This window comes from Hemicordylus capensis, chromosome 5, assembly GCF_027244095.1.
Source record: "Hemicordylus capensis ecotype Gifberg chromosome 5, rHemCap1.1.pri, whole genome shotgun sequence".
In the NCBI taxonomy this organism is placed as follows: Eukaryota; Metazoa; Chordata; class Lepidosauria; order Squamata; family Cordylidae; genus Hemicordylus; species Hemicordylus capensis.
Window position 1 is genome coordinate 34649984 of NC_069661.1, and position 228252 is coordinate 34878235.

Genomic DNA, 228252 nt, shown 5'->3' on the forward strand with positions numbered 1-228252 from the left:
GATGCTATGCCATATACCCTGTGCAGCCAGCCTCTCAGGTAACAGGTGTCTGGTTCCCCAGTCAGTGCATTACAGGATGACTTCATAGGGGTGGAGCCCTGCTAGGCTGTAGAGGTGGCAGTCAGGTGAGCCAGGTAAGAAGTGAACTTGTACTGCTCTTGGAACAAGACAGCTGATCCACAGAAGAAGCTGCTCCATTCAGCCAAGCAAGGAGCAGGCGACACAAGCCCCCTTCAGGGGGATCAGCTTAGCTTATTTTCAAGCAAGTGGGACGAGAAAGAGGTCCTTTCCCTCTTGCCTGGAAATGGAAACCAAAGATGCTACTGGGAAAGAACATGTGGGGGCCAAGAAAAAGAACCTGACTTTCTTAAGGCACAGGCTGTACATGTTGGAGAGGAGGAAGACAGACACTGTGGTGGAAAATAATCTTGTTGGGGATCACAGCAGCAGCAGCTCTGGGACTCTGAGGAGGAGCCAGTCTGACAGGAGTGAATACAGCCAGAAACTGCAAGGTAAAGGAGAGAGAGCAACCAGCCTGCCCTAAGGTTTAGTCTGACCAAGTCAAAGCAGCTGTGGAGGCATGCATGGGGCTGACAACAGAGAGAGGGTACTCATCAAAAGCCTAAATGCAAAATTGTAGGGAAGGGGGCGGGAAGGAGGAGAAAACTGATTTAGACTTGGTAAAATTAAGTCCACTTGTTACTCCAAAAAGGTCTCATGCAGCATGAAAGCCTGCAATCCTATACGCCGTCGTGTTTACTCAAATCCAGCTTGAACTCAATGGGGCTTACTCACTAGCAAGTGTGTTTAGGGTTGCTGCACCATTAAGGTAGAAGGGATATTGAGGGATATGGTGTCCATCTACTTGCATTTAATGGGGCTGTGAGATCATATAGAATTTTGTAGTGCACACAGGATATTAAGAGCCTGATCACAAATTGGCTCCCTCCCTCCATGCATTTAAAACACATAGTGAAATGTGCAGGCATTGTATGATGCAATGCGTACAAATATCAAAGAGGAAGTGGCATTTTCAATGTTTGTCTTGGAAAACAAATGCTTTGGTTCATAATCTATTTTCACATTTGAATTTTCGGAGTCTCAAACAACTGATCAGAAACAGCATTCATTTTCCACCCTCGCCCCCCTGAGGCTAGTACAATGATATTTTCTCTTGCCTGTTCCCACGGGGACAAGCCTGGGTTATCACAATCCTCAGTGCCATTTACTTTTAAAGTAGTCCCACTGATTTCAACAAGACTCTGCTCTTCGAGGGTGTACAGAACAATGTAACATCACATACAGCCGGACCTGTGGAGCATGTAAAATAATAACTTATATACAAATTACACTCTAGAGACAATAATAATCTATAAGAAAGCTGGGCTATATAACAAAGCAGTCTGATTCTTTGTGTGCTTGCTTGGAGGTGAACCTCACTGAGTAAACCGGGTTTATTCCTCAAGAAGTGTGTATAGGGTCAGTCAAAATGGTTTAAAATAACTATAGCATGTTATTTCTGTTCACCTCACTGGAGGAATGCAGCCTATTTAAGAAGAACTACAGTTCAATGGATACACTGCCCTAAAACCATGTAATATAGGCTTCCCCACTCTCTTTTTCCAGTGAGAGAATCAGGTCTCTGTGATGAACAATAGCATGTGTTGTTCTCTCCCCCTCTCCCCCACCCTGCCCCAAACATCCAGCCTTTTTAAAGGACACTGTAGTCACTGCATTTCCTTATATGCAAAGGCTACTTGGCAGAAGTATACACAACGTTCCTGTAACACACAGGACAAAACCACATGTGTGCAGTTGCTTGGTTTGTTAAGGTTAAAGCTACAATAGTAGTATCATTTGGGAGACGTGTATCTTTCACACACACACACACACACACACACACACACACAACCTATTCAACACTAACAGGATCCGTTTTCTCATCATATGATCTAGTTCCTGGTGTACACTAAAGAGCTTCCTTGATAACTGGCACAATATTGCATGGCACTGGATTTCATAACTTTGCCTAGCTGTGAATTAAAAACTGAATTCTGATGTTCTGAAAGTGTTAGTATTTGGGATAGAAAGCAAGATGAGATAATGAATGCCAATAACATGTGCAATCTCACAGCTATAATAATCATCATACATAGTTTTCATACAATGTATTTGGATTGTTCAAGAACAAGGAAGAGTCTTGGGGTGCTTTAAAGACAAATGAGATTTTGTAGCATGACATTTTGCAGATTACCGTCCACTTCATCAGATGTCTGAGACATTATCCTCAGAAGACAGGAATATCTGTTTTTGTGCATGCATGTGTGTGTACACATGCACATGCGTGCACACACACTATAATATCACATACACACACTATAATATTTCATGCATCTGATGAAGTTTATTGTAATTTGCAAAAGGTTATGCTACAATGAATTCATTAGTCTGATGTAGAGAAAAATAAAGAGAAAGAAAGAAATGGGGATAATACTTCAGGCATCTGACAAAGTGGATTGTACTAGTCCACAAAACTGAAACCCTATGCTACAATAAATCTGCTAGTCTTTAAGGTGCTAACAAGACACTGTTTTCACTGCACAGTACAGACTCTGGAAATGATTGTGCAAAGAGTATCACACAGCAGAGCTGTCGTCCATTTAAGGAAATTTTAGGCTGCAATCCTACACCAATTTACAATGGCATCCACAGGAATGTTTCTGTAAATAGAAACCTATTCTAGCCATAAACAGTGGGGCAGCTACCCCCTGAAAACACCCATGCATAGGAGTAAGCTCCCTTGAGCTCTGACTTTACTGAGTACTATTTATTTATTTATTTATTTATTTATTTATTGACATTTATTTATTACTAGACATGCATGCATAAGATTGCCCTTGCCTGTCAGCTGATCGTGACAACTAGTAGACAACTAGTAGATGAACGCAGTATGAATTTGCAATTAACATTGTCCATCAAAGAAAAAAATGCTTTGTTTTCAGATTATACATGTAGGCTGACTTACAGAGCTAGGATGCACTGGTGCAGTGAGAGAATTAGCACAACAGAACTTCCAAACTAACTACACCAGTGCAGTGGGGAAGTGGCAACTTGTGATGCCCACCTCTTCCCCAGGAAGCCCCCTGTGCCCCTCAAAATTATGTCCCCAAGGACTGTGCAACCAACTCTATACCTGTGTTATCTTTGGGTGAATGACTGTACATGCATTCAGTCTAGACGTGAACCTGGATACAGGTCCCTCAGATGCATGGTACGGATAGGAATTGTGCACATCTGCATGGAATATAGCATATAAATAAATAACTGTACATGCATACGGATCTGTACATGTGTACATTGTGTACAGATTGTACATGTGTTGTACACAACTGTGTGGACAGAAGTACAAAATAGGTCAAATGGTGTCTCAAAGTTTTGTTGGTATAAGAATCTGTGAGCTTGACTTCCACAGAACTCACTGACAAATAAATTATAGCTGAGCCAAAAGTTAGTTTGACTGTACTGCAACTTCTGTTTCCTCCTACTTTTTAATAGGAACTAGAGCCAGGTGTTCAAATTAGGGGATTAACACTTTAAGGGAGCTGTCAAAGCGATCTGGAGTTTAAATAAGGCACACAGACCCACTGCTGAGTTCCATAAAGCCTGAGGCTATAGAACTACCAGAGGTACAAATGTTTTAACCTCCAGAGGAGGACATATCACTTTGAAGTTTAATTATTTAAATAGCAAGAGGACTATTTTCAGCTCTAATTATTAGGCTCAAAAAAGCCCAGATAACACGTTTATGCTTATGTTGTTGGTGTTTAAACGTTCTCATTCTTTTGTTGAAAGACAAATTTGATCTGAAAAGTTTGAGCAACTGTGCTTAAATTTCAAGAACCTTCCAATCATCCTGAAGACCTCCCTCCATCAATGCAAGCAGTAGCTAAATAGCCAATCTACTACTAAGTAAAGTGTGCCGTCAAGTCGACTCCTGGCGCCCACAGAGCCCTGTGGTTTTCTTTGGTAGAATACAGGAGGGGTTTACCATTGCCTCCTCCTGCACAGTGTGTGATGATGCCTTTCAGCATCTTCCTATATCGCTGCTGCCTGATATAGGTGTTTCCCATAGTCTGGGAAACATACCAGCGGAGATTCAAACCAGCAACCTTCTGCTTGTTAGTCAAGCCTTTCCCCGCTGTGCCACTTAAGGTAGCAATCGACTACTACTGCTATAAATATTTATATGCCGCTTTTTAATAAAAGTTCCATTGTCTCTTCCAAAGTGGTTAACATAGAAAAATCTCAAATAAATAAGATGGTTCCATGTCCCCAAAGGGCTCACAATCTAAAAAGAAATACAAGACAAACATCAGCATGTGTCATTGGAGGGCTGCTGTGCTGGAGTTAGATAGGATATCCAATCATATGTTAAAACTAGCAACCAGGGACACAAAGGCAAGGGAGGGAGGGAAGCACTTTAGAGGAAAACTATCTGATGGAGAAAACGTGAAAGGATTCCTTTTCCACATTCCCATCTACTCAGCACAGTAGTATCTGCAGGACCTTTCCCAGATGGTAGGCTTTACCACAGGATTAAGTGGGGTGGCATAGAGTGAGTTAGGAGGGCATATATTAGCCGCATATAAGCGCTGTGCTGCCTCAACAGCATTGCAGGTTTAGTAGGCATGCAAGTAGCAAGCCAGGTTGATTTGTTAGACTTCCTGTTGGTGTATGTAACTCTAGAAGAATGACTTAGTCTAGAAGCCATGGTGATCATGGAAGCAGAGAACAGCTAGAACAGCCTATTTAGAATCAATGTAATAGCTTAGTAGTATGGCTGTCTCAGTCTGCAAACCAATGAAAGCACTGGCTTTTCTTTTACCTTTCTCTTTCTCCCTGCTGATCCTACCAATAGCAGGAAAAAGGCTCTCTCAGAGAAAGAAATAGACCTTTAATCCTCATCTGAACCTGCTGAAAACAATGTTTGTTTGTTTTTTACCTAATGGGTTTAATGTCCAAGCATCATCAGTCTGAATGAACTCACCAACAAACTCTGAGAAAACAGCATCAATGATATTCGAGTTATCTTTTTGAACGTTTGAAATTAAAATAATTTAACCTTCTTGGATGTTATCTTGTTTGAGTAATACTGCATCAAATCATCTGATGTTCAAAACAGTAAAAAGACTATTGTTTTCAGCCAGGTCCAGGTGAGGATTAAAGGTCTCTTTCTCTCTTTCCTGGAGAGGGCGTTTTTCCTGCTAACCTCTGATACTGTTGAGGCAGCACAGGCACAATAAAAATAAACCAGAGAAATCTGGGGGCCGTTCACATCCGTGTTGTTTTAATAGGGTTCCTTTCTGTCCCATGTTGTTAATAGGGTTCCATGCATTGTTCATACCGCTTGCTCCCGGGTCTCTCTCTCTGACCCCTTCTGGCCAATGGCTTTCTAGAGGAGGCAGAACGCCACATCCTACATGTGCATGTGTGGGGTGTGTCCGAAAATTTTGAATGGGGCCCATGACAATTTCATTCAATTTCCTTGTCAAAAGGGATCTGGGGGGAGACTTCTGCAAGAGCGATCACTTGCCAAAATAACCACGTTGACACATCCTCCCCCGTCGTAAAGCCTGTTGTAAGGATTCTGTCTATTGCCAGCACTCTTCCAGGGGTGGAGCTGTCATCTGGCACTCAGCAGGTGCCCCCAGCATTCCTCCCTCCCCCCGCCCCTGCCGCTCATGTTGGAGACGGCTGCAGCAGCAGAGGCGGCAACAGTAGCAGCCTCCCTGAAGGAGAAGCCTGGGGTATGTTCAGCCGCCACCTCTTCACACATGGAGGTTCCACTCTGATATAGTCTTACACTCGGGGTGGGGCACATCTAGGCCCCCATTGCACATACTTTTGGGTGTCCTTGCCTAAACTGCTTTCTCTCTGTTCATACGTACACACACACCCCTTCTTTCTTCACCACGCATGGGGGGGGGGCAACCCTTCTCTTCCTGCTGTGTGCATGGCAGTGGTGCTGGCTGAGCAGCCGGGGCAGGGCAGCCTACTCCAGGCTGCTCCCTCAGGGAGACTGCTGTTGATGTCGCCACCATGCATGGCAGGGAGAAAAGGGGGCTCCCCTTGTGTGGCAGAAAAAGAAGGGGTGCTGTGGGGGGTGGAGTCCATGCCGAAGGGGTGCTGCCGGGTTGAGGGGTGGGCAAGCTCTCCCTATGCCACTGCGCTCTTCTGCTGGGTTTTGTGTTTGGATAGATTTATCTGGGTTCCTTTCCTTTCCTTTCCTTTTTGCTCCCCCTTCAGGCAGTCAGTCTTGTAGAAGATTGACAAGATAAGTGGGTGAATTGCTCCTCCTTCAGGGCATCAATCTTCTGCAAGATCACTAAGTACATCTATTTTTAAAAAGAAAAAAAAGAAAAGTGAGGCTTTAAGAAAAGGCACTATCAGTATGACCCCTCCATACGTCTCAGAATAAATGCCGGGATATATTGAAGTATCCCCAAAAGGTGCCATAAAAAGTGGACGTTTTTAGCATGGAGATAATACGGGCTAAGTTCCAATGCACATGGGGAAATTTGAATAGTGTATGGACGACACCCTAGTGTCTAGCAGGGACTTCGATGTAAATCGCCCCAATATATGAACGCACATCCACCCTTCCTGTGGTGAAGTGAAGTACAATTGTCATCTGGGAAAGGTCGAAGTGACTTCCAGTTAACAAACAGAAGCCAAGGGAAAGATACATGTAGCTGTGTGCCATGTGTCAGCCTTAGTGTTCTGGTGAGAACAGGACATTATTTTTTGATATAATTATTTTGTTACTTTCAATTCAAATTACAATTCAAAGTACAGGAGGACCCTGTTATTCTCGGGGGTTCCGTTCTGGGGGGGGGGGGGGGGCAATAGCCAATCTGCAGATAACGGAGCATTACCGTTATGGCAATGGGGGGGTTGTTTCCCGGACTGCAAAAAATAGCCCCAAATCACCCCCCAAACCAGTAAACAGGCCAAAGTGCCCTACCTTGCTCCACTGCCCTTTAAGAGTCCAAGGATGTCCCCCAAGAATAAAACATTTGCCAAAAACCATGGTAATTTGTTTTTTTTAAAAAGACCTCTGTGAGTCTGTGGTTATTTCTGGTCATTCCCGATCCATGGATACATGAGTCTGACCCTTTTTTGGTCAGCTTTTCCCACATATACCGAGGTTGGGTGTCCATTACCCGACCATGGATATGCAAAACTGCAGGTGGTGAGCCAGCAATTAACGAGGTTCTCCTGTATATTCTAAAAATAATAGAATATAGTAACTAAGAGACTGTGTTGGAAATCTGGATTTCCCCAGTTCAGTTCTTGGCTCTTTCATGGATTCACTAGGTAGCCTTGGGCTACCCTCTCAACCTCAGCACTATTATGGGGAATAATGATGCCCTACCTTGCAAGGTTGTTCTAAGGATCAAGGTAATATATGTGCTTTTGTTCTAAGGATCAAGGTAATACACGTGCATTTTGCAAATTCCAAAATGCTACGTTTCACAGTACTCCTTTACTACCGGTATGTACATTCCAATAGTAAATATATCAGTTTTCCTCAAGATATTGAGTAGTGGCAGTGGCTGTATTCACATAATCACTGTGATCCTGGTTAAAGAGTTAACCAGATTATTTTTGGGCAATCCTGGCTGAACCCCTGTGGTCAATTTAACCAGGATCTTGGTTATCCATCCTGGTTAAAAACTAGTTAACCTTAGCAGTTCAACCAGGATTGCCTGGAAATTCTGGCTTCTCACAATGTGCTCCAGGGGCCTCAGCTATCCTGGTTAACCATGGTTGTGTGAATACAATCTATATTTTTATATAGCATCATCAGCCCACATTGCCTTTATAGAGTAACATAAGCAAAAATTGAGGGGTGGTGGTGGTGGTGGAATGGTCCCTATTCTGAGGAGCCTACAATGATTTACAACCAAAGTGCCCCTTATGCTTATGCACAGCAGGGTCACTGACTTCTGTCAAATCGCCTTCTCTCCCCAGCCCACCATTTCTGAGAACTCCAACCACCTAGAATTGCTTTTGGTGTAAGTGTAAGGGGCAGAAGTGGGAAAGCAAGTCAGAAAGTTCCATTGACCATACAGAACACCTTGCAATAGTTCTTTGGCATCAAGCCAATATAAATTGTACACGCAGCATCCAGTTATTTTATTCCAGATAGATGCTTAGGGACTCTGGCAATAGCCTCATAGCAAAAACTATTCCTAACTTTGTCTCCCCAATATGGAGCCACGCAGACCAATATCTTGGTTGGACCTGTCTACTGAGAGGAGAAAATGGCCATCTGATTCCAGCAGACACAATTTACAGGAAGGACATTCTGCTTTCAACCTGGGTAAATTTTCTTCTGTCATGGAAAACATTTAACACTGGAGGACACACATAACTATTAAAACAAATCTAACATCAGGGAATTGAAAGCAGATATTTCCTGAAATAGTTAGATGCTTTTAATATCCACTGCAAGAAGTAGTTCATTGAAAACAAAATCTGGTGCCTGGAGATTGGGTTACGTAATCGGAAATCTTTCACTAGACCTGAGGGTAGAAGAGCAATCTCAAATTCTCTGGCAGTTCATGTAAGGTCACATGGACTATAATATTCTTTTGTTCACTGAAATACACTAGAAATATAAAGCTTCCTTATGCTGTGGAAAACACCCTCCAATTGTATGTTCTCCAGCATTTTGCTGAGAGTACATTCAGATTACTAGGAGCTACCCAGTAGGTGCTTAGGGCTTGTGTGATTAAACACTGGTTATCTCTTAACCATGTTTAAGAAATCAGGAGCAGGCTTCAAGATCCTGTGCCGACTAGCCTTTCTCAGCACGATTATCCTGTCCTTCCCCCATCAGCTTTAATCATAGTTAAGAGTTTAAACAGCAATGCTATTAACTGTATTAGATAATGCTAACAGAATGGTCTGTTAAAGGGTTTGGTAATCTGCTTCAAGTTCTGGTATCAAATCCTGGCTGGGAACAAGCATGTTGCATTAACCATGGTTGATACTGGTGTCTGTGTAATACTCACCCAGGGTTAAGGCCTGTGGGGACAAGAGGAATTAATGCATGGGAGGGAAAAGAGCAGTGAGGACACTGACTGTGGACACTGTGGCCCGCTCTTAATCTCTCACCACTACTACTACATTTAAAGTTAAAGGTAAAGTGTACCGTTAAGTTGATTTCGACTCATGGTGCCTACAGAGCCCTGTGGTTTTCTTTTTGTAGAATACGCGGGGGTGGTTTACCATTGCTTCCTCCCATGCAGTATGAGATGATGAGGCGCTTCACACAACACGTGCGAAGCACCTGATGAGGTTCTGCAGGGAGAGCGGGCTTAGCCAGGGGCGTAACTATAATAGGGCAAGAGGAGACAGTTGTCTGGGGGCCTACTGCCTCCCCCCCCCGAGGCAAGTCACATGACTGGCTCCCCCAGCCGCGCACCTGCCTGGGCTCCCTTCAGTTGTATTCATCCTCCAAAATTGATGTGAGTGTTAAGACCTGGGGCAACCAGAAGAGCATGTCTTTCTCTAGTACCATTAGATGACTTGTATCGTCCACAATTTACAAAACCTTTTAAAAAATAATTTAGGATGGTGTTCTATTGTGGCACACAGGGGTGTGTGTGTGTGTGTGTGTGTGTGTGTATATATATGCTTTTTGTTACCACTATTCAAGATTTCTTCACTTCATGAGCTGAGGTTCAGTGAGGTGGGGCCCATTTTAAAATCTTGTCTGTGGGCCCACTCCAACCTTGCTACACCTCTGGGCTTAGCCCACTCTCCCCGCAGATGAGCAGCCACTCGTAGCTGGGCTGCCAGCTCTGTCCTGGAGCCAGTGGGGGCTTTGGGGATCGGGGGCTGTGCAGCCCAAAGAAGTTCCAGGATGCCCTGTGCAAGCGCGCAGGGCATCCTGGAGAGACCCCCAAGTCTGGGAGGTGGCTTGCAGCCTACTGGTCGGGGGTCTACTTGTGTGTCACCATGTGCCGTGGCGACACATGAGCAAAGAAATGAGGTTAACAGAGTGCTTGTTCCATTAACCTCATTTAAGGGGAGGGTGTTTTTGGCAGGCTAGCCACCTTGGGAGCAGGAGAGAGGGCATGCCCTCAACTCCTGCCTGTGGCTTCCAGTGGTATCTGGTGGGCCACTGTGCGAAACAGGATGCTGGACTAGATGGGCCTTGGGCCTGATCCAGCAGGGCTGTTCTTATGTTCCTCAAGCAGGCTAAGCACCCTTAGCCCACTTTCCGTTGATCGTGGGAATAGCCTCAGTGCCTTTCAGCATCTTCTTATATCGCTGCTGCCCGATAGAATACCAGCGGGGATTCGAACCGGTGACCTTCTGCTTGTTAGTCAAGCATTTCCCCGCTGTGCCACTTCAGGTGTCTCTACTACTCTTAGCCAAGTTTTTTTAAAAAAAATAAATTTAAAAGCATACTGCATGGTGCCTGTAATTCTCTCAGGATATGGTTGTCTGTGACTTCCATCATGTGCTCAAGCCTGGCATTATTCACACCCCTCACTTCTCCAAAATTCTAAGTCGCTGTGGAAGAGGAGAATGTGGAGCTGAACTGCGCGCCTGCACACTTCTCCACATGGTTCAAAGCACCACTCCGTAAGTTTTCACCCAAGTGCCACAGATCAGTACATCTCAGTTAATGACACGATGTGCAATGTCTGTTTTCAAAGAAGACACTGAAAGATTACCTTGAAAATATGTGTCACGGTTCAGGAAGCAGATTTCCAAACTGTAAAGATAGTGCACATTCCGGGGAAGTTTGCAAACTGGAAATGCGGATTCTGAGCCTGGAAAAGAAGGCGCCTTCCCCGGCTTCCTCATTCTTCCAGTAGAAGGACTGGAAAATCCGCACCCTGCCATACCGGCTCCTGGCTGTAGACCCTCCCCCAGCCTGTCCCTCCACTGCCCCCAACACACCTCCTGCAAACTGCTTCACAGGAATGGCTGCATGCAGAGCCTGGAGCTGCACAGCTTGGCAAGGGCTTTGCAAACCCACAAATATCTTCCCACCCCTCCTCCTCCTCCTCCTCCTCAGGGGATCCCCCTTACACCTGTGGAGGTAAGTGGAGAGATTTCCCCTGCATGGCTTTCCCTTTGAGAAATAGTTTCCTTTGATGGTTATTTCTACCACCCCCCACCCTTCTTATTTGCAAAGGACACAGGTAGTTCCTTTGGCAATGTCATCCCTTGGGGAGAGTCTCACAGCCATGTAACTTGACACCTCCAAGGACAAGTAAACCGAGCTCCTATTGTATTGTGTAATGGCAGGGAGCCAAAGCAATGCCTCCCTCCTCTCCCCCCTCCCATCCACTCCGCTCGGGATGCGGATGTCTAATTGGGAGAAGTGTGGCTGCCTTGTATGTTTGCAATCCGTGCATGGTTACCATCCTCCAACTTCCATGCCATAACTATTACAGTGTGGCTGATCGGGCCCTTCTAAGTCAGACAAGCTCTTCGCTGAATGGAGAAGTTGTAGGCTCTGGTAGTTGGGAAACAAATGAATAGTTCTATATTACATCGATGTAAAATGGGGGGGAAGGAAGAAAAGGTGGCCTAATAGCAGGTTCCGGCCTCCTGCAAATGATGTACTACAATGCCCGTCATCCCTGACAATTGACAACTGTGGCTGCGGATGATGGGAGTTGTAGTACTACAACAGAGAGAGGACCAGGGTTGTGCAGTCCTGCCTTATTTTATTTTATTTTATTTTTATTTTATTTTTACATTTATATCCCGCTTTTCCTCCATGGAGCCCAGAGCGGTGTACTACATACTTGAGTTTCTCTTTCACAACAACCGTGTGAAGTAGGTTAGGCTGAGAGAGAAGTGATAGCAAATAACTAGTACTGCTCATGTGTTATTTAACATCTGAATTTGTCAGACACCCAGAATTATTGCATCCTTAGAATGTGGGTCATGGGGAAGAATATTTGGAAAATGTTAATATAATATAATCGAAATAACTGATAGAGATTTAAATTACTAATCAATTCCAATGTCAGGGTCAGCATACTAGTGTCAAATGAGGGGAATGCAATTCATTTAATTTTGTCTTTTATTGAGTGCAATATAATATCAGAACATGCATTTGTGTAACAATTCCATGTTTATTATTATTGTTGTTATCATAATAATTATCTATATTGCACAGAAATAATGCACATGGTGCTTTAATTAATAACTTAAATAAGCAAGACCGATCTCTGTCCCAAGGAGATTACAATCTCAGTTTAGACCATGGGGGAAACCACAGATGGAAGGGAGAAAATGAAGAGACCCTAGTCAGATGGGACTGATTATGATTCAATGCAGTTACATATATTTTGACTTCATTTCAGCTGGGGATGAGGAGCAAGGGGTTAAGTTAAAAGCTTCATGGAAAAGGCAATTGGATATATCCAATATTCCAATAACAGGAGATAGCAAGTAAAATTTGTATTGTGAATTGCCTCCCCCACCCCCCACCCCACCCCACACACATTACGGGGCTATTCTCACGAGCAGCAAAATTCCTCGGGGCTATTCTCATGATCAGCAAAAATCGGGCTGGGAGACCCTAGCCCGATTTTTGCTGCTCGTGTAAACCACCGGGCTCACAGGCAAGCCTGGTGGCTTACAAGCAGCTAGCTCGCTTTTGTAGCCCTCCCCTAAGGCCGGGTTTCCCGATCGTGAGTAGCTGCGGCGCGGCTTTGTGCCACGCCTACTCATGAGTAGACTCACCTCCCGGCTCCGGGGATCTCCCCAGTATGCCCTGTACACTCGCAGGGCATACTGGAGTTTCCGGGGGCTGCGTGGCACCCGAGCTCCCCAGCCCCTGCCAGCTCCGTCATGGAGCCGGCAATCGTGTGGGTGGCCAATCCGGTCGCCCAGGACTCCTGCTCTGATCGTGAGCGGGGAGAGAGGGCTTAGCCCACTCTCCCTGCTCTGCTGCAGAAACCGGGTCTCACTGATTGTGAGACCTGGCTCTGAGTTTTGTTGTTGAGAAGTTTGTCTGAATGGGGATCCTGTAGAGAGTAGGGGGGGGAGGGAACGGAGAAGGAGAAAATGGAGTTCTTTCTGAATAATCCTTTCGTTAAATCTACATAAGATTTCTTTGTGTCTATGATGGAAGGAGCTATAAAACAGAAAGGCGGATTTCTTTTTCCAAATCCAGATGTGTCATAATGTTCATAATATCTAAAGATGTCAAGACATTATAAGCAACCTATTGATGGGTTGGTTTTTTTGGTTTTTTTTACTCCCAGTCTTCTAACTTGGTCTTTAATGCTTATCTCATGTCTTTACAATGTGCTTCCGACATTTGTCAGATATGTCAAGGCAGACTGTTGGTTTACATTCATAGAATGGAAGATAGGAGAATAAGTGGCTTCCATGGGTTCTGGTGGCTGGCAATGCCTGCTGAGGAGTTTGGAAACCTTTTCCAGGATCTAAAGAACCATGCAACTAGTTTTGTGAGTGTATGGAAGCTTATCCTTGTTTTCTGGAACAGGATTGCCATCTTTTTAATTGACATGTTATGGACACCAACTGGCTTGGCTCAGACACACTGGGCCAGATCAGATGAACTCCCCTGGCCGCCCCTTTTACCAGCAATAAGGCCCACCCCAACGTCTCTCAAGGAGATGCCAATGTGTTCTCGACAGGTCCTTTGCTTGAGTGTAAAGGGTGACACACTGAATTGCCCCTCTGCACTCACTTCAAAATCCTGTTTAAACAGGGCTTTGCAGTGAGCCTAAATGGGCTATTTGCTTGATCACCCTTTACACACAAGTAAAGGGCGTTCCAATAATGTGTTGGCATGTCCTTGAATGACAGAGGGGCCGGCATGTTTGTGATGAGGCTCCAGATTTATCACATGTAAAAAGGGCAGCAGGCCGAGGCTCCTCTGAACTGGCCCTCTGAAAATGAGCCTTGTACTTAGGTGCTCTCTTCTCCCTGCTCCTTCCTTCTGTTACACACTCTGCTGCAATTAGATATTGCTTTAATGGAAACCATGGTTTGCTATTACATCCCAGTCACTGGCAAACTTTGAAGCTATTCACACGCTCAGGCCAAACTGGGCTAAGGAAGTCCAGCCCGATTTGGCCTGCATGTGTGTACTGTCCGATTGGGGCCCAATCCCAGTGGCGCTGTGGTGGCAAACCTGCCTCTGTAGCCACCCTTTAAAATGAGCATTCTCCTAACCCCATTTCTATCATCATCTGCCAGCTGTGAAAGCCATGGCTGGCAGGCAGACTGTGGGGATCCCGGCCAGCTTCGGGGCGTGTAGGGGGGATCCCCATAATGAACTGCACACTCACGCTGTGCATTATGGGAGTTCCAGGGGGTGGGATGATGCATCTCGGAACCTCGACCCTCTGAGCTACCAGCAGCAGCTGGTAATCGTCCCAAAGGAGGAGCCTGTTGTCATCTGCACGGAGGGAGGCTTTTTAAGGCTTCCTTCCCACTAGCCCTCTTGTCCTTTCTCACTGCTGGTGAGGAAGGGCTCTACGTGTGGTGTTTCTCCTTCAAACCAGGATTGCAAATCATATTTTAAAACTGGTTTGCGATTCTAGTTTGTAGGGCAAGCGCAAACCATAGTTTGTCAGCCTGGTTGTAACGAAGGGAGGAAGCGCATGAATTCTGGATACATATGGATATCCAGGTGATATCCTAGAATGCAGAAGGTCACCTCTTCTTAGGTCACCTCTTCTTATAAATGCACTTCATGCAATTAATTAGGTAGACAACGATAGACAAGGGACTTGTTAATTTCCATGGATGAGATTCGTATTGTTAACTCTCTATTTCATCAAATGCAGAGTGAATTTCTAAGACAGAAGTAACCACTGAAGAATTGAAGGATTTCTCACCTCATTATGACATTTTACTGTTAAGATCCATCCATCTTATTTATTTATTATTTCTCTGTGTAAACCGCCCTGAGCCATTTTTGGAAGGGTTAGGGTTAGGGTATAAATAAAAACACCGTGTTAACTCAGGTTTCAATCCTTATCAACTCTTATCTTGGAGCAAGTCCCACTGAACACAGTGGACTTACTTACAAGAAAACATGTATAGCATTGCGCTGCTGGTGATCTGCATAAATTAAGCATATTTACATATATTTATTTTGCATAACATATTTTATTTCCGCAAGTCATGGAAAAGAACAAATAGCTGTGTAGCAAACTGAGTCACACCTCACCCTTCTGACACAATACAATTCTTGATTAGCTTTCTCATTTCAGCTTTTAAGACACCACCCTTTATAAACCTTAAGGGCTAGCCACTTTGTTCTAAAATGAAGGCTGATATTATCAGGATATTCAGTTCTGTTTCAAACACCAGTTTATCTGTCTGGGCTGCATGCTCACAGCATTACAGAATACACACACAGCCCTGAGTGTGCATCATATGCTGCTGGGACTTCTTATAATTTCCTTATGCTAAATTTTAACAGAAAAGATGGCACCTCAAGCTGGGTCTTCAAGCCTTGTGGGTTCACCCCTGGAAAATGAAGAGCAGAGGAACAGACGGATGATGGCCAGAAGGCAAAAGATAATTGCAGAAATGATTCAGACGGAAAAAGACTATCTGAATGATCTGGAGCTGTGCATCCGAATGGTGGCTGACCCCTTGAGAAGACAGCAGGTAAAGATGTTCTGGGCTGTTAGGGAGGGTGAGGCAGGTGTATGTTTCCAACAAGAATCTGGTAGCTTCTTGGTAGCTAATCCAATCCATACAGACAAAAGTGCCAAATTGACAGGGACATGTGTTGCTGTTTTGGATTTAGTTTTTCATAAGGCAAGTCAGCAACAGTGTTCCCTGTAATAGGGACTTCCAGATGTTGTTGACTATAACTCCCATCATCCCCAGCTGCAATGGCCTTTGGTTAAGGATGGTGGGAGTTGTAGTCAACACTATTTGGGACTCCCTGTTACAGGTAACACTGGTCAGCAACATCAGCTGTCTTGCACAAGAAATTTAAACAGCCTTGATTCATGTGTCGGGAATACAAAAGATTGAGACAAATTGCTAAATTTTGCAGGGCCGGGGGAGAGTGTTGTTTCTCTTAGCTTTTCTTCCTTGTGTAAATAGTAGAGCACATATATTTGATTCTGCTTACTGGAAAACTCACAAAACATTACAAGTAGAACACAGGAAGCTGCCTGCCCATTGCTCTATGTACAGCTCAGTATAGCAGCTCTCTGAGGTTTCAGGCAAGAGTCTTTCCCAGCCCTACCTGAAGATGCCAGGGATTGAACCTGGGATCTTCTGCATCCAAAGCAGATGCTTTACCTACAACTCTATTCCCTAAAGTAATGGCCACATGTGCTAACACAATCCTCTTTCATTTGGTTCACTCGTGCATCATTTGAATACTGCTCGTGGGATGACAAGTAGCTAAATGGATAGAATAGAATTCTTTATTTACGACCCAAGGTCAGCATAACATGACATAAACAAAACATCTCATAACATAGGAAAAATACAATTGGAAGAAGGAAACATGTAAATATGTGCATAAGTATCCACGGATAATAATCAATAAAAATTATTTAATTTTTTTTAATTGATTATTATCCGTGGATAATAATAGCTAAATGAACTGACTTCATTGAAAATCATTGTGGATGAGGAAATATGGATGATGTTACGGCTACGGTGCCCCTGTCACATATCTGCTTCAGTCATCAAGTGTTAACCCTACATGTCTGAACCAGACTTTGAGGCTATTCTCACGACCATGCAGAACTGGGCTAAGGGAGGCCAGCCCGGTTCTGCGCGGGTGTGTGTTGCAACAGGAGCCACTTGGCTCCCAGCAGCAAACCTTTGAAAATAACCCTCCCCTTAAATGAGGTTAGCTAACCCCGTTCTTCTGATCATGAGACTCACTCCATGCTGTGGTGACTCACAAGAAGACCCCCCAACCGGGAGGCTCTAACAAGCCTCCCAGCCTCAAGGCTCTCCCCAGGTCTCAAGGGTCTCCTCGTACAGAGCATCCTGGGACTTCTGGGGGCCGGGGGCCCCCCGATCCCCACTGGCCCTACCGGCTCTGTGACAGAGCCGGTAATTGTGTGGGCAGCCAATCCGGCCTCCCAGGGATGGCTCCCTGCTTGTGTGCGGGGAGAGCGGGCTAAGCCCCCTCTCCCCGCAGAGCCCGGTTAGGCTCTCCACACTGCTTGTGTGGAGAGCCTCCTTAAATTGTATAATTGTGGGTCGTTTGGGCCTGAGTTATCAACGTATCAGTTTGAAGGCAGGGGATGCAGGGAGGTGACAGGTAGGCAGGAGAATAAGGAGGTTAGAGGCAGAGGAAAAGGAAGTGAACTGGACAAGGAAACACTGTTTCCTTGGAAGAAACAATGTTAATTCACACATTATGTTCAACACTCGTACAATGAGTGTACAGTATACACCGGTACAGATCTGTACACAGGTACAGTCATTCACATGTTATGTTGAACACAGGTAGAGAAGTACATTTCCTATCTGTACCATGCATTTGAGGGGCCTGTATCCAGGTTCACTTTTAAAATGGACACAGGTACAACCATTGACACGAACACATGTATGAGTGTACAGACATAATGTCTGAATTGGGCTACAGTCAAGGCTTAAACCGGACTGTTGCCCAGGCCTGACCTGGAAACATTGATAGCCAGGCTAGTCAGAGAGTCCCCATGGATCACCTAGAGAGTACGTGTGTGTGGAGCCATCCTGGGAGCTGGAGTGAAAAGTGCTGCCTCTGTTTCCCACCACCCTGCAGACAAGAGACCGTCCAAGAGAGATACCAGCGCATAGAGCGGGGGGCTCCTTGTTCAAGTCCTGGCGGATCCTGACTGTCAGGAGGACAATGTGATCCTTTGCAACATAAGGAATTTCTTCTTAAGAGTTCTAGGCTGTTCAAATAAAGCCACGGTATGCATGTTGTATGAACAGGAGGTGTGGGAAAATACATTGCAGAGAAGCAGCGCTCCTCCCAGGAGACGGTATTTTAGACAGCGGAGCTAATGGAAGTGCTTACTGCAATTATATCTGTTCATGCAGATTTTCCTTTGCCATTCTGTTGTTCAGCAGAGAGACTTCAAAGCTGTCTGGCTACCATTTAGACAGCACATGCTGGGTTTTTTTTCCTGAACAATCCAAGCAAAACTCTGTTGGGAATCGCAGCACACTCTGTGGGCAGCAACATTCACCTGCTGCTGTAGCAAACAAATTGCAGTTTATTAATGATCTACACCGCAATTATTCTCTTAAAGTAAGGTTATGCCGTTGAGTTGGTGTTGACTCCTGGTGTCCACAGAGCCATGTGGTTGTCTTTGGTAGAATACAGGAGGGGTTTACCATTGCCATCTCCCACGCAGTGTGAGATTCTGCCCTTCAGCATCTTCCTATATCTCTGCTGCCCGATATAGGGGTTTCCCATAGTCTGGGAAACATACCAGTGTGGATTCGAACCAGCAGCATACCAGTGTGGATTCAAACTCTTGCTCCTTAGGCGTTATTCTCTTAGCCCACCTTAAAGCTTATGCAGATGGTGACCACTTGTCTCAACTTCTCGTCCTTGTCTTATCTTCTACTAATTTAGCTGGGACTAGGTTAAAATTCAAACATAGTTTGGCTGTCTGGAGGAAATGCTGTTTAAAATGCCCACACCCAAACAAAATGCCCAAACAGTAGACAGTAAATGCAGAGCTTTTTAAAATGTGCAATCACACACACAACTGTGCCATTCAAAAGACAGTTGTACCATTCTAAAAGATGATTTTCGCAGCTCAAAAATTCAAGTCATGCAAAAGTTGAATTATTTTAGATGATGTAAAAAGTAACTGAGAGCAATGAGAAAAGTAAAGTGAGTAGTCCAGGCTCCTCTAGAATTCAGACTTTGATCAAGCATACCATTTCCCCCTGCCAAAGATGCTTCCTGCAGTAGACTGCTACTTACAAAGATTCTTCACCAATGCATATCACGCTCTTCTGCAATAGTACTGTCACATTCCCAGTTCTAGGATTTTCTCCCACTTTATGCAGACTTCTAAACATTATGGAATGTGACTCTGGGCAACAAAATATGTGTGCAGAGACAAGGAAAATGCACAGGTGTGTAGCTGTAGCAGTGTATCCTAAACAAGCAAATTGCACTCACATACAATTGTGTACTTCTGAATTTTCCTTACCCCGCCCCCATTGACTGAGTGTATTTCTTTGTGTGTCTTTTTTTCTGTGTCAGTGCAGCCCCAACATAATGCTGACCCTTAATTAGGGCTAAGGGATCAGGACTGGGCCACAGATGGATCATGACTCCATCTTCATTTGGAAAAGACTCCTCTGTACCAAACATTGATTGAAACTCTTCTAAATTACTTATCCTCTAACACAGGGATAGCCAAGTGGAGGTTCTCCAGCTGTTGCTGGATTACAACTCCCATCATCCATGGCTATTGGCCATTGCAGCTGGGGGTGATGAGAGTTGTTGTCCAACAGGAGCTGGAGAGTGGAGAGGCTCAGCTTGGTCACCTTTGCTCTCACATTCCACAAATAAAAACAGATTCGTATATCACAGGGGATTTCCTACAAACTCCATCCCTTCTCTTGAACATACATTATAGGAAAGGTCCTCCTACATCAGAGTAAAAGTCCATCTAGTCCAGCATCATGTTTCCCAACCTATCAGAAGCCCAGAAGTGGTACATGTAATAAATAGCCCTCTCCTGCCTTTACTCCCTGGAAGTAGCATATAGCCATCATGACTAGTAGCCTGTTCTATTAATTTTTTCTGCAGTAGCGTGTCTTCTATCAGTTTAGGAGGCAATTTGTTCTTTTGGTTAAATATATCCAAGAGAAATATAATAGTCCTACCATATGGATCATCCCTTCATCAACTATACCTCAGCACCTGCTATGTATGAATGGCAGCCTGCACACTACATAGTGTTTTAGTGTCCATGTGCATGCATTTAAATGCCTCTATTTTAGAAACAAGATGCATCCACTCCCGACTATGAGATTTAACCTCTAGAAAATTATAGGAAGTTGTACCTAAAGAATGACAACTCTAGCAACTGACAAACATTTTAACATCCTCCAAAGGCACAAAATGGAGACAGTGAAGTACTTGGAACTAGAACCGGAAAACAGGGAATGTACCTGATAAATGGGAACAGGCGGAGAATATGAAATTATGTGTTCTAAGTTTGCTTGATACCATTGGAAATATTTTAATTCCTGCATACAAGGACATTTTGATAAACAGAGAACAAAAGTTTATCACAAAAGTAATCTACGGGAGCAGGGAGAGGAATCTAAAATTAATTTCTATAATGTACATATTGGCTGACATGCTGACGAACGTTGCGTGTGCACAAGGACCTTGCGCTAAGTCTGGACCTTGTGTTCCAGACTAGTGTTGCACTAGCACATGCATGTTTTCACATCCACAATGGAGAACAAACTGTTGCACACCTCACATGTTTCAAAGGGGACTTTTGCACAATAGCACAATTTCAAAATCCCCATACAGCTTTTGTGCAACTATTCAGTGTTTTTGTACTACTGTAATTTTGCTTGTTGCGCACACTCAGCGCATGCTCAGCATCAGTATGTAAGCTGTTGCCTTTATTTTTCAAGTTCCTGTAGACAGGATCATTCCAAAGATGAATAATAAAATATCTGTTTAAGGTTATGCCTAACATGACTAACCACATTAATGTTTTCACATTGTTTTGAGAGACTGCTGCTTTTAAAAAAATCTCTCCAGAATTGGGTTGAGCCTACTTTGAAAGTCCTAATGGACCAAAAATGTTACTTGCTGCAGTAATCAAAGATTACTTCCGCTAGCAATTATAGCAGAATATTGTTCTTGTTACTATAACACACAATTTGATTCTTTGGAACTGTTTTCTGTAAGGGACTGGGTAAATATGCAGTTCCATTATTAATGGATAGGCTGGCATGTTTGAAGTACTCACCTATATGCCAAAATCAACGTTGTTGTTAGCTTCATGTATTGCTCCCCGCTGGGTATTCTTAAGATTTCCACAGACTGATTCATTGTTCTTCAGCTTATAAGGAAATAGCAAATATATGGCAGGCGGGCGGGAGGATTTTAAAAAAATGATTACAAAAGGAACTGATTTTAATGATTAGCAATTGTGCCAGGTTTGTACCTGCGATTTGACTTACAAATTACAATGCTCTTTCCCATGACAAAGCTCCTTGGTTTTGCCCCAAAATCATTAATTTGATTTTACTTTGAACATTTGTTTTCATAAAGTAGGTCTGTATGCCTACTATGTGAATCTGATCTCTATAAAAAGGAACAATGCTAGTAATTTTTTTTTAAAGGAGGTGTCCCTTGAGGGATACAACCACCAAGCAAATCAATCCCCCGCTCACAAAATTATTCCCTTTGGTTTTACCATATTTATGTTTGCAGCAAAAGTCAAAACAATAATAGGCTGGCTAACAAAAACCAAGATTTCACTTCTAAACATGTCGCAGAAGTTCAAAATAAATATCTAGGCACTTGATCAAGTACCCTCCCATTAACTAATTCAGCCCAACATGTATTATTGCTTTTTAAAAAATTGCACACACTGTTTTTGCCCTAAATTTCTTAGAGGGGGAGTGCTGAAATTGCATGTTACAGGTTAAACAGCATAGCAGGGGGAGAGGCTGGCAACAAGACCCGTGTTTTTCTGATAGTTGCTGCCCAATTTTTGTGTTTCATCAGATTGCTCGGTTTGATGTGGACGGCTTGTTTAGCAACATTGAGTCAGTCCATCAGATATCAACCAAACTGCTGTCGTTGTTAGAAGAAGCAACCATGGATGTGGAACCAGCTGTGCAAGTAATCGGTATGTTTGTTTTCTTCTTTGAGTTGTACAAAACTGCACCGAATGAAGATGATGTAATAAAACACAATAAAAAACCCATTCCCCATCCTCAGCCCACGCCTTTTTCCCAGCTACCATTGCTTTCAGTGCTGGATGAAGAAGTGATAATTAGTTGTAAACAGAACTAGGCCCAAAGTCATGGTGCCAACTGGGGATTCATGCTATGTTGTTAACTCAGCAATGTACCAAAGACACAAGGACCAATAAAGCTATCCATGGACTTGCTCAACCTTATCTTTTGGTCCTTGCTTTTTCTGTTTTTCCACCACCCAGAGATGTAAGTTTGGGCAGGGTATAAATGTAAGATATCTATCTATCTATCTATCTATCTATCTATCTATCTATCTATCTATCTATCTATCTATCCATCCATCCATCTCCCTGCCTATCATATACAGAGGCTGTAGCCTCTGAGAAGACCACAGTTCCCCAAAAGCCTTTTCCAGGACTGCCGAAAGAGGAAATAATGCCTTTTCTGGCAGTTCTTTTAGAACCAAAGGTAAAGTGTGCCACCAAGTTGATTTCAATCCCTGGCGCCCACAGAGCCTTGTGGTTTTCTTTGGTAGAATACAGGAGGGGTTGACCATTGGCTCCTCCTCTGGCGCAGTATGAGATGAGCACATCACTACATTTATGCCTGTCTTCTTTCTAAGTAAAGTGGTTGGGGTGGAGGGCAGAAGTCGAGAGAGGGCTAACCAAGGACTGGTAAATGGTCAAAGCACTTAACCCAAATCAAACTGCTTCACCAGTCTACACACCCCAAATTGAATCGGAGGCAGCTCCCAAATTGAATCGGCGGTGCTTCGCACGGCCCTAGTATGAATATCAGGGACATGGCTGGCAAGATGGTTCCACTCCTCACTCCCTGCTGTCACTGAATATTTGGAGGAATAATCTGAATAGGGACAATGTCACTCTTCTTGGTTTGGGAACAGCAAAGGAGGGGAAATCCATATGCAGTTACAGGGGTTAAATTCACTTTGATTCCTTGGGTAGACTTGTAGATGGTGCATAACGGTGGTAAGTTACTTTTGTGAAGCGGGAGGAGAAGCTGGCAGTCTTCCAGCTGTGGGGGAAATACTGTATTTGATTTTGCAGCTCACACAGCACAGGAAGAGTGACAGTTTGCAAAATGAAATACTTCCTGCTCCCACCACTAGGTGACTGCTGGTTCTGAGCTCTCTCTGCTTCCTGTTTTTGCAACTCATTCTCTGCTCCAGAAAGATTGTTTTCTGCTTTAAAACTCACCAGCGCCTAGCAAGTTGCAAACAGCATCAGACAAAGAAGAAACTTCACTGGGGATGAGGTGAGGGTGGTGGTGGTGGGCAGTTTGGGGAGCACAAAGGGGTTGAAGCTGCCCAAAGTAGTGAGGAAGAACAGCACATGGGGTGGTGGTGGTGGGGAGGGTATAGAAAGTAAACGAAAAAGAGAGGGTTTCCCCCCCCATTTTTTATATTAGCTGACATCTGGACTAACACAGCACTGGCACTATGGCGGAGGAGTGAGTTTTCTCTAATCTCCCTCTGAAGCACACTGTGCCTCCTAAAAATATGTCCCTAAAGGTCGCAAGACCCACAGGGATGCCTTTTCGGGAGGCACAGTGTGTTTCAGAGGAAAGGAGACAGTGATGAAAATTGCCCATCCCTTGTGTTAATTTGGATGTCAGCCTCTGATACCATCTATAGCTTCATTTACCAATGGGAGGGGAAAGCACTGTCAAAAGTGGTGAGTTGGCCTGAGCCTATTCGGGGACTGGGGTGGGTGGGCTCGGCCTACCTGGTCCTTTTCTGACTTTAACCACCAATTATAGAGTAGCCAGAGGCTGCCGGTTCGAATCCCCACTGGTATGTTTCCCAGACTATGGGAAACACCTATATGAAGGCAGCAATGATATAGGAAGATCCTGAAAGGCTTCATCTCATACTGCACAGGAGGCGGCAAACCTCTTCTGTATTCTACCAAAGACAACCACAGGGCTCTGTAGTCGCCAGGATTCGACACTGACTCCACGGCACACTTTACCTTTATAGAGTAGAACTGCTTCCCGAGATTTCTTGCAGGTTTCAACAACATCTGGGGCAGTCTGATTAAACGCCTCTGTTTTATTTTTGTTATTTAAAACACAGAGAGAGAGAGAGAGAGAAAGCAAAGAATGTGAGTGGTTGAGAGGAAGCAAATTCTCTCTCCCCTCACCCCTGTATTTCTGAAGTATAAAGGACATGGCCTCATTTAACAATATCCATATGTGCATCATCTTTAATGAAAGCGATGCATTTAGCCTCTTGTCAACAGTGTTCACCTCTTGTACTCAGCATTCATCTAAGTCATTAAGCACAAAGGAAAATCAGAGGGTGGATTGTTTTGCCTCCAATTAGCCATAAGCTTAAGAAATGCACTGTAGAGATATTCCAATTCTCAGAAAGAAAGAAAGAAATCCTTTTTGCAAGCCTACATCCAGCTGCTATATCTGACGAAACTATGTTGTTTAGTGCTATTTCAGTAACTGCATTGTGTCACTAATGGGAAATAGTTGCATTCTGTCCGGAAGCTATTTTCTTGGACAACCAATGAATCGGCTTGCCACAGTTTAAACTGCCCCTGCTCCTACACCTCTAATGGCAGCCTGGCATGTGGAGATTAAGCAGAGGATTTCTGTCTGTCAGGCATGGAAGGCGAGGGAAAGCACACACCTGAGAAACGCAAAGAGGAAGTGAAATTCACTCGCAATTCCTCATTATGTCCAAAGCCTCTGAGATGAAAATATAGTATGAGAAGTTTCAAGGTGTTCCCAGAGGCATGGAGAGAGGAAGAAATTTAACAGCTCACTTGATGAAGAAAATTACTCAAAGTAGTTCCATTGAATTTCAGCTGGACTATTTTGAATAATTTTTTTCGTCATGTCACCATATATATATTTTAAATATTGGTGTGATTTTTATTTTGTATAAATGCCTGTTCTGTTCCTATTGGTGGAGTACTTCTTTGTTTTCCTGGCCCACCTTGTGTGCAACTGAAAAAACAAAAAGTCCCCCAGAAGGGTAAAACAAATACACTGTCATTGCATCGTCAAGCGTGCTTCTCCATAGCAAGTTGTTTTATTAAGGAAATTGTTGTGTGTTGCTTTTAATTTAATTTGGTTTTGTTATTTTGCCATTGACTGGTAGAGGCTTGGACTTTCTGGAGATCAATGATATAAATCTTGAAAATAAATACATAATAATGGTTGGGAGAAGCACCAGTGTGGCACTGATGCTTTTGAAGAGTTCCAAAAGCTATTCACATGAGTAGACTGGGGCAGCCCAGCCTGGGTTAGGCTGCTCCTGCGGAGAGCTGGGATCACTCCCAATCCCGGTGCTCCTGCCCAGCTTGACCTGACTTCCAACCCCGGCCTTTAGCCAGGGTTAAGGGACCCTTAAGCCCAGCGCCGGAGTAATGTGGGTGCTTGGGTGCCCACACAAACCTATAGCGTCTGTCTCCTGGAGGAATCCTCCAAGGCACTGCGCTCATGCGATCTGCGCTGCATGCAGCAGTGTGGATCATGGAGGCGTGCATCAGGCGGGGGAAGGTAGGTAGATCCATGCTTCCCCCCACCCTCCCCATCCCAATGGGGATTGTGTGCATAGGCTTCCAAACTAACACTGAATCAGTGCTTGTGTGTGTGAATGTCAACAACCCATGGGGGTGGTTGGCACCCTCTGTGCACTAGACCACCACTCACTCTGGGCCACCCCAGCACCCCACAAGTGGCTTTAAGGTTTTTCTCCATAGGGAAGAATGCAGGTTTCAGCAGCCCCATAACTGCACTTGGGGGGTGCTGGGGTGGCCCAGAGCAATGGTGCCAACCACCCCCATGGGTTGCTAACCCATGGGGTACTGGTTTTTGTTGTTTCTGAGGTGTTCTGAGTGTAGATTCTTTGGTAGCATATAAGATTTTCAATGACAAACCATGAATCCACTCTCATTTGCTAACCTTAAAGACACATAGACTTCAAAAATCACTTAAAAATCAGCCCTTTGCCCAATTCCTTTCAAATAATTCTGATAGCTTCCTTGGCTACCTTGGGAAACAACACCCACCACACTCCCCTCTAGGACACCCTTTCCCCCCCCCCGACGTGAAGCTATACATTTGCTGCAATCCTCATTATTCCCTATGAGGAATTCAAAAATACTTTTAAAATTCACCAATAATTGGAGGAGTGTCTGTTTGCCTTGGGATTTTGTGGGTGGTAGTCACCCCTGGGATTTTGTGGGTGGTAGTCACCCTCTAGGTGCTCCACAATAGGGGATAATGGTCTGGTTTGTGTCCCATTATACCCTATGAGAAAAATAATTAAAAATATTTCAAATATTCATTAACAAAACCGTAGGGGTGTCCAATTGCTTCAGGGTTTGGGTGGTTGTTGGAACCCATGGGTGCTCCACAATAGGGAATAATGGGCTGGTTCGAGTCCCATTATACTCTATGAGAGAAAAATAAAAATAAATTTCAAAAATTCATTAAAAAATCGTACGAGTGTCCGATTGCTTTGGGGTTTGGGTGTTAGGTACCCATGGGTGCCAGCTACCACCCCACCCACTTTGGGAGGTTTGAACCAGTTCAAACCAGTTCAAAATGGTTTGAAACTGTTCAAATTCTAACCGAATTGGGGGGGTTGAGCAAAACCAAAACCGAACCACCCCCTCCTGGTTTGAACCCGGTTCAAATTAGAACCGAACTGGGCAAACCGGTTTTGTGCACATCCCTAGCCTTCTGCGTGAGACCTGAAAATATGCCTGAGGCCTGTGCAACCATCAGGGACATATTTTCAGGGATACAAAGGGGAAGGGGAGGCCATTAAAGTTTAAAGTTTACCCCCTCCACTGAGCCAGCAGTGGAGCCAATAAATACTTGAAGGACCACTTTCTTTCACCTGAGCGTGCCTGAACCCTCAGTTCTTAATCCTCCACTGTCCCAAGTGTTATAACTGATTTGAGTGTTATGGTAGAGCTCTGCTGGATTTTATTTATGTTGTGGCTGCAGTTGCTGTGTGATTATCATTGTTTTCGTGCTGTTTTATGGTGATTTTATTATTGATTATACACTGCCCTGGGAGATTTACAATTAAGCGTTGTCTAGAGATTATCTAAATAAATGAATAAATAAATGAGAGGAAACAAACAAGAGCACTTTTAACAGGAAGTAACCTATGCCTCAAACAGTTTAAATAACTTGAACATTTATTCAGAATACCAGTCAGGTCTCCAGTAAATGTTGTTAGGTTTGACCAGCTTAAATAAGCATTTAGAATACCACTGAGTTCTCCAGTAAATGTTATTAGAGTTAGGGTTAGTCTGAGAATTTAAAAGTAGCTGAAGGGATTTACACATTTTCAGGTGATGTATAGGGGTGATGTATATGTTGCAAGCTCTCAGGGTGATGCTTCGTGTTCAACAAAACTGCATGTTAGAGTGTTTCCTGCCATATACCGTTTCAGATAGCTGATGGGAGGATCATATTTTTCTGATGTTTCACTACAACAAAAAAGGGAAGATCTCCCTACACATACACAGTAATATATTAGAAAAAGAGTTAGGTCTAGGGATGTGCACAAATTGTATTTCAAGATGCCTTTCGGCATCTTGCCCCTTTAAAATGGAGGTGAGCGGCTGCTTACCTGCTCCTCCTCTGCTTGCTGCCACTTCCTGAATTGGCAGCGCTCCTCCCAGCTATCTTCACTTGCCAGTAGCGTTCTCCCCCAGCTGCCCCCACGTGACACCAGCATGCGCATGGCCTCTATGCATGCGTGGAGGCCATTTGTGTGCTGGCGTTGTGTGGGGATAGCTGGGGAAGAGTGCTGCCGACATGTGAAGATAGCTGGGAGGAGTGCTGGCAATTCAGGAAGTGGCAGCAAGCGATGGAGGAGCAGGTAAGCAGCTGCTCTCCTCCATTTTAAAGGGGCAGAGGATGTGTTCCGAAACGCGTCTCAAAATACAATTTGTGCACATCCCTAATATTAACAGAAATCATACAGAACCATACAGAACCAGGTTTATTTCCTGGAGTATTTTATCATGTTCCCTCAGGGCATTTTTGTTCTTTCAAACTGATGCTTTCAAGGTTGGAAATGCATATATTAAAATCCAGCAGGGGCACAGGTTCAATTCTTAATATTTTATCTATTTCTTATTTTTAAAACGTGTATCCCTCTTTTCTATCGTGTGGTTGCACAAAGTGGCTTGCATTCAAAAGAAACAGAATCAGAAATGTAATAAAATACTAAATGCCTGAATGCCTGCATAAGGTTCAAGTGTGTAGTAGTAGTAGTAGTAGTAGTAGTAGTAGTAAATTATTTTTTTAAAAACCTCCACATATTGTGCAGCATGCATGGGCATTTTGTGCACTGTGGGTGCTGCTGTATCTCTCAAATGCAAGTTGTGTTAGAGTGCACTTTCACAAATGCTGAAATAGGGAAAGGGAGTTGTGCAACTGCACAGCCATTGCAAATAATGCCCATGTGATTGCACAACTCCTTTGCACTAGTTCAGCATTTTTGCAAGTGCATTCTAGCACAACTTGCATTTGAGAGATGCAGCAGCATGTATTTAGGTACATGGGAACGTAGGAAGCTGCCTTATACCAAGTCAGACCATTGGTCCATTTAAGCTCAGTTTTGTCTACGCCAGGGCTGCTCAATTTCGGCTCTCCTCCAGATGTTGGCCTAATTCCCATAATCCCTGGCTATTGGCTACTGAGGCTGGGAATTATGGGCGTTGTAGTCCATAAACAGCTGCAGGGCTTAAGTTGAGCAGGCCTGGTTTATGCTGACTGGCAGCAGCTTTCCAGGGTGTCAGGCAGGAGTTTCTCTTAGCGCTACCTGGAGATGGCAGGGAGTGAACCTGAGACCTTCTGTGTTCAAGCTTGCAGATACTCTTCCAATGAGCTAAGGCCCCATCCCCTAAGTTGAATATAGGAACATAGGAAACTGCCTTATACTGAGTCAGACCATTGGTCCATCTAGCTTAGTATTGTCTACACAGACTGGCAGCGGCTTCTCCAAGGTTGCAGGCAGGAATCTCTCTCAGCCCTATCTTGGAGAAGCCAAAGAGGGAATTTGCTCTTCCCAGAGTGGCTGCATCCCCTAAGGGGAATATCTTACAGTGCTCACACTTCTAGTCTCCCATTCATATGCAACCAGGGCAGACCCTGCTTAGCTAAGGGGACAAGTCATGCTTGCTACCACAAGACCAGCTCTCCTCTCCATATCTCACACTGCTCACATGTACCATGTTTTCCCGAAAATAAGACAGTGTCTTATATTAATTTTAGCCCCAAAAAATGCACTAGGGCAATTAGCGGTACATCAGAAATTACTGCTAGGTCTTACTTTCAGGGTAGGTCTTACTTTCGGGGAAACAGGGTAGTCACTCACTCATTCACATGCAAACCAGGGCAGATCTTGCTTAGCAAGAAAGGGGACAATTCATGCTTGCTACCACAAGACCTGCTCTCACTATCCTCCCACTCCTGGTCCCAGGAGCTCAGGGTGACATACATGGTTAGCATAGAAAGCTACAGTAACTGAGTCAGACCACTGGTCCATCTAGCTCAGAACACACTAACTGGGTTTCAGTCTTTCTCAGCCGTGCCTGGAAACGCCAGGAATTAAACCTGGGACTGAGCACATGTAACTCTTATGGTCCCTCACTGAACTACTGTCTCCATTAACTCTCCCACACTCACAACAACCCCGTGAAATCGACAGAAAGATAGGGACTCACCCAAGGTTACCCAGTGAGTTTCATGGCTGCGTGAGGATTTGAACTTTGCGTGTGGTCTCCTCGCTCTTACTCTGATGCCCTAAACATTGCATCACCCTGGTACTATGTGACTTGATGTGTTACTTTGTTTTTATTTGTTTTGCATTTTAACAGGGGAAGTATTTTTGCAGATTAAAGACCTGCTAGAAGACACCTATAAAATCTACTGTTACCACCATGACGATGCACACATCCTGCTGGAATCCTACGAAAAGGATGAAGAAGTGAGGCAACATTTAAGAGACTGCCTGCAGTCCTTAAAGTAAGATCTTTTTCAAAGACTCTTTCCATCCACTGTTCCTTGCTTGGCATGGGAGAGCTTAAGTGGATGTAAAAGAAATATATCCTATAAATCCAGGTTTTATGGGGTTTCTGGAGAGCTCGGGCTGATGCTGCTTTTCTGGAAATGTGAATACATTTTGGTAGAGCCCAAAAGGAAACAAACTCCAAGATGGCATCAATCAGGCTTCCTAGAAAGGCTGCTTCAGGGAAGGTCCACCTTCAACCCAGGAATTCCATCTTTTAAATGCATAGAATACATCAATGTGCAGCCCTATCCTTGCAGGGGTGGGGAATCGGAGCATCTCCCGGAGCCCTGGGCCCATCCCTGGCCTCGTACCAGCAGCACCAGAGAGGTTTCAGACTGGAATCTCCACTGGCCCCACCCGCGCACATCGCCTGCCAAGCAGCTGTTATCCTGACCCAGCCAGGCTCCTGCAGCACACTCTGCTTGCTGTACACTCTTCTCACTGGTTTCCCCAGGGATGAGAGCTGCCACTGTGTGCAGCCAAGCAGAGTGCACTGCAAGGGCCCAGCTGAGTTGGCTATAGCTGCTGCAGTGAGGCCAGTGCTCCAGGGCAGGAGGTGGTGGTGGGATTCCAGCAAGGAATCTCCCCACTCCTTCTCCCCCACCCCCACCCCAATGCCATGTCTGTCAGTGTCTAACTTGTTTTGTTTTTAAGTTTAACTGAAACATTACAGGAGGACCTCAATATTCACGAGAGTTCCGTTTCTGGCTGCAACTGTGGATACGGGAAACGTTAATATTGAGTCATTTGGGCTATGGGATCATGGGGGTTAGGTTTCTGGACATCGGGCAAATGATAAAAAATGATTGAAAATTGGCCAAACTTTTGGGGAGAAATGTGGGGGGGAAGCTCCCTACCATGCTTCACTGATCCCCCTGAGATGCACCGTGCCCTGAAAATCCCCAGGTTTTTTTCTTTTTCACAAATGGAGTCATTTTGAGAAATACAAAATGAAGGCCAGAAATGACCTCCGCGGTCATTTCCAGCCACCCCCAACCCATGGACACGCAAGAACAGTGTTTTGCCCCCACCCACCCAACACACACACATATGCCTGGGTGGGGTGTCTTTTACCCCAGTGTTTTGCCCCCACCCATCCAACACACACACATATGTCTGGGTGGGGTGTCTTTTACCCCAGTGTTTTGCCCCCACCCATCCAACACACGCACATATGCCTGGGTGGGGTGTCTTTTACCCCAGCACTATCTTGGAAAAAGCACACAGAGCTCTGGGAATTGTACTCCTTCCCAGCACTTTCTCCATGGTGTTCTATGCAGAAAGTGTTGCAAAGGACTACCCTTCTAATGGTCTCTGTCCATCTTCCAAAGAGCACTTGACAAAGCACAACATTTCAAGGTGGGAACAGTCCCCTGCTAACGAGACAAAGAGGCACCTTCAAAGTGGTGATTCTCTTACATTTAGCAGTGAGGGAGCAACTGGCCATATTCAACCCCAGCACAGCATCTCTCCAGTGGCTGTTGCTGGTATCTCCCTTTTGTTTCTTCTTAGACTGTGAGGCCTTTGTGGGGAGAGAACAATTTTATTATTTTATGTAAGCTGCTTTGAGAACATTTCATTGAAAAGTGGTATATAAGTAATAGTAGTAGTAGTAGTAATAGTCACCTCTGCTCTGTGCCAGGGAGGCTGTGCAAAGTATTTAGTTTTGGCTAAAGCTTTGCCTAATAAACAGTTAGTCAGGGAACCATACTTAGGGTTGATGGGAACCACTCCTTGGTTAGGCAAGGCAAGATGAAAGCACAAGTTTTCTAAATAGGAGTTGCTGTACCAGCTAAAAACTAATGCCAACTGAGAGCTTCTATAGCCAGTGTGATCCCTGTCACTTCCTGGATCCTCAGTTCAGCCCTACTCCAAGGAGGCAAGCCACATCTTCCCTTTTAAAGCAAGGCATTAAAGCGTGTGCTGTCTGTGCAGCTGCAAAGGGTCTTGGATAATATGGATTATCTAGAACCTTTTCAATCTGGCTTTCGCCCTGGGTTTGGGACTGAAACTGCCTTGGTCACCTTGGCGGATAACCTACGCCCGGAACTAGACAGGGGGAGTGCGTCCCTGTTGGTTCTGCTGGACCTCTCAGCAGCATCCCACCATCGAACATGGTATCCTTCTGGACCACCTCTCAGGTATAGGGATCGGGGGCGGTGCACAGGAGTGGTTCCAATCCTTTACTGGGAGGAGGTTCCAGAAGGTGGTGCTGGGGGACTTCTGTTCAACTCCTTGGCCTCTGGCCTTTGGGGTCCCACAAGACTCAGTATTGTCCCCCATGCTGTTTAACATTTACATGAAACCACTGGGAGAGGTCATCAGGAGGTTTAGACTGCAGTATCATCAATATGCAGATGACACTCAGCTCTACCTTTCTCTGACATCAGATCTTAAGGAAGGAGTGGATACAGAACCAGGGACTGGAGGCAGTGATGTGCTGGATGAGGGCTAGCAAGTGCAGTGGTTAGAGTGTTGGACTAGGACCAGGGAGACCTGAGTTCAAATCTCCATTCAGCCATGAAACTCACTGGGTGACTCTGGGCCATTTTCATATCTCTCAGCCTAACCTATCTCACAGGGTTGTTGTGAGGACAAACATAACCATGTACTGGGCTCCTTGGAGGAAGAACGGGATAGAAATGTATTAAATAAGTAATTAAGAAAGTAAATCCAGACAAGATGGAGGTGCTGCTGGTCAGAAGAAAAGCTAATCAGGATAGGAGGATTCAACCAGCTCTGGATGGGGTTGTATTCGCCTTGGAAGAGCAAGTGTACAGCTTGGAGGTGTTGCTGGATTTGGCTCTGCTTTTGGAAGCTCAGGTGGAGGTGGTGGCCAGGGATGCCTTTGCACAGTGTCAGCAATCTGGCCACCTGGAAGGGAAGTCCTGGAAGATAGTCCACAATACAAACTGGCTGCAGAAATGAAACATGGCTCGGAATTGTTCTCTATATCAGGCTTGGGCTGAAAGCTGTCAACACAAGGGTTGACAAATGTTGTCTTCCAGAGGCTAACAAAAAACTGTTGACGTGCTTTATAGTCCAAGCTGATAACTCTCAGCTGGCAGGGATTCAAGGCTTATCAGCCTTCTGCAAGAGGTGTTTACTCTTCCTGATAGATTCCAGATGTGCTCTTCACCTTGTGACATGCCTTTGCTGTGGATTCAGTGGGGGTTGCCTGCATAGCTCATCTTCTAGTCTGTCCGTCGCTGTCTCTGCTGCCTCTGACTGCTGTGCCTGCTCTGAAACATCAGCCAGATCTTCCTCAGCTGTCTCTTGGGAACTGACAGCTGGGCTCTGCCCCTCAGGCACCCCTGCATTGGCTGAAAGGCTGTCAGCTTCCCCTTCCTCCTTGCTATCTGAGATCGAGGACATGACACACAGCTTCAACTAGTGTACCAGCTGCGTCCCTTTCTCGAGAAGGCAGATCTGGCCATGGTTACCCATGCCTTAGTGACATCGCAGCTGGATTACTCAGATGCACTTTAAGTGGGGCTGCCCTTGAAGAATTTTCAGAAACTTTAGCTGGTGCAGAGTGCAGCTGCCAGGGTTCTCTCTAGAACTGCTCACTTGGAGCATATAACACGTATTTTGAAAGAGCTGCACTGCTTGCCAATTTCCCCCCGGATCCAATTCAAGGTGCTGGTTATTACCTTTAAAGCCCTTAATGGTTTGTGTCCTGGATACCTGAAGGAATGCCTGCTCCCAACTTGCGAGTCTCAAGGTTGTCAGAGGGCCTTTTGCTCCATGTACATTGAGAGGCTACATTGTTGTGCACGTGGGACAGGGCCTTCTCTGTTGTTGCCCCCAGGCTCTGGAATGCTCTCCCAGTGAATGTTCATTCTGACATCTGTGGCGGCTTTTAAAAACAACAACTAAAGACCTCTTTTGTTCGGGCTTTTTACCCCTTAGGGGCTACTGGGTCTCTTAGCTTTCTGGCTTCTGTTTGTCTTTTTTATGGTTTGTCTTTTTTATGGTGGCTGATTTAACGGTTTTAAATGTGATTTTTATGGAGTTTTATTATATTTTAACTTTTGGAAACTGCCTTAGGATGTCTTATGAAAGGTGGTATAGAAACTGAACATAAGAACAGCTCTGCTGGATCAGGCCCAAGGCCCATCTAGTCCAGCTTCCTGTTTCACACAGTGGCCCACCAGATGCCACTGGAAGCCTACAGCAGGAGTTGAAGGCATGCCCTCTCTCCTGCTGTTACTGCCCTGCAACTGGTACTCAGATACATCCTGCCTGTGAGGCTGGAGGTGGCCTATAGCCCTCAGACTAGTAGCTGTTGATAGACCTCTCCTCCATGAAGTTATCCAAGCCCCTCTTAAAGCCATCCAGGTTGTTGGCTGTCACCACATCTTGTAGCAGAGAATTCCACAAGTTGATTATGTGTTGTGTGAAAAAATACTGGTCCTAGATTTCCTGGCAATCAATTTCATGGGATGACCCCTGGTTCTAGTGTCATGTGAGAGGGAGAAGAATTTCTCTCTATCCACTTTCTCCACTCCATGCATGATTTTATAGACCTCCATCATGTCTCCCCGCAGTCATCTTGAACAAACAAACAATTTAACTGGCCTCAAGTAGGCCCATTTGGAAGGAGAACCTGAGGAGCTAGGCAAGCAGTCCAACTTCAGAGCCCTGGGGATTCAGAGGGTGATGAAGGGAATTCTGAGGAAGGAGCAGGAGCCCCACTGAGGGGTACCAGGTCAGAAGTGCTCTGGGGCTCTTCCAGGGGATGGGGCGGGGGACCAGGTCTGGCTGCTCTATCTCAAAAGGATGGAGATGGGGGGCTGGGGCAGGCTCCTCCTCCTCCTCTGATTGGGTCCTCTGATCCAGGTTGGAGTTTTGCCGAGTGCCAACACTTGTAGGTCTTGCAGTGAAGAACATTGTGCTCGGGAATGTGGTCTGGAAGTGCAGTGGGGAGTGCAGTTAGCACTCTTGGCCACCACATCCTAAGCATCTCTTCTCAGAAATGAGTCCAGAGGGACTCAGTTCTAAGTTAACATAGAATCAGGCTATGAAGAAAGCTTTTTCTTAGCAGGATGCTAACAACTCTGTCTCTCCCCCCCCCCCTTTCTTTCTTGGCAGAAAGATATATGAAGAAGGGTAAGTACCATACCTCTTTTTGTTAAAACACACATTTTATTTATTTATTTATTTTACATTGTTATCCTTTCCTTCCAGGTAGCTTAGAGTACATAATTCTCTCCTCGCCTTTATTCTCATAAACTGGGTAGGTTAGGCTGAGGTAGAGTCACCCAGTGAGCTTCATAGGGATACAGGAAGTTGCCTTATACCAAGTCAAACCATTAGTCTCTCTAGGCCAGAATTGTCTGCACTGGGCAGAGGCTTTCCAGGGTTTCAGATGGGAATTTCTCCCAGCCCTACCAGGCAATGCCAGGGATTGAACCTGGGACCCTCTGCATGCAAATTTATTTATTTATTTATTTATTTATTTTCTACCTTTTTATACCACCTTTCTGCCTTGACAAAGGCACCCCAAACAGTTTACAATGTTAAAAGAAGCAACTTACAGAAGATTTTTAAAAAGTTGTCTCAGGCTGTTGGTCTTTTCAGGCGCTAAGGACAAGAGCTCCCCGGCCTGGGTGCCTCCTTTCTTGCCTTCCTCCCAGGGCTCACTGCTGCAGAGCAAATGCTCTACCACTGACCTCCAACCCCATCCCCTCATGACTGAGTAAATCCCAGATTATCACAGCTCTGATCTGTGTGCACAGCTTCAAGTTCTTGATTGAATAACCCTGAAGGCAGTCTTACAAGCTGTGCAAAACACACTTTCAGAATTGGGCATCCCTGATAGTTTCCCAAGGTGACGGCTGCTTCTCATAATCTTATGAATAGCCCGTTCTACAACTTTGGGCCAGTTCATATCAGTCCCTGTTGGGCATCATCCTCACATCTTGTAATAAGGACAGAGTCTCAGGCTTATACCTGCCTCTCATTCTGTGTAAGCGCATCATGTATGACCAGAACCTGGCCAATCTTCCCACCCCCTTTTTAATGACAGGGGAATCGGCATATGCCTTGCCCCAGGTCACACGTGAGAATCTATGCAGCAAGAAAGGACACAAATGTGAGATGATTACCCATGCCCCATCACAAGTAAAGCTGACATGTTGAAGGTCTTGTGCTGGCATTTTTGAATGAAAACTAAATAAGTACATAAGGTAAAACCAGCTGAGACCCAAGTACTCTGGCTTAACAGACTGTGGATCAGGTTGTCAGTCAACAATCCTGTGCACAGCTATGTGTGTGCGGGTCCTACTGATTTCACTAGGATGTTATGCTTCACTGAGGATTGCAGTTTTAGAAAATAAAAGCAATAGGCAGAAGGCAACTTGAATGAAAAAGCTGCCTTCTGGGAGTGCGGGAAAGGCTGAAAAGATAGATTTCTACACCCCAGGAAAAATAAAATCTTCAACAGAGAAGAGATAAAATGGGAAGATAAAATGAGAAGAGATGGCAATCTCTCTCTCTCTCTCTCTCTCTCTCTCTCGCACACACACACACACACTCACACACACATGCCTTGAGATGTAGCTACCTTTCTGTTCTGCCTGAAATATTGAATATGCACAGCTCGCATATTCCTCCAACAATAGAATTTGATGCAACAAGCTTACCTACATTAGATAAAAAGTATTGCTAGCTACACTGGACCACTGAACAAGAAACACAGAAGCAAATGGACACAAGAAGCAAAAATAAATGGGTTGATTTTTAGCTGGGCCAACTAGCATTTAAGATGTTGGAAACAACTTTTGAAATACATAAACATCTTTATTGCACTGGACTTTCAAAGGGAAAAATTGCATTGACTGATACAAAGGCAGAGGAAACGAGGCCATGCTGGTGAGTTTTCTTGAGATCAACAGAGGTATAACAATCTCTACCAAACAAAACAAAAAACAAAAAAACAAAACAGTGGGCAGGGGAGCAGAATCTATCAAAGGTCAAGAGATTCTGAGTGAAAATTGTGCTTATGAATCTTTAAACAATTGACAGTTTGTGCTTGTAGAAAAGGGAGACAGTGTAGAAAGGAGAGAAAGAGAGCTTGTGTGTGATGGTGTGTGTAAGAATAGCTCAGATATGCTGCAATTGCTTATGCTGGGTTTCCACAAATTAATGTGCACTTATCACCTTCAAAAATAGACTCCATAAACTGTGAGTTGCACACAGAATATAAATTGGTCAATGATTCATAAGCAATTACCCTTCAAAGGCCAGTTTATAGATGGCCCTGTTGTGGCTGACTAGGGGGCCGCACGAAACCTTCCAGTATGCAAGATCCAGGCACAGTAACGGTCCCTTTTCTTGGAAATCCTAATGAGTATTTCAGCATGTGGATTCCTGCTCTGGAAACACCTGTCTACAAGACATTTCAGCTTAACAGTAACCCTTTTTCTCCGCTCTACACTGAGCCCATAACTCATAGCAAAGACAGTATTTTGGTGATTAGCCGAATAAATACCTCCATGAGATCCCGTGAATAATTCTGACAGTCACACACACACACACAAAAAGTGTGGTGAAAATGAAATCAGATTTCTCCTGAGGGTAATTTTGCATTTTTTTTTTGGTAGAAGCAGTGAAACGTACTGTATTTTATTATGAGGTTGCAGCTCCCCCAAGCTGTCAAATCAGATTGGCTGGTTAATTCTAGCCCATATAAGTTCATTGAGTTCAGTGCTGGGTTGAATTACCCATTATGCTAGGCATTCTGTAGCACAAGTTTCCCCCAGCTAGGGTTTGTACCCTAAACTAGTACAATATATGCCTTTGTGGAGAGAGAATGCATACCTGTTTCTCTTCACAGGGTTTCTTGGAAATTATTCACAGCTCAGAAAATGTTAGCTGTCCTCTTCTCATGCGACACACAAGGGGTGGCTTATGGCTATGCTACCCAGCTCAGCTGCATGGCAGTTTAGGTCAGGGTTACTTGAGAGAGCACCTTTTTCCCTGCAAGATCTCCCCTGCTTTTTAAGATAATCAGGAGAAGGCTGTCTCTGGGTGCTGCCAGTTCGTCCTGTGGCAGCTTGGGATCAGGTAGCTACCCCTAGGTTATAGAACATGCTCCCCTGAAGGAATAAGAGGCCTATCAATATCAGGAAGCTTTCAGGAGAGCAGTAAAGACCTAAACTTTAGTGATATTTTTTCAGCCTAACCTTTAGTGATATTTAAGTGGTTTTAATGGTCTTTAAAGAATTTTGATGTTGATATTTTAAACAGGTTTTTTTTAGACTGTAAACCAGCTTGAGCCATTTTTGAATGGGTGGTATAACCACAGCAAAGCAAAAAGTCATACAATCCATCAAACCATAGCAACAATAAAATAACCAGTTAAAAATATAGCAATTAAACATAGCAGCAATAATATACATTTTATAGTCCCTGCTAACTTGGCAAAGAGGCACCTTTTAAACATGGTGATTCTCTTTATTTATTTTATTTTTATTTATACTGCCCCAAACCAAAGTCTCGGGGCAGTTACAATATTCTTTAGTATTATTTAGCAGGGGGAGAGTAACTGGCCCTATCCACCCCCAGCACAGTACCTCCAGTGACTGTTGCTGGTGTCTATCTGATGTTTCTTTTTAGATTGTAAGCCCTTTGGGGACAGGGAGCCATCTTTCTCTCTATTTCTCTCTGTAAACCTCCCTGAGCCATTTTTGGAAGGGCAGAATAGAAATTGAAGGAAGGAAGGAAGGCAGGAAGGAAAGCACATACCACAGAAGGAACATAATGTCATACAAATCCAAGCAGATGAAAATAGTTAAAAACCTATAAAAACACAAAACAAGAAATCATAAAATCATGCCACTAAAATAAAAACTGCAACTTATATTTCAGAATGCCCTCAGCAAGCCACAGCATTTTCTTCCCCAAAAACCCTCTTCAAACATTAATTGCTACAGAGAGAAAGCGAGCAACCTATGTGGTGACATATTTCTCATGTTCACACAACAGATATATCCCTACTCCATTGGCTAACATGGTTTCATAGTTCTGCAGGATTTGCCCTAGATACAATTCTCTTCCTCTCTTATACAGCAGATACTGAGTAACAGTGTGTGTGCTTCTAGAGACCACAACGGCTGGGGTGCTCATGATAGATATCTTCCCTCTACCTGTAGAATAGATGAAGGCATCAAGTTTAAACGGGCTTTCGTAAAGGCCATCTGCTCCATACAATTTTGAATCTTGGTAAGATAATGTAGTAGAGCAAAGGGAGCACAAGAAAAATGTCTATAGAATGATAAATAAGCGGGCCAATACATTAGAAATAAAATAAAATATTGGTAGTGTTTTTAGAATGAGAATCAGAACCGCTGGTCGGGTTGCATGATTGAGTTTATCTATTTGTGTGTACCCCACTGTTCAGTAATTTTTTGTGATCTCCACTTGGCAATATGCCAGACCAAGCCAACCCAACCCAACCCAACCTGAAGCTGACACACACATGGAAAATTAGCCTGTAAGGGAGACGAAAAGGCCTAGAACTCTTCTTCCTGACAGCTGATTATCCAGGTGCAGAGAACCTTTTCTATATGCAGTGAAACCACATGAACCTGCCCTACCTGCCAAGGCCAGCTTTTAAAGCCGTTGTCCTCTGGTTTCCCCTGGCTTCAGAAATTGATCAAGTGGTGAACACAGAAAGAGCTGGTCACCTGGCACCGACTTTGTCATTGACAAGCTGATTTCAAATCCCAGATTACAGATTGTGGCTTCATGTCAGGTTGGGGCATTGCCAAGTGGAGATCACTGAAAAATCCTGGGTTCACATGACACGCTCTGCGGGAGTGGATGTGCCGCTAGAATTCCCGATTTTTGTCTGACATTAGATTCATCATGTGAAGAGCTCCATTATGCTCAGTGCACAAACAGCAGTACACTTCCTATCTGTGAAGAAAAAAAATGGGGGAAAGTTTCACTACTAAAGTGAACGCATTCACAATTCACAGAGAAACATGTATGTGTGTACGGACACCGGTGTGCACATACAATGCAATGTCTGAATCTGCCTGTTCACTATATAGTTTTTCAATACTGTCCATAAGTTTTTTGTAAGAATAGCCTCTGCCTTGTTGTTCTCTGTATGACTTCATTCCATCGCCTGCCATCTGCAGGGGCAGTGGATGCTGTCAGAATTAAATGAGCTGCATTAATTTGAGCATAAAGGATTGGCAGTGAGCTGTGAAGAGATAAGTGCAGATTTATAGCCCTCGAATTATGGGAGGAGAACTGATCTTGCGGCAAGCACGAATTGTCTCCTTTGCTAAGCAGAGTCTACCCTGGTTTGCATTTGAATGGGAGACTACATGTGCGAGCACTGTAAGATATTCTCCTTAGGGGATGAGACCGCTCTGGGAAGAGCATCTGCATGCTTGCAGGCAGAAGGTTACAAGTTCCCTCCCTGACATCTCCAAGATAGGGCTGAGAGAGACTCCTTGGGGAACCTGCTGCCGTTCTGTGTGGACAATACTGAACTAGATTGACCAATGGTCTGGCTCAGTATATGGCAGCTTCCTTTGTTCTTTGTTCAATCCCTGGCATTTCCAGGCAAGGCTGGGAAAGAGCCCTGCTGAAACCCTGGAGAGCCTTTGCCAGTCAGTGTAGACCAGGCCTGCTCAACTTAGCCCCCTACCAGCTGTTTTTGAACTACAACTCCCATAATCCCCATCCACAGTGGCCAATAGCCAGGAATTATGGGAATTGTAGGCCAACATCTGCAGGAGGGCTGGGACTGAGTAGCCCTGGTATAGACAATATTGAGCTTGATGGACTAATGGTTTGACTTGGTATAAGGCAACTTCCTATGTTCCTATCCTATGAATTTTGATTAAATCCACAAGAAGGTGATAGGGCTGAAGAAATATCACCAATGAATAGTCAGCTGTATTTTCTGCACAATTGACATCACAAGTTGTTACACATCTTTACACATTACACACACACACACACACTCAGATTGCAGTGCTAAAGGGTGCGTGCTAAAAATGCAACTAATCGGAGAAGAGTGGTTATCGCTGGGTAATGTGACTGGGCAGAATTAGGTGGCTTGAACTTGGTAGCATTTAATGCTCCAGGGAGTCATTATCTCCCAGCAAACCTACTATCTTTCAAACCATATTGCTCAGTTGTGTTATACAGAAATGCAAGTGAAGAGCTGCTTATCTCGTGGGCAGCTATCCAAAGTGTAACTGTGGAAGAAATGGCACTTCGGGCCTCCCTCTTTCCAGTCCTGAAGCAGCTTTCAAAGATTTGCATTCAGGCAAGTTTTCTGCAGAAAACACTAAAAATTTTAAGCCTTTGAAACAAAAAAACAACCACCCTTGTGCAGCACAAGCAGAGTTCTATACTTGTTGCAGCATCAAGCAGGGAAACAGAGCAGAGTTCTTAAGTGGTAAAATTCTGGGACCTGGGTGGGGCCTTAGGCAGAGCCTGTAGAAAAATGCTCCATTCATCGAAGCTGTGCACTTCTTACACGTGCTTAAAAGTGCCCTAATCCAAGCAGCACCCTCTGCACATGATAGGAGGTCCCCTACGGACTGCAATACAATCCAGACTGCAATCGTGCCACCATCAGAAAGCAGGAAATAACCTTCATGCAGTAATTCAAGGAAATGAGCCAAGCCACAGTCTTCAGGCCAATAGCCCTATTCAGAGGCGATTTAGAGATGCTGTACACAAGTACATGTGTTTAAAGCCGGCCCAGAAGTTTTATGGCCCTGCTTTAGATGCTTGTGCTCATGTACAGCGACTTTAAATTGTGTCTGCATAGAGCTAATGTGTTCAACAAATGAACTATAATACAGAAAACACACCAAATACTCTCTTTGTCAAAGAAATGAGCATATGGGAAACATAAACTCTTACCCATTCTTGCATAGATGCATATATATACATGGGATAGGACCCAGATGCTTGCTTGCTTGCTTATTTATTTATTTATTTATTTAATTGTTAAATTTATATACCACCTTTCATTAAAAACAATCCCAAGGTGGTTTACAAAAGTTAAAAAAAATACAATAAAAATGACAATTAAAATATTAAGCTAAAAATATAAAACAAATCTAATTTAAAATCTATAAAATACAAAGATATAAACTATACACAGGTAAAAACACAGAGAACAATCATGTAAAAGCCTGGATAAAAAGCCAAGATTTAACAAGCTTTCTAAAAGCTGTGATGGAGTCCGAGGAGCGAATGGCCACTGGGAGAGCATTCCAAAGTCTAGGGGCAGCAACAGAGAAGGCCCTGTCCTCACACACCCACCCCCCCAGAAACAAACAGAGACCCCGTGGGGCACTGGCCTAGACCTGGAATGGTTGCTACTGTTCAGGGGTGTACCAAGGTTGGAGTGGGCCCAGAGATGAGATTTTAAAATGGGCTGCCAGCCCCACTGCCTTCCTTTCCTTCTGGCCCCATGTCTCTGCTGCAAAACATCATTAGGGACACGTGTAATATAGTGTAGCAGATTAACAGAGGACAGGAGACCACAGTTACAAGGTGTAAACAGCAGCAGAACTAAATAATACAACAGTATCAGCTTTGTGAAATACAAGAGGGCAATTCATGCTTGCTACCACAAGACCAGCTCTCCTCCCCTTCTGTGAGTTCCAAAGGAAGCTTCTGTTCCAAGCTGAACAATTTTTATCAGGGCTGTAGCATGGCGAGATTTAAAAACAACAACAACAACAACAACATTTTTCATTTGGAAAAGGCAGGTGAAGGGATATCCAGGCAAACCAGTTTAAGATTAGCAAACAATCAGGAAGGATGTTCCCCCTCCCCTGCCAATTTTTAAAAAATTAATGTGGTGTTAATGTTTCTTTATCTATTATGAATGATCTTTTAATGAATTTTTAATGTGTTATGTTTTTAATTCTGTACGCTGCCTAGAGATTTTTATACTAGGCGGTATATACATTCAAAAAATAAATAAATATAACAACAACAACACTAGGCTAGTTCCACTTTTCTCCAACCCTCAAGTATTGTGAGCCATTCTGGGAGCAAGGAACATTTTTTTGAGAACTTGTTTGGTTGAAAAACAATTGAATGCATTTTCAACCCCCTGCCACCACCCCCTCTTCCCTGCTTTAAGGGCGGGGGAGGGTGCACTTACCCCTCTGTCCGCTTTCCCCCCGCCAGTGCTAAAAGTCCACTGGGGTGGCAGCATACCTCCCTGCCGCCCCGTTGCCACCTTTACCGGAAGTAGGCAGAAGTATCCGACGTGCCTGCCTGTGCTGGATGCATGTGCGTGCACATCGCAAGCACAGGTGCGCACGTCAGGCACATGCAGGCACGTTGGATACTTCCACCTACTTCCAGGGAGGAGTAAGTGCACCCTCCCCCACCCTTAAAGCAGTAGTCCTCCCCCCCTCCCCCACCTTTGAACCTCCCCCTCCCGGTTCTGTGTACATCCCTAATGCTGGAGGGACATGTGTTGCAGGGGATGCTCTTGCCTTCATCCAGGCTGGCATCAGGGCTCAGCCTACCTGGCCCTGGCCCAGGGCCATTTGAGGGCTGTGGCCAACCCCTGAGGCCCAGGTGGGAAATGATGGCAACTACCAGTGCTACTTTTGAGAAGCGCTTAAGATGTTGCCATCGCCACTACTGCCAATAACACAAGCCTCCTCTAAGCCCTTGTGGGGAGCTTAGCTTAGCAGTGGCGGTGGTGACAGCTCAGAGGTAGCATTATAGGGGAAAAGATGGCAGCTGACAGTGTGGCTGTTGGAAAGTGTTTCTACCACCATCATTGCTGTAGTAAGCCCCTACAGGGATTTGGTCTCCTAGTGGAGACCAGAGTGCTCTTTGGCAGCCATGCTGGTGGCTGCCAACTTCCTTGACCTATAATGTAATGCTCATACACCTACCGTTGCGTCCAGTGGGGCAATGATGGAGGCGGGACATTGAATTATAGGGGGGAAAAGATGGCAGCTGGGCTGCCCTCCCCACCTGCCCCAGTACCATTACAAACCTTCTTCTGGTACAAGGCTTCATGCCCTGTTTGTGGGCTGCCCAGGCCCTACGGGTATACTTGAATCATGGTTTGAGTACCGGTTAGGAGCGGGAGCTTTAAGAAAGAGGAGAGCAGTTCCTTACCTGCTTTCCTCCACCCCATTCAGGTTCCTGCTGGGGTGGCACTCAGCCCAAGTACCCTCATGTGGCGCCAGCATGCACACGGCCCCCGTGCATGCTCAGGCACCATTTGTGTGGCCAGCAACACCATGTTGACTACACAAATGGTGCCTGCACGTGCATGGATGCCATGTGTGTGTTCTGGCCCCATGCGGGGGTACTTGGGCCGAGCACCGCCGCAGCAGGAAGCTGCATGGGGCAGCACAGAGCAGGTAAGGACCTGCTCTCCTCTTTCTTAAAGTTCCTGCTCCCCACTCCCCAAACCATGGTTCAAGCACACCACTAACAGGTACATCTATGGAAACAGAAGGCTGGACTTGATGGGTCTTTGGTCTGATCCACCAGGGCAGTTCTCATGTTTTTACAATGCAAGGAATACCCTGCTCCACTTTCAGGAACTCATTTGTTTACTTAATATGGCTTTGTTTAAATTGCAGCGGAAAACCAAATCTACTGGATATGGGGTCCCTGATGATCAAACCGATACAGCGCGTGATGAAATATCCGTTGTTACTATGTGAGCTCTTGAATTCCACTCCCTTGTCCCACCCAGACCACAAAGCCCTGCAGGATGCCTTGGCCGCTGTGAAAGGTCTGAATATGAACATCAATGAACTTAAAAGAAGAAAAGATTTAGGTAAGTAGTTGACAATGATGGGGAGCAATAGTGTCAGACCTCCTAAGTCATTTCTAGATGCTACAGGGCATCTCTAGCAAGGTTTGTAGTCATGGCTCAGACCTGAAAAATGTGGAGAGAATCTTTAGACTGGCTGGGACCATTGTGGAGGTAGCAGCATCCATTCTAGGAAATGCACTTGTGAAAGGGTCCTGAGTCACATAATGGGATTGGTTTTTTGCCTTTATTTGTTCTGTTTAAAGTGAGCCATGTCAACATAATACTTGTAAAAGTTCCCTTTTGGAGGAAAGGGTTCTATGAATAAAGTGGGAGATGTATCTGGAACTTAGGTGGTTCCATCATTCTTTTGGTGATGGCCAAAATGGGGATCTAGAGACCCTATTCCAAGTGCTGAAACAAATTGCCCTCACAGTTGGCACCAATGGCAAACAAGGGGGCAAGCCACCTCCCAGACAAGTAGCTTTCCCACCTTCCCACCCCATTAATAGACCTGGGTGGCTACTAGAAGAAAAGAGAAATGTACAATATATATTAATGTAGAACATTTCTCTTTTTGAATGCTTAACATGTAGGACAAAGTTTCCCCCCTTCCCCACGAATTGTACTTTCCCCCTTCCATGGCCCCCACAATACTTCCCACCCCCGGGTGTTACCCTTGACATCCCTTTGCAACTGTCTTCTTTGCACTAGTAGCTCATGGAAATCATATCTGGAAGCACCCATAGAATAACTTCTTCATGTGGAAGTCTGTTTCACATAACTGATTGCCTTTGTACGTAGTCCGGAAACTGCAGTTGGTATAGAAAGCAGCAGCCAAGTTGGTCTCTGGGTCATCTCGAAGAAACCATATTACTCCTATATTAAAAAAAATACACTGGCTAACAATAAGTTTCCAGGCAAAATACAAGGTGTTGGAAATAACGTATTAATTAATTAAGATGATGATGATGATGATAATAATAATAGTTTGTACAACTTGTTCAAATCGGAATGCTGAGGATATTGCTGGCAACTAGTTATTCTGTGTGAATGTATTAATAAATTGAAGATTATTATAGTGGGAATGGATTGTTACAAATATGAATACGAAGAATATTTATATACCACTTTTCAACCTGTCCCCAAAGGGCTCACAATCTAAAAAGAAACATAAGATAGACACCGCTTTTCAATAAAGGTTCCCAAAGCAGTTTACATAGTCATACATACATACATAAAATGGCTCCCTGTCCCCAAAGGGCTCACAATAAAAAAAGGAACATAAACCAGCAACAGCCACTGGAGGGATGCTGTGCTGGGGATGGATAGGGCCAGTTGCTCCCCACCTTCAATAAAGAGAATCAGCACTTTTAAAAGGTGCCTCTTTGCTCAGTTAGCAGGGGACTGCTGAAGGTGAGGACCAGCCCCTGCTGTTTGTTCCCAGAGTTTGATATTCTGAGGTACACTGTCTCGGAACATGGAAGTTTCTTTCAGCTATTATAGATAGGAACATAGGAAGCTGCCATATACTGAGTCAGACCATTCGTCTATCTAGCTCAGTATTGTCTTCACAGACTGGCAGCAGCTTCTCCAAGGTTGCAGGCAGGAATCTCTCTTGGAGAAGCCAGGGAGAGAACTTGAAACCTTCTGCTCTTCCCAGAGCGGCTCCATCCCCTGAGAGGAATATCTTGATAACCACCATTACACTTCATAAACACTATAGAACTATTCACTGTGCATAAGCTCATTCGTACGCAGGGAATAAATCCCAAAACTAGAAAGGAAATTTGGATTTCATCCTTCTCATCTAACCTAATGCCAAGAAGACTGAAATATTAAATGTACCTCTGGTCTATTGTTCGATGCTTGCATTTGCTTAGGGCATATATAAAAGGCATTTCTCTTGTTATGTTTGAGTTTCTATCAGGCAGCCTCACTAGGGATTTAGATTGCAAAGGCATGAAAATTATTATAGCACACAGGATTATACATTCTGCAATAAATAGCATCAGTGACGCTACTGCAAACAACAGGAGCAATTAGAGAGATGGGTTTTTAAAAGCTTATATAGTCATAAGGATTTTCATCGTCTCTGCTGTTTCCAAAAGTATAGCCAGTAGCCTCCATCTCTTTGACTTTCTCTCTCTCTCTGGGCTCATGTGGCTTTAGATAAAACTAGGGCCTTATATGTGCCCTATACACGCAGATAGTCATTGCTGGTGTAATTTGTCTAATTGCAGTGCTGAAGTACAAGAAGAATGATGACGATGAATCTCTGAAAGAAAAATTCTCAAGACTGAATATTCACTCCATTAGTAAAAAATCCAAGAGAGTCACTGGCCACCTGAAAATCCTGACCGGAGGAGAACCTCAGGTATTTAGTTGTCTAGCCCTACAGAGGATCTAAAAAGGTTAATGGCAACAGTTCTGATCCAGGAAATTGAGATTCTGTGCTCACACATAACCAGATGAACTGAACTCGCATAAATCTAGTTATTTGGCATCGTAGGTTGAGATGAAGATTTGGGTTTTGTCCGACGGGACTGGATCTTAGAAAATATGGCAGTGTTGGAAGAGTAGAGTGGAGTGATGTTAAGAGGGAAAACATGGAATTGATTTCCAGAGGGCTAACTGTGATAGTCTGTTGCAGAGAACAGGAAAAACAAGTCTCATAGCAGCAAGTTTTCCCACTTAGGTAGAGTACCTCTAAATTTCAATACGAATTTAACCACCAAAGGCAATAACACTGTAGGATGGCATATACTCCAGTGCCTTGTTTCTTATTTTACTCTTTCCCATAAAAAAAGTTAAAAGTTAAAAAAAAGGTGTTGATTGCAGCTGGCTTCATACTTAATGCAACCCTCAGGTTTTTTAGAGTGTTTGATTAACTCAAGGTACTTGTTATCTCCAAACCAGTAGTATCCTTCCGGTTCTATTCATTCCAAAGCTGTTTGTAGAGATATTGAGAAAAGTGAGCACTTGGTCTATTACAAATATAGAAAATATATTGGGGCCATTCACACCACTCAACTGGGCAGGCGGGAGGCTTCACAAACCTTGCATCCCCCCCCTCCCGCCCCTGCCCCAGACAATCATGCTGGGCTGGGTGGGAGCACAGAGCACGCTCCCACATGATCAGCGCTGCTCCATACAACACAGAGCAGGGCGGGTCACTCTGAGGCTGGGGCTTGTTGTTCCGGCCTCCAGGTATCCCACAGTGCACTGCATGCTGAGTGCGGGGCACTGGGGGATTGCCCCAGGGGATGGGTGCTCTAGGCCCCTGTCTCTGTGTCAGCGCAAACGGCAAGCAGCCTGTGCTAACACATGCTGACCTCTTCGCCCAGGTTAGCGCTTGCATCCTTAACCTGGGCTAAGAGCTGGGCTTGGGCACTGGCTTTGGTGCTACGGCACTGCCGGAATCCCAGTGGTTCTCACGGGCAGCCAAGCCCAGGCTTGCCTGTCTAATCCTGGGCTTGGTTACTCATGAGAACAGCTTCATTGTGTGCTCAGCCTCTAGGTTCCTTTCTTTCAAGAAATGGAAGGAACCGGCTCTGGTCATGACATCATTGCTACAGCAGTGTGTGTGTGTGTGTGTGGGGGGGTGTCTCTTTGTACTTTGTGCATAGTGCTTTCAGTTTCTCATACAGTGAAACAGGGGTTGTCAGATCCCTGGTATCCCTATTGGTATAAACTGCAACTTTAAACGATATTACAATCGTGGATGAAACACGACAGGTCCCTTCACCTTTTAAGGCTGAGCCTGATCTGGAACATGGAGTTGCAGAACATTGATTGACATCCTGACTAGATTTACCAGACGGAGTCCTATTGGAATTTAAAGCAAAGCTAAAGTGTGCCCTCAAGTCGGTGTCGACTCCTGGCAACCACAGAGCCCTGTGGTTGCCCTTGGTAGAATACAGGAGGGGTTTGCCATTGCCTTTTCCCGTGCAGTATGAGATGATGCCTTTCAGCATCTTCCTATATCGCTGCTGCCCAATATAGATGTTTCCCATAGTCTGGGAAACACCTATATTGGGCAGCAGTGATATTCCCATAGCAGCGATATTCCCCTGTATTCCCATAGTCTGGGAAACACACCAGCGGGGATTCGAACCAGCAACCTCTGGCTTGCTAGTCAAGTGATTTCCCTGCCATGCCATTAGGTGTCAGTTTAGTAGTCCTTTAAAGTAACTCCTGAGTGGTACCATTGAATAATTTAGTTAGGAGGTCAGCCACTGAACACGTTTTATGATTTTCTTCCCTCTCAAAGGGGGTATCATCCACCCAGTTCCTTCTGGGGGTTGAAGACTAACATATTTATTTGGGTCTAAGCTTTTCTAGGCTAGAGCCCACTTTGTTGGATGCATGATGTGTTATCCTCAGTTGCCAATACATTTATGTGCACGTGTACAGAAACAAACAGTGAGGCCAAAAGGCCATAAAGTGCAAATCATACAGCCTGTGACATTTCTGTGCAACGTTCAAATTATACAAAACACAGTAGCTGGAACTGACAACAAAATGTAGCTTTTACTATGCTAATTTTATGACTGTAGTGCAAGAGATGACCTTTGTCTTGTTTGAGTCCTAAACATTAGTTAAGTACCCCAGGGGGAGGCCAAAGAACCATGAAAGTAAGTCAGAAAGGTCTCATTCACTCTTCTTGCTTTAGAAGAACTTATACACACTACCCCATTATTTCTGGAGTTCGTATGATCTAGAAACTTGAGAGGGGTATTGTTATTTAATGAAGAAGATTCCTCGGGGCTATTCTCATGATCAGCAAAAATCAGGCTAGGAGAGTCTAGCCCGATTTTTGCTGATCGTGTAAACCACCGGGCTCGCAGGCAAGCCCGGTGGCTTACAGGCGGCTAGCCCGCTTTTGTAGCCCTCCCCAAAGCACAGGTTAGCGGAGCGAGCGCTCCGCAAATCCAGGCTTCCCGATTGTGAGTAGCCGCGGTGCGGCTCCATAGCGCGGCTACTCACAAGTAGATCCCTTGAGGGGAGGCAAAAAGCTGCCTCCTGGCTCCGGGGGTCTCCCCAGTATGCCCTGCACACCCGTACAGGGCATACTGGAGCATCCGGGGGCCACGCAGCCCCCAAGCTCCCCAGCCCCTGCCGGCTCCGTCACAGAGCCGGCAATCACGTGGGCAGCCGATCTGGCCGCCCAGGGCTCCCTCCCTGCTTGTGTGCGGGGAGAGCGGGCTTAGCCTCTCAAGAACCGGGTCTCACTGATCGTTAGACCCAGCTCCTCATGTGCTAGATTTCTGATTCTGTGGTTGTTCAAGACCAACTAAGCAAAGCCTAGTTTATGACCAGGCAGAGGTGCAGCTAGGTAATTTTGGAGCCTGGACCTAGTGGGCTAATGCCCCCCCTTGCAATATATGCATCCTCTCTGCTCACACAGACACACACAGACACAGACACAGACACACACACACAAACACACACCATCTGGCTAATTTTTTTTTTTAAAGACCCACTTGGATGTGCACATTTAGACATTAGGAAAGAACCTGCAGAATAAACAAAGAATAGCAAGCAAGGACTCAGAGAACATTTGTTTCCTGCTTTTCCACCAGCTACATAGTCTTTAGAGCACTTTACAACAGATCATTAAATAAGCAGATAACAATAAAATTCAATGATGTATGTAGCGTGCTAGCTGGGATAAGCAGGAACATTTTATTCCCTTCCATCTTTAGCCCCTTGTTATGCTGTGATCCAAACTCATTGTGGCCTTAAAACTTATATCATATCATTGTATGATGCCATTATATCATACCACAGACACCATGAATATTGCAGCCCCCAGGTTTTTGTGAAAACAGAGGTATTTGCTATCATTTTCCTTGCCAGTATTTAAATAGCAGTGGCAAACACAGATTCAATCCTGCCACTTAAATAAGCAGAATGAACTATACTTTACACCCGAACACGCTCAGGGAAAGATGGAAACATGGTTGTGGTGGTTGTTGTTGTTATCTTTAGAAGAAATTCTGAATAAGATTCTTCCCACTGACCTGCACATACTTCATTTTGCATGGACAGTCCTGCCACTTAGATTAGCTGAATGTACTACATTTACACCAGAATATGCTCAGGGAAAGGTTGTTGTTTTTTTTAAAAAGTATTTTTAGAAGGAATTCTGAATAGGATATGTCCCACTGACCTGCAGATACCACATTTTGCATGGAGACAGTTCTTCTACTCTCCCCTCTTTCTCCCTCCCTTTCACTCATGTGCCAGCCCCAGCAAAGGCAGAGGGGGAGAAACACATTGAAGAAACTCTTTGGAAGGCATGGGCATCAGGGGAAGGAGGGAGAAATGCACTGGCGGCAGCAGGAAGCAGCACATCTTCTCCCATCCCTGTCCCCAGCCCCAACAACTAGTGTGCTTCTTTTCTGCTCCTGCTGCTGTCTCCACCACATTTCTTCTCCTCCTCCCGCCATCCACACCTGTCCAAGCAGCGGTATTTCCTCTCCACTTGCTGGGGCTGGAAGGAACCAGCCCCAGCAAGGGCGGGGGGGGGGGGACGATCGTGGTGGCAGGAACCAGCCTCAGGAGGAATGCTGCCTCTTCAGCGGGCAGCAGGGGAGACAAACATGGTGGTGGCGGCTGCAGGGTGCCCAGAGGTCTGCAACTCCAGTGTGCCTCTGTGTTTCCTTGCCTTACTGGCGTCACCACAGCCATGTTTCTTTCCCCACCGCCTGCACCACCGTCTGCCCCCCCCCCCGAGGAGGCAGCATGTTTGCTGCCTCAGGGAGAGAGGTTGCACTTGCTTGGTTGGCCGCAGGTGCACTGCAATGGCTGGGTGGAAGTGGCTCTTGGCTGGGCAGGCTTCCTATCCAGACAGCCCGACCGCTGCATACCTGGAGGAGGTTGGGCGGGCCACAGGCTGTTGGCTTTGCTGGAGGCTGGCCACACTGATCCCTCACTGCCCCCTGAGCACAGTTGCGCTACCTGTGCTCAGCCTCATGGCACAGGCCAACAGCAGCCCACCACCTGCCTGGGACATAATAAACTCAATTTAGGGGCCCCAAGGCCTACATGAGATTGGACTAGTGCCTCAAAGTCCAGGGGGAATGGCACCTCTGTGGTCATGATTTCTTTTTAATTCTTTTCTTGATGACCAGCCTTTCTCATAAGCAAAGAATACTAGTCATCCGTAGCTTTTGCCAAAACTAATGCTTAGGTGAAATGAAATATGTTGGCACAAGGTCCAGCAGCTGTGGAATATGCCCTTCTTATGTAATTCCAGCTAGACTCGGTAAATACTGCAGTATGTGTGTAGAGTCCTTTCATATTATGGATCTTCCTTTGCACATTTTCTGAATGGGTGTGAAAGAGTAAATGACCTACTAGTCACAAGCATACAACTGATGCCTCCAAGCTGGTCCTTATTGGTCTTGCAGATTCAGAAGACACCAATTAACTGGGACCAAGGACAGTTTTCTTCCTGGTCAAATAGCAGCTGTGGTGTGGTGTTGCTGGGTGGTAGTGGCAGAGGGTGAAAGCCTCCCTCCCCTTCCTATGGTCCTGATCCAGATCAGGCCTTCCACATGTGCTATTTAACAAACACAGGACAAGCACACAGCTGAGTAGTATGTGTTTAAAGTGACATTTAGTTTGACCCTGAATGGTGAGGTGACCGTTGTAGCCTAAAGCATTTCTTACATTTGGGCCATGGACTTTAGGACAGCAAGTGCAGTAGCCCAAGCTCTGAAATGGGTCTCCAATATGAGAGTCGTCTGCTTGAGTTGTGTGCCTTTTTTTATTGTTGTTCTTGCATTAAATAAATTTAATAAATAAATAAATTCCAAACTTTCTGCAAATTGTTTAATATGCTAAGAAATTCAGGTTGTATCTACCCCATAGCAACACACAGCTAATTCTGATGCCAGTTACAATGAAATGTTCTTAATTATAAAGGGAAGTTATTTTTATTTAGACAGTAAGACCTCTCTGTTTTAGTGTTCATTTTGGTAAACACTTCTCAAACTCAAATACTGGAGAAACACTTGGGGGATGGGGCGGAATAATGCCTTTTTTTAACAAGTGAGCAGCCTTTCTACCTTTAATTAGCAGTTCAAAGGACTCACATTTCCCTTCCTGACATCTGCAGTAACTCGTGCAGCATTAGAAGAGAAGACCAGATTTGACATTTCCAAGGTTGTCTTTTCCCCCCTCCCAAGACAGAAAAAGAAAAATGAAGCAAATAAACACCAGTCCCTTTAACAAATCAGGAAAAGTAAGGGTCAGCTGCTGAAATAATAGGAGTCTCTCAGAGTTGGCACTAATATTAACTCCGTGGATGTATAGTAATGAGCATGGGAACAAACGAATGTATGATATAAAATGACACATTGCTCGTTTACATTTTTATTCAAGAGAAGAGAACATCATAAGCATGAAAGCCTATATGACTGTAATAAAATAAACGTCATGCTTCTTATTAAAGAAGTTTCTGACCCCTCCAGCAAGCAAGAAGATATCTTATCAGTCCAGTTAAGATCATTTTTCCCCAATACGACTTGATAACAGTTACACTATTTAGTGTGTACATTCCAAACATGCATTCAGATCAGCTGGGTTTGCATGTTTGTATGATATGCTGCTGAAGGGTGCATAATTCACATTGTATACTGGGATCTGTCATTGTTTGCATTCCGCTTCCTGTTTTTTGTGTGCAAAATCTTTTATCTCATAAAAGAGGCATACACGTTTTCATTATTGATCCAGACTGAAGGTTTGCACTACTCCAGTTCCTACGTGATGTTTCTTTCCCTCACTCTTGCATGCCTTCTTTCCTATCTTTCCCAGCCTTCTTTGTATTTATTTACTCAATTATTTTTGAGACCTACCCCCTCAATCTGCCGAGGGGGGTGGGTGGCAGCATGCTTTCTCTTGCTGCCCCCTCTGGGGGCAACCCATGCCCAACTGCCAGCAAACTGGACCAAATTTGTGTCTGTATTGCCTTCAGACTACAGTTATGCTCATTTCAACATTTATTTTTTTAAAATAAATCAAGCCTGCAGTTCTGGAAGCATATCAGAAGCATACAGCGGTTGGTTCAAGGATGGTGTGGGTCAGAAATGAAATGAAATGACTCGTGACAAGGGTGTTGGTGCAGACACAGCCTAAGGTTAACAACTTTTTATATTAGAATTGAAGTTACCATTCACACTTCACACAGATACATGTTCTTGAGGAAGTTAATATTTCCACTTTTGTTCTGCCAATTACCAGGCTGGTCTCTTATCCTAATCATGCATTTCATATTTTAGGTGAAAGATGAAACTTTTAATAAAGAAGAGAAGTTATTTAGAAGTCTAGAAAAGACAGTAAAACTCTGTGTGAAGAATATTTCATTGTCTCTACAGCATCTGGAGGTGAGTGTAATGTAGGAACTCTAGACATAAAACATTCACAAATTGCAGGCAAATATCATCTCCTTCTGAGTAAGCAGGAACATATGAAGTTGCCTTGTATTGAGTCAGCCCATTTTCCCATTGAGTCTGGTATTGTATGTCTGACTGGCAGTGGCTTCCCTGTCAGACATACGATACATCCAAGCAGAGGTCTTTCCCATCTCTTACTGCTTTTTACTGGAGATGCCAAGGATTGAACCTAGGATCTTTCTACCAGTGAGCTATAGTCCCTTCTAAGTGCAGCTGAAATTTGATCTGATTCCTGGAGATCAGGAATGATATGGATTGCAGAGTTAAATCTCTCCCCTCACACTGAGTATAGCTTTTTTGAAATTTCAGTTTAAAAAAAAATGAAGAGAAATATCTCACAATGATATGAAGTCAAACTTTAGGAATCCATAAGCCCAGTTGCAGGGGAGTAATGGCAGGAGAGAGGGCACGCCCTCAACTCCTGCCTGTGGCTTCCAGCGGCATCTGGTGGGCCACTGTGCGAAACAGGATTCTGGACTAGATGGGCCTTGGGCCTGATCCAGCAGGGCTGTTCTTATGTTCTTATGTTCAGAGGTTCTCAAACATGGGTCTGCAGATGTTGATGGAAAATGCATAAGAAACAAGAAGGTGGCTTGCCTTACACTACAGGTTGCAGGTGGGAAATCCCATTTAGGAGTACTGGATGCTCCTCGATGTGTGAAAAAGCTCACCTTCCTACAAGCAAAAGAAAACAAACTAGCATGTAGGGGAAAATGCATAAGAAACAATAGAAGAACTTGTTTCCTGCTATACTAGTTTTCTACTTGTAGATAACTTTTTAGCTGTATTCTGACATGACACTGTACATGTGTACAGATATCTGTGCACAAGTACTTGTTTTTGTGTGAAAGACTGCACATACATTCATTTTAAAAGTGAACCTGCGTACAGGCCCCCTGAAATGCAGGATATAGATAGGAAGTGTGCTAATTTACGTGCACTGAAGATAACGTGAATAAATAACAGATCTGTATGTGTAGCATACACTGTACACATTGTATGTGTGTTGAACATAATGTGTGAATAGGGCTTCTGTGTAGTAGAGAATTCATAAATGTGATCTCCCTTGTAGTCTAAAGTGATACAGTCCGTTGTGCTTCCTCATTTTGCTGTATGTGTACACAGGTGTAATAATTTTCTAGCTTGCTTACTGTGGATTTCATTAGTTGAGAAATGAATCAGTAAACTGGACATGAAATGATGTGTGTGTCTGTGTGTGTTACCCAGCAACTTGTGTCATTCTTTCATGTCTATTCTCTTTCATGTGCGATTGTGCAAGGTGTCTCACTTTTTCCTTAACATTTCACTTTTTTTGTACATTTCATCACTTTCAGGAGTCTATGCTGTTAGCTGCTCAGAATATGACTGAACTTCAAGATATTCTACATGACAGAGATGATGAGGATAGTGCCTCTTCCAATGTGTTGATTAATGCCGAAAACCCCTTTGAAAGATTTGTAAGTTCTTGGCATATACTGATTTCAAAAGTTACGGGATAGAGAACCCGGGGAAGCTGTATTTCCTTACAAATGGATCATATTCCTTAATAAATCTAGCAGGGAGAAAGTAATTGAATTTTTAGCATAAGTACCTGGGATCCTGATTTACTTCATATAAAAAAATGAAGTTTAAGTGAAGTCTTTATATTCTGAAAACTGAATAAAATTTAAATTAAAAGAAATCCAGTCTTCCACAAGCAGAAGGTAGAAAGACCAAGAAGATTTGGGTTGAGTGGGTTGAGCTGGAGTGCTTGGTTACTAATGAAAACGTATATGTAGTGGGCATAATGGAAACCTGATGGAACAGTGAGCAGGGGTGTGCGAACCGACTCAGTTTGAACCGGGCTAGACGTTGAGCCAGCTCAGCATGACAGGTGCAAGGTTGGACCGGACCAGCCTTGGCCAGTCTGAGTTTAAAACGAACCAGATCTGGTTTGAACTGAGCCAGCTCAGAGCTCTACTGGTAAAGGAACATAGGAAGCTGCCATATACCGAGTCAGACCATTGGTCTATCTAGCTCAGTATTGTCTACACAGACTGGCAGCAGCTTCTCCAAAGTTGCAGGCAGGAATCTCTCTCAGCCCTATTTTGGAGATGCCAGAGAAGAAACTTAGTAACCTAGATGCTCTTCCCAGAGTGGCTCCATCCCCTAAGGGGAATATCTTACAGTGCTCACATGTAGTCTCCCATTCAAATGCCACCAGGGCAGACCCTGCTTAGATAAGGGGATAGGTCATGCTTGCTACCACAAGATCAGCTCTCCTCTCCAGTGAGGATTCCCCTTTACCAGTAAAGGGGCAGGTGGGCTTCTCTAAGGGTACAGTGGGCGAGAAGGGAGTAAGTAAGTACTTAAAAGTCCCTGCTGTTGAAGGGGAGGTGGCAACTTCCCCCAACCCCTGCCGGCCTACCCAAGAGTAGCCTGGGGGCCTCTGCACACACATGGAGGCTATTTTAGTGACCTCCACACATGCACAGAGGCCATTTGCATCACCACATGGTCATGCAAATCACTTCTGTGCATATGCAGAGGTCACTAAAATGGCCTTCTAGTATGTTTAGAGGCCTGAAATGTGCTGCCAGTGGCCCAGGCTCCTCTGGGGTAGGCCAGTGGGGTTTGGGGGAGCTGCCGCCACCTCCACCCCCCGCAGCCACCACTGCAGGCATTTGTAAGTACTTACTCCCCTCCCGCTTGCTCTACCCTTAGGCAATCCCTCCTGCCCCTTTACTGGTAAAGGGGAATACTCACTGGATACCCCTTTACCAGTAGTGCTCCAAGCTGGTCGATCTGGCTTGGTTTGAACTCAAACCGGGTCCTGTTCGACCAGGCAGAAAACCTAGCTGTGCCAGGTTGGCTCAAATCTGGTCCATATTCTAGCCAAACTGGCAACACTAGTTTTGTGCACATCCCTAATGGTAAGAACCAGTGGGACACTCTTATTCCTGGATACAAACTCTATGGAAAGGATAGGGAGGGGAGGATTTGGGGTGGCGTAGCACTATATATTAAAGAAGGGATAGAGTCCAACAAGCTGGAAAACCTAGGAGGACCGGAGTCCTCCACAGAATCATTATGGGTGAGAGTATAAGGACTGAATGTCTTACTAGGGACATGCTATTGCCCTTCAGATCAAAACGCTGAGAGTGACCTGGAATTGGAGAAGCAAACCAGAGAGGTGTCAAAGAGAGACAGAGCTGTAATAATGGGTGACCAACTATCCTCACATAGACTGGACAAATTCACGTGCAAGTATTAACAGAGACGCCAAATTTCTAGACATGCTAAATGACTGTGTCTTAGAACAGTTGGTCACAGATCCAAGAAGAGAGAAGGTGACCTTAGACTTAATCCTGAGTGGTGCCCAGGAGCTGGTGTGAGAGATCAGAGTTGCAGAATCATTGAGGAACAGTGACCATAGTGTGATCCTATTCAGCTTATATGTGAGTGGAGCATTGCCAAGGAAGTCCAACATATACAGGTATGTGATGGACATTTGTGCTGGACTTCGGAAGAGGAAACTTATCAAAAATGAGGGGACTGGTAAAAAGGAAGCTGAAAGGGAAAGCCAGGAAGGTCAAATCACTCCAGAAAGCATGGAACCTATTTAAAACCACCATAATAGAAGCTCAGTTGCCATGTATACCAAGAAGGAAGAAAGGTACTACCAAGTTCAGGAGAACACCAGCATGACTAACAAGTAGAGTTAGGGAAGCTATAAAAGGGAAGAAGACTTCCTTCAGAAAATGGAAGTCCTACCCAAATGAAGAGAACAGGAAGGAACATAAACTCTGGTAAAAGAAATGCACAGAGACGATAAGGGATGCAAAGAGAGAGTTTGAGGAGCATATAGGTAGAAGTGTCAAGGGAATAACAAAAACTTATTTAAACAAAGGAGAACCTTGTTACCCGTGACAGTTCCTTTGCTTGCCTACTACTATGAGTAACAGAACTGTGAGTAACGAGGCATTATGACTATGGGGAAAGGGGGGTTAGGTTCCAAAGTGGAGGGAAAACACAAAAAACAGCCAAAAAAACAAACAAAACCAAAAACAAGAACATAAAATGCCTTACTGTGGCATGCTCTGTGGGGTCTGTATGTGCCCAGGAATCCCCCTATTGTGCCCACCAAAGGATTAAATGCCCCCCCCAAACCATGAAAAATTACAGGAAATGGTTGGTTTTAAAAAAAGAAAGGAGCCACAAAATGGCTCCTCAAGACAAAATGACAGGCGGAAGTGACCTCCATGGTCACTTCCAGACCTCTAAGAACTACTACGGATACATGAGTTTTAACTCTTTCATACCTGTGGATGCTGAGAACTGATGTAAATGAGACACTCCACAGATACACAGAACTGCAAATAATGTGGTTCTCCTGTACATCAGAAGCAGAAAGCCTGCCAGAGAGGTGGTTAGATGATGAGGACCTGAAAGGGATTACTAAGGAGGATAAGGAGATGGCAGAGAAGCTGAATGAGTTATTTGCATCTGTTTTCTTGACAGAGGATACTGACCATATACAGGTGTACAATGTTATCCATGAGGGTTCTGTTCCCACTGATTTCCATGGGCAACAAAATCATGGATAACAGGGAATTAGGGCTATCGGAATCGAGGGGGTTAGGTTCCTGAGTCAGCAAAAAATGGATTAAAAAGGGCTTAAAATGGTTAGGGAAACTACAGGCTGCTTAGTTTAACTTCTGTGCTAGGTAAATTGATGGAAAGCATACTTAAAGTCAAAATTATTAAACATATAGAAGAACAGACCTTGCTGAAGGAGAACCAGCATAGCTTCTGCAAGGGCAAGTGTTGCCTCACAACACTTTTGGAGTTCTTTGAGAGTGTCAACAGGCATGCAGATAAAGGTGATCCAGTTGACATAGTATGCTTGGACTTCCAAAAAGCTTTTGACAAAGTTGCCCACCGAAGCCTCTTGAGTAAATCTAGCAGTCAAGGGATAAGGGGACAGGTTCAGTTGTGGATTGGTAACTGGTTGAAGGACAAGAAACAAAGAGTAGGTATAAATGAACAAGTTTTCACAGTGGAGGGAAGTAACAAGTGGGGTCCCCCAAGGTTCTGTACTGGGAACAGTGCTTTTTTACTTGTTAATACATGATCTAGAAGTTGGGGTAAGCAGTGAAGTGGCCAAGCACTGTACTGGGAACAGTGTTTTTTTACTTGTTAATACATGATCTAGAAGTTGGGGTAAGCAGTGAAGTGGCCAAACACTAAACTATTTAGGTTAATGAAATCCAAAACAGATTGTGAGGAGCTCCAAAAGGATTTCTCCAAACTGGGTGAGTGGGTGACAAGATGGCAAACATGGTTCAGTGTAAGCAAGTGTAAAGTGATGCCTATTGGGGCAAAAAAACCCAACTTCACATATACTCTGATGGGGTCTGAGCTGTCCATAACTGACCAGGAGAGAGATATTGGGGTCATGGTGGAAAGCTTGTTGAAAGTATTGACTCAGTATGCAGCAGTTGCAAAAAAAGGCCAATTCCATGCTAGGGATCATTAGAAACAGGATTGAAAACAAAAGTGATAATATTATAATGCCTTTATACAAATCTATGGTGTGGCCACATTTGGAGTAATGCCTACAGTTCTGGTCACCATATTCTGGTCACCAAAGGACATTGTAGAACTAGAGAAGGTGCAGAAGAGAGCAACCAAGATGATCAGGGGCCTGGAGCACCTTCCTTATGAGGCAAGGCTACAACACCTGGGGCTCTTTAGTTTGGAAAAGAGGCGACTACAGGGGGGCATGGTAGAGATGTATAAAATTATGCATGGAGTAGAGAAAGTAGACAGAGAGAAATTTTTCTCCCTTGTTCATAACACTAGAACCAGGGTGATGTGGTGATGGCCACTAGCTTGGATGGTTTTAAAAGGTGCTTAGACAAATTAATAGAGGACAGGTCTATCAATGGCTACTAGGGAGGTGGCTATAGGTCACCTCCAGCCTCAGAGGCAAAATGTCTCTAAATACCAGTTGCAGGGGAGCAACAGCCGGAGAGAGGGCATATCCTCACCTCATGCCTGTGGGCTTCTCAGAGGCATCTGGTGGGCCATTGTGTGAAGCAGGATGCTGGACTAGATAGACCTTGGGCCTGATCCAGCAGGTCTGTTCTTATGAGTGCCAGTGTGGTGTAGTGGTTATAGTTTTGGGCAGTGGGTAGTGTGCAGCTCTGTAGTAGAGCATGTGTTTCGCATGCAGGAAGTCCAATCCCTACCATCTCTAGGTAGGGCTGGGGGGAAAGCCGCTGAGGCCCTGCCAGTCAGTGTAGCTAGAGGGACCAATGATGTGACTTTGAATAAGGCAGCTTCATATGATCTTGGACTGGATAGGTTCTAATTCTTGCTCATTCACAAAGTTTATTGGGAGACCTTGGGCTTCTCAACCTAACCTGCTTTACAGAACTGTTGTGCAGATAAAGGAAGGGAAGTGTGTATGCTTCCCTGAGCTCTTGAAGGCAAAACAGTATTAACAAGTTGCAAACAGATAAAGGCAAGCATGCCATAAAGTGTACCAATTGCACAAAATATGATCCGATATTTCAATTTCCTAAATTAATCAAATCAGTTTTCAGAATAGTTAATCTGCAACCAGTCTCACCCAATTACAACTGATATTTATTGTGGCTTTTTGGCTTTCAATAAACATTTAGAATGTACTCTGTAGTAGTTGTAAGTATTTTTTGTTAAAGGGATAAACCTGCAGATGTTTAGTTGGATAATTCTGCAGTTTATTCACTCACTCCTACCTTCAATTTATCATGTAAATAATTCAGGTACCAGAAGTATTGTTAGTTTTAATGAATAAATGTTGGCTGGTGCTTCTTCAGTGTGAAGTATTCCTTGTTCTGGCTTTTTCTTCCCCCGAACACATCAAGGCAAAGCAGCTAGACAAGATGGTTTTGACCCCTCTTTCAGCGTTACAGGCCCTATTCCCAGGCCCTCAGAAACTCATTCAGAAGCGTTACGATAAACTGCTAGACTATAACAGCTACCACCAAAAGGCCGCAGGAGATGAGATGGATCTGGCCAAAAAAGAATATGAGGCTCTCAATGCCCAGCTTGTGGAGGAACTTCAGAGGTTCAACAAGGCAGCAAAGAAAATTGTGACAAATTGCCTGTGTTGCTTCCTCACTCTTCTGAGGGATATGGTATCATCGGCATTGCAGTCCCATTCCACAGGGGAATCCCCCATATCTGTAAGTATTATATTATAGGTGCATTCCTGCTTACATGGTGGTGGTGGCGGCGGCGGCAGGCAGGGCCTTCTCTGTTGTATTGCCCAGGCTAAGGGACTTCCCCCCCACAGGAAGTTTGGGTTACCCCATCACTCCTTGCCTTCAGATTAATGGGGTTTATTCCATTGTGCCTTCTGTTCTGAATGATAAACGAAGGTGGGGTGGGTGGGTGGATTTCCACTGCATTAGTTTGTTGGTGATGTTGATATACTGTACTATATATGGTATGTTTGTAAGAACATCTGTTGGTCCGTCTTGTCTGCCTTTCTCTCTTTCCAGCATCCCCTATGAGGAGAAACTACAGTGTCGGGGCCTTTTAAATTTAAGAAGCAGGCGGTTAAATGGGGGAAATGATAGAGGTGTATAAAATTCTGCACCGTGTGGATCAAGTGGATAGAAATACATTTTTCTCCCCTTTTCATAGAACCCAGGGTTATCCGTTGAAGCTAAATGCTGAGAGATTCAGAACAAACAAAAGGAAGTCCTTAAAAAAAAAAAAAGAATGTTAAGTTAAACTAAAAAATTCACTGCCACCAATGGTCACCAATATAGATGTTTCTAAAAAATAATTAGACAAATTAATGGAGGATATGACTATCAATGGTTATTAACCTGGATAGCTGTATATTTCCATCAGGGTCAGAGGGGGCATGTTACTTTTTTTTTTTTAAACAGAATGTGTAGTTAAATTATGGAATTCACTGCCACTAGATGTGGTGATGGCCACCAATCTAGATAATTCTAAAAAATGATTAGACAAATTAGTGGAAGATATGATTATCAATGGTTATTAGCCTGGATAGCTGTATATTTTCATTGGGATCAGAGGGGGCATTCCCTGAACAACCAGTGCTAGGGAACTTCAACAGGAGGAGGCAGTTCCTCTCTTTCCCCCCACTTGCAGGCTTCCCTGATGCACCTGGTTGGCCACTACATGAAGCAGGATGCTGGACTAGATGGACCTTTGGCCTTTTCTTATGTTTCTATCTATCTATCTATCTATCTATCTATCTATCTATCTATCTATCTATCCATCTATCTATCTATCTATCTATCTATTCATTCATTTTGGGCAACCTGTGTTCCTAATCCCTCTTTTACGTGGGTGGGACTAAAGAAAGTTGCTCCGCCACCGCCACCATCACAGAAAGGCTGTGGGCATCAAGGCTAGAGACTGCTGAGCAGCTAGACCTTCTGAGAGACCTTCACAACTGCCCAGCGATGCTGACCCCTGATGCTGGTCCTGTATATAAGTAAATAAGTCTTAGGACACTATACAGTTTATTAAATATGCCAGGCCACCTAATGTTGCAGTGGGGAAGCAACCTGCTTAGAGAGCAGGAGGCTGTTTGTTCAAATCCCCGCTGATGTGTTTCCCAGAATATGGGAAACTGCAGCAGTGATAAGGAAAAGAGCTGGTCTTCTGGTAGCAAGCATGACTTGTCCCCTTAGCTAAGCAGAGTCCTCCCTGTTTGCATGTGAAAGGGAGACTAGAAGTATGAGCACGGTAAGATATTCCATTTACGGAATGGAGTCGCTCTGGGAAGAGCAGAAGGTTCCAGCTTCCCTCCTGGCATCTCCAAGATAGGGCTGAGAGAGATTTCTGCCTGCAACCTTGGAGAAGCTGCTGACAGTCTGTGTAGACAATACTGAGTTAGATGGACCAATGGTCTGACTTGGTATATGGCAGTTTCCTATGTTCCTAGGAAGGTGCTGAAAGGCATAATCTCATACTGCGCGAGAGAAGGCAATGGTAAACGACTCCTATACTCTGCCAAGAAAATCACATGACTCTATGGTTGCAAGGAGTTGACACTGACTCGACGGCACAACCTTTCCTAAATATATCTGACTTTTTCCTGATTCCCTGGGAAACATGGGATAGTTTCCCAGCACTGAGTGCAATTAGGAGCAAAAACCAGGGTAAATATAGGATTAATTCAAGGGTCAGTCTTCTAGTTATATGGGCCTATGTGCAATGTAGAAGATGGGGGCCCCAATATATTATTCAACAGAAATTTTAAAAGTCTTTAATGCATGCATTAATGATATAAAGATCACATATACAATGGCTTGCAGTCTTTATTTCCTCTAATATAGCTTTTTCAGTGTGTGGACAGCACTCTCTAGTGGCATTAATTAAAAATTGGCTCAGCCAGGTTTTATGCCACATAGTTGGATGTTTTTCACCTGCTTTGACTCAGCATTGTTGCTAGGTAATAAGCAATGTGCATATATTAAAATGAATTAATAGATGCAACTGAACAATGGAAGTTTTGCTCCTCAAGGAGAGATGATCACGTCTGGCTCTCATTTTATGGGGGTTGAAATTGAGAGGAAAATAGCAAAGGAAGTAAATTATTTCGGCGAGTGATGGTGTGGTATCACATCCCACACTTTCTCATCCAGTGTATACATGCAAGACAGTAACAGCTATAGGAATACATCATAATAGAATTACCACCTTTTTTTCCTAGCAAGGCTCCTCTGGCATTAACAGCAGAAATTCCAGCACTACACCTTCAAAAATACAGGGTGTGCTTGTCCCTAGCCTGAAGAAGCAGTAATGGGAAAGGCAACATTTATGTTGAGCTCCTGCCCAATATGCAGTTATTAAAAGAACAGGAGCCTTGTCAGGAAAAAACAGTGACAGCTCCATTGTAAGGTCTGCCAAATTCACTTGCAAAAGCAGCCCTGTTACAGGACCAGGGCATTGTCTGAAGGCACATGGCACAGCAATCTTGCAGATCTGTATTTCTGGATAGGAGACCTCATGGGAACCCCGTTTATGCTCTATTGAATTCTATTGACTAAAACCGGATGTAAATGTAATAAATACCTTTCCCACACTTTATTCCCTGATTCTTGTGAGTAATTTGTGGCCAATGTATGCAATCTTCTCTAACTTCTTGTGAATTGGCAGTTATCTTGTCCAGGAGTCAGTGAAATTCAACATCAAGTGCTTGAAGAGGTACACAATTTGAATTTTGTCAAAGAAAGCAACAGCATCAATTTTATTGAGAGGAAGCTGAGCTTTGAGAAAAAGAAGCCCACCCCTCTCCAGGTTTGTAACATAACTTTGACAGTGAACGGTCAAAATGCCATTTTTACTGTAAGTGCCGGTAACTAGCTCCAGGTCTGCAACCTTTAAGTTCAGTCCAGAGAGAGCAAGCCATCCTTCGTTTCTCTTGACATCCCACTAATATAGCAGTACACTTTAATACCACAGTCCTATGCACACTTACAGTACCTGGGAGTTAGTCCCATTGGAGTCAGTGGAACATACTCCTAAATTAACATGCATAGACTTGGGCTACCTGTCTGATTTCAGTTGTCTCTTAGCTTTCCCTGGATTGTTCTCTTTATATTCAAGCATGAACTGTCTACTTCTGGAATATGGGGGGGGGGAACCCACCAGGTTTTAGATGTTCAATTAGGTATTAGATGTTCAATTATTTATTCTGCTAGAAAACAAAAGAAAAAGAAATGTCACCCCACTTGGAGTATAATCACCAATGGCATCTGCAGTTCAGCCCTATTAATCTCAAAAGGACTTGACCTTATGCTTAGATCAAAGGATAGTAAAAATTCCATAGAATGGAGACTGCTGCTGTTCTTTGGAACAGCTCCTGCCCCCCTTGAAGGCATTTGAACTGTTCTGGAGCACCTACTTTGCTATCAGCGCCTTTGTGTAATTTACAAGAGAACTGTTAATGGATCTCCCATGTCACACTTAATTTAGCCCTAAGTCTGATTGAACTCTGTCAGAGTTGCTTGCAAGAAAATGAGGTCCGTCTCATGGCCAACCCTACCTGGATTTGGCAGTGCTAACCTGGGTAGGGCTGGTCGTGAGAACCATCAGGATTCCTCCCAATCCCAGTGCTCCTCTGCTGGCAGCCTGGGTTTCAAACCTGACCTAATTGTGAGGTAGGAGGACCGCCCGGTCGTGTGGGTGCTCGAGCTGCCGGCAGCCATTGCAACCATAGAGCTGGGGGGAAGGAGCGACCTGGCAGCAGGAAGTTCCCCAATGCACTGCACGGCTTGCGCAATGTATTGTGGGATTCTTGGTGGCCAGGTGGCCTTCTCCCCAGGTCTTGATCGCCATGCCACTTGCTGCCCTGCCGATCGTGTGGGTGCACGACACAGCGGAGCCCAGGAGTGGCAGGACTCATGTGGAGGGAAGGTAGGTAGGCTCCTGCCTTCCCCCAGCCTGGTTCAGTCCCAGCCCCAGCGGTCATGTGAATGACCTTAACATATGTAGAATCCAGGATTCATGATTGTAAACTGTACACTGTGGTCTTAAATAAACTAACTCAAAAGTAAGTTCCATTAATTTTGGTAGGCTTAGCTGGTGAAGCACAGTGGCTAAGCAAGTGAGCTATGGATCAGGAACCCTCTGGTTTGAATCACCTCTGCCAGGAGCTCACTAGGTAGCCAAACCACTCAATTTTCAGCCTCTGTCCCTCAGCTGCCATAAAAGAATACAAATACTTACCTTACAGGATGTTTGTAAGGATTATGTCAAGAGAGTACATCTGAAGTGCATTGCATACTTTGAAAAAAAGCACTATATAAATGCTAAGTATCATTCCTTCCAAGTGAGTGTGCATATGAGCCACCTAACGGTGCAGCGGGGAAATGACTTATCAAGCCAGAGGTTGCTGGTTCGAGGTTGCCGGTTCGAATCCCCGCTGGTATGTTTCCCAGACTATGGGAAACACCTATATCAGGCAGCAGCGATATAGGAAGATGCTGAAAGGCATCACCTCAGACTGCGTGGGAGATGGCAATAGTAAACCCCTCTTGTATTCTACTAAAGGATATTCTAGAGGCATCTGGTGGGCCACTGTGTGAAACAAGATGCTGGACTAGATGGGCCTTGGGCCTGATCCAGCAGGGCTCATCTTATGTCCTTATAATGCATGAGTCTTCCTGTTCAGGGGTCTCATGTGTCCCAACTAGGCTGCCCTTTGTCCCAAGTAAGTGTGAAAACAAGCTGCATCCTATGCTGTTTCTCTCCACAATGCACCAGGCTGACACTCCATTCCATAGCCCTTGGCAATGTCATTGTCATAATAAGCCTTCCCTTCAAATTGTGAATCTGCAGTCTGCAGACGTATTTCCCACTAAACATCTGTGTAGCACTTACTAATCTTCCATAGTATTTTTATAACACAGGAAGCCTTTAAGTATCTTTCGCAGCGATAGCATGTGATTAAAAACCCATGCTCAGATTTAGACATGTCTGGTGCACAATGTCGCCTTCAAGAGCCCCCGCAATGCAGAAGCTCTGCCTGCCCCATATCTGTAACTTGTCATTCCACGTATAAAACAGCATAATCCATGGATTACTGGTTTTTCAGCTCTGGCCTTGCGATGTAGGTTGTTACACATCCTGTCACTTGTGGGGATGCCTTCAAACTGCTTTCAGTTAATTGACACTGGGACGATAAAGGCATTAAGACTGGAGAAGGAGGTAAATTTTCCTGTACATGACAATTCATCGGAGACTTAATCTTACAGCTTTGGAAGTAAAAGGGTCAAGCTCAGGTATATTGGCCCGCCTGCTATATACGTACAACCCTGGGCACTTTGGTGACTGGCAAATTGTTTTACCTGCCTGTGTGCAATGATGTGGCACTGCATGCTGCTGGTGGTCAGTTCCGAAGACACATTCAGCAGCTGACTTGTGCAAAAACCTTGCTCACCTTGCTTACATGAGCCTTGTAACATTAGAAGTGAATTCACCCTGGCAGCGTCATGCAGTGGTCAGAGTGTTGGACTTGGACTGGGAAGACCTGACTTCAAGTCCTCATTCAGGCATGAAACTCACAGGATGACTCTGGGCCAGTCAACTATCCCTCAACCTAGTCCCACAGGGTTGGTGTGAGGATAAACACCGGCACGTACTCCTCTCTGGGAGGAAGAGTGGGATAATGTACAAACAAATATTATTATGCATGGTTATTATGCATGGAGTAGAGAGAGTGGACAGAGAGAAAATGTTCTCCCTCTCTCACAACACTAGAACCAGGTGTCATCCCATGAAACTGAAGGCCAGGAAATTTAGGACCAACAAAAGGAAGTACTTTTTCACACAGTACATAATTAATCTATGGAATTCTCTGCCAGTGGTGACGGCAAACAGCTTGGATGACTTTAAAAGGGGCTTAGACAAATTCATGGAAGTCAGGTCTTTCAGTGGCTACTAGTCTGGTGGCTATAGGCCTCCTCCAGCCTAAGTGGCAAGTTGCCACTAAATACCAGTTTCAGGGAAGCAACAGTGGGAGAGAGGGCATGTCCTCACTTCTTGCCTATGGGCTTCTCAGAGGCATCTGGTGGGCCACTGTGTGAGGCAGAATGTTGGACTAAATACTCTGGGCCTGATCCAGCAGGGCTGTTCTTATGTTGCAAGTGCAAGATCACACCCAAATGTGCAAGTGAGATCCAACAGACATGGTGGTAGATTTGGCCATAAGACTTGAGTTCAAATCCCTGTTCAGCCATGAATAATAGTAACTTACTTATGGGAGTGTGATGGCAGTCATGTGGGTGAATGCAATAGGAATTGGAAACACTTTGTGCAAGGAAAGTGTTGTTGAACTAACAATAACAAAATATACTCTTCTGTGGCATTGCAGCTGAAAGTCTGTCTCTAACAGCCTTGTGTTTTACTTTTGCTTTTCAGCCTGAACTTCCACGTCAGACTGAAAGCCACAGGTCAATGCTATTGTCTGTCTACAACTCAGACTTGCTGTACCAAGCCAAGCGCAAATGCAATGCTACCCAGGAATTCGATATTGATCTCTATGAAGGAGAACTGGTGGCTGTTGTGGAGCAGAAGGACCCTTTTGAAAGTGCAAGCAGATGGCTTGTCGACACTGGCAGTAAGTGATGTGCACCATCACTGCACTAGCTGCTGTCTTTTGGTTGTACAGATTATCCATCCTAGCTGTGCCAACTTTGTAACCTCAACTTCTTGTTTTTGGAGTTTGGGACAATGGCTCACTTGCATACTACCTGGGAAGGCGAGAGAGAGAGAGAGAGAGAGAGAGAGAATCTTGATGCTAGAATGTTCAAATGTATTGGTGGTAGGGAAGTGGTGGTAAGGAAGCTAGTTCAGGTTTTGCTGATGGTACAGATGTCTAGCACACTGTGCTACAGGCATACCAACCTGCACCTCAGCATGCATGCATTCAAAACTGGATACACAGACACAAAAATAGAGCCCCCCATCAGAGCAGTTCCCCACAATGTGCATTAAATGTATATGAAATTATCTTATACCGAGACCATATACACAAGACCATAGCCTAGCATAGATGACAATGTCACTTCATCTTTGTTCTTTTAGATGCCAGGTAAAGACCTTTTTGTTCACTCAGGCTTTTTGTTCACTCAGATTTTTAAATGTGATTTTTAAAACTGATTTTTTTAAAAAAAGAAAAATTTAAATGGTGTTGTATTTTGTGTGTGTGTGTGTGGGGGGGTGTTTTGTGATTTCATGTGTTATGTGTTTTTACTTGATGTGTTAATGCTGTGTTGTGAACTGCCCAGAGAATGATTTGTTACAGGGCAACTAACAAATAAAGGGCTGCTATTTTTATTTAATTTATTTTTATTTTTATTTTTATTTTTATTTCTTGTTTACACAGTCAGACAGGTGTTATTGACTGGTTTGTTTTATCCAGACATCGAGTCCTTCCCAAGGACCTGGGATGGCTGAATTTTATCATCAATACTGTTGGTTATTATAGATATCGTCGCAGAATATAGGCTGTTCCCAGTAAAGCTGCTTTTTGTAATTGGCTGATGGTGTTTTCTGTGGCCCCTATGGTGTTGAGGTGCTCTTCAAGGTCTTTTGGAACTGCACCCAGGGCGCCAATTACCACTGGGATTATTTTGGTCTTCTTCTGCCACAGCCTTTCAATTTCAATTTGTAGATCTTTGTATTTGGTGATTTTTTCTATTTCTTTTTCTTCTATTCTGCTATCCCCTGGTATTGCTATGTTGATTATTTTGACTTGTTTTTCTTTCTTCTTGACTACAGTGATATCTGGTGTATTGTGTGGCAGATGTTTGTCTGTTTGTAGTTGGAAGTCCCATAATATTTTTACATCTTCATTTTCTTCAACTTTTTCAATTTTATGGTCCCACCAATTCTTGGCTACAGGTAGCTTGTATTTTTTGCAGATGTTCCAGTGTATCATCCCTGCTACCTTGTCATGCCTTTGTTTGTAGTCAGTCTGTGCGATCTTCTTACAACAGCTGATCAGGTGGTCCACTGTTTCATCTGCTTCTTTACAAAGGCGGCACTTGCTGTTTGTTGTGGATTTTTCTACTTTTGCTCTTACTGCATTTGTTCTTAGTGCCTGTTCTTGTGCAGCCAGTATTAAACCCTCTGTTTCTTTCTTCAAGTTGCCATTCTTAAGCCATTGCCAGGTCTTGGTGATGTCTGATTTTCCACTTATAGTGTGCAAATATTGACCATGCAGTGGCTTATTTTTCCATTTTTCTGCTCGGTTCTTGACTTGTTCTTTCTTGTAGGCCTGTTTTATTTCATTGGTGTTGAATAGTTTCGCGTTATTGACCATTTTCAGTGCATCTTCCTCACTGTCCTTGATATATTCTTCAAGGCCTCTTTTCTCCTCTACTGTTTGATGGACTTGCAGCATTCCTCTTCCATCTGAGCTGTGAGGGAGGTATAGCCTATCGACATCACTGCAGGGGTGCAGAGCATGATTGATGGTCATGATTTTCCTGGTCTTACGATCTAGCGTCTCTAGCTCTGCCTGGGTCCAGTCTATTATTCCTGCAGAGTATCTGATAATAGGTATAGCTCAGGTGTTTATGGCTTGTATGGTGTTCCTGCCATTGAGTTTGGACTTGAGGATTTTTCTAACTCTCCTGATGTATTCACTTCCAATTTTTCGTTTAACTTCAGTGTGTGCGATGTTATCAGCCTGGAGAATGCGCAAGTATTTGTAAGGTTCTTTCTCTTCCAGGTTCTTGATCTTGCTTCCATTGGGCAGTTCTATTCTTTCTGTTTTTGTTATTTTCCCTCTGTTCATTATTAATGCAGCACACTTGTCTAGTCCAGACTCCATTGCTATATCGCTACTGAATATACGGACAGTGTTTAGCAGTGATTCAATTTCTGACTGGGACTTTCCATACAACTTAAGATCGCAATTTCCAGTGTGTCTGAATTCATCATGTAATGTATGCTTAATTTCTATAATTGTCATAATGTATCCAGCTTCCAGTGGGCTTCTAGGTTTAAAAATTATGGTTTTTAACTTGCAGTAAATTAAGGCCTCTCTGCTTTTATAAATATAATTATTTGTCAGGTGGACTGACAAATAATTCTTAAACAATCTTCTCTCATTGATTTTTCTTTCTCTCTTTCCATACCTAGTTATGAAAGGATATGTTTATTCCTCCTTCCTGAAACCCTACAATCCAGCAAAGGTACAAAAGGATGCTGGGGAGACCAGTTTTTGTGACGGTGATTTTGATAACATCAGCCTTTTTGTCTCTTCACGGTCAACGGACGACAACCTGACAAAACCTGCAGGACACAAAAGAAGTGGCAGCAGTTCTTCCTATAATAGCCTGTTTGAAAAAACATCTATTAATGGGGTGGAGGCGGATATCTTACACGAAGTGGATGACCAACATGTAAGCATGCTCTCTTTATCATCCTAGGAAAAAGACTCTACTGCTGCAATGGCCCACTGTAGAGGAATAGTGGTTCAAAACTGAACAGACTGGCTAAGTAGGACAGGGGTGGACAACCTGAGGTGCTCTGGCTGTTATTGGACTACAACTCCCATCATTCCTAGCTGCAGTTCATTGTAACTGGGAATGATGGGAGTTATGGCCCAACAACAGCTGGAGAGCCTCAGGTTGGCCAACCCTGGAGTATTTCAGAAACTTGAAGAGATAAAGGCTCTACACACGACCTGTGTGTAGAGCCTGAATGGGGTTTGCAGGGAGAGCGTGTTTGACCCACTCCCCACAGAAGAGCAGGGAGCCCTCACTGGGTGGCCAGATCGGCCGCCTAGATGATTGGCCATCACAGAGCCAGTTGGGGCAGTCTCATGAGGCACCGCGCAAGTGCGTGGTGCCTTTTGGGGAGCCCCCTAACTCTGGGAGACTTGTTGTAAGTGTGAGCTCTGGAGGCTATTCGTGAGTCGTTTTGGCATGGAGCGGCGCCATAGTGACATGTGAGCAGTTAACCTGCTTTTTGGGCACTCCTGTGCCTGAAACATGGGTTAAGTGGCGGGCTACCCCAAGAGGGTTTGCCACTACACTGCCGGGAGCTACGTGGCTCCCAACAGTTCTCATGCGCAGTGGAAATCGAATGGGCTCCCTTAGCCTGGTTTCCACTCTGCATGAGAATAGCCTCATCGTTTTCTGATGACCAAACTGTATATTATAACTTCTTGGTCTCCATCTCCATGGACTCCAGTTCTCTGTCAACATGGTTAATTTTATGATAGGAACAGGGGAGTAGTGAGCTTCCCAGGGACCGGGGGACAAAGTGTAGCCGGGGGCTTCCACTGCATGTGCAAAGCACACACGTGCCACAGCGCTTTCCTCACAGAAAAAAAGAGCTCAAACGGACAAGAGCTCAAACAGCGGGGAGAGGCGGAGGCAGGGGCTCTTGCTGGGTGGGGGGAAGAGACGCAGTGAAGAAGGGAGGAGCCCAGAAGAGCTGTGAGGATGGTGGGGCGGGGGGAGGAAGGGATGCCCCCATTGCAGTAGCAAGTCTGGCACCCCCTCCTGCTTCACACCCAGCTCAGCCTCCAGCCTAAGCTGCCCAAACGGTGGGGAGAGGTGGAGGCATGGGCTCTTGCCAGGGCAAGATCGATCTTGCTCTGGCAGAGCCCACGTGGAGGCAGAGGCAGTGAACGGGACTGGGAAGGAGCCAACTCAGGCAAGCTGTAAGATATTCCATTCTTAGGGGATGGAGCCACTCTGGGAAGAGCAGACATTTTCAAGTTCCCTCCCTGGCTTCTCCAAGATAGGGCTGAGAGAGATTTCTGCCGGCAACCTTGGAGAAGCCGCTGCCAGTTTGTGAAGACAATACTAAGCTAGATAGACCAATGGTCTGACTCGGTATATGGCAGCTTCCTATGTTCCTACAGGGGGAAGCAGGAATGTGCTGGTTGACCATACCGCCCCACCCCCACCCCTTGCCATCATGCTCTTTGGGCTGTTCCCCACTGTCCCCGGTCCAGTGCTTCTCTGGCCAAGTGGCCAACATTCCAAATCATGGGATGAAACTCTGCCTGGGTTCAGGGTTTGCCTTTGCAGACAAGCACTGAACCTGGGGCTAGCAGAGGGCAAGGTCCCAGCGTTCTGGGGGTCGCAGCTAGTTGCCATACTTCTGTTCCCTCTCTGCAGAGGAAGTATTGTATAAAGTTAACCAGACGTTGAAATGAAGGAGGTCAGTTAACAGTCTCAGTTTGTTGTTTGACTGGTGTCTCCGAATCAGTACTGTTTTTGTATCAGTGTTCTGTGTTTGGGATTTAAAAATACCATCTTTAGTCCACATTACTGAAAGAGCAACTATGGCAGAAAATACATTTTCTATGGTTTTCCTCCGCAGACGTTCTATGCAGTTCATGCATTTCAAGCAAGGAGCCATCAAGAGCTCAGTCTTCAGGAGTATCAGCGAGTTCGAATCCTTCGTTTTTCTGATCTGAGTGGCAATAAAGAATGGTGGTTAGCTGAAGCCAAAGGACAAAAGGGATATGTTCCAGCCAATTACCTTGGGAAGATGACATATGCATAAGCATGAGTAACACTTTTGGGACTCAGTTGACCAAGAACATCAGAGCCAGAAGACTATTGGCATTTTTTTGTTAGTGTTAGCCATGAAAGCTTGTATGTCTTGATATGTTACACTGATAGTCAAAAGCTTACAAAATCAAGAACTGAAAATCTAATGAAAATATTCTAAAAGGGAAGTATTTCCATTTATTGTCCTGAAATGCTTGCATGCTCTTTACCCTTTGGGTCTGTGTTGTTGATTCTGGATAAATCTCTTTTAGTGCTTATATAAGCAGATATATATCATATTTAGGCTACATCCAGCCTTGTAGTTCTCTCTACTTGTTGGCATCCAGCGGTCCAGGACTCTGAGTGCTGTCTGATCTATCCAGGTTCTTTGATGAAAGACTTAGCCAGATGTACATTAGGCTCCCACTTTCTCTCTGAAGCTAGTCTTTAAGAACATAAGAACACTCCTTCTGGATTAGGCTCAGGGCCTGTCTAGTTCCATATCCTGTTTCCCACAGTGGCCTCCCAGAAGGCCACAGACATGCCCTCCTGCTTTTGCTCCCCTGCAACTGGTATTCAGAGGCATCTTGCCTCTGAGGCTGGAGGTGTCCCCTGCCTCTGCACAGATTCGCAACTTGACCAGAGGGATTCCTCTCAACCAGTTGTCAGAACACACTGATCAGACCTGAAGAACAAGACAGTGATGATGCATAGGCTACCATCAGCTTGACTTAGAGGGGAGATTCAGCAAGTGCTGGACCTCAAGCCCAGCAGGTCCCTATCATCACATTCCCTGGAACATCACAATAAGGGGCGTAGTAGAGCGCAGCCTTTGGCCAGGCAGAGGACTGCATCAAAGAGATGCCCAGGACCCAAAGTGGTACTCCTCCATTTCTTTGACTTCCCTTCCCCCCCCCCCCAGCTGGGGCCACCCCCACTCCACAGGTCCATAGCACCACAAACTCAATCATGAGGTATATCAGGGTGGCCCTGTCAAGTCAGTCTCTCTCAGCATAAGCAAAGGGCAGAATATGAATATCATACTATTTTGAAGGATAATAAAGAATACACAGACTCAAGGCTTGCATATTTCTGAAGCTGTGCTTACAATCTCCAAGGACTACCGTACTGTAAAGAATACCACTTGAAAAAACAATGCATGTTATGTCTTTTGAGCTAGCAGGATTCTGTAATTCAGTGGGTGCCTCCTGCATTCTTAATTCTGATTTATTGTGCATACATATTAAGGATGTGCACAAACTGATTTTTTCAGTTTGATTTGTACCCGAATTGAATTACCCCTGTTTTGTTTTGTACCTGAATCTGGCCTGCTAGCACAGGGGCAATTTGTTTTGTTCACAAATTGCCCCAAACAGGTAGATTTGAGTACAAATCGTTTTGCACATCCCTAATAGGTATTTCACATTTTCAGCAGGAGAAGGGAGGAACAGAACCAGCTTAGATTCAGAATAAAATGAAGTTTTCTGACTGATCCCCAGCCTCTCTCCCTGCTTTTAATTCCATTTGTTGTTCTTGGTGAGGCAAGTCAAGTGTTGTGTGCATGCATGGAAAGGATATTTGCAGTCCCAGCATCAGTAATGTTAATGGGTTAATCCTCCTGATACCAGATATGCTTTTTTCATAACTGCTAAAAGAATGTAAGACTGATCTTATGCACTCCAGCAGCACAAGCCAGAGCATAGGATCAATGTAGTAACTGGGATAAACTTTCAAATGTATATTGAATACTTCAAATCTTCTCATCAAAATAAGATTCTCACCCAGTTTGCTGTTTCAGAGAAGCTGTACCTGTTTATTGGAATATCCAACAGAAATGTAAAGATGAGATTAACTTCCTGCCTCCAGAAAGGAGGGAAAGAACACTTAAAATGCTGAAAATAAGCTGTTTATTGGCTTATTCAGAAAATGTCAAATGCATTTTGGGCATCTTACTCTTCTTCAGAAGAAATTGTCACTGTCTTCTGTACTTTTGCTTGAAATCTTCTTTATCTCACCAAAGATGACTTGAAACAGAAGTTTGGGATACATTAGCAGTTGTCTCTGGAGAGGAAGATACTTAAAATGTGTTAGGCAGTTTCTAAATATTCCAATAAACAGTTTTAAAAAATCACCTTGCATTTCCTACTCCCCTTTTTGGTATATTTTCCCCTCCCCCTTTTGTTTTGCATTGACTGCCTGCTCCAAGTTTTCTTCAACAGTTTCTAAACCTTTCCCCCACACTGAATCGAGTTATATTCCCAGTGCATTAAGTAGTAGAGAGTGGTGACAGAGCATGGAGAATAGTTTGCAAATGCTCCCTAGAATCAGCCTTTCAAGGCACAAAACACTTACTCATAAACCCAGTTCAGGCAATTAGTTTGTGTTACTTGAGTGGGTCCATTTGTTCATCTCAAGTCATTCAGGGGACACAGAGCCAGATTTGATTGCATCATGTGATGAGGGGGTATGGGGGGGGACATTTAAACTTGCAACTGATTGGTCACACACACATGCAGACAAGGAACTTAATTTAGGATGCATTCATGCTCTTAGCACTGGCAGCTTCTTTGACAAATGGAATATTCAGACCAATGTTACTGCTAAGACAGTTAAGGTCTGCAGCTTGCAAAAGAGGCTTGGTTTTGTAAATATTACCTGTCTTTCAAGTTGAGATATGTGGCTAAAATGAAATAGCAGCTTGATGCTGCCCAGCTTTTGGGAATCTAAAGGCTCAGAAGGGCCACCATCAACTGCACTTTTATTTATACAAACAATTTATAATGAAGGAAAATATCCCTTTGTTGAAAGGCCTTGCCTTTTCTCTTCCTTTCTGGCATACTATGTATGTCAGAATGTGTTAAAGCAGATCTGCCCTCCACCAGTAGCTGAAAACTGCATGCAGTTAAATTGTGTGCAAAGAGCTGAAAGCACACACTGATACAGCTTCGTCATATTAGAAGGGGAAATGGTTTTTAGTATACCAGTGGTTTTCAGATTCTCAGTTTTGAGGTATTTAAAAATATTTAAAGTCTATGTTTTTCAAGCTAGAAACAAGAACCACAAATCAGTTTCAGCTCTTTGACTTCTAGGTGTTTTTTGAAAAGCGAAGGCATGAAGGAGACCAGTTTCTTCCAGCTAAAATGTTTAAAGCTGAGTAGGAAAATGGACCATGTACTATTACATTTCAAGTAGGATTGACAAGTCATTTCACTTAAGGCAGCACAAATGTTTAGGAATATAAAGAATTGGTTGTCATGCACTGACCCAATGGCTTTGAAATAATGGCGAACAGGGAGAATGAGTCATGATTACGGCCAAATGAAATTAATGGGACTTCATGACTAGCTTGTTTCAATGGTGCTTAGTTTTAACTAACAAGTCTAGGTTTTGCCCACCCACTGTGTTTATGTTTTCAGTATTCCCTCTTATGATAGAGTTGCATTAACTGTATCAGAAAGTACAACTAGTTGAATCTTTATGTACTACAGAAGCAGATGGGATTTGGCACAATAAACTCAAAGCTGATCAAGAATTGTTGGGTTACCAAACCCAGACTCTTAAGGGTTCCTGTGACTTTAAAAAACTTGCATAAAAGGGAAAATTCCAGTGTGTGCTGTGTCTGTGTCATTGTAGCAAGTGACAAAGTTTGGGAAAAGCTGAACCTAGCACAATTCTCCTTTCTGTGCAATTCAATGTCATGAGAGCTGAGAGTCTGTATCTTGTAACCCGAAGTAATCACATCAACATGCCAAATAAATGAGGGCCTAAAATGGTCAATTTCTATTATTGAAGGCATGGTTGGGGGGTTATTCTATTGTTTTTCTGCAGGATTAAGACATAAATTAATTGAAGTAATTGAATGTGCAGGAGCCCCAATGAAATGAGTGTGAGTAATGTAAAAGCACAACTGTGTTTCTATGCTACTCCCTTTTAGTTGAAAGGGTTTCAGGCAGCAGCCTCATGGAGTGCATTGTGTTCTGAAGAATCATTTCAGAGCGGATTGCCGCCAAGACATCATTTTAGAGACTCACTCGCTAACATAGCCAGATGCCAGTGTCTGTATACACTTTACTTTAGTGGCACATGAAGCATCTAAGCCAAATGAGGCAAACACTGGACTTACTTACTCTGTATGCAGATACTCATATTCACCATCTCTTTGTGTGATCTCCGTTTATATCCAAAAGAATGTCTTCACATTCAAAAACTTTAATCCTTCTATGTTCCTTGTTCCTTCTATGACAGCAGCAGTACCCAAATTTTGCATATACACCCCCTCCCCCAATCTTTGTGCAATGGTGTTTCATAGTTAAGCACAGACAAAAGAGGCCTCGAACAGATAGAGGCTGGCTGATAGGGAACAAGGTACGACTAGGGGTTCAGAAATTAGAGTTTAGAAATCATTGTACTATAGATATTGGTGCAAAATCCTATGACTATGGAGATTTATAACTGAATTTCAACTGCAGTGTTCATGACTAAGATATTTGGTTTCAAGTTATTTTATATATATATATATATAACAAATAATTGTGTTGCTTAAATGCCGACCTGTAATTATCCTGCCCAAGCACTCTGTTATGATCAGGGATCTTAAAAACTGCGTTCAGGTTTCAAGACCTCCTGTTAGCAATAACCCCCATGAAAATATCTTTATTTCATAAAGGCTTTTAACTGAAATTAATTTAAAATTATTTGTTTGTAATCTTATGAGATGTTTTTTAATTATCTTGTCAATTTTAACTGTTTTTATTCTGTTTTACATTGTGTTTTAACTGTACACCACCTAGAGATGTACATATCAGGCAGTATAAAAATAACACAAATAAATAACTGTCTGTTCTGGGATATGAAATTAAAGGATAGGGTTTTTGTTTTGTCACTTTGTTACCAGCCTTGTATCTTATACAACTATTCCTTTCTGTTATTTAAGCATCCTATCTGGTTTTCTCCACCACCTCTCTATATCCAATGTATGAAGTTACCTTCAAATAGCAAGTGATTAACACTGATTACACTGAAACTAAATACATGAAGAGTAAAATAAGTATAAAGTTCTATATGAGTAACTGACTGTGCGCTGTTCCAGTGAAGTTTAACCATGAGATTACAAACCACAAAAATTGAGGTTTTGCACGGGCATGGCAAAAGCCATCAGAAATATGTGCTTTGCCATATCGTGCAGTTTCCATATACTTGGACACGGCTACCCATATAACTGCTTGAATTTGTGAATAGACTCTATAATAGTTAGAGATTCCATGCTGCCACCAAATGAAAACATCAGTTTATAAGTTACGTGACTTTATTACGCTTTGTTAAACTGGGTCCAAGTTCTAACAACATGCTTGTGCTTTGAAGACAAAAGGTCCATCAAATAGTTCTATTACTTCTTCAGTTTCTTTTGAGCGGCTTTCTTCTTGACCATCTGCAACCTTTTCATAGCATTCAGCTGTGACTCTTGAGAAGTGGGGCCCTTCACGGATGGCGACTGGTTACCAGACTCTCCACTGGATTTGCTGGTGCTGCTCCCACTGCTGCCTCCTGTCCCACCACTTCCATTTCCACTACTAGCCTGGCTGCTGCCAGGAGCTGAACTGCTTGGACTAGGGAGTCCTACTTTGCTGACATTATCACTGCTCACGGAACGACAAAGACCGGTTTTCCCCATCGTCAGAGGCGGCAGGGGCTTCATCTGGGCCGGGCTTGTGCTACTGTTTGGAGATGTTATTTTTGACCCTAGCCCTCCTTTAGCTGTTGCCAGCCCTGACAAACCGACAGGTTTTTGGTTACTGGAGGCGCTGGCGGGCTTGCCACTGGTGCTCTGCGTGGTGGATCCCATCTTAGTTGTTGATGGGCCTGCAGAAGATGTTTTTGCGGCAAAGGCTGCCCACCCTGTAAGGCCACTAGCCAAGGAAGAAGAAACGCTGGTGCTGTTGGAGTTGCCAGAAACAGCTGCTGACGGCTAAAAAGAAGCAAACAGACATTAATAACAGCTAGTGCTGTTGAGCACAGACCAGCATGAATAATGGTGGGCCATTAATCGAACCCTTGACATATCTATTGTGTTTTTCCCCCCTAAATCCTCTAGTTTTATCTTACAATCCCCTCATTCATTAGAAAAACACATCAGATTAATAGAAGGCACAATAATACAGGTTTTTTTTAAAAAAAAAAAATTAATGGCAGTGCCATTATTTTGTCTTTCCAATATGCAACAATAACCCCTCGCTCACATCTACAAAAGGGAGACATTCTGGAGTAATTTAAAAAACAACAAACCTTCAGAACTTGCGAAATGAAAACAAGCCCAGCATAATTCATGGTTATTCTGGATACTTATCTGTTACCTTGAGATTTATGTTAACAGCACAACAGATGGTAATTCGTAGAAAGAAACTTTGTTCTATGAAACCACATCATATGTAGTAGGCTGATTTTTTGTTAATAGAAACTTAAATAGAATCTATAGTTGTTTCTATTAAGGCTTAAGAGGTGAGTACAACCGAATGGCTATGTGCTAGTTTGCTAATACTGTTTGCTCTGGCTTCTGACAGTTGTTCAGAAGACAATAATCTGGAAATATCAAAAGAATTTATCTGCACAGTGGCTCACTACAGATCACATTTGCCCTGTGTTTGAACAGAGAGCTTCCTCAGCCTTTGGGCACAATCCACCAGGAATTCTGCAGCACAAAGTCCCATTGGAATAAACTGAAATTGTGCAAGAGCATGGTACTATTTCTGAGCCACTCTCATTCATAACAAAAGTAACTGCAAATACAAGCTTTTTTGATGACAGTGGCCAATGACATCCTAATGAAGCATGTGTGGATGCACGGTCTGCAGATGTGCACCTGAGATGCACCTCTCACACAACTCTCCCCGTCCTCCTGCACTTGCACCTTTGTGCAAGAGGATTAAGAGTCTGGAGTGCTCCCCACACTCCAGAAAATGTTTTATAAGATCAGTACTGACCCACCATGGAGGGTCAGTCATCAGGTCTCTTAGCCGTCTTGCATTTAAGAGGATAGGGGGAGTTGGGCAAAGGGTGCTGCTGCATGCCCACAGGCCTGACTTACACATGCATTTCATTAGTTGAGATGCCACCCCTTGCTTCTAAAGGTTTATTCTTAAAACTACAACGAAGGACAAGACATTCTGTTCACGCAGCCTGGACTACTAATACTGCTGGTGCTGGCTCGTCCGACACCCTTATAGTCATCTTTTACATTTATCATTATTTAAAACTCTCAGGTTGAGCAATTATGGCACCTTCTCCTCAACACCACAGACAAAACCCATGAAACAGACAGGAAATGGTCAGGTTCAATGGGCAGCCAGTTTGGCCAAAGGGGTGAGCTCCCGTGGCTATGAAGCAGCCTTCGACTGGCTGCCAAGCAGGACAGCCCAATGGTGAGTGTGTTCCCCCAGCTGGTCACACTGCTTGCATGTGACCAGCATCTGAGAGAGAAGAGGATGAGATAGAAGAGGCCAACCTAGATCCAACAGTCACCAATAGTCTGAGAGCCCTTTCTCGCCATCGTGAGAGAGGGCTAGCTGGCAGGCGGCAGCGAAGTATGCGAAAGCCTGCCTTCCCCACAGACGATCTCCAAGAACTGTCTTGGCACACGGATCACGTGCCCAGACTCGCACAATGCATTGTGCATTGGGACACCGCCATTGCCCCAGGAGATGCGGAGACACAGGGGCTGGGACAGACCCCAGCCTCGGAAATCCAATACTGCACTGTGCGAGTGCACAATGCATTGTGGGGATCTCCCTAGTGTCGGGCAGATGCCCATCAGTGCTTTAGTGCCGGCAGAAAGCAGCGGGTGCTGACACACGGTTATGTAAATGGGGTTAAGGGCTCATTTTCTTGACCTTGTTTAAGAGGTAGGCTCCCTAGGCGGGATTGCCGCTGAGGTGCCGCAGGGTGACAGTTGGCTCCAGCCGGTTCCCACAGGGAACCAAGCCTGGGCTTAGCTGCACTAGCCTGGTCTTAGTTGCTCATGAGAACAGCCTCTGAGTGTTCTACTCTTCTAGACAAACGTGAAAACAGCATGCTCACAATTAGGTGCTAGTTACTCTAGCCCAGGGATTCTCAAACTTGGGTCCTCAGGTGTTATTGGACTTCAACTCCCATAATCCCCAGCCTCAGTGGCCTTTGGTTGGGGATTATGGGAGTTGAAGTCCAATAACACCTGAGGACCCAAGTTTGAGAATCACTGCTCTAGCCAAATACTGTGCACAGTCTGAACCCAGCTTGTACTGGTCTACTACCTGTGGCTAAGGAATCTGAAACAGGTTGGGTCAGCCTATACTGGTATTAACAACTTATCTCAAGGAAGTGAATAGCCAAAACGTTAGACACAACTTAACTCTAACAGATTATCAAAGCCAAGAAAGAGAAACTATGTGAGAAACTAATGTGAGAAACTAATTACAGTGTTCTATTTACAATTCAAATGATTTTAGTAAATTGTAAAAGTATTTAAGGATTTGCATCCAAAGGAGATAGAATATTATATCATTTGTGCAGTTTGACTAGCACAATGTAGAAGAACTTTAATTATGGATTCCTATTTGAAAAGCTAACATTATGAAAGTTGTGGGAGAAGAGAAAACAGAATAATTTTTCCACAGAACATGTTATGTACAGCACCTTGACCTCTGTCCTCTTGAATGCTAGGAAGGTTGGTGTGGTGTCCAACTTTGGCTTAATTTCTGGTTTCTTTATCAGCGGATCTTTCACTGCTGGCGCTACTGAAACCACAGCAGGGGCTGGCTTCTGGGAAGGCTTCTGCGTTTTCTGAGCCTGTGTAAATTACATATATACTCCTATGTTATCACTTTAGGAATGGCAACAATTTAAATAAAAACAAAAATATTCAGTAAAAATTGTTTTGCTTTGATGTTCTGGTTTCTTCCTGGAAACAAGGAATCTGAGAAGAGAATAGGCATGAGTGAAGGCTTAAACTGGAATGTGTGAGAGATTTTTAAAGCGAGTGGAGATAAACATTTAACACAGAGTGGTGGACATGGAAAGAAAACTCAGAAAGTGAGCAAAGCAGAAGCATTTATGCCAAGAAGGCCAGAGGTAACTGGAAACAGGAACTGTGAAACTAAAAGGATGGATTCCTGTGACTCTTCTTTTTTCTTTGGTGTTGAGTGCAAAAGTCATGATCTGGGAGAAAAACATTCCTAGTATGGAACAAGAAATTCAGCAAACAATGAACTACTTCGAAGTTTAATGCCACCACTCATCTCCAATAGCAATACAAGCATTGCTAATATCCAAATAACGTCCTACAGGATGGTGAAATATTGATTGATTGATTGATTAAGTGCAGTCAAGTCAGTGTCAACTCTTAGCGACCACGTAGATAGATTCTCTCCAGGATGATCTGTCTTGGCCTTTAAGGTCTCTCAGTTGTGCATTCATTGCTGGCGTGTCCATCCACCTTGCTGCTGGTCGTCCTCTTCTCCTCTTGCCTTCAATTTCCCCCAGCATTATAGACTTCTCAAGGGAGCTGGGTCTTCACATAGTGTGTCCGAAGTATGATAGTTGGTGAAATATTAGGGATTTCTTTTTGTGCTTTTATGTTACAAATATATCTATAGATCCATACATCTGTATCTAGCAAAGTATGCCTGAATGCTGGTTATCAGGCACTCTCTTCTAAGGTGGCACAAGGGAGTATAAATTTCAGATAAAACATGCAGGTGTTATTCAGGGTAGAAGGCACTTTGAGTTTAAAATGCTGCTTTTGGATCATATAATTCTAACAATAATGCCCTTTCTACTAATCAACATTTACTACTGTTTCATTTCTATTTGGGAAATGAAAAAAATCAGTTCACAGGAAAATAATGGCCTGTCTCCAGAGAGGAGTAATGCAGCAACATCCAAAAATCGCTCCCCATCCCAAAAGTATTATATGGTACAAGAGGTGGAGATGCACAATCTTTTACAATATTTGTCCCATTATTTGCTGCGCTCTTGCTGCAATGATAACTTGCAGAACACAATTCATCCATAACTCAACACCACAAAGTAGGGTATTATATCATGGACTGGTTCAGCAGAACTTTGTCTTCCTGTACTTTTAATGACCTTGCCTGGCATTCAATATGTTGGTTATATGACCTTAGTGCAGGGATTCTCAACGTGTGGGTCCCCAGATGTAATTGGACTTCAACTCCCATAATTCCCAACCAAAGACCACTGGGGCTGGGGATTATGGGAGTTGAAGTCCAATAACATCTGGGGACCCACACGTTGAGAAACCCTGCCTTAGTGGATGTTCTCTGATACTATTAAATATTAAAAAATTATTAGTATATATTAAATTTAATATTAAAAAAGAAATCTACACCAGCATAAAATAAGAATAGGCCTTCTTTATATATACTTTAACTTCTTGTTATGACTTTTTCTTACTACAGAATATACACAGGAAAAAAGCTTACTCCATCAAACCTCCTCCTTGTAGTGGACAGACTATGCTTTTCAACCCCCCTCCCCTTTTAAATATTAATTTAAGAAATCTGTTCCCTATATGTGCATAAGAAGCAGCCTTCTACCAGGTGAGACTATTGTTCCATCTAGCTCAGTACTGTCTACTACAGTGACTGGCCATGGCTCTCCAGGGCTTCAGAAAGGGGTCTTTCCCAACTCTACCTGGAGATGCCAAGGATTAAACCTAGGACCCAATGCGTGCAAAGCATGCGCTCTACCACACAGCTACAATCCCAACTCAAAGTCGTTAATTATTCTTTATAAGTATACATTTTAGCAAAAAAATCTTACCATCTTTTTCATTTGCCTAGTACATCGGGCACAATACCACACTAGGCGAGGATCATTCATCTCCTTGTCTGTCACTTGAGGCTTGTGGCAATCTTGGTGATAGAGATTATGACATTCTTGGCACTCAACCAGTGGATTCCCAGAAGTAACTGTCATTTGCCTGCAAATCAAAGAGTTCATCCCAAATTAACATTTTGAACATAACTGAGAGGTTACAAACTGTTCACATGTCTCTTCTGAATATGTATTTATTTTTTCATTTATACCCTGCTCTTCCTGCAGCAGAAGATCAGAAGCTAGCCCTACTCCAAGGAGCTTACAACAGGCTAAAACTGGTCATAAAGGACGAGAACAAGGCCAGAAGGAAAAGAGAGACAAGATGGGCCAGTTCAGACAATCTTCTCCCAGCTACAGTGAAGGAGCAAAATAGTACTACCGGAGCCAGCGGTCCCACCGCTGGGTTTACTAGCATGGGTATAATGTAATTATGCATGGGTGTAATGTTTGCATAGGGCCTGTGTGTGTAGCACATAATCATGTCAATCTGAATCCAAACAACCGATATCCCACATACTTTTCAGGAATGGAGCCTACTATATGGGCCTATTAAAATGTTATAACTGCACATGGATGCCTAGCGGGCTCTGGGACAGACATCACCCAGTGGGTGAAATGGAATGGCACATGCACTTGCTCCTCCAAGACATGCTACTTCTATTTTGGGGCGTGGGGTATGTGTGTCCAAACTCATCACAGTGAACAAGTATAATTTAAAAAAAGGCTTCCAGTCAATTAAGAGAGCAGAAGGCCTTGGAGTGAATGAGGAGAGCGCAGCTACAACAACAAAGAAGATTTGGTAATAGAAGCAAGGAAATGGTGAGCCAAACCTTAGAACAATGAAAGACCACAACGAGACCACAAAAGGACAAGAGGCTTGCACTGGACATGAAAAGAAAAAGAACTGAAGAGTACTGTGGTATGGATTTGTTTTGCAAAGTGGATAAGGCAGTTTTGATCCAAGATGATGATCTTGTCAAAAGAGCCAAATCTGTGCTACATCTGTGTTACAATTACATTTAATAATTACACTTAATACAAATCATGGCTCAAATGCAAAAAGTTACATGTTTAGCTGCTGACCACGTTGTGTCCCTCACAATAACTACTAATATAAAATTGTCTAGAATTATGCAGTGAAGGAACAGAAAAGGTTAGTCCTGCAGCTATGTCTTAAAAGCATGAACATGGGAGCTGGTGATAAGGACCTTATTTTATGTGGGCCTCTGTTGGAAAATGTATAAATGACTATTCATTGACTACACGTGAATGGAAATATGGCTTTGAATTAGCCAAACACCATTTCCCTAATGACTACTTATTTTAGATGACAAATCAGGCTACTTAATTGCTAAGCTGCTCTTGCACATATCCCTATGGTACAGGTACACAGGTAACCATGGAAACTGTATTTGCAGAAGGGTAGAGAAATGAAATACGTTATTCCTTTATTTAATATGAAAATGAAGACTGAAGATTTTGTCCAGATGGCTGCAGGAACATGACTTTTTTTTTTTTTAAAGTGAGCTATTTGCAAAACAAAGTAGAAAATTTAATCAGAAAATTGGGAGCATGTGTGCCTTGTTTACTCAAGTTTACTCAGAAGCAAGAACCACTACTTTCAGTAGAACTTACTCCCTAGTAAATGTGCTTAGGACTGCAGTTTTTTAATTCAAAATATTGAAGATCGTTTAAAAAAAAATCAGAAAGAGTTAAGATCCTTCAATTATATTTCACAAAGGAGGCGTCTAATCATATTTTAAACTTTAAAGAAAAATTGTGACTAGATTTTAAATACTCAAATGAAATATAAAAAGTTTGGATGACAAAAAATGTCAACACCAGAATTTATTTTAAGCTGGTTTTTGAAATTGAGACAGCTGAACCAGATCTATGCCTTAAAAAAAGAGAGAGAGGATGAAGTTAATATATGCATTATCATTTAGCAAAGGTGTGCAGGGTTTTTCACAAATCCTTAGTTTTGACAGGACTGAAGTGTCACTTGCAAATCACACATAATATTTCGCTTCTGAATAATTAATTACACTTGGAATCTATACAGTTGGCTTAAAAACATTTGTAAGCAGAACAAATCTTTTTGAGATCTCTGTTCTGATGGATGTAGTTATTTTTCTATACCTATTCATTCTACAACTGCCATTTTCAAGCCTCTAGTTAGCACAGACATATATACCTAAGCACAGTCCATCCCCCTCAGTCACATTTGCTCAAGACAAGTCACCCTGAAGTCAATTAGACAACTTTGGGAGAACTTGGGAAGTGTTTGGAGATTAAAGCCCGAGTTAGAGCCCTTACTTGGTGCCGAGAAAGGAAAGCTTTTAATATCTGAGAGTTACTCAAGAACTGGAAAGATTTTTAAACATTTCAGGTGGTACTGATATATAGTCCATAATATATATGGACACTGGCTTTCTCCATAAACCTGAGGCATTATATGCTAACAGCTGTAAGAAATGGAACCTTGACTTGAGAGATTTTATTAAAAGCTGCATACTTCAGCCCTTACATTGCAATCTTCTTACAGTAGCTTTCGTTAGATTCCTTATTTTTCCTCCTCAGAACATTTTTAATTAGTAACTAGTAGCACATAATTCTATGTACAACAGAATTTTGTTGTCCATCTTTGCAAGACTGTTTCAAACAATGCATTCAAATAGGTATTGATAACTTTCCTAAAAAATACCATTTCACACATTTATTAAGCATATTAATAGTTAGAACTCAATACCCCTACCTTCCATTAAAACAAAAAACAAAAAACCTCACCCACTGAGAGTCAGAAATTAATATGCTGAGTTGCATTGCTAGAAAACATTTGAGATAATAAGCTTATACATAGGACACAAATCAAGGAGACAGGAAATTTCACATATTTCAGCCTTATTTAGCACACAAAGGTCAATCATTTGACAGTTTCAAGCCATTCAATCATGCTAAAACTTGCACAGGTGATAAGCCTAGTTCTGCTGACACTGGTATGATTTTGCGAAGTAGTCTGAGATGGTAATCTAGTTTCCGAGTTGCTTGCTTAAACTGAGCTCCATGGATATCCGTATGATCAGGAGGATGTCGAACTCAGAAATCTGTTCCTGAATCTTAATAAGAAATAATCTTATCCAATACCCTTGGACATCATTTCAGAACTGACATTTAGATTTTTATTAACTAAATGCTTATGACAATAGTCCTTTCGACATTATAAAATGATGCTTTAAGCTGATTGTTCAGAACAAATACGAACCTATTGGCTTCTTTTAAAATTATCTTTTATTTTTGATAACTACTATATGTAATAATTTTTACCCAAATGTACCATTACAACTAGTCCTCAGAATCAGGCATGCCTAAACCTACTGAAATCAACAGGATTTATGTGCACCTAAGTTTGCAAAGGATTTCAGCCTTATTATCTATTCATACACATCGTTCTTTACAAAGACTGTAGAGACAAGTCACTGACTGAAGGCCTTACAATCTAAAAACAAGTAGTTTTGGTGAGAACTAATCTACCTACTTTCCTTTAACTATCCCTACAATTGGACTAAATTTGGTCCAAACTGGTTAGGCAGTTCACAAGTTAGTCCATTTTCACTTCAAATGTTCATGCATCTGCCATCTTGAATTGGGATGGATGACATCACAAACTACACCATTCAGTTGCCCCTATGTGTCCCTACAGCTGAAGCAAATTTGGTTCAAATAGATTGAGTGGTTCACAAGTTAGCCCACTTGTGCCTCAAATGTTTACACATCCACCATTTTGAACTGGGATGGATGACATGACAAACTATACTGTTGAGGTGTCCTTAAGTGTCCCTACAATGGTACCCAGTTTGGTTCATATTGGTCCAGGCAGTGCTAAGTTGATGGTCGCTCTCTCTCTCTCTCTCTCTCTCTCTCTCTCTCTCTCTCTCTCTCTCTCTCTCTCTCTCTCTCTCTCTCTCACACACACACACACACGGAATCCCGGGTGATCTCATAAGCTTACTTTCCCTAAGAAAAGTAGGCTAATAAACACAAGGGAGACAACACAGACAGGGGTAGATAGAGAAAGAATATGAGATTATCTCAATTACACATAATCAGGCTTAGTTACAGTAGGGAATGAGGATTAGCAAATTGTATCAAAGCCTCAATAGAAAAAGGTGAATGTTGAGGTGGGACTTGAAGGAAGAGAGGCGACATCACAAAGGCATTCTAGGTGCAAGGAGCAGGATGAGAAAAATGGAGCTCATTTCAGAGAGCATGAGACCTTCAGTGTGTAACCCTATGCATGCTTATATGGAAGTATGCCTCTTTGAACTCAGTGAGATTTACTTCTCAGTAAGCATGCACAGGCTTGGGGTGTCAGATGGAAAATATTTTATCACACATGATATATAGACAAGATACACAGGTTTTGTGTCTCATGAGCCAATGTTTATGGGGAAATATTAGGAAACTATTACTTATTTGTCAGTATTACTGTATTACTAATATTAGTAATATTAATATTAATAATTATTAGTATCGACAATATTTGTATTAATATTAGTACTATCAATAGTAGATTACTATTAGTGCTTTAAACACCTAATGGGGCAGCAGGGAAACAAACTGCCTAGAGGCTGGAGCAGGAGGCTGTTGGTTTGAATCCCCGCTGGTGGGTTTCCCAGAATATGGGAAACTCCTATACTGGGCAGCAGCAATATAAGAATGTGCTGAAAGGCATCATCTCATACTGTGCAGGAGAAGGCAATGGTAAACTACTCCTGTATTCTACCAAGACAGACACATGGCTCTGTGGTCGCCAGGTGTCAATACTGACTTGATGGCACAATATTTCCTTTCCTTTATTAGTTCTTTAAATATTACAAAGAGTAGTACTAATATTTACAAGTTCAACAGCTATGCTTAAACAGAAAAAACTATTTAGAATTGGCATCAAAAGTATTGTGTTCTTCAATATGTAGACAACTCACCGGCAAACCACACAAGCCAAACCCATCTCCATGGCAAAATCATCAGCACTAGTTTCTTCAAAACTGGAAAGGTCTGGCATAACCAAATCCTTGCTAGTCTGGACTGTGATTGGGGAAGAACGAGTCTCTGTTTTTTCTAGTCTTGGTTTCTTTGGATTGTCAGATCCCTCACTGATTTCCAACTTTATCTGTTAAATGATAAGCACATACAGAGCTGGTGAAATTGAGCAAGTAAATAGGAACACAGTCTCGACATGAAAGACCAATGGCTTGGGTCTGTCCCCCCTCCCCACCCACTCACACTTCTGTTGATTCTCCCCTCCAGTTGCAGCCCCCCATGCTGCATTTTACACCATCCCAGAGGGACTGCCAGCAGCAGATTTTCGACTGTGCCTAGGGAGGAGGGGGCAGAGAAGCAGAGTTCTATTCAAGTTTCTTTGAAACTAATCCAGCAAATGCTACATTACACACTGGAATCTCTCACACTCACACAGTTTCCAAATTACATAGTACATGAGTGGCTGTGACTGGGGGCGGATTAAGGGACAGGTAGAGTAGGTAGACACTTGCCTACGGCGGCAAATCAGCCCCACTTCTCCTTTTTTTTAACCTTTTAAAAAACACTGCTGCATGACGGTGGGATGGGGGCAGCAGTGGCTGGGGCGAGGGGAAATGCCACTGCGTGGTGGCAGAATGGGACTGTTCTCTGCACATGCACAGAGAGGCCCAAAACGGGATGCAGACTGATCCATGCAGTCATTTGGGAGGCAGGAGGGGAGCTGGAAGGAGCTCTCTCTACAATCATCCTGCTGCCACACAGTTATGTTTTTCTAAGGATAAAAAGGGGGAACTTCCCCCCACTCCCCGCAGCCCTTTACTTGTAAAGGGGAGGGACAGAGAAGGGCAGCAAATCCTCGGCTGCCTATAGCAGAAAGCTTAATCCACCCCTGGCTGGGACTATTACAGGCCAGAAGTTCAGTATTCTTAAGAAAAGTATTTAACATTGCTGATAGGAACTAAAGTGACCAATTAACACCAACACAGTTTGCTGTTTAACAAAGGACCGGAAAAATATCTCTGGAGTTTTCTTCAAGCACATTTATTTATTTATTTATTTATTTGATGTATATACCGCCCTTCCAAAACGGCTCAGGGCGGTTTACAATTACAATTACAATTACATTCACAGTTATTTAATGTTATCTGATCTGTATCCATTACAGATCTTAAGACTGAATCTTAAAATATACTGAGCATGTTTCACAACTATATTTTATGAAATAATTTTCCGGATTAAATGCCTCACCAAATTTGCAGACCTGCTAAAACAAATACCACTCTTAGTTATAAATACTTCTCCTGGCTGTTCCAAAGTGTTTCATTTTGCCTATGAATCTGTACATTTGATTGTTACCGCTTATGTAAGACAGGTTACAATTACTGCCCCATATCAGAAATGGGATGGGGGACTAAAAGGCAGTTGCTTGTCTAAGTAAGTTCCAGGCTGAACGGAGCCTTCTAGGCTCATCACTCATGCTCTTAACTTCCATATTAGTACCAGCTAGACATAATCACGATGTTGCATTACATAGAAGCACTGCTGTCAAGCAGTCCTAAACAGTGGTGGGTAAAGTGAAATTGCAAGGGGAGGTGAAATAAACAAAGCCTAGGCAAAATTAACACGCTCTCATCAGCATGTGGCACTAGAAAGCAGTTAAGTAACTTGCAGTCAAGGAAAAGGGCACCCTTTGAAAACTAAATGATCTGCACAGAGAAGAAGGCACACAGTTTTGAAAGCAGTGAGCAATTAACTAAGTAACATATGGTGAGGACAAAGCAAGCCGAGTAGGATGAATTAGTAATCTAGACTTAATGCTACCCAAGTAGCATAACACAAAATCCCCCCCAAGAGGCAGTGTTCAACCCACCCCCCACAAATGCTATAGGTAACCAAACTTACTTTATCAGCACTTCTCTTTTCTGCTTCTTTTTTCACCTTTTCAGCTGCAATGGGCTTGCCATTATTGTTACCTGAAGGCAGGCTCGAGGAAGCCTTGGGTTCTTGCTTGACAGAAATTGTTTTTGTAATAGATACTTTTGGTGGATCTACTTCCTGAATAAAGCAAAACAAGTGTGTTACATTAAGGGAAACACTGGAGAGCTAGGTAAATTTTGAAATGACAAAACTACATCCTACGAGTGCATCCTACAAACTCTCCCTACCCTCCTCTACTATTGCTCAGATGTTGCAATAGTAAAGAACACTCTGCATCCCTGCATGGACCACATCTGAGTGGGATTAACTTTCTACACATGTGTTTAGAGCTGGAGCTTTAGACTTATAGGTATCCTAACCTCCAGAAGCAGGTAGAAGGACAAACCACTGTGTGGGAATTGTGAAGAGGAGAGCTGGTCTTGTGGTAGCAAGCATGACTTGTCCCCATAGCTAAGTAGGGTCTGCCCTGGTTGCATCTGAATGGGAGACTTGATGTGTGAACACTGCAAGATATTCCCCTCAGGGGATGAAGCCGCTGGGAAGAGCAGAAGGTTTCAAGTTCCCTCCCTGGCTTCTCCAAGATAGGGCTGAGATAGATTCCTGCCTGCAACCTTGGAGAAGCCACTGCCAGTCTGTGAAGACAATACTGAGCTAGATAGACCACTGGTCTGTCTCAGTATATAGCAGCTTCCTATGTTCCTAAGAGGCAATGTTCATCAGAAGACCTAAGACACTTACATTGGAGTGAAAAGCAAGATGGAATGGCAAAGTTCTCTGTTTAACTGGATTAATTTAAACTGCAACTATAGATCAATGTAGAGCTGAGCTAATTTCCATTCATTTCGGGCTTGATTTTCTGTTCTGTTTGCCTGTTGCTTATTTTTTTCCTAGTGATTTAGGTTGAGAACCTACATCAGTCTTAAACATGGGATTATATGAATTATATATCAGGAGCAAAGGTTCTTCTTTCTATTTCTACTTAACTTCCAAAGTTCATCACTGTAATGTACAGAAGTTGCTATATGATTTCCACAATAATGCAATTGCTAAATTATAATTTAAAACTTCTTAGATTCCACAACTATGGCAGATGTAATAATTTATAAGAGACATCTGGTGGGGGGGGAACAGCAATTTTTCATTCTATCCTGAAGGAAATATGGATCTCTGTTTAATCTTGAGCCCTCCCCCAACCCCAATTCTACTCAATAATTCTGAAGTTATATCAACCAAATCAATATCATCTTACTACCGATATACTTGTCAAGCATCTCTAGAAAATGGTCGGTATTTATTTATTTATTTAATTTATGTATTCGATTTCTATATCGCCCTTCCAAAAATGGCTCAGGGAGGTTTACACAGAGAAATAATAAATAAATAAGATGGATCCCTGTCCCCAAAGGGCTCACAATCTAAAAAGAAACACAAGATAGACGCCAGCAACAGGCACTGGAGGTACTCTGCTGGGGGTGGATAGGGCCAGTTGCTCTCCCCCTGCTCAATAAAAGAGAATCACCACGTTAAAAGGTGCCTCTTTGACAAGTTAGCAGAAGAGTAATATGTGAAATTAGTTCCACAAATTCAGAACTGACTAAAACATCTAGACAGAAACAAGGAATCACTCTTCCTGGATTATACCATTTCAGATTGTAGGTGGGGACTTAAAACTTCAGATGCTCCTTCGTTCAAACAGCTTCCTACATATAGATAGTCAGCAAGCTAGGGAGAAGAGGTTTTAGTTCAGCTTTCTGCTGTAATGGTAACTTTCCCTATGTAGGGAGTTATTTACCTGGAGGAACATTCAAACCTGCAAACTCCCACCTGTAGACTGAAATTGTATATTCCAGAAGGTACTGTACTCTTGTAGTTCCCATCACAGAAATGTTAGCTTTTCTTTGCCTCTAGGAAGATATGACCAGAAGAATAGGCCTTTTAAAGCATAGTACAGCAATGCTGCAGAAGGGCTGCTTTGTACAGATACATGAAGCACGCATGGAAACAGTGCTTGGTAGATAGTCTTCTTAACAACCCAAATTATGCCTCTCCTTCCTGAAATTCCCATGATTTTCAAAGCATGAAAGGTGCAGGCAGTTGCTACTAAAGATGTAAGCACTTCTTCACTACCTGTCACTGCAAATTCTCTGGCTGTAATCTAAAGTTATCCAATGGGAAGAAATACTTCAGTTACTGGTCATCCCCCCACCAGATATCATGATCACCTCCCCCAGGTCTCTCAACCAAGTGGAAGGGGAAGAAACTATATTCCATGCTAAATAAATACATTATTTTAATTTGTTCTTGAATATTTGTTCATGTTTTGTGCCAAGAACTTATATTTCATAGTTCTTGAAATACAGTACTAAACATCAAGCAATAGAAGGAAGAAATTGTTATATTGTTCAAAACAACCAACAAATACACCCAAAAAGAAAAAGAAAAAAGAGGTAATTTTGGAGGTGTCTCAGCATAGATTAACAGTGGATTGAGGCATCATGCAGAATCTGAGTTTATTTTGACTAACAAACTTAAAATACCCTGCACCCATGCTTTTTGGGAGAGCACTGGCGGGGAAAAGCGGCAGGGCAGGAATAGGTAGGTAGAAGGCACCCTCACTGCCCCTTAAAGTAAACCCCTGCCCTCCCGGGAGTGCACCATACCGATTCCGTGCACATCCCTACAGTGGAGCCGTGAAACAAACGAAGATTTAAACACAATTGTGGGTTCAGATAATGCTTTGATTGCCCAAAAACTAAGCATGGTTTCTTGACTGGCGCAGGTTCAGACATACAACTGACCAAAGTTAGATGAAAAACTATGGTTCCACATGATGTTGGAACTCACCCTAATTCAACCTAAAACCTGAAGGGAGAACCAAGGCTAGTGCTGAATTAAGCACTAAATACTGTATCAATAGAGACTTCCCTTCTGTTCAACAGACCATTCTTAGCTTATAGGGCACTGGCATGTTTCATTTTACAGTGCCCACCGTCCCACCCCTCAGTTGACAACCAGGTCAGCCTTCAGTTTAATTTACCACGAAGCTATCCTCACCTCAGGCTGACCTATCCTCAGGCTGCTTACTGGGAGAGCTAGTAGTGGCCTGTTGGTGACGTTTCTACCACTACCAAAAGTTCCGAAGTATAGCAGCACTACCATGCCTATTAACCTGGACTTTGAGAGCCCAACCTCTAATTTGGCAGTCTTATTGGGCTAGTCTTTCCCGCAGGCTATCAGTTGCCATCCTCTATTTTACATCAATTTCAATTATTCAAAATTCTAAGCCACCAAAATTCATTTGCCACCGGCTCGTCTGGTGGCTACTCAGGGACGGGCCTTCTCCGTTGCTGCCCCAAGGCTTTGGAATGAGCTCCCTAGTGAAATAAGAGTCTCCCCATCTCCGACAATTTTTAAGAAGTCTTTAAAGATGCATCTGTTCACCCAGGCTTTTAACTGATACTGTTTTGATGGCTTTTAATTTTGTTTTAAAAGTGTTTTTAATTGTTGTGTTTTCAATTTCCTGTTTTTGTTTTTAACTAATGTTTTTATGTTGTTTTATCTTGTTGTAAACCGCCCAGAGACGTAAGTTTTGGGCGGTATAAAATTATGTTAAATAAATAAATAAATAAGCCTTCAGACCTACATATTCCTACTAAGAAATAAGCCTGCTGAACTCAGTGGGATTTACCTCTGGGTAAACCACAGATGAATTAAATATGGAAGCTAATTCTATACAAGAGGACAATTCCATAGTTTCTTTCTAATTCTGATTAGCTTCTTCAAATAAAAAGAACACACCATTTCAGGAATTTATATACATTTCTCACACAATCCAGTCATTCATTCATTCAGCTACCTTTTGTGATGGACGATAACTTGAATCAGTCCCTCTAGCCAAAGATTCATCAAGCAGTGCTTTGAGTTTCTCAGCTGAATCCTTGCTCTTTGAATGCAGGAAGCCGAGGGCTTTCAAGAATGTGGGATCAAGCTCCAAGTTCACAGTAGCAGCCATAGTAGTATCTTTAAATGGAAAAACAACAAGGCAGAACTTTAAACAAACACATACCTCAAGAATATACCTATTAGCTATTTCCTATCAGACAGTTTCTGGAAAATTAAATAACTGGGATTATTAAACAGCTAAATAACTCCATGCATTTAAATTGACAGGCTCTTGCACCCTGATTCTGACACAGTCCTAGTAAAGTCAGTAAGACTCGAGTCTAGAGTCTACTTGAGTCTTACAACCAACACCTAGACAACTTAACACCTAGACATCTGGTCACAACCAGACATCTGATCAAATTACAGTGAGGTGCTGCATTTTCCCTGTCAAGAGTTAAACTGGCAGGGACTAGACTTCATGATTTCTCAAGGGTTCAAGAATCAGGATAGGTGTGTCAAAATTGTCTGGAGAATCTTTAATGGATGAAAAAATGTGGGAACACACAAGGGATGCTCAGGAAAATCTAAAAAGAAAATGCAAATGAATTTTCTATCCCAACACACATTCAGTTTTCAACAGCTGATGGAGCAAAAGAGTTTGAGGTACTAAAAACGAATAGTAAATATGTTTTAAAATAACAAAAAGTAATAAAATTGTAGAAATATAGTTTATTTAAAATGTGTATATTACATCTTTTTGCCTGATGGACATCCAAGTTGGTGACAATAAGATAGAATTGCCAGGGGCTGTTGCAGGTGTATACCATATGTTTCTTTTTAGATTGTGAGCCTTTGGGGACAGGCAACTATCTTGTTTATGTTTTTCCTATGTAAACTGCTTTCAGAACTTTGGCTGAAGAGTGGTATATTATTTTATGCATTTATTACATTTTATTTATTATTTATTACATAATATAAAAATATTCATAGTACTAGTAGTGGCAGAATTGCTTCACAATAAACAGAAGCGTGGTGCTTTCCCTCTTTAAAACAAAGAATGGTGCCAGGGTGGGAGTGGGATTGAATAATGTCCACTCCACAGCCTTTACATATTAGATTTGGATTTTACTGGTGAAATCCCACTCTTATAATTGAAATTGCTAAGTATGATGATACATGGCTGATATAACACTGGAATCAGTTATCTCTTCTGCAAAGTTAAATTAAAAGTGTAAGTAGCAAGATGTACCTGTGTTGGTTTAGCACAGCAGCTGAGCTACAAATCTGGAAGTCCCCAAATGCAAACCTCTCCTTGGTCAGGAACAAATTAGGCAGCCTTAGGCATGCCACACTCTTTCAGCTTCTAATCTGCAATATGACAACAAAAGCCTACTTTACAGGCTTGCTGAAAGGCTTTTATTTGGTTAATAAATTTGTACACCACCCACTAGCGAAGTCTCTAGGTAGTTTACAACATAAAGTTAATGTACGCGACACGCTCTGAACATTTTAAAAACGCAGCATAAATTCTAAGCAGAGAGTCAGTGAGGTGTAGTGATCAGAGAATCAAGCTTAGGATTCGGATCTGTGTTCGGATCCCACTCAGCCATAAAGCACACTTTGTTTTATTGTATGTCATCCCACCCCACCCCCACCCCCACCCCATAATAAAGGATGATGCTAACTTCTTATCCCTGCTAACTTGGCAAAGAGGCACCTTTTAACGTGGTGATTCTCTATTTAGCAGGGGGAGAGTAAGTGGCCCTATCCACCCCCAGCACAGTACTTCCATTGACTGTTGCTGGTGTGTGTCTTATGTTTCTTTTTAGAATGTGAGCCCTTTGGGGACAGGGAGCCATCTTATTTTTTTGTTATTTCTCTGTGTAAACCATCCTGAACCTTTGGAAGGGCGGTATAGAAATCGAATAAATAAATACATATAATGAGAAGGAGGATGATAAAGCAGCAGCACACTTCACGACAATCACTCTGAATCAATACTGAATCCATTCAGTATAGTTAATAGTTCAGTATGGCCTACCTCGCAGGATCGTTGTGCGAGGGGTGTGTAAGAGAACAGCATCCAATGCTCCACGGAGCAAGGACGGAACTCGAATATCAGCACAGAGGACAGTTAGATTGCCCACTGGCGCGACCATGCAGCAGGAGCATGACAGAGAATTTGCCCGATGGAGAGGGGAGCAGCAGCCGCCCTCCAAAGGACTCTTTCCGCCACAAGCCCTTTTTACCTCAGCTCAGTCGCTGGCAAGCCCCGCGGGGTCCCCCTGGGCTGGCCCTCCCGGGGGCGGCGGCGGCGCTGCCTCGTCAGCAGGCTGTTGTCTGGGGAAGCCCCGGGCGCTTTCCTAAACGCCGCCGGCTGGTCGACCACCTTCACTCCGACAACCAGCGGAAGCGACGAGCGGCGGCCATGACGGAGGAGAGGAAGAGGCGGGGCGCGGAGCCCAAGCGGGAAGGCGGCGGCCCGCAGCGGAGCAGCAGCCGGAGAAGAAGGTGGTGTTGCTGCCGGCAGAGCTCCGCTTAGCTGCTGGGCGATTCACGGCCTCGGCGCACGAACGTGGTTGTCGCCGGGTAAGCGGAGGGGCAGGGGGAAGGACGCGGCTGCCCCGGGAAAGCCCCCACCTGCAGAGCCGGGTCCAAACTATTTGGGAGAAACAAATGGAGTATTAAAGAGAAAGGTGTCCCTGAGTATGTGCAGAGTGCATCCCCCCCCCGAGGAACTACAACTCCGCTTAATTGCATTTCAAAGGCGTGTCAGAATCCTCAGCTGTCATGTTTGCAGCCTGCTGCTAAATGCTGCACTTGCTTCTGGACTGGCAGGTGGAAGGTCCGCTGGTGCCTCTTCAGGGGCAGGGTTTGACCCAGGGCAGGGGTCTTCAGTTGCTGGCCACACATTTAGGGAGAAGCGGATCCTTGAGGACTGAATGTAGGGTGGTGGGCTCCTGGAAGACCATTCCCAGAAGGTGGGGCTGGGGGTGTTTGCTTCCTAGATCTTTGGCCTACAGGTACTGCAGGGTTCTGTCTTGACCCCACAGTGTTGAACATACATGTGAAACTGCTGAGAGAGAGGTATTGGTAAGCTGGTGACACCTAGCTCTACCTGTCACTTAAATCACCTGTAGCAGGGAGGCAGTTGATGTTCTTACCAAGTGCCTGGATGGCATTCTGGGTCCCCAGAACCTTAAGACTTGGGTGGCAGTGGTGTCCAAGAGTGCCTTTTAATAGCTTATGCTGGTACACCGCTGGAACCTACTTTGAAAAGGCATATCTGACTTCAATATTCCCTGCATGGGTTACATAGATTCCAGTTGTATTGTTGCAATGTACTCTTTGTGTGAACCACCTTAAGTGGCACAGTGGGAAAATGCTTGACTAACAAGCAGAAGGTGGCTAGTTCAAATCCTTGCTGGTATGTTTCCCAAACTATGGGAAACACCTATATCTGGCAGTAGCGATATAGGAAGATGCTGAAAGGCATCATCACATACTGTGCAGGAGGAGGCAATGGTAAACCCTTCCTGTATTCTACCAAAGACAACCACAGGGCTCTGTGGGCGCCAGGAGTTGAAATTGGCTTGATGGCACACGTTTCCGTTACTCTTTGTGTGGCTGTTTTCGAAGACAGCTTGGAAACTTCCATCAGTGCAGAATGCTGCAGCAAGGGTACTTGTGGGAGCTTGTCACTTCATGACTGTTTTCTATCAGGCCAGATTCAAAGTGCTGTTTTGATCTTTAAAGTCCTACACAGCTTCGGATGAGGGTACCTGTTGAACTGCATTCACTCATATGAATCCACCAGGACTCTTATATTTCCCGCAGACCTTGCTCTGCCCAGTCACTGACAAAGATTTGGTTTGCAGTTTCTGGACCTTTTCAGTAGTGGCCCCCCAGTAGTGGCCCCTTGTCTTTATAATGCCCTCCCAGAGATGCTTAGGAACATAGGAAGCTGCCTTATAATGAGTTAGGCCATTGGTCCATCTAGCTCAGTATTGTCTGCACAGGCTGGCAGCGGCTTCTCCAAGGCTACAGGTAGGAGTCTCTCTGAGCCCTATCTGGAGATGCCAGGGAGGGAACTTGGAACTTTCTACATGCAAGCATGCAGGTGCTCTTCCCAGAGCTACCCCATCCCCTAAGGGTTATATCTTACAGTGCTAATACACTTTGTCTCCACCATTGATGAGTTTCTAAAAGAACCTGAAAGCTCTCCTTTCCCAAGAAGCAGTTTAATCAACTTTCCAGTTTTAATCCTGCCTGATGTAGTCTGCCTCTTTATTGAGCTGCCTGCTTTTGTTTGTTTTGTTATAATTTATTATTGTACTTTGTTGTAAAAACATAAGAACGGCCCTGCTGGATCAGGCCAAAGGCCTATCTAGGGCAACATTCAGTTTCATACAGTGGCCCACCAGATGCCTCTGAGAAGCCCACAGGCAATAATTGAGGGCATGCTCGGCTCTCTTTTGCTGTTGCTCCCTTGCAACAGGTATTTAGAGGCATCTTGCCTCTGAGGCTTGAGGTGGCCAATAGCCACCAGACACTTAGAATAAGCCACTTGGAACCGTGGCATACTGGAGGGATTGGCTAGAAATATTTTGAATAAATATTCTGTGCTGATTAAATGTACAAAACTATATTCTGGCACAGATGCATCTGCATTCATGTGTCCTTACATCCTTCTATACTGCAAGGATCATGACTGCTGCAGTAGTTCTGCCAGTCATCTAAACCGGCATTTTCAGTATGTACCTTTTTTAGGTTTGTGCGCCCATGAGCAAATAACAATTATGTGTGTGTTCTCTGCCTGTTGTCAATTCATATGACTGACAGCAAATGTCAGAAGAATGGCATGTACTGTACATAGCAGACAGCACCTGGTCTGGAGCACAAGAAAGTAAAAATATTACTACTATTATTATTATTGTTTACACAGTCAGACAGGTGTTATTGACTGGTTTGTTTTATACAGACATCGAGTCCTTCCCAAGGACCTGGGATGGCTGGATTTTATTATCAATGTTGTTGCTGCTGTTATAGATATCATCGCAGAATATAGGCTGTTCCCAGGAAAGTTGCTTTTTGGAATTGGCTGATGGTGATTTCTGTGGCCCCTATGGTGTTGAGGTGCTCTTCAAGTTGTTTTGGAATTGCACATAGGGCACTAATTACCACTGGGATTATTTTGGTCTTTTTCTGCCACAGCCTTTCAATTTCAAATTGTAGATCTTTGTATTCTGTGATTTTTTCTATTTCTTTTTCTTCTATTCTGCTATCCCCTGGTATTGCTATGTCGATTATTTTAACTTGTTTTTCTTTCTTCTCAACTACAGTTATATCTGGTGTATTGTGTGGCAGATGTTTGTCTGTAGTCGAAAGTCCCATAATATTTTTGCATCTTCATTTTCTACAACTTTTTCAATTTTTATGGTCCCACCAATGTTTGGCTACAGGTAGCTTGTATTTTTTGCAGATGTTCCAGTGTATCATCCCTGTACTTTATCATGCCTTTGTTTGTAGTCAGTCTGTGAGATCTTTTTACAACAGCTGATTAGGTGGTCCACTGTTTCATCTGCTTCTTTACAAAGGCGGCACTTGCTGTTTGTGGTTGACTTTTCTACTTTTGCTCTTATTGCATTTGTTCTTAGTGCCTGTTCTTGTGCAGTCACTATTAAACACTCTGTTTCTTTCTTCATGTTGCCATTCTTAAGCCACTGCCAGGTCTTGGTGATGTCTGATTTTCCACTTATATTGTGCAAATATTGACCATGCAGGGGATTATTTTTCCACTTTTCTGCTCGGTTCTTGACTTGTTCTTTCTTGTAGGCCTGCTTTGTTTCATTGGTGTTGAATAGTTTCGCGTTATTGACCATTTGAAATGCATCTTCTTCACTGTCCTTGATATATTCTTCAAGGCCTCTTTTCTCCTCCTCTACTGTTTGATGGACTTGCAGCATTCCACTTCCACCTGAGCTGCGAGGGAGGTATAGCCTATCTATATCACTGCGGGGGTGCAGAGCATGATTGATGGTCATGATTTTCCTGGTCTTACGATCTAGCGTCTCTAGCTCTGCCTTGGTCCAGTCTATTATTCCTGCAGTGTATCTGATAACAGGTATAGCCCAGGTATTTAAGGCTTGTATGGTGTTCCCGCCATTGAGTTTGGACTTGAGGATTTTTCTAACTCTCGTGATATATTCACTTCCAATTTTTCTTTTAACTTCAGTGTGTGCAATGTTATCAGCCTGGAGAATGCCGAAGTATTTGTAATGTTCTTTCTCTTCCAGGTTCTTGATGTTGCTTCCATTGGACAATTCTATTCCTTCTGTTTTTGATATTTTTCCTCTTTTCATTATTAATGCAGCACACTTGTGTAGTCCAAACTCCATTGCTATATCGCTACTGAATATACGGACACTGTTTAGCAGTGATTCGATTTCTGACTGGGACTTTCCATACAACTTCAGGTCGTCCATGTACAGCAGATGGTTTATTTTACTTGATGCTTTAGATGTTTGGTATCCGAGGCCTGTTTTGTTTAGTATTTGTGAAAGTGGGGTCATGGCGATTACAAACAACAGAGGGGATAGTGAGTCTATCCACTCCGCCGGCAGCTTGTCTTTTGTGCCTCTGGTGTTTGGACAATTTCCTTTCTGTTCAACTGGAAGCTGTTTCCTTACAAAATGTGATTGAACTGTTTTGGTAGTTGTTTATGGAGGCTTGTTGGGTGTTTAAGCCAAAAGCCACGCAGTTCAGCGTCACTGGGTACAGTCCAATTTTTAATTTTCTTTGCTTTTCCACTTATTAATTCTGGTGTTATTATTAGAACTTGCATTTGTTGGTTACATTTTTTGACCTCTTTCATCCAGCCTGCTTTTTTATTATAATCTATTGGATTGTCTCATAATTTCCCCCAGAATTGCACTGTTTCTTCTTTATTTGGTGTTTCTAGGTTTCTTGCAGTTTCTCCTTCTATGCTTTGGTAGAAACGTCTCTGATTCGACTGGAATTGGAGATTCTGCCTGTGTTGTGTAATTCTGGCTTCGTATCTGCTAATCTTCTTTGACGCTGCTGTTATTTGCTGCTTTATTATTTCCAGGACTTCTCTAATTTTCCTTGAATCTAGGTGGTATTTTTGGATCAGATACTGTTTGGTGTTTTCATTCTTCAGCTTCTTGACTTTCATATCTTTAAATTTACTAGCATCTGATCTGAACCTGGAGATTTTATTTTCTAATCTAATCTTCCATTTAGGTGATGTACTACTTTCTTTTTTTACAGGTCCACTGATCTTATATCCGAGCTCTTGTGTTGTTATTGTTGCTGCACTGTACATTAGTTGGTTTGTTTCTTGCAAATTATTGGTTGTTATTTCTGCAAGTGCAGCATTGACATCTTTTAATGCCTGAGCAAGTTGTTTTTTGGCAACTGTTTTTAGAGCTGGAAGTCGAACCCTGCTGGTTGTTTGGTTCATGTGCTCAGTTATTTTTTGCTTTAGTTCTTGTTGCTTTTCTGTTAAATGGCATTCGGGTTTTTGAGGTGAAAGCACAGGGACAGTTGCCTGGTTTTGATTTTGAAACAGTTCAATAACAGTGGCATCCTCGTTTTCCAACACCACCTCCACCTGTGCCTGAGCAACTTCTTCAATTGGTGGTAATTCTTCTTCCATATCTTGAGCCTGTGTTGCTCTTTGCAGTTCTTCCAGCTCAAATCCTGTGAATACTTTATTTCTTATTATGAATCTTCTCTGGTCTGCTAGCCTTTGTTCTATTATTTCTGTATCTGGATGCTTCTCTTTCCAAATTTGGTACATTCTTTTAAAATAACCTCTTCTAGTTGGACTAGACTTGTAATAGCAGATCATTATTTCCTTGTTGGCATTTTTCGTATATTTTTTCCGGTTAAGTGACGTTTCTTCCAGTAACCTTTCAGTCTCCAGCCCTGGTTGCTCAACTGAAGATCCTGAGTCCTGTAGCCCACTTGCCACCAGATGTCCAAGGACTCCAGCACCTGGTGCGATCCTTGTTGACCCGGGCGACAACTGATCCAGTATAGATTTATTAAAGTTACGTCTCAGCATATTGTTGATGGGAGAACCACTCTTCGTCTGGCTCCTCTGGTGAGACCTGTCCAATATGGTTGGACCTCTGGAATAGCACTCACCTTCCTCAGAGCACGCAAGCCCCACAACCACGCCAAGGTAGTGCCTCACTGGCACTACCTTGGCGTGGTTGTTGTTGTTGTTGTTACATTTATATCCCACTCTGGAGCCCAGAGTGGTGTACTACATACTTGAGTTTCTCTTTCACAACAACCCTGTGAAGTAGGTTAGGCTGAGAGAGAAGTGACTGGCCCAGAGTCACCCAGCTAGTTTCATGGCTGAATGGGGATTTGAACTCAGGTCTCCCCGGTCCTAGTCCAGCACTCTAACCACTACACTACTACTGTCATTAGCTACATGTGGATTCAACTATATTAACACCTGATTTCTATCTTGCCTTTCCATTCAGAAACATCCTCAAGGCAACAGAAAAAAACATCAATCTTCCAAAATATATCAAATATGTTTACAAAGGTGTTTATTCAGATAATTACTTAAAATGCAAATATAGTCTCAAAATCTCCCCAGAAACTGTCAAAAGATATTCAGAATCCTATACAGCAGTATTGAATAGACAAATAAGACCTGGAATTTACATAAGTACAAAATGCTAAGTTCTTTGCTATACATCTTGGAGAGCATCTTCTTCTGCATGATCCCCACCACACGTTAAGGTCATCTGAGGAGGTCCGTCTTCAGTTACCACCAACACGTCTGGTGGCGACTCGGAGGCGGGCCTTCTCTGTAGCCGCTCCTGGGCTGTGGAATGCATTCCTGGCAGAAATCCTTAATCTGAGTTCATTATTGGCCTTCAGGAGAGCCCTTATAACCTATCTGTTTGGCCTGGCCTTCCAGGTTTTTAAACTGTTTTTAAACTGAAAATGTTTGGTCTTGTTTTCCAGGGTTTAAAAAAAACAGTTTAAAATGTTTTAATTGTTAATGGTTTTATGTTTTTATAGTTTCTGATTTTAACTGTTAATTGATTTTAGTTGTTTTTATTTTGATGTAAACTGTCCTGGGCCACTTTTGGAAGGGCAGGATAGAAATAAAATATATAGATGAATAAATACATTATAAATGCATGTTTCAACTTGTTCTAGGTCTTCTTCAGTGACTGAATACATCATCTCCAGAACAAAATTCTATAAACTTGTACAGGTCTGTTAACAGGGTAAGCATAATACAAATTAGTCCACATTCTCAACACTTGCATAGAATATATTCATAACGATCTTTATCCAATAACATGCCCTCAATTGAAAGAATTTACTGTAACAGTCACTCCCTCTGATGAGTTAGTATTGCAGTTACAGACTGCATTGATATACCTATAACAGTTCAAGCTGTATTAGATAGATCCGTTACTATAAACAAATGATATAGCACATGCAGATGCTGCCATAGCTGCCACCCTGTTACCATTTTCAAAGTAGCCTCCAACTGCAGCCCAACATTATGTTATCTCTTCTAATCATATTATACTAATCCATTGAGATAATCAGGAGAGTTTCGTCTGCATTTGAGCTCGTCTGGTGGCTACTCAGAGACAGGCCTTCTCTGTTGCTGCCCCGAGGCTTTGGAATGCGCTCCCTAGTGAAATAAGAGCCTCCCCATCTCTGACAATTTTTAAAAAGATTTAAAGATGCATCTGTTCACCCAGGCTTTTAACTGATACTGTTTTAATGTTTTTAATGTTGTTTTAGAATATTGTTTTAAAATTTTTAAATTGTTGTGTTTAAAATTTCTTGTTTTTGTTTATAACTAATGTTTTAATGTTTTTATCTTGTTGTAAACCACCCAGAGATGTAAGTTTGGGGCAGTATTAAAATATGTTAAATCATCATCATCATCATCATCATCGTAATATTATGCACAAATACAGCTGTGATACTAGTTGGCTATTAGCAGCCATATTTAAGTTGATAGAAGTGACTAAGTTGCTCTCACTTCACATCTTAAAATAATTACACTGGAGCCACTTCCATTCCTCCTGACACATAGCAGCACCCTGGGTGACACTGTCTTCCTGAATATCAATTCTTATTAGATTGCTGTGGTTGCTTCTATTCCCTTTCATCCCATCTTGCTCCCCTGACTGTTAGAGATAGGTGGAGTATTATTGCCAGTCTTTTATTTATATGTGTGTAGGTCTTATCCTATGCATGTTTACTCAGGAGTAAATTCCAAACCCACTGAGTTCAATGGGATTTACTCCCAGGTAAGTGTGCAGAAGATATTGTAAATCATGAAAATATTGAAATTCACAAAAGTCATACTTCCAGCTTTGTAGAAAGGCAATGACCCGTGTGTGTTAATGGTAGGCAGAGTGCTTTTTCTAATGATGATCAGCTTTTTGTGGACTTCTGCATTTTAAATAACATTAATTACATTTGCAAATTGTTTGTCATTAATTTTTAATAATAACATGAGGAGGAAAATACTCTGTTTGGAAAATAGCAATGAGGAGTTTGAGGATGAGAACTCTTGCTTGAGAGAGCAGTTAAGCAGGAATAAAAGACTAGCACCCTTTGAAGATAGCAGGTGGGTTTATATTGATCACTGCGATCCGCCTTAGATTATAAAAGAACGTTTTTCTATATAAATATTTTGAGGTAACATCATTGCATTATCTGTTTCATGACAAAAAGACTTTTGATGGGTAGGGCAACAAGAGGGAGAGAAACCTGAAGGATTCATCTATGCTCCATAGCCTTCCTTACTTCAAATATGAATGGCTATGTAATGGTGAGACTGAGCTGAGCATGTTATCTTGTAGCTGGTGTTCTTGAATCTGCCAGGGCCCTCTGTTCGTCTTCTCAGGCCCTGCTCATGGCCCCACCACTAACAGAGATCCAGTTTTCAGGGACTAGAGACAGGGCCTTTTTGGTTGTGGCCCCTCAACTTTGGAACGCCCTCCCTGAAGAGCTCTTCCATGCTCCCTCCCTCAGTGTTTTTAAAAAAACAACTAAAGAGACACCTTTTTAAAGAGGTGTTTTAATGCTCCATCTTTGGATATATCTAGTAGGTTTTTTATTTTTAAGTTTTTATAATTTTCAGTTTTTAGCTTTTAAAATTACTTTTAATTTGAACTTGATACTGATTGTGGTTTTTAACCTGAATTTTAACTTGTTTACTTAATTTGGTTAATTTTATTACTTTTATTGTATATTGTATCTATTTTATTGTTGTGAGCTGCCCTGAGCAGTAGTGTACTGGAGGGGCGTGGTATAATATTTCAAATAAATAAATAAATAAAATTGTATCAAAGTTGGATACAAGGATTGCAAGATTCCAGCTGCCAGTACTTGTCTTGAAGTGAACTATGTTATATAAGCCTTGGTTTATGTATTACCTGCTACTCTTTGCATGTGGAGCTGTAGTGAGACTAACAGGTGGAACTTTATATTTGCAGCACACCTCAGCTCTTTTGTACAACAAGTCTTCTAACTTGCAAATAAGATGAGATGTGTTCCAAAGTGCTTTGCTTTAATCTAGTAAGATCTAGGATAACTTGCCTTACCTTAACTTCCAGTTCCTCTGTTGGTTGATGTTCTATAAGATCCTGCTAGGAGTGGGGGATGTGACAGATCTCTAACAGGTTATTTTGGAAAACCAGTATATAAGGGTCTTAGCTTTTCTCAAGGCATGAAAGATGCCTAGACATGAGATGGGTTTGACTTGTCATCCAATGTGTCACATCTTGGATCTTCTGTTGCTTTCCTTTAACCCTTCATGTCCAATACAACTTTTTTGTTCTTAAGTTCAGGTCTCCATAAGGCCTCTCGCCACCCTGACTTTTTGGATCTTCCCTTTCAACATATCACTTTCCCAAGAATTTAACTTTCAAGTTTTTTCTTGGCCCTGATCAGTGTTCTCTCTATTTTTTTCCATCGGTGTGCGGAATGAGTTTTCTTCTGGGCGGCACTATCAAGGCAGTGGGTTCACATGTGCATTCAGAATGGGGCCTTCCCGACAGCCTGAGTGGGATCTAAAATTAACTGAGCAGGTATCAAAAAACATGTGAGCGCATGCACATGTGCACTTCTTAGAGGGAACACTGGCCTTGGTCAATCAGTCTGTTGCTCTTCACTGCCATAGATTGATGGCATAACCAGGAATATATGACATTCCTAAAGCTCAGCATCAAAGTTTAAAGTGCAATTCCTGCAGAAAGTTGAATTTTAAAAACCCTGAAATTCATGGATGCCAGAATAAAATTTTAGGCAACAGGATAACAAGACTCCTGGGATTTTTTCAGCCTTGTATAAATATTGAAGAGCAAAATAAAAAAAGATAACACAAAGGTGCCTTTGATACTGGTCCTATCATCTACTGTACAAAATAAATGAGTGTGCTACTGTGCAAAATAAAATTAGCAGGTGCAAAGGATTTTGCTGTTGTCTATATTACATGTTGTGGATGTTGATTGGTGCAGTAGCTCAGGAGAGTGCAATAACAGTAATCCATGTGGGAAGGCGCAGGAGAGATAGTGGTGAGAGCTCGTTTGGTATAGTATAGTCAAATTCCCACTTGGCCATGAAACTCACTGGCTAACCTTGGGCCAGTCACCTCTCTCAGCTTTATCCAACCTCTTGCATTGTTCTGAGGATAAAATGGGGAAGGGAAACTGTGTGTGCTACCCTAAGCTCCTTGAGGAAATAAGAGTTAGATAGATAGAAATAAAATAATGGGGAAGTGCTCGTATTAAATGCTGTTGTATCCACTGTGGAATGTGTGCCTTGGGACTGCAAACAAGAACGTAAGATACAAACTTGAGAAGCAAAAATGAAAGGAACGCAGAAAGACGGAGTGAGGAAAAATACCTGTCTTCTGGTGGTTTTCCTGTTCGTTCACAGCATTACTTTTTCTCCACTGAATTGCAACCCTTATTGCTTGGAGGCCTGCTGTGAATAAGGAACAGTGTGGTTGCCTTAGGCATACTCTAATTGAGAATGTCACCTTGTTGCTCTCCACAGAATGAGTTTGAAAGTGGAGTAGAGAGCGGCATTCCTCTTCTGCAAACTCCAGGATACTGCTAATGTGAAAACAAGGGGAACTAGTACTTTTGCTCACAAATGCCAACTAGATAGCTGAGGCTGCAGACATGTATGTGAGAGAACCAAGTCTCTAGGGTTTATTGAGAGGGATCCATCTAATTGCACAGTTCATGCAATATTAAACAGGGAGACAATAAGAGCTAGTAGTTAAAAGATGTTGACATTCTCAAAACATGACTGTATACACTCAGTTTCAGTTTGTTTGTTTGTTTATTCAATTTATATACCGCCCTTCCAAAATAGGTCCAGGGTGGTTTACATCAAAATAAAAACAATTAAAATCAATTGACAGTTAAAACAGAACCTATAAAAACAGCATAAAACTAATTTACAGTTAAAAGATTTAAACAGTTAAAAACCCTGGAGAACCAGGCCAAACTCTTACAGCAGTTAAAAACAATTTACAACAAATTAAAAGCCCTGAAAGGCCAAGCCAAACAGGTTTTAAGGGCTCTCCTGAAGGTAATGTGTTTAATAACTTCTGATAAAATCAGTGGGCCATTCACATGCCTGCTCCAGAAGTTGCATTAGTGGTGTACATTTGATCCTCCTAAATCTTTACTCAGAAGTAAGTTCCATTGATTGCAGTGTGATTTACTTTCAAGCAAGTGTGCCTAGGATTGACATGATAGTAGTACGTATCATCAGTGGCAAATTAGAACTGCTTCCAGAAAGATAGCCTGTTAAGCTATAGCAGCAAAAACAATTATCCTGACTCCTTAAGACTGATACAAACATTTATTGTAGCACAAGCTTTCGTGGGTTACATCTGAAGAAGTGAATCGCAGTCCACAAAAGCTTACACCACAATAAATGTGTTAGTCTTTAGGTTGCCCCAAGATTCTTTCTTGTTTTTGCAACTAGAACAGATTTTTATAGCAACTGTTCAAATATAGTGAAGTATAACTGGTTGTACATGTGTTGTGAAACGTCAGATAACACATGAATTCAAGTACATGGTTGCACATCTTTAAAGATTTTTCAGGAGTATGTTTTAAAATATATTACATAGAACAGAAACAGTTTTGGTGCTGTAGATAAATATGACTTCTTTAAAAAGTTATAGCAAATATGTAGATTCTCAGTGGTATAGCAGCAATTGTGGTAAAGTCACAAAACTTGATATAAAGTAAGTACCTTATAAAGTTCAAGTTAAGATAAGGGAGCATACTCACTGAAGTGAAACTTACTCTGAGAATAATTGTAATGTCTCCCTCAATATATGAAGCTGCCTTATATTGAATAAGACCACTGGTCCTTATAGATTACTATTGTGAACACTGATTGACAGTGACTCTCCAGGATTTCAGACGGGTCTCTTCCTAGCCCTACCTGGGTATGCCAAGGATTGAACATGGAACCTTCTACTTGCAAAGCATGTGTGGCTACCACTGAGTTATGGCCCCTCCCTGAATAATTTTTCTATCTTAATTTGAGCTTCAAAGGGTACCCTTTCTATATACCAAGTTTTGTGCTTTTATCACAAAGTACACAGATCTAATTTTTATTAAGCACAGTAAGTGCACAATTTTGTGTCTTTGGACTGAAAAGAACACACACACACACACACACCCCTCCCAGAACTGAAAAACAACTTAAAGGTGTTTTCTAATTCAGCTGTGCTGTTGCTTGATTTTCTATTTAGGGATCAGTGTGCAGAACAGCAAGAAAAAAGAAAATGCATATTATAGGGAGAAGTGTTATCATCTGAATTTAGACAATTTATTTCCTTAATTGGTGAGTGTTTTTAAAAAGCCTTTCTAATATTTGTAGGTTTGAATCTTAGGTTATGACTTTTGATTTTTGGGTGCATGCAAGAATGCTTTCAAAAGGGAATCTGGGGTGGCCGGTGGGGGGTGGTGGTGGCTGTAGCTGGCCCAACAGAATTACTGCACCCCTTACTGGTTAAGAACTTATTTCTCGAATGAGATCTAGAACTCCTTTGCAGCTTCAAATCCCTTATTTATATGGACTCTGTGATTAGTTCCTGGATTAAATACTGACTGAATTATAGAATGAATGTAATAGATTGGTAAGGTGAAGTGTGCCGTCAAGTCGATTTTGACTCCTGGCACCCACAGAACCCTGTGGTTTTCTTTGGTAGAATACAGGAGGGATTTATCATTGCCTCCTCCTGCACAGTATGAGATGATGCCTTTCAGCATCTTCCTGTATTGCTGCTGCCCGATATAGTATCAGCGGGGATTCGAACTGGCAACCTTCTGCTTGTTAGTGGAGCATTTCCCCGCTGCACACTTAAGGTGACACCCTTGTAATTTGTACACATAAAGTGCGGAACACTCCAAAGCCATGAATGTGACATCGTAGAAGTAAATCAGTGCTCCAGTTAGGTGTAATTGTATCCGGCTGATTGTGGGAAAGAAGAATGTTGTTCCAGTGTTACTTTGTTGAATAGCAAGCATCCATTATTGCAATTCTTGGTATAACGAAAGTATCCAATATGCCATTTTGCTCTTCAGGTGTAATTGCTTTAAAAGTGTGCCATCTAGTGTCCAAATGTTGCAGCCTTATTTAAGAAGGTCAAGGGAAATTGTATTAGAGGTGTACTGTTGTCCTCCATTACTATGACTCAGATATAATTGTTGTAGAATTATGTCTTTATAAAAAGAAGCAAGAAGTTGAGTCTTCAACAAAATTCTAATGTAATTTTATTGAAATGATTTTTCAACATGACAGAAAGTCATACTTAGCTGAACTATCTCCTTACTTCATCTTTATCCCCTTGTCCATTATTCTTTTTGCCATCCTTAAGTATAAATGGAATTGTTAAATGACATAATCTGCTCACAACCACTAAGGTGATTTAATCGAACTTATATTTAAATATAATGATAGTAATATTTATAATTAGTCTCATCATGCCAGCATAATATTGTTATATTTTAGGTGGTATCCTATACTTACATAAAAGTTGGGATATAAAAATAACCCACTGGACAGCCGCTCACTCAGTGTGCATAGCAACACCACTGGTACATACCAATCATGGGCTAGCATGCTGATGTCCCCATGTGAACCAGGCATGGAAGGAACCAATCCATGCATAATAATAGGGAGATGCCCCCATGATCTTACCCTATCCCACACAACACAACCTACACAACACGAAGACATCACATTACCCTCCATTGCATGTGGCATAGGCAGGCAGGGGCCAGAAACAGAAAACTGCCAGGCTTCTCAGCACATGATATCAAACAAATGATTCATGATACCAAACAAATACACACACTGGAACCACCTTTTTGACCACACAATACAAAGATAGCTTCTTTGGCAGGGGGAGTCATACACAGGCCTTCCTAGGGCAAGGGTTTGCATCTCTCTTGGGGAGTAATCTGTATCTGAGGGGGCAGGGACCACTTTTCTCCAGGGACAAGAACAGGACTTTTCCAAGCTGCACTCCTATAGAAGTCATCTCTGTTGTCTCACAGCATAAAGCTCTGGGCTAAGATATTCTGATGTAATAATTTGCTGGTGCACTGGTGATATGCAGTGCCAGGCAACTGGCAACTCTCAAGATATGCTGTTGGAGAGAGGCTTCTGCCAAATCTGAAAGCAGGTGTATTTTGAGCATAAGATTGCACCCTTAGTTGTGGGTAGATTATTGCATATAAATAATCTCATATAAATAATAAGCTTAAAGGGATTGCACACAGAATTCTTAAGGTTTATGTGGCCTTCTCAGGACAGCCAAAACCCGTATTTCCATTATTAATATATAAATATGTGCTTGGGAACCCCTTTGGTTTTGTCCTTGCCACATGGGTTCTGCAGTATAGAACTGTAAATCACAAGCTTAATTTACTTTATTCATGTAAAGTCCATGCCTAATTTTTACATGGTACTTGAATACTATAATGAGAAATGTAACCACTGATTATTTCTGGGACTCCCCTTTGCCATAACAGCTTATTTGTATATAATGGGTGGCATCCAGATCTTTTACAGAGTGGTACTTGTCAGTGGAAGTGCCTTCTATTCACATTACACCCATGCAAGCAGTCTTTCTCATAAGGACCCACTGCATGAGTATAGGAACATAGGAAGCTGCCATATACTGAGTCAGACTATTGGTCTGTCTAGCTCAGTATTGTCTTCACAGACTGGCAGCAGCTTCTGCAAGGTTGCAGGCAGGAATCTCTCTCAGCCCTATCTTGGAGAAGCCAGGTCTCCCATTAATATGCAACCAGGATGGACCCTGCTTAACTAAGGAGACAAGTCATGTTTGCTACCACAAGACCAGCTCTCCTCTCCGATAGGGATGTGCGTTTCGTTTTGGATACAAAATGTTTTGTGCACAAAACAGGCCATTTCGGCTGTTTTGTAGCCAAAACAAAACACCCAATGCTCAAAACAGAAAATTTTGTAGCCAAAACAAAACGTCCCTGTTTCAGAGACAAAACGTTTTGTTGTTTCGGCTGTTTTGGAACTCCATTTTGCAATCGCAAAAAGTCTTTTTCCAAGTATGGGGAGGGCATCCGTGATACGATGGGTTGTCAATCACTGCATGCTCCGAGACAGGGCCAATGAAATTTGAGTATGCACAAGACTCCCTCTATCGAGCCCCAGTATACCCAGTTCTGGTCCTGTCTTCGCTCCGGGACAGTCCTTTCTCTGGCTCAGCTTAATTTTTCTCCTACCTTCTGCTGTGTGCAAGGGGGGGAAAGGAGTTGTGGCAATTACGGTCGGTGAATCTTTGCGGTGTTATTCTGTAGATTGTGTCTGTCAGTTCATTGTTGGTGTGCAGTTGCTATACTCCATGGAGATAGCACACACAGGAGATATGCTGCGGGGTTCCCTCTCTGAAGGACCCCTTTCTGATGCCCCAGTTGAGAAGTCCCCATTAGTTCCCTCGGGAGCTGGGGAGAGCGCAGTGTTTGGGGAGAGCGCAGTGTCTGCCGCTACGGGCTTGCCTGATCCCGAAAGTGCTTCCGTGCTAGTTAAAGAGCAGCAGCCGGCTGAGAGAAAGCTGCACACGGAGCACGCCAAAGCCCTTAAAAAATCGAAGCATGTTGGGGCGGATGGCCAACCTAAAAAGAAGAAGAAGAAAGTTAAGAGCTCTCTGTTGACAAAAGGCCCGATGAGTGAAAGGCTGCAGTTAAAGGCAGTCAGAGAGCGGCAGCGGGGGAAGGAGCCAACGGCTTTTCCCGCTCGAAATGCGCCCGCCATTTTGTCTGCTCCCGAACCGTCCCACGCTATTCCTAGCTCAGGGACGACTACTGGGCCAATGTTGCCCGCTCCACAAACATCCAAGGGGGCAATTGGGGGCTTGGCCCCACCGTCGAGTTTGGAACCGCCGCAGATTGCGCGTCAAACGGTGAGTGAGATGGCGGGTGACTCGCTGACGGGCGCTATGGGCCCTAGCGGGGAAATGTTATCTGCAAGGGAGCTCGCATGGCTTAGTGATTTTGTGCAGAAAAACTGTTTGGCGGTGGTTTCCCCGCTTCTGAGTCAACAGCCCGCTGCAAACCCTCCACTGCAGGCAGCCCTTACTTCAGTACAGACTGCTGTTTCAGGGGCTCCTGGGGACACTAGGCTACCCACAGGGCAACAAGAACAAAATGGCACGAGGTCCCGCAGAAGGAGGCGTCCTTCCTTTTCCTCCTCGCCGGATTCCAGCCCAGTCAGGCAGTCCATTCCAGTTGGAGAAAGAGTCTGGCTGGCCAGAAATGCTAGAAAGAGGCGTCATAGGAGGGCTTTTCATGCTTATTCCCCTGGGGAGGATTCCCCTGTTGATCAAAGTCCTGATTTAGCTGGGGGGACTCGTTCTTCTAGAGCTCCTATGGCAGAAGTGCCCTCAACTTCCCGTCAAGGGGATCAAGGGAACAAGGGGGTCCCTGCGCCTCAGGTGAACGCCCCATCCGCTGCTATGGGCAGACGTTCCCGGGTATCGGGTTCAAGTTCTGAGGACTCAGAAAAAGAGGACGGCGAGTTGTCTGACGAGCAAACTCCGTCAGAAAAGCCTTCTTCTGCTCGCCTTTTTTCAGTTAATGAATTTGAAATACTTTTGGCCAAAGCCAAGAGAGCAATTAAAGACATTTCCAATGACCCTACTCCCCAAACTGTACCTGGGCTAGATCAGGAAGTGTTCCCTTCAGCTTCGGTATCCCCGGCCACGGTTCCATTTCCTTCACTTTTCAAGGAAGTAATGTTGGCAGAATGGGGGGTCCCGATGGCTTCCAAGCCCTCTCTGAGTTTTCCTAAAAAGTTGTATACGTTACCTACCGATATTATGTCCCTATTAGCAGTTCCTGTAGTGGATGGGCCGGTTGCCCAGTTGGTGACAGGAGCGTTGGTGAATAAGGAGGGTGAGGAATTCCTCAAGTCACCAGAAGAGAAAAAGACGGACCACCTCCTGAAGAAGGCACACGAGGCATCCGCGACCATAATCAGGGCAGCTTCAACGAACTCCATTTTTGCGAGGGCTACAATCCTTTGGACAAAGGAACTAGCAAAATTGGTACCTCCAGAGCTCACCAAGCTCCGCCAGGGCTTGAATAAGATAGCAAGGGCATCCGCCCTTATGGCAGACTCGAGCCTGGATTGCGTTCAGCATGCGTCCAGGGCCATGGCGGCCAGCGTGGCGGTCCGTAGGGGGCTCTGGTTAAGACACTGGAATGCTGACTCTAAGTCGAAGGCGGCTCTAGCTGCAACTCCCTTTCGGGGGGTCAAGCTGTTCGGGGAAGCCTTGGATCCAGTGTTAATTGAAACCCGAGATAAGAAAAAAGCCATGCCCGTGGGACGGGGGGAGCCTAGAAGGCCCTTTCGGGGTGGTGCAGGTTCTCAGTATTCCTTTCGTCCCTTTAGGTCCTTCGGAAGATCAGGAACAGCCAACTATCGGGACAATTTCAGAGACAGAGACTTCAGGGGAGGTCAGTACAGACCTCCTTGGCGCCAGCCCTGGAATCCAAGAGCCAGGGGAGCAGCAAAAAGGGGAGCCTCCTTTGCCGCTGGACTGGATCGTCGCTTCCGAAAGCAGTGACTATCTCCAGGTAGGAGGCAGGCTACGCGCCTTTGCCAAGGTTTGGGGGGAGACGACCACGGACTCCTGGGTTTTTCACACAGTATCTCAGGGGTACCGCATAGAGTTCGTTTCTACCCCTCCAGATTTTTTCTACGACACTCCATTGTCCAAAAGCCCCTTAAAGAGAAGACTTATGCAGGATGCCATTCAGCACCTGCTGGACATTCAAGCTATAGAGTCGGTACCGGCCCTGCACGCTCACGACGGTGTTTACTCTCTTCTCTTCCTTGTCCCGAAGAAGGACGATTCCTGGCGGGCAATTTTGGACCTAAAGCGGCTGAATCGGTACGTGAGGAGAAGACACTTTCGGATGGAATCCTTCAGATCCATCAAGGCGGCTGTCCTTCCAGGAGATTGGTTGGCCTCTCTCGACTTGTCAGAGGCTTATCTTCACGTGCCGATACACCCGGATTTTCGTCGTTTCCTCCGGTTTGCCTACCAGGGCCACTGCTACCAGTACAGGGCTCTTCCCTTCGGCCTTTCCTCCGCCCCGAGAGTTTTTACCAAACTCATGATAGCGGTCATCGCCCATGCCAGGTTGAGGGGGCTCCACGCATACCCGTACCTGGACGATGTTTTGCTCCGGGCGCAGTCGGAGGCGGAGGCAAAGAGGAGTGTTTGCCTTACAGTCAAGATCCTCCAAGACCATGGCTTCCTGATCAACGCGGCAAAGAGTCATCTCCATCCCACTCAGGAACTTGTCCATCTCGGTGTCCTTTTCGATACGGAAGTTGCTGTCGTTCGCCTCCCAAGGGAAAGGAGATTGAAGATCGCTGCGTCGGTCAACTCAGTCTTACGCAACAAAAGAGTCCCACTTCTTCGACTGTCACAGCTCATGGGAATGATGGTGGCCTGTTTCGATTGCGTGCCTTGGTCCAGATGGCATTCAAGGCCCTTACAATGGATGTTACTCCCTCATCAGGAGGACATCATGAACAGGAGAAACATTTGGCTCAAGGTCCCCACCAAGGTCCAACGATCCCTTCGATGGTGGACCTCCCAAGCGATTCTTCAGGGGCTCCCTTTGGAGCTAACTCAAAAATGTGTAGTCACAACGGACGCGAGTCTTCTTGGATGGGGGGCCCACTTCCTCGACCACCAAGCACAGGGGAAGTGGAGTTCGACAGACCGCAACCACAACATAAATTGGCTGGAGTTGAAAGCAGTTCGACTAGCACTATTAGAATTTCAGGTCTATCTGGAGGGCCAGGATGTCCTGGTCCGCACCGACAATGTGACCACCAAGGCCCATGTAAATCATCAGGGAGGCACTCGCTCGAAGGCATTGATGTCGGAGTCGGATGCGCTATTCCGCTGGGCAGAAATTCATCTGCGCACTCTGGCCGCGGAGCACCTGGCGGGTCGAGCCAATATTCTCGTGGACTGGTTAAGCAGACAGTCATGGGACCCGGGAGAGTGGTCCCTACACGAAGAGGTGTTCACCCAGGTGTCCAGGATGTGGGGTCTCCCAGCGGTCGACCTCTTCGCTTCTCCGGCGAACTGCAAACTTCCACGGTTCTTCTCGAGACACCTATGTCCTCAGGCGGAACAAGTCGACGCTCTGACATCCAGATGGCCTCGCGGAGTTCTTCTTTACGCCTTCCCTCCGTTGACAATTCTACGCCTGGTCGTCCGGAAACTCGTGACGGAGAAAGCAGAGCTGGTCCTAATAGCACCATTCTGGCCTCGCCGCCCATGGTTTTCGGACCTACTGGCTCTGTCGGTCCGAAAACCCTGGGCTCTACCACGCAGGGTGGATTTACTGGCTCAAGGTCCCCTCTTGCATCCGGACCCGGATTGGCTTCATCTTCACGCGTGGAGATTGAGCGCCAGACTCTAGAGGACAAGGGTTATTCAGCACCTGTTCAGCGGACCATTTTGGCAGCAAGGCGTCCATCCACTACCCGCATCTATCAGATGACATGGGCGGCCTTCTGTTCCTGGTCCCGAAAGGCAAAACTGGACCCGAAGGCTGCAGGTGTCTCCTCAGTCCTTGGTTTTCTGCAGGCTGGGGTTGACAGGGGGCTCCGGCCCAATACCTTGAGGCGGCAGGTCTCTGCCCTGTCCTCCGTCCTCGATCTGAATTGTGGCAGCTCCTTGTCGCTCCATCCTGATATACGGCGTTTCCTCAAAGGGGCGGCCAACCTGAAGCCACCGCCAGTTCCAAGATTTCCATCCTGGGACTTAGACAAAGTTCTTCAGGCTCTTACGAAGGATCCATTTGAGCCACTGAGAAAAGTTCCCATGCGGCTCTTAACCTTCAAGGTTCTTTTCCTAGTCGCGATTACCTCAGCGAGAAGGATCTCTGAGCTCGCGGCCTTGTCAATCCGCGATGAGTTATGCATCTTCCAGAAGGAAGCTGTCATAATGAAGTTGGATCCCACCTTCTTACCAAAGGTGAATTCCCTATTCCACAGGACACAAGAAATTGTCCTGCCTTCCTTTTGCCCAAAGCCACGCCATCCAAAAGAACACCTTTGGCATTCCCTGGATCTCCGCCGAGCTCTCCGTATATACCTAAAGCGAACTAAGCCATTTAGGAAGTCAGATTCCTTGTTTGTCTGCTTTTCGTCGGCCAAACTAGGCGCCAAGGCTTCAAGGGACTCCTTGGCGCGCTGGCTCAGGGCCACTATATCTCTGGCGTATGAGGCCTTGAATCTTCCTATACCTCTCGGAATTACGGCTCATTCCACGAGGAGTGCCTCGACTTCCGCCGCTTTCTCGGCAAGGGTCCCTGTGGAGGACATCTGTAAGGCGGCAACATGGTCCTCTACGTCCCCCTTCGTGCGGCACTACAAGATTCCGTCCTTTCACCAACCTCAGGCGGCTGTAGGGCGCACAGTCCTTCAAAGGGTTGTGTAGGCATCCGTTGCCCCCCCAAAAAAATGTCAGCTTGGGTACGTCCCATCGTATCACGGATGCCCTCCCCATACTTGGAAAAAGGAACGTTGGTAGACTTACCGTGAAGGGTTCTTTTTCAAGTATGGGGAGGGCATCCGGCCCACCCACGGATGCATGGGTTGGGAACCTGTGGGAGGCGGCACAACTCCTAGGGTTGTAAGATTTCGTGTATCACTTTTCCATGTTACTGTTCTAAGATTTCATATCTGTTCCTGGTTCCTTGTTCTATTTTCTACCTTCCCTTATGCTGAGTTCCAGATGCTTACCTGTTTAACTCCCATCGCTCCACAAGACCAGAACTGGGTATACTGGGGCTCGATAGAGGGAGTCTTGTGCATACTCAAATTTCATTGGCCCTGTCTCGGAGCATGCAGTGATTGACAACCCATCGTATCACGGATGCCCTCCCCATACTTGAAAAAGAACCCTTCACGGTAAGTCTACCAACGTTCCTTTCTCCTTCAGTCTCCATTTTGAGTTTTGACATCTGTTTGAATTTCCAGCCCTTCCAGGCCACAGATTGGCCAGCGAAAGCATGGGCTGATCTGCTGGCAATTGCCTCCTTATTCCTTTTAAGCAAATTTAAGGGTAAATTTTACCCTCATTGGCTAGTGGGGCAGTGTGCCTTTACCCTCATTGGCTAGTGGGGCAGTGTGCCTTTACCCTCATTGGCTAGTGGGGCAGTGTGCCTTTACCCTCATTGGCCAGTGGGGCAGTGTGCATTTCATTGTTGTTGTTTCACACTGTTGTGTGTAGATCAATTGCATTTCGGGCGGGGGGGGGGGATGTGGATGTGCATGACCTTTGGAAATCTGCCTGATTTTTTCAAAAGCTCTGCTGTTGTTGATATGTGATGTTGATGTTATTTGGGGTTGATTTGTGGTTCAGGTGGTAGTGCCCCAATGGGTGCCTGCTGCCACCCAGATTCCAAAGGAATTGGGAAAAGGGCTGATTTTTAAATCATTTCTGAAGTTGACATGTCTTTGGGGCAGATTCGGGGTGGAAAGGGGGCCTGAGGGGCAAAACAGTGGGTCGGGTGGCAGTGCCCCAAGGGGTGCCTGCCACAACCCAGATTCCAAAGGAATAGGGCAAAGGGCTGATTTCTTAGGAATTGTTGAAGTTTATGCTTCTTTAAGGTTTTTTCCCCCTAGGGTATAATGGAGGTTTCAGCAGACCCATAACTCCACCTGGGGGGCACTGGAGTGGCTGGGAGCGAGTGGTGGTGTAGTGCACATAGGTGCCAATCACCCCCATGGGTTGCTGAGTTCTGTTGTTTCTGAGGTGTTCTGAGTGTAGATTCTCTGGTAGCATATGAGATTTTCAACGACAAACCATGAATCCGCTCTCATATGCTACCAGAGAATCTGAATCTACACTCAAAATATCTCAGAAACAACAGAACCCAGTACCCCATGGGTTAGCAACCCATGGGGGTGGTTGGCACCCTATGTGTGGTCTACACCACCACTCACTCTGGGCCACGCTGGTGCCCCCCAAGTGCAGTTATGGGGCAGGAATTATGGAGGTCCATCATTCCCTATGGGGAAGAACTTTACAGAAGCACAAACTCCATTACATCTTTAAAAATCAGCCCTCTGCCCAATTCCTTTGAAATAATTCTGGCAGCTTCTTTGCTCCCACTGGGCACTACCACCCACCCTACTCTGCTCTGGGCCACCCCTTTCCCCCCAACATGAAGCTATACTTTTGCTGAAACCTCCATTCTTCCCTATGGGAAAAATCCTATACTTCAAAAATTCACCAAAAATCTGCCCAATTCCTTTGCCCAAATTTGGGTGGTAGTTTCCACCCATTGGGCACTACCACCCCCACCCACTAGTTTTTCCCCGGGGCCATTTTTTAAAAATCCAAAACGTTTCGGATTCGGATTTTGCAATTTTGAACAAAGAACAAAATGGGGGTGTTTCGTATTCGGGCCAAAAACAAAACAACAACAACAAAAATGCACAACCCGTCCTTTCATGAATGGAAGGAGTTTCTGCTGACAGAGCAGCATTCTGTGAAAGGTCTGGATGCCACACAATAATTTCACTGTGAGTTAACAGCTAAATTTGGCAACTGCTGCTCCACATGTATGGTATTACTGCATCCTCATACTGCCCGCCCCTCCAACGTCTAGTCACACTCATCCATGATGTTTCCTGACATGTTTTCTCTCTGTTGCTGGCAATGATGTGGAGCATGTGTGGCAAAGCATACAGTGTGATGATGATAGGATGCATATAGCTGTGCCTCAGCATTATGGGGAGAGGGGGGATTTATTTAATTATTTGATTTATATACCACCCCTCCAGAAATGGCTTAGGGCAGTTTACAGCATATTTGATATGGAGCTGTGGTACCAAGCGTAAGGTCTCGTTTTAAAGCTAATGCTTGCATTGATTGTTGAAACTGGATGGGTTGATGGGTGAATAAAACAAGTCTTAAAAGAAACTGAAGTCTGCAACATGGCTTCTATATATTTTTTTAAATTGTCTTTTCTATTCTAAAGATGCTGTTTTTCATAACTTGCATGGGCAATAACCTTAAGCCTTATTTATTAAGAACTTATCATATTTCTTTTTTTAGAGAAAAGATGAAAGATAATGCTACTGAAGATCAGCTTTATCTAGACTACTTCAGTCAGAATGACGATTGCATCTTTCCTCTCCATACATCCATATCCTTGTTTCTCTTGTCATATTGTGACTGCAAGACATTCACAGTTTTTTTAGTATCTCCGGGTGAAATAGCTTCAGATGCCCAGCTTGTTGGCAAAGCACTGTCTGAGGACTTGGACATTCGCCTCATCAAAAAGTGTCAACTCCCTTTGGTGGTCCAGAGTTGCTGTTTACCTGCTGTTGTTGAGAAAAATGGAAGATTCCTTCGAGCAGGACTTGCAGTGGTACTGAGGCACATCATACACAAAACGTTTGAGGCAGACCCATCAAGAAAGGAAGTTTTGGAACTCTTGGGTTTTAAAAAGACCTGTTTAAAAGCTTGTGCTGAAGTAAGTTTATTCATTTATTATTTACATGTAAATACGACTCTTATTCCTGGGACTCCAGGGCAATGAACAACCGATTTAAAACAACAAACAAATAAAAATAATTGTAAACATTTCATTAAAAATACAATGAAAAACCAACTAAACACAGCTACAACACAGCTACAAAACCAACTAAAAGGAAGCTGGAGGACAGCTACTCACTAGTCAGAGGCCTGCATTAAAATGGCAGTCTTTAGTTATCTCCAAAGGATTGGAAGTGAGGGAGCCATGAGGATCTCATCAGAGAGCAAGTACCATAGCCTGGGGGCAATCTCCAGGACAGCCCTATCCAGAACGGCCCTATTTGTCATGTGCTTGACAAATGAGCTTCAGCAGGTATTGCACAAAGTGCAGAGCCCCTCCTGACTGACCTAGTCAAGTGGATAGAGTCAGAGAACAGGTAATCCTTAATCTGAGGCCCAAGTTGTTTAGGGATTAAAGGTAACAACCAGCACCTTGAATTGTCCCCAGAAATAGACTGGCAGCCAGTACAGCATCTTCAGTATTATTTATTTTTATTTATTTATTCGATTTCTATACCGCCCTTCCAGAAATGGCTCAGGGCGGTTTACATTAAAACAAACACAAAACAATTAAAATCAATTCACAGTTAAAAATAGACTATAAAACACCATAATATAATCAACAGTTAAAAACATTTTGAACTAACTGAGGTTTCCAAACTATGTACAAAGGCAGCCCCACGTAGAGTGCATTGCAGTAGTCAAGCTTGGAGATTACCAGCTGATGCACCATTGTTTTGAGGTTGTCTCTTCAAGGAATGGATGCAGCTGTAAGCAGCTGAAGCTGATAGAAAGCACTCCTGACCATAGCCTCCACCTGAGATACCAGGGTGAGGCCTGGGTCCAGGAGTACTCCCAAGCTGCGTAACTGCTCCTTCCGGTTGAGTGTAACCCCATCCAGCACAGGAAGATCGCACTCATCCCTCAAATTCTGAGCCCCTACAATGAGCACCTCCGTCTTGCTTGGATTCAGTCTCAGTTTATCCCTTATCCAGCCCTTTACTACCTGTAGGCAGGCATTGAGGGGATGGATGCCATTTCCTGATGATGCAGATGGAAAGGAAAAGTGGATTTGGGTGTCAATCAGTATACTGATTACACCCAGCACCAAACCTCCTGATGACCTCACCCAGCGGTTTCATGTAGATATTAAAAAGCGTTGGTGACAGAATGGAGCCCTGAGGGACTCCGTATAACAGCTCCCGTTTTGAGGAGCAACTGTCACCAAGCTCCGCCATCTGGAATCTACTCAAGAGATAGGAGTGGAACCACTGCAAAGCAGTGCCCCTTGTCCTCAACTCCCCCAGGCGATCCAGAAGAATACCGTGGTTGATGGTATCGAATGCCGCCGAGAGATCCAGAAGAACCAGCAGAGTCACACTCCCTCTGTTGGTTCCCTGGTAAAGGTCATCCATCAGGCCAACTGAGGCTGTCTCAGCCCCATAGCCAGCTCTAAAGCCAGTTTGAAATGGGTCTAGATAATCAGTTTAACTGATTAAACTGCCTGGAGCTGTTTGGCCACCACCCTCTCAATCACCTTGCCCCTAACCAAGGGATACTGGAGATTGGCCTGTAACTATCCATCGCCAAGTGATCCAGGGAAAGCTTCTTAAGGAACAATCTAAACATTGCCTCCTTCAGACAAGGAGGCACCCTAACCTCCCTCAGCCACCTCCTACAATCTCCCTGCTAGATAGAAGCAGCCAGGTTGGGCAGAGATCCAGAGAACAAGTGGTAGGCTGCACCGCTTCAAGCAGCTTGTCCACATCCTTAGGAGTCACAGATTGAAACTGATCCAACCTAATCCTTCAAGAAGGATTGCTGGACACCTCCTCTACAGACTTTGCGGAAATGGTGGAGTCCAAGTTGGCCCGAATACAGGAGATTTTGTCCACAAAGAACCCATTAAAAGTGCCACAGCAGAATGACCCCAGGGACTGATTTGAAGTTGAAGGAGCAAAAACTAAACTCCTCACAACCCAGGATAGCTCTGCTGAATGCGAAGCTGCAGACGTAAGGCGCGCAGACCAAACTTCCTTTTTCGCTGCATGCACCGCTACCACATAAGTGTTCAAATGGGTCACATGCTGCTTCCTGTCAGAGTCGAGCTGAGTTCTCCACTTGCGTTCCAGTTGCCTACCCAGCCGCTTCAGTCCTTGCAGCCCCTTGGTATACCAAGGGGCCATTTTTGAAGCAGGTTGGGAAGGGACGCTTAGGAGCAATAATGTCTGCTGCCCTGTTGAGTTCCCTATTCCAAGTTGCCACCAGGGCATGGAGAGAATCACTGGCCACACCAGCTTCAAAACTCTCCAAAGTCTTTTGGAAACCTGCTGGGTCCAGTAGCCTTTTTGGGCAGACCATCCTAATAGGTCCACCACCCCTGCTTCAGAAATACACACTCAATATAATTCAGCTATCTCACAGAGGCCCTGGTAAGGGAGATGGTACTCTTATGGACCACAGCCGTTCCACCTCCAACCCCACCGCCCACTTCCCCTAGCCTGCTCCACAACTGGACCACTCACTTCCCCCAACCAGGTCTCAGTTAGACATGCCGGGTCAGCTCCCTTATCCACGATCAAACCATGGACAATTTCGGTCTTATTCAGAACTGACCTGGCATTGCAGAGGAGCAAGGCCAGACTCAGAAGCAAAATAATAACACAACTTGAATAGTTTCAGGGTATCAACATGGTACAATAGTATATGCTTGAGCAGGAAATTAAGTAAACCATTTAAAACTAGCTGGCCCAGGTGCAGAGCATCTGCGCCTCTAGTTCTCCCTCGTTCTTGGCCCCTCGTTCTCAGCCCTCCACGCTCCTCTTCTTCCTCGCTCCAATGTTTTCTCTCTCTGGCTGGCTGCCTGGCCAGCCGCTTTTTTCATGCTGCCCACTGCTTTGTCCCCCCGCCCTCCTGCTGCCGCTTTCTTTTTCTCTCCCCCCACCCTGCCACCGTCTGTCTCTCTGTCCGCCTGCCTGCCTGCTTGCCCATTCGCTGGCCTGTCTGTTGGCCTTATGTTCCCCACCACCGTTGCTTTCCTCTCCCCCTCCCCTCGCTCACGAACTCTTGCAAGAGCTGCCATGCGTGGGATTAGCCATGGGTACGTCTTAGAGAATTATACAGATAGAAGATAGTTAAGAATTAAATACAGCATTTAGCTTTATTTGTACTCATTGAAAATTGCTTATAGAATTTTGCATTTTAGTAACCCAGCACTTGCACAAAAACTCAGTGAGGTCTTTATACTGTCCTGGACCTTTTGTGTGTTTGTTAAACTTGGCCTATCAAAGATCTAACAAACTAAGAAAATCTGGGCAGATATTCAGTGGGTCTACTCTAGTCAATCTCATGGGCAGGATCCAAAGAACTACTGTAAGCATGTCCATTGTATGTCTGACTCTTTTTCTTTGAATAGCTGATCCCCGTGCCCTATCTCAAAGTGATTTTGAATGTCCCATTAGCTTAAACCTATTAGGTAAGCTACGTGGCATCAGAGGCTGCTGTTTTGTTTTGTTTTAAAAAAAGCCCAGATACCAGGTATGTACAAGTATTGTTTAGATCCCGGCCAGTATGTATGTGTAAAGCTTTATTTTTATCTTTGTTGGCTAGAATAAACATTTAGTACAGTATGGGTGACATTTCAGCCTTTTATTGGAATGTTTATGAAACTACTTTTCTATCCGTTGAATGAGTATAGCTATTGGCTGATTGACTGTATTTAACATGCAGGTTAGTGAATGGACCAGACTTTGTGAAATCAGCATTCCTTTGGCTGTTGAGAAGTTTCTGGCGGTGTCTTCTGATCAGCATCAGAATATTCCAGTGGAAATATTGCAGTTTGAGAAGAAGTTGAGAGAACCTGTAAGAGTGCACAATGATGACAAAATTCGAAGGCAGAAAGTTCAACAGCAAAAGGCATTTGTCAAGAAAGTAACTAATAAGATGTCCTCAGAAGAAGGAAGTTTAGCAGAAGATTTGGCATTCTCTCCTGGGGATCTGGAACTGAGAGTAGCTTTCTCTAAATTAACTGTGCAAAAAGGACCAGTTGCTGCTAATAGGGAGCCCTCTCACATTAGGAAAATGAAAACCTCTGAACTCCCACCTTTGGAGCATGTTTTTGCTGAAGGGCTTTATTTCACTTTGGCAGATATAGTTCTCTTTCCATGCATTCATCATTTCTTGGTAAGCATTAAGATGTTTATATACTTTCCCCCCAAGTATGTCAATGTTTTGTAGTAAATGGTGGGAAGTGCCTCATACCTTGGAGCTATGTATTGGTGCTTTTATTTTCATTATAAATATATTCTCTTCATTCAGTACATGGTGATCTGGAAGTGGAGAGCACTGAATGGAGGCTTGGTTGCCTCTTAATCATGTTTAAGAAATTGGGAGCCAGCCTCTGGAATGCCTGATCTGGCCCATGACTCCTGACTTGAACCATACCTAATAATAGTCACATTTTTTAACTCATTGCTCACAATCTGTTTGCAGCTCAATCAGCTCACAGGTTTTCACTGGATAATTCTGCTAGGAACAAAGTTGTTTCTTTTTTTCTGGTGGGTATAGCTTTGAAATAAATACATTTTCCGAGATTGATGCTAATCTTATATGGTATGACGCTGCTGTAGTTCTTTCCTTCTTTTCCTCTGTTTGTGCCATGCTTTTCCTCCTCATTTCCCAATACAAGCGTGGGAATCACAGGACTCTTCAGTTAGGCTCCATTTGTTGTTTGTTGTAAATTTAATGCAGTTTAAATACTGGACAAAATATGCATTGAGGCTACAACACTTCTCTCTTGGTTGTGACTAACTCTTATCCTATTGCTTTTGATTGGGCTAAATCATGGTAATCTCGAACTGGACTGGTGTATATAACATCTATAATGTGCAGGTTGTAGCTATAGCATGACAAAGCTTTCTAGGTGTCAGATTTAGACCATAGTGAGGACTGTCTGTACTCTATACTAAAAAGAGAGAGGATTCTGCATGAAGAAAAAGTGAATTCTGTGACTTATATACATTATGCAACTTTGTATTGAGTTTCCCCATTTTGCATAGTTGATTCTAGGGATGTGCATGAACATTGAGCACATTTCGGGAGTGGGGCCGGGAGCTTTAAGAAAGAGGAAAGCAGGTCCTTACCTGCTCTCTGCTGCCCCATACAGCTTTCCGCTGGGGCAGTGTGCGTCCTAAGAAGCCCCACATGGCATGGTGTTGCTGACCAGAGTGAGCATGGTGTTGCTGACCACACAAATGGCACCCATGCATGCACGAATACCATGTGCATGCTGGCACCATGCAGGGCTTCTTGGGATGTACGCGCCCCAACAAGAATCTGTATGGTTCATGCACATCCCTAGTTGATTCTGTTTTTTAGTTTTGGTTGTTTTAGTGTCGGAGAGGCAAAGAGATATGCAGGGCATTGAGGTTCTCTCTCTGACTGCTGGAAATCTTTCCCCAGACACGTTTGTGCATATCTTTACATCCATAAGGCCTCGACACTTGCTTCTTTTTTTAATCATGGAGACTGAGATTTGCAGGAAGCTAACGTATGACAACAGATATTTATATACCGCTTTTCAACAAAAGTTCCTAAAATGGTTTACCTAGATATAAATAGATAGACATCCTGTCCCCAAAGCTTTCACAATATAGAAAAGAAACATAAGGTAGACACCAGCAACTTCTACTGGAGGGATGCTGTGTTGTGGATGGATTGGGTCAGTTGCTCTCCTCCTGCTACATAAAGAGAACCACCACTTTTAGAAAGGTGCCTCTCTGCTCAGTTAGCAGCGGACATATTAACTTCTGCAGTTAATACTGCCACATTTTTTCTACACTCTTGAAGAATGGCAGCATACAGATAGCCCTGTTTGTAGCCCTGTACAAGTGTAAACAAAGTGAGTGTGTCGTGTTTCTGTAGTGTCCCTGCATACTTGGTAAGCCTTACCTCTGCAGACACGCTCTGAAACCCTCTTCTCCCATTCTGCACTTGTAATGTTTGAGGGGACAAGACTTCAGAGTGTCTCAGCATGAGGGTGGAGCTTCCAAGGCTGTACATGTGAATAGTGTCCCCACTTTGTAAGTATGTGAAAAAGTACTCTGTGCTAGAAGACTTATGGAAGTGTAGGTATGCTTTTATAACAGGAGTGTGTGGAATATACACCCCTGTGTGTGGAATATAGAGCGAAAGTGTGCAAGAAGGGCATTAGAGCAATAATTCTTACATGGGCTAACAGTAATGCCATGCCACAACACGTCTAGAATATGTTAGAGACATTCCACTCCCTCACAGTGTTCCTTCTAACAGGGATTCCCAGATGTTGTTGACTATAACTCCCATAATCCCCAAACAAAAACCATTGCAGCTGGGGATTCTGGGAGTTGTAGTCAACAACATCTGGGAATCCCTGTTAGAGGGAACACTGCTCCCTCAGTGTTGGCCCTACCCAACCCTTTCCCTACCACAGTTGTCCCTTAGTGTGAGCGTGTTATCCTCTGCTGCAAGAGAAGTCCTAATGGCTTGAGGCAAATGCACATGTTTTAGCCATTGGTGACTTGGGAGGGAATGCATTGATCCCTACACACACCCACACCCACACACACACACACCACCTTTAAGGCTAAAACCTCCCTTGCTTTGCTTGAGTGTTTTCCAAGCATGGAAGGCTGCCTGCACTGTGGGAGTTCTTAGAAAGAATAACAAGAAACCGTAAACATGTAAACTGTTTTGGAAACGTTGTTGAAAAGCCATATATTGGTGGTGGTAGTAGTAGTAAATGTTGAAAGGTAACTACTTTAGAATTTTCCTACAGAGCAGAGAAAAATAGGCTATAAATTTTATGAACAGTAACTAGCTCTGAATTATTTCATCTTAAATCTGTCATCTACTCTCTCTCTTTGGAGGTATAGAGATTAAATTAGGAAGGGGTTCCAGAGCCAAGCTCCCAGTGTGATTTAGGTATTTTGGGCTCACATAACAAAGCTAGACACAAAATATCCAGCATAATATACCAAGAAAGCCAGCTTATCTCTCTGCATGTTTCCACTAGACAGCCTTGTTTATATGAATGGCATTTTTTTCAAGAATCAATAAGAGCCTGGGCATTTAAAAGTAGTGTGTTTGGGCTTTTTTTTGGAGGCACTTTAAGGTGTCCCCTCCCGTTTGCTTATTTTCTGTTGCCTCCCGTTTACTCCTTTTCCCCAATAGACAGAAAATGTTGTAAGACAAGGCATATCTTCTTTTACTCTGTGTCTGTCTGTGTGTGTGTGTGTGTGAGAGAGAGAGAGAGAGAGAGAGAGAGAGAGCGAGAGAGCGAGAGAGAGCGAGAAAGAGAGAAATTGGTTTGTAAACTTGTATTACTAAGCAGAACTTTGTATTATCTTTTAAAGGTTTTCAACAAGAACCACCAAGACAAAATATTAGAGTTGCCGTTGATATGCAGTTGGTACTGGAGAGTTCAGGAAGTACCTGGAATAAAGCAAACTGCTGCCAAGTGCAATATGCAATTTTCCCACTTTGTTGACTACTCCTCTTTCCCAGATGAAAGCCTGTGCAGTATTTGCACAACTGCTGATGAGCCTGAAGAAGAACATGAAGACACTCCATTTATAGGTGGACCAAGGCCGACCATGACAAAGTTAATGGTAGCTTAATAGTTACATCACTGACTATATGTACCTACCACAAAAATACTCTGACTACATTTAGGATGAAACAGATTTGCAGAAGGAGCGTATAATATAAATGGCGCTTTGCAAAGAATAAGAGGAGAGGTCTATACCTCAAGAGGCTTACATACCAGAAAACAAAACAAGGTAGCCAATGGAGAAAGAGGAAGGAAATTGAGGGAGGGGTACATTAGAGTAATATGTGATTGCTACAATTACATATATATATAAGCTTAGTGTCAGGCTTTGGGGGAGAGCTGGTCTTGTGGTAGCAAGCTTGAATTGTCCACTTTGCCAAGTAGGGTCTGCCCTGGTTTGCATTTATTTATTATTTATTTAACTATATCACCAAAAACTTGCATCTCTGGGCAGTTTACAATTAAAATAATTTAAACATTAACATTATTAACATTAAAATCAGTTAAAACCCAATATTAAAATTATTAAAACTATAAATCTAATTAAAAGCCTGGGTGAATAAATGTATCTTCAGTGCCTTTTAAAAAGTTGCCAGAGATGGGAGGCTCTTATTTCAAAAGGGAGCTTGTTCCAAAGCCCAGGAATGGAGAAGGCCCGTCCCCGAGTAGCCATCAGATGAGCTGGTGGCAACCGCAGACGAACCTCTCCAGATGACCTTAATGGGAGATGAGGCTCATGGTGAAGAAGACATTCTCTTAAATACCCAGGGCCTAAGCTGTTTAGGGCTTTATAGGTAATAACCAGCACCTTGTATTTTGCCCGGAAACCTATTGGCCAGTACAACCTGGAGGTTACCAGCATATGTACCACCCTTCCGAGGTTGTTCATCTCAAGAAACGGATGCAGCTGGTGTATCAGCCGAAGCTGATAGAAAGCACCTCTGGCCACTGCCTCAACCTGTGACACCAGGGAGAGGTTTGGATCCAGAAGCACCCCTAGACTGCATACCTGTTCCTTCCGGGGGAGCTTGACGCCATCAACCCCGCGCAACAAGTACCTCAATTGTATCTGGATTCAGCCTCAATTTGTTTTTCCTCAGCCAGCCCATCACCGCCTCCAGGCAGGCATTTAGGGAGGTTATGCCTTCTCCTGATGATGTTGACATGGAGAAATAGATTTGGCTGTCATCAGTATATTGATAACACCCCGCACCAAATCTGATGATCTCTCCTAGCGGTTTCATGTAGATGTTAAAAAAACATCGGAGACAGTATGGAGCCCTGAGGGGCACCATACGAAATTTCAGATTTTGAAGAACATTCTCCCATTCTACATCATCTGGAATCTGCCTGTGAGGTAGGAGTGGAACCACTGCAAAGCAGTGCCTCCCACCCCCAATCACCTCAGACATTCCAGAAGGATACTATGGTCAATATTATCAAAGGCTGCCGAGAAGTCCAAAAGCACCAACAGAATCACAATCTCTCTGACAATTCACAATTGGTGATTATCCATCAGACCGTCCGTCCATGACAATGGGGAAATCACAGGAGTCCCCACCCATGGAACCCCACTCTGTTCAGAGTGAAAGACCAGGTCTGACCAGCAATATGTGTCGGTCCCAAGACCACTTGGGATAGGCCCAAGTGAGATAGTTGTCATGACCGCTATGAACTCCTGAGTTGCCCTGGACAAATTGGTCCCAAAGTGAACATTGAAGTCCCACCACCACCACCACAAGCCTGGGAGCACCAAGCCCGAGACCAGGTCCGTCAGCTCAGTTAGGGACTGTTGGGTAGCAGGGCGATCAGTACACCAACAGAAGTTCCAGTTTGTCCCTGGTCCCCAAACTTAAGTACACACATTCAATATGGTCAGACACTTCGACAGGGATCCTGGCGAGGGACGTTGTTCTTATAGACCACAGCCACTCCACCTCCTTGCCCACGTCCCCACCGCTGCTAAATAGAGTACCCTGGAGGGAGAAGCTGGGACCAGACTGGGACACCAGCCTCCCCCAACCAAGTCTCTGTGATACGTACCAGGTCGGCCCCTTCATCCAGAATCTAATTATGGATGGTTTCAGGTTTATTCTGGACTGACCTGGCATTGCAAAGGAACAAGGCGAGGCTCTGTGGGTGGGTGGCATTACTTTCCAAGGTCAAAGACCTAGCAGGACATCCAGAAGGGGAAACAACAATTAAGTTTCTGATTTCCCTTCCCCTCCAATGGCCTGCTGACCTGCCAATCTTACTTCTTTTATTCCCCACCACCACTGGAATAGCTGCCCCATAATCAGTGGTTACACTCCCTGTCTCCCCATCTCCAGACAGACCCAGGCACATTAAAGCTAAACTCACCCAGGTTTTAAAACAGAAGCCAAATTAAAATACTTACCCACCTTTACACACCCATGAGGAATCCTGAGGCAGACAGCCTGGCCTTTGCCCTCATTATCCCCTGAAGTGGCTCCCCCAAAGTGGTGACCCCCGTTGGTGTTGCCCCTTTGATGGCAAGCCTGCCACCACGGACAGTGTTCTTATAAAAGGCCCAGAGCTGGGCAGATGGAACCAGGAACTGCTGAGTGACTCACCTCTGGCCCCAATCCTGTACACATTCCCCACAGATGTTGCACAGAAGCAGCAGGCCGCAGTCCAACAGGGGAAGCAAGGAGCAGGCAGGTAACAGCAGAAGGAGCCAACAGCACACGCGCGCGCGCGCGCACACACACACACACACACACACACACGGTCTCTCCGGGCAGCACTGAATGGGAAGCAGATGGACCAGTGGCGGAACCACCATTGCATGAATGGGTTAGAAGAACCCAGGCCGCCGCCCCTCAGGGGCTGCACGTCGCAACCCAGTCATGCCCCTGCATCTGACGTCAGACACAGGCATTATTTTGTTTGCAAACAGGGACACATGGCCCTGTTTACAAGCAAAATCCAGCCAGTGCCGTATTCGCAGAACGGCTGGAGCCCCTCTCCCTGCAGCACGGCTGGAGCAGCTCTTCTCCTTTGAAGTCAGGGAGAGTTGCTCCTGGCCATGCTGCGAACATGGCGCGGGCCAGATTTTGTTCGTAAACAGGGCTGTGTGGCCTCATTTGTGAGCTAAGCCCCCTGTGTCTGATGGAGGTAAGGCTACGGCCGCGGTGGCAGACTGAGCCCGGGCCGCTGCTGGTCTCCCTCCGCCCCTGAGATGGGCTCTTCCTCTCCTCTGCTGGGCTTCTAGAATGGGAGAGTACATGTGTGAGCGCTGTAAGATATTCCCCTTAGGAGATGGGACCGTTCTGGGAAGAGCATCTGATTGCTTGCATGCAGAAGGTTCCAAGTTCCTTCCCTGGCATCTCCAAGATAGGGCTCAGGGAGACTCCTGCCTCTTAAACTTGGAGAAGCTGCTTCCAGTCTGCATAGACAATACTGAGCTAGATGGACCAATGGTCTGATTCAGTAAATAGCAGCTTCCTATGTTCCTTTGTCATGGCCAAACATATCATCTCCTGCATGTCCATCCTTTCGTCTTGTATGGTAGCCATGGTTTCAGGTCCTGGTTTGTTAACTAACCATAATTAAAATTATGAACCTGAGTTCAGATGTAATGGAAAACTGGTTTGTTGGAAACTAAAGTTGGAAGTTTTCAATCTTTTTCTTGTGTTTAGCAATATATCTTAACCAGGCCTTTATAAAAGACACTGGTACTTTCACCAGAAAAAAATAGTGTCTAACTTAGAAGGTGGCTTGTGTTTTGGCTGCTCGTATAATCCTACCAGGAGGAAGGAGAAGCAGATAATAGTACTAATGCATTATCTTATATAATACATTTTAAGTATTCAAAGTACTTTACTATGCTCATAATTCTTACAAAAGTCCTATAAGTGAGGTCAGGATTATTATCTCCATCCTGAAGATGGCAGCTGAAGCTGAGAGAATCGTGGCTTGGCCAAAGAGAGACAGGGTGACTTCAAATGATCTGCTGCAAGTTTGGTGCCCAGACACCAGGGTTCTCAGGGAGTGAGCGCTTCCAAAGGACATGTCATCTGAAGCTGCCAAAGTTTGGCTCGTGAGCTGGACTGCTGACAATCGCCCAGAATTCTCCGCCCAACTTTAAATGTAGGTTACAAATGTCAGATAAATGTCGGCAGCCCGGATTGGGAATTGGACGTTGGGGGTTCAGATTACACATCTGCGGAAAGTGTGCACTCCCAGTTCCCAGGCAGCAGACTTGTGGTGGATTGTACAAAGCCCCTACAGTGGGTTCATGCGTCAGCTGCGATTTCTTTGCTTACATTTTCTGCCACTAAATCCAACTAAAACCCATGTGACCCCAGAGGTTGCTAACCCTCTTCTAGTGTATTTCTTTGCAATTCCTATAATCCAGTAGTGTGAGGAAGGTAATCCAGACTTCTCTAAGGAATGCCCTTTGATAGAGAGAGAAATAGACTGCTCTCCATTGGGCATGTGTTGTGGAACAAATTTATTGCCCACAATGTTTATTTTACTATTTATTTAGAACATTTATACCCTTACTTTTTAAACTTACAAAAAATTCAGAAGGTAGCTTCTAACAATAAGCCAGCTAGAGACTTCGGTAGTGGGCGGTATACAAATATGCTAAATAAAATAAATAAAAGTGTGTGTGTGTGTACACACACACACACACACACACACACACAAAATGAACATTACATGCCAGCATAAAACAAGAAAGTAAGCAATAAATCCACAATAAAAATGAGTAACAGCACTAAAATCAACTTCCCTGTTCACAAAAAGAACTGGAAAATAAGATTGTTTGACCCGGTGCCTATAGCTTAGTGGGGTTTGTGCCAGATGAATCTTTCTGGGGTGGGAGATTCACAGTTGGGGTGTTCACCATGGAGAAGATGTTGGGGCATCCCTGCTGTGCTTGTGACATAGAAAGCATTAATGCCAATTTGCAATTTTAGACACTGCTAGCTAATTTTGGAATTCTGTTTTCCCCCTCCTTTAAATACAGGAAAGTGGAATTGAAGCAAAGTTTTCTGCTCATCCTTGCCCTAGCTGGACCTTAGACTGGAACAGTCTGCCAGCTGCCGTCAACCCAGGAGAAGGTAGGGATTTTTCTCATTTGTCTTGTTCTTACTGAATAAATACTTTTATTCATTCATTTGTCCAAGGACACGTTGACAGCAATTAATAGAAACCATTTTTAAATGACTTTTAAAGAAGGACTACGTGTCTCATTATTAGCTATGACATTCACTTATGAAACCTCTGAACTGTTGAAAAGCCTGGATAACGTTGGGCCCATATGCCTGGAACAAATGGGATGAGTATCGCCAGTGCCCCACTTGTGTCCTCCTTTAGGAAATCTGGTTGGCTGCTGTTGAAGACAGAGAATTCTGAGCTAAAGAGGCCTTTGGTGTGACCCAGCATTGCAGTTTTTCATGTTCTCATACATTCTTAAAGAAATCTTCTCAAGTATCTTGACAGAAAGCCTAAACATGGAGATTAAATTACATAGGTGAGATTTATTACTCTCATGGTCCCCAGATCCTTATATTTTTCCCATCATCGATTGAAAATAATCTCTCATGTAAAATAACTTGGAATGTTCAATGATTCATTTTTATAGACTGACCTGTTCTAGAATTGTTGTCTATTTGCAGAACATAATCATTCTTGGTGTAGTTAGCATCATATTCAAGTCTTTTAGGGAAACTCACTTATTTTGCCAACACCCATATCTCTGCTAAAGTATGGAGGAAAAAACTGGAGGGGGCTTAGGGGGATGTGTCACGGACGATAAAGGATTTGCCATGCAAGATCATTAGCAAATTGTTGCAAGAAGCAAGCATTTTCAGTGTTGAGACGGAAAGGCTGAAAGGAAACCAATTGTCAAATATCTTAAAGCCTGCTAGACCAGATTGGTGTAGCCAGCTGTTCTTAATGTTAATTATCAAGGAGGAAGGTTTTGGTTAAAATTAAATATCAGCATGAATCTTCTAGTTATGGGAATAGTTAGCAAAGGGAGATTGAATCAATACCTGTCAATGAATGGATTTGCATTTTCATATATCCTACTAGAAGCTGGGTCCCGCCCCCCTTCTTCATCTTTTGTGGCTTCCCGCTTCCCACTTCCCGCTCCCCCAAACACATACAAGTGTGCATTCCAGACAGTCATTTCAAGAATATATGTGTGGATACTTTATTATCCAAAAGCATTCACATAGCTATGTGTGTTGTTGCAAATTTAATCTTTGGGTATGTTTTCAGCTAGGCACTATCCATACAAAAAATGCCAATCTGGAGCACGTTAAATTCATGTGTGAATCCATTCTTAAACTTTCAGGTCTAAGAAGAGAAGAATAGATTACAAGGTCTATTAAGATTCCTCCATCCCTTAAATTTCTTAGTTCTCTTTTGCTCCAGCTTATTGTGCAGTGTTTACTAATGTGATTTAAACAACATGTCAGTGTCATCTGAACATGTTTCAAATTCAGTTCTCTAGTTACTCATATCTTTTGCCCCTATTATCTTAGAACGTTGTTGGGTTTTAGCATCTGCTGAAATGTAAAATGAATGAACAGTACAAAATGTAATAACACTCAAGACCTCGGTGTGAGTAGTTTCTTCGATGGTTCAGCTCAGTTTCTAACAGGAGTGTTTTGTTGGTTGTTTATACTTCTCCAGCATCATTGGTGTCTGTTTTCACTTTGCACCATGTGTTCCAGCTGTAAAGACCAGCTTCTTCACAGGCATTTCAACTAGGCCATGATATGTGTCTCGCATGGACAGATGGAGTCTATTTGAACTTCCCCAGGACTGTTACTCCTGGTGTCTCTTGGTTGACACACACACACACACAGAACAGCTGGGGTTTGTTTTTCATTTTAAAGGGCTTAATTGCTATATAAGTTGCATATCAGTGAAGGGTAGTGGCTGAATGCAGGAATAGATTTTAAGGCATGTGCCTCTTGATAACTGCGTCACCTAATCTCAGTTGAAGTTCTTTCAGCTTTCCAAAACAGGAAGGGACTGTCAGTTGAAAGTGCTCTTGTGTGGTCTGAAGAGTTTGATGTATGAGATCACCAAATGTGTGGTGCTGATGAAGGCACAGCAAGCCTTTAGTATTGGACTAGACTTCTGGCAAAGTTTAAATAAAATAGCATGGCACAAATGCAACAGACTTACCTGGTTTTGCAAATGTGACATTGCTTTCTCCTGTGAAGCAGCCAGCCATGAATATCTGCATGAGGCATCTCTGTAAATTCAATAAATCTGCTTAATATATGTTAAAAAAGCTCTATTGGTATCTGGAAAGTTATCCTGTGCAGTGCAGTGGGTTTAAGATTTAAGTCTTGGAGGTGCAGAGTAGGAAATTTTCATCTTCTGCTGTTTCTGGGCCCCTTCCCACAAATAACATCAGCTCATCGTCAGAGAATCATTCCCTAGAGTGTGTTTGGTTTTTAAAGGTGATGGTAGGGAAATATGTGCCAATCCATCATACCAATTGCATTCTCTCTGGAAGAATTAAAGAATTCACATGAGTCATCATCAAGACATGTCACATTAAGTAATATGTATTAATATAGACTGAGTTCTTTTGTTTCAGCACTATATTTAGCACAGATTCGGTAAAATAATAAGTGGTTTCAGGACAGGAAATGTAGAAGCCTTAAAAGCAAGAACTGTAGTAGTGAAAACTCTAATTTGTCTTTGAATATTTTTTTTTTAAATTCCCCTTAAAGAAATAAACTAGAATTGCTGTGGTAAAGTTTCAACCAAGTTGCTCTTCTTTAAATAATAAATAGATCAGAACCCCTAAAGTGGGCACCAAGCAGCTATTCATCCTACAAAATAGGAAAATTTAAAAAGCTGCACTTGAAAGTCCTTTATTTCCATTCTAAGGCTGTCAGAACTTTCTGAAGGGCTTTGAAGAGTACTGTTTGTAGTTTTACTTACCTTTCCTTTCTCTTAAGCTTCCAAAAACAAGCATTCTCTCTTCCTCCAACTAAAATTTTCACATACCAGACAACTCCTTGCAAGCAAACCCACAAGGATAGCAAAAGTAATCCAAATGATGCTCAAATGAATGGAGAGATATTTCTTATTAATCTCTTTCTAGTGCTGCATTTTTGACAACTCACATTTGCATTTTGGTACCAGAGCTGCGACCCCAGTGGCTGGGGGACTGGCCAAACCCATCTTGCTACTTTAGAGAAAACAATTTCCCTGAAAGGTAGCACTTATTTAAAAGCCGGGAGTGGGAGCTCCTCTGAGATAGAATGACACTGAACTTTTTCATAAGATGGCCAGTTCTGCTTGAAACATTTGAAGTGCAACTATTCTGTCTTGATGCACTGATTTGAAGAGTATTTTTCAGTATGCACTGTACTGGAAAACTTCAGGTCAGTAGCTTGTGCCCTCGTACACAATTTTGTTTAATATTCTGGTTATATATTGTTCAAGAAAGGATTTACAATGATTGAGACTTGAACAGGGGTGCAGCTATAATTGGGTTCAAAGAACCTGGGCCCCCCAGCTCCACCCCTCCCTATTTTCTTCATTATCTCCCTCACTCTGAGGGGCGTACCTCTCCCCTAGATACCCCCCTGGTCTTGCATGTGTTGATATTTACAAACAATTTCCAGAGTTCATGGCCAACAAAACAAAACACCACATCCCTTTCCTTCTGTAAAGAGTAGATCTTTGTGGTGGTCTGGTATCATTCCCAACATGGGCTCTGCACCTGCGCAGTTGCTCCCACGGAAGGATTCACTACTTCCTTGAAGCACTCTTTGGCCACGCCCTTTGCGTGCAGAGCAAGGTGTCCCGACCTTTAGGAGCAGATATCTGAGGAGTGGAGGTGACTGGAAAGGTGAATCTACAAAAGTTGCGCCCCACTCCTCCCCGTGAGTGCTAGATGGTGTGTGTGGAAGACAAAGCTTGGATCCATTCCATGAGTTAAGTGGCAGACAGACAGAATGTGTTTATACTTGACTGTTCCTCACTTTTGAGCCAAGGGCTTGGATTTTTCATTCTGTAAAAGTTGCTACCGCCACTAAGCTAAATTAAGTGCAATAATAAGATGCATATGTAGGACTGAAATTCACCGAGGAATACAGGTTCTGCAGGGTTCTCCGGGAGTATTCTCTGTGGATGTACTCTTCACTCTTAAGAAGAGAGTGGGTGATGTTGAAACAGACTGTTCTTTGAGGAACTAAGTGGAAACTCGTATGGAGGACTGTGTCCATCCCCCCCAAATGTGAAAGCCAGCTTGATGGTTGTATTATATGTAAATAAAGGATCAATGGATGATGATGATGATGATTTATTAATGCAAGAGATCTATGTGCTGATATTATTTCTCTGTGTAAACCACCCTGAGCCATTTTTGGAAGGGCAGTATAGAAAGCAAATAAATAATAATAATAATAATAATAACTACAAGAAAGCCTTCAATTCATTGCCTCACACATGGATACTAAAATGTTTAGAAACAACTGGTGTCAGCAAAAACATTCAGATATTTATAAAAAAAGCAATGAGCATGTGGAGTACATAGTTAACAATCAATAGCGAGACACTTGGACAGGTTAGCATTAGAAGAGGCATTTTCCAAGGGGACTCACTATCCCCTCTGTTGTTTGTAATCGCCATGACCCCACTTTCACAAATACTAAACAAAACAGGCCTCGGATACCAAACATCTAAAACATCCAGTAAAATCAACCATATGCTGTACATGGATGATCTGAAGTTGTATGGAAAGTCCCAGTCAGAAATCGAATCACTGCTAAACACTGTCCGTATATTCAGTAGCGATATAGCAATGGAGTTTGGACAAGAATAGTGTGCTGCATTAATAATGAACAGAGGGAAAATAACAAAAACAGAAGGAATAGAACTGCCCAATGGAAGCAAGATCAAGAACCTGGAAGAGAAAGAACATTACAAATACCTGGGCATTCTCCAGGCTGATAACATCACACACACACTGAAGTTAAACGAAAAATTGGAAGTGAATACATCAGGAGAGTTAGAAAAATCCTCAAGTCCAAACTCAATGGCGGGAACACCATACAAGCCATAAACACCTGGGCTATACCTGTTATCAGATACACTGCAGGAATAATAGACTGGACCCAGGCAGAGCTAGAGACGCTAGATCGTAAGACCAGGAAAATCATGACCATCAATCATGCTCTGCACCCCCGCAGTGATGTAGATAGGCTATACCTCCTTTGCAGCTCAGGTGGAAGAGGAATGCTGCAAGTCCATCAAACGGTAGAGGAGGAGAAAAGAGGCCTTGAAGAATATCTAAGGGACAGTGAAGAAGATGCACTTCAAATGGTCAATAATGCGAAACTATTCAACACCAATGAAACAAAACAGGCCTACAAGAAAGAACAAGTCAAGAACCGAGCAGAAAAATGGAAAAATAAGCCACTGCATGGTCAATATTTGCACACTATAAGTGGAAAATCAGACATCACCAAGACCTGGCAGTGGCTTAAGAATGGCAACTTGAAGAAAGAAACAGAGGGTTTAATAGTGGCTGCACAAGAACAGGCACTAAGAACAAATGCAATAAGAGCAAAAGTAGAAAAGTCAACCACAAACAGCAAGTGCCGCCTTTGTAAAGAAGCAGATGAAACAGTGGACCACCTAATCAGCTGTTGTAAAAAGATTGCATAGACTGACTACAAACAAAGGCATGACAAGATAGCAGGGATGATACACTGGAACATCTGCAAAAAATACAAGCTAACTGTAGCCAAAAATTGGTGGGACCATCCAATTGAAAAAATGGTAGAAAATGAAGACGTTAAAATATTATGGGACTTTCGACTACAAACATACAAACATCTGCCAAACAATACACCAGATATAACTGTAGTTGAGAAGAAAGAAAAACAAGTTAAAATAATCGACATAGCAATACCAGGGGATAGCAGAATAGAAGAAAAAGAAATAGAAAAAATCACCAAATACAAAGATCTACAAATTGAAATTGAAAGGCTGTGGCAGAAAAAGACCAAAATAATCCCCGTGGTAATTGACACCCTAGGTGCAATTCCAAAAGACCTTGAAGAGCACCTCAACACCATAGGGGCCACAGAAATCACCATCAGCCAATTACAAAAAGCAACTTTCCTGGGAACAGCCTATATTTTGCGACGCTATCTATAATAACCAACAGTATTGATGATAAAATTCAGCCATCCCAGGTGCTTGGGAAGGACTTGATGTCTGGATAAAACAAACCAGTCAATAACACTTGTCTGTGTAAACAAGAAATAATAATAATAATAATAATAAAATACCAAGTTTGTCTTGATTTATCTCATTGTTTTGGTAATCAGTTGACAACCATTTTAGACTACTTGCAGTATGTTTCATAATGTTGGTGACTGTCTAATTTGCTGCATCTAATTTTCATTGGTAGTTAATATCTGTGTTGACTCTGGAACATGAAAGTACTCCCTTTACTAGGGGTTTACATTTTTTATGATGTAAACAAAGCTTATGAAGTATATCTATGAGATATTTAATACACTGCATTTAGTATACGAGTAAATGATTCTTAACACAAGATTGGGAGAAACATTTTGATCAGAGTTCCCAAATTTAGTGGAAAGACTGTGGCTGTTCCGACTCAGGTGAAGTGAAGCAGCAAAACAGCTGGGCAACAAGAGCACAAGGTCTGAATGGGAGAAGATTTTGAACCAGAAGAATGCTGGTGCTGCCTGAGGAGGCACCTGAGCTGGCATCCTCCTGTTGAATAAGCTCTTGGGGTGGGATGCCCCAAACACTTCCTTTTGGAACTGGATCTCAGCCCTAGTGTGGTGTTTCCTCCACTCCCAAGGCCTTGGGGGAGCTGGAGGGGATTTCAGGGAAGGAGCAAGAGCCTCTTCTGAGGGGGCACTTGGTTCTACTTGCTCCAGTCTTGAAGAACCTGGAGGTAGTTTATCAGGATTGGGGATTCAAGGGAGCAGGATTTCTTTTGAACCCTCCTCTGGTTTGGTGTCGTGTTGTGAGGGGGCATTTGAATTAATTTATTTTAAAATCTGTATTATTAATTCTCTTAGCTGGCATGAGTGTCCTGAATTTGGCGGTGGAACTCTTTTGACATATTGCAAGAGTTCCGCCGCCAAAGGGTGAGAGTTGCGGGCAAGAAAAAATGGTAGCGGCGGGCTGCAAAACGGCCTGAGGAGGCCAGCTCAGTTGGCTGCTGGGAGGCGGCGGGACGGCCTGGCTAGGTCAGGCCGTCCCCGGTAAGGACAAGGAGGAGGCGGTGTCCTGGCCTGGCCACCGGGAGTGGGAGTGGGAGGCAGCAGCAGCAGGACGGCCAGAATAGGCGCTGGTAAGAAGGGTGAGTGGGAAACGGGAGGCAGCGTGAAGCCCCGGCTCCCACAGGAGGCTGGAGTAGGAGGGAAACGAGCGGCGGGACTTCGCCACCCGGGAGGAGATTCCCTGTTCACCACCTGCTGAGGTAAGAGGCACAGTATGGGTGGGGGGGGGAGGAGGAGAGGAACGGAAGGGGAGGGAGGACAAGAGAGAGGGGAGCAGGAGGGAGGGGAAGAGAGTGTGGGGTGGGAGGGGGAGGGGGCAAGAGAGGGGGAGCAGGAGGGAGAGGGAGGGGAGGGGAGGGGAGGGGGCAAGAGAGAGGGGAGCGGGGGAGGGGCAGGAGGGAGCAGGAAGGAGGTCAAGAGTGTGGGGCAGGAGGGGGAGGGGGCAAGAGAGTGTGGGCAGGAGGGAAGGGGACGGAGGGCAAGAGGGGGGGCAGGAGGGAGGGCAAGAGAGAGGGGGCAGGAGGAAGGGGGAGGGTGGGCAAGAAAGTGTGGGGCAGGAGGGAGGGGGAGGGAGGGCAAGAGAGTGTGGGGCAGAGAGAGTGGAGCAGGAGGGTGGGGGAGGGAGGGCAAGAGAGAGTGGGGCAGGAGGGAGCAGCCGGCCCAAAAGAGTGCACAGATGCTCTGTGTGGGTAGGCTAGTTGATTTTTATTTCTCTCAGTATTCTTTTATTTCACTGCCTCCAATTAAAAGTCTCTGTATGGATATACTGGATCTCAGGATCTATGTATATGATGGATATATGTATATTAAGGAGGAGAGCTGGTCTTGTGGTAGCAAGCATGAATTGTCCCCTTTGCTAAACTGGGTCCACCTTGGTTGCATTTGAATGGGAGACTACATGTGAACATTCTAAGATATTCCCCTCAGGGGATGGGGCTGCTCTGGGAAAAGCACCTGCCTGCTCGCATGCGGAAGGTTCCAAGTTCCCTCCCTGGCATATCCAAGATAGAGCTGAGAGAGACTCCTGCCTCAAACCTTGGAGAAGCTGCTGCCAGTCTGTATAGACAACATTGAGCTAGTATATGGTATATGGAGCCACCTAATGGTGCAGCAGGAAAATGCTTGACTAACAAGCAGAAGGTTGCTGGTTCGAATCCCCACTGCTGCTATATCGGGCAGCAGCGTTATAGGAAGATGCTGAAAGGCATCATCTTATACTGAGCAGGAGGAGGCAATGGTAAACCCTTCCTGTATTCTACCAAAGAAAACTCCAGGGCTCTGTGGGCGCCAAGAGTTGAAATTGACTTGAAGGTACACTTTACCTCTGTATGGTATATGGTAGCTTCCTATGTTCCTGTGATCTTCTGCTGAGGCAACGCAGTGGGAATATAGACTAAGTTACTCACAGATTCTTTAAAGATGAATAAAGTAGAACTTCATTAATTATATGTTCTGCTGTTACCTTGGTTCTCTACTTAGAAAGTAGGTGACTTGTTTAGCTTCAGATTTGTGAACGTTGAAGATATTCTCATACTCTTCAAGCATAAACAACCTTGATAAGAATCTTTGTTCATAAACTGTTTCACTCCACAGCTCTTATAGCTGATCTACTTTAAACAGATGTTACACAGGACAATATCTTTTTCCTCCACCACGCCCCAGTTTTTTTATCACTAGTTTGTATATCAGACACAATCAAAATACAACTTGACGGTTGTGTATTATCTGTAAATAAAGAATAAATGGATGGTTTTTAAATTATGATTATTATTATTGGTGCAAAAATCTGTGTGCTGGTACAGAAACAACGTTGACATTTTTTCTGTGATTTTTGAAGCAAAATATCAAGTTTGCTCACATTTACAACTGAACTCCAACTGCTTTCTAACTCATCCTTTTAAAACTCTTCTCCTCTTCCTCCACTAATGATTTCCCAGTCTTGGCTGCAGGGTTTTTCTCTGCTGGGCGCTCTTAATGTGGGCTTTCTTGTCCAGATCACATTTCAAACTCAAACCACTATATGCCATTACACATTATTTAAACATACATCAAACCTCCTTGCATCACAGTGTCCAAAATAACCCAGGTAATGCGGTGGAAGAACAGCTGCTCTGCCTGCAGAAGGTCCCAAGTTCAATCCCTGGCATCTCCAGGTAGGGCTTGGAAATTTGAAACCCTGGAGAGCTGTTGCCTGTCAGCATTGATACTAGATTGACCGATTGTGTTACTCGGTATAAGGCAGCTTCCTCTGTAAGATCTTTGCTACCTGTACAACAGTCTTCTGGATGACTATCATTTCAATAACTATGTGCAACAATAATTATGTATAATGTGTACTGCATTAGTTGAGCTGTGGTCATTCTGAGTACAAGTTTCCATACTGTTGTCAACTTGTTTTTAATTCAGAGCTGGTAGAAACTAGTCTGGTGCTTGTGAGTGGTGTGTGTGCTTTTGAAATATTATTAAAACCTAGAACAGTTGTGTTCCACTAGAGGGCAGCAAAATCTGTTTGTATGACCACTGATTAAGCAAAAAATAAGATCCAAACTGAAGCAACTTCAAAATGAAATGCCCTTTATGCACGGCTTGCCGTGATTCTTTGTATTGGTGACCAGTGCAGAGCAGTTTTCTTCTAAATAGACTTTTGCTAGATTGTGTCTAAAATATATCATTTTAGTTCTAACTTAGCTGGAAAATTGCTGAAAACTGACATCCTTGTTCATTTATTTATTTTTAATGACAATTGTGATAAATAGCCCAAACTTAAAAACTTAGTTGCATTTTATAAATACTTCTTATTTGTAGTTCTCCTTTTTAAAAATGTTCAATAAAAATAGGGTGAGTTTGGGGGGGGTGGTTTTTTAAAAAACACAATAATAATAAAACCCACAATATTTTAACATTTAAATTCTGGCTTCTGAGATAGGAAATTTTTAGCCAGTGATGCAGTTTTCTAAACCTGCAATGCCTCTTTCTCTCCCTCCCCCTTGTGTTTCTTATTACTTAAGGAAAAGCCTCTTGTAAAATAAGGTGGTCTTGTCTGCTGTAGACAGTTGAACCCATTGTCATCTTAGTGTTAATATTGGGCCCTGCACTATGTTTTCATTTTGGGGCTTTGAGGGCATCAGGCATGGTCATTTGATGCACCATAGAAGATGCCATAAAGAAATGAGAACTATTTGCTCAGGTTGCTATTCTTAATGCAGTTGGTAGGGTATAAGCACTGTTGAATTACTACTGAGTAAACATGCTTAAGACTGCACTGTTACATAGGAGATATACTTAAAAAGTGCTGGGTTTACATCTACAAAGCTAGGATTAGGTTATACTAGCTGATCCAGCGCAGACGCAGAGCATCTGTGCCCCTAATTCTCCCTGTCTCTCCTCCCCCCTCTTCAGCCCCAGTCCGTTTTCCTTCCTCCCCCCTCCCTTCAGCCCCATCCGTTCTCCTCCTCCCAGTCCACTTTTCTTCCCCGCCCACCGGCCAGCGCTTCCCTTCCCTTCCTGCCAACCTGGCTGGCTGGTGCTTTCCCTCCCCACCCGGTGGCAGCAGTTTTCCTCGCCGGCTAGGCCAGTGCTTTCCTTCCCCACCAGCCTGGTGGGCACTTTCCTTCCCTGCCTGCCAGCGGTGGTGATCCCCTGGGCTGGCCGGTGCTTTCCCTGCCTGCCCACCAGCAGTGGTTTCCCTCGCCGGCCACCCTGGCCGGTGCTTTCCTTCCCTGCTCAGCAGTGGCGGTGGTTTCTCTGGCTGGCTGCCCTGGCCAATGCTTTCCCTGCTTGGCTGCTGCCATTTTCTCGCCCTACCCGTGGCTATCTGGCAGCTGCTCACAAACTCTCGCGAGTGCTGCCACACATGGGATTAGCCACGGGTACATCTTGGAGAAATAAATATAAATATATGGGTTGGGGGGGGGCTTCCTAATCAGTTTGAGCTTCTCTGGTTCTAGGGATGTTCACGAGATGGATTTTGCATTCTGTTTTGAGCTCAAACATTTTGTTGAAAATAGTGTTTGGCCAAAATGTTTAATTGAAAATAGTGATCAAGCTGGCTGTTTCGACAAAACAGCTCTTAGCGACACCAAAGTGGTATGGGTGGTAGGGTATGATGGGTGCTACCTACCACCCAAGCCACAAAAGAAATGGGCAAGTGGGTGATTTTAAACAGATTTTTAAACTTTCCCCAAAACTTCCATAGGATCCTATGGGTTTTTGGGGGGAAAGGTTAAAAATTTGTTAAAAACATGTTGCTTGCTTTTGTAGGTTGGCTGTAGGTAGCACCCATCATGTGTCCCTAGGAGCTACCCATCGGGGAACAATGGGGTGTCTCGAGTTTCCCCATTGTTCCCTATGGTGGAACAAGCTGCACTAACAGAGTTCATGCACACAAGTTTTGCAGAGTTGCCACTGACCATTTCTTGCCACAACACTATATCACAAAAAAAAACAAATCACAACTCAAGGAAGGTAGGCGCCCAAGTTTTCCATCTGAGGTCCAGCAAAACCAGATAGTTGTAGCAGCAATAGCACAGCATATTATACTCAGTGCTGAGAAAAGAAAACCACAAAATCAAAAACACAAAATCAAATCAAAACCTTCCTTTTCTCAGGATGTATGTTCTTCTTCAAGAGAGGCAGGCTTAGCATAAGGGCTTTCTCTGCCTTCCCAGTCCCTTTGAATACATTTTGAAATTCCCTCCTTTTGTGTTCCCTGCTCCCTCTTCCCTCTCTCCAGCCAATGGGGCTCAGTTGCCCATGACAACACTTGATTTGTACAATAACAAGCCAACCAAGAAGCAGGGAGATTGCAAGCTAATCGGAAGCCGGTGCCAGAAAACCAATCAGCAAGGGAAAAATAGGCCTCCAAAATGGTGCTTGAAACATCAAAATGTCTCAATTGAAATGTGGGTTGTTCTGTTCCGAGCTCAAAACAGGCCCTTTATTTAAAGGATGTTCTGTTTTGAGCTTGAAACACTCGAAACGGCCCATTTTGAGTTGAAACGTTTCAACATCGAAACATTCTGCATATCCCTACTTGGTTATGTGAAACCTCACATATAAACATGATGCAATTAGAGTATATATTCCAAATACAGTAGTGCTAATGGCTGATGCTGACTTATTTCTTCTTCAATACATTGCTACAAAATGCAGGAATGTACTTCATTTCTAGTCTTGAATCATTTTGGGAAAAGCCAGAGATGAAGTAAATCTTATCTGCTGAAGTCTCTTATTGTTTCCATCTGCCTTTGCAGAGGTTTAGATATACAAATTAAAAACAGCAGATGAATTTCTTAAGTTGTATCCAGGCTTATTTTTAACAAGGTCAAATGTTTTATCTTATTTCTTCCTTCAAGTTTAAAAAGAAGGTTCTAAATGTTTAAGAATTTAAAATTTATATTGGCAGATTATGTATAAGCAGCATTGCTCTTAAAATGAATCTTAAGTATTTCATTATGCACCATTCATAATCTGTTCAAAATGGCCTTTTGATACATAAAAAGGTTTTGATTATTCTAATTAAAGGTTAGACTACTGTGTATACAACACGTTAATGATGATGGTTTTAATTATTCCATGGTTAGAATGCTCCTGCCCAGATAATTTGGAACAGCTTCTGAAAAGCTAATTTTTGGCACATGCCATTCTTCAGATTTTGTTTCCTTTCCAAAGCAATATTTGAAAATCATTCAGGAGCAACAACTATGAAAACAAATGTGAAATTGAGCTGGTCACTTTAAAACTGAACTTCTGAAGGATGTTCAGAATATGTTATCTCTACATTCTAAGAAAGTGTGTGTGTGTGTGTGTAACTTTTATTTAGAATTGAAACATTTTGTTTTATTTGTTTTTATTATTTATCACATTTATATACTGCCACATATAAAATCTTGGGGCAGTTTACAAATTAAAATACAGCAACAGTTGAAACCTTAAATAAAACAAATTAAAATAATAATTAATAAAACGTTACCAGCTACGATTGATTTGGCAACATCGCCCGTTCCTTGAGGAGATTGACCTGACCAGCGGTGCACCAGCTGGTAACTTTCAGGTTGGACTACTGCAATACACTCTACATAGGGCTGCCTTTGTGCATAGTTTGGAAACTTCAGTTAGTTCAAAATATGGCAGCCAAATTGGTTTCTGGGGTATTCCAGAGAGTCCACAGTATCCCTGTTCTTAAACAGTTGCACTGGCTGCTGATCTGTGTTTGAGCAAAGTACAAAGTCTTGATTGTTATGACCTTTTTAAAGCCCTAAATGAGCCGACTATGACAGGGTGGCGGTATTGGGCTTCGCTCCATCTCTCCTCCTTGCTTTGGGCTGTGACAAGGCGAAAGTAGCCATTAAACAGAGGACCCTGGATACGGAACGCCAGGTAAATCTAAGTAGGATACCTGGTTTCCTGGCCGCAAACAGCTCCAGGTTCATAGTTGCCCCCCATACCTGACACAGCTGGAAATACCAAGCCACAGAAGGGCATGCCCGATGTCATGCCCTTCCATCCGATGTTTTGGAGGGAAAATACAGGAAGGTTCCATGTGTGGAAAAGCTTTGCCCCTGTTCCTCTGAGTACCACTGAGCATGTACTCTTTTCTTGCAATTTTTATGGAGATGGCCAAGACAAACTCATACTCCCTCTACTACTTAGCTGCCCTGGTTGCCCCAGCCAAGTCTACACTAAGATGCTGCTCTCGGGTGAAAAGCGGACTTTAACGTACAATGCTGCTAGGTTCTGTATGGCAGCATGCAAGATCCGCCAGACCCTGACTGTAGTCCATAATCCATTAAGCTGATTTTAACTGCTTTACTAGATAGTCCTTTTTAGTTAGTCACTTCATTTCCCATTTTATCCTACAGTACATTTCATAATATCTCTCTCTCGATCTCTCTTTTTTTTTTAAACATGGTAGATGTCTTTTATTCATTGATATTTGTAGGTGTACTAGAGTTGTATTTTATATATTCCACTAGAGATCTATTTTATAATTGATTAATTTTATGTAGCAGATTTTAAATACCGACTATTATCCATTTTAGTTAGCTGCCTTATTATTTTAATTAGATGTTTAATGCTATATTTTAGCTATACCTTATATAGATCGCTAGTCTGCAAACCAGTTCGTTCAAACCGGCTGGTGGTTCAGTTCGTGTGGTAGAACCAGGTCAACCCGGTTCGACCTGGTTTAGGTGGCTGTGCTCTGGCAAGAATTCCCCTTTACAAGCAAAGGGGATTTCTAATTCTAAAAGAGTTGAAAGTTTGCGTGGGCAAGAGGTCACCTTACTGGTGGTAGGGCTGTAGCTCCTTGGCACCCTTAAGAATCCCCTTTGCTTGTAAAGGGGAATCCTCACAGGATTCTCATTTACAAGCATAGCTACCCAAACCAGGCTGAACTGATTTGGTTCAAACCAGCCCCCTTTGGGTGGGGCCAGTCTGGTTTGAGCTTGAACTGGTTGAACTGGGCCGGTTCTAATCAAAGCAGTTCTGCGCACTCCTAATTAGTTGAGATCTGTCTTTGGGTGCCACCAGTTCATCTGGTGGCAACCTGGGATTGTGCCTTCTCAGTTGCTACCCGTAGGTTGTGAAACGTGCTCCCTGTGGATATAAGAGGACTGTCTTGCTTGGAGACCCATCTCTTCATTCTGGCTTTTAATGCTATCTCGTTTTAACCTTAATTTTAATGAGATTTAATCTGTTTTAAATGTTTCCTGATTTTAATTGTTTTGTTCCGTGTTTCTTATTTTAATTTAAACCACCCTGAGCCACTTCAGGATGGGCGGTGTATAAATTGAATGAATGAATAATAAAACATTATAAACTAAAAGCCTGATAAAATAAGTGCATTTTCAAAAGCCACTTAAAAACATCCAGAGATTGGGAGGTTCTAATTTCATTTGGGAGTGTGTTCCAGAGCCCTGGGGCAACCCTACAGAAGGCCCAATTTTGGGTCACCACCATATAAGCTGGTGGTAACTGCATCCAGACCTCCCTTGTAAAATAGGCAGTGGGGTTCATGAAGAAGAAGGCACTGTCTTAAATACCCTGAGCCCATGCTGTTCCGGGCATTATATGTAATAACAAGCACTCTGTCTTTTGCCCGCGAACCTATTTGTAGTCAGTGTAGTTCTTTAAAATAGGAGTTATGTAGTCTCTTCGGGTAGCCTCAGAGACCAGCCTGACTACTGCATTCTGCACCAGTTGCAATTTCCAGACTACATATAAAGGCAGCCCATTGTAGAGCAAATTGTAGTAGTCAAGCTTGGATGTTACCAAAATGTGTACCCCTATTTTAAGGTTGTTTATCTTGAGAATTGGACATACCCAGCCTATCAGCTGAAGCTGATAAAAAGCGCTCCTGGCCACTGCCTCGAGCTATCAGGGAGAGCTTTGGGTCAAGAAATAATCCTAGACACCCACACTCCCTCCAGGCCTGTCCTTGGGGCAGGAAGTCCGTAGCGGTGCACACAAAGCAAGCGGCGAGCAGCCTGCCTCTCCACTCGGCAGCCTTGCACCTGCCTCGGCTCTCCGTGCCGGCGTGGCAGGCAAGGCAGCCATGTGTGCTTGGGCGGTGGGGACCTCCGTGGTGTGTGCATGCCCGACGTGTGCACGGAGTGGGGAGAAAGTCCCATGCTGCTTTGTGGGCCTTCTCCCATCCCACTGCTGATTGGCTGAGACAAATCAAAGCTGTCACTAGCAGAGGCACCCAGTCCTAGACTGGCCCACTGGGAGACCGGGAATATTCCCTGTGTACCCCGCTGCAACTCCCAAGGCTGGCTTAACTCCCTCTGCCCTCTCAACAAGCACGAGCCTTGAGGACTCGCCAAGGAGGAGAGTCGGGGAAGGAAGCCCTGCCAGCCCTGCCCCACCGCCTCCGACCCATTCGCTCTGTGAAATTGCCTGGATGGAGGCGGGTGGTAGAGGAGAGGAAGCAAGGCAGCGCTTTGGAGAGGAGTCGGGACAGAGACTCTGGAGGCCAATTGGGAGATGAGGAGAGCATTGGGACAGAAGGTGCGAGGGGCTTACGACCAGTAAACTGTCCAACAAAGGAAGCTATTGCTGCCTCCTGCATCTGACCAGTGAGTATTTTGTCCAGCCAGAGCCCAGAGCCGGCGTCTGGGACACAAGGGAGCGGGGAGGAGAAAACCCTAAGGCAGGTATGCAGAGTCCTAATTTTGCTGTGAGAGTGCTTACTCCCTTACTGCCTCCCTCAAAATCCCCCCCCCCACCTCTGCACTCTCCACCTCTTCTAAAGGCCGATTCAGGACGGGTGTGGGGGAGGGGCATCAGCGAAAGCCAGTTTCTCCCACCAGCCACCACCCTGCCTCTTATAGCAGTGGAGAACTGAGGCCACACACACGTAACCCAACAGAAGGCAGATGTGTTGTATTTGGGGTACGTATGCACTTAATCAGTCAATCAGTCAATCAATCAACAAATGCAGCAACATGAAACATAACTAGGAAACCCCACTGTTCACTCACAGGTCCTCAGATTTCCATTGGACATCAAGTATGCTTAAAATGCAGGCTTAGAAGCCCATGAGTCAGTGGTTTAGCTCTGGATACCTGGAGTGTGCAATTTACTTTGTGTGTCCTATGTCTGGGACATTGCTCACATTCTGACAGAAGGAGGGCAGAGAGAATGCTGAGTTCTGTGGGGTTTTCGCCTGTGTATGTGGCCCATTGGATTGTGGCTGCACACACCCAGACTGGTGGTCTTAGATACTGCAAGTAATCATGAAGGTCAGCCAATTGTATTTAAAAAAAAAAAATCAAAGCGAACAATATTTTAGTGGCACGAAAGGAAGGGTGGGGCAACGGTTGAAGAGAAAGTAGCTTGGATGCTTTCGTTCTTGTGAATTCAGTTGCTGTTTGTGCCCCTAAGAACCCATGTGTTAAATACTGTCGTGTCTGTGTCTGTCTGTCTGTAGGGGGTGATGCGCTTGCCTGGGTTGCTGCTGCAAGGAATTGAGGAGTCGGGTTGCGGGGGTCAAGTTCAAAAGTGTGCTGCTGGGCACGCTGCTTGCAAACTATCTCTCTTTCTCATAGGCAAAGGGGAAGCGTTTCATGTGCGTGTGGGTGGGTGTGGAGAATGGAGCACCCTCGTGGAACCTGGATCTGTCTGTGTGTGTTTTGTTTGATGTCAGAGTGACTGCTCCTTGCTTGCAAAACTCCTGAACTCTGCAAAAAAGAAAAAGCATGAGGGAAGCACGGGGGGCGGGCAGGGGGCGGGGATGCCTTCCATCCAAGCACTTGGCTGTGCAAAGGAGAGAGAGACGAAGGAGTAATTTTTTGTTCAGTCACACTTATTGCAACACTGCAAGAGAAAAGCAAAGCAGCTCCAACTTCTTGCCTGCTTTTCTGAATGGTGGATCCTCTTTCCCACCCAGCTCCCAAGTTGCATTAAAAAGCAACAAAAAAATCCCAATGTCTCAGCCCCACACCCACATTGCCTTGGTTGTTGTTTTTTTTTAACATCTTTACATTCTTGCAAATTCAGTTTCTTAAATATTGGATCCTTTAGTGACTGAAGGGGGAGTGGATAAACAAATATGTGGAGTGGGAATATGTTAAGTTGCATGTTGAAATGTTTCTGCTAATGCATGTTTGTTTGTTTTATTTGATTTCTATACTGGCCTTCCAAAAATGGCTCAGGGTGGTTTACACAGAGAAATAATAAATAAATAAGATGGATCCCCATCCCAAAAGGGCTCACAATCTAAAAAGAAACGTAAGATAGACACCAGCGAGATCCTGTTCTGGGGGTGGATAGGGCCAGTTTTCTGAGTGCCACTCAGAATAGTTTTGTCTCTGCCACTGATGTGCGCTAACTCCCTGACAGCAGTACTGGTGGCGATGGCAGCATCGATCCCCTGCTCTGCTCCATCCTCCATTCCTGCTTCCTATCAGCCAGAATCGGGACCCTTCTCCTCCTCCTCCTCCCTCCACAGCAGGAGCAGCAGCAGTCACCTTTCCCTCTAGCCGTGTGTGTGTGTGTGTGTGTGCGCGCGCGCACACACGCACGCGTGCCTCAGAAGGGGGAATGTCTCAGGTCCCCATCCTGCAGCTGGGCAGCTACACAGTGGGAGGCAGGAAGAGGAGGCCGTGCTCAGTCCAGCATTCAACACACCACTTCTGAAAGGTTGCAGACCTCTGGTGTAAGATGAAAACTTATTAAAATGTTAATGCAAGCAAACATTTCCAAAAGAGCTTTGAGTGAGGGAGGTTGTTAATGGAGCAATAGGTAGGTAGGAATCAGACGTTTGCATATCTCATGCAGTGACAGAAAGTTATACGGAATTGTCAGCAGAATACAGCATTCAGAGAATCTCAGCTTTGCTTTTTTCAAATATCAAGTTTCTACCCTTGTGGCTGTGAAGTGTCTGGGTAATATCTGATGAGATCTCCAAACGGAGATTGGAATTCAGTAGGATTCTCAATGGGCAGAGAAGAGGGTTTCCCTTCTCCATGAGTAGGAAAAGCATATTTATGCAGCCAAGAAAATACAGGCAAATTTGCCAATTGTGTACAAGAGATATTGTACAATCCAACTTTTCTTGGTGCTGAATTTGGGTTCTTACCTTAAGACAATCATTTTATTCTTTCAATCAATCGTTTTTTGTTTTTTTTGCAGATCCTGTCTGCATTCTTAATACTTGTTATGTTTATGTGCTGTGACTGTGGGCCAGTTCAGGTGATACGACCCATCCACTCTGTAATTAGAAGTAAAGCTGCAAACATCTCCTGACTCAGCACACTGTTCCACCCCACATACATTTGTATGCACACCATTGTGGGGAGTAGACACATTTGCTTCTGTTTGCGTGGTGGCCAGACTGGTTGGAAGGAATATGCTCATGGGTCAGTAAGCAGACAGCTTCAGCCAAAACCATCCAGAAGCAGGAGATAAATTCCAAGGTGCAGGTACAGGTAGCAAAACCAGGCTCAAAAGCTGAAGGACCTGAGAGAGCTCCAAAGAAGAGAGCTCCAAAGAAGGCAAGTATTAATTAGATAATGTCCAAAGCTCACCATAGCCAAGAAGAGCCTAATGACTGCCAGAGCCCTTGATCCTCAAGTGAAATATTGAAGAAATTAAACCTCCAGTTGTGCCCTCTGACTTCTCCAGTGGAGACCCCCAGGACAGTGAACAGATTGGGTGCTGAATGTTCAGGTTCTTCACTTGTACAGCCACTTTCAGGTTTGGGGCCTGGTAATTCCTCCTCCTCCTCTGAGGAGTAAGGTTTGGGGCCTGGTAATTCCTCCTCCTCAGACTAGCTCCAGTGGATTCTGGAGTCCCAAGATTTCCTGGGCAGATGGTCTTGTCTCAAGGTCATTAGTGGAGGAGTTGCGATTATGGAGGAATTGTGATCATGAGCTTCAGGTCAGAACACCAAGCAACAAATGGAGAAGAATCTGCCATTCTCTCTCTTCTTTCTCTTTCCTATCTTTCACTCCAGTTAGCTCTACTTTATTATTGTTTCAGCACCAGCACCCATTATGGATATGACCCAATATACCCACGCAGGCTTGCATATGTAGAATGTAGCCTTTCCCTTTATTTTTCTAGCCAGCAGACATCTCCATCCTGTGCTTACCTAGACAAAATTTACCTTGCCTTAACACTTTCTTGTAAGTAAGTTAAGTGGAATGTGAAGAGTTAAGGCAAGGTAAATCTTGGTCTAATGCCAAGTGATTAGTCTCTCAGATACATTTATGACTGAAGTTGATTCTAGAGTATATGCACAGGTAGACAAAGACCATCCAGTGCAAAGTTTTGAAAGGCTGCAGCAACAGATGATGACATGGCTTTGATATGAGGCAGAGTTTCATGGCTCAATACCTGACAGATAAACCAAAACAAAGAGCTTACTGTAAAATCTGTCATCCCTCATTGGCAAGAGAAATTTTTAGATAGGAAATGACAGGAACGGAGAATGAAGCCTTTTGGCCTTCTGTCATTAAATGACACTCTATTTATAAAACTGTGCAGACCTAACACGATAACTGTACTTTTTCTCCCTTTTAAAAACATCCATCAGGGAATGAAATGTTCCCAACCTAACCTGTCTGATTTGAAAAAGAAATGATGTGGATATTTTAAATCTTAAAGGAGCTTTTCATACTAATTTGACTAGAAAAGAATTAATCCAAGGGGAGGAAATCCTCATGCTTCACATTTCTTGATCGTGACACATTAAGACTTTTACAGTTTCAGCCTAAAGTTTTTTCTCAAAAATGTATTGCCCTAGGCCCTAGAAAAGGGGACGGTGACAAGGAAGATGGAGGATTTTGTTCTGGCCCAATGCAGTGTAATTGTCCTGGTCTCCTTGCAATTAGAAACAAATTATCTGCGCGTCTCCCCACAATGGTGTACCATTCCACCCCACATATTCCAGTTTAGGAGATTGAGGCATTCCACTGACTTTTGCACTCCCTCCTCAGGAATTTCCTCCCTGCCTTCTTGGGTTTTGGAGCACTATTTTACCTCTGCACTGATATTAATGCTTTCCTTTACCTTCAAACGAGGTTTGCAACCAGGATTAGAAGCTGGTCCCAACAAAAATCAGCTTTGTAGACAAAGACTGTATTATTTATTCCTGCTACATCTCAAGATGTGTCCTGACACATCTTTTCAAGTGATGTGATGTTTACATTGCTGAAAATCACAAAATCATTATATTGAAGCTTGTGAGTGTTGAATGTTTGCAAAGCTTGCTTAAAGCTTATTATGGTTAGCTTTGGCGTTAATTTAGACATAATACTGCACCATAGTTATCTCTGGGGAGAGATAATGTGCATGAGATAAAAGATTAGAAGGGATTTCGGAAGTTTGTTGCACCCTCCTAAACTAACTTTTAGGAGATCGGGAATGTTAACTTTCCACTGGGCCTCTGTTATGTAGCCATACCCACACTATCTTATTGTATCACCCTGTCCTGGCGATGTGAATGGGGTTTGGCATAATTGGTGGTGGTGGTGGTGGTGGTGGAGGAATCTGTGCATTTATTTCCATTATACTGTGCTATTTCCCAAAAATGCTTACATTTGGTTCCCAGGAGGTCTTATCTAGGCAGCCTACAAGGCCAGACTTGTTTATCTTCCGTGTCAGAACTGTGTCATATGCCTTCAGGCCATTTTCTGTGCCACTCAGACAATTCCATGTTCCCATGTCTGAAGAAGATGAGTGCCTGGAGAGGCCCTGAGACATTCTTCTCTTCTTCAAGAAGCCAAGTCTTTTCTGATTCTGCACTACTGTTCCCACACTGGCCTGAGAGTTTTCCAAACTTCTTGTGTTTCTATTTTTATGTTTTCATCAGCACTGTGAACTAAATCCCTTTAAAAGTACATCCAGGTTTTTTTGTTTCTTTTGACACCATTTCAATACCATTTAAACAGGTTTGATTGTTCAAAGAGAATGTTGCTGGAAATGACGGTTCACTCTGTGTGTTTGAACTGGCAGGACTTCAAATGTAAGGTCACCTCCAGGTTTATCCGGCAAAAGGCAGGTCTCTTTGTGGCAGCAGGCGCTCAATTTATTTCTGCCTAGGAGATTTAGAAGACAATAATGTAGGTTGTTATACAAACATACTATGACCAACAGTGTTGGGTCCCAGCAGTTGTACAAATTCTAGACTGACAATACCCTAACTCCAACCTCTAAATAAGTTTGATTTTTGCAATGCTCCTATCTAATTTGATTGATTGTATTTAACACAATCAAAGCCCATGGTCTTCACAGAGTGACATAAACAAAAAGGTTGTCACTTCCCCTTAGGAGTTTACAATCAAAGAGTCAATGGTGGTGGAGAGACATGGGAAAGAAAAGAAAGAGAGGAAACCGGCAGGCAAGAGTAACAGAATAAATGGGTGGGTTCAGACACAACAGAGTCAAGTAAGAGAAAAATGCCAGTTCCTGGCACGTGCAGACTTCTGGTATTGCCAGCACTCCCATGTCCTGTGAACTCAGCAATGTCAGGAAGAGAATGTTGGGTCCCCTCTGTTGCCCGACATTCTCCACCCAACTTCAGATGTTCTGAATGTTGGGTAGTGAAGGGGACCCACCGTTCTCCAACCAACATTGGTGGGTCTAGGTGACACAGAAGCAGCAGCAGTATTGGGAGTACTCACTGGTAACCAGTGGTTTTCTCCTACGTACTTGCCCCTGTTATGTCTGAACCCGCCCAGGGTGTGTGAGTATAGTTATGTGTTTAGGTTATTTTTCAGATGTTGGTGAGGACTAAGCCATTAAGCCCTGCTATGGTTGTTTCTTTTACTTTACTTTAATATGGATGATGGGTATAATTCGTACATTGACAAAATTCCCCAAACCCAGACTCCTTTTTCTGGAAGAAGTATTGTTTCATTTATAAAATTATGGTCCACCCCCCACCGGTCATTCAGTGGTCATTTCAGTAGTAATATTTACTTATTTATTTATTTGTTCGATTTTTAGACCACCTTTACAAAATAGCTCAGGGCTGTTCACAATAGCATTTGTATTGCATTTCTTGAGTATCCAAAGCACATTACACGTAATATTTTGATGTAATCTTTACAGCAGTCCTGTAAGAAAAGTATTAACCCCATATTGCAGCTATGGAGCAGAAAGGGAGTGTCTTGCCTAGGGCCTCCTAGTGAGTATTGCAAATCAGCAATACCTGATCTGATAATCCTAACAGCACCAGCTGGCTTTCAGCTGACTTTTTCTTAAAAATAAATAAATCTCTGTTCCGTTTAGCACATCTTCTAGTCTGAAATCAGTTAATGTGTATCATTTCCTACATTGTTTCATTAGAGGCTTAAAGGTTGCTTCTGCTCAAAGAGCTAATGACATGAAAAGCATTTTAAATTTGTTAAGCTTAAGATTCTAATTTAAATGTGCTTAATTTATTTCACACATTTTTCCTTAGGAATATTTAAAGACAAATGCTGTGAACTGATTATGGTTTAACTGTAACTTGTTTGAATGTATAAAGCTAAAGACCCCATTAGAAAGTAAACAAAGCAAGAAGTAAAATTCAAGTTTTAGTTTTCTTGATTTCTGACCCCTGACCATTTGGTCCAAAAAGTGCTTCAAATTTTCCATTTAATACAGTTACCTTTACAACAGAATCTTATTCAACTTTAGTCAGAAATGGTGGGCAAACACCCAAAAGCTTAGAAAACAATATTTCAAAAATATAGTATGTCTTTTGTCATTCGTGTAGGATTATAAAAAGCTGCTAGTGTTTTATAGAAAGTTTGTAAGGAATTATCCAGATCTCTCACAAGAAAAACAATAATTTCACTCTAGGGAAACTAAATTATATAGTGACATCTTCTGGTATATACATTATATTAAAAATGCTGAATTAAAGTAATATAGCTAATAAATAGTTATTCTGCGTGAAAGATATAATAGACATATATTAGTAACCAAAATGTTCTGGTACTGTTTTTGAAGATTGGAAATGATTTATTACAACGCATATTTCCTTGGAAGAATTCACCCATAGCAAACTTGATCTGACATGGACGAATTTCATGCCAGCATTTTTGACACCAAAGACCATCTGCACCAGAGGTTTTAAGTTTACATTTTATTTTCTGTACATTTTTCACAGTAAATTTTCCATGCTTGTTTTACTTGTTTTAAAGCATAGCACAGAACTGAGATTTGGATGTAGTTTAGATGGAAAGAAATAAAGTCTCAGACTCCTCTGATTCATAGACGAGAGGCTTCCTGACACACACAACCATAGGAACTTACAGTACGTTAATGTTTCCTCTGAAATAAGCCACCCTATATTCAGTAGAGCTTATTCCCGAGAAAGTGTGTTCAGGACTGCAACTTTATTGCTTTGCAATTGGACCAAATGCCCATCACTGTGTCTTAAACAATGGCCATCCAGATATCTCTAGGAATCTATAAAGTGTGATAGAGGTGGCCATCCATGTCTTGTGGCAGTGAATTTTGTAGTAATATGCATTGTGTGAAGAAGGTAATGTTCAAAATGAATGGAATAGTGTCTTAGACAAATTCCACTTCTCATTTATTTATATATTTATCTTCTTTATCTTTATTTATCATATTTCTATACCACCTGGCATGTGCATCCCTAGGTAGTGTACATGTTAAAATACAACAGCTATAAAACAAGCTTAAAATAGTTAAAAGAATTTTATGATAACATTTGATGAGCTACAAAAATGAGTAACAAAAATTCACTAATGCTTGTAACAGCTCTCTTGAGTCTTTATGAACTTTGTGTTTCTGAACTTGGAAGGTGGCTGTATGCTTTTGTTGGTCAGATTTGTTTGCTTTTGTGCTTCACATTTGGAATCTTCTCCCGAATGTCTTTACATGACACAAAGCCATGTACCAAATGATAGTTTACCATGGTGCCATATAACCATATGATAAGCCAATAATCTGTATTGACTTGCCAGCTGGTGGATGAGGAGAACTGGATCACACTTCTGTACCTGAGCTGAAAGGTACAGACAGAGAAGCAGGGGAGTGATGAGATAGTCCTTGTCAGGACAGTACTGATAGCCAGTGTGCCAAGTGGCTGTGTGCACACTGTTGTAAAGTCCAAATGATAATTGGCCATTTGGATTCACTCATCTCTCTGTGGGCTAGATTAAATGTAGCCCTCTGCTCATGGGGTCTGTTGTGTTTGCGTACTGAACACATCTACCCCAAGCCAGATATTAGCCATTACTTGACTTTAATGAGAGGAGGAGCCAAGATGGCAACCAGCTCAACTCTTGAGCTCCTGCCTTAACCTGGCCTTCTCCCCTCACTTTCATGCCTTCCAAAGGTCTGGTCTCACCCACAAGGGGGGGAAACTATCTCACAAGAGCCCTACCAGCAAAAGCCCTCCTTACGATAGTGGGGTGTGTGCAGGAAAGAAGCAGCTGCTGCAGATCAATAACTCCCCCGCCCCCCCAAGCAGCAACAGGAGTCACATTTACTGTGAGTACCACAAATAGATTCATGGCCCTGACCATGGATTCTCCCTCCCTTGTACCCAAAGGGGCTGCTTCACACAAGCTGGAATCTCAGAAGGCAGACTTAAATCAAACCACTCTGAACCTATCTCATCAAAGAGCTGAGCAAGGAGGTTCTTCTAATCAAGAGGGCAGGGGCCTCATAGTTTCCGGCCACGTACCTTATCCCTTGACTGATCTTGTCACTCAGCAACTCAGCGATGCCTGTTTAATCTCAGCTGAGACTTTGATCATAATTTTGGGCCGATTGAATGAAATTGGAGGAAAATTAGATGATTTAAGACAGGCTTTTGATCAATGCTCTGCTATGAATCAATAAGGGGATAAAAGTACAATAACTCCTGGCCAGCTCCTCCCCTTGCATTTGATTCATTCCTCATAAGTGGGACGTCCTCTAAACCTTTGGGAATCAACAATGATCCAAAGGTGTGGAGAATTTTGCAGACCCATCAAGTGCTTTTTGAATTCCCTCAGAAAAACTCTGAATTATGGTCAAGGAAAAAAACTATTCTGGCCTCCCTATCAGAACTTTTAAAATGCCAAACTGAAGAATAGAGCTGTTTGGGTTTTTATTTTCTTCCAAGCCTTTCAGATAGCAAACTATTATTTTTATCCTTTAAAACAGCCTTCATGCCATCTCAACTCCTACTGATGAGACAGACGCAGTGTCTCGTGATTAACGACACTGTCGTAAAGAGAGTCTTTTCACAAAATCCAATTAGAAGTCTTTTCTCTGGCAAGACTTACAGCTGTCCAGTCACAGCATTTAATCCCAATCATAACAAATTCCCCAGTCAAGATAAGCCACAACTGACTCCTCCCATAGAGCTCTCAAAACTACAACCTCACATTCCCTTTCAAGATGACTGACTTCAGTTGAAAAATAAGCTTACTGAGCTTATTCAGAGACTAAGTCCACAGCCAAGACCAAAAGGGGGTGCATGTCTAGCTTTAGATTCCGGAAGTGATTTGGAGTAGGACAGGGAAGTTCAACTATCACACACAATTTCTAGCTACTCCAGCCCCTCCACTCCGATATCAGAACATGGTTCAAACACCCACAACTGGTCCACCCTGTTGGAGATGACTCCTCCCCACCAAACAACTCCTGAAAGTGCATCCATTGGACATTGATACAGAAAATGCATCTGATTCCAAAATTGAAAGTGAAAGCGAGTATGCAAGTGAGTGTGTCAGAAATAACCCTGGTGCTCGGTCCCCTATAGCACTTAGCAATAGCAATAGCACTTACATTTATATACCGCTTTATAGCCGGAGCTCTCTAAGCGGTTTACAATGATTTAGCATATTGCCCCCAACATTCTGGGTACTAGACTTCCCATTGCCTCCTCTGGGTGCCTTCTGACAACCAGAGCAGTGGCTCCCTGACCAGATATGTGCCCCAGTGTGCTTCTTGCCTCAGACCCCCACTTCAGCACTGTCACTGCTCTCCTCACTCTAGACAGACTGCTCATGCCACAGGCCCCACAGGCCCTCCCTGTACTGCTCCCTCATTTGACTCTAGGGATGGCTTCTACATTGGATGCCCAGATTCACACAAACCTTTGGGCAACCAATGAGAGTGAAGGGCAGAGCCCCTCAGCACCTCTCATGCCTACAGCATCACCTCATCAGGAACCCATTAAATCTGTGGATGTACCTACTGCCGTGCAAGACCTGGACACTGAGGTACCCTTGATCAGCAATGCTCATTTGGAGAGCATGGGTGAGCCAGGCTCCCAAGGCAGTTTGCCAGAGACAGTGTGCACTCAGGATTCTCCTACTGAACTCCGTGGTCTGGAGCTAAGTCAGTTGACTTCTGGATGGAAATGTGGAGCCAACTGAATGCCTCACCAGTGTCCCCAGGGCCAGATGGATAGATGGAGAGGGGGCCCTCTTCACAGCTTGACAAGAGACCCAGTCCCCCAGTGTGCCCACTGGAGATCCTTTGAGTCCCCCCCTCATCCAAAATTCAACTCCTACCCGAGCCTCATGACATCCCACTGACCTACATAAGATCAGGATCCTGTTGTGGAATGTGACTGGGTGACCCCACCACAGAGACACAGACTGCAACGATTTCATCTCCCAATTGGTGCAGGAATCTTGGACAGTGGATGACCTCACACTTAATGGATACCACTCATATAAAGTGTGGGAGGTCCCAGGGGCAGCCCGAGGGAGACAAAGGGGGCCTGGGGGGTTTCATCTCCACTTCCATGTGTGCAACAACATCAGTCCTCACCCCACTTAAACAAGCTGCTATGGCCATACTTCTTCACCTGGGCACGAGCTGTCTCCTGATAATTAATACTTATCTCCCACCACAACCCTAGAAATCCAAAGTCAGCACTATATGTGGCAGCCAGGTTGGTCTCTGGGTCATCTCGGAGAGACCATGTTACTCCTTTACTTATGGAGCTACACGGGCTGCCAATAGGCTTCTGGACAAAATACAAAGTGCTAGTTATAACTTATAAAGGCCTAAACGGCTTAGGCCCTGGGTATCTTAAGAGAGCGTCTTCTTCACTACAAGCCCCACCACTCATTAAGGTCATCTGAGGAGGTCCGTCTCCAGTTACCGCCAACTTGTTTGGTGGCTACACAAAGACGGGCCTTATCGGTCACTGCCCCAAGATTGTGGAATACACTCCCTGCTGAAATATGATCCTCCCCATCTCTGGCAATTTTCAAAGAACACCTGAAAACCCATCTTTTCTCCCAAGCTTTCTCAGCTTCCTAAACTTCTGGGGTTTTAATTTCTGGTTTATTTTTAAATTTTTAAATTGTTTTAAGTTTTTTGTATATGTTTTTAACTTGTTTTATGCTATTGTTAACCATCCAGAGATGAAAGTTTGGGGCAGTGTACACATTTGATAAATAAAATAAAAATAAATATGATCTGACTTTACTTACTTACTTAGATCAATACACTGCCAAACTCCTGCTGAGGGTCTGGTGGTGCTGGAAGGGGACTTAAATGCCAGACTGGGGCCTGATGACTACAAACTATTCTCCTGACACCAGCTTCTCCCGCCTGCTTGGGCACCCCCTCCCCTGCCTCTCCAATGACCAAAGATCAAACTTTTTAGGCCTCTGCCTAGCTAAATCGACTGCCAGGCTCAACCTTCATATCTTAAATGGCACTTTTCCCAAGGACCATCCAGGAAAATATACGTATCTGTCTAGTTCCAAAACAAGTACTATCAATTACATTGCGGTCTCCAGCAACTTGCTATCCTTTGCTGAAAATTTCAGAGTAATACCTCGCCTTGACAGAGACCATTTCCTGATCTTCCTTCAACTATCATATTCCTGTCAGCAGACTCACCTGGAGGTCTGCTCCCCGCCCCCCAATTTTGCCCTAGGACAACCCAGGTGTCATGCCAAATGGTCTCCTCAGTTAGATCAAGCAATGAAGGAGCTGCTTGCCGGGGAAACCCTGCAGGGTTACCGTCTAGACTTGGCATCAGCGGATCCCTCCCGTGACCCATTGGTGACCTATGAAACCCTATTGCATGTGCTACAAAATCACCTAGCCCACAAGGCTGACCCCCACAAAGCCACCTGTGTGCCCTTCCAAACAAGGACTGACAAGGTTTGACAAGGACTGTGTTAACACCAGGAAAGCTCTTTTGTTTCTGCCTACCTTACCCACACATCCAGCACAGGAATCAATGCCACAATGGCCCTTCCATGCCTCCTCATCCTCAAGAAGCAATAAAAACATCTACTGGTATGCAAGAAGAGAGAGGCAATGAAGGCCACTTGGTCACAGCTTATGCAGGCAGTCAGAGCAAAGGATTCAGCTCTGTTCTGGTGCATTATGACCAACCACAATGGTGTGGCCCAGCTAAATGCTCGTATTCCATCTGAAATCTGGGAATTGCACTTTAAGAAATTGTATGATGACCCCTCAGCTGAGAACGGTCCACCTCTACCAGATATGGAGGGCTTGCCCATGTGGCCACCAGTCTCTACAGACGAGATCAAGTCTCTCATCTCTCAAACCAGAGCAGGGAAGATCTCATCCCCCCAGAGCTTTTAAAGAATAATAAAGAGTGGTGGGCTCCAGTCCTGGCCTCGCTCTTCACCTATATTGACACTCATGGCTGTATTCCTAAGGACTGGAGGTTGGCGATTATCGTACCCATAATTAAGAAGGGGAGAAAGGAGGACCCTGCCAATTATTGCCTGTTAGCTTGCCAACACCACCAGCAAGCTATATTCTAGACATCTGTATGATAAACTTAAGGACTGGCTAGATCAGGAAAATCTGATTGCAGAGGAACAGGCCAGCTTTAGGGAGGGAAGATCCACAACTGATCAGTGTCTGGCACCTCATTGAAAAATATTCTTCTTACGCCTCAACCTCCCTTTACACTGCCTTCATTGACCTCAAGGCTGCTTCGACTCCATCTCCTGAGTGAAGCTATTGGAGAAATTGGAGACCACCTCGATTGACTGGCACCTGCTCTATCTGATCTGTATCCTTCATGCTACAGGACCCTCAAGGTAAGGTGCTACACACAAGGGCACCTCATTTATCCTGTCCTGACACTGAAGGGAGTCAAACAAGGATGCATCTTGGCACCGCTGCTTTTCAGTTTTTTCATCAATGACATGGTGAGACACCTTAGTAGTCCATACTTTCACCCACCACCCCAAGCTGGCAGATAGAAGTTTCTCCTCCCTGCTATATGCTGCTTCTGCAATTCTCTCTAGGACACTGATTGGTCTCAGAAGAGCATTGGCGGCCCTAGCTCAGTATTGCAAAAAATGATCAACTGGAAATCAACTATCGAAAAACCAAAGTCATGGCCTTTACCAGAATACCCAAGACCCACCCCTGGAGTATAAATGGTCACAAGATTGAGCAAGTCACCTGTTTTAAATATCTGGGGGTCGTCCTACATCCCTCTGGCTCAAGAAAGGTCCACTGTGACCATGTTGTCCTCTCTGCCCAGAAGACCTCCACCACTATACTAAGATTCCTACGGTTTAGAAGAGTCCAGTTCATAACTCCTGCACTTAAACTATTTGAGGCCAAGACGCTGGCGCAACTCCTTTATGGGGCCCAATCTGGTCCCCCCTTCTCCAATCTTGTCCCTTTAGAGTGGGTGCAATCCAAATTTCTAAGAGCAGCCTCCAAGTTCCCCATTGGGTCTCAAATGCTACCCTACGTTTGGAAATGGGCATGATCAAGGTTGAAGCCAGAGTGTGGTTGTCCATTCTTAACCTCTGGCTTAAATTATCCTTCAGTCCCCGGGGCCTCATCCCTTTGACTCTACAGGAGTTTTCAATCTTCTTGGAAAAGGGCTGTGTGGTCTAAATTGTCTCTCCTGGGCTTCTCTGTAAGGTTTCCTTAATGGGACAAAGAGTTTCAAAGGTGAGATTCCTTGGAAAAAACTCCTTTCCCCCGTGCTGGGTCCCAGTCTGTATTGGGGTTCCTTATAGCGACTTTTCATAAAAATTTAAAGAGACGGGTGATTGTATCACCGATTTGAAACATTTTTTCTAGTTTAGCTAGCCTAGTATCCAAAAGGTGTGTAGAAATGAAAATTGAGTTATCGGTTTTCCTTAGTATATTATGAATATTGGTTAAAATATGTGACATACCAAAATGCTCCAAAAATATTCACTTCCTTTTGCAGTTTGTCTTGTACTAGTCTCTAAAAGAACAGGACATACCATTCGTTTTAAATTCTGCCAGTTAAATTTTGCAAGAGTGTTTGTTAATTAGGAGATCCTTGCGATTTGAAAATTAACTAGAAACATAAAATGCCAATCTCAAAAAACTACATGGTCCAGACATAACACAAAAAGTTGATACTGCACTTCTCTAATTAAAAACATATTTTGTGTTGGTTTTCCAAAGGCTTTTCGGTTTGGTGATTTCTGAGTAAAGTAATTGTGAAAGTAGAAATACTTGTTCATGCTGATGATTAGAAATTAAACCAGGAGTGAAGTGTATTAAATATATGCCCACTGATATGACTAAAACACTTTTTGTTTTTCAGTTAACAAGTCAGATAGGGAGCAAGCTAAATTAGGAGCAGTTTTTGAAATAACCATTCCATTACATTCCAAGGATTTAGGGCAGGAAAATAAAGTTAAAAAATACATAATATCCGCTTGCAGATAGGTTAAAACAGAGGAAAACATGACAAATGCTGGGTACAACATCTGTCCCATTTACCAAAGCCAGTCCAAATAAAAATAATTCATAGTGCTTCTGAAAGATGACTGGGCTTCAGAGGAATTGGCTCTACTATTATGAGGCAGCCATGAATAACGTATTCTTAGATGTCCTTTTTAAAAGTACAAGAAGGTGTCAGGAGCACTGCTATATATTTTATTGTTACTGTGGAATTATTACTGGAAAATGCAGATGATATGGTGGTAAAGATCATCACAGTAGAAATCACACTGCTCTGGTCTTGTTAACACAATTGTTGATAGATATGGGGGTTGCGATTCTGGTATAATAACCCCATCTGCATAGGCCAGAAGTTATAGCGTATTTCAGCCATGGACCCACGGGGACTGTTTTGGCTCATTCATAACATGGTGAGCTCTACCCTGCAAAGGTACTATCCTGTTGTTTTGCAGAAGCAGCTGGTAGGCACTGGGGTGGAGAGGATGGGGGAGAGCCCAGTCACCGAGGCAGCACCCCCCCCTACACACACTCAAGCTTGTGTCCACAGCAGCTTGAATGACCAAACTGCCACAGAAGACAGCAAAGGTCTAGGCTTCTGCCTCAGCAACTGGGCTCTCCCTAAGGAGCTGGGGCAGATGCCTCCATCTCTTTTTTCCAGGGTGGAAAAGCAGTGGCTGTTTGTTAAAGGCAGGGTTCTGTCCCACCATTCTCCTTTCACCAAACAAAATTTAACAACAAAAGGCCTGTGTCTAAGCTAAAACTTACGGGGCTGCCACAGAAAGAACACCAACCCTCTGAAGCAGGAAGCTTCTGCTAGCCCCTCCTCCTCCTCCTCCTCGCTATACATAAGAACAGCCCTGCTGGATCAGGACCAAGGCCTATCTAGTCCAGCATCCTGTTTTACACAGTGGCCCACGAGATGTCTCTGGGGAGCCCACAGGCAAGAGGTGTGAGAGCATGTCCTCTTCTAAGCCCCTTTTAAAAACATCCAAGCTAGTGGCCATCACCACATCCCGTGGCAAAGTATTCCATAGATTAATCATGCACTGTGTGAAAAAATACTTCCTCTTGTCGGCTGTAAATTTCCTGACCTTCAGTTTCATGAGATGGCCCCTGGTTCTAGTTTTGTGAGAGAGGGAGAAAAATTTCTCTCTGTCTGCTCACTCCACAACATGCATAATTTTATACACCTCAACCATGGCTCCCCTTAGTCATCTCTTTTCCAAAATAAAGAGCCCCAGATGTTGTAGCCTAGCCTCATAAGGAAGGTGTTCCAGGCCCCTGATCATCTTGGTTGTCTTCTTCTGCACCTGTTCCAGTTCTACAATGTCCTTATTAAGGTATGGTGACCAAAACTGTACGCAGATGTGGCCGCACCATTTTGTATAAGGGCAATATAATATTAGCATTTTTATTTTCAGTCCCCTTCCTAATGATCCATAGCATGGAATTTGCCTTTTTTTAAATCACTGCTGCGCACTGAGTTAACACTTTCAATTAGCTGTCCACCACAACCCCAAGATCTCTCTCCTGGTCACTCACTGACAGCTCAGACCCCAACAGTTTATATGTTAAGTTGGAGGTTTTACCCCAAATTTATGCATCACATTACACTTACTTACATTGAACCACATTTGCCATTGTGCTGCCTGTTCCCCCAGTTTGGAGAGATCTTTTTGGAGCTCCTCACTATCGTTTTGGATTTCACTACACTAAATAATTTAGTGTCTGCAAATCTGGCCACTTCACTGCTTACCCCAACTTCTAGATCATCTATGAACAAGTTAAAGAACACTGATCCCAGTACAGATCCCTGGGGGACCCCACTTCTTACTTGCTTACATTGTGAAAACTGTCCATTTATTCCTACCCTCTGTTTCCTGTCCTTCAGCCAGTTTCCAATCCACATATGAACATGTCCCCTTATCTCATGACTGCCAAATTTACTCAAGAGCCTTTGGTGGGGAACTTTGTCAAAAGCTTTTTGGAAGTCCAAGTATACTATGTCAACCAGATCACCTTTATCCACATGCCTGTTGACACTTTCAAAGAACTGCAAAAGGTTAGTGAGGCAAGACTTTCCCTTGCAGAAAGCCATGCTGATTCTCCTTCAGCAAGACGTGTTCTTCTATATGTTTAACAACTTTAAAACAAAAGCAAAACAAAAGTATGCTTTCCATCAATTTACCCAAGTTAAACTGACCGGCCTGTAATTTCCTGGATACCTCCTGGATCCCTTTTTGAAAATCGGAGTCACATTAGCTACTTTCCAGTCCTCTGGTACAGAGCCTGATTGTAGGGACAAATTACATATTTTTACTAGATTAACAATTTCACATTTGAGTTATTTAAAGACTCTTGGCTGGATGCCATCTGGCCCTGGCAATTTGTTAACTTTTAGTTTCTTGAGACCCCTTGTCACCTCAAATTGGTCCAGTTCTTCAGCCTCTAAATCTGAGAAGCTCATTTCCAGAGAGGGTATATGGTCAGTATCCTTGGCTGTGAAAACAGATGCAAAGAACTCATTCAGCTTCTCTGCAATCTTTTTCCTCCTTAATAATCCCTTTCACACCTTTATCATCTAAGGGGCCAACCACCTGTAGCTTCCTCTTTTTTGGTATTGACCAGAATTTTTATTCCTCAAGCTATTTTGACTACTGATTGCTTGGGGGCAGCTTTAAGCATCGCCCTCAAGAGGAAGGAAAAGGGGGGCAGATATACAGGCTAGTTGCCGCTGCATATATATTTTGCCTTCCTTTCTCCCCCCCCCCTATTTTGGTGGTGATGCCTGGAGCCACCCCCAAGGAATCAGAAGCCAGGATAGCTCGTGGAGCAGCTATTCTGGCCAATTACAAAAAGAGGGAGCTGCAGCAACAGGAAAATTTCACCTTCCAGAGGTGGTGAAAATGGATCTGGGTAAAGTCACCTTAAGTGGCGCAGCAGGGAAATGCTTGACTAACAAGCAGAATGTTGCCAGTTCAAATCCCCACTGGTATGTTTCCCAGACTATGGAAAACACCTATATTGTTCAGCAGCAACATAGGAAGATGCTGAAAGGCATCATCTCATACTGCGGGAGGAGGCAATGGTAAACCCCTCCTGCATTCTACCAAAGAAAACCACAGGGCTCTGTGGGCGCCAGGAGTCGAAATAGACTTGATGGCACACCTTATCTTTACCTAAAGGCAAATAAACCAAAACTTAAGGTTAATAAGCCTGGAGAATGCTTAGTTGAGAATTCTTCTTATCTGAGTAGAGATAAGCTGTTTGCACAGCCCTAAGGGACATATTTCTGGAAGTCAACAAGTACTTTTTGAAGGGAGCAGAGAACAGTGAAAATGCCCCCTTCCATGCATGCACAATTGACAGTGTGGCAAACCTTTGGCTGAGATCTGCAGCAGTCTCTGCGAGGGTTCAGCCATGGCTCCATCCTTGTAATGCCGCATAACATGTTTCCCAATCCGCAGTTTGCTCAATTAAGACATCACAACAAACTATGCGTTTGTTCAAATCAGAAGGAAGAGAATAGTGTGTGGAGGAGGGAATAAAGGTAAAGTGTGCCGTCGAGTTGATGTAGACTCCTGGCTCCCACAGAGCTCTGTGGTTTTCTTTGGTAGAATACAGGAGGGGTTTACCATTGCCATCTCCCATGCAGTATGATGCCTTTCAGCATCTTCCTATATCGCTGCTGCCCGATATAGCTGTTTCCCATTGTCTGGGAAACATACCAGCAGGAATTCGAACCGTCAACCTCTGGCTTGCTAGTCAAGTCATTTCCCTGCTGCGCCATTAGGTGGCTGTTTGGAGGAGAGAATACCTGAGCCTAATCATGACAGGCAGATCATGGTTTGGCCATTACATCTGACATGGGCTGCTAGCATAACAAGCCTAAACCATAGTTTCCTGGTTCTCATGGCAAAGTTTCCTGCAAAACAGGAAGTAACCAATTAAGTGGTCCATCAAGGGGGAAGGAAGCCTACACCCCGGGGTTGTAGTGCCTAAAACCGTTGTTAGGTATTGTGTGTGAATGGAACCATCATATTAATTATGCCTTCTGAAATGAAATAAATGATGGTATGTTTGCTTGAAATACTGCATCATTAGTATTTTTGGAATGCTGGATCTCTCCTTCTGAAACTAGACCAGCCTTTGCACTAGGTTAGTTAATTTATTAAGCTCTCTGACGTAAAACTGTTCTGTTTTATCACAGTAAGATTCACTTTCACAATACCGCTTTTGTTCTTAATAAGAATAAAAATGTGTGTTTAAATGTTTACTGTCAAACAATCAGTAAGGAAAGCCTTCTCTCATAACTTTAAAAAAATATTATTATTTACCTCCAGCTCATTTTTGCTGGTTAATTCTGGGAGAGTTGAAAGGCATTTGAAAGATCTTCCCAGTGTTGGTAAGAGCAGGATGAAGCCCTTAAATTTAGTGTGGTACTTCCCATTCATTGTGCTGTCTTTGATGGGACACTCATTAAAACTTTGGCATATAATTATAAATTATGGGTTGGATCCCAAATTATTGCTCCATGAATGGAAGGAGAGCTGTACTCACAGAAGATACCCCTCTGTGAGCAGAAGGACCCCTTTCATGAATGGAAGGAGCTTCCATTCATGGAGCAAAAACTTTGATCCAACTCTATAATTATATTCAGCCACATGGCGGATGCCTTCCTAAACAGGACATACAATCATTTAAAGTACGGGTGGGGTATGGAGTTTTCCAGGGTTACTTTAAGCATTTTAGGAAGCAATGATGAAAATATTAATTTCTTTTCTTTTCATCACAGGCTTGTAAAGCTCAAAGCACTGGAGTACAAAACTGGGCTAGTGTCCAAACTCTCAGTAGTGAGCAAAAACTTCATTTTCCACCCACATAGTAGTCTCTCTTTCAAAGGCCAATAAAGGGATTTATATCTGCTTTGGCATTTTATCTTCATAAACAGAATGAATAATGCTAAAGCCCACCCTGAAAAGATTGCTGAATGCAAGAGTGCAGCTCCTTTTTAGAATTGGATTAATAGAAAGCTAGGCTGGGAGAACCCATAAATAATAACGTTCTAAACTTGGATTCCAAGAACATTTTCTGATTTTTGTATTTATTTTAACAGGACTAGCTGAACTGAATATTTATGTGAGCTTGAGTTATCATATTTGGGAAAGTAGGGGGCTACATCTGTGTCAGAAAGGATGACTGTTTTGTTTTTATACCATGAAAGCAGACATTCAGAAACTGAGGAGGCAATCAGCTTCTTCAAAAAAATGGCTTAATCTTCATTAATTCTATGTAACAACAGTTGAGAAATATTACTGTCTTCTATCTGCTCTTTCTAGATAATCTAAGGAGAAATAGCTTTATGCTTAAGCTAAAATTTTAAGATGAGATTTAATATTATTGGGAAAGCAAATTAGGGAATTACTCTTAATTTAAATCTGTTTGCACATCATACAAAGAGACAGTATGATGACACATATTTATAAGTTTGTTAGTAAAGTTAACAAAGATGCTGGTAATTTTAATCTTTAAAAAGATTTAGATAGCCATTCTGGTTGTGAAGAAATATTGTTGTTGCTTGTGGGCTAGTTTGGCACTTATTTCAGAGAGTCTGAGCTATAATTAGTTATGATGCCAAAATTCAGAATTCGGAGGCTCTAATAGTGCTCTCTTCACTGAATTCATTACAAGCTAAAGCCCCGACTTCACCAAGCCCAGCTCATAATAAGTTTCCCTTGGCACCATCACTCCTTGATGATGTGGCTTTCCTCTTCCTCCATACTGCTGAGGCCATGGGGAGATCTCTTTACAAACTCTCCATTCCTCTTTGGGTGGCTAAAGCATGTGGTATAAATGTCAAATTACCTGAAAATTACACAATCCTTGATGTGATCCAATGTGTATTCCCACTGATGGGAGTGGTGCATTCACACAGCAACTGCTCCAGAAGTATTTCAAAGCTCTGTGTGACATCCAAGCACCACCCCTCTCACTCCCACTTTACCATTGGTAAAGGGTGGTTGGAGCCTTTCCTTGCTCAGTTCTTTTCCGACCAACGTGCTTGCTGCATCTGAAGGGAACTGCTCTGGGTTTTGGGGTTTCCTGAGGACCTTGGATGAGAATAGATAGATATAGATATATTCCCAGTTACTGCTCTGTGAGAGTGAGAAGATACATGAGCGAGACCAAAATATTAGAAAGAAAACATTTAAAAGGTGTGTTCTCTGCAACGTAAAGCTTCCTTTGTCTGACAAGCACAAACTTTGCTGCCTTTATTTAAAGGAAGAGCAGTTTCTGCAAGATTTGTCTTGCCTTCTTCAAGCAGACGAGGAAAAGCAGGGAACTGAGCAGTATTCCCTCTAAGGTGTGTACACGTGCACACGCTCACAAGTTTTTTGATGTCTGCTCAGTGAATTTTAGATGCTGCTCTGGTTGAATCTGGAAGGTCCTACTCTGAATGCATGTGCATACACACTGCCTTGATACTGTCACCCAGAACAAAATTCATTCTGCCCACAGATGAAAAAGGTTAGAGAGAACACTGGAACTGAGGCTGCAGGATGCTTTTTACATTTGAGCACTAGAGCCTGCAAAAACTATTTCGGTGCTGACATCATCAGAATTGGGCCCGACAACCTGTGCCACACAGATACCGGGACAACAGCCACCAGTAGCTTCAGTGGGTGTTGACCTGCAGATACCAGACCAGACCACGTTGATGGCAACATCTCAGTAAGCAGCTCAGTGTCAAAGCTTTCCCTGTTGACACCATGATTGACGCTGACAGAGGACAGAAGGAAAAAAGTGAAATCTTCAACAAAAAAGAGATCTCGTGATACACACTTGCCAGAGAAGCACAAGAGGAATAAATGGTGCTTGCTGACATGGAAGGAGAGGGGTAAAGACGTAATGGCTTCCCTCTTGCAACCTACACCATCAGCGCAATCTTTGGTACCGATGACTGTCCCTTTGATTTTGTGTGCAAGTGGAGAGACAGCCTCAGCATTGATGTCAACCATGACAACAAACTGAAGCAGAAACAATGTCAAAGGCACCAGTCACTCTGACCTCTGAAATTCAGCCCATAGTAGTGACAATGTCGGTGGCTGAGGGAGGGCAGGATGCTTCCTTGCATTAGGGAAGCAATTATTAAACCTTTTCTGAAGAAGTCTGCATTGGATCCCTCAGAGTTAAGCAACTACAGGCCTGACTCCCACCTTCCATGGCTGGGCAAGCTCCAGTCTTGGAGGAAACTGATTGTCTAGATCAGTGGTTCCCAAACTGGGAGCCTCAAGATATTGCTGAACTACAACTCCCATCAGCCACAATTACAATAAATTGTAACTGTGGCTGATTGGAGTTGAAGTTCAGCAACATCTGGAGGCTCCCAGTTTGGGAACCACTGATCTAGACCCATTTCAGACTTGCTTTGGGACGGGCTATGGGGTGGAGACTGCCTTGGTCAGCATGACTGATGATCTCCAATTGGGAACTGACAGAGGGAGTGTGACTCTGTTGTTCCCTTTGGATCTCGCAGTGGCTTTCAATACTATCAACCATTGTATCCTTCTGGAGCATCTCAGGAGGTTGGGAGTGGGAGGCACTGTTTTATGGTGGTTCTGCTTCTACCTCTCTGGCAGATTCCACATAGTGTCCCTTGGAAACTGTTCTTCAAAATCTGGCATTTCGTATGGTGCTCCTCCGGCCTCCATATTGTCTGCAATGTTATTTATATCTACATGAAACTGCTGGGAACGATCACCAGGAGATTGTGTGCGGGGTGCTGATAGCACCCAAATCTATTTCTCCATGTCAGCATCATCGGGAGAAGGCATAACCTCCTTAAATGCCTGCCTGGAGGCAGTGATGGGCTGGATGAGGGATAAAAATATGGGCTGGATGAGGGATATTGTCCCTATATATCATTGGCATCAGAGGCGTAACTAGGGGAAACGGCACCCGGGGCAAGCACTGAAATGGCGCCCCCCACCGCCCCCCCTGCCGCCCCCCCAACATACTACATTATACTTAGGTTTTTCCTCACAAGCGCTCGCCGCCGCCGCGCCAGGCCACTGACTGGCTGCCAGGTGCCAGCAAAGCAATGGGGGGGGGGGCGCAGGCGGCACAGAAGGGACCGCTCGTGGGGAAGGGGGCACCGACGTGCTCCCTTGACTGCTACAGCGCTGCTGCACTGAGCAGGAAACATTTGTATTAACAAAAAATTAAAAATTAAAAAAAAATTGGTCATGGCGGCGCCCCCCACGTGACCAGAAAAGATGGCGCCCGGGGCACCTGCCCCCCCTGCCCCCCCTATAGTTACGCCTCTGATTGGCATATTGCTAACAAACACCCTGCTCGAGATCTCCTGATGATCTCACCCAGCAGTTTCATGTAGATATTAAAAAGTATTAGAGAGAATTTTGCCCTGAGGGACAACCATGTCTGAGCGACACCATCTGGAATCAACCTGAGAGATAGTAACAGAGCCACTGCAAAGCAAGGCCACCTATTTCCAAATCCCCCAAGCACTCCAGAAGGATACCATGGTTGATAGTATCGAAAGCCGCAGAAAGGTCCAAAAGAACCAACAGAGATCATCCATCAGGCCAACCAAGACTGTCTCCACCCCATAGCCTTTATAGGCTTTGTCTTCACCAACTGAAAAGACGCGCAATTACAACTCCTTAGTACTTGATATGGCAAAACTACTTGGACTAGAACTAAAGCAAACCATAGTATGAATCCAGGATCCAGTGTATAACTTCCTGACATCATTAGTAGCATCACAGTCCATATCATTACCAATGCTGCCTGTGTTGCTGCAGGCTTCAAAACAGGCATGACCTAAACTTCCATCTGTACTACTGACAATGAAAAAGTTGGAGAATGTGTATAAGATACAGGAAGACAATTGCACTTCAAACACCTGCCACTGAATTATTTAATGGTTGACGACTTCTTTCTCACAACCCAGTCAAAAACATTTGACACCTGTAGACAAAGAGGGAAGGAAAGATTTTATTCCACGTCCTCCTTAGCAAGGCCCATCTGGTCCAGCATCCTTTTTCATACAGTGTCCAACCAGGTGCCTCTGGAAAGCCCACAGGCAGGAGCTGAGGGTATGCCCTCTCTCCTGCTATTACTCACCTGCAACTGGTATTCAGAGGCATCCTGCCTCCTGCTATTACTCACCTGCAACTGGTATTCAGAGGCATGCTGCCTCTGAGGCTGGAGATGGCCTATACCCCTCAGACTAGTAGCTGTTGATAGACCTCTCCTCCATGAATTTATCCAAACCCCTCTTAAAGCTGTCCAGATTGTTGTCTGTAACCACATCTTGTGGCAGAGAGTTCCACAAGTTGATTATGTGTTGTGTGAAAAAGTACTTCCTTTTGTTGGTCCTAAATTTCTTGGCAGTCAGTTTCATGGGATGACCCCTGATTCTAGTGTTATGCAAGAGTGAGACATGTCATGCTACCACCATGTGTTATGGGAGCAGTTCCAGCAGCCTACATCTGCAGCACCTGAGATGTGCAAAAAATAAAATATAATAAAAATCAAGGTGATCCAGATTAAGTCAGCAGATTTGACAAAGCATCAAATCAACACAGTCAAACACCTTGTGGACTGTGAGCCCAAAACATTACCAGGAGCAATAGCATTATCATGTCTTGCTTGGTTAAGATTCTCAAATTTATTTTATCTATCTGTCTGTCTGTCTATCTATCTAATTTGTCGTCTCTACCAAACTTTAGTCTCTGAGCGGTTAACAATAGCATAAAACAAGTTAAAACATATACAAAAACTTAAAACAATTTAAAAATTTAAAAATCAACCACAGAGTAAAACCTAAAAAAATTTAAAAGCTGAAAAAGCTTGGGTGAAGAGATGGGTTTTCAAATGCTTTTTAAAAATGGTCAGAGATGGAGAGGATCGTATTTCACTAGGGAGCACATTCCACAGTCTCGGGGCAGCAACCAAGAAGGTCCGTCCCCGTGTGGTCACAGCCGAGCTGGTGGCAACTGGAGATTGGAGACCTCTCCAATCTCCAGTTGCCACCAGCTCGGCTGTGACCACACGGGGAGACCTCTCCAGATGACCTCAATTGGTGATGGGTCTCATAATGAAGAAGTCGTTCTCTTCAATACCCAGGGCCTAAGCCGTTTAGGGCTTTATAAATTATAACTAGCACTTTGTATTTTGCCCGTAAACCTATTTACAATATAATACGAAACTGACCTTTCGATTATGAGTTCCGAAACAGGTGAACCCTTGGATTCAGTTCTGAATTTAAGTGAGTCCCGAAACAGATGAAATGTTAGAAAATATGAAGGGAAATATCAAAATTTACAACAAAATCATTTACAATATTAAGTCAACAACAAGGATATAGTTCTAGAAGTAAGCAAACTTGTTCCTCAAACTTCAAAAAGTATAACCAGCAATACAAATCTTTGCAAGACAAGAGAGAATAGGAAAGGGAATAAAAGTCAAAGATGCAGCTACTCACAGAAATCAAAGCAAATTATGTACCAAAAGGCACAAGACAACCAAAACCAAAATACTTGACAACTTGATAACAAAGGTACAATAAATGCGACAATTAACAAAGGTCCAGAATCGTGCAGCTGATCAAGAAAATTGGAAATGAATAGCAATGGACAAATGGGTGTTGGCCATAATATAACAAAGCTATTCAATAGAATTCCACTCCACACCCAGATTCCAGGGAGTGAAGTATGCACACCCTACCCCTACTCTTTTGGAAGAGGAGTTGCTTTACTGGAGAAAGATGCCATAGAACCAGTCCCAAATCAAGATCAAATGGGGGTTCTAGTTTAGATACTACCAAATTCCTGAGAGAGACTTTGCCCAGTTCTGGATCTGAGACGACTAAACAAATTTGTGAAGATGACAAAATTCAGAGTAATCTTGATCAAGCAATATTACCATTACTTATGAGAGACCGGTAGTTTGTGACAATAGTCCTCAAAGATGTGTACTTCCATATTCATATATGCCCCAAACATAGGAAATTGTTAAGGTTCACAGTGGGATATCAGGTATATCAGTATAAGGAGCTCCCATTTGGATTATCAACAGCACCAACAGTATTCACAAAGTGTGTGGTACAATAGTGACTTACTTAAGTGAGAAAGGTATGGAAATATTTCTATATGTCAACAATTGGTTGATGATGGCAAAAATGCCAGAGCAATTACAGACAAATTTGGATGAAATTATTTCACTGTTGAGAGATGTAGTGATCAGTTCCCCCTCCCTCTAAAGAGTTAACAGAAAGTGAGCCCTTGTCTTGACTGACAGGCTGGTGAACTCCAGAGCTCAACCAATCAGACCAACAGGTGGGTGAGACCTAGAGAACTGTTGCTAGGAATTTTGGGAACAAGAAAGGAAGTTCTGTGCTGCAGGAGCAAGGAGGACATGTGGCAATGGAGTTTTGCTCTAGTAGGATGGCTGTAGATCCTTGTAAGACAGGATTGCAGGAGGCTTGATTCTCATCAGGAGCTTGGTGAGTTCAAGGAAGAAGGAAGCCAAGGCTAGTGGCTTTAGTAGTTTAGGGCAGGAGGAAGTGTTTTAGTAAGAATTTGCATTAGAATTTCTGTTTCTTTGGTGTGCGCTTTGTGTTTCCTAAATATCTGTTATTTGCAACTAAGTAACTAAATTTTAAAGTGTGCCACCCCAGTATCATTCGGGGTGCTTTTGCAGTGTTCTTTTAAACAACTAAGTATTTTGAAGTGTATCTAAAAGCTAAAAGCCTTAGACGGAACTAGTCTGTAGTAATTAAATAAATGTTTTTTCTTTGTTCTTTACCTTTTTCAAGCCTCCAAGGGTGGTTATTGTCCCAGCAGGAGGAGGGGCAATTTCTCTGGTGCAAAACACGTTTCAATGAGAGCATTTAACAATTAACAATTAGCTCCACGTGCAGGCAACGCACGGGAGGGAAAAGGTTCCCCCAGTACCCAGCTATAGAGGGACCTTGGACTAAAGCACTCAATCCAATGGTCCAGTTCTAGGCAAACCTTAGAGCTCTTGGTGGCAGTACGAACCTACCAGAGCTTCTGGGTTTTCCCAGAATCCTTTCCCTAACTTTTGGGTCTTGAGAGTTTTAGTTTTAAACCAGCCAGTCTGCGTCTCAGAGCACAGGACAGGGATGACTCAGCACTGAAATCTTCCATGTGCTGCAGAACTGGTTTAGACTGGTCAGAGAGATTATCCAGTAACTTGGCCTGAGTCAGGAAAGGAATTTTCCACCACCCACAATCCACTACAAGAGACTAAAGGGTAAGAATCAATTACAAGAAATCCCAATCAACACCAACAAAAAGAACAACATTCATTGGAGCAATATTGGATGCAGATGATATTGCAGATAATATGCAGATAATATCTGGCAGAAGGACAAAGGGCCTTTCTTCCAGAGGACAGGAAACTGCAGATTATGCAGTCAGTAGAATGCTTTATGCAAAACTCACATCAAACAGCTCAACAGATACAGATACTGCTTGATCTAATGACATCATGAATGGCTGGAGTGCCCTGTGCAAAGCTGAGGATGCATCTGCTACAGACATGATTCCTGAGAGTATACAATCACCAATCAGAAGATCAATTAATGCTAACGATTCCAGACACTGTGGTGGAAAGAGAGCAAAAACCTAGAGGAAGGGATACCCTTTCACAGAGGCATATCTAGGGAAAATAGCGCCTAGGGCAAGCACTGAAATAGCGCCCCCGTCCAAACATCTGACACCCATCTTTCAGATAACTTTAGCATAATATCAGCTGAAAAATACAAGTCAAGGTCATTTTAATATTTCAAAAACTATTTAGCAGTGGACGTAGCCAGACCAAAAAATGCTGGAAAACTTCAAATTTCAGTATGCTGGGGCTCATGAAATACCCAAATACTATGTGGAGGTGTACTTGGAAAACCAAACAGAAATGCCTGTCTAATTCCCTACTATACATTGTAGCATCACTATTACATAAGTTTTAAAAATAAATGGAGAATTTGGATTTTCCCAGATACTCTGAAAATAATCAAAGGATATGCAGAGTAAACTGTGTCACAGCTTGGAATATATTCTAGTATTTCAGAAAGACAGTTAAAATGAGAGAAAGAGAGCAAGAAACTCCCAGTGGGCCTTAATATTAAGGACTAGCTGACCCCGCACAGAGCATCTGTGCGGCAGTACACTCTCCCCACCTTCAGGCCCAGTTTGTTCTCCCCCCAACCTTCTGCCTCAGTTAGTTCCCCCCCCCACTCTTAAGGCCCAGTTAGTTCTCAACCTTCTGCCCCAGTCTCTTCCGCTGCCCCCACCTTCTGCCCCAGTCTCCTTCCCCACCCCCACCTTCTGCCCCAGTCTCCTTCCCCACCCCCACCTTCTGCCCCGGTCTCCTTCCCCACCCCCACCTTCTGCCCCGGTCTCCTCCGCCACCCCACCATCTGCCCCGGTCTCCTTCCCCATCCCCCACCTTCTGTCCCAGTCTCCTTCTCCACCCCCACCTTCTGCCCCAGTCTCCTTCCCCACCCCCACCTTCTGCCCCAGTCTCTTCCGCTACCCCCACCTTCTGCCCCAGTCTCTTCCGCTACCCCCCACCTTCTGCCCCAGTCTCCTTCCCCACCCCCACCTTCTGCCCCAGTCTCCTTCCCCACCCCCACCTTCTGCCCCAGTCTCCTTCCCCACCCCCACCTTCTGCCTCAGTCTCCTTCCCCGCCCCCCAAATTCTGCCCCAGTCTCCTTCCCCACCCCCCACCTTCTGCCCCAGTCTCCTTCCCCACCCCCCACCTTCTGTCCCAGTCTCCTTCCCCACCCCCCACGCTGGGCCGAGTGCTCAGAATGTGTGGCTCTCTCAACCCGCCCGCCCCGTCTCCAGCGGGGCCCGAGTGCGGCCGCCAGCCGCCGCCAGCGGGGCCCGAGTGCGGCCGCCAGCTGCCGCCAGCGGGGCCCGAGTGCGGCTGCCAGCCTCCAGCCTCCGCCTCACCTCCGTGGTCGGGCACGCCTGGCTCCTCGGCCATGGCCGTCACCGCCGTTCTCCTGGGTGCGCCAGCCAATCAGGCGCCCCCTGCAGCCCAGCCAATCAGCTGGGCTGCCGGGATGCATTTCTCCTGGGCACACCCAGGAGAATTATATATATAGATTTCACACTGATTCAAAGACAAACTCACCATTAATAGTCATATTATTAAGACATCACATTTAACTCACTTATCACAAGAAGCAAAGTAAGAGCAATTGAATACAATCCTAACTCATAAACTTCAGCTCAGTATTCACACGCCCTGATTCTCTGTACATAGTGCCAAACTGAATATGTGTACAGTAACTTATATTAAATTAAATTATTATTATTTTACCTGTAGCCCCTTTGGGGAGCTTCCTAAAGGTCATGCAAAGGTTCGGGACCTCTGAAAAGTGTAAGCATGCATATGTATTCAGTACTTGGTTTGGGCCCCTTTTGCAGCAATTACTGCCTCAATGCGGCGTTGCATGGATGCTATCAGCCTGTGGCACTGATGAGGTGTTATGGAAGACCAGGATGCTTCATTAGCGGCCTTCAGCTCTTCTGCATTGTTTGGTCTCATGTCTCTCATCCTTCTCTTGGCAGTGCCCCATAGATTCTCTATGGGGTCAGGTCAGGCGAGTTTGCTGGCCAATCAAGCACAGTACACTGTATACTTTTCAGAGGTCTGATATTGTTCTATTCTTCAATCCTTGTCTTATTGGTTCCATGTAATATTCTAATTTTCTGAGATTGTGGATTTGGGGTTTTCATGAGCTGTACGCCATGATCATCACAATTATAACAAATTAAGGCTTGACTTATCTCGCTTTGCATGTAATGCGTCTGTCTCATATATCAGTTTCACCTTTTAATTTGCATTACTGAAATTAATGGACTTTTGCACGATATTCTAATTTTCCGAGTTTCACCTGTAAATTGCCAAGATTACAAGATAAGTGACAAATGGATAGAGAAACAGCAGCATCTTCACATAAAGTGCTTAGAGCTACTGGTACTGTTTCTAGCTCTAACATCCTTCCAAGCATTTGTGGAACGGAAAGTAGCACAGGTAGTTTTGGACAATTCCACTGCTATAGCATACATAAACAGTCGGGGGCACAGTCTCCAAGACTGTGCAAGTTAGCCCTACAGCATAGTTCACATGGTTTACCCTGTTGCAATTTATATCAGAGATATGGAGAATGTGGAAGCAGACTACTTGAACAGAGTCAACAAAGGAGGCTGGAGATGAGTCTGTTTGCGACTCCAGAGAACATGAAGTGTATATGGTTTTGCATGAAAGCAGATGCAGTCATCCCTTGCCAATTGTGAGGGTTGCGATCTTGCAAAACCCAGTGGTTGGTTAGGGGAACTGTAGTCCCCGAAGCACCTCAAAAACAAAGGGGAAAGCGGGGAAAATCCACTCAAAATCAGCCTGCTCGCCCACTCACCATCCCATGGAGCAGAAACTCAAAAGGTTTTGTCACCTTTTGCTCCCCTCCAGTGACTTCTTCCATGGCCATTGGCCCGTCTTCTGCCTCTTTCCTGTTTCTCTCTAGCTGGGCTCGACGCCTCCTGGCAATGTGACAGCTGCTGCTGCTGCTCCTAGACATGGCTGTGCATCTTTGTTGCTCCTTGCAGTTTTCCTTTGTTGCTCCCAAGCTTTTTTTATTGCTTTCTGCAGTTTTCCCCAGGGTGAGGGGTCTCGGCAAGGCTGCCTACCCCTGCCCTCCGACTGGGGGCCCTCCAAGGGGGATTCCTGCACAATTTCCTTTTTGGAGATAGCTCCCTTCAGGGTGTTTCTGCCCGTTTCATGCTTGATTTCAATCCCTCCTTCCCTCCCCCACCCACTTGTGCATACTTGGGTTGCATTATGCAAGACTGGCCACAAAATCCCAGTTGTGCATACTCGAAACCACGGCTGGTGAGGGGTTACTTACTGTATAGGCAAAGGTTCACTGGGTGACACATTCATGAGGAGTTGGGACTTCTTGTAGCTTTGGATCACACACATGACCCCAAATTTGATTTTCATACTTTATTTGGTGATATTGAAGATTTAATATGGAATTTTACCACATTTTATTATTTACAAAGGTTATCTTAACCTGTACTCCTATTTTTTTAATGACTTCTTATTTTCAGGCTGGAAAGAAGAAATGCTACATGTAGTAGCCAAACCACTTTTACATGTTAAATTAAAAACGTATGGTGGGATGGTTCCAGGTCTGAAACATTGCACATTGACTTTTGTATGGTGCTTTAATCTTTCACTAATCAAAACCACAAGAGCAGAAGCAATGCCTTCTGTATAGATACTCACCAGACCTAGTCCTCTTTTAATAAATCTCCACTTCATATTCCTAGAATAAATAAGCATTAACAGTTGCAATGATGGGAAGCTTCAGGACTATTCTTTTGCCTACCTGGAGAAAGGAAGCATCAGAAGCTTTTCTGTTCTCTGGCTATGCTGGATAATTCTACCTCGGAACTGATACATAAGCCAACTGTGAATGCTTGTTAGGGGAGAATTCTTGACACTATGGACCCTGATTCCTCCAGAGTGGAGGAGGTCACAGTGGCAGCCTTTGCTAATTGCATTGTGTAGATCTTTGTTTGAATGTGTTTTCCTACCGTTTCACTGCATTGACTTGTAGTCCATCCAGATCCAAGATTTAAGAAAGAATTTTTGGGAACATTGAGCAACATCCAAAGCAGTATACTGCCAGCACACCTGACATTTCATGGCACACAGGGCTAGGTCCCGTGTTGCTGCATGCTCACCCCAAAGCATGGGCACATGCTTTGTGCAACCAGATGTTAGGAGCACTGGCGGTACATTACTCTGGATGCTGGCCAGTGCTCATAGGAAGAGCAGAAAAGGAGCGAGAGCATAACTTCATCATCAGAACTGCAGATACCTGTGATTTTTTTGCAAATAGCAATGAAGTTGATTTCCCCATAGTTGTTTTTTTTTAAAAGAGCATTAGATTAAATATTTCAAATTAACATTAGCAGCTTGTTTTGTTCGTATTTTGCTTCATCAGATGCTGAAGAAATACCTTCTGAGAGTTTAATAGGATTCTGTGCAGAAGGGAGGAAAAAACTCTAGTTTTAATTATTTCTGAGACTCTCATTAATCTGTTCCTTTATTGGAGCTCCCACTGGTTGTAATTTATTTTTTTAAGGCTGCTTTGTTTGTTGTCCAAATAGGTTTCTTAAATGCAAGCAAAATAAGCCTCATAATGGGAAACCTGTCCAGCTTTGTATTTTGTATTGTCAAGGGCAGTTCTAATAGCCGTTTGGCCTTTGCTGGAAATAATAGAAAAGGCATATGTGGGGCAAGGCTGTTCTCTGATGCCTGAAGTGATCAAATCATTTTACAGGACTTACCTTAATACAGAACAAATTGGTTAGTAGTACCAGAAGAAACAACTTCTGAACTAAAAATTAGAAACATATTCTTGTGTGACTGTCTTGACTGACCTTTCGAGTCAACTTTTCACACATAATTTGTAGTATATTTCTTTCCTTTGGTTATGTCTAAAATTAGTACCTTGGTGACTATAAATGAGGAGAGAACCCTTTCTATACTTTGTGGCACACAAATTGGTGTGCAGTAGAGATGAGATCTCGCAGACTCTATGAGTTGTGCTTGTTGTTGGTCAGGCATTCGTTTAAGCTCTCTTCAATTACTCAGCTAGCCTGGACACAGTACCCAGGGACAGCATCAGCCAGAGCATATCAGCAAGCCCAGCCTCCAACGGTGACTGGCTTATTTGGCCTAAGCCCCATATTGTTATGTCCACAAGTACAGCATTTGCCTCCTTAGACAAAATAGTTTTTGCAATCACAAGGAGAATACTGCATTTGTTTCTTCATAAATCATTGTATTTATGGACAGCATGGAGGACTGGTAAAGAAGGGTAGTGTCAGTGTGGACATGAGGCTCATCAGTACACAACCATGAATGCTGTACCAGGTGTACCTATTTGAGTGACTGAAGAGAGCTTGTGTTTCTCTTAACTTGGTCTCACCCTTCTTTTAATTTGGCCCCGGCCACATCTCCTTGACCCATCTCAGATTGGTTATTGGGCTTTCAAAGAATGCAGATATGGCATAAATCAGTAGCATTCCCATGGCAGTAGCATATGGGGGGCGGGGGGAGTTTTACAGCTCTGGCAAATCTACATGCCCTGCAGAGCCCCTTGAGTGCTTTTCAGAAGTTGGTGATAAAGTAAATCTAAGGCTTCATTTCTGATCTGCCCTTGGCACATGTCAGGAGGAGGCTTGTGTGCATTCCATCTCCCTTCCTCCCCCTTATTCTCTGTTTGGGGTGGTCAGGCTAGCTCCAGACATTGCTGAAGGCTCCCTTTCCATGCACCGCCCCCCCAGTTGACTGCCCTTCTAATATGCCCTAACACCTAGCGCCTGGGCCAAGTCTGCTCATTTGCTGAGTGAGAGTCAGCTGCTTGGGCTTTTCAGCTCTTTGGTCCTTAAAAGAAGGAAGCCTCTGCTGGAGGAACAGCCTCTGGCACAGGTTGCTGGCAGGTGGCCGTCAAAGGGGGCTGGCTTTTGGTGGTAACCTTCAGGGGTGTGGCTGAGGCCAATGCATTGTTTTAGACTCCTGGAAGGGATCCTCCTGTTATATTGTTGCTGCCCTGTGATTAGCTGAGCTTGGTGTGGGTATGTGTCCTGGGTCATCCAGAGATAGGGAGGCATCTCTGGGGCAGCAGAGGGCATCTCTGGGGCAGCTATTCTAGTGGTAGTGGGGAATCAACCAAGTTCTGGCACTGACAGATAGCAGATCATAATAGGGGAAAGGGATTTAGTGATTTAATTGTGGCTTCCTCCTCAATCAGGCCTACCACCTCTTTGACCTTGGGGAACAGTGCCTACAACCCCCAGAACCTCACCTTATTGCTTTGTATTGCCAGGTTGGTCCAAAATAAGTCTGAGATCATCCATGACTTGATCTTGGATGAAGATGCCGACCTCGTGTGCATTACAGAGACCTGGTCGGGAGAGGCTAGTGGCCTGGTTTGGTCCCAGCTCCTCCCAATGGGTTATTCGGTGGTGGAGCAGCTGAGAGGATGTGGGCGGGGAGGTGGGATGGCTGTGGTCTATAAGAATACTACTTCTCTTACCAGGATCACTGTTAGGGAGTTGGCAAATATTGAATGTGTGTTCCTCAGTTTAGGGACCAAGGATAGATTGGGACTTCTATTGGTATACCGCTCACCCCATTGTCCGTCCCTAACTGAGCTGATGGACCTGGTTGCAGAGTTGGCATTGGAGTGGACCAGGCTGTTGGTGGTGGGGGACTTCAGTGTCCGTTTGGGGACCGGGTTGTCGGTGCTCAGGAGTTCATAGTGGCCATGACGACTATGGGCCTATCCCAAGTGGTCTCTGGACTGACACATGATGCATGTCACACTCTCGACTTGGTCTTTTGCTCTGATCAGGGTGGTGTAACATGGGTGGGGATCCTTGTTATCTCCTCACTGTCATGGACGGTTCACCATCTGGTTAAGGTACGACGTGCAGCCACAACCCACCTCTGCAGGGGTGAAGGACCCATTAGGTTGGTCTGCCCAAGAAGGTTATTGGATCAGCTTCAGCTGATATGCCAGATACATCCATCAGAGACGTAGCAAGGTTGGAGTGGGCCCAGAGACAAAATTTTAAAATGGCCCCCCCCCTCACTGAAGCTCAGCTCATGAAGGAAAGAAATCTTAAATGAGGCTGAATAGTGGTAACAAAAAGCATAGTAAAAATTTTATATATAACACCTATGTGCCACAATAGAACATCATCCTAAATTATTTTTAAAAGGTTTTGTAAATTGTGGATGATGATGATGATTATTAATAATAATAATAATAATTCAATTTCTATACCACCCTTCCAAAAATGGATCAGCAAATGACGATGCAAGTCATTTAATGGTACTAGAGAAAGACATGCTGTTCTGGTAGCTCCAGGTCTTAACACTCACATCAGTTTTGGGGGATGAGTACAACTGAAGGAAGCCTGGGCGGGTGCGTGGCTGGGGGAGTCAGTCATGTGACTTGCCTCTGGGAGGACCCCCAAGGCAATGGGCCCCCAGACTACTGTCTCCCCTTGCCCTATTATAGTTACATCCCTGACATCCATTTCTGGAGACAAATGACCTTAAAATGGTGATACATATGCTGGTAACCTAGGCTTGACTACTCTAATGCACTCTACATGGGGCTGCCTTTGTATATAGTTCGGAAACTATAATTGGTACAGAACGCGGCAGCAGATTGGTCTCTGGGTTTACCCAAAGGGACCATATAACACTTGATTTGAAAGAACTGCACTGGCTACCAATATGTTTCCGAACGAAATACAAAGTTCTGGTTATTACCTATAAAGCCCTTATGGCTTAGGTCCAGGGTACTTAAGAGAACACCTTTTCTGTCATGAACCCTGTCGCCTATTAAGATCATCTGGAGAGGTCCGGTTATGGTTGCCGCCAACCTGTTTGGTGACAATTCAGGACTGGGCCTTCTCTGTGGCTGCCCCAGAGCTTTGAATTGCTCTCCCTGCTGAAATAAGAGCATCTTCTCCTCTGTTTGTTTTTAGGAGGACCCTGAAGATGTACCTATTTTCTCAGGCTTTTAACTGAAATCTTTTTTTATTTTATTTTAATGCATTTATATCTATTGTGATTTCTATCTGTTTTATGAATTTTAAATGTTTTATATTTTATATTATGTTTTAATCTGTACACTGTCTAGATATTTCTATATTAGGCAGTATAGAAATTTAATAAATAAATAAATTATAAGAAAGAAAACCCTTTCTGCGTTTTCAGGCTTATGTGTATTTTTGAAGAACAAAGCCAGCTATGATATTCTTTAAAGCCACAGTGACACAGATAACTCAGAGGCATTTGTTTTTTCCTGCATGTCAAGCTTAAATGTGTGTGGACATTTACAGAGGTAGAAAAATGTTTATCTTGGTGCACAAATTATTCCTTAACAAAAAATGAGCATCTGGTTCTTATTCCCATGTTATAAATTACAACTCCGGTTTATGGTCATTGTCTAAATTGCTCTAAGTTTGTGAAGGAGAATGCACATTTCAACAAATAACCAACTTTTACATGTGGTCTGTGTTTTGCAACAAGTCACAGGCACTTGCTTGAACACCACCAAACATGGTATAAAGACTGACTTTTCATGAAGCTTGTTGTAGAGAGAAGAACTTACTTGGGATATTCTCTCGGAATGTTATTGTTTACTGCTGTTGCCATTGTTTTTAACTGATTTTAATTGTATTTTGTTGGATTTGTATCTGTAAAAAAAAAAATTAATCCGTTTTAAAAATGTGTTTGTCACCAAAGTTCTTCCAGGCAGAGAGTGCACTTTAAAAAATAAATGAATAAAATTGGCCATGGCAAGTAAATAGCATGCCCTAGGAACAGAAGACTCCTTAAGATCAAAATCTAAAATTCATAGTTTGGAAAAACCCAGAGAAATCCATTCTATCAGTGGTGGGAAACAATTTTTAAAACTGTTGCTGTGCAGTAGTGTATTGAGGATGTTAACTGAAGCATAAGTTTCAATGATGAGCTTTATAGCTCAGTCATAGAATGGGTGTCTTCTGTGCAGAAGGTCAACGTTTCTGTTCTCATTTAAAAGAACCCCAGGTAACAGGTGATGGGAAAGACCATTGCCTGAAATGCCAGTTGGAATAGTCTGGCAATTAGAATAGACAGTGCTGGGCTAGCAGAAACAATGGCCTTAAAACAAAGCTGCTTAATAGTACTATACAACATGTATGGATAAATGAGAGAAATGAAATTCGGTCTGACATCTCATCAGAAAAAGTTAGTCACAGTTCTCAAAACTGCCAACCTTATCTGATTAATTTTCAACATTGTATGTTTTTCTATGCAGCTGTACTCTTTATGAAGTCTGACTTGCTTTTAAAAAAACATATAAGACTTTCATTTAGCATGCTAGGCATATTAAGTGTCCATATGCTGTGTGCATCCTGCATTTACACATTCTGCTTCATTCCTCATCCCCCACCCTCACCCCACCTCCTCGTTTTGGAGACTAATGGCAGGAACCAGAGAACTTGCACAAGCAGAAGGCACTTGGGCTCTCAAAAGGAGAGGGGGTTACTAGTTTTCAGGGATTTACTCATCCAGCTGCAGGCAGCCCTCATACCACGTTCCATATTACTCCAGAGGGCCCTCTGATTCTCAGGAGTGGCTTTTCAGCGGGCACAAAGGACTGCTGCAGGAAGGAGAAAGCAGGGAAGCCATGCCTGACTGGCAGACCTCTTAACAGTGCTCATGCTTTGCTAGATACAAGCCACCATTTTCTGTAACAAGAGCTAAGTAGGATAGTGCTGTGGAACTGGGGTGTCCTAAAACAGAGACATTTCCAATGCAAGGAATACTCCCTTATAATAAAAGACATGCATTGAAACCCTTTTTGTACTTATTGCCTGAAGAATTAATGTTAACGTGCTTGGATAGTTAGAAGCCATAACAGAGAGATTCCCACATAGGACAGAGGGTGATTTTTAGTTTTCCCACTACCCATGGACTTTGCGGAATCCAAGGCTTTAGGTGACTTGGAATCTAATTAGCCCACATCCCTCTTGCCTTGAATGAGTCTTTTGGGAAATTTGTGTTTACGTTATTGTATAATTGCAATTTTGTGATAACTAGAAATTGCTGCAATCTGTAATCACACAAATCAGCGTAGTTCTTGACTCCTATGCCTCAGGCAATTATCCAATAATAGAAGCAAGCTATTATTTTTCACATGATGATTTATCACTAAGGCTCAGTTCACATGTGTATATTTATCACTCAGTGGCGACAATGTCAAATTATGGCTTGCAAATGTGAAAGAGCCATCATAGATCAAATACCACAGTGTTTTATGTTATCCTAACATGACACTGAGCAATAGATTTTGATGTTCTTGTGAATCAGAATAAAGTATTGTTTTGTGTCCTAAAATTAACCCATTGACTGCTGTAAAATTTCATGCTGATACTTTATGTTGTGTCTCACTTTTATTTTCAGGTTTTCTCAATATCTCCTTACCTGTTCACATTCTTCCATAAGAATATGGAAGAATACACACACACACACACACACACAAACACACACACACAGAGTATGGTTGCTTAAGATGCCTCTGTGTTACAGAATTCTGTTTTATTTAATTATAGATTTAGAAAATGTATGAACCATTCTTCAGCACAGAACTCCCAGGTCAGCATATACAGGTGAAACTCAGAAAATTAGAATATCGTGCAAAAGTCCATTAATTTCAGTAATGCAAATTAAAAGGTGAAACTGATATATGAGACAGACGCATTGCATGCAAAGCAAGATAAGTCAAGCCTTAATTTGTTATAATTGTGATGATCATGGCGTACAGCTCATGAAAACCCCAAATCCACAATCCCAGAAAATTAGAATATTACATGGAACCAAGAAGACAAGGATTGTAGAATAGAACAATATCGGACCTCTGAAAAGTATACAGTGTACTGTGCTTGATTGGCCAGCAAACTCGCCTGACCTGACCCCATAGAGAATCTATGGGGCATTGCCAAGAGAAGGATGAGAGACATGAGACCAAACAATGCAGAAGAGCTGAAGGCCGCTAATGAAGCATCCTGGTCTTCCATAACACCTCATCAGTGCCACAGGCTGATAGCATCCATGCCACGCCGCATTGAGGCAGTAATTGCTGCAAAAGGGGCCCAAACCAAGTACTGAATACAAATGCATGCTTATACTTTTCAGAGGTCCGATATTGTTCTATTCTACAATCCTTGTCTTCTTGGTTCCATGTAATATTCTAATTTTCTGGGATTGTGGATTTGGGGTTTTCATGAGCTGTACGCCATGATCATCACAATGATAACAAATTAAGGCTTGACTTATCTCGCTTTGCATGTAATGCGTCTGTCTCATATATCAGTTTCACCTTTTAATTTGCATTACTGAAATTAATGGACTTTTGCACGATATTCTAATTTTCCGAGTTTCACCTGTATATGAAAAGAAATAAAACAATATCTTTTAGGTTGTTTCCTATTTACTATTGGTCCCTAAACTTTCGTTCAATGTGCCATATATCATAAACTGTTCTGGGACAAGATCCTTCTCCTTTTCCTTATCTTCTGCTATATAAAATTGCAGTTACCCCTGCTAAGCATTTGGAATAAGGCAAGCTATAAATCAAAAATAATTAAATTTAAAAGGAACATATTGTGAAACCATGCTAACAATGAGTCATAGTAAATGTATGTTCCTTGTTGTCATCCTTAGGAAAGATGTCCAATGATCGCGCTCTGAGGAAACAACAGCAGCTCAACAACATCGTGGCCTTGGTGACGAAGCTGGCTAAGTCTGGAGACATGATTGTGGATTTTTGCAGTGGCGGGGTAATGTGTGTTTTCCCTTATTGAAGTGCATTACTTTTCACCTTTGCACATCCACCAGCTTGACCTAATAGCAGGGCAGAGGAAAAAACAATGGAATGTGATCTGGTTTCAAAGTCTGTCAATATTTTGTTAAATATTTTAAATATTTACTGTGAAATAGATCAGCTATGTGGGATTAAGATTTACTTCTGCATATCCTTTTGGTTTGCACAGGGCCATGTTGGAATTGTTCTTGCTTACATGCTGCCATCATGCCAGGTAAGGGGTCAGTAATGTGCATATGAACTCAGCACTTTGTATATGCAATTAAATGTAAACTCTGTTTGATTTAGAGAATTCCATTATTTATGCAAGCACATTTTCCAAACACCCATTTGCATTTTAAGATAAAACAACACCTTTTCTTATATACAGCTATAAAATAGTATGACTAGTGGCTACCTTAAAAAAATTTAAAGGTAGTATATATGGCTGGTGGACTAATACAAATCATGATTAATTGAACTAATGGTATTGTAGGAATCCATGTAGCAGCTTCCCAAACACTTCCCAAAGTTCCTGATTGGCACTTGTGAACTGCTCCAGAATAGCTTTGGAACCTTGGGGGGAAAGGGTTATTTTTTTCTAGGCATCCAGGTTCTTAATAACAAGGTATCAGGATGTTCTACGACGTTCCACAATGTTCCATATGCGAGTTCAATGTGTGTTGAAGGCCCAACACCTGTTGGATACATATTCAAACCCTGTTTCTTTCAAAACATGTGTAACTATTGTCAGTGGTACACATTTTTGAAATAGTAAGAAGCATAGACAAGATTGCTCAGAATGTCATTTATTAGAGCATCATTGGTTGCACTGATTTGTCATTTATTTAGTAATATTGAATATAGATGTGAGAATAGGAAGATGAAGTTTCTTCTTTCTTGTGGAAATTTTGACTTAGAGCCGGGTCTCATGTTCAGGTCTCACGAATGGTTCTCACGACTGTAGAAAATCATCCATATTTTCCCCACACTATCTTTTGTCCGAGTAGAAGGGGAGTGACATAGAGGGTAGCAGTGGCATAGAGGGTTAATGTACTTGACTGTGAGAGGCTTAGGGTTAGGAATATGGGATATGAACATAAGTAATAAACAAATGACAATTTCCCCCCTGTTGGGATGAATTTGAAGTCTCATTGTATGGTGCAGTGTATAATGTTTGAAAGTATCCGTTGCATGTTGGACTCTAACACCACTGTGCTTTATGCAGCTTGTTGTAAGTATGGTTGAACTGGAAACTGGTTTGGCCCAATACAGTTCTATGTGGGATAATTGCTATGGATAATTACAAAATGTTGTGCAGTGGGGGAAACAGGTATTCTGCATCCAAGCAGAGACTATGCTTACAAGGCCAAAAGAGCCAGACAAGTTGTAACAAAACTGTCATGAACTAGTCTGAAATTGTTACAACTCTGGGTTGTCTTGTTTTCTGATTGTCTTGTGTTATAAGATCCTTTACCAAAAAAAGTATTACTCATTTTCAAGTCTTAGTAACAAATCACAGCATTATTTTGTTTTTAAACCATGAGTAATGCTATCACTGCACTTAACAACAACTTGGAAATCTTACCATCTGGAGTCCAGACAGGCAATTTTTGTTTTCCCCTTCTCGAATGCAGAGGTTTTGTATGAGAAATACCCTGATGCAGATCTTGGCTCATAAATCAGATTAGCAACCATTTGCTGCTTCTCAAAAGAGTAACACATCTCTGTATTATTTCTCAGGCAGATTTTCTCTGAGAAATTTAAGTTAATCATGCTATAGCCTACAAGTGAACTTGAAAAGGTTGGCTCTCTCCCATATGCTTGAAAATGAGCCAAAGAATATTCACAGATTTTGTTCTATGCTAACCAGGCCCAATTGCCACAGGTTTATTGGTAGAAATGTGATGTGGCAGACCATGCAGATGTAGCAGTTTCAGTCCAACAGGTTGTGTTTTGTTGGACCAGGAATGAGGGCAGAGCCAGTATGGTCCTTTCCCTTTCTCCCTCCTTGTGCACCCAGGTAAACTGAAAGTATCCTACTTTCTTGAATTCAAGTTTTCTGTGATGCCCAAATGCAGAAACCTGGCACTGCATACTTGAACAAGACTTAGCTATCCAAGGAAACCAGCCCTAAAAAAATAATACCAAAATGAACAATATTAGTTATGAAGGCAGCCAGCAAGGGGAGTTAGTGCTATCAGTGTATTGCTTAGAGTGTCACTTGTACAGTGTCACTTGTAATGCCTGTTGGCATTAATGCTTGGGTGCTCAGCGCAATGAGGAAGGGAAGTTCATTTCCTTGAAGCCAAAGTAGCTGACCTGGAGGAGCTGAGAGGCTCAGAGGTATGTGGACGAGAGCTTCAGAGTTGTGGTAGAAGTGTCCCACTCCCAGGCTGACAGTTCCTCTGCAGACACTGAGAATGAGGGTGTTGGAGAAGGAAGACATTATTCCAAGGAAGAGGAAAATAGACCACTACCACCATCATTATTATTATTATTTCTTGTTTACACAGTCAGACAGGTGTTATTGACTGGTTTGTTTTATCCAGACATAGAGTCCTTCCCAAGGACCTGGGATGCCAGAATTTTATTGTCAGTTGTTATAGATATCGTCGCAGAATATAGGCTGTTCCCAGTAAAGCTGCTTTTTGTAATTGGCTGATGGTGATTTCTGTGGCCCCTATGGTGTTGAGGTGCTCTTCAAGGTCTTTTGGAACTGCACCCAGGGCACCAATTACCACTGGGATTATTTTGGTCTTTTTCTGCCACAGCCTTTCAATTTCCATTTGTAGATCTTTGTATTTGGTGATTTTTTCTATTTCTTTTTCTTCTATTCTGCTATCCCCTGGTATTGCTGTGTCGATTATTTTGACTTGTTTTTCTTTCTTCTCGACTACAGTGATATCTGGTGTATTATGTGGCAGATGTTTGTCTGTTTGTAGTCGGAAGTCCCATAATATTTTTACATCTTCATTTTCTTCCACTTTTTCAATTTTATGGTCCCACCAATTCTTGGCTACAGGTAGCTTGTATTTTTTGCAGATGTTCCAGTGTATCATCCCTGCTACCTTGTCATGCCTTTGTTTGTAGTCAGTCTGTGCGATCTTCTTACAACAGCTGATTAGGTGGTCCACTGTTTCATCTGCTTCTTTACAAAGGCGGCACTTGCTGTTTGTTGTTGACTTTTCTACTTTTGCTCTTATTGCATTTGTTCTTAGTGCCTGTTCTTGCGCAGCCAGTATTAAACCGTCTGTTTCTTTCTTCAAGTTGCCATTCTTAAGCCATTGCCAGGTCTTGGTGATGTCTGATTTTCCACTTACATTGTGCAAATATTGACCATGCAGGGACTTCTTTTTCCATTTTTCTGCTCGGTTCTTGACTTGTTCTTTCTTGTAGGCCTGCTTTCTTTCATTGGTGTTGAATAGTTTCGCGATTATTATTATTGTTGTTGTTATTATTGTTATTGTTATTAATATATATACTGCCATGTGTATTTGTAAAGGCAGCCGGACTGCCTAGTGCCAGCATATTGTTATGATTGGAAAGTGTTGCACTTTGAGGGGATTCTCAAAAGACAAGTGGACAGCTCTGTTCTACTTGGCAAGCACAAAATGCTGCATTGTCTGCTTTGCATAAAGACGGAATTTAAATGTAGGTCCATAGGAAGCTGCCTTATACTGAGTCAAACCATTGGTCCATCTAGCTCAGTATTGTCTACAGAGACTGGCAGCGGCTTCTCCAAGGTTGCAGGCAGGAATTTCTCTCAGCTCTGTCTTGGAAATGTCAGAGAAGGAACTTGGAACCTTCTGCATGAAAGCATGCACATGCTCTTCCCCATCCCCTAAGGAGAATATCTTACAGTGCTCACATATGTAGTCTCCCATTCAAATGCAAACCAGGGTGTACCCTGCTTAGCAAAGGGGACGATTCATGTGTACTACCACAAGACCAGTTCTCTTCCTCAATTAATGGCTAGATTGACACTTTTTTGTTTGTGAACACAGAATTTTTTTTTTCTGTGCAAGAACCTCAAGATTATCAGGTTACGTTTAAAAAAAACTAAAAACTGACCATAACTAACTGCTGTTTTTATGAAATATAGGTAATATTGGTAGAAAATAAAGACTTGTCACTAATACGTGCTAAAGAGAGAAGTGATGAATTAGGATTAAACAACGTTTGGTTCATCCAAGCAAACATGGACTATTTTAAAGGAGCTTTTAATATTGGGGTAAGTGATTTTGATGTTTTAATGTCAGGCTTGCTGAGATCTTAAGAAAAGAAGTATTCTCTTAAAGCAATGCTTTGCTATACTTACATGACAGGGCTCTATACATGGCTGGTGGGCTTTGTTTGGTTCAGTGGGCCTCAAGTTGTGTCTGTCAGCCTGCAGCACAATTCCTGTTCTGTGCTTCTTTTGCTGCTATAGCATAACTCATTTGTTTTCATTTGCAATTAGAGTTTCCATGCTTTCTCCCGGGGGAAACTACTTGTTCCTTTTAAGATCGCTGAAGTATTGGGAGAGGGTGCAGTTGCTAGGCGCCTTTCCCCACTGCTCTTCCTGTCCCTTCACGTGTGAAGACTGTTGTTGTGATAGAAGTCAGTCTTTGGGGGTGCAGTAATCCAGAAAACTGTATAGGAACAGAGTCCTAACCGAGCACATCGTTACCACTCCATCCCTTTGTTTTGCTTTGGTAGGTGGCGTTGCATGCTTGTGGTGTGGCAACAGACATGGTGATTGAACGTTGTCTCCGGGTCCATGCTGCATTTGTCATCTGTCCGTGCTGTTATGGCTTCATTCAGAACACAGCCAAGTTTACATTTCCACAAAGGTAAACATTGACATCAATGTTTTTATATAATTTAAGGTAAACCTATTGAAATCAGTGTGTATATGTGGAATATATACAAGTAGTGGCCTCGGCTTAAATTTTATCTTTTCATGTATTATATATTTATTGCACACATTCTGCAGGGAGCTCAGGGCAGCCTACATGCTTCCCCCCCTCCCCCATTTCATCCTTTCAGCATCCCTGAGGTGGGTGAAAGAGAATGACCAGCCTAAGGTTGTCTAGTGAGCTTTATGGCCGAGTGGGGATTTGTACTGAGGTCTCCCCAATCTAATGGCTGTATGTATGTATGGCAGCAAACACAGAATAGGTGGGTTGGTCCCACAATGGGGTGCAGGACCCAGGAAGTCAAACATCTTTTATTTTTAACTACTATGCTAGAAACCACCCAGCCTTCAGGTCATATCTGGGTCAAATGTTTAAAAGAAAAAGGAACAGATGTTGGGTTGTGCTGTCTGTGTAAGGTGAATTTGTAATGCCAACCCATTAGTGCAGGGGTGTCAAACTGTGGCCCTCCAGCTGCTGTTGGCCTACAGCTCCCATCATCCATGGCTGCTGGCCACAGTGACTGGGCATGATGGGAGTTGTAGGCCAACAACAGCAATTTGACACATCCCACTCCTTGTTACAGTGACAATGGTAGTGTTTCATCTATTTCTCTCTAGAAATCACTAGTAGAATTCCTGGAGTAGCAGTTTAGCAGCATCTATAAAAGGTACAGAATATATCACAAGCCTGCGATAATATATTGACCAGAAGGAAAAAGCTTTCAACTTGTTTCACACCATTGTAGAGTGATATACATTGATGTCTTGTTCAGAGGCTTGATTAGTCTTGCACACCATCCAGGCACACTTCGTTTTTCACGTTTATGACATTCACAGTTGTAACCAGGACTCCAATTATGGGGGGAAAGTTAGGGAAGCCCTTAATGAAATCACAAGTCCCACCCCCTGACTCCCCCCCGACCCAATTTTAGCCAAATTATGGGCCCTTTGTAGCCTTTTAAAACCAGTATCTAAGGTGGGGGAGGGGCATCCAAAAGGCAGAGCCGGGCCTCCCCCTGCACTTGAATTGGAGCACTGAGACACAAGTCTTGGTTCTTGTGATGCTTTTTAAAAACATCTTTCATCTAAAAGTAACAACCTTTTAATGGGAGAGGACTGCAGAACATGGTGAAGGAAGTCAAGCAGAGCTTTGAAAACAGACTTCGGATTGTTTGATTGTGTTTAATTATACCTTTTCATGCAGACAAATTATCTTTATTGACTTTGAAATAAGCCTGTCACTTCTGAATTGCTGAACCTGAGTTTAGTACTGTACTTTCCTACAGAACAACACTGTGTAAATAGAGTAGGGAAAATGTCTTTATCTTAAATACCTTTTTAAATTTAAACTGCATGACTCTGTCTAAATGTTTTCCTTTTTATTACAGAAGGCAATAGCTGTGATTTCTGTAACAAAGAGTATTTGAGGCAAAGGAGGCAATACAATCTGTTAGGATTATAGGACATGTAACTCTGTTTGTGTGTGTTTGAGAGACAGAAAGAGAGACTGAGACGCAGGAAACATAGGGCAGGTATAAATGGACAATTATCCAAATGGAGAAGTAAGAAGTGGGCGTTCCCCAGGGATCTGTACTGGGACCAGTACTTTTTAATTCATTCATAAATGATCTACAAGTTGGGGCAAGCAGTGAGGTGGCCAGATTTTCAGATGACACCAAACTATTTAGGGCTGTGAAATCCACAACAGATTGTGAAGACCTACAAAGGATCTCTCTAACTGTGGTAGAGGGCAACAAAATTTTATTTATTTATTTATTTATATTTTATATCCCACTCTTCCTCCAAGGAGCCCAGAGCACAACAACCCCGTGAAGGTAGGTTAGGCTGAGAGAGAAATGACTGGCCCAGAGTCACCCAGCTAGTTTCATGGCTGAATGGGGATTTGAACTCGGGTCTCCCCGGTCCTAGTCCAGTACTGTAACCACTACACCACTAACCTACTTCACAGGGTTGTTGTGAGGATAAACTTAAGTATGTAGTACACCGCTCTGGGCTCCTTGGAAGAAGAGCGAGATATAAACTGTAAATAATAATAATAATAATAATAATAATAATAATAATAATAATAATAATAATATTTTGTTGCCCTCTTCCACAGTTGGAGAGATCCTTTTGGAGGTCCTCACAATCTGTTGTGGATTTCACAGCCTTAAATAGTTTGGTGTCATCTGAAAATCTGGCCACCTCACTACTTGCTCCAACTTCTAGATCATTTATGAATGAATTAAAATATTATCAAGTGTAAAGTGATGTATGCATCACTTTACACTTGATAATATTTTAATTCATTCATAAATGATCTAGAAGTTGGAGCAAGTAGTGAGGTGGCCAGATTTTCAGATGACACCAAACTATTTAAGGCAAAAAAACCCAACTTCACATATATGCTGATGGGGTCTGGTCTGTCAGTGACTAACCAGGAGAGGGATCTTGGGGTTGTGCTGGCATATTATAACATTCTACTCAAAACAACAAAAATTGCCATAGTGCCTGCTTCAGAATTATGTACAGCTTCCTGGTAAAAATGTACATAGGTATTTGTTGAGCATTCAACTAACTGTTTTAAAGATTGCATTTATTTTTTTAAATAGTTGTTTCTCATGGTGATTAATTCCATCTCCTTCTCTATTTCAGTCATCAGTTCAAGGAAGTGTTATCCTATAAGGTATGCAAAAGGTGGATTTATGGTTTAGAGTTTCTTTCTTTGCCCTTTCCTATTTCATTTCCTATGGTTTGAGCAGAATGAATAATCTTTGTTACTTCTAATGATGGGGTTAAAAAGACATCAGAATAGTGAACTTGGAAATTTTCTTACTTGATTTCCTTAATCTGTTCCCCCACCTTTTTTTTTTAATGTTGGAAAAGGGTTTCTTTTAAAATAGTTTTAATTCTGTGTCTGTGGCTCTGTGTGTGTAAAGTATGTATGTATGTATGTATCTATATCCCACTCTTCAGATCAAAGAATTTGATCTGAGATGGCTCTGGCTCATAAGATCATAAAGAAGAAATTTAAAACGGCCATTAATGGTTTAAAATGTAAAACCATAAAAAAGAACAATAATAAATCCACTGAGTGGTTTCACTATAAAAGAACCAGGATCATTCATCAAATGAGAGAGAGAGAGAGAGAGAGAGCACGTTTAGAGTGCAAGCAGTACTTTCTAGGTCGGCTCATTCCTTGTCTTTCCCATGGAATGTCTTGAATTGGCCCAGAAGCTGTATGAGCCAATAGAATGAATGTCCATGCTGGGTGCAGGATTTACCTGTGGGGCAGCTTTCTGTTTTTGCAGCCATTTTCCTGCTTTCCCCCTTTTCACTTGTTTTTCTTATCCTTGGATTCGGATTGGATACTGCTCACTTGAAATGGCTTTATTTTGCTCAATCTGAACTGAATTTGAACTGGAGGCTCCCTCCAGTTCAAACCAGCCCCCGGAAACTACGTTCTGCTATAATGCTTTTAATGGATTCTTTGTGGACAAGATCTCTTGTATTCGAGCCGACTTGGACTGCACAGGTTTTACAGAGTCTATTAAGGTGGTGTCCAGCAATCTCTCTTGCAGTATTAGATTGGATCAGTTTCAGTCTGTGATGCCTGAGGACGTGGATAAGCTGCTCGGGGCAGTTCGGCCTACCACTTGTTCTCTGGATCCTTGCCTGACTTGGCTGCTTCTGTCTAGCAGGGAAATAGTTGGAGATGGCCTAGTTAATATTATAGTTAATATAATATAATAGTAACTCCTGCTAACTTGGCAAAGAGGCACCTTTTAACATGGTGATTCTCTTTATTTAGCAGGGGGGGCGGGGAGTAACGGGCCCTATCCACCCCCAGCACAGTACCTCCAGTGACTGTTGCTGGTGTCTATCTTATGTTTCTTTTAGATTGTCACCAGCAACAGTCACTGGAGGTACTGTGCTGGGGGTGGATAGGGCCCGTTACTCCCCATCCCCGCTGCTAATTGTGAGCCCTTTGGGGACAGGGATCCATCTTATTTATTTATTATTTCACTGTGTAAGCCACCCTGAGCCATTTTTGGAAGGGCGGTATAGAAATCGAAGGAATGAATATCATTAACTCATTGCTGAGGGAGGGTAGGATGGCTGAAGGAAGCAATGATTAGACCACTTCTTAAGAAGCTTACCCTAGATCCCTCAGCGATGGATAGTTATAGGCCAGTCGCCAATCTCCCATGGTTGGGCAAGGTAACTGAGAGAGTGATGGCTTATCGCCTCCAGGCAGTTTTGGAGAAAACTGATTATCTAAATCTATTTCAAACTGGCTTTTGATCAGGCTATGCGGTTAAGACGACCTCGGTCAGCCTGATGGGTTACCTTTCCCAGGGAATCGACAGAGAGCGTGTGACTCTGTGGGTTGTTTTTTTAAAAATCTCTCAGTGGCATTCGATACCATCAACCATGGTATCCTTCTGGATCACCTGAGGCAGTTGGGGATAGGAGGCAATGCTTTACACTAGTTTCGCACCTACCTCTCAGGCAGATTCCAAATAGTGGAGTTTGGTGACGTTTCTTCAAAATACACACAAATTTGAGTCAACATAGATCTGATGCTGTTTGACCAGGAAATGTAATATATAAATATGAAGACTAAAATAAGAAATACTGGCTGAATTCCATACTAAATTACTCAGGAGTAGTTCCATTGAAAGTAATGGTGAATAATTTGTCCTGTTAATTTCAGTGGGATGATTTGTGAGTAACCTATTCCAGAAGTCAGCTACTGTTAATACATATTTTTAGGGTTTTTTCCATAGACTATTAAAGAGTTTATTGAAACATGATTGATGCATTTATACCTTTTCCATTCCAATGCAATTCCAACTTGTTCATAAATTTTCAAATCTTAATTTTTCTCAGTAAAACATGTTATTTATAGTAGTTTAAATAGTAAATAGCAAATACAACCAGTAAGAAAAGTTTTGAGAAGCATTTTGTTTTGATAAAAGTTATTATCAATTCTTTGTTTGTATACGGTGGCGGGGGGGGGAGTAAACTCTTTCCAAGAAGCAACTCATTGCTCTAAAACCAGTTCAATTCACCGGTATAATTCACTGTATCAGATGGTGTCTAAATTCCAGTTTTCTATATATGTATATCAGACTTTGGTTCTATAGACTGTACTTTACATCTTTACACATTGGACTGATATATTCTTTTCCGTTTCTGATGTGTTGCCAGAGTTAGAATTTGTTGGCTAGACATTGTGTCACTGTCTCCATAGGTCTTCTGAATTTTGTATTTCCTTTTTACTGTGAGATTCAAGGACCCCCTCCCCCCCCATTACATCAAGTGAAATCAGAAGACTGTGAAAGTTAACTTAATTAAATCAGATAATTTTACATACATGTAATTGTAACAGCACATAATGTTGTGAAGACTCAACTCGGGACTCAGCCATTTAGACCATTTACAGTTGCTGTTCTTCAGGGAGTGTTATTTTTAGTGAAGAAGTAGTGGGAGGGAAGTCCTTAACCCATTCCCTGCCTGTCATTTATCTGCTTAAAACCTTTCCCTTCTGGAGCAGTATTTTTAAGAGGAGGGGCCTGAAAAACCCGGTGTTTGGGCTCCATTATATGTGTTTGTCTATATATATAATGTAGTCAGCCTCCTTAATGTGCAAGTATTAAAGACATGGATCCAGATCCAGATATATGTGCTAGGAAATCTTGGCATGCATAAACAGCTCTCTGCACTGTAACAATTGTCATTGTAGAATTGGGAAGGAAGACTCTGGTCATCTGTCCTGTGAGACTTTTGAATATTACTAGGGTTATCTCCACAGCATTCTAAAATCCCGAAAGACCTAGTTGGCATTATCTCTACATATTCTTTATGTATTATTTCTATGTTTCTAACCTTCCGTGATAGCGAGTGGTAGCGTCTCAGCTGCAGAGAGTCTTTCTTGGATGATACGGATTATCTAGATCCCTTTCAATCTGGTTTCCATCCTGGATATGGGACTGAAACTGCCTTGGTCACCCTAGTGGATGACCAATGCCAGGAGCTTGACTTAGATTGAGTTGTCAGCAATATGCAGATGACACTCAGCTCTATTTCTCCTTATCATCTGATCCTAGGGAGGCAGTGGATGTCTTGAATTGGGGGCTGGAGGCTGTGATGGACTGGATATGGGCTAGTAAACTGAAATTGAATCCAGACAAGATGAACGTTCTGTTGGTTAGTAGGAAATCCCATTGGGATGAAAGGGATTTGATGGGTTCTGAATGGGGTTGCACTCCCCTTGAAAGAGCAAGTGTGCAGCTTGGGAGTACTGCTGGACCTGGCTCTGCTTCTGGATGCTCAGGTGAAGAAGATGGCCAGAGGTGCTTCGGCTAGTGTGCTACCTGTGGCCCTTTCTTGAGACGGCAGATCTGTCCACGGCTACCCAATCCTTAGTCACATCACGGCTAGATTACTGCAGTGCACTCTGTGTGGGGCTGCCCTTGAAGAATATTCAGAAACTTCAGCTGGTGCAGAATGCAGCTGCCAGGATTCCATCTGGAACTGCTCACGCAGAGCTTATTACACCTATTCTGAAAGAGCTACACTAGCTACCAGTTTGTTTCCAGGTCCAATTTAAGGTGCTGTTTTTGACCTTTGAAGCCCTAAACTGTTTGGGCCCTGGATATCTGAAGAATCACCTGCTCCCAAGGGTTTCTACCCACTGGACAAGATCATTGGAGGGGGCTCAACTCCACGTGCCGACAGTGAAAGAGGCCTGGCTGTCGAGCATGTGGGAAAGGGCCTTCTCAGTCATCCCCCCCAACCCCAGGCTTTGGAATGCTCTCCCGGCTGGCATCCACTCCTCAGTTTCCACCACAATTTTTAGAAAACAAGCTTTTAAATAAGATTAGTTTTTAACAAACTTTTTTTAATGCTCTTGCTCTGTGTTTTTTGTATTATTGTTGTATAGAGGTTTTAAAATTTCTAAATAAGAGATTTTTATATTTATCTCTACTTCTTGTATTTTAATTGTGTATTTTAACTATACAGTATTGTAAGCCCCTTTGAGATAATTTTATTGAAAAATGGTATATAAATCGAATAATAAACAAACAAACAAACAAACCAACCACTTTGAGAACTTTGGTTGGAGAGTGGTATATAAATATTCATAGTAGTCGTAGTACAAGGCTCAGGAACTGAACTCCTCCCATAATTTCTGAATATTCTCTTAAATTAGAGAGAGATAATTTTAGTTTTAAATCAGGATAGGTGTTTATTCACAGGACCCTATTTAATATACTTATTATTTTTATTTAATTGGATTTTAATTCTGTCTATCCCAGTCCAAAGCCAGGTTGCCACAAAGCTAAAAGAACAATAATCTCCAAAAAAATAATCTAAACATCTAAAACTGCATGAAATACTTTAGAACTGAAAGCCCTACTTTAACAAAATGTGGAATTAAATATATTGCTGTGTCCTGTACCCATTTGAGAAGATTTTTTTTGGTGCAAATTATATTGCCTAAATTCCACGTGAAAGTGTTTTCTGTTCTCACTTACTTAACTCCATCTAATGTTACACATGGCTCAGTCGAGATGTGCAGTTCTGAAAAGGTTCTGATTGCTGTGACTTGGCATTTGATATTGCAGCTGTCCTCCCTAGTGCAGCTGTCAACAAAAGCGCTGCACTGCATTTGTCTTTCCCTTGCACCTTTTCTTCCAGATGTGAGAAGCACAAGCACCCTTAAGTGGCATCTTTACAGAGTATGGGTTCTACTCTGTATACTCGTTGGGCAATATCCAGACTAATATTTTGCTAACTTAAATGCTCTTGCACTAGCATTAAGTACTGGGGCGGAGCCACCATTGTACAAATGGATTCAAAGAACCTGGGCCGCCGCCCTTCAGGGGCCACAGTTCGCGCCCCAGTCACGCCCCCTGTGCCTGACTTCAGAAGTGGGGGCATAGTTGAGCTCCCAGATGGGGCCGTGCAGCCCCATATGCCAGCACCGCATTCGCAGCACCGCTGGAGCAGCTCTCCCTGCCTTGAAAAGGCAGGGAGAGCCACTCCTGGCCACACTGAAAACATGGCGCTGGCCGATCTAGCTTGCAAATGGGGCTGCGTAGCCCCGTTTGAGAGCAAAACTACTCCCCCTGTGTCTGACGTCAGACACGGGGCGTGACTCACGTTCTCTCCCTGTATCTGATGTCAGACATTTACGTCTGATATGGGGCAGGGCTAGGGGGGCCACGGCGGCGGCGGGCTGAACCTGGGCCACCGCAGCCTTCCTCTGCACCACATAGCAAACAGTACATAGCACACAGTCATCATGTGCAGAAATTAACCTCTGTTGCAAGCTAATTCTTGCACTAGCGCAGCCTCTTGTGCATATACACATACTGTGTCAGACACTCCTTGCACCATCTCTTACACACAAACTATGTTTGTGCAAATGCGGAACTCCTTGCCCAGCTTGCTTTCCAGCGATTCTGCTTCTGTTAATGTTAATAAAACTTTGTGGGTCACTGCAATCGCAAAAAGACCTTCCATGAGTGCCATTGCGGATAGTATGCATAGAGCATAATATGTCACCAGTGTGACTTGAAGGTTTGTAGCCTGATCCCTTGGCTTGTTGTGCCTTTGCCTTTGCACGGCTTCGGTGCCTTTGCACGGCTTCGGCTGGTGCGCCAGCTGCGTCCCTTTCTCGAGAAGGCAGATCTGGCCATGGTTACCCACGCCTTAGTCACGTCACAGCTGGATTACTGTAACGCGCTCTACGTGGGGCTGCCCTTGAAGAATATCCAGAAACTGCAGCTAGTGCAAAACGCGGCAGCGAGGGTTTTATCCGGAGCTGCCCGTTGGGAACATATCACGCCCATTTTGAAAGAGTTGCACTGGCTGCCGGTTCGTTTCCGGGTCCAATTCAAGGTGCTGGTTTTGACCTTTAAAGCCCTAAACGGTTTGGGCCCGGGGTATTTGAGGGACCGCCTGCTCCCAAGGGTTGCTGTCTGCTTGACAAGGACATTTGAGGGGGCCCTGCTCCGGGTGCCGACAATGAGGGAGGCCTGGCTGTCGTGCACTCGGGACAGGGCCTTCTCTGTTGCTGCTCCTAGACTCTGGAATACTCTCCCAGTGGCCATTTGTTCCTCGGACTCCATCACAGCTTTTAGAAAGCTTGTAAAGACTTGGCTTTTTACCCAGGCTTTTACATAATCGTCTTTACTGCTGCTTCTGGGTGTTTTTATCTGTTGTATTGTTTTATGCCTGTTTTTATATGTTTTTATATTTTTAGCATGATGTTTTTATTGTGTTTTATTGTATGTTTTTAACTTTTGTAAACCACCTTGGGGTTATTTTTTAATGAAAGGCGGTATAAAAATGCAAAAATAAATAAATAAAAATAAATAAACCGAAGGCACAGGTCCAAGTGTTCTTGGGGCAGTGCTGTGTTGTGAGTCTGTGATGTTACTTCAGAGAGGCAAAACAGTGGGTCTCTGTTTTACCTCCTTAAGACAGACATGCAGATTCCAGACATGCATGAGTCAGAAGCTGATTGAGCAGAAGGCACATAAGAGGCATGAGACATATGTGACAATACTAAGAGTCAAATTTGACATGGCACAGGAGTGTGTGTGTGTGTGTGTGTGTGAAATGTAGGCTGAAACACAGGGCAAGTTAGCTCTTTTATTTTGTGCTGTTAAATTCCACTACCCATCCTCAGCTGCTATTTGGCAGGAAAAATCCTGATCAGGGATATTACATGTCTCATCTAAGGTAAAGTGTGCTGTCAAGTCGACTTTGACTCCTGGCGCCCACAGAGCCCTGTGGTTTTCTTTGGTAGATTACAGGAGGGGTTTACTATTGCCACCTCCCATGCAGTATGAGATGATGCCTTTCAGCATCTTCCTATATCGCTGCTGCCCGATATCGAACCGGTAACCTTCAGCTTGTTAGTCAAACATATTCACGCTGTGCCACTTAAGGTGACATGTTTCATCTATTTGCACTATAAATTGACTGGACCAGAAAAACAACTATAGATGTGCGCATGGACACATGCACAACCACACACATTCCTTGTTTTATTTTATAAGCTACTTTGAATGTTTTGACATAGAAAAGGCATACAGGTAGACCTCGAGATCCACAGATTCATTATCTGCAGATTCACGTTTCTTTGGTCGGGTAAAAGACACCTAACCTCAGCATATGCTGCCAAGCCGGGGGGGGGGGGGGGGATATGCCGATTTTACGTGTTTGTGGGTCGGATGTGGCCAGAAATGACCACGGAGGTCATTTCTGGCCCCCATTTTTGTTTTGTTTTAGAGCCTCAAAATTGCTCTGTTTAAAAGGGAAAAGGGGGGAAACAGTGATTTGGGGGCAAAATGGTGATTTTTGGCACAGTGCAACTCAGGGGACCTGAGAAGCATGGTAGGACGTTTCCCCACTTATTTCCCCCCAAAATCAAGTCAATTTTTCAATCATTTTAGATGATTACCCCAATGACCGGGAACCTAACCCCCATGGTCCCATAGCCCCATTTTCAGAGACTCTCACCGCACCAAAAGCACATGTCCAAGGGATCACAAAAGGAAGGGAACAGTGAAGAGACAGTGAGCAAGAAACACGGTGAAGAAAGAATCAACACCAGCCTATAGCAAAGAGGTAGGCAACATTGGCTCTCCAGATGTTGTTGAACTACAGCTCCCATCACCCCCCACCTGTAATAAACTGTGGCTGAGGATTATGGGAGTTGTAGTCCAAAAACAAATGGAGAGCCAAGATTGCCTACCCCTGCTATAGAAGGTCACATATTGCCATTTGAATAAGGACTAGTTCATATTAGCAATACCTTTCATGTGTTTCAGAAATTGGGGTTGAATCAGAAGGTCCCCTTTCATAGGAGGACCATACATGGAATGGCTGTTTTCTACCTTCTGTTGCCTGGACTATTGTATGGGGAAAATGAAACTAAATCCAGCGATGTTCTTCTGCTTGCTCAGGAGGTTGTTCCAGAACTTGCATAATCTCTTGCACAAAGGAAAGAATGAGAATTCCTATAGAACCTATCTGTTTAAGTGCTATTTTGTGCAAATATTCTGTACCAGCTTTACTACTTATGTTCCTTTCCTCTTTATAGTTCTTTTTTAGAATCAGCCTTTGTCATGCTACAATCACAATCAAGAATCTGCTGCAAATTATCTTTCATAGCAACATGGGCAATCCCAATCAATGTTTCATACTTTAGATATGTTTAGTTCCTTGGGTGCTGCTGCTACTACTCTGAATATTTATATATGGCTCTTCAACCAAAGTTCACAAAGTGATTTACATAGAAAAATAAACAATGCATAAATAAAATAACTATTTTGGAAGAATGTAAGGAAAGAAGCCTTGTGATTGTTGTGATTTTCTTTTTCGTTCTAGGAGCACATGGTTCTCTGCAGATTTGCTGATCAGACAGCTGTCCAACTTCCCCCTGAACGCAGGCGAATAGGTATGTTCATCTATAGAGCAGCTGTTGTGTAGATTACATGCACTATACTTGGTGATGTGCTTAGCTTACTATATATGGATAGTTCTGGCATGTTTATCAACAAGGAATTAAAGTGCTGGTTTCTCAGAACCCACAGTAGGGTGTCTCTAGAGATGCAGTTAAATAGTTTGCCCTTTTTAAAAAAATCCCAAATTTAAATTCAGAATTGAATGTAACATGCCATTGCCATCGTATCTTTCAGTTCTTTATTCACCTGTTATTTACAGCCTAATAAAGGACATGCAGGAATTCATGAAACTTACTAATGATCTTTTTGATGCCTGCATGAGCTGCTACAGAGCAATGGCTACAAGGGCAAGCTGTGAACTGGAAAATCCCTGATTCCAATCTCTCATCAGCCATGAACGTATGTCATTAAGCAAGCCATCGTTCTCCCAGCCTTGGATCTGATAGAAAGGCAGGATATAATTTTTTAAAGCACAATATTAATAGGGAGGCTGAGCCAGTACATTAGAGGGAGGCACTTTTACAAATACTTTCTGCTCCTGTGTAAAGTACTCTCTCCTTGTTTGATGCTTCAGAAAGGCACCAAAAGGGGCAGTAGTGGTGATGGAGCAAGAGTGCAACTAATCTCACCACCACAAGCACCACCATCCCACACACATATGCACACTACTCCAGTGATCTTCACTGTTTTTCAAGTGGGGCCACTGGCAAAAAGCCTTCAATGGGAAAGCCGTTTCCCACCACAGTGAGCTTTGCACAAGGCTTTGCTTTCATCAGTGCTGCGGAGAGGGCGCTTTGAGAGAATCTGGAGCCAGTGTTTCTCAACCACCGCTCTGTGGACCGGTGCCAGTCCACAAGGTGTTGGGTACCAGTCCGTGAGGCATAACTAATAAAAATCACCCACTCAAAAAAAACCAATTTTGGGCTGGCAGGGGCCAGCAGGAGCTCTCCGAAGCTCATTCCTAGGCAGTCCTCGCTGCTGGATAATGTTCATTTTGCTTCCGAAATCAACATTATCCAGCAGCAAGGACTGCTTGGAAATGAGCTCTGGAGAGCTGCCCAAAATTGTTTTTTGGGGGGGTGCCTGGGGGTGAGGCTGGAGGTGAGGGGGGTGACCCCCTTACTAACTGCTGGTCCAGGAACCTGCGCATGAATAATGTACTGGTCTATGACTCCAAAAACATCACTGATCTAGACCCCATTGAGACCCAGTGCTATCTTGGAAGGTGTGCATGGTGCTGGGGCTCCTTTAAGGGAAATCTTTAATGCCAATAGGAGCAGTTGTTTCCGTGTGGTGCCAGGTGGACTGTGCAAAGTATTCCACTTTGATCAAAGTTTCCAGTAGAAAATGGCTTCATTCACATTGAAGGTTTTTTGTCTGATAAACTAGTCGGGGAGCCACATTTAGGGACAATGGAAACTGCCACTGGTTCCCAAATCTTGCCATAAAGAACTTGCTCTGCTCCCTTGGAGCAGTGCTCCAGAACAAGCCCCTTTGCAGAACTGATTGCCATACCTATTTAAAAATAAAAAATAAATGACACCCAAGTATCAAGCAGTGTCCTTACACTGAGGACCCCACCAAAGCCCCCTTTTTGTGCTTAAAAAGTCCACTCCTAAACAGCTGGTGCAAAGTACATGTTAAGTCAGAGTTATTTTCCTGCTTTGTGTAAAACAAATGAATTCCAGGTCCCAACAATTCTGTTTTAACATCAGGATATTTGTAGGCGATACATTGTTTTTACAGAGATATACTGTATCTATTAATTCTGAAAATATAAATAACAGCCTGGAACTAAAGTAGCTCTTGGGATATTACATAGAAGTTCTTTAGACATTATAGGAATTAGTACAAAGCAAGTGTACAGTACTTTATTTATTACATTTGTATGCCACCCCAAACCCATGTCTCTAAGTGATTTACAACAACAAAACAAATTAAAACAGAAATTAAAACCTTAAAACATTTTTAAAAACCTTAAAACACTTAAAAACCACAAGTCTACTTAAAAAGCCTGGGTGAATAAATATATCTTTAGAGACTTTGTAAAAGTTGTCAGAGATGAGGAGGCTCTTGTTTCAGCAGAGAGCGCATTCCAAAGCCTCTGGGTGACAACAGAGAAGGCCCGTCCCCAAGTAGCCACCAGATGAGCTGGTGGCAACTTTCTAGATGATCTCAATGGGCAGTGGGGCTCATAGTAAAGAAGATGCTCTCTTAAATTATATTTCCATATTATAATGTGTGAAAAGAAAAGTCGCCTACCTCCCATGGGGAGATGCTTAAGCTACAGATGTGTTTAGAATTGCTCTGAAAGTTATATGGTCTCAGAAGCAGGTGTGTGAGTGCACTTATGCATCTGCTTTTTGGCACTTCTTGTGATGTACAAAGTAGTAAATAGTTTTAGATACAAAATAATTCAGGTTTAAATAGGAGACAAAACGGGGCTGGACACTGATGAATGTTTTGGCTACAGAAGACACTCTTGAGCTATATCCAGGGTAGTACAAAGCAACCATGTCAATAAAGCTGAAAAAGTGCATTTGCAATATTCAAGGACAGTGTCTGTGGCTAAGAGTGCAAGAGGAAGTACTGAGGACTTGAGATAATCTTTCCTGTTTTCCTTTTCTTTAAAACTGGCACCACTTGAAAGCTGCCAGTGTAAATGGAAGTAAAATATGTGTTCAGGGTCACAGCTGTGAGTTCAAGAGGTACCACTCTACCAAATGAGAGTGGGCCTTTCCCCCAGTTCTTTGGTGATATGGAAGGAAATATACCATTTAATAAAGGGTGGGCTGAGTGGATACAAATAAACACTGTAGTGTTGACTCAGCATTTCAGGCAAATCTTATGCAGTAACACTTTGTGGTGCTTTTTCCTTCAAGGATCAAGTATGCAAAGCAGAAGTTTGTGAACTGCAAAAATCCCTTTTCTCTGGTATTTTGATTCTACTCATTGTTTCTTTTGAGAATATACTTGACTTTAGGCTTATCTGCTCCATTAAAAGAATCTTTTCCATTTCAATCATCTTTCTTCACCTTTTAAACTTGCTAATGGGTGTGTGGTTGGTGTGGATTAAGTTTTGTTTCCAAATGACTAGGGTAAAGGTCAAATCAGATTAGCACTAACCACATGTTCTCTTAAAGGCAGAATCAAATACTGAAACGCTACAGAAGGTATACTTATTTACCACCACAATTCCATTTTCTCTCCCTCTCTTTTAAAAAATAAATATATACTTTTTATATTTTCAACTAAAATGAAAACAAAACAAAACAAAACACCACAGTGCAACAAATGTTACTTACCTCTCCCCCTCCACTCATTCCTTTTCTCTATATATCATGTACCGGCAATAGAAATTTAGATTATATAATACAGACTGTGTCTATAATATCATTTCAGATATATAATTTTATGTCAAATAACCCCATTTAAAAAAAAACAAAACATTTGGGACAGGATTTAGACATTTAATTGTGAGCTACATTAAGTGGCACAGCGGGGAAATGCTTGACTAACAAGCTGAAGGTTGCCGGTTCGAATCCACGCTGGTACTATATCGGGCAGCAGTGATATAGGAAGATGCTGAAAGGCATCATCTCATACTGCACGGGAGGAGGCAATGGTGAACCCCTCCTGTATTCTACCAAAGAAAACCACAGGGCTCTGTGGGCACCAGGAATCAGAATCAACTTGACGGCACACTTTACTTTTACATTAAGGGAGGTGGTTTGGTCTACTACTACTACGGTGCATATTTCAGACTTCCTCAGTAACTCAGGCATTTATGCCACCATTATGCCTAGAGATTCTTGACTTTAATATAATGGGATATTTTGCACTTAATGTTCTGCCATTAAATATTATCTTAAGGAAAACCGTGGCAAAGTTAGATATTGGTAAGGTACAAATTACTGTGGTATCTATAGATAAGAAGCTACTAGTTAAAATGATACATATTCTTAGAAGATACTTGCGACGACTACTTCTGAACAGATGCTTTTTCTCATCCTTTTTACTGTGGAGCGAAGCTGACTTTTAGTTACTGTATATTCCCTATAATAGGGTGGTTCTCTTACAAGAGAAATAATGCAAAGATGTATCCTGAGTTCCATTGGCCACTTGTTTGCTTCTGAGCACAATTCAGATTGCTTTTTTATAAAGCTTAGTATGGCCTGAGCTCAGCATACCAAATCAGAGCACCTTGTCCCATTTGAGTCCTTCCTCTTGCCCAATAAGATCTTCAGTAGAATGGCTACGCTGCCTATGCTTGAAGCAATACAGAGTGATTACATTTATTTTATATGAGTTTTAGCTGTTTGAGCTTTTGTTGTTTCTTGTAAGTTTTGTGCATTTTTAACAGAGCATATTAGTTTAATAAAATGTTTTTAACAGAAGTTTCAAGGAAGCAAGAATTAGTAGTCATGACAACTACCCTAATGTCTATTGGGAACCAAATTCCATCAATTATCAAATCTCTCACAAATTCCTGACATGCCCTTCTGATAACTTCCTATTTCTGAAGATGGAGGAAGGAATGAGGGGATCAGTTCTCTTGTCACTTGATCCTAGCCAATAGAAAAGAGCTGGCCAATGTGGTTGAAATAGTGAGAACTTTGAGGGAAAGGGACTATATGATGCTGGAATTCTTGATCTTATGGAAAACCTAAAAGTGGGTGTAGTCAAACATGTAGCTTGGATTTTATGAAAGCTGATTTTGGATCAGATAAGCGCTATGTAGGGTTCCATGGCTAGATCCACTAATGTGGAATGGAGCCCAAGATGGGTGAGAGGTATTGAAAATAGAGTTACTAAAGGCAAACTTATAAACCATTCCAATGAGAGAGGAAAGTGGGAGACAACTGAAAAAAACAATGTGACTGCACAAAAAGCTAAGAAATATGTTGAAAATAAGAAAGGTGATACATGAGAAATGGAAGAAAGGGCAGGTCAACAAGGATAATACTGTTGAGTAGACCAGACTTGTAGTGATAATGTCAGGAAAGCTAAAGCAAAGAATAAGCGGAGGTTGGCAAATAATGCAAAGGGCAAAAAAACCAAAAAAAAACACCCACTAAAGGATTTCTCAGGCATGTGTTAAGGGAAGAAAATGGTAGGTCCTCTGCTTAGTAGGTATGATGAAATGTTAGATGACAAACAAAAGGTTCTATTTTGCCTTTGTCTCCCCCCATCCCAAAGGAGCACTGTATGTACCTGAATCCAAAACTAGGGTTTTTTTCAAAGTTCTTCGGTGTTAGAAATTGGGGGGGGGGTCATCTTAAATTCAGAGTCCTCTTCCTTCTAGATAAATATAGTAATAACCTGTGTTTAACCTCTATATTTTAAAGGGCTCATGTTACAGAGTTGTCTTGTATTTGGGTAAATATGGTATATGCAATATCACAAAAGCAGAATGAATGGTGGGATTCAAAATTGATCAAGAGTTGGTTAGGAAACACCTACCTACCCTAAATGTGTTAAAGACTTCAAGACTAGATGAATTGCATTAGAGTTCTAAAAGAACTTGCTGGGGTACTCTCAGTACCTCTTTCTATCCTCTCAGAGAAATCGTGAAAATTGGATGAGGTGCCACAAGGCTGGAGACAGGCTAATGCCCTATCAAGACATGATAAGCATGTGTGTATTGGCCTTTTTTATTTATATTATTAACATAGATATAGATATATTTGTCACAATAGTCTTTCAGTTATAAACATTATAACATTTTAAAAAGACACTTTAGTTGCACTAGACAAAACCACATGAGGAAATTATTAAATGTTCTTAAACTATAAGCAAAAATAAATTTGGATCACTGCAAAATATTAACTGGAGTCAGTGCTGCTCGGATTGATGCTGAAGTGCTGATTCTCCTATATAGATAGTATCTGGATAACTATAGAAGTATTTTCATATGCTGTGTTTGTTCTTATGTTTTAGGTAAACATTGCATGGGACTGGTGGATTTGGACCGGGCTTGGAGTGTGGAAAGATGCAACTACTCTGTCCAAGTAATATCCATGGAACCAGAGACATGTTCCCCAAAGAACAACTTGATTGTGGGTGTCCCAGTTTAGTTAGTTCAAAGGTTTTCCCCCCTAATGATTCTGAATTAATAATCAGTCCTTGTGATCAAAGTCTAGTAACCTTTTGGAGATTCAAACTACAGCTGGGAAGCAGACACTGAACATCTTGAATCTTTTGTCTCCAGAAAAAGGAAACTGAGAGGAAAGGGCTTGGCAAAAGGGCTGCCAGCAAAGCTTCCTAAATCCTGCTTGAAATGTGTGATTAAATGACAGCTGGTTCTCAGAGCAGGAATATCCCCAGATCTTCATCTGCCTCCACAGTAATAGCAACCAATAAACGAGGCTTGTTTGGGGTGGTTTTTTTCTTTCTTATTTCTGGAGAGGTGATTTCCTTTTTAACGAAAATGATGATGGAAAATGCACTCTGCAGATGCTCTGCAGATGCTTTTGTCAGCGCAGTCTTTGATGGTACTAATGAGTATCCAACTGCAGAGTAAAACTTAATAAGAAAATGATACCAAATAAAACAATACACCACAAAATAAAACTTACTTCCTCTTTAGAAAGTGCCTTTTGTTGAAAGAAGACTATCTTTGTATCCAGCCCATTATATGACAATATTCAATTAATTGTTGTGTTTGTAAGCATAACGATACACAGATGCATTCCCAATGAGCCCCTTAATTATGTGTGTTTTAAATTTAATCTAGCTGAAATGTACAGAAATTATGCAGAATTCTATAGGACTGACCTACCATTAACTATTAGAAACTATATAGAAATATTAAGGATGACAATATCTTCTCATTGTTCCTGCAGCAACAAATTGGCAATGGTTTTGTTTTGCCTTTTGTTTTCCTAGCACAATTTCTAAACTGGAATCTCTTGTAGTATTAAACATACTTTGCTTCTAGCTAGCTCTATGAACTGGCAAACAGTATTTTCCACAGAATCATTTGGAGTGTTGCCAAATGCAGAGCACAAGGGGGTCCTTCAGTGCTAATTTTGAAGGGGCCAATCAAAATGTAAAGTTGCTAATTGTGATTGGGTGTGTGAGCATGATCTCTGTTATAACCGGAAGTTACACAGCCCCTTTCAACATTATTTTGGAGTGAGAGTGCTGTACAGTTGCTTGGCTGGGTTGCACAGTTAGTCAAAAAGAAGCAAAACAAGCCCGTTCCAATATCACATGAATTGGACTATGCCAAAAGAAAATCATAGATACTTTATTCAAGTTCTACAGAGGAAAATATTCAAAATTCTGTTTATGTATTGTTTGGCAGTACTGTTTATGTGAGTTCGCATTTTTACTTGTATTTTTAATGCACTTTTCTGGAATTGTGTTTGAATTATTTTAAATAAGTTGTGCTCTGCCTTGAGGGCATTTGTGCAGAAAGTCCGCATAAAAGTCAAATGAACAAAACCGTAGCAAACGTGTGTCACTTTGGTAATACAGTGTTCATAAGGAAACTCTTATCTGCAAACATGGGGATAAGGGCCTCCTTACTTAATAGAGTATCACCATAGAGCAGAACATAGCAGCTCTTGTTTGTGACAGTTTTAAGCTATAATATGACATAGTGGCCAATGTGCTGTGCAAACCACTGGCAGCATTTCCAGTCTACAGGGGTTCCTGTGCCCATGAAAAGCAGACCCAACAGTGTAGCAGAGGTGGGCAGTTGTGCTGTGACCCAAAACAGCATGCAGGCACTTGCGTCATGTAAATCCCATTGTTTCCAATGAGAGTAGCACTGCAGAAGTGCCAACGTGCTGTTCTAGGTCATTGCACATCTGTTCAACCTCTGCAACAGCAGCAGAGCTGCCTTTCACATGTGCAGCTGCCCCAGCAGGTCGGAAATGCCAATGTTGCCTTGTACAGCGTCCCCTATGGAGTGGGGAGATTACACTGCCAATGGTATAACATATGACTATTGAACAGCCAACCATGGCAGATGTGTGTCAGACTCTCCCAATATAGATTTTAAAATAATTAAAAACAGCCACAGGAACCTGCAGTCTTGAGTAGCAAATAGTGAAGGGAGGGGCTCTTTAATCTCCCCTCTGGCTGTTTTTTCCACACGTAATCTTCCCCTGTCCATCATTCACAAATTGCTTTCCCCCTCATAAATGAAAGAGCACCTTGGAGGAATATTGAGCAGAAGAGCAGTCGGAGGGGTAAGGGTAAGTGAACCCCTCTTCTCCCTCTAAGTGAACTCCAACTTTCCCACTACAACCCACTGGGAGACTATCATATATCTGTGTCTGTCATGTAACATTGCTTGGCCCTAAAACAGATTTGGATTCCTGTCCATTTTTATTTAGACATACCACCATGTTCAATAGGGCTTATTCTTAGGTAAGTGTGTATCGGATTGCTGCTCTAGACTGCAATCTTAAGCACACTTGGCTTGGGAGTAAGTCCCATTGCACTCAGCAGCTGCCAGCTAGGGTCCATGTGAGATCCTGAGCTCAGGAGCATGTAACTCCATTTTAGTTTTATCTGCACTGACTACTAGTTGTATGTATGTATTTGTTTATTTCGGCCCAAGGCCAGCATAAATACAAGAAAAAGAAACAACAATAAAATACATAAAATACATAAAACATTAATACCTTCAAATACCGTATACATGACTAATTTCATTCAAATGAAACCGGTTAATCTGAAATGCACAGCCCGGCATCTCATGCCTCAATCACTCTAAACCAAATCTTGCTTGCTATGAAAAAACAATCTAGTTTGTAAAAAAAAAAAAAGGTTAAAAAAATTACTAGTTTGTTTCTGTGCACAATTGAAGGTGCTGCTTAATCAGCTTTAAATCCCTAAACGGTTTAGGACAAGATTATCTGAGTAGTGCCTCTCCCTATATGTAGATTAACAACTGAAACTGTACTTACTTAGAACAACATCTGAGACCCTGCTTCTCATCCCTTTGTGAATGAAATTCTGGTTGTCAAGGAGACATCAGGGCCTTTTTGGTCATGGCACCCTTTCTTTGGAACTTTCTGTCCTAGGGCCCTCCCTTCATGGGGAAGGACTGTAGCTCATGGTAGAACATATGCTTTGCATGCAGAAGGGATGGGAAGAGAGCTGGTCTTGCAGTAGCAAGCATTAATTGTCCCCTTTGCTAAGCTGGGTCTGCCCTGGTTTGCATTTGAATGGGAGAATACATGTGAGTGCTGCAAGACATTCCCCTTAGGGATGGTGCCACTCTGGGAAGAGTACTTCCCAAGTTCTCTCCCTGGCATCTCCAAGATAAGGCTAAGAGCAACTCCTGCCTGCAACCTTGGAGAAGCCAACTGCCAGCCGCGGCCATACTGAGCTTGATGGACCAATGGTCTGACTTGGTATAAGGCAACTTCCTATGTTCCTAAGGTCCCAAGGTCAAACCAATTCGGCTGGGAAATATCTGTCTGAAACCCTGGAGGGTTGTTGCCATCAGTGTAGACAATTCTGGGCAAGATGGACCAAAGATCTGACTTGGTATAAGCCAGCTTCCTCTGTAGCCCTGTTAAACCTGCCAAGCATCCTCACTGCTGATCTTTCGTTGGCTGGCAAAACAAAACAAAACAAAACACATTTTTGTTTCACCATGCTTTTAATGTGGGATAACATATTATTTTCTCTTCCTGTATAATTGTATCTTTGTGCTGTACTTGTGTAGTTGCTTTTGTTTGTTTTGTTATGGTTCTGCTGTTAATTTTATTGTATATTGCATATTTTGTTTAGATATATAAAATATTCATTTCTACATGTTTAGGGTTGGGCAGTAAATCGGTTTAATTGGTAGATTAATCTGTGACAGCTTTAGTTGATTAAGGAGTAGGGGCTCAAAATTTCATCACTGAAAGCAAGTTTTGATTGGTGAAGCTGAGAGTTAGGGGCCCAGTTCTTTATTGTTGAGGTCATGTTGGATCTGTTTCTGTAAGATAGCATGAAAAACAAAACATTAATGTGGTCCTTCTAACACCCAGCAGTAATGGATATAACTTGCCCTACATTGACGATGCAAATTTTAAATAAAAATTTAATAAATTAATTCACAGCATTAAACTAAGCATCATTTGATCTGTTGGCTGCACTAAGTGGGGTTTCTTTAATGCCCCTCCCTTTATTAGAAGAGTTATAGGTGCCATACATCTGTCAAGCACGATACGCACTACTTTTTGGGGGGAATATATCTGGAAATTGTCAGAACATCAGAGGGATGGCGTCCATGGTGACTTTCCTTTGGACCTCCTTGGGAAATGGATATGGATGAGTTCCAGCTACCCTGTGAAACTTTACTGAGTCTGTCCAGAACTCTCCCCAGAACCCGTCACTTAAACCTCCTAACCTAGAGTGTATATCTAATGCCAGATCTGGTTACTTGTTTTAACAGAGGGGATCGGGACGTGATTTGGCCTGCCTCCTCAGCCTGCAGGCCATGTGGCAGAAACATTCCTTACCTAGGCAAAAAGTTAGTCATGCAGTATATTCCTCCTCATTGATCCAAGCCCTTAAAAGGCCATCTCCCCAAGTGTATGAACTGTACACGTACTTCCTCCTCTTCTCCTCTGTCTCACCATGAGTCTGGCCTTTTGCTTTGCCTTGAGCCCTGCAGGCACTGAAGATGTCATTGCTGGAGAAGGAGTGGTCTCCAGGATCATCACTGGACCCTGCACATGGCTGTGTCCCAGCCTATTTGTCTGGGCCAGTCTGTTCTTCCTGGAAAACTCACAGAGACTTAAATCTCATTTAAGAATTAGCAACGTCTCCCAGGAAGTGATGGGCCAGTGATTCTTCCACAGATTCTGCATGCCAGCATACATCTGGTCCCTGATCCATTTAGTCATGGCTCACTTAAATCCCAATGTTTGCAGTTGGTCATAGTCACAGCTAAGTGTTGCTGAGTCAGTTTCATGGTGGGCTTTTAAGTTCAAGGTCAAATGCATGGATATCACAACTTGTTAGATCAATGCTAGACTTGGAAACTTCTGAAACATCCTGTTCCTAAATTATGCATTTTGCAAATTGTGGGCAATGGCGTCAAACCTGTAATTCCCAGTTGCAAACATGAATGAAACACATCACCTTTTTTCATATGGGAAAATGCCGTGCTCCAATAAGGGGTGGTTGTGAGACAGTGACGAGGTCATTCACACAATCAAAAATTGTGTTCTATCCAGGTTTGGGAGCTGTGTGCTCTCCCAATTTTTGGCTGTGTGGAAGCAAGGTAGGAGGAAAACCTGGGTAGCTTTTGCTCCTACCTTGCTTCCACACAATCACTTCTACCCAGGTTTTCCTCCTACCTTGCTTCCACACAGCCAAAAATTGGGAGCACATACAGCTCCCAAACCTGGGTAGAACAGTTTTTGATTGTGTGAATGACCTCAGTATAGGTTAGCTCATGCGGGTCAAAAGAGGGGAAGGGTTATTCATATCCAACTTATGAATATACAGGGAGACTAACAAAAAGAGAAAATTTAGCTGGTGAGTTTGCTTAATGAAAAGCCTGATAATGCTTAAACTTACTGCTATCAACTTGTAAGAATGAAAAAGGTGTTAAAATATAACAGGTTTGGTTCAAGAGCGATAGATAACATGCAACACACTGAGGGCTATTCCCACGATCACCCAAAAGCGGGCTAAGGGAGCCCAGCCCGCTTTGGGGCGATCTTGTGCTGCAGTGGGAGCCACGCAGCTCTCAGCAGCTAGCCTCGTTAAATCCCCCTCCCCGTAAACCAGGTTCCTTTGGTTTTTTGTTCGTGTGTCGACACACAAGTAGACGCCCAACCGGGAGGCTGCAAGCAGTCTCCCGGGCTCGGGGATCTCTCCAGGATGCCCCACATGCTTGCACGGAGCATCCTGGAACTTCCGCGGACCACATGGCCCCTGATCCCTGCAGCCCCTGCCGGCTCTGTGACAGACCCAGCAGCCATATGGGCGGCCAGTTCAGCCCAGCTACGAGTGGCTGCTCGTCTGCAGGGAGAGCAGGCTAAGTCCGCTCTCCCCGCAGAACCCCATGAGGCGCTTCTCACGTGTTGTGTGAAGCGCCTCACTGTCCCCTATCCTATAGTCCTATTTCAATGCAAGTATGTAGATGGCAAATGAATATATAGCACATTACAAAAGCCTTTCAAGAGGGGAGGGGAGGAAAGGAAAGAGAGAGATCTGACAAATGGTTCTTGACGTTACCCAGAAGCCTTTTCCCTCTAAAACATTATCAGGGCCAGAAGTCACACACAGCAGATCAGGATAAAACATTGGAGTCTGGCAGAGAAAGAATCGGGTTGGGAATCCTGAACACTGTCAGCATATTCACAGCTCACATACTCAGTGGGGGAGAGAGGAGCAGGCGGCGAAGCAAAATGGCTAACAGATCTCTCGCAGGCACTGGTAATGACATTTCACAAGTGGCAAGTCTGGAAGACAGCCAGCAGCTGTGAGTAAAGTGGCTCGACTGTAGAAAATTTGGTCTATGTGTCCAGAGAAGGTTCCTTAGCAGATCAGACATGGGGCAGTCACCCCGCTCAGATGCTGTGTTGCTTGTCTGCACCACAGACATACAACACATGTACATCTGTGCACATGTACATCATTGTTTTGTGCGAATGACCGTGCATGCATTCAAATGCATGGTACACATACGAAGTGTATTACAGTATGTGTGTTGAACATAATTATGGCTAACTGTGCGTGCAGATCTGTACATACATACACTGTACACAAACTGTACGTACATGATGTGCAAATAGGCTTAGTGGTTTGCAGATAGATCAAAACCTACTCAGCTTGTATATGAGCAGTTTAATGTCAACATTTTAAGCTGGGAATTTGCTGTGGACATCACGTGCAACCAATACAACTTTGCATTATTATACAAATTAATCAATTATATTATTACACAATAACTCTGTATTATTATACAGAGCATTTGGCAGCATTGTGCAGTGGTCGTTGCCTCCTGCTTTAGCTCATTCTTGACATGTGAACAAAGAACCAAGAGCAATTATTACCGGTGTCGTTGTATGTGTTGTTTGCTTGCTGTTACACCTTCTTGCTTTCCTCAAGTTTATATGGTTTACTAACATCCACCTGAGTTCACATCTCTCCATCTTTGTCCTTATGGTTAAGTAGGTTCATTTAGGACTCAAATTACTGAATGCCTTATCTAAAAGTTGTATTTTGTTGTTATAATCAGCCTGTGCCATCTTTATCAATTGGACATTTCGGGATGCCCTCAATCACCTCCTCATTACTGTGACCAAATATACAACAATCAATATAACATGATTTCAGAATCTCTCTTTGTTTGACATTCTCTGGATTTGTTCGCCATAACATATCAACTATTAGAGCTCGTGTTTAAAATTCTACATTGTTTCCCAATCCAGACAGCTTGTAATTTCATCTGCTGAGCTGTGTGTTTTGTGAGTTGTTTGTTTTTTCCTTTCAATACTTGTGTTCCAACTGGGGTCATGGTTTAGGGTGTGTTAGCAAAGCATTCCATGGATATATTTTCAAATTGGTAAGTGGTTTCAAAGCATTAATCCTTTTCTTTTTTTCAAAGAGGTCAAGGCACTCCAAATGCCGGGTTTTTATTTTTAGATTCACACTTTGTTTCATTCTGGCAAAATGTTTAGTGGCACTACTTTGTGTTGCAAAGACAACTGAGGACCCTATCCTATACCGTTTCTCTGATTCAGTCAGGCCTTTGCTGGATCAGACTGAAATGCATCTAGTTCAGCATTGTGTTTGCCAGCAGATTCACAGGGAGGGCATGAAAGGGTGGTTCTCTCTTCTTGTTCATCCCCAACATCTTTTTCTTCTTCTTAAATTTTTATTAAATTTTACAATATCTTTAACATTCAATTTTCAAAAGGCCAGAGTCCTTCCTACTGCAAATAATAGAAGGAGAGAGCTTCCTAGAAGAAATTTAACACTTAATGTATGCAACCACAGCGGCCAGGATAGTTTATGCGCAAAAGTGGAAAGACACTAAAATGCCCTCGAAAGAAGACTGGCTGATAAAAATGTTGGAATACGCAGAGATGGCAAAGCTTACAAGACTTATAAGAGATGATAATTCTGAATGCTTTAAAGAAGATTGGGAACCTTTTTTTGCTTTATTTAAAGAATTATTTTCCCAATAGGGACCTTTCAGCAGGGTTTGAAATATAGTAATAGCAGCTGGTCGGGTTGGGTAAAATTGAGCAATATTGAATGCAGTTTGTATATTTTGAACTATTATAGCAATGGCTTATATGTATAGTTACTGTGAACCGTGCAGATAGGTAAGCTGGAAGTCAATATTCATCTATGTGTAGAGTAAGGAAATGAATGTAATTGAATGTTAAAGTTCATCCCCATATCTGATGCTGAAGCCCCAGTCTTTCACCGGGCTTCCTAGTATTTAACCCTTTTACAAAGTTTTATTTTGTACTTTCTGCAAAATAAAAGAAATTAGTTCCATGTTGAGTGCATTTAATAGGCCAGCCTTGAGGTTGTGAAGCTTTGAGTTATACTATTGTATGTGACTTTATGGCTAATACTGATGAGACGAAATGCAGATAGCCATCTTCGCTCAAGAATGCCTGATACTTCACTCCACCCTGAATACTCTGAATGGGGGACTTTCTTCCCTTTTGTTACTGAATGAGAACAATCCTGGGTTGGTTTTTGTTGTTGTTGTTTTGGTCATTGAAGGGGAAGAGTCATCAAGCTATAGTTCTAAACTTTTTCACAATATGTTTAGGGGTGTGCATGGAATCGCCAACTGCAGTCCGGCACTGGGGTGAGGGGTACCTTTAAGAGCGGCGGGAGGGTTTACTTAGCCCTCCCGCCGCTTTCCCGCTTGTCGCCGTAAACTCACAAGTAATTGGGGCAGCAGGATACCTCCCTGCCACCCCTTCCCCGACATTGCCTGCAAAACCTCCCAGGAGTGCTTTGCGCGCACGTCACAGAGACGTGAAGCGTGCGCATGAGCATGCGCTTCACGTCTCTGTGACGTGCGCGCACACGCGCAAAGCACTCCTGGGAGGTTTTGCAGGCAACGTCGGGGAAGGGGCAGCAGGGAGGTATCCTGCCGCCCCAATTACTCGTGAGTTTACGGCGACAAGCGGGAAAGCGGCGGGAGGGGTAAGTAAACCCTCCCGCTGCTCTTAAAGGTACCCCCCACCCCGAACCGAACCACCCAGGTCCGGACCAGTCCGGAGGCCTTTTCAATGGCCTCCGGACTGGTCCGGGCCCATCCCTAAATATGTTACTAGCTCAAACTAGACCTGTCTTTAGACATGTAAGTTCAGACCCATTAAGGAGGAGGAACCTCCAGTTTGGAGGGAAAACCGTAACCCTGGGTTTGTCTAAGACCAGCATTACATCAGAAATGTGCTGTCTCTTTATTGGATTCCAGAGCTGTCTATCTCTGGAAGAGTGGAAAAGCCTCCACCATCTTTAATCACTATCAAATATGGGGCCCAGTGCAATCGCTCACTGGTTTTATCTATCTATCTATCTATCTATCTATCTATCTATCTATCTATCTATCTATCTATCTATCGGATTTGTACACCGTCCCAAATGTTCGTCTCTGGGCGGTTAACAATAGCATAAAACAAGTTAAAAACATTTACAAAAACTTAAAACCATTTAACAATTTAAAAATAAACCAGAGATTAAAACTTAAAAAATTTAGGAAGCTGAGAAATGTTGGGCAAAAAGATGGGTTTTCAGGTGTTTTTTGAAAATTTCCAGAGATGGGGAGGATCGTATCTCAGCAGGGAGCACATTCCACAATCTCAGGGCAGCGACCGAGAAGGCCCGTCTCTGTGTTGCCACCAAACGAGTTGGTGGTAACTGGAGACAGACCTCCTCAGGTCTGCTGGTATTATATCGGGCAGCAGCATTATAGGAAGATGCTGAAAGGCATCATCTCATACTGCACGAGAGATGGCAATGGTAAACCCCTCCTATATTCTACCAAAGAAAACCACAGGGCTCTGTGGGTACCAGGAGTCGAAATCGACTTGATGGCACACTTTACCTTTAGTTAGTTAGTTAAAGTATTTTCTTTGAATTCCTGTGTGCCTTTCTTTACTCCCAGTTTCTCCTATTTTCCCCAATTCTTTATTCTATATGCAATCCTTATTTCTTAATACATTTAATATACTTAGAATTGGCTTCAGTGTGCTTTAAATGGTTCTGGAGGGTTCCTTGCAAAACCCTTCCCCATGTACTGCGTAAGGCATGCACTACTGTTGGTTTCCTTTTAGAATAATATGTTGTCTGGAGCTGGGTTGTGTGGACTCTGGCTCTACAGTGCCTGTAAGTCCCAAGCCAGACAGTTCTAGGGTGTTGAAGTCATGTCTAAACCTAGTCAGTGGCTTTAAATCAGTCTTCAGCTGGTGGCAGTCTTCTTCGAAGGAGTGGAATGCTCCTAGATTGGGATCAGAGCAATCTCTCTACTGAAGGTAGATCCCAGGAAAGCATAGTAAACCCCCATCCCATCACAACTGAATTTTCTAAGTAAATGATACTTGGGGGAAAGTGAGATTTTATTTTGGGGAAAAGAAAAAGAAAGCTTTAGCTCAATATTTTTCTGTTTCAAGTGAGTTATGTTTATGGTATGATAGACACGTTGCTTTCATAAAAGTCTGTTTGTATAAATAACATGAGGGCCAGTGGATGAAAAACAACACCAAAATAATAGTTGAGTTGGCTGACATCCAAACTAATGCTGCACTGGCACTACGGAGGACCTCCAGGGCCATTTTCCAGGAGGCACACTGGGCCTCAGAGGGAAGGGAGGAGACCAGCAAAAACCACTGCAGCAATTGTCTGGATGTCAATCATTCTTTTTTGCATTTGGTCTCTGGCTATATTTGAAGCTGTGGTAGCAGAATGGACAGGAATTAGGGCCAGCATCAAGAGTCATCGGATTTGGGCACCTGTTGAGGCCCCTTCAATAATTTGGTAGGGGGCTTACCTCCAGTTCCTTATATTGGTGTGTTTCTCCTGACTATAATTGCCTGTTTACTGCCCCTTTCGGAGTAGCCATCCAATGAGAGGAGTGAGGAGAAGGAAGACCATACTCGGCTCACACTGCCTTTCTCCCTCTGACTGGGCCCAGAGGGAGAGTGCAAGTGAATGAGCAGCAGTGAAGAGAAAGTGTGCCCATTCGGAGAGGCAAGTCCAAGAGATCCTCCAAAAACGGGGGCCAGCATTGGCTGGAGTGCCTCCATATTCTTCACTGTTCTCAATCCCAGGGGCTATTCACACATGCAGGTGAAACTGGGCTAAGGAAGCCCAGCCCAGTTTTGCCGGCACATGTGAACTGCTGGGAGCCGTGCAGTGGCAGCAAACCCGCTTAGCCTGGGTTTTAGGCAGAGCTCCTCATGACACCTACATGTGAAGAGTCTCCTGGCCAGATCCCTATAATGCACCGTGATCTTGTGCAGTGCATTATAGGAGTTCCGGGGGCTGGGAAGATCCATCCCTGCCCTTGACCCTCCACACTGCTGGCCGTAGCAGGCGATCTGCCCAGCTAGGAAGCAGCCCTTGATCATCTGCCAAGGAGGTAAGCATTTTAATGCTTCTTGCCTTGCAGATTGGAGCTCTTTCTCACTGATTTTGAGAAAGGGCTCCCAGTATGAGAGACTTGTGTCTACATGCCCTCCAGTGCTTCCAACTGATTAAAACAGGAGCATGCTGTGAATATGTAGGGGGCCTGGACAAGCAACCTGGGTGGTGTAACATACAGTTCTGACAGCAACCATGCCACAAATGGACAGCAGGTGATTAACTGCATGCAGAGCACATTATCCCAGATTTCTAAAGCAGATGAGCCAGGCCCACAAACCAAGGGTTACTGCCCAAGCCCCCCACCAATTACACATGGCTGGAGACTGGATTCTACCCGTTAAATGCTGTGCACTGTCATAGTGGTGTGCATCTATTTACATGCAGGTGCATTAAAGACAGAATACATCCACCCACTCTTGTGGATATTTCTAGAGACTCTGGGGAGGAAGCCAAGTCCTGAAGAAAAATGAGTGTAGGAACTTGCATGGGGGTGGGGGGGTGGGGGAAATGAACAAGACATCCCCAGGAAATAAAAGAAGTGAGACTGATTTACCAGAAACCAGGAACTGTCCTTGGTAAATAAGACCATCTTGCCTAAACTATGTGGCTAAAAAGCTATGAAAATTCCAAGTGGGCACTCACTGCACAGGTCACCAAATGGGAGTTTCTGCCCTTCTGCAGTGCCTGGATACTCCTACATAGAATCTAGTCAATTACTTTGTTTGCAATTTAACAACAACTAAAGGGGACACCCATAGAATATTCTTTCCACTGAAGAGCACCACCTTTTATTTAAACTGGGACAGCTCTTTTGATAGCCATCAGCCTGACAGAAGGGACTTTCTTGAAGGGATTCCTTAGGAGTGGCTTACAAATTATGAAACTAAATGCCTATTGAAGTCTACCAAGTCTGAAACCTCAGGCCTTTAAGCAGGCTTTAAAGACCTGTTTATTGATACAAGATTGTTAATGGTTAGCAAGCCTATTTGGTTTTATGATACTTTTTCTTTCCCACTTGCCTCCTAATAGTTTTATTGTTTGGGGGTTTAAAAATGATTTTGGTCTGTCTGTCTGTCTCTCTCTCTCTCTCTCTCACTGTGGTGCTGAAAAGTAGATTATAAATTGTGTTTATTTGGGGGCTCTCTTATATTTAGCAGGGGGAAAGAGCTGTCCCTATTCAGATCCACATAGTATCCCTTCCAAAGTCTATGGCTGCTTTTCACCATGTTTCTTTTAGACTTGGAGCTACTTTGGGACAGGGAATAATCTACTTATTGCTTTTCCTATATAGCTGCTTTGAGGCAGTATATAAACATAAATATACTGAAGCAGTATATAAACATTCAAAATGACAACACCCAGCAGAAACGGCAGTGCTTTCTTTTCTCTAGCAAGATGGCAAAATCACGAGTTACTTTCGTTTTGGCAAGAATGGTCCCTGTGCCGTACAGTTGCACTTTGCATGGAAACATTACAGGCTGTACTTCTTACTTGCTGTACAAATTTTTGTCCTCAACATTTACATTTTCCTTGTTATATCTCTGTCTGTGTGTGTGCATTGTAGATAGTATTGGTTTTATCAGTTTTAATTGATTTTAGCTGTGTTTAATGTTGTGGACTGTTAAAAACATAAGAACAGCCCTGCTGGATCAGGCCCAAAGCCTATTTAGGCCAGCATCCAGTTTCATACAGTGGCGCACCAGATGCCTCTGAGAAGCCCAAAGGCAAGAGCTGAGGGCATGCCGTCTCTCTTGCTGTTGCTCCCCTGCAACTAGTATTTAGAGGCATCTTGCCTCTTAGACTGGAGGTGACCTATAGCCACCAGTCTAGTAGCCATTGATAGACTTGTCTTCCATGAATTTGAAGCGAGTCTCATGAGCAGTAAGACTCGCCTTAAGGGGGTTTGTGGGGAGAGCAGGCTTAGCCCGCTCTCCCCGCAGATGATCAAGGCAGCAGCCCTGGGCGGCCAGATCAGCCACCCACATGACTGTCAGCTCTGTCACATGACTGTCGGCTCTGTCAGGGGGCTGTGGGGGATCGGGGACTGCGTGGCCCCCAGAAGTTCCAGGATGCCCCACGTGAGTGTGCGGAGCATGCTGGAGAGACCACCAGCCTCCCAGCAGGGGTCTCCTCATGTGTTGTGCTGCGGCAATACACAATCACAAGAATGGGGTTAGTGGAGTGCTTGCTCCACTAACCCCATTTAAGGAGAGGGCTACAAAAGCGGGTCACCCACTTGGAGGAACTGGGCTCGCCTGCGAACCCGGTGGTTCTCACGCTCAGCAAAAATTGGGCTAGGCTCCCTTAGCCTGATTTTGGCCAATCGTGAGAATAGCCTCTTTGTCCAAGCCCATTCGGAGGTGGACCTAGTTGATTTTGGAGCCTGGGCCTAAAGGCCTATGGAGGCCCCGCCCCCGCCCCCCCCGCAAGTTAAGCATTTTTTTTTTAAACGCATAGGTGCTTGAGGGCACTAACCATACCACCCAGGGCTCCAAATCTAAAGAGGATTTGGGGGGCCCCCAGGGGTTGTGGGAGCCCTGGACTTCGGCCCCCAAGTCCAGGGGTAAGAGCGCCTCTGAGCCCATTATAAGAGGCTTGTTGTGTAATTAGATAACTGAAAAGCTGTATAAAAACAAAAGACACACAAAAGAACCTCTCACACATATACAGATATAGAGAAAAGCAAATATAAATCTCTGCTAATTGGGCAAAGAGGCACCTTTTTAACATGGTGAGTAACATGGCCAGGGTAGGGATGTGCACAAACCTGTTCGGAGGCCCTTTTATCGAAGGCAGGGGGGTTGATTTTAAGGGTGAGGGAGGGTGCACTTCCCCCGCCCTGCCACTTTCCTCCTTCCCCTTTTCCCCTGCTGGCACTCCATTAGCAAAGGCTCCGTCGGGGTGGCAGCATACTGCCCTGCCGCCCCGTTTCCTCTTTGGCTGGGCACGCGCGATCAAGTGTGACGTATGGACACATGCACCCGGCATGCACTCACATACCTGGTACCTCCGGCCAAAGAGGAAATGGGGCAGCAGGGAAGTATGCTGCCACCCTGACAGCATACTTTACTAACAGAATTCCAGCAGGGGGAAAGCGGAAGGAGGGATAAGTGCACCCTCCGCCACCCTTAAAGTCAACCCCCCGCCTTTAAACTTCCCCCAGCCTGTAGGGATGTGCACAGAACTGCGGCGGGGATCAATCTTTAAGAGTAGGGGGTGCACTCCCGCCGCCGCCGCCGCCGCCGCCGCCGCCGCTTTCCCTGCCAGCGTCCATGTTTTTCAAAGCCCATTGGGGCAGCAGCCAGGGGCGTAACTATTATAGGGCAAGGGGAGACAGTTGTCTGGGGGCCCACTGCCTTGCCCCCCCCCGGCAAGTCACATGACTGACTCCCCCAGCCGCACACCTGCCCAGGGTTCCTTCAGTTGTATTCATCCTCCAGAACTGATGTGAGTGTTAAGACCTGGAGCTACCAGAACAGCATGTCTCTCTCTAGTACCATTAAATGACTTGCATCGTCCACAATTTACAAAACGCTTTTTGTTACCACTATTCAGCCTCATTTAAGATTTCTTTACATCATGAGCTGAGCTTCAGTGAGGGGGGGCCATTTTAAAATCTTGTCACTGGGCCCAGTCCAACCTTGCTACACCCCTGCCACCCCATTGCCCTCATCTTCCCGATATGACTGGAAGTCGCTGGCACGGGCTCTTAAAGATAGGAACATAGGAAGCTGCCATATACTGAGTCAGACCACTGGTCTATCTAGCTCAGTATTGTCTTCACAGACTGGCAGCAGCTTCTCCAAGTTTGCAGGCAGGAATCTCTCTCAGCCCTCTCTTGGAGAAGCCAGGGAGGGAACTTGGAACCTTCTGCTCTTCCCAGAGTGGCTCCATCCCCTGAGGGGAATATCTTGCACTGCTCACACATCAAAGTCTCCCATTCATATGCAACCAGGGCAGACCCTGCTTAGCTATGGGGACAAGTCATGCTTGCTACCCCAAGACCAGCTCTCCTCTCCATAGAGGAGATAGACCCCCGCCACCTTCGAGCCGGCAGAACCTCTGGTTCCGTGCACATCCCTAGGCCAGGTATGAAGAGGTCTGGAGAAATGGGAGTGACTTGGCCCCAGAGACTCCTGGCGAGGAGCAGTCTGCCCCCTCTCCTTGGCGGCTAGTGGAAGAATAGGGTGACAAATTAGCCCCCTCCCCGGCACTTTCACAGCCTAGGAACAGGAGCAGAGGAAGGGAGGCAGTTGGAGACTGTGGCCCTAGGCCAGCGTGCGACATTCACAACCATACATAAACAAACAATATGGATGCTGCAGCGCTTTCCTTCACTGAGGGAGGGAGGTCGATTATGGTGTGCTGAAGCCCTAAGCGATGTCAAGCTTAAGCACATATATATATTCTAACAAAAACGGACAATGAAAATCGAAATAATAAATGTTTGTTTTTACTTGGCAAAGATGCAATGGAAAA

General features: G+C 43.4%; 3 protein-coding genes across 13 annotated transcripts; 2 read left to right on the forward strand and 1 right to left on the reverse strand.

Annotated features, from left to right (window-relative positions):
* The first annotated feature begins 304 nt into the window (after nucleotides 1-304).
* ARHGEF38 (Rho guanine nucleotide exchange factor 38) lies at nucleotides 305-73360 on the forward strand. The gene is made up of 14 exons (XM_053257689.1): nucleotides 305-512; nucleotides 15509-15699; nucleotides 21782-21905; nucleotides 29859-30006; nucleotides 35147-35164; nucleotides 44665-44864; nucleotides 47084-47217; nucleotides 54131-54235; nucleotides 55639-55761; nucleotides 61198-61518; nucleotides 64481-64621; nucleotides 68246-68444; nucleotides 70976-71238; nucleotides 73175-73360. The coding sequence occupies exons 1-14, from the start codon at nucleotides 305-307 to the stop codon at nucleotides 73358-73360; spliced, it is 2361 nt and encodes a 786-aa protein (XP_053113664.1).
* A 5274-nt stretch (nucleotides 73361-78634) lies between these two features.
* On the reverse strand, nucleotides 78635-97468 carry INTS12 (integrator complex subunit 12). 3 transcript variants are annotated; one of them, XM_053255117.1, is made up of 7 exons: nucleotides 97329-97468; nucleotides 95051-95214; nucleotides 91159-91311; nucleotides 89199-89386; nucleotides 84160-84319; nucleotides 82012-82164; nucleotides 78635-79312 (listed from the first exon to the last, which is right to left on the reverse strand). In XM_053255117.1, the coding sequence occupies exons 2-7, from the start codon at nucleotides 95204-95206 to the stop codon at nucleotides 78734-78736; spliced, it is 1389 nt and encodes a 462-aa protein (XP_053111092.1). In that variant the 5' UTR covers nucleotides 95207-95214; nucleotides 97329-97468; the 3' UTR covers nucleotides 78635-78733. The 3 variants fall into 3 exon arrangements, with proteins under 3 accessions (XP_053111092.1, XP_053111090.1, XP_053111093.1); XM_053255115.1 differs by lacking the exon at nucleotides 97329-97468 and adding an exon at nucleotides 97121-97318; XM_053255118.1 differs by lacking the exon at nucleotides 97329-97468 and adding an exon at nucleotides 96329-96447.
* A 63-nt stretch (nucleotides 97469-97531) lies between these two features.
* GSTCD (glutathione S-transferase C-terminal domain containing) lies at nucleotides 97532-216264 on the forward strand. Of its 9 annotated transcripts, XM_053255110.1 has the most exons (15): nucleotides 97532-97668; nucleotides 104290-104360; nucleotides 105623-105730; nucleotides 109892-109983; nucleotides 120785-121205; nucleotides 124997-125449; nucleotides 128659-128913; nucleotides 133855-133948; nucleotides 189657-189772; nucleotides 189986-190030; nucleotides 193901-194029; nucleotides 194497-194630; nucleotides 197351-197381; nucleotides 206108-206177; nucleotides 212125-216264. In XM_053255110.1, exons 5-15 carry the CDS (start codon nucleotides 120792-120794, stop codon nucleotides 212259-212261), a joined length of 1878 nt encoding a protein of 625 aa, XP_053111085.1. In that variant the 5' UTR covers nucleotides 97532-97668; nucleotides 104290-104360; nucleotides 105623-105730; nucleotides 109892-109983; nucleotides 120785-120791; the 3' UTR covers nucleotides 212262-216264. The 9 variants fall into 9 exon arrangements, with proteins under 9 accessions (XP_053111085.1, XP_053111084.1, XP_053111083.1 ...); XM_053255109.1 differs by lacking the exon at nucleotides 105623-105730; XM_053255108.1 differs by lacking the exons at nucleotides 105623-105730; nucleotides 109892-109983.
* The last annotated feature ends 11988 nt before the right edge of the window (nucleotides 216265-228252 follow it).

What these genes read in the sequence shown, in the direction of transcription:
- ARHGEF38 (XM_053257689.1), top strand. Translation starts at nt 305, where the DNA reads ATGGAAACCAAAGATGCTACTGGGAAAGAACATGTGGGGGCCAAGAAA. An exon ending in ACCCCTTGAGAAGACAGCAG is followed by an intron (nt 15,700 to 21,781) that starts GTAAAGATGTTC and finishes GTGTTTCATCAG; the next exon opens with ATTGCTCGGTTTGATGTGGA. An exon ending in ACGAAGTGGATGACCAACAT is followed by an intron (nt 71,239 to 73,174) that starts GTAAGCATGCTC and finishes TTTCCTCCGCAG; the next exon opens with ACGTTCTATGCAGTTCATGC.
- INTS12 (XM_053255115.1), bottom strand. Translation starts at nt 97,238, where the DNA reads ATGGTCGCGCCAGTGGGCAATCTAACTGTCCTCTGTGCTGATATTCGA. An exon ending in AAAAGAGAAGTGCTGATAAA is followed by an intron (nt 89,387 to 91,158) that starts GTAAGTTTGGTT and finishes ATCATTTAACAG; the next exon opens with ATAAAGTTGGAAATCAGTGA. An exon ending in TTGGCTTGTGTGGTTTGCCG is followed by an intron (nt 84,320 to 89,198) that starts GTGAGTTGTCTA and finishes TTTGATTTGCAG; the next exon opens with GCAAATGACAGTTACTTCTG.
- GSTCD (XM_053255106.1), top strand. Translation starts at nt 120,182, where the DNA reads ATGGAAGGAGTTTCTGCTGACAGAGCAGCATTCTGTGAAAGGTCTGGA. An exon ending in CGACCATGACAAAGTTAATG is followed by an intron (nt 128,914 to 133,854) that starts GTAGCTTAATAG and finishes CTTTAAATACAG; the next exon opens with GAAAGTGGAATTGAAGCAAA. An exon ending in TGCCGTCAACCCAGGAGAAG is followed by an intron (nt 133,949 to 189,656) that starts GTAGGGATTTTT and finishes TGTCATCCTTAG; the next exon opens with GAAAGATGTCCAATGATCGC.